This window comes from Scyliorhinus torazame, chromosome 15, assembly GCF_047496885.1.
Source record: "Scyliorhinus torazame isolate Kashiwa2021f chromosome 15, sScyTor2.1, whole genome shotgun sequence".
NCBI classification, from domain to species: Eukaryota; Metazoa; Chordata; class Chondrichthyes; order Carcharhiniformes; family Scyliorhinidae; genus Scyliorhinus; species Scyliorhinus torazame.
Window position 1 is genome coordinate 118,421,294 of NC_092721.1, and position 218,023 is coordinate 118,639,316.

Genomic DNA, 218,023 nt, shown 5'->3' on the forward strand with positions numbered 1-218,023 from the left:
TCCTGAATTTTTCAGTACAGCTATTTCTAGCCTCCTACTTTGTTCAGTTTGTTTTGCTTGTTAGCCTATACATTTCTGGTAGAAATGATATATCATGGTTTCACATCTATCAATCCGAACTATGCAGTACCACTAATGTACCTGATAGGTGGTACTGGCGAGCTTGTAAAAGCAACTATTCTTATCGGAGCCACCATCAGAAACTTGCAGTGGTTGAGCTACAGTTCTTGTTTGTACTGCAAATGAAAAACACTGCATCCGTTTCTTTGTTATGCTGTCAATAATCTTTTTTCCAACACCAGGTTAAAGCCTAACAGGTTTATTTGGAATCACGAGCTTTCGGAGCATCGCTCCTTCATCAGGTGAGTTGGACTTTAACCTAATGTTGTAAGACTTCTCACTGTGCCCACTCCAGTCCAACGCCGGCATCTCCGTATCATGTCAATAATCTGTTCAACTTTGCACCACCTCTACTATCTCTAAATTATTGGACTGCTTGTTTAACATTCAGTGTGAACAGAAATTTCCTCCAATTAAATATATGTATATTTTTTGAAATATTTTAATTGGTATTTTACCTTTTTTACAGAATAACAGCGCAAAGTGTACCCGGTATTTACAAATAAAGTTGTTTATTATTTACAGAGATTTTAACAAGTGGTGTCCCCCCGTCGTCCCCCATTCCCTCCGTTGGTAGCTTAGTTTCCCTCTTCGTGCTGACTTCTACCGTAGGCGTCACATACTGCGTTCCGTTGGGGGCTACATGTCCCCACCCTCCTCCTATCCTTCCTTTTTCTCCATGTTTCATTCCATGATTCCTTTGGGTTCCCTACTCTCTCCTTCCCCCTCTGCTTTTTTCCCTTGTGTGATTGTTTTTCTCCCCCCTAACTTTCCTAGTGGATTCAAACAGGTCTTGGAACAGGCTGATGAATGGCCCCTACGCTTTGTGGAAACCCCCATCCGACCCTTGGATGGTGTACTTGATCTTCTTCAGGTGGAGAAATTCCGACAGGTCTGCCAGCCAATCTGTAGCTGTGGGAGGTGCTTCCGATTGCCAGCCGAGCAGCATCCTCCGGTGTGCATTTAGAGAAGCAAAAGCCAGGGCATCGGTTCTCTTCCCCATATGTAGTTCTGGCTGATCCGATACCCTGAAGACTGCCACTCTCGGGCATTGTTGCACCCACACGCCCACAACCTGGGACCTCAAAGAAGGCTGTCCAGAACCCGACAAGTCTGGGACAGGCCTAGAACATGTGGGCATGGTTGGCCAGGCCTCCCTGGCACCATTCACATTTGTCCACCTCCGGGAAGAACCTGCTAATTTGGGTTCTGGTTAGGTGAGCTCTGTACACTACTTTGAACTGCATGAGGCTTAGCCTGGCACAGGAGGAGGTGGAGCTGACCCTACTCAGTGCTTCGCTCCAGAGTCCTCAACCCACTTCTGTCCCCAATTCGTCCTCCTATTTTCCTCTGTCTTCGTCCAGTGGCAGTCCCCCCCCCCTTCCTTACTGTCCATGTTTACTTCCTCCAGTAGTGTGTCTCTCGGGCCCGGGGTATCTTGTCGATCCTTGCGGTGAAAGAGTTCTTGCCCTGTCGACAGGTCCAGGTCCTCCGACAGTTCACCCAAGATTGTAAGTCTTTCCCATATGTAAAAGTCCCTGATTGCTGACGTCGTCGTCCCCCTCCCCCAGTCTTGACTCCGTTTTTTTAAGGTGGCGTCAAATATGGCTGGTGGTTGCCGCAGATGGGAGCCATGGGGGACATCTCTGTTAGACCAAAGTTCTGCCTCATTTGGTTCCATGTCTTCAGTGTGGCTACCACCACTGGCAGGATGTGTACTTTGTCGGGCGGGGGGGGGGGAACGTTGCCATGGTGAGGGTCCAGAGGGTCCTTCCCTTGCAGGAGGACTCCTCCAACCTCACCCATTCCGTTTTGGGTTCTCGTTTCCATCCCCTCATCCTCTTGGCTGTGGCCACCAAGTGGTAATGCTGTAGTTTGGCAGGGCCAGACCGCCCATGTTTTCCTTCTTTGCAGTGTCGACTTAGGAATCCCTGGATTCTTACCCCCCCCCCCCCCACAACACACACACAAACGCCATGATCATTTTGTCTACCTTGTGGAAAAAGGCCTTTGGTGGTGAAGATCGGTATGGATCTAAATGGGAAGAGGAATCTCAGCAGTAAATTCATTTTGATTGCACTCTCCCCGCCAGGGAAAGTGGGAGTGTGTTCCAACTTGCAGGTCCTTTTTAACTTCCCCCGCCAGACTGGTCAGCCCAACGCATCACGTTGCCACCCTCACATTGATTCTGTATATACTTCCTGCTACCTCAGGAAGGCAGACAGCATTATCACAGACCCCTTCCACCCAGGCTTTGCCTTCTTCCAGACCCTGCCATCATGCAGAAGGTACAGAGGTCTGAAGACCCCTGCACATCCAGACATAGCAACAGCTACAAGACTCCTCAACAACTCTCCTCCCCGGATCCGTCCCCTGTAAGAACACTATTCACGACTCCCTATGTATTTGCTTTGTTTGGCTCCTTGTACTGCACTGTAACCAATCACTGTTGATGTACCATTTGTCAATGTACTCTGCCGATTATTTTTTTGTCCACTATGTACATACTGCGTACATTCCCTTGGCCGCAGATGTACATACTGCGTACATTCACTGTACTTCGGTACATGTGACAATAAATCCAATAAAATTCCACTTGTGGATCCGTGTCCAGTCTTGGGTTATCTGGATTTCCAGGTAGCGGAATTTGTTTTGGGCTAGTTTGAATAATAGTCCCTCCAGCTCTGTCCCTCCCCTGTTTGGGTTCACCGGGAATGCCTCGCTCTTGCCCAGGTTGAGCTTGTAGCCGGAGAAGGCTCTGAACTTTTCCAGTCGTTGCATAATTGCTTTCAGGTCGTTCTATGGGTCTGAGACATAGAGGAGCAGGTCATCTGCATAGAGCAACACTGTGCTTTCTGCCCCGTCTTCAGATACCCTTCCAGCTTTTTGCATCTCGCAGGGCGATTGCCATGGGTTCAATTGCCAGGACGAACAGGAGTGAGTACAGTGGGCATCCCTGCCTTGTGCCTCTGTAGAGCTGGAAGTACTCAAGAGCTGGTGGTGTTTGTCCGAACGCTCGCCTTGGGAGCATTGTAGAAGAGTTTCACTCATGAGGTGAATCCCGTCCCCAGCCCAAACCGCTCCAGTACCTTGAGGAGGTATTTCCACTCGAATCTGTCAGAGGCCTTGTCTGGGCCCAGGGAAACCATCACCTCTGGTGTTCTCTCCCCGGATGGGGTCATTTTACATTTAGCAACTGCCTGATGTTCGCAGTTAGCTGTCTACCCTTGACAAAGCCCGTCGGGTCGTCTGTGACCACTTCCGGGAGACAGTTTTCCAGTCTCTTGGCCAGGACATTCGCGAGTATCTTTGCGTCAATGTTGAGCAGTGAAATGGGTCAATGTGATCCGCATTCTGTCGGGTCTTTGTTTTTTTTGGGTGTCAGCGATATCGTGGCCTGTGTTAGCATTGGAGGCAGGGTGTCCCTCGCTAACGAGTCTGCAAAGATGTCCCGTAGGTGTGGGGTCAGGGCTGGTGCAAATTTTTTATAGAGGCCCACTGGGAACCTGTCGGATCCTGGCGCCTTCACCGCCTCCATGGAGTTGATGCTCTCCATGATCTCTCCCAGTCCTATTGGTGCCTCCAGTTCCCTCCGCCTATTGTCCCCCACATCGTCTCCCGGCAGCTGTGTTTCCTGCAGGGAGACTATGTCGGCTTTCAAGCTTCAAAAGTGGACGAAGACTCTGGATCTTTTCATTGGGCCGTTCAGTCCCCTGACATTCCAGGTGATAATCTTGGTGGGGGGTTTTGTCGTCCCCCCGCTCCTGTGGGATCACCCATACGTACCTGGTGGATGTGCCCCTGCACTTTCACTGTTCTCACCATGAAGTCAGGCCCTTGCGCGGGTTTCCCCCTCGGAGTCCAGGGGGAACCCAAGATAACCGTCAACTCTGTGTACGCCACGTGGCTGCCCCCCTGCACTCCGAGGTTTCCCTTTGTTTAGGGACCCTCCAAAGTGGCTGCTTGCAACGCCATCTTGTCTCCTCGACCTGCACCTTACCTGCCGAAGTCAATCCAAAAACCAACTCTTTCTTCCCGTCCTGTTCCTTGTGTGTTCCTTCCCCCTGCCCCCCCCCCCACTCCGTTCCTTGTGTTTCCCTATGCGTCCCCCCCCCCCAAACCAGGCACTCCCTCTCTGCCAGGAGGTGCGTTCGATCCCCCTCTCTGTATGTCTTCCTGATCTAGCTATCCGTGCTAGTGTGGTGGCTCCCCTTCCGGAGCTGATCTAGCCCCTAACTTTTATCTGCTGACTGCCCGCTTTCTCTGCCTGTACTCTCACATACATCCCCCTGTCCTCGCTCTTTCCTGTGACCTGGTCTTTATGATCAGAGCGAGGCAACACAGTCCCGTGCATATATATTCACTGTCCAATGAGTGTTTCTTTCATGATCCTTCTCTGATCGACCTTCATCGTTGTCTCGCTTGCCCCTTGTCCAGGTCTTTATTTCGCACAAATTTGTTCACCTCCACAGGGGTGTTGTAATAGTGCTCTTTGTTCTGGTATGCAACCCAGGGAATGGCTGGGAAAAGCATACAAAATCGCACCCCGTTCTTGTACAGGGCCGACTTTGCCTGGTTAAACTCGGCCTGCGTTTTGCCAGATATGCTCCAATGTCCTGGTAAATTCGGATTTTGTGTGGAACATAGAGATGTGGAACATAGAACATACAGTGCAGAAGGAGGCCATTTGGCCCATCGAGTCTGCACCGACCCACTTACGCCCTCACTTCCCCCTATCCCCGTAACCCCTCCTAACCTTTTTGGTCACTAAGGGCAATTTATCATGGCCAATCCACCTAACCTGCCCGTCTTTGGACTGTGGGAGGAAACCGGAGCACCCGGAGGAAACCCACGCAGACACGGGGAGAACGTGCAGACTCCACACAGACAGTGACCCAGCGGGGAATCGAACCTGGGACCCTGGTGCTGTGAAGCCACAGTGCTATCCACTTGTGCTACCGTGCTGCCCCAAATGCCCCAAATGTCCTTTCCAGATGCCCGCCTTAGTCTGTTTTGCCCACCGCAGGATCCTCTCACGATCCTCATTTTGGTGCAGCTTCCCGATCATTGCCCGTGGCTGCTCCCTGGCCTTGGGTTTCAGCCTGAGCGACCTGTGTGCTCTGTCGAGCTCTGGGGGTTGGGAAGCTGTCCCTCCCAACTAGGTTGCCCAGCATTTGTGTTACATAGCCCGTTGGGTTTCAGCCCTCAATAAAGTCTGGCATGCCCATGATCGGAATATTCCATCGTCGGGATCTATTCTCTTGGTCCACGATTTTCCCCTTTAAGTTCCCTTGGGCCGCCATCAATCTGTTCACTTCTGCTTCCAGGCTGATGATCCTATAGCTCTGGTCCATCGAGGCCTTCTCCAGGCTCCTTCTCCTGTGCCTCCATTTCTTCCCCAGACCGTCAATTATCTTTTGCATGGAGGCCATCACCTCCGCCATCCCCATCTTGACAGCCACCTGGGTTTCTGTCCTGATCACCTTTTTCGTGGTGGTCAGCTCCGTCATGAGGATGTTTATCCATCCGTCTCCAGTTTGGGGGGGGGGGGGGGCATGGGGCCCTGTGCCTCGTGGATCCGGGGGGGCCTCTGCGCCTCGTGGATCCCACGTCTCGTCTGCCTGTTGCTGGTGGCCCTTTAAGTCACTCCTGCTGTCCATTTGACCTCTCGAGCTCCCGTCTGCTGGCATTATTGTGTGGTTGCTTTCTTTTCACTGTTGAGGTAAATTTGCCTTAGAATTTTCGGGCAAAATGTGCCTAAAAGTGGCTATTTGGTTCTGGTCTGGAGGAGAGCCACCTGATGTGTCCGCTCAGCACATCACCATCACTGGACGTCCCTCCAATTTAATATTGAGAGGACCAAAACTATTAGCTTCAGTCCCCGTCACAAATCCTGTCCCCTAACTACCAGCTGCTTCCCTCCCCCGGCAGCAGTTTTGAGGCAGTTTTCAGTTTTGGTGTTATATGATGCAGAAATTCGCTTCCAATCACATATCCATGTCATCTGTGAGACTGTATTATATTCCATAACATGGCTTAATTCTGCCCTTGTCTCAGCTCATATGATACTGAAACACTCATCCATGTCTTTGTTACCTCTGGACTTGTCTATTTCATTGCAATCCTGGCTGCCATCTCATGTTCCACCTTTCTAATCTTGACATCATCCAATGCTCTCCTGCTCGTGTCCTATTTCACATCAAGTACTGCTCCTATATCCTGTATTCGCTGACCTACATTTGTCCCTGATTACCTAATGACTCAATTTTAAAAAATTCTTCGCCTTGTTTTCAAACCTATCCATGGCTTAGACCCTCTCTAACTCTGTAAACCTCTCCATTCAAACAAAGAACAAAGAAAAGTACAGCACAGGCCCTCCAAGCCTGCGCCGACCATGCTGCCCGTCTAAACTAAAACCTTCTACACTTCCGGGGTCCGTATCCCTCTATTCCCATCCTATTCATGTATTTGTCAAGATGCCCCTTGAATGTCACGATCGGCCCTGTTTCCACCACCTCCTCTGGCAGCGAGTTCCAGGCACCCACTACCCGCTGTGTAAAAAAAACTTGCCTTGTACATCTCCTCTAAACCTTGCCCCTCGCACCTTAAACCTATGCCCCCTAGTAATTGACCCCCCTACCCTGGGAAAAAGTCTCTGACTATCCACTCTGTCTATGTCCCTCATAATTTTGTAGACATTTATCAGGTTGCCCCTCAACCTCCGTCATTCCAGTGAGAACAAACCAAGTTTATTCAACCTCTCCTCATAGCTAATGCCCTCCATACCAGGCAACATCCTGGTAAATCTCTTCTGCACCCTCTCTAAAGCCTCCATATCCTTCTGGTAGTGTGGTGTCCCGAATTGAACACTATACTCCAAGTGTGGTCTAACTAAGGTTCTATACAGCTGCAACATGACTTGCCAATTCTTATACTCAATGCCCCGGCCAATGAAGGCAAGCATGCCGTATGCCTTCTTGACTACCTTCTCCACCTGTGTTGCCCCTTTCATTGACCTGTGTACCTGTACACCTAGATCTCTCTGACTGTCAATACTCGTGAGGGTTCTACCATTCACTGTATATTCCCTACCTGTATTAGACCTTCCAAAATGCATTACCTCACATTTGTCCGGATTAAACTCCATCTGCCATCTCTCCGCCCAAGTCTCCAAACAATCTAAATCCTGCTGTATCCTCTGACAGTCCTCATCGCTATCCGCAATTCCACTAACCTTTGTGTCGTCTGCAAACTTACTAATCAGACCAGTTACAGTTTCCTCCAAATCATTTATATATACTACAAACAGCAAAGGTCCTAGCACTGAACCCTGCGGAATACCACTAGTCACAGCCCTCCAATCAGAAAATCACCCTTCCGTTGCTACTCTCTGCCTTCTATGACCCAGCCAGTTCTGTATCCATCTTGCCAGCTCCCCTCTGATCCCGTGTGACTTCACCTTTTGTACCAGTCTGCCATGAGGGACCTTGTCCAAGGCCTTACTGAAGTCCATATAGACAACATCCACTGCTCTACCTGCATCAATCATCTTTGTGATCTCCTCGAAAAACTCTATCAAGTTAGTGACACACGACCTCCCCTTCACAAAACCATGCTGCCTCTCACTAATACGTCCATTTGCTTCCAAATGGGAGTAGATCCTGTCTCGAAGAATTCTCTCCAGTAATTTCCCTACCACTGACGTAAGGCTCACCGGCCTGTAGTTCCCTGCATTATCCTTGCTACCCTTCTTAAACAGAGGAACAACATTGGCTATTCTCCAGTCCTCCGGGACATCACCTGAAGACAGTGAGGATCCAAAGATTTCTGTCAATGCCTCAGCATTTTCCTCTCCAGCCTCCTTCAGTATTCTGTGGTAGATCCCATTAGGCCCTGGGGACTTACCCACCTTAATATTTTTCAAGACGTCCAACACCTCGTCTTTTTGGATCTCAATGTGACCCAGGTTATCTACACACCCTTCTCCAGACTCAACATCCACCAATTCCTTCTCTTTGGTAAATACTGATGCAAAGTATTCATTTAGTACCTCGCCCATTTCCTCTGGCTCCACACATAGATTCCCTCCCCTGTCCTTCAGTGCGCCATCCCTTTCCCTGGCTACCCTCTTGCTTTTTATCTACGTGTAAAAAGCCTTGGGATTTTCCTTAACCCTATTTGCCAATGACTTTTCATGACCCCTTTTCGCCCTCCTGACTCCTTGCTTAAGTTACTTCCTACTTTCCTTATATTCCACACAGGCTTTGTCTGTTCCCAACCTTCTAGACCTGACAAATGCCTCCTTTTTCTTTTTGACGAGGCCTACAATATCTTGTTATCCAAGGTTCCCAAAATTTGTCACATTTATCCTTCTTCCTCACAGGAACATGCCGGTCCTGAATTCCTTTCAACTGACATTTGAAAGCCTCCCACATGTCAGATGTTGAATTACCCTCAAACATCTGCCCCCAATCTAGGTTCTTCAGTTCCCGTCTAATATTGTTATAATTAGCCTTCCCCCAATTTAGCACATTCACCCGAGGACCACTCTTATCCTTGTCCACCAGCACTTTAAAACTTACTGAATTGTGGTCACTTGCCGAAATGCTCCCCTACTGAAACTTCTACCACCTGGCCAGGCTCATTCCCCAATACCAGGTCCCGTACAGCCCTTTCCCTAGTTGGGCTATCTACATATTGTTTTAAGAAGCCCTCCTGGATGCTCCTTACAAACTCTGCCCCGTCCAAGCCCCTAACACTAAGTGAATCCCAGTCAATATTGGGGAAGTTAAAGTCTCCCATCACAACAACCCTGTTGCTTTTACTCCTTTCCAAAATTAGTCTACTTATCTGTTCCTCTATCTCCCACTGATTGTTGGGAGGCCTATAGTAAAACCCCAACATTGTGACTGCACCCTTCTTTTCCTGATCTCTACCCACATAGCCTCGCTGCCCTCTGAAGTGTCCTCCTGCAGTAGAGCTGTGATGTTCTCCCGAACCAGTAGCGCAACTCCTCCACCCCTTTTACATCCCCCCCTATCCCGCCTGAAACATCTAAATCCTGGAACGTTTAGCTGCCAATCATGTCCTTCCCTCAACCAGGCCTCTGTAATGGCAACAACATCATAGTTCCAAGTACTAATCCAAGCTCTAAGTTAATCTGCCTTGTTATACGTCTTTCATTAAAATATATGCACTTCAGGCCACCAGTCCAGCTGTTTTCAGCAACATCTCCCCATCTGCTCTTCCTCAGGGCCATACTGGCCCTATTTCCTAGTTCTCTCTTCATCTTTTCACCTTCTGACCTATTGCTCCGGTACCCACTGGAAGATACCTTTGCTTTTCAATTTCCGGCCTCTTGTGCATCCCAGACTTTAATTGGTTAGTCATTGGCAGTTCTACCTTCAGCTGCTTATGCCTGACACTCTGGAATACCTCCTCACCCCTCTGTGTCTCTTGCCTCTCTTTTCTCCGATAAGATGCTCTACTATCTTTTTGTGCCTTGATATCAAACTTTTACAACAACCTGTGAAGTGACTACGGATGTTTTACTGAATTAAGGATGCTACATAAATGTATTCAGATGTCATATTATTTCCTTTTTCAGTTCTATTGTTATGGGCCAAGGTTTAGAGAACACCAAAGTATATCATGGAGTTCACCTGACCAACAATTTTTAATAGATTTTGGTTATGGGGAGCACAAGGTCCACTTTACAGGTGTGATGCAACAGAGATCTAAAAGTATTTTTCAACAAAAACTAAGTTTATTCTATGAATCAAGTTAACATTTTACAAACACAGTAAACATCTTATCAACTACAAACACTGATACTTCCCCAAATACAATATTCTATAGGTAACCCTTAGTAACTTTCCTCACAACATCCATAAGCCCAAAACACTTTTTAACAAAGACAGCAGCATTAAATTCTCTACAGAAACAGGTATTACTTCAAAATCAATGAGCTGAAGACATTCTTTAGCTTGTGAGAAAGATCAATACTCACATCTGCTTGTTTCACATGCAGCTCTCCAAGTGAAAGCGAAACTAAACACAGAGCCAAAACCAGCTTTCAGCTCAAACCAAAAGTAAAAAGCAGAGCAGAACCCAGCTCCACCCACACACTGACATCCCTGTAGCTATTTGATAAACACCCATTTCTTAAAGGTACATCCACCTGAAACCTCCCCCCAAGAAAAAAAACCCCCATCAATTTCAAGATGGTTTCATTTTTTACCTTTTCATTTTCCTTTAAGAAATACAGACAGTAAAATACTTTCTCATTTCACAAAACAAAACACGCAAACAGTAATAATAACATAGTCCATTTCAGTTCTTCTTGCAACTGGAATTCCTCTTGATTGACAGTCTCTTTGGACAAGAAGGTCTCTGCACGATCCATCCATTTCTCTGCGCCTCTGCATAAGGTCAGATACTTTAGTTCAATCTCAGAGTCCCTTGTAATTCTCCAACACGGGAGCATTGGTTAACACAGCCTTCAGGCCGTCAAATGCCTGTTGACACTCCGCTGTACACTTCCTTAGCAAGTCCGTCAGTGGAGCAACCACACTGCTAAAGTTCGGCACAAATTTCCGCATTATTTCCCTTCGTGTCGAGGGTATTGGAAACTCCCCAATAACTTTTGTTTTCACATCCCGTGGGACCATCCGACCCTGTCCGATTGTATGGCCAAGGAAAGTCATTTGGGCTTTTCCATTGTGTGTGTGTAAGGTTTTGGCTAGGTTTACTACCAAACCCGCCTCCTGAAGTCAATCGAATAAATCCATCAGATGCTTCAAATGTTCTTTCCATGTCTGGCTAAACATTACCAGATCGTCGATGTATACCGCACAATTGGGTAATCCTGAAATGACTTTGTTTGTTAACCATTGAAATATGGCTGGGGCATTTTTCATGCCAAATGGCATAACTTTGAATTGGCATATACCATCTGGCGTCACAAAAGCTCAAATCTCCTTTGCGCTTTCAGGTAAAGGTACCTGCCAGTAACCTTTAAGTAAATCCAGTTTGGAAATGAAAGCTGATTGTCCCATTTTCTCAATGCAATCCTCCAAGTGTGGAATAGGATAAGAGTCCATTCTTGTAACTGCATTAGCCTTTCTCAAGTCCACACACAAATGTTGGGTACCGTCCAGTTTTGGTACCATCACTATGGGTGTGCTCCATTGGCTGCAACCCACTTCAATTATACCATTTTTAAGCACACTTTCAATTTATTTTTTAACCTGTGCCAATTTAAAGGATTAAGTCTATATTGATGTGTTTAATTGGAACAGCATTTCCCACATCTACATCATTAATAGTCATTTTAGTACTTCCCAACTTATCTCCACAAACTTGCCCATGTGATATCAATAATTTTTTCAGGTCAGTTTGTTTTTCCCCTGGAAGGTAACTCAACAATTTATCCCAATTTTTAAGAACATCCTCGTTTTCCAATTTAATTTGAGGGATGTCAAATTCAAAGTCATTTGGATATGGTTCTTCGCTTTGAGTCAGAATCATTAAAACCTCCTCCTTTTGCCCTCCTTCCCTTTCAAAGTACCTTTTAAGCATATTCACATGACACACTCGGTGAGTTTTCCTTCTAGCTGGCGTTCTTACCACATAATTCGCCTCACTTAATTTCCTTTCAATCTGATAAGGTCCACAAAACCTTTTAAAGGTTCACCTACCACTGGTAACACTACTAAAACGTTATCTCCGCTGGAAAAACTACGAACTTTTGTTTTCTTCACATGTTGTGCAACTTTCAAATGTTGTCTAGCCAATTCCCCTGCTCTATTTATTCATTCCCTAAAATTTGACACGTAATACAATAATGTAAGTTCCGACTGCTCACTCACCAATTTTTCCTTAATCAATTTAAGTGGTCCTCTCACCTCATGACCAAAAATTAGTTCAAAAGGACTGAATTTGGTTGACTCATTAGGTGCATCCCTAGTTGCAAACAGTACAAATGGAATTCCTTTATCCCAATCCTCTGGATAATCTTGACAACCCCACAACATTGTCTTTAATGTCTGATGCCACCTTTCTAACGCTCCCTGCGATTCTGGATGGTACGCAGTTGATTTAAATTGTTTTATTCCGAAGCTATCCATAACTTCTTTGAATAACCTTGAGGTAAAATTTGATCCTTGATCCAATTGTATTTCTGTGGGTAGTCCATATCTCGTAAAGAATTTAAGTAACTCCTCCGCAATCTTTTTAGCTGTAATATTGCGTACTAGAATGACCTGGAAACCTAGTAGATACATCCATTATAGTCAAAAGATATTGATTCCCACTTTTCGTTTTTGGAAGTGGTCCTACGCAATCAATTAAGACCCTTGTATAAGGTTCCTCAAATGCTGGAATGAGTATTAAGTGCGCTGGTTTTATCACTGCTTGAGGTTTGCCTACCACTTGACATGTGTGGCATGATCGACAAAATTTAACTACATCTTTATGTAGTCCAGGCCAATAAAAATGTTTTGTATTTTAGCTTGACTTTTACTTACTCCCAAATGACCTCCCACTGGTACCTCATGTGCTACTCGCAACACCTCCTTTCTATACCCGACTGGCTATACCACTTGATGAACTTCTGCCCACTTTTCATCCGCCTGCATATGTAAAGGCCCATTTTCTCATCAAGACATCATTTTTATGGTAATAACATTCTGGTAGACACTCCGATTCCTCTTCCATGTATGCTTTCTGATGCATCCATTTTATTTCTATATCTTTCTGTTGTAACTCCGTCAATTTTCCTGAACTAAAAATATCCGCCTCATCCTCCACCTGTTCTTTTCCAGCCATCTGATCAAAAGTTGTTTCTGATAATTGCACTTCAACTTCACCTTCACTCCTTGATTTCTCCTCTTGTCTTAACCTGTGACTTTGCGACCATGTTACTACACAATCCAGAAAAATCTAGGATATTCGTCCTTCAACACATCAGTTGTCCGAATTTTCCACTTGCTTATCAACCTCAGTAGGCATCACTCCCACTTGCGATCCAGCTATATCATTACCCAAGATAAGCTGTATTCCTGGACGAGATTGTTTCTCTATTACTCCGACTACCACTTCACCACTCTTCATTGGACTTTTCAACCTTACCTTATATAATGGAACACTACTCTTCTCACTCTGAATTCCACATATTACCACCTTTTCTGGCAATATTCTTCCCAAACTACATAACTCCTCATCTCTTACCATTAAAGATTGACTAGCTCCCGTATCTCTTAAAATTGCGACTTCTTTACCTGCTCCTCCTGATACATATGAGTAAACTTTACCCACACAAGTAAATTCTTTAAAGAGATCTGGCACCTTCTTATCAATCACCTCTTGATCAGGCTGTACAATCTTTTGCACATCCTTCGCTTCACTTGGGCTTTCCTTTACCACTTTAACAAACCCCACTGTCTTACCTTGTTTTACCACATCAGTCTTCCCAGTGCTTTTCTTCAACCACCAACACTGACTTTACATGGCCTAGTTTATTACAGTGAAAACATTGAAACGTATCATTTCTCTTCCACCCTCCTGGATTTCTTTTTAAATCTGAGGTACACTCTCCTGATTATCACCCATCAGGTCTCCTTTACCTCTACCACTTGAGTATTTCTCTTTTCCCCAGTTTCTATCCCTCGCAGGCTGAAACTGATGTCGGAAACCAAACTTTGATTTATGAACTAATTCATAATCATCTGCCATTTCTGCTCCTAACCTCGCAGTTTTAACCCTTTGCTCTTCCACACGAGTTCTCACTACATCAGGAATTGAATTTCTAAACTCCTCCAAAAGTATAATTTCTCTGATAGCTTCATACGTTTGGTCTATTTTCAAAGCCCTTATCCACCTATTAAAATTATTCTGTTTGATCCTTTCAAATTCCATGTATGTTTGACCAGGTTCTTTCCTTAAATTTCTAAACCTTTGTAGACTTCAGGCACTAGTTCACATGCACCCAAGATGGATTTTTTCACCTCCTCGTATGTCTCAGATATCTTCTCTGATAATGATGCAAACAATTCACTAGCTCTACCCTACCAGCTTTGTTTGAATCAGAAATACCCACATGTCCTGTGGCCATTTCATTTGTTTAGCTATCCTCTCAAATGAAAAAGCTTCTACATCCTTCTCATCAAACCTTGGCAATGCTTGGACATATTTAAATAGATCCCCACCAAGTCTTCGACTATGACGCTCTTTCTCTTTATCCTCATCACTATCCTCCAACTGTACGTTTCCCTTTACATCATCAATTTTAACTGACTGTCATGTTTCATGGCCATTTTCTGAAGTTCAAACGCTCTCTCTTTTTCCCTTTCCTCTTTCTCTTTTTCTTTTTCCCTGATCTGTACTTCCCTTTCTCTTTCTTGTCGTTCTGCTAGGGCTATTTTTTCTTTTTCCTCATTTCATATTCAAGCTGCTTTAATTCTTTTTCATGTTCCAGTTGTTTAATTTGTAACTGAATTTTTGCCATTTCTAATGAGTCAGACTGTATCTCAGGCAATTTTAAATGCTCAGCTAGTGACGTAAGTACCTCTTCTTTTCATGTGCTGTCAGGTAACGCTAACTGCAATGTTTTTGCCAAATCTAAAAGCCTTTTTTTTTAGTCTCTGTTTGTAAGGTACTGCGTGTGACCTTCTCCACCCCCAAAACTTGCAAGCCTCTGAAAGAGCCATTGTCCATAACATGCTCCCTACTTAAACTTGTATACCAGACCTGAAAAGCAAACACAAATACGCTCACCCCTCACTGTCTTTAAGTTCACTAAGCCAACCCAATCATGAAAGATAGACTTTTATCCCGGACGAGCCCCCAAATTGTTATGGATCAGGGTTTAGAAAACTCCAAAGCATATCATGGAATTCACCTGACCCACAACTTTTAATAGATTTTGGTTATGTGGAGCACAAGGCCCACTTTACAGGTGTGACGCAACAGAGATCTAAAAGTATTTTTAAACAAAAACTAAGTTTATTCTATGAATCAAGTTAACATTTTATAAACACACAGTAAACAGTTTATTAACTACAAACACTGATACTTTCCCAAATACAATATTCTATAGATAACCCTTTTGTAACTTTCCTAACAACATCCATAAGCCCAAAACACTTTTTAACAAAGACAGCAGCTTTAAATTCTCTACAGAAACAGGTATTACTTTGAAATCATTAATGAGCTTGTTGCCTTTTTTAACCTACTGTAAATATGGCAATCAATGAGGTTGCCCTTCTTTCTTTGATATCGATATTATATTGCTGAGAGTCACCAGGTATCAAATGATACCACCACAAGGTTCAACCGGACACCGATCAAAGAGTCAAACACCAGTTAGTTAGTTCAACATCAAGGGTACTTTATTTACACACACTTAATCACGCAACAGATACTGCTAGTTAAACTACACCTATCAACTATGACAACCTGTACTTAACTTCAGGCACCCGGCTTAGGTCAGAGGAACAGTGGCCTTTGCTTGAATCTGGATTTATCGGGTTTGGAGAAGTATCTGCTGCTCAGCTGGGCTCATCCATCTGGTAGCGGGCGTTGAACTTGAACTTGCTTCTGGTGGTGCTGCAATTGGAAGTAGACGTTACCAGAGCGCCAGGTCCAAGAGAGATCGATCACTGGGTGGTTTCTCTCTTTATCCTTGGGGGGGGTTTTGCGCTCTTTTGGGCGTTTCTTTGGTTTGGACCCCACTAATTGGGTAATTCTTGATCACTGTGTTCGATTTGAGCCAATAAAGGGGCAGGTGCCTTGATGGCTGGGCGTGTCTTAAGCGGTCATTGACCCTGTTGTTTACGCTTCCTGAGTACAGGAGTGGTGCCGAAATGTCTGGGATTGTATCGGTTGCTCAAGTATCAGTCTTTTGTCTTACGGAGATGGGCCATCAAAATGCTAATCGGTTGGGAGTTTCGATACTGTCTGGATTCTTCGTGCACAAATATACATTTAGGCTCTGAACTTGCCTGAACCTTACACTGTCCATTTTTTCTTTGTGACCGTCCAAGTTTCTTATTGTAAGTGGCCACAAGCTGAAGACATTCTTTAGCTTGTAGCGAGAAAGATCAATGCGCACACCTGCTTGGTTCACATGCAGCTCACCAACTGAAAGCAAAACTAAACACAGAACCGAAACCAGCTTTCAGCACAAAACAAAAGTAAAGAGCAGAGCCCATCTCCACCCACACACTGACATCACTGCAGCAATTTGATAAACACCCATTTCCTAAAGGTGCATCCACCTGACACTATTGTATAGCATTATAGTTGCCAAACGTTTGGACCATAAGTGCAGCACATCACCATTGTTCTTAACTACAATATTTAATTGCAATTGAATTCAAGAAATCCAAGGTGCATAATATATTTAGAAGTTTCTGTCCACACCCACTCCCCCCAATATTTGTGTGGCAGGAGTGATTGCATGAGGAAAAAATATGGCTTTAGTATTTCTAAAACAAAACTTTATTGTAAATACAATCTAAAAATGTTAACTTCACCCGAAAAAGAACAGCTTACAATTAATCCTTAACATGAATACTCAATTTCCCATTAAACAACATAGAAACATAGGAATTAGGCAAATTAGCCCTTTGAGCCTGCTGTGCCATTCACTCAGATGATGACTGATCTCTTCCTGGTCTTAAATCCATCTCTCTTCCTGTTTTCCATATCCCTTTAACCCGTTTTTCATCAGAAATATATCTATCTCCTTGAAACCATTTACTGATTCTGACTCCCATTGCACTATGGGCAGCGAATTCCACAAATTCACTACCCTGTGCGTGAAGTAGTTCCTCCTTATCTCGGTTTTAAATCTACTGCCTCTCAACCTATATCTGTGCCCTCTCCAGATGCCCCACAAGGGCGAATATTTGGTCTACATTTACTTTATTAACCCCTTTTAGTATTTTATATATCTCGATCAGATCTCCTTCATCCTTCTAAATTTACAGAGAGTATAAGCGCAAACTGTTTAATCTCCCCTCATACATCAACGCTTTCATCCCCGGCATCAATCTGGTGAACCTCCTCTGAACTGACTCCAATGCCAACACATCCTTCCTCAAATAAGGAGACCAAAATTGGACACAGTACTCCAGATGTGGTCTCACCAACACCTTATACAATTGCAACAATACATCTCTACTTTTATCCTCGAGTCCTTTTGCAATAAATGCTAAAATTCAATTTGCCTATTTAATTACATGTTGTACCTGCATACTGAATTTCTGCGATTCCATTAACAAAGATACCCATTTTGAATCTGTTTTCCATTTAGATAATTTGCCTTTCTATTTTTCAGCCAAAATGGATAACTTCATACTTATCCACATTAAATTCCATCTGCCAAATTTTGGCCCATTCTCTTATCCATCTGTAAACTCTTTATCTCCTCTTCACTGCCTTCTTTCCTACCTATTTTAGTTAACATCCACAAATGTTGCTATGTTACACTCTGTCCCTGCTTGCAGATCATTTCTATAAATTGTAAACAGTTGAGGTCCAAGGACTGACCCTTGCGACACCCAGCTAGTTCCAGTTCGCCAGCCAGAGAAGGACCCATTTATCCCAACCCTCAGCTTTCTGTCAGTCAGCCAATCCTCAATCCAATCTAGTACTATACCCCCAATCCCAATCACCTGTGATCTCATTCTCTGGATCAGTCTTTTATGCAGCAACTTGTCAAATGCCTTCTGGAAATCTAGATATACCAGAGGTTCCCCATAATCCACCTTGCCATCTTCAAAGAACGCAAGCAAGTTTGTAAAGCATGACTAAACCTTCATAAAACCATGCTGACAATGGTGGATTGAGCTTTGTCTTTCCAAATTTTCAGTAACTTCTTCCTTAATGATTCCAGCAACCTCCCTAACACAGAGGTCAAGCTAACCAGACTGTAGTTTCTTACCTTTTGCCTCACTCCCTTTTTGATAGAGGCATCACATCAGCATGTTTCCAATCCACTGGGACCTTTCCAGAATCCAAGGAATTTTGAAATATCATAACCAATGCATCCATTATCTCTGCTGCCAACTTCTTTAATACCCTAGAGGGCAGGCCATCAGGTCCTGGAGATGTCTACGCCTTTAATCCTATAAGTCTATTCAATACCTTCTCCCTAGTGATGGTTATGGCACTAAGTTCCTCTGCATTAACTACAGTTTTTGTAAAGTTTTTGTTATCCTCTACCGTGGAAACAAAAGGCAAGTATTGTTTCCCTGCCTCCGCCATCGCTGGGTTTCCCATTATTACCTCACCAGTATCGTCCTCTAAAGGACCAACTTTTACTTTGGCTATTCTCCACCTCTTGATATACTTGAAGAAGTATTTGGTATCAGGGTTTATATTTTTTGCTCGTTTCCTTTTGTAATTCAGCTTAGCTCGTTTGATTTTATTTTTATTGGCTGTTTGATGATCCTTAAAGTGCTCCCAATCTGCCAGCTTACCACCAGCTTTTGCAGTGTGGCATGCCCCAGTTTTTGCCTTCATGTCCACCCTCACCCCCACACCACCCTCACCCCCACACCACCCTCACCCCCACACACCCTCACCCCCACACCACCCTCACCCCCACACCACCCTCACCCCCACACCACCCTCACCCCCACACCACCCTCACCCCCACACCACCCTCACCCCCACACCACCCTCATCCCCACACCACCCTCATCCCCACACCACCTTCACCCCCACACCACCCTCACCCCCCCCACCACCCCCACCCCCCCACCACCCTCACCCCCCCCACCACCCTCACCCCCCCCACCACCCTCACCCCCCCCACCACCCTCACCCCCCCCACCACCCTCACCCCCCCCACCACCCTCACCCCCCCACCACCCTCACCCCCCCCACCACCCTCACCCCCCCCACCACCCTCACCCCCCCCACCACCCTCACCCCCACACCACCCTCACCCCCACACCACCCTCACCCCCACACCACCCTCACCCCCACACCACCCTCACCCCCACACCACCCTCACCCCACACCACCCTCACCCCACACCACCCTCACCCCACACCACCCTCACCCCACACCACCCTCACCCCACACCACCCTCACCCCCACACCACCCTCACCCCCACACCACCCTCACCCCCACACCACCCTCATCCCCCACACCACCCTCATCCCCACACCACCCTCATCCCCTCACCCCACACCACCCTCACCCCACACCACCCTCACCCCACCCCACACCACCCTCACCCCACACCACCCTCACCCCACACCACCCCCACACCAACTTCACCCCCACACCACCCTCACCCCCACACCACCCTCACCCCCACCCCACCCTCACCCCCACACCACCCTCATCCCCACACCACCCTCATCCCCACACCACCCTCATCCCCACACCACCCTCATCCCCACACCACCCTCACCCCCACACCACCCTCACCCCCACACCACCCTCACCCCCACACCACCTTCACCCCCACACCACCTTCACCCCCACACCACCTTCACCCCCACACCACCCTCACTCCCACACCAACCTCACCCACACACCACCTTCACCCCCACACCAAGGGCAGCACGGTAGCATTGTGGATAGCACAATTGCTTCACAGCTCCAGGGTCCCAGGTTCGATTCCGGCTTGGGTCTCTGTCTGTGCGGAGTCTGCACATCTTCCCCGTCTGTGCGTGGGTTTCCTCCGGGTGCTCCGGTTTCCTCCCACTGTCCAAAAGATTTGCAGGTTAGGTGGATTGGCCATGATAAATTGCCCTTAGTGTCCAAAATTGCCCTTAGTGTTGGGTGGGGCTAATGGGTTATGGGGATAGGGTGGAGGTGTTGACCTTGGGTAGGGTGCTCTTTCCAAGAGCCGGTGCAGACTCGATGGGCCGAATGGCCTCCTTCTGCACTGTAAATTCTATGTAAACCATCCTCACCCCATATCTGGCTTGTCCCCCCCATGATCCCCCCTCTATTCTACCCCCCTCCTAGATGCTTTACCTGGAGGCGATCAGAGCATCCGGTGCGCATTGGCACTGGCTCACACATTGTTCCTGCCTTGTCTGCCCCATGTCCTGCCCTTGCTCCCCCTCCCCCGCATCCTCCTCATCGGACGAGGCCTGCCGTTCATCCTCCTCATCTGGAAGGACCCTGTGGCATAAAGGTTCAGGGCGACCATCATCTCGACGGCCACTGAGAGTGGGCGTCCTCCTCCATACCCACGCGGTGCCAGGTGTGCCATCATCTGGCAGATGCGTTGCACTGTCTCCCTGCTCAGCCGGAGTCTTCAACTGCATGCCCGGTCTGGTAGGTCCTCGAATGACAGGCGCTGCCGGTACACAAGAGGCCTCATGCGGCGGCTCCTTGGCAGCTCCTTCTCCTCCGCACATTGGGCAGCCGGCTCTCCATCCGGGGCGGCAGCCACCTGCCCCTCTGCTGCCCGCTCCGCTGCTGCTGCGGCTCCCTCCTCCTCGAGCAGCTCCTGCTTGTACAGCAGCAGGGCATCACCATTGCATCTCCCTCCACCTCCTCCCCCCCCGCCCCCCCCCCCCCCCCACACTTGGCTGGCACTGTCCTCGTGAGGGGCTGCGGTGGGTGTTGCCCTGGGTGGTCCACCGGTGGGTGGTGGCCGAGGGGTTTTGGGGTGGGGGTGGGGTGCCCATACAGCCGGTGACACAGGTCACAACCAGGAGTCAGGGTGGATGGTCCCTGGATGCGCAGCAAGATGATCGCCTTCAGTGAGTAGCACTGCTGCCTCACGGCGCCGAGGTCCCAGGTTCGATCCCGGCTCTGGGTCACTGTACGTGTGGAGTTTGCACATTCTCCCCGTGTTTGCGTGGGTTTCGCCCTCACAACCCAAAGATGTGCAGGGTAGGTGGATTGGCCACGCTAAATTGCCCCTTAATTGGAAAAAATGAATTTATATTTAAAAAAAGATGATCGCCTTAATGGAGGTCCATGCCTGGACACTGACTCAGTCCTGTGGGGGTTCCCCGACCCAGCCAGCATGGCCAGTGTCCGGCCCAGCAGCCCTCAGTCGCTCCTCCATGTCCTTCCACCTCTCTCTCTCTCTCTCAGCAGCAACCACACAAGGTTTACGATTTTTAAAGGTACATGTGGACTGTGCCATTGGGAACTCTGCCCAGCGGAGGTGGAGAATCGCTGGTGGGCCTATTAATGATATGCAAACGGTGTTTAAATACCCACGGAGTGAAATGTATTGACACAGTTTTTGAGGTGACGTGGAATCGTGAATCGGCTTCAAACTGGCGCCTACCGCTGTTTTGGCGTTGGAAGCTATTCTCTGCCCGATTGCACTTCCCGATTTCGGCAACGGCTAATGGAGAATTCCACCCATGATCTCTGCAGGCTGCAAATGCACATTAACTCCCCAGAGACCTCCCCAATCAAACCGCAGTCCATTGGCCTAGACTGAAAAACACATTTCTTCATCAATTTCACCTGCTATTTCCTAGAAGCAAAACAATATCCTTTTTCACACCATGATCACTGCAGACAGATACTAAAACCCCAGGCTTTTAACTCTTGTCCCAATATTTAGAAGCCAATATTCCTAAAATGCTCCATTACCACACCTCTGAAATGACCTAGCAAGCCATTCAGTTGTATATAACCAGTATAAAGTCTGAACTGCCAAAATGGGGAGGGCTGTCTCAGACTAGTCGAGCAACAGCCATACTGATACAATCATACCTTACAGACTATGTCCCATATACCACCATTCACCACAAGCAGAGGTGGCAGCACAGTGGTATACAGTGAGGAGGGAGTTGCCATACATGTCAAACATGGGCAAGGGAACCTCTTGCTGATTACCATGTACTGTCCCCCTGCCCTCAGCTGATAAATCAGTACTCTTCCATGGTGAACACCACTTGCAGGTAGCACAAAGTGTGGCACGGTACTCTGGGTGGGGGACATTGAAGTCCTAAGGAGCTATGAAGGCCAGCATACCATTTGCCTTCTTTCATGCCTGCTGCACCTGGATGCTTACCTTCAGAGATTGGTGTATGAGGGGACACCGGGTCTCATTGCAGATTTCCCTTGCTTAATTTTTAGCTGTTCAAATAATAATCTGCCTTCCTGTTTTCTCCACCAGTGTCTAACCTCACATTTATCCACATTATACTAGCTGTACCATGCATTTGCCCACTCGGCTCTTTCAAATCACACTGAAGCATCTCTGCATCCCCTTAACAGCTCACCCTCGCACCCAGCTGTGTGTTATCTGCAAATTTGGAGATATTACATTTAGTTCCATCATCTAAATTATTAACATATATTGTGAATAGTTGACTATTCCAACTCTTTGTTCCCTGTCTGCCTACCAGTTTTTTATCCATCTCAATACACTACCCCCAATCCTATACTCTTTGATTTTACATTCTAATGTCTTATGTGGGACTTTGTCGAAAACCTTCTGAAAGTCCAAATACATCACATCCTCTGGCTCACCCTCATCAGCTCTACTAGTTACATCCTCAAAGAATTCCAGTAGAATTGTCAAGCATGGCTTCCCTTTTGTAAATCCATGCTGACTGTCTGATTCTACCACTGTTTTCCTCTTTTAAAAAAAAAAAAAATCTTTTTATTGGCATTTCCCATATTTATATGCAGTTGTATATATACACAACACATTTTTCCCAACCGCACTAATTTCCTTTATTATACAGAGAGGTTTAGTTTGTCCTTCGTTTAACTGTCCCTATGTGCATTTCCTTGTCCTCTGGATCGGTCTATGGTTCCTCCCCCTTCCCCGTTGTCCCCCTTCCCTGCCCCCCCCCTTCCGGACAGAATGGGGGAAAAAAAGGCAGACACCCCCCCCCCCCCCCCCCCCCCTCATCTCTCGTGGTTTCCCCACCTTCCTTCCGCCAGATTCTCCAGATCTTGGTTATGTAGGTTTTTTAAAAATTCATCCATGTGATGTGGGCGTCGCTGGGCCAGCAATTATTGCCCATCCCTGAGGGCATTTAAGAGTCAACCACATTACTATGGATCTGGAATCACATGTAGACCAGACCAGATAAGGATGGCAGATTACCTTCCGTAAAGGACATCACTGAACCAGATGTGTTTTTTTCAACATCAATCGATAATGGTTTCATGGTCACCTTTTAGACTTTTAATTTCAGAGTTTTATTGAATTCAAATTTCACCATCTGCCGCGGAGGGATTCGAACTCCGATTCCCAGAGTATGAGTTTGGATCTCTGGATTACTAGGCCAGTGTTAATACCACTACCCCACTGCTTCATACCTAGCATTACACTAGCACTGAAATATATATACATTACTCATTTGTATGACAGGCAGAACATCTTTTTGGCTTGATAGCATTGTCCTGTTTGTAAAAATTCTGAATGCTGCTGCGAATTCAAATATCGCAAATTTTCTTACCCATTAATGAGTTCAATCTGGGCTCAAATTCCACGTGCTATAAGATCAGCAACCTCGTAAGTAAGGCCCGAGTCCATTTGCTCACCGCGCAAGCTTGTTGTTGAAATAAGGTGCATCAAACCATCCTATGGCAACCCAAATCAAATCATTGCTGGCTGTGTATCACACAAACACATGAATGGACCTGAGGCTGCCAATTTCGGCCCTGACAGACCCAGTCTACCAGAGTGGCACAGTGGCGCAGTGGTTAGCACTGCTGCCTCACGACGCCGAGGTCCCAGGTCCGATCCCAGCTCTGGGTCACTGTCCGTGTGAATTTTGCACATTCTCCCTGTGTCTGCGTGGGTCTCACTCCCACAACCCAAAAGATATGGAGGTTAGGTGGATTGGCCTTGCTAAATTGCCCCTTAATTGAAAAAAAAAAATTGGATATTCTAAATTTATTTTTTAAAAGGACCCAGTGTACCTCAGGTTACTCTGGAATAAAGGTATCTCAAAAATTTGAGCAACAGATGAAGTTAGCTTTTTCACGCTGCTACTATGCAGTAGCAACACGAGTGATGTTCGCCACTAACAGGTGTTGACATCAAGCCAAAAAGATGTCCTGCCTATCAAACAAATGAGTAATGTGACATATGAAGTTCAGTGCCAGAGTGATGCTAAGCATGTAGACCATATGTCCCAAAGACTGGTGAATCATATCAAACAGCCAGCCCTGTCCACTGTTCACAACAAGCAAGGTACAGACTGTACCCAATCAGCCCGTGCTGGGAAAACTCAAAACCGTGTTCAACATGAGATGTGATCCTGCGATTGGACAACATTTTCCAAACAATCCTGCATGTGCTAGAATTACGCTGACAACCAATCCAAGATCATCGCTCGGGCTTGCAGTATGGTGTACTTACATGTGCTAAATGAACATTGTTCTTTGCAGACAAAAAGAATATGTACACACGTTGCATTGGTTTCAATTAAACAAAATGGCTGGTTCAATACCCAGAGCAATGCCGTGGTGCATCAGAGTCAACCTGCCTGGTTTAAAATTAAACAAAGCTTCATAGTTAACTATCAGTCATCAGTTAATTGGTGCATTCTCCATGGCCATGCCTCTACCAATCAGAAGCCACTTGCCAATAAATCAGCATTCTCTTCTCACAATGTATAAATTGTTGTTCCCTTTACATTTGATATTCTTGAGAATTGTCCTGATGAGTAAGATGTAAGCTTTGATAACAATTGTCTCTTCTTTTCCACCTATCTATATCTCTTTGCAGACTTCTTGCATCCTCCTCACAATTTGCGTTCCTACCTATCGAGGTATCATCAGCATATTTTGGCTACAATACAGTTGGTCCCTTCACCTAAGTATTTAATACAGATTGTAAATAGTTGAGGCCCAGCACTAACCCCTGTAACACTCCAGCAGATATAGTTTCCCTTCCTGAAAATTGCGTCTTTCCAGTTTTCACATTTATAAGCTACAAGGGAGTGGCACGGTGGCACAGTGGTTAGCACTGGTGCTTCACAGCACCAGGGACCTGGGCTCCATTCTGACCTCGGGTGAATGTCTGTGTCATGTGAGAGTACCTTTAAGAAATGGGTGTTTATAAATGGGTGTGTATATAAATATCTATGGTGAGAGTACCTTTAAGAAATGGGTGTTTACTAGTGCAGTGATGTCAGAGAGTGGGTGGAGCTGGGCTGTCTGTCAGCTTTTTACTTTCGTATTTGAGCAGGCTGCAACGCGGACCTGGCCTGCCAAATAATGATTCCGAATAACTACCCTCGCCGCCCCCCGGATCATCCTTCCCCCCCCCAGCCCCTCCCCCCCCCCCCCCAGTCCCCCCAGCCCTCACCGAAACCCCCCCGGCCAGAGGCACGGCTCTCCCCCCCCCCCCCATTGACTGTGGGGGCGCTGGAAACAGTCTGTAGCAGCCACGCAAGGTCGACGAAAAAAAATGGCATATGTGTTCCGTGCTGTCAGGAACTCGGCCCATTGGGGGCAAGGCATTGGGGGAGGGACTTTTGATGACATGCCATCGCCTTTCCAATGGTGTGCGGTGCGCAACGTGATGAAGCCATTTCGGGGGGAGGGGGTGGAGACTCGAAAACCGGTGTCAAACCGATGCCGTCCCTGATTTGGCCATCGGAAGGGTTTCTCCGCCTGATCGGCGATTATGTTATCAGCGTCGGGCAACGGAGAATCCCACCCCTGACCTCTGTAACGTCTTACAACCTTCTCCCAGAATCCTAGGAGTCACATGATATTTATACCACTGCTCCTTATCTCCATCTGGTGGTAAGAAATATTATTACCTTATTGTTAACCCCTTGTATTCCTTACAATATACATATTGTTACAATATTGACCAGAACAAACTACGGCCTAATAGAGCATGACAAGGTTCTCTCGATGGGGATAAATGAGAGCTACAAGACATCATCGGCACACATCTGGAGGAAAAAGACAGACTATGGTCAACAGAAGAAGAGAAAATTGTACCACAGAGAACTCAAATAAAACCTCACTGTCTACCTTTTATTTTGTTAAGTATTAACTTTTTATTTCTTTGTGATACTTAAGAAACTCTCTTACTTGGCTAAAGAATGTGAGTTCTCTGAGGCCTCAGCTGCCCCACATGTGGCAGTCTGCAGATCACGCATTAGACTTAGAGCATCTCAGAACCAATTGAAACAGAGTGGAAGCAAGTCATTCTTGATGCCAAGGGAGTGCCTGAGAAGAGAAGAATGTAAAACACAAAACTAGATTTTGTATTGCAGTGAACATTCACATTCATGGCTGGTAAACTTTGCAATACATGTAAGTTTTGTGTACAGTGTATCTCTCCGTGAGGATGGTCCATTTTACTGTGTGCATGAGGAAACATGACAAATGCTGTGTGGATTCCTGGTGATCTTTACCTGCAGGAAATCCTCAAATATGTGCAGCTCCTGAATGCATTTGAACGTTGTAAACAGTGAAATTCCAATGTGGATTGTGAGGTACGAGTGCTGCCTTTCCCTGGAAAGAATCAGAGGCTTAAATTTATCAGTTTTTTTAAAAAGCACACTTTTTATATGTAGTTTGATCCTAAATCAAAATACAATACAGATTGGTAAAAAACCCCACAAGAAATACAAGGGACAAAAATGACCATTCAGCTCATTAAAGTTCATTGATAAGAGTGCAAACAGAACCAGATACTGTTGCTCTGCCAATGACAACTAGTTCTGTTCTTAGGATAGAATAACCCTTCATCTTCCAGAGTATCTCATCAAGTAGACAATGGTTACATGAAATATTACAAAACTAAATAACGTAACAAAAGCAGAGAAAATGGCTGATATGTGTGGAAAGCTTAAAAATAATGTCATAAATTGACACACTTTCATCTACAGCACAGCCAAAGCAGCATTCAGAGGATTGGGTCGTTTTAGAAACTATCAATCAGCAACTAATTGTTTCAAGACTCAGATCTCCAAATAAACATGAAGTGGATAACAGATTCAATATAAATGAAGTCACAATTAAAGCTGCAATAGAAGGGAAATAAAAAATTTAAGTGTTTACATTTTTCAATAATTATGTAGGCTTAAAATATTGTAACTGTTCAAAACGTTATTGTTGCACGTTTCAGTCTTCTTCTTGGGCAGTCCCTCAGGGTCGAGGATGACTTACTTCCACTCTGGGGAGGTGGGTTCTGCGGTGGTCGAATTGTCCAATCCTGGATTCGCAGACTGCTACACGTTTGGCAGGTGGCGTTTGATGAGGTGGGTGGATTCTCTTTCCGCTGTTTATGCTTGGCCTCCGCATACTCCACCCTGTGACGCTTGAGGTGACTGGCGCCTTCGTGGATGCTTCTCCAGTTTGTACATTCTAAGGCAAATGATTCCGAGGTGTCGATGGGGATGTTGCATTTATTTAGAGAGGCTTTCAGAGTGTCCTTGTAGTGTTCCACCTGTCCTTCTCGTCATTGCTTGCCATTGCAGAGCTTGGAGTAGAGCACTTGTTTCATGAGTCTTGTGTCATGTGGACAATGTGGCCCACCCATCACAGCTGGCCGAGCGTGACCAGTGCCTTGATACTGGGGATATTGGCCTGAGAGAGGACGCTCATGTTGCTACGCCTATCCTGCCAGGGGATTCGCAGGATTTTGTGCAGGCAACGCTGGTGATATCTCTCTCGGGATTTGATGTGTCTGCTGTACTCTGTCCATGTTTCTGATGCATTCAGGTGTGCAGGGACCACGGCTGTTCTGTAGACCATGAGCTTGGTGCTGGATTTGAGGTCTCGCTCTTTGAACAATCTGTTCCTTAGGCGTCCAAAGGAATGCACTGGCGCATTGGAGTCGATGCTGGATTTCATCATCAATGTCTGCTTGTGCCAAGAGGAAGCTCCCAAGGTATTGAAAATGATCCACATTGTCCAGGGGCTCACCGTGGATCTTGATGGCCGGGGGATAATTTTGTGTGGCAGGGGCAGGCTGGTAGAGTACCTTTGTTTTCCAGAAAATAACCCATTCTCTCATATATGTTAGTGAATGTGTCGGTGATGGGTTGTAGCTTGTACCCTGAGTGTGCACATACACTGGGATTGTCTGTATACTGCAGCTCGGTCTTGGTTCTGGCCTGGAAGCCAGTATCACCATGTGAACGGGCTGGAATTTGTTGCATCTTTCAACTGTATCAATGTTAATTTATTTTGGGTGCAATCTACCATCCATATCCAGCCGGAACCGAGCTGAGACGCACCCGATAGATTCTGGGAGAGGCCTCTCTCATGATTCCCGACGGCTGTTACATCTTGCGAGATCTAATCAGATCTCACGAGAGATTGCAATCTGGGTCCCGCCCATTGTGGGTCTTGCACTGCTAAGTGAATTTAAGAGCCCACTGCTGCAGCCGGATCTAACGGTCACCCAGCATCTGAAGAGACTTCAGCTGGGTGCCATTCAGAACTGGTCACAACAAATGAAGACCAGGTGGAACAGTACTTGGGGGAGTGGAGAGGGGGGGGATGGGTGGGGGTGGGGGTCTACCAGGTGCTCAGAAGTCACTGGTGTTCGCCTCCAGTCTGTGTGGATCCTGGAAATGCTGGTCCCAGCCTGGCACCCTGGCACTGCCAGTTGGCAGCTAGAAGTGATACCTGGGCATGGCCAGGCTGGCAAGGGCACTGACAGGGTGCGAGGCTGGCAATGCCAAGGTGCCAGACTAGCATTTTTCCCACTTCAGGGACCAGAACTGGGAGTGCCCTGCCAGTGTGAGGTAGGGTCTGGGGGGGCCCGAGGACTCCCTCATGGGTGAGGTGGGGCATCACGGAGATCAGGGGGGTTGCATCGTGGGGTCAAAAGTTCAGGATGCCATCCCAATCTCTTCCCCCACTTGCTGGGGAAAGGGGGAAGGAGGGGGGGGAAGGAGGAGGGGGGAAGGAGGAAAAGGAGGAGAGGCGGGAAGGGGGAAGGAGGATAGGGTGTATGGGAGGAAGGAGGGGGAAAGAGGGGATGTAGGAGGGGGAAGAAGGAGGGAAGGAAGGGGGGAAAGGGGTAGAAGGGGGTTCCCTGCCTGAGCACTAAAAAAAGAGTACCGTTAGATAGTGGGCTGATTCCAGCACCGGGAACAATCCCACTAGTCCCTCCCAGAATGGACTCTTCTTTTAATTAGATCACGCCCTCCATTTCTGACTTCTATTTCACTGTGTCAGCAATCATATTTAATGTAGGAGTCTGCACAATGGATTAGTTTAGTCAGCGTCATTTGCAAGAATTGGTTAATTGCTCTGGTGAAGTCAAACATTTTCTCTATCTCAAAATAGATAAAACCACTTGTGTAATGAGCAGATGATTGCTCCTGATAGTTGCAGATTTGCATACTGGTTTTGCACAACATCAGTGGCATTACTCTTTTACTGTTCATAGGCTGAAATTACTAATATTCATCGTGTTCTCTGAAACTGATGCTCAAGGTTACTTGTGCCAGGTAGGTTTTGATCTGTATGTGTTTCTTGAGAATCATGTAAATCTATTATGTTTAATTGGCATGGCAATATGAACTAATTTAAAATTAGAAGTTGCTGTTTTTTCTTATTTGTTCCTGGAATGTGAGCTTCCCTGGCTAGACCTGCAATTGATGCACATCCCCAATTGCCCTTGAACCTCTGCAGTCCATGTGGTGTTGGTATATCACAGTGCTGTTTGGAAGGAAGTTTGCCCCTGCGATAATGGAGGTACAGAGATTTAATAATAATATAATAATCTTTATTACTGTCACAAGTAGCCATACATTAACACTGCAATGAAGTTACTGTGAAATTCCTCCAGGCGCCACTTTCCGGCGCCTGTTCGGGTACACTTAGGGAGAATGCGGAATGTCCAAATTACCTAACAGCACATCTTTGGGACTTGTGGGAGGAAACTGGCACATCAGGAGGAAACCCACACAGACACGGGGAGAACGTGCAGTCTCCGCACAGACAGTGACTCAAGCCGGGAATCGAACCTGGGACCCTGGAGCTGTGAAACAACAGTGCTACCCACTGTGCTACCGTGCTGCCCACAGCAGCAGTTCCGAACGGTGTGCGTTGAAGGATAACTTGCAGTTGGTGGTGTTCACATGCATCTGTTGCCCTTGTCCTTCTTAGTTGTAGAGGTAGCGGGTTTAGAACGTGCTGTTGAAAACCCCTGACGAGATGTTGCAGTGTATCTTGTAGATGGTACACACTCTTGTCGCTGTGCTCCAGGACTGGATGGTGTCAAGTTTCTTGGTTATTGTTGGAACTGCACTTATTTAGACAACTGGAGAATATTTAATTACACTCTTAACTTGTGCCTTGCAGATGGTGGGAAGATTTTAGGGAATCAGGAGGTTAGTTACTCACCACAGAGTTCCCAGCCCCTACCTGCTCTTGTTGCCACAGTATTTATATGACTGTCTCGCTAAAGGTTCTGATCAAGTGTAACCCCAGATATTGATAGTACAGGATTGAGCAATGGCATTCCACTGAACATTTTGGCAGTTGACTAGATTTGTCCATTCGGAGATGGTCTTTTCCTGGTACTTGTATGGTATAAATGTTACTTGCTACTTAAAAGCTCAAGCTTAATTGTTGTCCCCTGCATATGATCACGGAGTGCTTCAGTATCTGAGGAGTCGTAATGGTAATTGTTGATTGTTTATTTGATAGACACCTCTAAATGTCAATGTGCAAGTGGTTTAGGTGCATTTGCACTTCCTTGTTAAATTTGTTTTGTGAAAAACAAAGGAAGCCTGCTTTCAATTGACAAAATCCCATGTCTATCCTATGTTAAGGGACGGATATAAACTGAGTCAGTCATATTTCTGTTTTCTTTAATGTAACCTGCATATTTATTTGTGTAAATTTACACCAGACAGAATAGAATTAACCTGTAATGTTAGGAGAAGCTCGCATTTTGGGAATTAATAATGCAAATCTGTATCTCACATCTCTAGCACACAGCTTCCCGGTGCCAATACATTATATGACAATGTTTACATAAATGAGTAATATCTTATTGTATTAAAGTTTGATGGTGTATACAGGGCTGGTGTATGACATTGGTATATATTTGTCCCAAGGTATCGATATATTTACTATCACGTAAAACAATTACATTGAACTGCTACCTGTCAACCTGGGTGTAGCAACTTTTGCAGACTATCCTGTGGAGGGGCTTATGCCCCCATGCACCCCCCCATAATTTTTTACATTAAATTTTGGAGGGGTGCTTTCAGCCGTGGTGCCAATTGGCTTCATGAAGTAAAGGACAAAGGTGGGTCTTGAGGTGGAATGCTGCGTCTGACGGACAAACTTGATTCTCTACTGAAAAGCTCTCTCCTGAATCCATGCAATTTCTTTGTTATTCAGTTGACCTTAGATACTGATTTGCTTCCCTAATTAAAAATATATTTCTGCGCTGAAAAATAATCGGACAAAAACACATTTGCAGAGTCTTTGATTTGATTTGATTTATTATTGTCACATGTATTAGTATACAGTGAAAAGTATTGTTTCTTGCATGCTGTACAAACAATGCATAGCATACATAGGGAAGGAAGGAGAGACTGCAGAATATAATGTTATAGTTATAGCAAGGTGTAGAGAAAAGATCAAATTAATACGAGGTAGGTCCATTCAAAAGTCTGATGGCAGTAAGGAAGAAGCTGTTCTGGAGTCGGTTGGTACGTGACCTCAAACTTTGGTATCTTTTTCCTGACGGAAGAAGACGGTAGATAGTATGCCCGGGGTGCGTGGGGTCCTTAATTATGCTGGCTGCCTTTCCGAGGCAGCGGGAATTATAGATAGAGTCAATGGATGGGAGGCTGGTTTGCGTGATGGACTGGGCTACATTCACAACCTTTTATAGTTTCCTGCGGTCTTGGGCAGAGCAGGCTCCATACCAAGCTGTGATACAACCAGAAAGAATACTTTCTATGGTGCATCTGTAGAAGTTGGTGAGGGTTGTAGCTGACATGCCAAATGTCCTTCGTCTTCTGAGAAAGTAGAGTCGTTGGTGGGCTATCTTAACTATAGTGTCGGCATGGGGGGACCAGGACAGGCTGTTGGTGATCTGTACACCTAAAAACCTGAAGCTCTTGACCCTTTCTACTTCGTTCCATTGATGTAGACAGGGGCATGTTCTCCACTACGCTTCTTGACGTCGATGACAATCTCCTTCGTTTTGTTGACATTGAGGGAGAGATTATTGTCGTTGCACCAGTTCACCAGATTCTCTATCTCATTCCTGTACTCTGTCTCGTCATTGTTTGAGATCTGACCCACTACAGTGGTGTCATCAGTAAATTTGAAAATCGAGTTGGAGGGGAATTTGGCCACACAGTAATAGGTGTATAAGGAGTATAGTAGGGGGCTGAGGACACAGCCTTGTGGGGCACCAGTGTTGAGGATGATCGTGGAGGAGGTGTTGTTGCCTATCCTTACTGATTGTGGCCTGTGGGTTGGAAAGTTCAGGATCCAGTCGCAGAGGGAGGAGCCGAGGCCAAGGGCATGGAGTTTGGAGATGGGTTTCGTAGGAATGATAGTGTTAAAGGCTGAGCTGTAGTCGATAAAAAGGAGTCTGACATAGGTGTTTTTGTTATCTAGGTGTTCCAGGGTAGAGTGCAGGGCCATGGAGATGGTGTCTGCTGTGGACCTGGTGCAGTGGCAGGCGAACTGTAGTGGATCAAGGCAATCCGGGAGGCTGGAGTTGATTCGTGCCATGACTAACCTTTTGAAGCATTTCATAAGGATGGATGTCAGAGCCACTGGACGATAGTCATTAAGGCACACTGCTTGGCTTTTTTTTGGTACACGGATGATGGTCGGCTTCTTGAAGCTGATAGGGACCTCAGATTGTTGTAAAGAGAGGTTGAAGATGTCTGCCAATACTCCCGCCAGCTGATCCGCGCAAGACCTGAGTGCTTGTCCGGGTACCCCATCCGGGCCAGTGGCTTTCCGTGGGTTATCTTTCGAGAAGGCTGCTCTGATGTCTGCAGTGGTGATCTCAGATACAAGTTCATCTGCGCTTCTGGGGGCTCGCTCTCGCTGACCTCTTGCTCAAAGCGGGCATAGAATACGTTGAGCTCATCAGGGAGGGGTGCGTTGTGAAGTGTTGGGTACTCTGATACACAGGCGAACCAACACAGTTGCGAATGGTACAACGCAGTTTTATTTCAATGAGCTATTAACATGTTAAACTCTGGTATTCAGCACATGGTGAACCTCTGAGTGGCTGGCTATGAGGTCTGTGCCCTGAGCCCTCTCCTGCTCGAGTGCCCAGGAAGTGTCGTGTTCCCTGCTTTGTACTGTGTATGCTCTTGTCCGTGATTGGCTGTCGTGTTTTGTGTGTATTGGTCCGCTGATCTGTCCATCATTATGTGTGTATGTATGTGCTGTGATGTTCACCTGAATATCATGACATCCCACCTTTTTTACAGGATTATGTGCCTACATGTTTAGAAATAGAGATGTGTACTGAGTGTAGCTAAATGTGTGTGTGTGCAATATTTACAGCATGTACATGGGGCTTAACTATATACAAGGGGCGATGTCGGGTGCGACATAACAACGAGGTTGTACCATAAACAAAGAACGGGGAAATGTTGAACGATAAAATGAATTCCTGTAACGATGAGAACAGAACATATTAACAAAGTGGTTGCATGAGTTCAAAGTATAAACAGTCTCATAAGTCCAGTCTAGTAGGTGGGCGCCGAATTCGGGTTGACCGCCTCAAGGGTAGGTCTGGAACCACCGGCTGAGGAACGGGCCTGGCCACGGGCGACGACGGAAGGGGCATGGTAGCAGGCAGCTCCACAAAGTCGAAATCAGGAACAACAGGAGGGCACAGTGTCGGTGTAAGGTCTCGTAGCGAGCGTGGAATCAGGGGAAGAGCCCGGCGATTGCGCCTACGAACGGATCCATCAGGCATGCGAACCAGGAACGAGCGGGGTGCCAGGCGTCGGAGAACTTCGGCAGGTGCTGACCAGCCACCTTCTGGTAGGTGGATGCGGACTTCGTCTCCAGGGGCCAGGGCGGGAAGATCAGTTGCCTGTGTGTCATATGACCTCTTCTGGCGACCGCGCTGCAGTTGCATCCTGTGCAATACTGGAGCATGGTCGATTGTGGGCGCCAAAATGGAAGGCACAGTAGTCCTGAGGGCGCGACCCATCAACTGCTGGGCTGGTGAGAGATCAGTGGCTAGTGGGGCCGAGCGATCGGCCAGCAGGGCGATGCAGAAATCCGATCTGGCAGCAGCAGCCTTACAGAGGAGCTGCTTGACAATGTGAACGCCCTTCTCCGCCTTTCCGTTGGACTGGGGGTGCAGAGGGCTAGACGTCACATGTGTGAAGCCATACGAGACAGCAAACGATGACCATTCCTGGCTGGTGAAACAGGGTCCATTGTCCGACATGACCATCATCGGAATGCCGTGGCGAGCGAAGGTGTCTTTGCAGGCCCTTATGACAGCGGACGACGTCAAATCATGCAGGCGTATGTCCTCTGGGTAGTTGTAGTCAACGACGATGACATAGTCCCTGACGAGCGCGTGAAAGAGGTCCACACCCACCTTCGCCCAGGGGGACGTCACCAGCTCATGGGGCAGAAGCATTTCAGGAGGTTGCGCTGGCTGAAACCTTTGGCAGGTTGGGCAGTTGAGCACCATATTGGCAATATCATCACTGATGCCCGGCCAGTATACCGCCTCTCGGGCCCTCCTTCTGCACTTCTCGACCCCCAGGTGGCCTTCGTGTAGTTGGTCGAGAACCAGCTTGTGCATGCTGTGCGGAATCACAATCCGGTCCAGCTTCAGAAGGACACCATCAATGATGGCCAAGTCATCTCGGACATTGTAGAACTGCGGGCACTGCCCTTTGAGCCACCCTCCCGTCAAGTGGCGCATCACACGTTGTAGAAGGAGGTCGGCCGCAGTCTCTCGGCGAATACAGGCCAGACTGGAGTCGTCAGCTGGCAGATTTGCTGATGTGAAGGCCACCTGCGCTTCGACCTGACATACGAACCCCCCCAAATCTGGCGGCGTGCTCACTGCTCTCGATAGGGCATCCGCAATGATAAGGTCCTTCCCTGGGGTGTAGACCAGTTGGAAGTCATACCTCCTGAGTTTAAGTAGGATGTGCTGGAGGCGAGGGGTCATCTCATTCAGGTCCTTGTTTATGATGCTAACCAGGGGGCGGTGGTCAGTTTCAACAGTGAACCGGGGAAGACCATACACCTAATCATGGAACTTGTCTAAACCGGTTAGCAAGCCCAGGCACACCTTTTCGATCTGCGCGTAGCGCTGCTCTGTGGGGGTCATGGCCTGCGAGGCATAGGCGACCAGGGCCCATGACAACGTGTCATCCCGCTGCAGGAGCACTGCTCCAATGCCGGATTGGCTGGCATCAGTCGAGATTTTAGCGGCATGAGACGTGTCGAAAAACGCCAGTACCGGTGCAGTGGTGAGCTTGAGTTTGAGCTCCTCCCATTCCTGCTGGTGTGTGTGCTGCCACTGGAACTCTGTGGACTTTTTGACGAGGTGGCGCAGAGCTGTCGTGTGGTAGGCAAGGTTGGGAATGAACTTCCCCAGGAAGTTGACCATGCCAAGGAAGCGTAGGACAGCCTTCTTGTCGGCCGGCTGCGGCATGGCTGTGATGGCGCTCACCTTGTCTGCATCCGGACGGACCCCTGACCGGGAAATGTGGTCCCCCCAGGAACTTCAGCTCGGTTTGCCCGAAAGAACACCTGGCTCGGTTGAGGCGCAGCCCATTTTCACGTATGCGTGCAAAGACGCGTTGGAGACGATAGATGTGCTCCTGTGGTGTGGTGGACCAGATGATGACATTGTCCACGTAGACGCGCACCCCTTCGATGCCTTCCATCATCTGCTCCATGATCCTATGAAAGACCTCGGATGCCGAGATGATGCCAAATGGCATTCGGTTGTAGCAGAACCTGCCGAAAGGGGTGTTGAAAGTGCACAGCTTTCGGCTGGACGGATCGAGTTGGATCTGCCAAAAGCCTTTAGAGGCATCCAGTTTGGTAAATATTTTCGCCTGGGCCATTTCGCTCGTGATCTCTTCCCGTTTGGTATGGGGTAATGTTCCCTCATAATATTGTTATTGAGGTCTTTTGGGTCAATACAGATCCGGAGCTCGCCGGAGGGCTTCTTGACACACACCATGGAGCTGACCCACGGCGTGTGCTCTGTGACCCTGGATAGGACCCCTTGGTCCTGGAGATCCTGCAGCTGCTGCTTGAGGCGGTCTTTGAGTGGGGCAGGGACCCTGCGAGGTGCGTGAATGACCGGAGTGGCGTCTGGTTTGAGCCAAATTCTATAGGTGTATGGCAGTGTTCCCATGCCCTCGAATGCCTCCTGGTTGTGGGCGAGGAGCGATTGGAGCTGTGCATTAAACTCTGCATCCGGGAAGTCAGACGTTCCGTCTGGAGAGAGAGAGTGGACTCGTTGCACGAGGTGGAGAGCTTTGCATGCCTGTGTGCATAGCAGGGAGGCCTTCGATGAGCCGACTATCTTGAATGAGGGTGTGGCCATGTGTGTGTTGTGTGTCACCTGGAGCTGGCAGGATCCCATTACTGGGATAACGTTCCCGTTGTAGTTGACCGTCCTGCACCGGGACGGCCGAATTGGTGGTCTGACCTTCATGGAGTAGAAGGCTGACCATGCTATGAGGTTGGCGGAGGCGCCAGCGTCCAGGCGGAAAGTTATCGGCGATCGGTTGACCGTCAGGGTGGCACACCATTCATCACCCGGATTGATCGTGTTAACTCGGTTTCCATCAATGACCGCAACACGGAAGGCGTCTCGGTCATCTGTGTCACCGGTCTGGATGTCGACTGGGCAAGATTCGTAATGGGGAGGCTGAATGGTCGGCACGTCCCTGCGAGGTTGTCGGAGTTGTGGAAGATTGACAGGTTGAGCTGCTCGACAGTGAGCAGCGCAGTGGTCCACCTTGTCACAGCGTAGGCATTGTCGGGTTCTTGCGGGACATTGCCGCTTTAAATGTGCAGCTCCACAGTTGCCGCACATCGTGACGTCATGACGTTCGTTGCGCCACTGCGCATGCGCAGTTCGGTCTTGCGTTGGGCGCGCCTGCGTATCACGTCCCTCAGTGTTGCCGTAGGTTTTGCCACGAACAAGCACGGGAGGCCCCGAAAAGCGCGCGAAATGGCCGACGTCGCCCGGGTCGCAGGCCGGGAGGAACACGATCGCCTGGACCCGTTCAGCCTCGTGGGGCACCTGGCTCGCTGATCCGGCCGCGTAGGACCCCCGCCGCGCCGATTCGGGTGCCTGAAATTGTGCATAGCGGCTAGTCGCGTTTTCGTGCAGGACACAGGCTTCGATTGCGGAGGCTAAGGTGAGACCTTTTAGTTTTAAAAGCTGCTGACGTAGGGTGCCCGAGGCGACCCCAAAAATGATCTGGTCCCGAATCATGGAGTCTGAGTAACCGCAGGACTGCGCGAGGATTCGGAGATGGGTAAGAAATGACTGAAAGGGCTCATCCTTACCTTGCAGGCGCTGCTGGAAGACATATCTCTCGAAGCTTTTTTTTACCTCGACGATGAAGTGTTGGTTGAGCTTGAGAAGGACTGTCTTGTATTTGGACTTGTCCTCGCCTTCCGCGAACACCAGGGAGTTGTAGACATGGATGGCGTGCTGCCCTGCAGTGGTGAGGAGGATGGCGATCTTTCTGGTGTCTGAGGCGCTCTCTCTTTCGTTGGCTTCCAGAAAGAGCTGGAAGCGCTGCTTGAACAGCTTCCAATTTACGGCAAGGTTCCCAGCGTCTTGCAGCGGCTGCAGTGTGTTGACGGTGTCCATGGCGCAGGATGGCAGATTTGTGGGTAGGTGTCAAATCACTCCTGGTATCATGAAGTGTTGGGTACTCTGATACACAGACAAACCAACACGGTTGCGAATGGTACAACACAGTTTTATTTCAATTAACTATTAACATGTTAAACTCTGGTATTCAGCACATGGTGAACCTCTGAGTGGCTGGCAATGAGGTCTGTGCCCTGAGCCCTCTCCTGCTCGAGTGCCCAGGAAGTGTCGTGTTCCCTGCTTTGTACTGTGTATGCTCTTGTCCGTGATTGGCTGTCGTATTTTGTGTGTTGATTGGTCCGCTGATCTGTCCATCATTATGTGTGTATGTATGTGCTGTGATGTTCACCTGAATATCATGACACGTTGGAGCCGACGATTTTACATGCCTTCATCTTGTAGCCCATTATGTCTTGCAGACCTTGCCATAGACGGCAGGGATCCGTGTGGCTAGCCTGGGATGCGAGCTTGGTCCGGTACTGTCTTTAGGCATCTTTGATGGATTTCTTTAGATCATATCTGGCTTTCAGATATGCAATTACTGTACAATAGAATTTATAGCTCAGAGAATTTGTAATGTAACCAATTTAATTCAGATCTGAAAAGTACTGTCAAGCAGTTCAGATGCAGAGTACAAAGCATCTTGTATGATTACACTACTACCTAACAGAAGCTGAATCAAATGCACTTCATGAAGTGATTATCATTTTGAATTTTGTAAGGACTGAATGTGCAAATGTGGTATGCGTTCACAGCTTGTTTAGGAGCCTATGAATCATCAACTATCCAGTATTTCTCAAGTAAAGAATGCTGGTTGGGATTCTCCGTTGGGCGACAGCGAAATCGCGAAACGCAATTTGGCGAAGAATCGGTTCCAACGGCAAAATCACAGTGAGCACCGATTTGACGACTAATCACAATTCTCCATCACATTGACAGCGGCATCAATGCATATCGGAACGCACGTACAGTAAACACCGTTTGCATATCATTAGGGGGCCCGAACCGGTACTCTCTGGGTCCTCCACAATTCTCCTTCTCCGATGGGCGAGTTCCCAATGGCACAGCTTACTGGTGCTTTTAAAAATCGTGAAACCGGCGTCGTGGCTGCTTGGGGAGAGAGAGAGAGAGGGTACAGAAAGTGTCCAACATCGCCATAGTTTGCTGACAGTTGTGCTGCTTGCCCGGGAACTTCTGCCGGGGCCAGAGGGAATAGCGGGGTGGGGGGGGCAGGAGCTGGGCTGAGGGGTTGGGGGGGTGGGTGGACACGGAACACCATTGCCGCAGCCGGCAAGGCAGCCATGCAGCTGCGGATTCCGCTGACTGCTCACTGTGAACTTAGTGCCACAGGTCGTATAGGCGATCCCCCCAGGCCACTCCCCTGGGTGCCCTCTGGTCCCAGCTGACCCATCAGCTGTATGGACGTGCCCCAGCACAACCAGTGCCATCTTGTTGGCTGGGATAAGTGTCTGTGGGATTTGAAATATGTATATGAGGCTGCAGCTTGTCGGCCTCCTGAGTGTCAATCACGGACCCAGCAAATCCTGGAATCGATTGTACTCCACGCGGCACCGCTGCTCGGCCCTTAACAGTAATGGAATCATCCAGGTGCGGCGCCAGTTTTGCTGTCGTGAAAGTCCAAGAATTCTGAATTGGCGCCAACACTTAATCTCAGAAACGGAGAATCCCACCCAAGACATTTGTATCCCTATTTTAGACATTAATATCCCATGTGTAATGTTAGGCATTAATAGAGTAACTTATGGAAACCAAATTGCTTCAGCATTGATAAAACTTGTACCGTTACCAAAGTATCACTTGTTTTATTATTTATTATATATGCAGTATAAAATAATTCCATATTTGACATTTATAATTAACACATGTGGTTTTTCAAAGTTCTGCAGAAATTGAATGGCATCTTTTGCGTCAATCATCCTTGCTGCAATCCATATCCATCAAACTGTGGCTCAACCAGGTAAATTGAACAGAAGGGCTCATTTTAATTAAAATGGTTTGACATTGGTATTGTTAGAAAAAAATGATTTTGCATTTCGAAATTCATATGTAGGATCCCAAATCAGATCATGTGGTCTCAACATTGCCTTCCAGTTGTTTGAGACTGTTTCTGTGTGGTAATGGGGAGGACATGATCTCACTAAGCGTCAAGTCTTCTCCACGGTGATATTACGGTTCAGCAGTGCCTGGAAGATTTATTGTCCTCTTCCAGGAGACACCAGGGCATTTCTGAGTGGTTGACACCTTTTTGGACTCGAAGGCGGAATTCCATTTTGTAACTATAATGTAATTTGACCGATTAACTTGGTCCAGTTTCAAATTGACACCTGGGAGATGAAAGAACATACTGCTGCTCTGTGCAACTCAATCCCTCTTTTTTCCTAATTTTGAAATCATTGAAAGCGTAACAAGAAATAATTAGAATGTGAAGATGCTTCTTCTGTCCATTCTAATTATGTTGCTCTGGCTGTTTGGAGTGGTGCCAGGCTCAGAGCCGATGTAGATCCCATCGAGTTCAGGAATTCCTTCCATAAATCTCTCCATCTCTCAACGTCTCAATCCTCCTTCAAATGCTCCTCAACCTTTTGTCACCTTTATGCCAGTTTCTGTGACTTGGCATCAATGTCTTTTTGTTAACACTCCTGCGAAGTGCCTTGAGATATTTTACTTAATTAAAAACACACAAAAAAAATCAAAGTTGATGTTGGCCTTAAGAAAGAAGATCCTTCAGGGAAAAGGTGGTCCATCCCAGAAATATCAATTGCAGTCAGAAGAACAGGTCAGACAGCTGCCCTTTAAAAAAAATGTACTTTGATTGTTTGGTGGTAACACTCTTTCTGAACTTCTATAGGTGTATCCATCTTTCTCCAACCTGTCTTGGGATTTGAGACTGGGACAGATGCTGGACAAAGTGTCTTTCACCACAAAGATTGTACGCCATATCCTGTGTGTAAATGTTAAAGCATTTAATGTTACATTCACTCAGGAAATTAGGATTTGAATATATTGTTAATGAATCACTGGTTTGGCCCAATTCTCTGACCTAAAACAAGCTGATTTCTTGAAACAGAGTTGACTTAGGGCAGTGAAGTGTTGGGTGCTCTGAGGTACAGACGAACCAACACAGTTGCGATTGGTACAACGCAGTTTTATTCCATTTAACTATTTATACATCAGACTTGGTACTCAGCACGTTGTGACGGTGTGAGTTTCTTGCTATGAGGTCCTGGCCCTGTGCTGCCTCCAGATGGACTGCCCAGGAAGTGTCGTGTTTCTTGTCTTATATTGTGTCTGCTCTTGTCTGTGATTGGCTGTCGTGTTATGTGTGCTAATTGGTCCATTGGTCTGTCTATCATTATGTATGTGTTATGATGTATGTTTGAATATCATGACGGGCAGCACGGTGGCCTAGTGGTTAGCACAGCTGCCTCACGGCGCTGAGGTCCCAGGTTCGTTCCCGGCTTTGGGTCACTGTCCGTGTGGAGTTTGCACATTCTCCCCATGTCTGCGAGGGTTTCGCCCCCACAACCCAAAAATGTGCAGAGTAGGTGGATTGGCCAAGCTAAATTGCCTCTTAATTGGAAAAATAATTGGGTAATCTAAATTTATATTAAAAAAAAGAAACCGAGTTGACTGTAGCACAAGTATGCATTGTTTGACCAACATTGTGAGGCATATAATCATATGTTGGAACCTTCATAGACTCCTTACAATGCAGAAGAAGGCCATTTGGCCCAGCGAGTCTCCACTGACCCTCAGAAAGTCCACCCCTCCTTAGACCCACTCCCCAGCTCCATCCCCTTACCACCTAACTTTGGACACTTAAGGGCAATTTACCATGGCCGAAGCACTTAACCTGCACATCTTTGCACTGTGGGAGGAAACTGGGACACAGGGGGCAAACCCAAGCAGACACAGGGAGAAAGTGCAAACTCCACACAGTCACCTGAGGTCAGAATCGACCCAGGTCCCTGGTCCCTGGCTGTGAGGTAGCCACGGTGCCACCATGTTGCCCATAAACCTGACTGTAAACCAAGAATATTATGGATATTTTTGTAATTTAAAAAATATTTTCTTCCTCTAGGTTCATTGGATTGTTTTGATCTTGAAAACGAAGGAAATGACAGATCAATTCTTGAAAATGAGGCATTTAAATTAACAACTTGCTTGGATTCATTGACCCCAGATGAAGATGACTCATTTACATTGCAATGCTACAAGAATACCGTTGAGCTTATAACTACTGATCAAGGACAGCAGATTCATTCAAATGGCCTTTTCCTTTGGTTTTTACCTGCAACACTAACAAATTCTGGCAATTACCGTTGCTTTTTGAGGTAAGTTTTGCTTTCTACTTCAAGTGGTAATGAGATACTAAATAACTTAACTCCCCCAGCTTTAAATAAAGCCACAAGTGACATCCTATGTCACTGCAACAAAGCTAATCTATCTTCTCATCCTTCTTGGCCTGTCAGCTGTCTTGAGCATGGTTTACCAGACCATCCTCCACAATCCCTCTCCACTGTAATCAAGCTGAGTGAAACTGCTTTTGCCTGGTTCTATTCTTATCTGATCATATCTAGTACCAATTGAAATAGTTTTTCTTCCCATTTCTGCTGCACTATCTCTAGTGTTCCTGAAGGATATGCCCTTGGCCAACTCCTACTTCTGATTTACCATGCTGCCCCATCCAAAAATGGAGGGTTAGTTTCACATGGACGCCCAGCTCTACCTCACTACCACTCCTCTCGGCTCCTCCACTGTTGTTTAGGACGTCGTCTGAGGCCCTCCCCCAATGCTCCGCCTCCGACAGGCCGAGTTCCCCATGGCGTGAGACACCTTTGTCCAGTGCCGCCACAGTCGGAGGGGGGTGCCGTTCCGCTGGCAGGGGGGGCTTCGGCAGGGGCTGGGGGCACTGGTGGGGGGGGTGTTCCAGGGGTCATGAGGGGGGGTTACAGGTGGGCAGTTTTTTATCAGGCCGCCGCCGTGCGCATGCGCGGCCACAGACCCGGCCATTCTGCGGCTGTATCCGCAGATAAAGCCTGCATGGCGGCTAGCCCCCCACCGGATGGAGGATCGGTATAGGCACGGCGCCGACTTTCTGGTTGTAACAGACCCTGTGGACATAGCCGCAGGATCGGAGAATCCAGCCCTATGTTCTCCTGCCGGAGCTAAATTAGCGGGAGCGCAAATCACCAAGCAATTCAGCATCTCTCACCATGCAACTTTGATGTGGAGATGCCGGCATTGGACTGGGGTGAGCACAGTAAGAAGTCTTACAATACCAGGTTAAAGTCCAACAGGTTTGTTTCGATGTCACTAGCTTTCGGAGCACTGCTCCTTCCTCAGGTGAATGAAGAGGTATGTTCCAGAAACATATATATAGACAGATTCAAAGATGCCAGACAATGCTTGGAATACGAGCATTAGCGATGTCACATGACAGACTGGGCATGGAAATGTAACACATTTACATTTGGGGCATGTGGGGCATGCACGGTCGCACAAGTGGATAGCACTGTGGCTTCACAGCGCCAGGGTCCCAGGTTCAATTCCCCGCAGGGTCACTGTCTGTGCGGAGTCTGCACGTTCTCCCCCTGTCTGTGTAGGTTTCCTCCGGGTGCTCCGGTTTCCTCCCACAGTCCAAAGACGTGCAGGTTAGGTGGATTGGCCATGTTAAATTGCCCTTAGTGTCCAAAAAGGTTAGGAGCGGTTATTGGGTTACGGGGATAGGGCTTAAGTGGGTCGGTGCAGACTCGATGGGCCGCATGGCCTCCTTCTGCACTGTATGTTCTATTTCTATGTTCTATGTACGTGGAGAAAGTGAACTCCACCACAGTAACTCTGATGGACTGAAAGTTTCTTAGTAAGCTCCACAAATACCCCAACAATCTGTCATACTCCAAAAACATCCATTTTTAAAACCTAGGCCTTTAGTAGAAGTGGCTGAATTTGAGGGGACATTCTGTTCAGGTGGATCATGATCTGCTGTGCCACCTTCAGTTTCTCCTCTACTGCCTTCATATTTACTAAGTTCAACACGTTGAAGGCCTGCCTCTTTGATTAGAATTTCCTGTTAAAATACAAATTTTATAATGCACACAAGTTGTTTTCTTTATCTATTCTTCAATATATTTTTCATGAAATCATTCTTTCTATTCAGAACTAAACTGCCTCTGCTCTTTAGTTCCTTTAATCCTAAGGAAATGTGCAAGGTTTGTTTATTCGCACCCATTCACTGCATTATTTCCACTGGCAGCTTTCCATCAAAGCCACCCAGTCTGAACTGCAATTAAACTCACAGGATTGAGTATTATACAGCTGAGATTTATAACCTACTACATTGATGCTGTTAGGGAGGGGGCTCATAAGAATTACGAGCAGACATGTTTTGAGACAACTAAATGGTTTAATTGAATAAAGCACTGATCTATTTAAATTTATAGGGTTATTATGTTGATTAGATTTATAACCGTGATCCAGATTTTATGATAATAGAAAAGCAAAATACTATGGATGCTGGAAATCTGAAAAAGAAAAGAGAAACTGGTGGATAAGCTCAGCAGGTCCGGCAGCATTTGTGGAGAAAGGGAAGCAGAGTTAACGTTTCGAGTCCATATGACTTTCACATGGACTCGAGACATTGGGCACGATTCAACGGGACAAAAACAGAGTCCCGTTTTGGGCACGCTTAGCAGGGCGTTTCTCGGTGCCTGCAGCACCGAAAGAGAACCCGCTATTCATTGGCTTGTTGCCGTTTTTTTTTTGCTTTGGTGGGGAATCCCCTGTTGAGGCCGCATTTACATCATTTCCTGCATTGATGAGCTCAGCCAGCAGGTGCAGGAAGCGCACTCACGGATTTGGGTGCCATTTTTAAAGGCCCATTCTGATGTTTTGACCCCCTCAGGGGTCCCCTCAGCCTCTGTACCCCTCCTCCCCCCCCCCACTGCATCCAACTTACCTTTTCTGGGGCCCTCAAGACCACACCCCATCTCTTATGGGCAAGACACCCTGGGCCCGATCCCTGCATGGGAAACCTGGCACCCAACCACCTTGGCACTGCCATTTTGCCAACCTGCAGTGTCCCTGCCAGCCAAGATGGCACTGCCAGGGTGCCCAGGTGGCAGTGCTGAAGTGCCCATGTGGCAGTGCCAAAGTGCTAGCGTGCCAGCAGGAGTACTAGAGTGCTCCCTGCCCAATGCCTGGCCACCTGAGGGCCTCCAATGACCTGGAAGATCCCTCCCCTGGTGCCGTTACACCTGGTCCATGTTTAAATCTGAAGGTGGCACAGCAGATCATGATCCACCTGAACAGAATGTCCCCTCAAATTCAGCCACTCCTACTAAAGGCCTAGGTTTTAAAAATGGATGTTTTTGGAGTATGACAGATTGTTGGGGTATTTGTGGAGCTTACTAAGAAACTTTCAGTCCATCAGAGTTACTGTGGTGGAGTTCACTTTCTCCATGTACATAGAAATAGAACATACAGTGCAGAAGGAGGCCATGCGGCCCATCGAGTCTGCACCGACCCACTTAAGCCCTATCCCCGTAACCCAATAACCGCTCCTAACCTTTTTGGACACTAAGGGCAATTTAACATGGCCAATCCACCTAACCTGCACGTCTTTGGACTGTGGGAGGAAACCGGAGCACCCGGAGGAAACCCACGCAGACATGGGGAGAACGTGCAGACTCCGCACAGACAGTGACCCTGCGGGGAATTGAACCTGGGACCCTGGCGCTGGTCCATATGAACCTGGGACCCTGGCAGTGCTAATGGCGCCCTGTCAACGTCTCTGAGGCACGGCCGCAAGGTCCCGGATGCCGGGAGAATTTGACACAGACATATTTATTTGAGCGTAATGGCTCATTTAAATCTGGATTACAACCCAATGAGCGGGAGATCCAGATCGTGAGATTTAATCGAATCTCACGAGACATTTTGAGCGCCGCGAATCTGGCGAGATTCAAAGGCCTCGACACGTCACCAAGTCGGCGTGACGAGGCCGATAAATTGCGCTAGTTAACATACTGTTTCTCTCTCCACAGATGCTGCCAGACCTACTGAGTCTTTCCAGCATTTTGTGTCAAGATTTTATGAGGTTACCTAATATATAACAATGATCAATATTTTCATTTCAAGAATAAAACATACTGTGTAATGGATGTTTTTCATATACAAGTACTTCAAATATCCCATGGCCAGTGCTTTCATGAGAGTTCACTTGAGCTACCTCAGGAAGAATCTCCCGGTTCGATACAGATTTATTGCCAAGCTATAGATTATTTTCAACCATTTTCAGTTCTGCAATGGTTCAAGGTATGTTTATCAGGAAATGCGTTTATGCAAATGAAACCATAAATGTACTGAGGACGATTTTCACTGGATACTTTAAGTATTAAGTAGATGGTCTAGATTGGATCTTAAGCCAAATAGCCAGTTTAGCCCACGTTTAGTGCAAGGCACCATTGCAGTAAAGGAGTTGAAGTGTATGTTAGGAACAGCCATCCAAAGGATTGTTAAGGGGCTGATTGCCATTATATTTCCTGCTCGCGATCATTAACAGAGCTGCACAACATTTTAGTGGATAGAATTTCATCGAACACATTTTCCTGCCATTGACCAGACGAGTGGGAATAAACATGTCATTGTGAGGATTTTGAGCACGACTTAAAGGCAAATCTCCTTTTACTGTTCACTTGCTGCTGGTGATTTGAGGAGTTATTGAAACAAATCAGCAACAAATGGCACAACTTAGAATTTGCCTCTCTGCTGACCCACTATGTCCGATGCCAGTTAGGTTTGTGAGGGTCGTCAGCAGGATTTAATGGTATCTCGTTGACTGCAATCAAATGGGAGAACATAAGCCTATTCCGTCATTGAATAAGAACATCATGACTCAACTCCACATCTCTTGATTCATTAATATCCAAAAACCTATCAATTGCTAACTTGAATATGCTCAATGGCTAAGTGTCCACAGATCTCTGGGGTAGAGAATTTTAAGGTTTGCAACCCTTTGACTGAAAGAATTTCTACTATGAGCCGTAACCTCCAATGGAATAGCAGTCGAGTCAGATTGGCTCTTTGCTTGAAAGTACGTACCTAGAAATCCAGATGATCCAAACTTTTTTTAAAAATGTTTTGATTAAGGGTTTTTCATATTATACAGAACAAAGATGAGCGTGAACATGCACTGAAAAAATATATATACATCGGATGCCTTTCATTATTTAAATTGGTTGCAGTTTCATTTTCGAATGGGCACTTAGTTTTAGTTGGATCCTTACTTCCCTCTCCCCCCATTCTTCCTGACCCCCTCTCCCCTTCTAGTCGTTTGGCGTGCCCACTTCGTTCATCGGGTCTTTTATCCTGTTCCTGTTGAGAAAGCGTGACACCGTGTATCCTGTTATGTATTGGGCATGGTTGGGCTCCATGCCTCTTTATTCTCCCCCCCCCCACCCCCTCTCCTACTCCCTCCCCTCTCTTTTCTTTTGTGTTGTTGTTTTACTGTGGCTTCCCCTCTCTCCCTCTAGCTTATCGGCTTTTGGCTACAAACATGCCTTAGAACAACTGGATGAATGGTTCCCACGTTTTACAGTAGCCCTCTTCTGACCCCCGGATGGCGAATAAAATTTTCTCCATTAGGAGAAATTCCGACAGGTTGGACAGCCAGCCAGCTACTCAGACAGCAGCTGGGTAGTGCTGCTGATCGCCAACCTAGCAGGATTCTCTCATGGGCGATTAGGAAGGCAAAGGTAAGGACATTGGCCCTCCTACCCATGACGATATCTGGCTGTTCTGATACCCTGAAGACTGCCACTCTCGGGCATGGCTCCATCCTCATCCCCACCTCGATAAGGCTGTCCAATACCCGACTAGTCTGGGGCAAGACCAGAGCATGTGGGCGTGGTTGGTTGGGCCTCCTTGCACCGTTCGCATTTGTCCTCTACCTCTGGAAAGAACCTACTCATTTTGGTTCTGGTTAAGTGGGCTTGGTGTACCACTTTCAGCTGCATTAGGCTTAGCATTGCACATGTGGAGGTGGAGTTGACCCTGTGCAGTGCTTCTCTGCAGAGTCCACACCCTATTTCAAACCCTTGGGCGGGAATCTCCCTTCTGGGGACTAAGTTCCCACACCGGCGGGAGGACCGACGCCAACCACTCCGCCGTCAACAGCCCCCAAAAGTGCGGAATTCTCCTTACTTTCGGGCACTAGGTGGACACTGGAGGGGTTGTCGCTGCTCCAGCCAGTGCCGAAGGGATGCCGCGAGTTCGTGCATGCGCCGAAGGGCCGGCATGATCTCACGCATGCGCGGAACCGCTGGCGTGGTTCCACGCATGCGCAGACCGGCCAGCGTATTTTGGCGCATGCGCGGGGGGGTTCTCCTCTCCGCGCCGGCCATTGCGGAGCCCTACAGGGGCCGGCGCGGAAGGAAGAAGTGCCCCCACGGAACTTGCCCGCCCGCAGATCGGTGGGCCCCGATCGCGGGCCAGGCCACCGTGGGGGCACTCCCCGGGGTCGGATCCCCTACGCCCCTCACGAGGACCACCCCCGCTGACTTACCTGCCAGGTCCCGCCGTGTGGGACCATACATAATCCACACCGGGGTAACTGGCCAAAAACGGATGGCCGCTTGGCCCATCAGGGCCTGGAGAATTGCCTGGGGGCCGCTGCTAACGGCCCCCGGCTAGCGTGGCGTGAATCCCACCCCCGCCCGACAAATGGCGCCGGAGAATACGGCAGCCGGCGTCGGGGCAGCGGGGCGGGATTCGCGCCACCCCCCCGGGGATTCTCCGACCCGACGGGGGTGTCGAAGAATCCCCCAATCGATCTTCCCCCCACTTTTGCCTCGTCTCATACAGTGGTGTGTGTGCCCATCCCAGTAGTCACCCATACAGGTTGCTGCAGTTCTCCCTCCCTAAGATATCTGCGTCCAATAGGTCCTCTAATCACAATTGTTGCCGTGGTCGTGGGTATCTCAGCTCGTTTCCCTCTGTCAGCTGCAACTTCTCTGTTAGTTCCTTGAGCGTTGTCAGTCTGTTTTCTGTGTAGAAGTCCCTAACTTTCAATGTCTCACCGACCTGTCTCCACCTTTTGAAGGTGGCATCCATTATGGCTGACGCGAACGTGTGGTTGTTGCAGATGGGAGCCTTAATGAACATTTTGGTTAATCCAAAGTGCTGTCGTAGTTGGTTCCACGACGGGAGTGTGGCTATCACTACTGGGCTAGTTGGGTGTTTGGTCGATAGGGATGGGAGTGCTGCCGTGGTCAGGGCCCGGAGGGAGGCCCCTGTGTAGGAGCCCTGCCCCATTCTCACACATTTGGCTTCCAGCTCCTTTATCCACCCCTTTACCCTTTCCGCTGTTGCTGCCGAGTGGGAATATTGCAGGTTTGGGAGGGCTAGGCCCCCATGGATCTCGTTCTCTGCAGGATTGTTTTGGGTATGTTAAGTGCTGTGTTCTGTCACCTTGTCTTTGCAATCATTCATACAGAACTGCTGGTGACTTAACTAGAATGATGTTTTATTGATTTAACACGTGGAGAGGTAATATACAGAATGATATACAGACTAAGTTACTGTTTGAGTTTCATGGACTCTCCTGGAACTACCTGATGTGCGCCTGTCCTATTGTACGCCTTACTATCAACTGTCGATAGTCGGATGTCAGATGACCTGTGTCTGGTGCCACCAGCCGGTTGGAGGTCTCACTGCTAACTATATACAATATTATTCACAGGCATATGACCACATCCCCACTTCCTTTGGAGATGTTACCTGGTACCGGTACATTTTGGCGATTGTCACCCTCAGTTGCTCTCCAGCCTTGCGTCTTGGGCAGAGCAATCGGTGGGTTCTGTCTAGTTCTGGTGGCTTGGGGAAGCTATGCCTCCCCACCAGATTGCCCAGCATCTGGGCCACATTGTCCGTGGGTCCTTGTCTTCGATCTCTTCCAGCAGGCCTACTATCCTTGCGTTCTGGCACTGTGACTGGTTCTCCTGATCCTCTATCTTCCCTCTCAGATTCCCCTGCGTTGCGACCATTCTCATTATTTCCTTTTCTAGAGTGGCGGTCCAGTCACTCTGGACTGTTTTCTTGTTCTTTTATGGTGTTCTCCTGGGCCTGCAGTGCCTTGACCAGGGCCACCTGCATGGTTGGCAGAACCTCCACAACTGCCACCCTGACCGCAACCTGGATACCAGCCTTCGTCTCCTCTTTCTATTCTCTTAGTTCCCTAGAAAGGAACATCCTCCATCCACCCTCTGGAGAGGGGGGAGCTCCTTGTGCGGTGAGCTGCTCCTTCTCATTTTGGAGTGGCCAGCACTTCGTCACTCCGTGCATCTGCCACTTGCTTCTCCCGACTTTTCCAATTCTCGTGTCTTTGCGGCCTCTGGAGTTGCTGTTATTTGGCATCTTCGTTGGTATTGTTGTCAGTTAGGATGCAGGGATACTTTTTTCCCTGTATTAGCGGGCTATTTCGAGTAAAAGAGCCTATTCTTGGGTTCGTAGCAGGAGAGCCACCTGACTACTAAGCACATCCACGTCACTGGAAGTCTAGGCAATCTGATCTTGTCTGACCTTCCGACTCAGGCTTGGTGAGATCAGTACAGTGCAGCATGCTCCCGGAGCCGACAGTCATGGGCAGCTCAGTTGCACGTAATAATACATGCCCCTTTTTCAACAACCAGATAAGTTTAAAAGACCAGCCAGTTTTAAGGGTCTCCACCCCCTACCTCAGTTCCTATTACTTCCGGGATTTGTTTTGAGTTTTGTACCATGAAGATAGATACATATGCTACATTACAGTTCCAGAGATACAATCTTAACACAGAGCTGATTACCAGGTTGAGAAGATGGAACTGTAGATGAGTGGTTAGGAGAGCACAGCAACATAGAGGTGCCCACTGAAAACTTGCAATTGGTCCAAAATATACTGTAGCCATAGCTGCAAGGCCAGCACTGCAGAAGGAATCGCTTCCACAGGAAGGTCAGCAATACCCTGCTGACCAGCGGATCATGCAAGGCTACTTTGTAGGATGCGCATTTATAGATAGTTTACTTTCATATCCTATTTTACTTTCCCATCATATTTTTGTTTTACTTATTTTACAATTTTTTGTTATGTTTTGCTGAATTTTAAAATCCTGACAATCCGTAGACAGATGACTCGTTTGGTAACATTACCCTTTCCTTTTAATTGAATGCTTTTCTTGTTCGCCATTTTCCCCATGGGATTTTTATTTCTTAAAAAAATGCATAATTATTGTTTATTGTGAAAAAGTTATTTTGATATTTGCCTTTGTTTATCTACCACTGTATCTTTTAGTCTAGTTTCCCAATCTACCTTAGTCAACCCACCTCACATAGCTCCGGGATTTGCTTTGAACAAAGAACAATACAGCACAGGAACAGGCCCTTTGGCCCTCCAAGCCTGTGCTAGTCATGATACCACACTTGGCCAAAGCCCTCAGCACTTCCTAGTGCCGTATCCCATTAAACACATCCTAGCCATGTATTTGTTGAGATGCCTTTTGAATGCCATTAATGTATCTGCTTCCACAACCTCCCCTGGCAGCGCATTCCAGGCACTCACCATCCTCTGTGTAAAAAATCTGGCTTGCACTACTCCTTTAAACTTTGCCCCACGGACCTTAAAACTATGCCCCCTACACCCTGGGAAAGCGTGCCTGCCCATCCACTCTCCATGTCCCTCATAATCTTGTAGACCCCTATCAGGTCACTCCTCAACCTCCGTCGTTCTAATGAAAACAATTCGAGTCTATTCAGACTCTCCGCATAGCTAACACCCTCCAGACCAGTGAGCGTCCTGGTAAACCTCGTCTGCACCCTTTACAAAGTCCCCACATCCTTCTGGTCGTGTGGCAACCAGAATTGTGCGCAATATTCCAAGTGCGGCCTTGCCAAGATTCTATACAACTGCAGCATGACTTGCCAGTTTTTATACTCGATGCCCCGACCAATGAAAGCAATCATTCCGTATGCTTTCTTGACTACCTTGTCCACTTGTGTTGCCACTTTCAAAGATCTGTGAACCTGTATGACCAGATCCCTCTGACTTTCCATATTCCTAAGAGTTTTGCCAGTTACTGTATATTTCCCCTCTGTTAGACCTACCAAAATGCATTACCACACATTTGTCCGGATTAAACTCCATTTGGCATTTCTCTGCCCAAGTCCCCAACCTATCTATGTCCTGCTGTATACTCTGACAATCTGACAATCCTCAACACTATCTGCCACTCCAAAAGCTTTGGGATTCACCTTAATCCTACTTGCCAAGAATTTTTCATGAGCCCTCCTAGCCCTCTTTCCTGTATAAGTACCTTCTTATTTTCTTTATACACCTCAAGAGTTTTGACTGTCCCCACCCTTCCAGACCTTACAAAAGCCTCCTTTTTCTTTTTGATGAGGTTCACAATACCCCTCATTATCCAAGGCTCCCTAAACTTCCCATACTTATCCTTCATTCTCTCAGGAGCGTGACTTTCCTGAATCCTAATCAACTGTCGCTTGAAAATGAAATTAATGAAAATCGCTTATTGTCACAAGTAGGCTTCAAATGAAGTTACTGTGAAAAGCCCCTAGTCGCCACATTCCAGCGCCTGTTCGGGGAGGCTGTTACGGGAATTGAACCGTGCTGCTGGCCTGCCTTGGTCTGCTTTCAAAGCCAGCGATTTAGCCCTGTGCTAAACAGCCCCATATGTCCGATGTTCATTTACCCTCCAACAGCCGCACCCAATCTAAATTCTTCAATTCCTGTCTAATGTTATCCTAATTTGCCTTTCCTCAGTTTAGGACCTTTACTCTCATCCCGATTCAAAAGTACCCTAAAACTTACGGAATTGTGGTCACTACTCCCAAAATGTTCCCCTACTGAAACCTCAATCATTTGTCCAGGCTCATTCCCCAATACCAGGTCCAGTACTGCCCAGAGTATATGGACTATCTACATATTGCATCAAGAAGCTTCCTGGATACACGTTACAAACTCTGCTCCATCCAAGCCCCTAGCACTAAGTGAGTCCCAGTCAATATCGGGAAAGTTAAAATTTGTTTGAGTTTAAGGCATTAGTTTCATACTTAACTGAATCACTTTCCAACTCAATAGAATAGTCGATCATATTTTGATCACTCGCCTCAGAGACTTCTTTACTGCAAGATTATTAATTAATCTTCCTTCATTGTACAATACTAGATCCAAAATAGCCTTTCCATAGCCTTTCCTTAGTTGATTCCTTGATTGAGTCATCTAGAAAATTATGTTGCATGCATTCCATGGGATTGTCCTCCAAACTGTCTGGAAAATTTAGTTTTGCCCAGTCTAAATGAAAATCAAAGATTCCCAAGATCACTATATTATCTTTGGTACATGAATCTTTAATTTCCTGTTGCACCACAAGTACTTTCATGGAGGCGTACAGACTACTCCTAGGAGGTCTTGTGGTGCAATGGGTGGCATCCCTGGGGGCGGCCTGCAGGGGGGGGGAGGGGGGATCCTTCACCGGGGGTTACCTCAAATGTGGGATGGCTCGCGATTGGTGCCCACCGATCGTCGGGCCGTCCTCTCTGAAGGAGGACCTCCTTTCTTCCGCGGCCCCGCAAGATCTGTCCGCCATCTTCTTGCGGGGCGGACCCGGAGAGGACGGCAACCACGCGTGCGCGGGTTGGCGCCGGCCAACCCGTGCATGCGCGGGTGACGCCAGTTATGCGGCGCCGGCTGTGTCATGTATGCGGCGCCGCCTTTATGTGGCGACAAGGCCTGGCGTATGTAGATGACGCGGCCCCGATCCTAGCCCATTGTCGGGGCCTGAATCGGTCGGGATAGGGGCCGTTTCGCGCCGTCATGAACCTCGACGGCGTTCACGACGGCGTGGGCACTTCGGCGCGGGAGTGGAGAATCCCGCCCATGTATCTGGACAACATTGATCAACTGCAGCAAAATACCAACTATGCTGGAAGTCTGAGATAAAACAGAATATACTGGCTAAACTCATCAGGTCAGGTAGCAAATGGGGGAAACACAGGCCAGTGACAGGCATTATTTCAGGTGGGACAAGAAAATTTGGAGAGTGACCGGAACTTTTGGTTGCTATCCAAATGTTCCTGTCCCACCCGCAAACAATGCCCGCCACTGCTGGGGCTGGGAAATCCCAGCCATAATTAATGGCTTGAAATGTTAGTGACACACCGTGGATCCCACTAATGTAGAGGAATGGATTAATAGATTGGTTATGGCAATGAGTGATGTAGGTCATGGTGTAAGTCATGATATAGCAGTGACACCAGTGTTATTTGTTAGAGGCTCTGCACAGCAGATAGCACAGACAGCACACAGGAGAGATTTTTAAAATTATCAATTTAGAGTACCCAATTCTTTTTTTTTCAATTAAGGGGCAATTTAGCATTGCCAATCCACCTAGCCTGCACATCCTTTGGGTTGTGGGGGTGAGACCCATGCAAACACATACACTCAGGAGAGATGTACATATCCAGTACTCTGTCTTTATATATTGTACAGACTGTAAATAAACCAGATTGAAGTAACCAGCTGAACCAGGCAACAGTCTCTCTAGATAAGACACACTCTGATACCAGTATGTGAAACATGGCCCAGTCGTTGTGACATCAATCTGTCCAAGAGTTGGCGCCAATGACGGAACACCCACAGCCCACAACTGGAACAAATCCTGGTCAGAACAACAATCCGCAAGTGTACCTGAGCAGGAGAGCAACAGAAAAGGGTAGCGATAGTGGCACTAAACAAGGAGTCACTGCCCTATCCTGCTTGTTTGGAAGTTTTGAGAGCCCACAAGGAGGCCAACATTGGAAGACATAGAACATAGAAAAATACAGCACAGAACAGGCTCTTCAGCCCACGATGTTGTGCCGAACCTTTGTCCTGGATTAATCATAGATTATCATAGAATTTACAGTGCCGACGGAGGCCATTCGGCCCATTGAGTCTGCACCGGCTCTTGGAAAGAGCACCCTACCCAAGGTCAACACCTCCATCCTATCCTCACAACCCAGTAACCCCACCCAACACCAAGGGCAATTTTGGACACTAAGGGCAATTTATCATGGCCAATCCACCTAACCTGCACATCTTTGGACTGTGGGAGGAAACCGGAGCACCCGGAGGAAACCCACACACATACATAGAACATAGAACATAGAAAATACAGCACAGAACAGGCCCTTCGGCCCACGATGTTGTGCCGAACCTTTGTCCTAGATTAATCATAGATTATCATTGAATTTACAGTGCAGAAGGAGGCCATACGGCCCCCTGAGTCTGCACCGGCTCTTGGAAAGAGCACCCCATCCAAACTCAACACCTCCACCCAACACCAAGGGCAATTTTGGACACGAAGGGCAATTTAGCATGGCCAATCCACCTACCCTGCACATCTTTGGACTGTGGGAGGAAACCGGAGCACCCGGAGGAAACCCACGCAGACACGGGGAGGACATGCAGACTCCACACAGACAGTGACCCAAGCTGGAATCGAACATGGGACCCTGGAGCTGAGAAGCAATTGTGCTATGCACAATGCTACCGTGCTGCCCTTAAGAACAAATTAATCTACACTATATCATTCTACCGTAATCCATGTACCTATCCAATAGCTGCTTGAAGGTCCCTAATATTTCCGACTCAACTACTTCCACAGGCAGTGCATTCCATGCCCCCACTACTCTCTGGGTAAAGAACCTACCTCTGACACCCCCCCTATATCTTCCACCATTCACCTTAAATTTATTTCCCCTTGTAATGGTTTGTTCCACCCGGGGAAAAAGTCTCTGACTGTCTACTCTATCTATTCCCCTGATCATCTGATAAACTTCTATCAAGTCGCCCCTCATCCTTCTCCGTTCTAATGAGAAGAGGCCTAGCACCCTCAACCTTTCCTCGTAAGACCTACTCTCCATTCCAGGCAACATCCTGGTAAATCTCCTTTGCACCTTTTCCAAAGCTTCCACATCCTTCCTAAAATGAGGCGACCAGAACTGTACACCGTACTCGAAATATGGCCTTACCAAGGTTTTGTACAGCTGCATCATCACCTCACGGCTCTTAAATTCAATCCCTCTGTTAATGAACGCGAGCACACCATAAGCCTTCTTCACAGCTCTATCCACTTGAGTGGCAACTTTCAAATATGTATGAACATAGACCCCAAGATCTCTCTGCTCCTCCACATTGCCAAGAACCCTACCGTTAACCCTGTATTCCGCTGGTGAGATAACTTCTTGGGGTGCCAAGCAGGGTCTCCTTACTCAAGAGCAGAAGCACCAGGTTAGTTTGTTCCTCTACACTGTAGAGCCTGTCACCGATGAGATCCTTCTCAGGCAGGGGGTGGAAGAGATTTCTGCAGACTTCGAGTCTGTTTTAAAATCTTTCAAAGCAGTTTTAACTTCAAAATGGAGCATTGGTACTAAGCAAGTGTGCTTCAATCATAAATCCCACAAAGCAGGAGAATCTTTAGAATTGTTTTTTACTGTCCGGTTCACGGTAGCTTGATGTCACAAACATGAATCCTCGAACGAGGGTCACACACTCGATCAGCTGCCTCATGGTACCAGTCGATCCGAATCATGTAAGCAAAATCGGTCTCTCACCTGTAAATATACTGAGGTCAGAGATGTCTGTGGTGTTGGGTGTTCTGACACACAGATGAGCCAACACGGTTGTATATGGTACAACGCTATTTTATTTAAACTTACTATGTACAGTTTTGTCTTTGCACTCTGCACGTGGGGGTTCCCTGCTTGTGATGTTTTAACAGCTCTTTCTTGTTTCTTTGTCCCCAGACCTACTGACCACCAGGTGTCGTGCTCGTGCTTTTTATGTGGTTGGTGTTCTTGTCTGTGATTGGTTGTGGTGTTGTGTGCTCTGATTTGCCTGTTGGTGTGTCCATCATGATGTGTGTGTTTGAATATCATGACATCCCCCCTTTTTACAAAGATATGTGCCTACGTGGTAATAAATATGATCGTGTCGTGAGTGCATCTAAGAGTGTGTGTGTGTCGTGTGCAGCATGTGCATATGACGGAACTATGTACATGGGGCGATGTCGGGTGCGTCACATGAACCAAGTTGTACCATAACATAACATAAATGCGAGCGAGAGAAGAAGGAAAAAAAAAAAAACTTGAACAGTTGTCCAGTCAGACGACATCTGGAACGATAAACAACAACAGGTTATCATGTAAAATTGTGCAACTTGTTAAACATATGAACGGTATTATAAGTCCAGTCTAATGGGCTTGCGACGAGTTCGGGTTGATCGCCTCAAGGGTGGATCAAGAACCACCGGCTGCTGTGCAGGCATGGCCATGGGTGGCGATGGAAAGGGCGTGATGTGCGGCAGCTCCACAAAGTCATCCTCGGAAGCCTGTTGAGGATCTGGCGTGTGCGTACTGTGTGGCTGTGAGTGTGGAAGTCGGCAAAGGGCACGCCGATTGCGGCGACGCACGGAACCATCCGGCATGCGAACCAGGAACGAGCGGGGAGCCACTTGTCGGAGGACTTCGGCCGGTGCTGACCAGCCACCATACGGTTGATGGACGCGTACTTTGTCTCCGGAGGACAGGGGGGGCAGGTCCGTCGCTCGTGTGTCGTACCGACTTTTCTGGCGATCACGCTGCAGTTGCATGTTCCGAAGAACCGCCTCATGGTCTGTTGTTGGTGCCAGGATGGAAGGTACCGTCGTCCTGAGGGAGCGACCCATTAGTAGCTGCGCTGGCGAGAGACCCGTGGATAGCGGGGCCGATCGATAGGCCAGCAAGGCAAGGTTAAAGTCCGATCCGGCAGCAGCCGCCTTGCACAGGAGCCGCTTGGCGATGTGGACACCCTTTTCAGCCTTCCCATTCGATTGTGGATGCAGAGGGCTGGATGTCACATGAGTGAAACCATATGCTGCGGCAAAGGACGACCATTCACGGCTGGCGAAACAGGGTCCATTGTCTGACATGACAGTCCTTGGAATGCCATAGCGAGCAAATGTTTCCTTGCAGGCCCCAATGACTGCGGACGACGTCAGATCATGGAGAGGCATGACTTCCGGGTAGTTTGAGAAGTAGTCTATAATAACGATGTAATCTCTGCCGAGCGCGTGAAATAGGTCAACACCCACCTTCGCCCAGGGGGACGTCACCATCTCGTGTGGTAGAAGTGTTTCCGGAGGTTGCGCCGGCTGAAACCTCTGACAGGTTGTGCAGTTGAGCACCATGTTGGCTATGTCTTCATTAATACCCGGCCAATATACCGCCTCCCGGGCCCTTCGTCTGCATTTTTCGACGCCCAAGTGGCCTTCGTGTAGTTGACGAAGAATCATCTGGCGCACGCTGTGCGGAATAACGATCCTGTGTGATTTCATAAGGACCCCGTCTATGTTGGTAAGATCATCTCGCACATTATAAAACTGGGGGCACTGCCCTTTGAGCCACCCTTCCGTCATGTGGCGCATCACTCGCTGCAGAAGGGGGTCAGTCGCCGTCTCTGCGCGTATGTGGGCCAGACTAGGATCATCAGCTGGCAGATTTGCTGCTGTCAGAGTTACGTGTGCCTCAATTTGACGCACGAACCCCTCCGCATCTGGTGGTGTGCTCACTGCTCGGGAAAGAGTGTCCGCCACGATGAGCTCCTTCCCCGGAGTGTAGATCAGCTCGAAATCGTACCTCCTGAGTTTAAGTAAGATGCGCTGGAGGCGAGGAGTCATGTCGTTCAGGTCTTTGTTAATGATGTTGACCAGGGGGCGGTGGTCAGTTTCGACCGTAAATCGTGGCAGGCCATACACATAGTCGTGGAACTTGTCCAGTCCAGTTAACAAGCCCAGGCATTCTTTTTCGATTTGCGCGTAGCGCTGTTCGGTAGGGGTCATGGCTCGTGAGGCATATGCAACCGGGGCCCATGACGACGTGCTGTCTTTTTGCAGGAGTACCGCTCCAATACCAGATTGGCTGGCGTCTGTTGAGATCTTTGTAGGGCGAGTCGTGTCAAAGAAGGCCAGCACTGGTGCCGTGACCAGTTTGTGCTTGAGCTCCTCCCATTCCCACTGATGCGATTGGTGCCAGTTGAATTCTGTCGATTTTTTTACGAGATGGCGCATATTTGTTGTATGAGAAGCCAGGTTGGGAATGAACTTCCCAAGGAAGTTGACCATGCCCAGGAATCTTAAGACAGCCTTCTTGTCAGCCGGCCGTGGCATGGCTGTGATGGCGCTAACCTTGTCTGCATCGGGACGGACCCCTGACCTTGAGATGTGGTCCCCGATGAATTTCAGCTCCGTCTGGCCGAAGGCACACTTCGCACGGTTGAGACGCAGGCCATTTTGTCGTATGCGGGTGAAGACATGTCGTAGACGATGCATGTGTTCCTGCGGAGTGGTGGACCAAATGATGATATCGTCCACATATACACGTACCCCTTCGATGCCTTCCATCATCTGCTCCATAATGCGGTGGAAAACTTCAGATGCTGAAATGATGCCGAATGGCATCCGGTTGTAGCAGAATCTGCCAAAAGGGGTGTTGAATGTGCATAGTCTTCGGCTGGCCGGGTCCAGTTGGATCTGCCAGAATCCTTTGGACGCATCCAATTTGGTGAATATTTTGGCTCGCGCCATCTCGCTGGTGAGGTCCTCTCGTTTCGGGATGGGATAGTGTTCCCGCATGATGTTGTTATTCAGATCTTTAGGATCTATACATATACGGAGCTCGCCAGAGGGCTTCTTTACACAGACCATGGAGCTGACCCATGGCGTGGGCTCCGTGACCCTGGATAGGACCCCTTGGTCCTGAAGAATCTGCAGTTGTGCCTTGAGGCGGTCTTTGAGTGGCGCAGGAACCCTGCGAGGTGCGTGAACGACAGGGATGGCATCCGGTCTGAGTCGAATCTTGTACGTGTATGGCAATGCACCCATGCCTTCAAAAACCTCCTGGTTGTGAGCAAGGAGGGAATGGAGATTTGCGTGGAACTCAGCATCCGGGAAGTCGGATATCTCATCTGGAGAGAGAGACATAATGCGCTGTACCAGGTGAAGGACCTTACACGCCTGTGCGCCCAGTAACGAGTCCTTTGATGAGCCGACAACTTCGAAGGGGAGTGTGGCCGTGTACATCTTGTGGGTCACCTGTAGCTGGCAAGATCCTATGGACGGGATGACGTTCCCGTTATAGTCAACCATCTTGAGCCGGGATGGCGTGATGGGTGGTTTGACCTTCATGGCCTGGACTGCAGAATATGCAATCAGGTTGGCGGATGCGCCGGTGTCCAGACGGAAGGCGACGCGCGATCGGTTGACCGTCAGGGTGGCACACCACTCATCGGCTGGATTGATGGCATTGACCTTGTTGACATCGATGACGGAAACGCGGAAGGCATCCTGGTCATCTGCATCACTTAACTGGAAGTCTTGATGCGTGGGCTGGACGGTCCTGACTTGTCTGCGAGATTGTCGAGGATGCGCCGGATCCATGGGTTGAGCCGAACGACAGTGGGCTGCGTAGTGGCCCATCTTGCCACATCTGAGGCACTGTCGGTTTTTTGCAGGACATTGCCCTTTTAAATGTAGAGCTCCACAATTGCCGCACGTCATGACGTCACGGCGTTCGTTGCGCCACTGCGCATGCGCAGTGCGATCTTGCGGTGGGCGCGCCTGCGCAGTACGTCTCTCGTTGTGGGCGTTATTTTTGGCGCGCACCTGCGCGGGAGACCGCGAAAAGCGCGGGAAGCGGCCGCTGTCGTCCGGGCCGTGGGTCGGGAAGTAATCGACGGCCTGGATGCGTTCGACGTCGTGGGCGGCCTGGCTTGCCGATTCGACGGCTGGGGACCCCCTCCGTGCCAACTCGGACGCCTGAAATTGGGCAAAACGGCAGGTAGCATTTTCGTGGAGGACACAGGCTTCCACAGCAGACGCTAAGGTGAGGCTTTTTATTTTAAGAAGCTGCTGGCGTAGGCCACTAGAGGCAACGCCAAAAACAATCTGGTCCCTGATCATGGACTCTGTGATGGTGCCGTAACCGCAGGACTGCGCTAGAATCCGGAGGTGCGTCAAGAAGGGTTGAAAAAGCTCCTCCTTACCTTGCAGGCGTTGCTGAAAGAGGTATCTTTCAAAACTTTCATTTACTTCAACTTGAAAGTGCTGGTCCAGCTTGAGGATGACCGTGTCATATTTGGATTGGTTTTCGCCTTCTTCGAACACCAGTGAGTTGAAGACGTTGGTGGCGTGCTGACCTGCGTAGAAGAGGAGCATTGCAATCTTCGTGTCATCTGAGGCACTCTGTTTTTCGGTGGCACGGATGTACAGGTCAAATCGCTGCCTGTAGAGCTTCCAATTGGTACCTAGGTTCCCCGCGACTTGCATCGGCTGCGGTCCGTCGGTGTGGTCCATGTCCAGAATGGCAGGTTAGTAGGCAGGTATCGATCCACTCCTGTACCATGTGGTGTTGGGTGTTCTGACACACAGATGAGCCAACACGGTTGTATATGGTACAACGCTATTTTATTTAAACTTACTATGTACAGTTTTGTCTTTGCACTCTGCACGTGGGGGTTCCCTGCTTGTGATGTTTTAACAGCTCTTTCTTGTTTCTTTGTCCCCAGACCTACTGACCACCAGGTGTCGTGCTCGTGCTTTTTATGTGGTTGGTGTTCTTGTCTGTGATTGGTTGTGGTGTTGTGTGCTCTGATTTGCCTGTTGGTGTGTCCATCATGATGTGTGTGTTTGAGTATCATGACAATGTCCACTGACTCTTTAGGCCCAATTGTGGCAGCCCTGCCCACAAAAACCCGACAAAACGGCCAAAAGTGTGGGAAACCAGCTGGAAGTACTTGATTTGTTAAGCAGGTTGGTTCAATGTGGACTGCACTCGACGCAGGGAAGTTAGAAAATGACGTCTAACACAGGAGAAGATCCAACATTGTTTTATTCAACTAGATGAACTGCTGTACATATTCAGCTGTAGGTCGACACTATACTGATCTGACTAGTGACCTTGTAGTAGCCTGACCAGACTTACTAGCTACCGCATGGTGTTTGTGCTTGCTAACTCGTGGACTCTGACTGTCTCAGTAGCTGGGTCCCGAGCGAGCGGGAAACCTAGTGCCCCCTGGCTTTATAGTGGTAGTGTCCTGTCTGGTGATTGGCTGTGCTGTGTTGAATGCTTACTGGTCATCCTATGTATCAATCACTGCCTGTCTGCATCTCATTATATACATGAGTGGATATTATGACATCTCCCTGTTTTTTAGTTAAATAAATACTGAGGTGTGTATATATACATATATATATATATATATATATCTGACTATATACAAACGGTGATTGAACAAACGTATATACATGGGAAGGTGTTGATAGTGCAGATACATGGCAAACTAAGCATTATTTACAAGAGTTAATCGATGGATTCAGTCACAAAAATTTACAAAAGTTAAGTCCACAGATTTAGTCTTTGTGGTGGGCGACGACTTCTTGTTGATCGCCGTAGAGGTGGATCAGGAGCCGCCTGCACGTGGAGAGGTGGGATCGCTGCCATTGCGGTGGTCACGTGGGCTGGCAGATTGGTGGCCTTGTGGCAGGGTACGTCCGGAGGAAGCATGACGGCCGGCGGAGCAATGCGGTCAGGTGGTGGGTGTGGAACTCTTCGCAATGCCCGTCTGTTGCGCCGTAGCAGGGAGCCATCAGCCATGCGAACAATGAAAGACCTCGGGGCAACTTGTTTGACAACAACAGCTGTGCCTGACCAACTGCCGTCAGGCAACTGAACGCGAACATGATCGGCTGGAGCCAGCTCAGGTAAATCCGTGGCATGAGCATCATATGTGGCCTTCTATTGGGCCTTGGACTGCTGCACTTTTTGTAGTACCGTGAGGTAGTCAAGGTCTGGAACATGGATGGCTGGAACTGTGGTCCTCCGAGTGCGATTCATGAGCATCTGCGCTGGGGACAACCCAGTGGACAGTGGGGTTGCCCTGTATGCCAGCATTGCCAGGTTGAAGTAGGAGCCTGAGTCTGCAGCTTTGCACAGCAACCGCTTGACAATATGGACCCCTTTCTCAGCCTTCCTGTTTGATTCCAGGTAGTGGGGACTGGAGGTAATGTGATGGAAGTTGTAGGTTCTTGGCTGTAAAAGCATGGACAGTTGTCGCTCATTACCGTGAGCGGTATCCCGTGCCTGGCGAACGTTTCTTTGCAGACTTTGGTGACCGCCTTCGACGTGAGGTCGGACAGTTTCACCACTTCTGGGTAACTGGAGAAGTAGTCGACCAGGAGTATGTAGTCACACCCCTTGGCGTGAAAAAGGTCTCCACCTGCTTTGGACCACGGAGAGGTCACGATCTTGTGCTGTTGCAGTGTTTCCCTGGTTGAGCCGGTTGAAACTTCTGACAGGTGGGGCAATTGAGGACCGTGTTGGCAATATCCTGGTTAATGCCCGGCCAGTAAACCGCCTCCCGAGCTCTGCGTTGGCATTTCTCGACTCCAAGGTGACCCTCACGGAGTTGACCCAGCACCATAGCCTGCATGCTTTGAGGAATAACGATCCTGTCGAGTTTCAGAAGGATTCCCTCCACAACCGTCAGCTCGTCTTTAACATTAAAGAATTGGGGACATTGTCCCTTCTGCCAGCCATGGGTAAGGTGCTGCATCACACGCTGCAGTAAAGGATCCTTGGCTGTTTCCTCACGAATCTGGGCCATCCGTTCTTAAGAGGCTGGGAAGTTGGTGGCACACAATTGCACTTGCGCTTCTATGTGGCAGATGAAGTCACCTTGTTCACACGGTGTGGTGATGGACTGGGATAGGGCATCTGCAATGATTAGCTCTTTGCTTGGCGTGTAGACAAGTTCGAAGTCATAGCGGCGGAGTCGCAGAAGAATTCGCTGTAACCGAGGTGTCATGTCATTTAAATCCTTCTGAATTATGTGGACTAGAGGCCTGTGGTCCATTTCCACCGTGAATTTCGGCAGGCCGTAAACGTAGTCATTAAACTTGACTATTCCTGTCAGGAGACCCAGACACTCCTTTTCGATCTGGGCATACCGTTGCTCAGTGGGCGTCATGGCCCTGGAGGCATATGCCACTGGAACCCAGGACGAGGAGTCATCTCGCTGGAGGAGCACCGCCCCAATGCCGTCCTGGCTTGCATTAGTTGATATCTTGGTTTCCTTGGTTGGGTCGAAGAACGCTAGAACTGGGGCTGTGGTGAGCTTTGCCTTCAGCTCACGCCATTCCGCTTCATGTGTGGGCAGCCACTGGAATTCCGTTGACTTCTTGACGAGATGGCGGAGGGCTGCGGTGTGGGATGCCATATTGGGAATGAATTTCCCGAGAAAGTTGACCATTCCGAGGAAGCGGAGGACCGCCTTCTTGTCCTCCGGGGTCTTCATGGCATTGATCACTAAGACCTTGTCGGCATCTGGCCGCACACCCTGCCACGAGATGTGGTCACCGAGAAACTTTATATTTGATTGACCAAATGAGCACGTGGCCCTGTTGAGCTGGAGACCATGTTCATGAATTCGCTGGAAGACCTGCTTAAGGCGAGCGCTGTGTTCCTGGGGCGTTGTGACCAGATGATCACGTCATCCATGTATACTCGTACCCCCTCGATGCCCTCCATCATCTGCTCCATGATGCGAAGAAACACTTCGGAGGCAGATATGATACCGAAAGGCATGTGGTTGTAACAGTAGCGGCCGAACGGGGTGTTGAACGTGCACAGCTTACGACTGGACGTGTCCAGCTGTATTTGCCAAAAACCCCGGGAGGCATCCAGCTTAGTGAAGAATTTGGCATGAGCCATCTCACTGGTTAACTCTTCACGCTTCCGGATCGGGTAGTGCTCCCGCATGATGCTGCGGTTTAGATCCTTGTGATCAATGCAAATGCGGAGCTCCCCTGATGGCTTCTTCATGTAGACCATGGAGCTGACCCAGTCTGTTGGCTCCATGACCTTCGAGATGATGCCCTGGGCTTGGAGGTCCTATAGTTGCCTTTTCAGAGGATCCTTGAGGGGCGCCGGTACCCGGCATGGTGCATGGATTACAGGGGTAGCTTCGGCTTGAGCAGTATTTTGTATCGGTACGGGAGCATGCCCACTCCATCGGATACAGTGTGGTACTGCGTGATAATGTCGTCTATGTCGGCTTGCAAATTTCCATCGGGCGAGGCCGTTGCCGGTGACGATGACATGGTGTGGACTCGCTGAACCAGGTTTAGGAGCTTGCAGGCGCGAGCACCGAGCAGGGACGCCCTGTCAGGCCTGATGATTTCAAATCGTAACGTTGCCTTGATCGCCTTGTTGGATACCCCTAGTTGACATGAGCCACTGGCAGCAATGGCATTGCCATTGTAGTCAAGGAGCTGGCAGGCCGGTGGAAGAATGCTTGGTTGGGCCCGGATGGAGTCGAGGTCGGATTGTGAGGTGAGGTTCGCAGACGCGCCGGTGTCCAGTTTAAATCAGATGCGAGCCTTGATAACTGTGAGGACAGCACACCACTCGTCGTTGGGATCCACACTGAGGATCGAGAGGTGTTGCGCAGGTGTGGTGGAGGCCAGCTCATGTGTGGTTATGATGCCCACCCGATATGGAGACTTGAGGCAGTCAGCATCAGGGTCCGTTGGGCTGTCGGGATCAGAATCTGGCATGCCTTGTTGTATTGAACGGATACTTCTGCGCCGCAGCTGGGATCGCTGGCTGCTGAGCGGATCTGCAGAGGGCTGCATAGTGGCCAAGCTTGCCATACTGGAGACATCGGTGTCCTCTTGCCGGACATTGCTGCTTTAAGTGGGCGGAGCCACAATTCGGACACGTCATGACGCTGACGTCAGCACGATCCGTGTGCCATCGCGCATGCGCAGTGCGGTCGGCCGACGTACTCACCTCGGCAGTCGGGTTTTCGGTCTCATCGTCCACTCGGTCATGGCGCGCATGCGCAGGGATCCAAGAAAAGCGCGCGAAACGGCCACTCTCCTCGATGCTCAGGCCCTGCATCTGTGCAATGGCCTGCACCCTTTCTGCCTCGTGGGAGGCCAGCTTTGCAGTTTCTGCCGCCCTGATGTGGGAGTAACCACATGGCATGCTCATGGACAACGCACGTCTCGATAGCGACAGAGAGGGTCAACTGTTTGATTTTAAGGAGCTGCTGCCGCAGGGAGTCGGAGTGGACCCTGAAAACGACCTGGTCCCGGATTATGGAATCAGCCGTTGAGTCATAGTTACATGACTGCGCTAGGATGCGGAGATGGGTCAAGAAGGACTGAAAAGCTTCATCCTTACCCTGAAGCCTCTGCTGGAAGATGTACCGTTCAAAGCTCTCATTCACCTCAATGTCGCAGTGGATGTCGAACTTCTGCAGGACTGTTTTGAATTTTGTTTTGTCTTCGCCGTCGGCGAACGTAAGCGAGTTGTAGATATGGATGGCGTGGTCCACTGCAGTGGAGAGAAATAGCGCGATCTTCCTGGCATCCGATGCTGCCTCGAGGTCGGAGGCCTCGATGTACAAGAGGAACGTTTGCTTGAAGATTTTCCAGTTGGCGCCGAGGTTGCCGGAGATGCGGAGTTGCGGAGGAGGCTGGATGTTTTCCATTTCGCTGGATGGCTGCTTGCTGGTCGATGCTGATTCACTCGAGGTAGGTCCGTCAAGATCAATATCACTCTGGTACCATGATGTGTTAGGCAGGTTGGTTCGATGTGGACTGCACTCGATGCAGGGAAGTTAGAAACAGACGTCTGACACAGGAGAAGATCCAACACTGTTTTATGCAACTAGATGAACTGCTGTACATATTCAGCTGTGGGTCGACACTATACTGATCTGACTAGTGACCTTGTAGTAGCCTGACCAGACTTACTAGCTACCGCATGGTGTTTGTGCTTGCTAGCTCGTGGACTCTGACTGTCTCAGTAGCTGGGTCCCGAGAAAGCGGGAAACCTAGTGCCCTCTGGCTTTATAGTGGTAGTGTCCTGTCAGGTGCTTGGCTGTGCTGTGTTGTATGCTTACTGGCCATCCTATTTGTCAATCACTGCCTGTCTGCATCTCATTATATACATGAGTGGATATTATGACAGTACTTAAGCTGCGGTGCAAAGAAACAGCACAGATTACAAGACTCCCCAGAAGGACATACAGAGTGTTTCCCATGTGGGAGCACAGGGCACTTCCAGCAGTTCCGTTTGTTCAAAGCCTCCAATAAGGGAAGAAAAAAAACAGAATAAATGTGGTGCACAGCTCACTCAGAACAGGGGCCATAAACAAACAAAAAGCAACTCAGACATTTGTTTTATTCATTGATGGGATACAGATGTCACCGGCTGGACCAGCATTTATTGCCCATGAGAGCATTTATGAGTCAACCACATTGCTTTGGATCTGGATTCACATGTAGGCCAGGCCAGGTAAGGGTGACAGACTTACCATTAGTGAAGGTGATGGGTTTTTAAGAAAATCAACAATGGTTTCATGGTTTCCCTTAGACTTTTAATTCCAGATTTGTATTGAATTCAAATTTCACCATTTGCCATGGTGGGATTTGAACCAAGGTCTCCAGAGCATGTGTATGGGTTTCTGGATTACTAGTCTAGCGACAATACCACTATGCCACGTTCTTAGAGTACAAGAATATCAACAAGGCTTCTGGTCTGTCACATTAGAAGTTTAAAACCCACTTTGAGTTCAATACAAGTGCTGGGGTATCTATAGTGGTTGACCGTTTAGCATGGCTCATCGCAGTTCCAGTCCAGCCATCAAACATTTAATTTCAAGATCCAGGGGGCCGAGTGTTGGTGCAAGGTCAGATCACAGCCTCTCTGTTCCAAAAACGGTGACAGATCACAGAGACCCTCTATATTCTGTGTCATCAAAATATCTCTTTACTCAGCAGGAATGCACACAGGCAACTGGGCACTCGGCTTTTTGTCTAAGATGAAGCATAGTAGGATCAAACGTGAGATCAGGTGTAACCCTGCTCTTACCATTTTGGATATTGCATTTCTTTTTTGTGGGGACCATGAATTTGATTAAATTTGAATTTGAATTGTGTTTAGGAGCAAGCATGGAGATGGATTCAGGGCTTGCCTCATCGACTCTGGGCATTGGCTTTGTAACTCTTAGAAAGACTTTTTTCAAAAATTCGACAAAAATAAGTCCTTTAACCAGACAACTGGGGCGAAATTCTCCCCCAACGGCGCGATGTCCGCCGACTGGCGCCCAAATCGGCGCCAATCAGACGGGCATCGCGCCGCCCCGAAGGTGCGGAATGCTCCGCACCTTTGGGGGCCGAGCCCCAACATTGAGGGGCTAGGCCGACGCCGGAGGGATTTCCACCCCACCAGCTGGCGGAAATGGCGTTTGTTGCCCCGCCAGCTGGCGCGGAAATGCGGCGCATGCGCGAGAGCGTCAGCGGCCGCTGACAGTTTCCCGCGCATGCGCAGTGGGGAGAGTCACTTCCGCCTCCGCCATGGTGGAGGCCGTGGCGGAGGCGGAAGAGAAAGAGTGCCCCCACGGCACAGGCCCGCCCGCGGATCGGTGGGCCCCGATCGCGGGCCAGGCCACCGTGGGGGCACCCCCCGGGGTCAGATCACCCCGCGCCCCCCCCCCCAGGACCCCGGAGCCCGCCCACGCCGCCTGGTCCCGCCGGTAAATACCAGGTTTAATTTACGCCGGCGGGACAGGCAATTTCTGGGCGGGACTTCGGCCCATACGGGCCGGAGAATTGAGCGGGGGGTCCCGCCAACCGGCGCGGCCCGATTCCCGCCTCCGCCCAATCTCCCGTACCGGAGACTTCGGCGGGGGCGGGATTCACGGAGGCCAACGGCCATTCTCCGACCCGGCGGGGGGTCGGAGAATGACGCCCCTGTTCTTGCCAAAAATTCCCACAAATCTTCCAGGAACTTGGTAAGCTAAAAAATTAATACCATGTTACACTGCTCCGAGATGCCACACCGGTGTGCCTAATCTCCCCCAGGAGGGTGCGATGTCTTCCACTGGCCTTGATTCTGTTTTTATCCAACTCCGGAAGAATATTCACTTTGTCTTCAGAGCGTTGACAGAAACAGAGCAATGCTATGCCTGCCGCCATCTGAAAGGAAAAACTGACTGTCACATGGGCTGTTGAGAGGTTCTTTGACTGCTTGATAGGTTTAACCTTCCACATCAAGACCAATCAGAAATTGTTTATTACCCTCTTGAATTCCACAGAGATTGTTAAAATTCCCCCACATATTCAAAGGTTTCACCTTCACTTAATGCACTATCAATACATGGCTACTGCATATCAAGACTGGAGTAAACAAAGCTATTGCCTGGTCCTCACACCTGTCGCAGAAGCGGAGGCATTTTCTTCGGCCATAATGGATTTATTGCCTATCTGCGCTAGAATGCCCCAAGACATCCAAAGAGCACAAAAAGAGGATGTGGAATGCGCCCAAGTATGAAAATTCTGCTTGAAAGGTTGGTCTAAATATTGGCCTGTGGATCAGCTCCTCTGTAAATACCATGTGCAGCACAGTCACTTAACCATAGTGGATGACCTCTTTGTTTTTGATCAATGTCTAATCATTCCGAGGTCCATGCGAGCAGAGATCCTCCACAGGCTCCATGGAGGCCATCTAGGGATTGCAAAGTGCAGAGCATGCACATTGTGCACTGACCGGGCATTATGCAAGGGATGCAAAATTCTGTTCCGTCCTGACACCCCTATAGAGCCAAGGGGGCCTTCCCACTTCCCACACTGACCTCGGGAAACTGGCAGAAACTGGGGCTCGGCTTCTTTGGTCACCAGGGCAAGGCATACCTCATGGCTGTAGATTGCTACTCCAGGCTCCACACCACTACAATTGAATCGGCGATCAGGGTGTGACAGACCATCTTTTATACACCTGGGTTTCCCAATGAAGTCATCTCGGATAACAGTCAGCAATTTGCTAGTGACCACTTCAAGAAACTTTCTGATGACAATGGAGTCACTTATATCACCAGTTCTCCTTTCCATCCACAATCTAACGGAGGGGTAGAATGAGCAGTGAGGATCATCAAGACCCTTGTGTCTCAGAATTCGGATTGACATTCAGCACTGTCGCACTACCAAGCTTCAACTCTGGCTAATGGATTCTTATCAGCTGAATTGCTTATGGCCAATGTTTAAAGACATAAGTTCCTCTGCCAAGAAACTTCCAACCTAGTGTTACCCCTGTGGACCACAAGAGAGTGAGAAACAGGGAGAAGGACATCTGTGAGAAACAACAGCATTGGTACAACTCCAGACCTTTGGCCAAGATCCCTAGCATCCTTAACACTGAGCCAGATGGTTTGGATCTAGGTTTGTAAATCTAAAGGTGAGGTCTTTCAGAAAACGGAGCACACACGATCATACCTGGTCCAAACACCATCTGGTACTTTCGATGTCATATTCATTGGTACCCACGAGAACATAGGTTTTTGATTACCACACTATGTGGGATGGAGATGCCAAGAATATTCTGAGTGGCTTATGAGATTATGACCCACTTAAAGAGCACCTGCCCTTACGGAACAGTCAGAACAATGCAGTATGGGAGGGTGGTGAAGTCACCATAGAGACTTAATCTCTGACCAGGGAACTTTGGAGGGAGGAGGTAGCAGAACCAATGTAAATAGTTTAAAGTAAATGTGATGTAAATAATTTGGAAACAGTTAACATGGTTATTTAAAAAATTGACAGTATACATGGAGGGACTTGTAGTATAATGGGTTAATAGTTATGATAATGAGTGATGTAGGCCATCATGTAACAAGTGACATCAGCAGTCATATGTTAGAAACTCTGAACAGGAGAGATATGCTGACTCAGTAATTCACCTTGTTTATATTGTACATAGTGTAAATAAACCAGTTTGAGGTAACTACCTGAGCCAGGCTACAGTCTCTCTAGATAAGATACTCCACACTATGAAACAATGACTGGGATGAAATGGGTCCTGGGCCCTAATGAATAAGTGATCGGACAGCAGAAAGGATTTCACTGGCATCGACCAATTCAAAGGCCAAAGCTGGACACCTCTCCGGAATCTTCGCAGCACCATTGAGGGAGGACGCCGCTGCTGCAAGGACAAGAGGTTGCCTCCATGCTGAGAAGCCCTTGGGGGGGCAGAGAGAATTTTTTAATGAGCATTGGCCAGGCAGGCAGGCCCCAGCGGCGGCCTCAGAGCTATGGGGTGGCCATTGCCGCTAGGGGGCCATGCTGTGGCACATAGAACTCCTGGGATTGAATGACTCTTCCAGCCTCTTGGAGGCAGATTTGTTGTTGCTTGGTGGTCTCTCCAGACAGCAAGGGTTCATTCCAATGCTGGCAAAAATGCCATTAGGGACAGAAAATTGCTGTTAATAGGCCAGTGGCCTTAATTGAGCTGCATCTCCAGAAGGCAGGTAGATACCGCAAATTTAATATTTTGGGTCGATGATCTTTGTTACTCTATTTCTCTCTACATAGATGCTACCTGACTCCTGTTTTTATAATAGCATAGATACATTTATGGGTTCAGTAAGAAAGTGCATGAGGGGAAAGGAGTGCTATGCTAACAGGATGACATGAAGTTGGAGGAAGCCTTGGGTGGAGGATAAACATCCACACACTCCAGTTGGCTGGAACAGGCTGTTTCTTGGCTGTGTCTGTTATGTAATTGTACTTAACGGTAATACTGCGGTTTTGTGGCAGCACATTACGTTGCTGTACCTCTGCTGAGTGAGCTGCACGTTTGGCTTTGCTCTGACATTCAATTAGGTATGTTGGATGACGAGGGACGCTGCTTCTGGGGATTACCTCCCCTTTGTCTGCCACCATAGATTACCTGTTTTTTTTGTCAGATACATTTGACCATTGAATAAAATTAGTGAACAAAATAAAATAAGATTAAATAAATTAATGAAAATGACACTGAGATTTAAAACAATGACCTGGATCTCCTGGACAGGAGCAATGATTGTAGGGTTGCTACTGCATTCACAAGTCCTCCCAATTTGGCGCTGCTGTGCGTTTCTTCTTTGTTCCACAGCTGTTCAAGTCTGACTTAGTAGCGAGAGAAACTTTTAAACTCAATTGCACAATCTATTTTCTGCTCATTTCAAGGATGTTGCATTACAATGTAGAGCACTACTCTTGCTCCTCCCACATTGGGCAACACGGTAGCATTGTGGATAGCACAATTGCTTCACAGCTCCAGGGTCCCAGGTTCGATTCCGGCTTGGGTCACTGTCTGTGCGGAGTCTGCACATCCTCCCCGTGTGTGTGTGGGTTTCTTCCGGGTGCTCCGGTTTCCTCCCACAGTCTAAAGATGTGCAGGTTAGGTGGATTGGCCATGATAAATTGCCCTTAGTGTTGGGTGGGGTTACTGGGTTATGGGGATAGAGTGGAGGTGTTGACCTTGGTTAGGGTGCTCTTTCCAAGAGCCGGTGCAGACTCGATGGGCCGATTGGCCTCCTTCTGCACTGTAAATTCTATGATCTCAGTACTTACCATTAAAAGTATATTTCTATCAAAAATGAAATGTCATGGAGAAAATGACATGCAGGAGGGGGGAAACTTTGATTAAAACACGACAAGTGCTTTGTGGTCGTACTGCTATCTGAATGTTACAGCTTACCAAAGATCTGATTGTCACAGGTTGCTCCTGATGTGATGGAACCTGTAGCATGAATTTCCCCCAACCCTTGCCTCTGTGAGACACTACAGCACAGTAATACACACCACTGTGTCATATACATTTTATGATTGTGGTTTAGGGCAGATGTATCAGAGTTTTTTTAATACATTGGAGCATTATGAGAAAAGCTTTCACAAAACTTTCAGTGCTGTTCTGATACTGTATTATTCCGTTGTTATAAGCATCCAGCTTCCATTTGACAGGCAATCCGCATTTTATTTTGCTCAAAGCATACCATTCATGTATGTTGGCTGTTATGTCTTCTTAATGGTGATCTTGATGTTTTTGTGACTGTACAGGATTGTTGAGAAATTCACCTTGATCTGGACTTCAAATCAATGCAGGGAGGCATACATTATGTTGAAATTAAAATTGGATGACTAATATAGGCACAAACTTGTTCCACAATTAAAATAACCACAAAATGTCGGCAATTTCATGAAATAATCCCTTTAATGTGCAACACCTTTATTCACTGCATAAAAATGCTGCTTAAATATAGTTAGGTCTGATCGTGGGAGGGGTGTGGGCATTGTGGTTGGGTGGTTGGAGGAGGGGTTTGGTTGGGGCTAGTCAGGAGAGATACACACATCAGGAGGTGTGGGGGTTTGCCAGGTCGAGGCAGGGGATTGGTTGGGTGGTCAGGATGGTAGTCGGGTGGCCGTGGGGTAGTCGGGTCTGGGGAGTTCCTGGGAGTCAGTTGTATAGTTACCCATTCTAACATTTCCTGTTTCCTGGGTAACTATGAAGGTAATTCCTACAAAACTTTCCAACTTTATTTCACACGTGAAATTTGACTCGTCATTCCCATGCAGCTCCATGCAGGTTCCCTTCCTACATCTTTGGGCATAGGCCTGATCTTGGATGATCTGAAGGCTGGAAGATTTAGATAAACTCCAGAAAGACAACAAAACAAAAAAATGTAATTTTCCAAACCATGCATAGCTTACATACATAGAAGTTAGGAGCAGGAGGAGGCCTTTTGGCCCTTCGAGCCTGCTCCGCCATTCATCATGATCAAAGCTGGTCAACAAACTCAATAGCCTAATCCTGCCTTCTCCACATAGCCTTTGATCCCATTCTCCCCAAGTGCTACCTCTAGCCGCCTCTTGAATATATTCAAAGTTTTAGCATCAACTACTTCCTGTGGTAATGAATTCCACAGGCTCACACTCTTTGTGTGAAGAAATGTCTCCTTATCTCTGTCCAAAATGGTTTACCCTGATTCCTCAAACTGTGAGCCCTGGTTCTGGACACACCCATCATTGGTAATATCTTCCCTGCATCTACCCTGTCTAATCCTGTTAAAATTTTATAAGTCTCTATGAGATCCCCCCTCATTCTTCTGAACTCCAGCGAAAACAATCCCAATCGAATCAATCTCTCCTCAGACAGTCCCGCCATCCCTGGAATCAGTCTGGTAAACCTTCACAGCACTCCCTCGAGAGCAAGAACATCTTTCCTCAGAGAAGGAGACCAAAACTGCACACAATAGCAAAACTCCAGGTGTGGCCTCACCAAGGCCCTGTATAATTGCAGAAGCACATCCCTGCTTCATTACTCGAAACCTCTCACAATGAAGGCCAACATTCCATTAGCCTTCTTTAACGCCTGCTGCACCTGCATGCTTACCTTCAGCGAATGGTGCACAAGGACACCCAGGTCCCACTGCACACTCCCCTCTCCCAATTTACAACCATTCAAGTAGTAATCTGCCTTCCTGTTTTTGCTTCCAAAGTGAATAACCTCACACTTATCCAAATCATACGGCATCTGCCATTGATTTGCCCACTCACCCAACCTGTCCAGATCATGCTGTAGGATCCCTGCATCCTCGTCACGATTCACCCTCCCATCTAACTTGGTATCATCTGCAAATTTTGAGATGTTACATTTTGTTCCCTCATCCAAACATTAATATATATTGTTAATAGCTGGGGTCACAGCACCGATTCCTGTGGTACCCTGCTGGTTACTGCCTGCCAATTTGAAAAGAATGCATTAATCCCTACTCTTTGTTTCCTCTCTGCCAACCAGTTTTCTATCCACCTCAATACATTTCCCCCAATCCCATGCGCTTTAATTTTGAACAATAATCTCTTATGCGGGACTTTGTCAAACGCCTTCTGAAAGTCCAAATATACCACATCGACTGGCTCCTCCTTGTCAACTGTACTGGTTATATCTTCAAAGAATTCCAACAGATTTGTCAAGCATGATTTTCCCTTCATAAATCCGTGCTGACTCTGACTGATCTTGCCACTGCTTTCTAAATGTTCTGCTATAAAGTCCTTGATAATGGATTGAAGCATTTTCCCCACTACCGATGTTAGACTTACTGGTCTATAATTCCCTGCTTTCTCTCTACCTCCCTTTTTGAATATCGGAGTGACGTGAACTACTCTCCAATCTGCAGGGACGGTTCCAGAGTCTATAGAATCCCGGAAGATGACCACCAATGTATCCACTATTTCCAGAGCCACCTCCTTAAGCACTCTGGGATGCAGATTCTCAGGCCCTGGGGATTTATCCGCCTTCAATCCAATCAATTTTCCCATGACCATTTCTCTACTAATGTCGATCTCCCTCAGTCCTTCCCTCTCACTAAACCTTTCATTCTCCAACATTTCTGGGATCTGATTTGTGTCCTCTTTTGTGAAGACAGAACCAAAGTATGTATTCAATTGATCAGCTATTTCTTTGTCCCTTATTATGTATTCCCCTAGCTTACTGGCAGTGCGAAGTTAAATAGCTTTTTATTGTTTATTGTCACATTCTTATGTGACTGGGAGTGATATTATGAAATGGCTGAAGGCACTGGATACTGTAAAGGCTATGGGCCCTGACAATATCCAGGCCATAGCACTGAAGACTTGTGCTCCAGAACTTGCCGCACTCCTAGCCAAGCTGTTCCAGTACAGCTACAATGCTGGCATCTACTCGGCAATGTGGAAAATTGCCCAGGTGTGTCCTGTACACAAGAAACAGCACAAATCTATCCCAGCCAATTACCGCCCTATCAATCTACTCTCCATCAGCAAAGTGATGGAAGGAGTCACCAACAGTGCTATCAAGTGGCATGTACTCAGCAATAACCTGCTCACGGACGTTCAGTTTGAGTTCCGCCAATGTCAGTCAGCTCCTGCCTCATTACAGCCTTGGTTCAAAAATGGACAAAAGAGCTGAAAGTCAGAGGTGAGGGGAGAGTGACTGCCCTTGATATCAATGCAGCATTTAACCGAGTATGGCACTAAGGGGCGCAAGCTAAACTGGAGTCAATGGGAATCACGAGAAAAACTTTCCGCTGGTTGGAGTCATACTTGGCACAAAGGAAGATGGTTATGGCGGTTGGAGCTCCATCATCTCAGCTCCAGGACATCATTGGAGGAGTTTCTCAGGGTAGTGTCCTGGGCCCAACCATCTTCAGCTTCTTCATCAATGACCTCCCTTCATCACAATGTCAGAAGTGGAGGTGTTTGTGGATGACTGCACAATGTTCAGCACCATTCGTGACTCCTCAGACAATGAAGCAGTCCATGTCCAAATGCAGCACGATCTGGACAATATTCAGGCTTGGGCTGAGAAGTGGCAAGTTACATTCGCACCACACAAGCGCCAGGCAATGACCATCTCCTGCAAGAGAGGATCTAAACACCACCCCTTGGCATTCAATGGCATTACCATCGCTGAATCCCCCACAATCAACATCCTGGGGGTTACCATTGATCAGAAACTGTACTGGACTAGTCACATTAATACTGTGGCTACCAGGGCAGGTCAAAGGCTAGGAACCCTATGGTGAGTAACTCCCCTCTTGACCCCCGAAAGCCTGTCCACCACCTACAAGGCACAAGTCGGAAATCTAATGGAATGCTCTCCACTTTGTAGGGCAAAGTTCAGAGGAGATGTGCGAGGCAGTTTTCTTACACAGGAGGTGGTGAGAGCCTGGAACACGTTGCCAGGGAGGTTGTGGAAGCAGATACACTAACGGCGTTGAAAAGGCATCTTGACAAACACATGGATAGGCTGGGTATAGAGGGATATGGCACAAGGAAGTACTGAGGGTTTTGGCAAAGGTTGGTATCATGACCGGTACAGGCTTGGAGGGCCGAAGGGCCTGTTCCTGTGCTGTATTGTTCTTTGTTAATTTGCCTGGATGAGTGCAGCTTCAACAACACTCCAGAAGCTCGACACCATCCAGGAAAAAGCAGCCCACTTGATTGCTCCCCCTTTCGCAAACATCCGAAACCTCCATCACCGATGAACAGTGGTAGCCATGTGTATCATCTACAGGATGCATTGCTGTAACTCACAAGGTTCCTTAGACAACACCTTCCAAACCCATGACCACTACCATCTGGAAGGACAAGAGCAGCATGTGGTGGTATGCATGAGGGGTATTACGGTACCCTGTGATGCCGAGAGGCTATTGGTGGATAGACGCCGGGTCCTGATTGGATCAGCCGCCTACTGGCTCCACCCAGTAAGGCGGAGTATAAGAGCCCAGGTTCTCCCAGCAGCTGCATTCTGTAACTGTGCTGCTGGGGAACAAGTCTGCGTAATAAAACCATCGATTGACTCCTTCTCATCTCGTCTCGTGAGTGATTGATTGTGCTACACAGCATACACCTGGGAGCCCCACCACCTGGAGGTTCCCCTCCAAGTCACTCACCATCATGATTTGGAAATATATTGCCGCTCCTTCACTCTCGCTGGGGCAACATCCTGAAACTCACTCCCTAAAAGCACAGTGGGTGTACCTACATCTCAAGGACTGTAGCGGTTCAAGAAGGCAACTCATTGCTACTTTCTGAAAGGGCAATTAGGGATGGGCAATAAATGCTGGCCCAACCAGCGACACGCACATCCCGTAAATGAATTTAAAAAAAGAAAAAAAGTCCTCATCCAGTTGACTTTTTTGCTTGGTGGATGTGTGTAATCGTTTGATAATTTTCTCAACCAAAACATTCTCTGACATCATACTAATTTGTCTTGGTGTGAGACATTTTGTTCAGCCCCGAAAACACAACACAAATATTTTTTTTAATCAATCTTTTTATTTGCATTTTCAACATTATATACATTGATGTTCGTGTTTATTTATTGTACAGTGTAAAGAAAAGAAAAAAAAGCAAAGGCTTTGCTTTTGTCTTACGTTACTCTATTTTGAGATTGCTACCGTCTAGTTTGGCATGTCCTCCCCCACCCACCCCCCCGCCCAGCTCCCCTTTCCCTGCCCCCCCCCCCCCCCACCCCCTTGCTATCTTTCTTGGTCGATCTGGGGGGTGATTCTCCTTGCTCCCCCCCCCTTTCCCGCCCCCCTTTCTCTTCTCCCTTCGTCAGCTTTGGCTGTGTTGTTTTTTTTTGTGGATGAGTGAGGGAGACGGGGGAGATGGTGAGGGGTGGACAGGGGGAGGTTTTCTCCCTCCCCCCATGTTATCCTTCTTTGTCCGTCTCAGACTCTGCTTTCCTTCCCCCCCTCTCCTCTGGGTTGTGCGTCCCTGGTGTTCCTCCTTGTCTTTTTTCGTTCCCTCTCTATTCCTTCCGGTTCCCCCTCTACTGGCTGTTGTTGGCCTCAAACAGGTTTTGGAACAGACTGACAAATTTCCCCCATGCAGTAAGGAAGCCTTCCTCCGACCCTCGGAGGGTGTATTTACACTACACAAACTTGACTTGGGAAGAAATAATAATGCATTTGTGAAACTCCAGGCTCTGTATATTTGCACCTCCACCATAAGGTTCTCTCCTGGTTCTTTAGACATAAATTTTCTGCAAAATATGCCATTTTATGAGTTAGTCTATCAGCATTGTGACATGGTGCTAGATTATAGTAGTTAGCAGCCTTATTTCCAACCATTTCTTAGCACTGATTCCTGACAGCATTCCGTGGTTGGATGCTTTAACTTCCCACTGCCTGTAAGTTAGGTATGATTTGGAAAATTCCATTTTGCTATCAGATCAGAATGCCTTTATTGCTATTAAGATAGGGCAATATGCACTTAAACCATTGCTTTCCTTTTCAGGACTGTAACCCTCTTACAATTGACAATAAAAAATATTTTGATCATGACCAAAAACTCTCAATTAGTGATGCAAGATCTGAAGATAGTGGAATGTATACGTGTAAATTCAAATACGAACATCGTGGGAAGAGGTACAATGTAACAAGGACAACAGAATTAAAAATAAGATGTAAGTCCGTTGATAAATATAACTGTCTTCATCTCTTGAAGACAAATGTGGCAAATGAAATGAATTGTTATCTTTTGTGCATGAATTTGCTTAATGCACTGTTAGAAATTGAGATAACTGGAAGTATAAAACAAAACTAGTTTTGTACCACAATTTTGGTTTCTCATGTATATCTCGATGCCTACTGCATCACTGCAGCACTTTATAAATATGAGTGAAAAAAATGTAATTATTCAACTGATCAACAACACTAACATCTACTCTGTGTCCACAAAGTAATGTGATGTTTATGAGACAGGTACTTTATTGTTTAAAAAAAATAAATTTAGAGTACCCAATTATTTTTTCCAATCAAGGAGCAATTTAGCATGGCCAATATACCTATCCTGCACATCTTTGGGTTGTGGGGGTAAAGCCCACGCAGACAGGGGGAGAATGTGCAAACTCCGCATGGACAGTGACCTGGGGCAGGGATTGAACCAAGGCCCTCAGCGCCACCGTGCCACCCGACGTGTACTTAATCGGGTATGGATTTGGCAAATCATCTAAACTGTAGCGGCTGATGGAATATGAGATAAGAAAGTGCTTTTGTGACAATAGAAGCAAGATCTTCAAAAAAAACAAAAGTGAAAAAGAGATACTTTGGGGATGGGTTGATGGAAGATTAAAGGGAGAGTTTCTTTCACAGATTTTCATAAGAAGGGAAGGTTTCCTTTTCATAAGAAGTTGGGATATGCACACCTAATTCCACTTGGGTAGGGGAGGGGAGACACAGAAAGCTGCTCTGCTGAGGAGCATAAAAATACTAGCTACGCATTGGAGCATGTCTGTAAAAAGAACATGCAAAAGAGAGTTGTCAGCATCAGTCCCATGAAACAAGAGTTTCGCTTTCCATGTTTCATAATTTGTGTGTCCCAAGGTGACTCAGTAGATTAATCATGGAAACACAGGCCTTTGGGCAGGGAAGACAAAGAGATTCCCTGAGAAAGGGTGGTGGGGGTTGTGGGGGAACGGGGGGTTTCTCGAGTCAGGTTTATGCTCTCACATTGTGCTTTCACCCCGTCTCCACAGCAGAGTTTATGCCGTCAGTTTCTAACTTTGTTGTAGCTTGTAGGATGTGAGGCACCGCCACCTGGTGTGGTTTGCGGCATGTTCCTCCCAGACACTGATGTCACTTTGTTCCCTGTTTAGTAAGGCCTTCAGAGTGTCCATAAATTATTTTCTCTATCCACCCTGAGATCTGGTGCCATTTTACATTATGAAAGCCTGACACGGTGACCTAGTGGTTAGCACTGCTGCCTCACAGAGCCAGGGACCCAGGTTCAATCCCGGCCTTGGGTGACTGTGGAGTTTTCACATTCTTCCTATGTCTGCATGGGTTTCCTCGTGGTCCTCATGTGCAGGTTAGGTGGATTGGCCATGCTAAAACAAATTGCACCTCAATGTCCAAAGAAGATGTGCAGGTTAGGTTGATTGGCCATGATCAACATGTGACGTTATGAGGGATAGGGTGGGGGAGTGGGCCTGGGTGGAGTGCTCGTTTGGTAGGTCGGTGCTGAATCAATGGGCCAAATGGCCTCCATCTGCACTGCAGGGAATCAATTGATTCTATAGAAATGGGGGTCTGTTCCGAAGGATAATTTGTTGGGGAGTAGGGAAAGATTCTGCTGAAATCAAGGACCCATCGAGTGCACAAGCTGCAGGAATAGTAAAGAATGGAAAAGCTATACTTTCACTTCAAACAAACAACTGTTGCATGTCATGATTGGAAATATTTAGCACAGTGGCATCTATAGAAGTAACAGGTACTACAGGCTCGTAAAATTAGATTTCAATGGCATGTTCCACATATCAAATTTGAAATGTATAAATCAAATTTATAGACAAATTTTCACAGATCCCGATTTGTGTACATTTCCTAAAATGGCAATACCTGGACATTAAAGGCATATTTCAAAACAATGTTTCATATTTGTACATGCATACAATGTTTGACATAGTTTTCTGAAAGTATAGAAAGATTACGATCCACTTGTATATGATTCACATAAATATTTATTAAAAGCAGCAAAATACAAAACACCAAATTTAAAATCATATAAATCTCTACATCAGAATTGAAATATATGGGCCCCACAAATCTACAAGCCGATGTGAGGGAAGAAGTGCAGTGGATTCGTACTGATAATCTCCGCAGCCACAGGAGAATTGGAGGGACAGAGTAGGCATTTCTTAGGGGGGAGACCAGGGTGTCAATCTGGATATTGGCCTCTCCATGACAAATGGAAAAGGACTGATGAGGAATATTAGGAAGTGAAAGGTGTGGAATCGAACCCGATCCATTCCAGTGCATGTGCCTGTCACAACATTCATGGTAGTGGGTAGCAGGGCGCCGAGGAGAGGCAGAGTGCTTATAAGTATTGGATTCCTGCAGTGCATTTGGAAGCCTGATTTGAAGATCAGTGCTCCCTTGCCCCAGACTCGATCTCGAGCGTTCAACCTCCTCCAAGACCTTCTCGTTACGTTGCTGCTCCCCATAATTGTTGACATTGCCATGCCACACCCCATCCAATTTCTAAACCCCCACAATGGCCCTTGGCTGTGGCTTCTCTTTTATTGATGGGTTGACTTGGAAGACGTTGTGTACCTTATTCTAGGAAGAGACCTGGATGGCTGGCTAGAGGCAAAGATCTTTACTTAAAAATACTCTCATTGACATAACTAACTATGCACAAGGTTACAGAACATCAGCACAGCTCCCCTCTTTGGTCTTCTCACTCATTTTTCTCTAAATGACATAATTATGAGACAGCTCCTTATGCGCTTGCTCAGTAGCTATTATTAGAGTAGTGTTAAAGTTAACACTTTACAGCTTCCTTAGCTGGTGCTTCCTCCTGTTCACGCGACAGGCTATCCACTTATCAGGGTAGTCGGATCCAGTGCAATATGTTAATATTGTCCTATTGTTAAGATTGGCTCGACCTCTGTGTTTATGGACTTGCTGAGTTCCTTGGCTGTTTTTGACCTCACCCACATCCTCATAACCTCCAGGTAAATATCAGGGACTTGGCATTTCTATGTCTTGTCTGATTTTCCTCCCTTTTCACTCCACCGCCAGCAGATTTTCACAAGGCCCTGGAAAATCTTTGACTGTGTAATCTCCAAACACAGGAAAATATATGTAGTCTGTAGGATTTCAACATTAACGTTATAATTGTGGTTATATATAGAATGTTGGGTTCTGATCCTCACAATCAAAATTGATTGTTTCAGCTACAACAATCAAGACAATACAACCAAAGATGAGAAATCCTAAAAATAATACAATTGAAGCACGACTTGGTAAGTACAAAGAAATTATCATATCCAATAGTGCTTTTAGTCATTTATCAAATATTCCTTGTAGTATTTCAACATTTATTGTAACACTGAAGGCAAAGGATTGATAATTTTTCAGTGCTTTTCATTCCACGAATGTTGGAAACTTATTGATTGATAGACAAAAATACATTATCTAGTGAAGTGATACTTCCTTTGATCACATCCACAGTCTCTCTAGACTTCAAGAAGGAACACAATTCTAGTTTAGCTATGAAGGTTCATTCATTGCCAAGGGCATTGTTTGTGGAGGCATGACAGATCATGTCGGTTAGAATAATTCAACAATTGCTAATTGCATGAACAATGGCATAGTCCATGGAGAGAATATTTGCATGGAAATTATTTTATGTAGTACCTCCTGTTTCACTTCTTTCTTTTTTCCTTTAATACATTTCTTTTCAGAATGTCACTGTTAGAATTTCTATATTTGTGTACTTAATTTTCCTTAACTTCTTCTCCACATTTTGTTTTAAGTTGCTCTTAAAGGAACTTGGAGGGGATATCATCCAGGTCATTAGAATGCTGAAAACCATAGATGGGGTAGATTACACCAGTTTATTTATTTTGGATTATAAGCACATAAGTAGAAGACAGTCGATGAAAAGAAGCCTTCAACAAAAGGTTATGATTGTCCATATATATTTCCATGTATTTGGAGATTAAAATAAATGTTCTCCTAATTAGTGGGTCTGCCATACATATGGAGCAGACATGTGGTTAGAGCAGTTAGAATAGAATTCCGACAGTGTAGAAGGAGGCCAAGTTCTGCACAGACCCTCTGAAAGAGCACCCTACCTAGGCCCACTCCCCTGCCCTATACCCACCTAACCTGCACGTCTTTGGACACTAAGGGGGAAATCTTTTAGCATGGCCAATCCACCTAACCTGCACGTCTTTGGACTGTGGGAGGAAAGTGGAACACCCGGAGGAAACCTAGGCAGACATGGGGAGAACGTGGTTGGTGGATGGATCCACGAACCAGGAGTGGAGCAAGAAGAAAAGAGCTGCTGGAACAGGAGAGACTTCGTGGTGTGCCTCAGGATAAGATGGCAGAGGGCAAGGGGCTGCTCTGCCCGCCCAGTGGTCAACGGAGCAGCTAGTGGAGTTTCTTAAAGCTAAGTTCAGCCAGCAGAGGAAGGAGGCCCTGGAAGACCTGGCCAAAGTGGTGGAGCTGATTAAAGCAGGGATCAAGAGAGTGGAACAGAGGCTGGAGTCCCAGGGCCGGGTGAAAGTGGAGGAGGCAGTTAGGGAGCACGAAGAGCAGCTGGCCTTGTTGGTGGCCGAAGTGGGGATGCTGTGGGAGACCCAGATAGGTTGAAGGAAAAGGTGTAGAACGGCCCCCGACCGGCGCCGCGCTGACCCCGGCGGCACCAATGGCGCCATTCTCCGATCACCTGAGAATCGGCGGACCGGCATCGGAGCAGCGTTGTGTGAATCGCGCCCCCCCCCCCCCCCCCCCGCCCCTCCAGCGATTCTCCGACCCAGCCCGGGGTCAGAGAATCCTGCCCAAGATTCTTCAGTGGGCGAGGCAGATGAGGAAGTGCACCTGGGAAGAGAAAGAACTGCTGGTGTATCAGGATCTGGGTGCAGAACTGGTGAAGTGGAGGGCTGGGTTTAATCAGGTCAAGGTTGCCCGCTTCAAGAAGGGGGCGAAGTTTGGATGCTGTACCCAGCATGCCTCTGGGTGACTTTCCAGAGGCATAAGTATTATTTTGGCAAGCAGGAGGAGGCGATAGAGTTCATGAAGGACAATGGACTGGCAGGAGCAGGAGGACATTGAACTTTGGAGGAGTTTGTGCGAATGTCTTTGTTCTCGGGAAATATTTCCCCTTGAAATATTTATTTTGTTTGGCGGGGCGTTTAAAGGGCAGGCCCTCTGTGAGGGAACGTCAAGTGTGAGTGCATCTTTTGCTGCTTTCAGCCCCCTCCCAACCGGAATGGTCACGAGGAATGTGAGGGGGCTGAATGGGCCAATCAAACTGACAATGTGTTCGTGCACCTGAGGAGTCTGAAGGCGGATGTGGCCGTTTTGCAGGAGACGCATTTAAAGATAAGGCAACCAGACAAGTGGGCACGTGGAGGTTTGGGAGGCCGAGGGCGAAGGAATTTTCACATTTCTCACATGTGCACTGGGTATACTCCCTGATTTACTTTTTCGTAGTGGACAAGGCGTTGCTGGCGGGGCTGGTCGATTTTGGAGTACTCGGTGATCGTGGTCTCGGACCATTCGCCGAACTGGATGGATTTGTGAGTGGACCGGGGAAGGGGGTGGGGAGCCCAGCGCCCGCAGTGGAGGCTGGACGTGGGCTTGTTAGCGGATGAGGAGGTGTGCGAGCAGGTGAGGGCCTGCCATTTAGGGCTATGTGGAGCTCAATGACATGGGGGAGGTCACGGCCACCACGCTGTGGGAGGCACTCAAGGCGGTGATTACGGGGGGAGTTTATCTCAATTCGGGCACATAGAGAGAAGGCAGAATGGTGGAGATGGCAAGGCTGGTGGATGAGATTTTGAGGTTGGACAGAAGGTAATCGGAGGCCCTGGAGGCAGGGATGTTGAAGGAGAGACAGAGGCTCCAGATGGAGTTTGGATTAGTGTCCATGAGAAAAACAGTGTGTCAGCTATAGAGGGCCAGAGGGGCAGTATATTAATATGGTGAGAAGGCGACCAGGTTGCTGGCCCACCAGTTGAGGAAGCAAGAGGCGGCGAGGGAGATTGGCAGAGTAAAGGACGATATGGAAAGGGTTGTGTTGGACCTAGAGGGGATGAATGGTGTGTTTGAGGCCTTTTATAGGAGATTATACAAGTCGGAGCCCCCGGCCAGGGGGAGCGAATGAGGGCTGGAGTTTCCCAGGGTGAACGAGGAGTTGGTGCAGGGTTTGGGGGCTCTAATTAGGCTGAGGGAGGTCTGCATGGGTTTCCTCCGAGTGCTCTGATTTCCTCCCACAGTCCAAAGATGTGCAGGTTAGGTGGATTGGCCATGATAAATTGTCCCTTTGTGTCCAAAAGGCCAGGCGGGTTTATTAGTTTGGGGATGTGGGCTCAGGTAGGGCTCTCTTTCAGAGGGGCGGTGCAGACCCGATGGCCTCCTTCTGCACTGTAGTAATTCTATGATTTTATGTCTTATCGTCTTTTAGTGCTACAACAGTAGATAAGATGCTTGGAAAGATCAGTTTAATCCATAAGAGGGCCATTCAGCAATCTGGTATCAGCAGGAAAGAGGCTGTTTTTGAATCTATTGTTACATGTTCTCAAAACTTTCATTTCTTCGGCCTGCTGGAGGAGGTTGGAAGAGTGAGTAAGCCAGGTGGGAGGGGTCTTTGATTATGCTGCCTGCAATCCCAAGGCAGCGGGAGGTGTAGACAGAGTCAATGGATGGGAGGCAGGTTTGTGCGATGGACTGAGCTATGCTCACGACTCTCTGTAGTTTCTTACGGTCTTGGGCTGAGCAGTTGCCATACCAGGCTGTGATGCAGTCCAATAGGATGCTTTCTATGGTACATCTGAAAAGATTGGTAAGAGTCATCATGGACATTCTGAATTTCCTTAATTTCCTGAGGAAGTAAAGGTGCTGTTGTGCTTCTTAGTTTTAGCGTGGGTGGGTCAGGACAGATTGTTGGTGATGTTTACACGTCGGACCTTGAAGCTGTTAACCATCGCCACCTCGGCACCAGTAATACAGACAATTCGAGTCCTGAAGTCGATGACCAGCTCCTTTGTTTGCTGATATTGAGGGACAGATTGTCGTCATTACACCATACCACTAAGTTCTCTATCTCCCTCCTGCACTCTGACACATTGTTGTTTGAGGTCTGACCCACTACAGTCGTGTCATCAGCAAACTTGTACTTAAGTGGGAGCCGAATTTTGCCACACAGTTGTGAATGGAGAGGGAATATAATAGGGGGCTAAGTACGTAGCCTTGCAGGACCCAGATATTGAGGACTATCGTAGTGGAAGTGTCGCTTATCCTTACTGATTGTGGTCTGTGGGTCAGGAAGTTGAGGATCTAGTTGCAGAGGGAGGAGCCGAGTCCTAGATGTTGGAATTTGGGTATGAGCTTGGCTGGGATTATGGTGTTGAAGGTGGAGCTGTAGTCAATGAACAAAAGTTTGATGTAGGAGTCCTTGTTGTCGAGATGCTCTCGGGATGAGTGTAGGGCCAGGGAGGTGGCGTCTGCTGTGGATCGTTGTGGTGGGAGTGAATTGCAGAGGATCAAGGCATTCTGGGAGTTGAAGGCACATTGGGAAATGGAACTCGATAGCTTTATTTACATTGATAGTAACCACTTTACTTAAACATGAAAATGAACACTGCAGCATTGTTTTATTAAATCTATTAGTTTAAGGTTGCACAGTTTTACTTTTACTTCACAGGCTCGGCACTTAATATCTCCTGTGAAGCTCTTGTGGGATTTGGTGAAGTGAAAATAATTTTGCTTACCTGGAAAATGAATAACACTTATATCCCTGAAGATGGATTCAGAATCAAACAAGGAGATCAAATGTATGTTTTAATTTTAATCCTTGGCTTATATGAAAGCTTGATTGTGAAGTAGGGAATGTATGAAAAAAGTAAAAATATTCTGTAAACACGTCTAATCGTGAAAAGAAATTGCTGGAGTTACACCATACTAAGTACTTGACTCCTGATATGTTCATCATAACACATTAATATTAAGGTTACCAATAAATCAGTGATAAAAATACTTTCACTTCCGCTTACCGCTATATGGGATGTTCTGTGTATTTGCACCCAGAATCACCAATAATTAGGATGTAGAGGAAGCATTCTGGTTAATTTGGACATTCTGAATTCTCCCTCTGTGTACCCTCTGTGTACCCAAACAGGTGCCGGAATGTGGTGACTAGGGGATTTTCACAGTAACTTCATTGCAGTGTTAATGCAAGCCCATTTGTGACAATAGATTATTATTATTATTAGTCCCCTTTCGCTACCACACTTAGAAACCTTTCCATTAAACCGCGTCCTAAGTGTGGTTGAATAGCGGTGTGGATATCACTCAAAAAGCTGGTGAGAAACATCCTGCCAACTCGCCCACTAAGGGCTGGATTCTCCTGCCCCACCCACTGCAAGAAGGCCATGGACGCAGCCGGAGAATCCTGCCCGAAGATCTTTTTTGGTTGAAATCCACCCTACATTGTTAATTTGCAAAGATTTAACTCCTAAAATGGAGCATCATTCAATAGGATCACAGATTGGAGAATTGAACAGGAAGTTGAATGTGCTTGACTCAGAAAGGTACCATTTTTCTGATGCTTAAAATTAATCCATCAAAAGTTGGGAATATTGTAAACCATAGCCTGAATATTTCAGGTGGCAGGAGCTCGACTCTTGCCACCCGGAGAGTCAGCGGGGAATGGACTCCTGCTGGTTCCGACAGGCCTGTGCCATTTTACACTCAATTGTGAGTTTATTGGCAGCAGGAGGGATGCCATCTACATGCGGCAGGAAGTCTTGCCTTGGAGAGCTGTCGGGTATCCTGATTAGCCAGCAGTCTCCATCCTCTCCGGGCACAGTGCTGCCGTGGCTGGAAGAAGCACGGCAGCTCTGTACCTGGGGCTAACTGTCAGGAGCTGGTGTGAATGTAAGTGGAAGTGTCCTGGGGAGGGGGGGGATAGGGATGCCCTGGGGGCTAACGGGTATAGGCCGGGGTTGGGGGTGCGGTGAGGTGGGCGAGGGGTCCGAGGATCTTGGGTCTCTGAGGGGAATGTGCCCCCTGTCAGAAGGGGGATTCCTATGGAGGTGCTCCCCCACCAACCTCATGGTCAAGATTAATGCCCCCGGGGGGGGAATGGGCCTGGTCGGATGGGATGGGTGCCATCGGTCGGGGGGTCACCCCTGGGTTGGGAGAGAGGGGCTCAGCGCCTGCGGGATCAACAGGCCGCCCCCTGGATTGTGTATACCCATAACAGGGGCAACTTCAGCTGCTGCCTGTCTGCCCAACCCAACACCCCGAGGACAAAGCCCTGCCCGTGGTAATACGGTGAAGGTCATTTTAACTCCCTCTAACAATGGCAGCCTCAGGCTGCACAGCTGAAGGTTATCGCTAATAAGGAAGTGAAATATTTAGTTACATGAGCACTTCACAGCCCTCAAGTGTATTCCGATGGGTAGATGTGTTGTGTTGCAGCTGGGTGTTACTGCCTAGCATCCCAATCAGACTGAGAGGTCTGGATATCAGCCTGAACATTGGAGGCTTCAACACCACAGAGGCAGCAGCCAACATTCAAACACCCTGGAGATGGGCTTCCGTGCTTGGGATATCTCTGCGGCCAGAGGGTGAGTGTGTGGAACCGGGGTGAAAGCCCTAATGGATTGTCGGTCTCTCACCCTCGCCAATTCCTTACAGATATCACATTATGGATGGTATTGTGGACCCCGCAACAGTTGCTCTCGCAGTGCTGGTGGCAGTCCAGACCCCTAGACGCCGAAGAAGGCTGTGGCTCGAGGCGCAACCCATGTGCAGAGGCCTGAATCACACCCTGGGGAACAGGCTGCCCATCAGGCTGGGGAGGGACCCAGAGGCAGATGCTAGTAATGGCCCAATGTGTCACAGCACCGCTGGTCGTTTGAGATGTCAGACAGCACGTGCTGCTGGAGGCTCTGCTTCAACAAGGTGACGGTGTGGCACTTGTGACATATCTTTGCAGACTTAGCACCATGTGGAGCAGGAGGATACTCGCTCCCGGTGACCATCAAGGTCACCGCAGCCCTGAGACTTTTACGCTTCGGGTTCATTCCAGGCATTTGCCAAGGTACAACCCACTAGTGCAACCCTGAAGTCACGGATGCCCTGTTTGCCCAGATAGAGAACTTTATAAACTTTGACCTGGACCAAGCCCAACAAAATGCCCGGGTAGCAGGATTCTCCACCATCGCTGGGATGCCACAGGTCCAGAGGATTATAGATGGCACACATGCCACCCTGCGTTCATCAGTTCTACAGGGAGTGCCGCTCATCAACAGGAAGGGGTTCCACTCCCTGAATGTTCAACTTGTTGTGATCACCACCTCCGTGTGTGCACGCTTCCCAGGGAGTGTGAATGACAGCTACATCCTGGGGCTGTCAGAGATCCCCGGCATCTTTGAGGGACAGCCCAGGATGACAGGTTGGCTCTTGGGGCATAAGGGGTACCCACTGATGTCCTGGCTAATGACGCCAGTATGGAGGCCGGAGACCAATGTGGACACCTGGCAACCAGGTCCATGTGGCCACCTGAACACTGCATCAGACTTCTCAAAATACGGTTCCGATGCCTCGACCACTCTGGTGGTGCCCTGCAGTACAGCCCCCAGAGGATTGCCCGCTTTGTGGTGGTGGGTTGTGCTCTCCACAACCCGGCACAGCAGTGGACGATGTGCTGGAGGTGGAGGAGGGACATGTCGCCTCGTCTGAGGAGGGGCTGGGCCAGGAGGATCTGGAGGACAAGCCTGGGGAGGATCCGTGGGAGCAGCTATGGATGGAGAACTGGCGGCGGCGGCGAAGGTCTGGCATGCCCGGAGGACCAGGGAGGCCCTGATCCTCACCCGCTTCTGATAGGGTGAGGCTTCGTTGGTCATCTCAACCTCTCTCCCCTTCCCACCCATCCCCCACTTCATCCCCCCCTTCATCCCCCCCCCCCCGACCTGCCTCCCCCCACCCCCGACCATTCCCTGCTGCCACCCCCCCTCCCGACCATCCTGTTTCACCCTCCCAGGGTCTATGTAATATCACTACGGGGTAATGGCCTGTGACGGCACTGTCAGTGGGTCACTGCCCATGGCAGAAAGGTGATGATAATCCGTTCTGAGTTGACTCCTCAATTTATGCCATAGTCTGACTCCTGTTTTTCTGCTGACAGTGAACTCACACCCATCACCTGCAAGTGGTCTGCCTCGGGGAGCCCTGGATTTCGGACCACTGTGCCTGGGGGGCTGGTGCTTGAGGAGAGTGGAGGGTAATAGGGGGTGGGGAGTGCAGGTCGGCCTGCAGGCGGAGTTATATGACAGAGGCTTTTTATGACTCGGGTTTAACATGTTTTAATGGTGTACAATCAAAACCCTAACTGCCCCTAGCTACTGATGTTGCCGCCCCCCCCCCCCCCCCCCCCCCCCACCCCACAGTGCCCTCTCAGTGATCCTCGATCTGCTAAGCCCTCCGTGCTCTGCCGCTACTTTTAGGCGTATCCCCAGGATGCGCATCAAAGGTGAAGGCAATCTGCTGCTTTCTGCGCCCTGTGGTCTTTGATGCCCCTAGCATACGTCCATTGGAGGGCCTGGGGCAGGGGGGTGGTCGACTTGTTGGTGGCACACCCATCGCCGTGCCACCCTGGCCCGCTTGCTGACCCCAAGATGCACCGTTGTCAGGAGGCGGGGAACTTGAGATAGCCGGAGATCAGCGTTGTCTCCCTGTTGGAAGGCTCCGGGTCAGCCTCCATTGCTCCCTCCTCCTGGACAGTGTGCTGTGGGTCACCTTGGGACGGAGGGGCAGCTGGAGTGAGCTCCAGTGGCCCCTCCATCATCTGGCTCTGCCAGTCTCGGCGGCTCACCAATCTCTGTATCATGATGCCAAAGGCCTCAGTGATGCTCCTTTGTGACTGGGCCAGTCTCTGGAGTACCTCGGCAGCGTCCATCTGTGTTGGGACACGGTCCTCAGTGACTGGGACATGCTGTGGAGTGCCTCGGCAATGCCCATCTGAGACTGGGATATGCCCTGCAGCTCTTTGACAAGGTCCACCTGCATCCAAAACACATTCCCCCAGCGACTGGGACGTTCTTACCAGGCGCTCAGCCATGCCACTGACTGAGCCTTGCCTTGGACACCACCACCCATGATGCTGACATCGTGCTGCAGGCTCTGCACAGCCGTCCCCACCCTAGCAGTGCTGGCCTTGGTGCCGTAAATTGCAGGCACCACTTTCTGTGCCCGTAGCCGTTGGGACGACTCCAATCAGCTGTGGACCCACTGGAGTGTTGCTGACATCCCCTCCTGAATCTCACAGGCATACCCTCGCATCTGTATCAGTTCTGGGATAACCTGTTCCAGAGGCTCAGCATCTGACTGGGACTCAGATAGGTCCTGGGATCCAGCAGACATCCGACTGTTGTCACCCCTTAACGCTCCTACCTCCATCTGATGTGCATCAGCAACTCCTTCTGCTGGGCATGAGTGGGTTGTGCTGGTGGGTGCCAGGGTGTGCTGGGGCACAGGCGCAGTATTGTGCTTGGGGGATGCACTGCCAACCGCTGGCTCCTTGAGGGGGAGGTCTGGAGGGGCAGGGTGTTGGTGCCAGGGGGTCGATGCCAACTCTCCCATGCAGCCCTCTGGAGATTGATGACGTTCTTACTGCATTGGTTGGCAGTCCTCCTTGTGACACTCCCCGAGCTGATGACACCTGCCACTGGCTGATCTGCGGCTGACCTTCCAACTCCTTTGGAGCAGCAGGGTGTCCCATTGATACTCCACTGCATCCAACAGTTGGGCCAGTTGAGCATCCCCGAAATGTGGGGCTGGTCTGCACGATGGTATGGTTGGGTCCTGTCTGGGGTTTGCTCGGAGGGAGCGGTTTAAGAGCTGCTCCCCCTTGTCAAGAGGGAGCTGCCAGGCACTGTCCAGGCAAATCAGCTGGCGTGACAGCCATTTCTACCGTGAAGCCCATGGGGCATCATTGTCATAATATGCACCCATGCACATCATGAGGTAAAAACAGGCAGTGATAGACACCCAGGCTAGCCAATCAACATACAGGACAGAACACAACCAATCACCAGACAGAACACCAGAGGGGGGCTTCCAACTATAAAACACACGAGGCATCAGCACTCCGCCTCTTTCCACTGGTGATAACTGTAGTGACAGTCAGGGTGTATATATCAGTCAGCACCTTCTACATGTGGATCAGAGCTAGCCTGGTCTAGTTAGTTAGAGTTAGTATAATTAGAGTAGTAGAGTGTCAACCCACAGCCAGCTATGTGCATTGTTATAGAAGTTCCATTCAGAAGAGACAGCTCCGCATGCCACTTAAAGCGGCAATGCCCTGCAAGAGGCAGGCGATGTTTAAATTGTGGGAAGCCTGACCATTATGCAGCCTTGTGCAGGTCTGCAGCTCCAATCGTGGGCCAGCCATCCCAGTTCCAACACAAACACGTTCGAAGTGTGCAGCAAGGGATGCTGGATTCGGAACCTGATACCACCACGGATCCAGAGGCTGACTGCCTGGAGTCCCCATATCGTGTGGTCATCATCACCACGTATGACAAGGCCTCCTCACATTCAGCAACACGCCTATCCATCCTCAATGTGTATTCTGCAGACTCAGCTTCTGACTTTAACCTTGCGCTCCTGGCGTACAGGGCAACCCCTCTGTCCACCAGTATGTCTCCGGCGCAACTCCTGATGAATCGTGACCTGCGGGGGCGGCTGTTCCGGCCATTCATTTACCTGACCTGGATCACCTCCCAGTGCTGCAAAAGGTGCAGCACCTCAGAAACCGGCGAAAGCTGACATACGATGCTCATGCTACTGATTTGCCTGTGCTCTCTCCGGAGGATGCTGTTTGCATCAAGTTGCCTGGTGGAGGCTGGTCAGCTCCAGCTGTTGTTGTTCGACAGGCTGCTCCCAGGTCGTTCGTGGTTCGCATGGATGATGGATCCATTGTCAGGCGCAACAGAAGGGCACTACGCAAACTTGCCTGCCCACCACCTGATCTCACGTTCCAGGATGTCGTTATGCCTTATCCAGACACCTCGCTCCACGAGGCCAACAATCTGGCTGCAATCCGGCCTGTCAAGGCGCCATCGTTCCCACCTCCACCTCTCAGGCGATCGACAAGGATCCAACGCCAGCCCCAGCGATTGGACTTATAAATATTTCCTTTGTATATATTGTTCTGCATCTGCATGCTAGACACCTTACATGTACATATGCATTCACTTGCCACTCGCTGTAAATAATTATCTCTGTAAATATGTCGTATATGCTCTAAGCAGCCGACAAAATTTTTTTTTTAAAAAGGGGGATGTCATAATATGCACCCATGCAAATCCTGAGGTAAAAACAGGTAGTGACAGACACCCAGGTGAGCCAATCAACATACAGGACAGAACACAACCAATCACCAGACAGAACACCAGAAGGGGGCTTCCAACTATAAAACACACGAGGCATCAGCACTCCGCCTCTTTCCACTGGTGATAACTGTAGTGACAGTCAGGGTGTATATATCAGTCAGCACCTTCTACACGTGGATCAGAGTTAGCCTGGTCTAGTTAGTTAGAGTTAGTATAATTAGAGTAGTAGAGTGTGAACCCGCAGCCAGCTGTGTGCATTGTTATAGAAGTTCAATAAGTCGTATTGAACCAATGCCTACGTTTGGTGTATGCTTTACCATTCGTCTGCATCCTGTTGCAGTCCGTGTTACCCCAGGGTGAATAATACGACAATCATTACCGCACTCATTGTCGTTAGATACCCGGTTGCAGTCTTGATGGGTCGGCCATCGGAAAGCACCCAGCAAGACATAATTCCTGCTGCTTCTCCTAGAGTTGTGACCATCTGTGCAGTGTATTGAAAGTTGTGGCTGACACTACTAGTAGAAGACAAGAATTGGGTGTAAGATCAATTTGAAGAGACAGGGACAATTAATGATGGCTGATCACGTTTTCTTGCAAACATGTCACCTTGAAGGATGCCTGAGAGCAATTCCTCTGTGGCTAATAAAAATAGCTTGGGGCAAATAAATAAACATCGGCAGGTGTCCCGAAGGTTTACGAAAGCTGGAAACTTGCTGTCAGCAGGTTCATGAGGCTAAAAATGATATTCCATGTCTCTTTCTCCACATTTTAAAGAAATTCCCCCCATGCATCAAGTAGGAGCTCCAGACTGCTGGCAACTCCACAACTGAATTAAATAGCAAATTGGGTCTCTGGCATCATTTCTCTATTGGGCTGGGGCAAAGATAAAGACCACTTTCCATGGGGCGGCATGTGGGTTGGCACTGGGACTGCAGCGCTGAGGACCCAGGTTCGAATCCCGGCCCTGGGTCATCGTCCGTGTGGAGTTTGCACATTCTCCCCATGCCTGCGTGAGTTCACCCCCACAACCCAAAGATGTGCTGGTTAGGTGGATTGGCCACGCTAAATTGCCCTTCAATTGGAAAAGAAAAACAATTGGGGGAAAAAAAAATCACTTTCCATAATTCCCAATTCACCTGCACACTATTGGCGATAAACTCCTCTGGTATGTAGGCCTTGGTAACTTACTCTCCTCACACATCAGCTGCCATCTTTCAGAATGTCAAAAATATAACAGAGGAAAGTCAGTTACATAGATAAATAGAGCGATACAGCGCAGTACAGGCCCTTCGGCCCACGATGTTGCACCGACATGGGAAGTCAAAAAACAAAAGCCATCTAATCTACACTATGCCATTATCATCCATATGCTTATCCAATAAACTTTTAAATGCCCTCAATGTTGGCGAGTTCACTACTGTAGCAGGTAGGGCATTCCACGGCCTCACCACTCTTTGCGTAAAGAACCTACCTCTGACCTCTGTCCTATATCTATTACCCCTCAGTTTAAGGCTATGTCCCCTCGTGCTAGCCAGTTCCATCCGCGGGAGAAGGCTCTCACTGTCCACCCTATCTAACCCTCTGATCATTTTGTATGCCTCTATTAAGTCTCCTCTTAACCTTCTTCTCTCTAACGAAAACAACCTCAAGTCCATCAGCCTTTCTCATAAGATTTTCCCTCCATACCAGGCAACATCCTGGTAAATCTCCTCTGCACCCATTCCAAAGCTTCCACGTCCTTCCTATAATGAGGTGACCAGAACTGTACGCAATACTCCAAATGCGGCCGTACCAGAGTTTTGTACAGCTGCAACATGACCTCATGACTCCGGAACTCAATCCCTCTACCAATAAAGGCCAACACACCATAGGCCTTCTTCACAACCCTATCAACCTGGGTGGCAACTTTCAGGGATCTATGTACATGGACACCGAGATCCCTCTGCTCATCCACTCTTCCAAGAATTTTACCATTAGCCAAATATTCCGCATTCCTGTTATTCCTTCCAAAGTGAATCACCTCACACTTCTCTACATTAAACTCCATTTGCCACCTCTCAGCCCAGCTCTGCAGCTTATCTATGTCCCTCTGTAACCTGCAACATCCTTCCGCACTGTCGACAACACCACCGACTTTAGTGTCGTCTGCAAATATACTCACCCACCCTTCTGCGCCCTCCTCTAGGTCATTTATAAAAATGACAAACAGCAACGGCCCCAGAACAGATCCTTGTGGTACGCCACTTGTAACTGAACTCCATTCTGAACATTTCCCATCAACCACCACCCTCTGTCTTCTTTCAGCTAGCCAATTTCTGATCCACATCTCTAAATCACCCTCAATCCCCAGCCTCCGTATTTTCTGCAATAGCCTACCGTGGGGAACCTTATCAAACGCTTCACTGAAATCCATATACACCACATCAACTGCTCTACCCTCGTCTACCTGTTCAGTCACCTTCTCAAAGAACTCAATAAGGTTTGTGAGGCATGACCTCCCCTTCACAAAGCCATGCTGACTATCCCTAATCATATTATTCATATCTAGATGATTATAAATCTTGTCTCTTATAATCCCCTCCAAGACTTTACCCACAACAGACGTGAGGCTCACCGGTCTATAGTTGCCGGGGTTGTCTCTACTCCCCTCCTTGAACAAAGGGACCACATTTGCTATCCTCCAGTCCTCTGGCACTATTCCTGTAGCCAATGATGACATAAAAATCAAAGCCAAAGGCTCAGCAATCTCTTCCCTGCCTTCCCAGAGAATCCTAGGATAAATCCCATCAGGCCCCGGGGACTTATCTATTTTCAGCCTGTCCAGAATTGCCAACACCTCTTCCCTACGTACCTCAATACCATCTATTCTAATAGCCTGGGGCTCAGCATTCTCCTCCACAACATTATCTTTTTCCTGAGTGAATACTGACGAAAAATATTCATTTAGTATCTCGCCTATCTCTTCAGACTCCACACACAACTTCCCATTCCTGTCCTTGACTGGCCCTACTCTTACCCTAGTCATTCTTTTATTCCTGACATACTCTGTCATGTAAATAAGCAGTTATTCCTGCTTATTTTTTCAATGCTCTGTATTCTGTCCAAATACATTGGGCTGGATTCCCCGCCTCCCGACACCGAAATCGCGTTTGGCGATGTAGCAGAGAATCCATTTTGACACCCATATTGGGAGCGGCACTGGTTTTTGAATTCTCCGCCCTCTGTAAAGTGGCGAACTTTAGGAATACGCCGTGCCGATTATCCACGGCTTCAGGCCATTGCCTGAGGCCGCCCCGCGATGCTCCATCCCCAACCGGCCAAGTTCCCGATGGCATGGGACTTGTCATAATATACACCAGTATATCATGGTGCAGACACACACACTGATGGACACACAGTGGACCAATCAACACACACAACACCGCAGCCAATCACCAGTTAGAGCACACTCACTATATAGGCAGAGGGCATCAGAGTTCCCGCTCATTCGGGATGCAGCCTCTCAGAAGGACAGAGCTTACAGCTTACAGCACAGATCGTCACCATGTGCTGAGTGCAGAGACTGGTTAGGACAAGCATAGGTCTTTAATTTAATCTAACATCGTGTTAACCCACAGTGAAAGTATGTTCAACAGTTTCTAACTTAATAAAATAGTGTTGTACTATTTTAGGTGTTGGTGGCCTGTATGTGTTCCACGGATCTAGAGCACCCAACACATCATGGTACCAGTAGTTGAGGGATATTAGAACTTCTTAGACCTACCTGCAAGTGATCTGCCTTCCACCAGCATACAGCCATCATGCAAAATGGACAGCGTCCGCCCGCCGCCGCCGCTCCGCATCACCGGTAACCTAGGGGTGTAGCCACCTGAGTTGGCCACTTCCCGAATTAAAATGGAGAACCGCAAAGGCTGAAGGGAAATTCAGCCAACACAGGCAAAGACTAGCATATACAGAAATCATGTATATTGGAACATGCAAAACAACCAGACAGCACTGAAACCAGCAGCCATCTGCATAGTAATGTAGCAGCCATCTACATAGTAATGTGCGATTCCCAGGCACAATGGCAACAGTTAAGGTAAACAAAGTCAAGCCAGACCTCTTGGCGCCAGCAGGAGCCAAGTCAAAGGAAGGCCAACGGACACTTCGGGACCGCCCAGCGATCAGGGAACCGCTCCAGCATTGGAGAGATCGATCCAAGTGATCGGAAAGTAGTCCAATCACTTGGAACCAGGTACGGGGTCCGCCCCGAAGGGCGGGAAGTCCCTGGGGACTACAAAGTAAAGTCCCCAAGTTCAAATCATCCTTCTTTGGCAGGGTCACTCAGCAACTTGAACCAGCCCTTGACAGTGACCTGTCTTGTTACCGGCAAGGAAGTAGGTCTCAAATCAACGCCCGCTACGAGGTAGGCGCTCCTAGCTACCAGTCCATGCCAGCTTTTGAAACCTGCAGACTCAGGACCTGAATGAAAGGTCATTTGTTCCCCTGACCTGGTGGGCCAGTCCGAAGCTAAGTATAGGCCTTTTAGTGATAGGGATAGCCTAGAAAGTAGAGTTTATACGTGAGTAGTGATTTACTGTGTATAATAAATGTGTTTTGATTTGAATCTTACTAATTGGTGTGTTGAGTTATTGATCATTACTTGAACTTGAACCTTGTGGCGGTATCATAAAGATACCTGGCGACTCTAGAGCAAAGGTTAAACAAACAGAGCAAATTAAGATTTATGAGCCAACCAAAAGTTAGCAACAGGGGCCAACTGGAAGATATTCAAACAACGCTTCCAGCTCTACCTGGAAGCCACAGACCGGGAAGCTGCCTCAGACACCAAGAAGATCGATCTCTTCCTATCCACGGCCGGGGAACGTGCCATCCACATTTTCAATTCTCTCACCTTTGCTGATGGTGAAGAGAAATCAAAATTCAAGATGGTCCTCCTTAAGTTTGACAGTCACTGCGACATCGAGGTGAATGAAAGTTTCGAGCGTTATGTATTCCAACAGCGTTTGCAGGGTAAGGATGAACCTTTCCAGTCCTTTCTCACCCACCTCTGCATCCTTGCGCAGTCCTGTAATTACGGTCCCACCTCCGACTCCATGATACTCGACCAGATCGTTTTCGGTGTTCAGTCGGACCCCCAACGCCATCAGCTGCTCAAGGTAAAGCCATCGAGACATGCGTGCTACATGAACACGCCACTCGTCTGTATTCCCACATCCAAGCGGCTGAAACGGCGCGGCAAGGTCCCCACGAGACAGAACGGGTCCAAGTAATCGAGAAACTCCAGGGCCTCAGCCTGGATGAGGGCGGCCATTTTGCACGCTTTTCGCGGACTCCCGCGCTTGTGCGCATCGAACGAGGGGACGGCGACATCGACGAACGTACTGCGCAGGCGTGCACCACGTACGACCACACCGCGCATGCGCGGTGGCGCAGCGAAGGTACTGATGCTACAACGTGCGGCAACTGTGGCTCCGCCCACTTAAAGCGGCAATGTCCTGCCAAATCCCGACTATGCCTGCGATGTGGCAAACTTGGCCATTATGCTGCTTTATGCAGATCAGCTCAGCCTGCCAACTCTCGTCACTCCAGCCAGCCCCGCAGGAATGTCCGGTCCGGGCCTGCTACCCGATATTGACACCGAGGACCCGAAGGCACCTTTTCGAGTCGGTATCATTACAAAAAAACAGGGTGTCCCCGAAGCAAAGAATCCAGCCTCTATCGGTATACAGCATTGATCCGGACGATGAGTGGTGTGCCACCCTTACGGTCAACCGGTCCCAAAGACGATTCCGCCTGGACACCGGTGCCTCCACCAATCTCAGAGCGCGGTCTGACCTCCAAAGCCTTTGTGTCAAACCAGCCATCCTCCCATCAGCCTGCCAGCTATTGGATTACAATGGCAATGCCATTGCTGCCAGCGGCTCATGCCAAATTGAAGTGACGCACAGGTCACGCAAAGCCATCCCTCCCTTTGAAATCGTGGGCTCCTCGAAAGCCTCCCTGCTTGGTGCGCAGGCATGCAAGCTGTTGACCCTAATTCAGAGAGTTCACTCTCTCTCTCTCTCCTGCTGACGCATCTGCCTTTCAGGACACCGACTTCAGGGCGCAACTCGACGCCATTATCAACCAGTACCACGACGTCTTCGAGGGCATGGGCACGCTCCCGTACACCTACAAGATTTTATTAAAACCGAATGCCACGCCTGTGGTGCACGCACCTCGCAGGGTCCCAGCACCCTTAAGGCAGCAGCTGCAGGACCCCCAGAACCAAGGAGTCATTTCCAAAGTCACGGAACCGACCGACTGGGCCAGTTCCATGGTATGTGTAAAAAAAAGCCTTCCGGCGAATTGAGAATTTGCATTGATCCCAAGGATCTAAATTGCAATATCATGAGGGAGCACTATCCAATTTCTAAGCGCGAAGAGCTCACATCTGAGATGGCTCGCGCCAAGCTCTTCACCAAACTCGATGCCTCAAAAGGATTCTGGCAAATCCAGCTCGATCAATCCAGCAGGGAACTCTGCACATTTAACACCCCCTTTGGAAGGTATTGTTACAACAGGATGCCGTTTGGGATCATCTCTGTATCAGAAGTGTTCCATAGGATTATGGAACAAATGATGGAAGGTATTGAAATTGTTCGCGTCTATATCGATGACATAATCATTTGGTCCACATGCAGGAGCATGTTAGTCGCCTCCAGCTCGTATTCAGACGTATACATGAGCATGGCCTCCGCCTCAACAGGGTTAAATGCTCTTTTGGTCAGACAGAACTTAAGTTCCTTGGGGACCACATCTCCCAATTGGGTGTGCAGCCGGATGCGGACAAGGTAGCTGCCATCACATCTATGAAGACCCCAGAGGACAAGAAGGCGGTCCTCCGATTTCTGGGCATGGTCAATTTTTCAGGGAAATTCATCCCTAACCTCGCCTCTCATACCACGGCTCTCAGGAACCTGGTCAGGAAGACAACAGACTTCCAATGGCTCACTGCCCACGAGCGCGAATGGAGAGAACTCAAGGCAAAACTGACCATGGCCCCGGTCTTAGCTTTCTTTGATCCAGCAAAGAAGACCAAAATTTCGACCAATGCCAGTCAATCCGGCATTGGGGCAGTGCTCCTTCAACATGATGAGGCCTCATCATGGGCCCCCGTTGCATATGCGTCACGTGCGATGACCCCCACGGAGCAGAGCTACGCGCAGATAGAAAAGGAGTGCCTGGGCCTTCTGACCGGTGTTGTTAAGTTTCACGATTATGTCTACGGACTTCCTCAATTCACCGTCGAGACCGACCATCGCCTGCTGGTCAATATAATACAGAAAGACTTGAACGCCATGACGCCTCGCCTCCAGCGTATTCTTCTCAAGCTCTGGCGATATGATCTCCAGCTGGTATACACCCCAGGCAAGGAGCTCATCATTGCTGACGCTCTCTCCATGGCAGTCAACACTCCATGTGACCCAGCGGGATTTGTCTGCCAGGTTGACACCCATGTGGCATTCGCGACCTCCAATCTACCTGCCTCGGATGAACGCCTCGTCCAAATTCGCCGCAAGACAGCAGCTGACCCCTTGCTACAGCGTGTCATGCGCCACCTAACGGATGGGTGGCTCAAGGGCCAATGTCCTCAATTCTATAATGTCAGAGATGATCTGGCGGTGGTAGACGGGGTTCTTTTAAAACTGTTCCGCATTGTCATCCTGCCTAGCATGCGGCAGCTTGTCCTGGAACAACTACACGAGGGCCACCTTGGCGTGGAAAAGTGCCGCCGACGGGCCCGAGAGGCAGTGTACTGGCCCGGCATTAATGAAGACATAGCCAACACAGTGCTCAACTGCCCCACTTGTCAGCGCTTCCAGCCAGCCCAACCACGTGAGACCTTGCAGCCCCATGAGTTGGTCACGTCACCATGGACCAAGGTGGGCATCGACCTGTTCCACGCGCTGGGTAGAGACTATGCCCTGATCGTGGACTACTTTTCGAATTACCCGGAACGGTTGCACGACTTCACCTCGTCTGCATGTAAAGAAACCTTTGCTCGACAGGGCATCTTGCTCACGGTTATGTCGGACAATGGCCCCTGCTTCGCCAGCCAAGAATGGTCCAGCTTTGCCAGGCGGTAGAATTTTGCCCATGTGACGTCCATCTTCCGGATGGTGGCAGGTCTGCAACCGCTGTTGTCCTTTGGCAGGTGGCCCCCCTCTCGTTCCTGGTTTGTTTACCGGATGGCTCTATTCTGCGCCGCAATCAACGCGCCCTTCGTCTCGTTCCACGCTCGCCACGTGATCCTCCAGTGTCGCCTCGCTCTCCTGCTGACCCTGCCATGGACTTTGCAGAGCTCCCTGTCACTCTGCATCCCCCTGACTTTGACACAGTCCAGCCCGATCCTGAACCGGCGGCTCTCGACACACCCTTGAGGCAGTCAACCAGAATTCGTCGCCCACCTCCGAGACGTGGGGCGTCATTCTCCGACCTCCCAGCGGGTCGGAGAATGGCCGTTGGCCGCCGTGAATCCCGCCCCCGCCGGTTGCCGAAGTCTCCGGTACCGGAGATTGGGCGGGGGCGGGAATCGGGCCGCGCCGGTTGGCGGGCCCCCCCGCTCAATTCTCCGGCCCGAATGGGCCAAAGTCCCGCCGAGAAATTGCCTGTCCCGCCGGCGTAAATTAAAGTAGGTATTTACCGGCGGGACAAGGCGGCATGGGCGGGCTCCGGGGTCCTGGGGGGGGGGGCGGCGGGGCGATCTGACCCCGGGGGTGCCCCCACGGTGGCCTGGCCCGCGATCGGGGCCCACGATCCACGGGCGGGCCTGTGCCGTGGGGGCACTCTTTCCCTTCCGCCTCCGCAACGGCCTCCACCGTGGCGGAGGCGGAAGAGACTCCCTCCACTGCGCATGCGTGGGAAACTTTCACCGGCCGCTGACGCTCCCGCGCATGCGCTGCCCGGGGATGTCATTTCCGCACCAGCTGGCAGGGCAACAAACGCCGTTTCCGCCAGCTGGCGGGGCGGAAATCCCTCCGGCGCCGGCCTAGCCCCTCAATGTCGGGGCTCGGCCCCCAAAGATGCGGAGCATTCCGCACCTTTGGGGTGGTGCGATGCCCGTCTGATTGGCGCCGTTTTGGCCGCCAGTCGGCGGACATCGCGCTGTTGGGGGAGAATTTCGCCCAAGGTTAATGAACTTTTCAAATTTATGGACTCTCTGAATTGTTTTGTTGCTTTGTTTGATCGTTTCCCTGGTTTGTATATAGTGTTGATCTCGTTACTCTTGTTGCATACTGCTTCTCTGCACCAGGCACCTTCCCATGTAAATAGCTTAGTTCTCATGTACGTAGTCCTGTAAATATGTCTTCGCACCCCACACGTCGTTAGGAACATTCTCACCACACATTATTTATGGCCACACACATACATTTTTTTATAAAAGGGGGATGTCATAATATACGCCAGTATATCATGGTGCAGACACACACACACTGATGGACACACAGCAAGACCAATCAACACACACAACACCGCAGCCAATCACCAGTTAGAGCACACGCACTATATAGACAGAGAGCATCAGAGTTCCCGCTCATTCGGGATGCAGCCTCTCAGAAGGACAGAGCTTACAACTTACAGCACAGATCTTCACCAAGTGCTGTGTGCATAGACTGGTTAGGACAGGCATAGGTCTTTAATTTAATCTAACATCGTGTTAACCCACAGTGAAAGTATGTTCAACAGTTTCTAACTTAATAAAATAGTGTTGTACTATTTTAAGTGTTGGTGGCCTGTATGTGTTCCACGGATCCAGACCACCCAACACATCAGGACTCACATGGCCTCAGCCGTTCGGGAAACTCGTGTGGCGGCCGCGGACTCAGTCCGGGGCCACCACATTCGGGGGAGGGCCGATCGGCGGGCAAGGGGGCTTCATTCGGGGCTGGGGGCATTGTGGGCGGGCAGTCCAGGGCACACGAGTGGCTGGAGGGGGGCACTACTTTAGTGTCCAGGTCTGTGGGCTAAGTCTGCCATGGAGCACGGCGTAGCAACTGCAGGCCGCCGCCATCCGCATGCGCGGCTTCGGAACTGGAAGTGCTGAGGGCCGTATCAGCAGCTAGAACCGGGGCTCTATGTCGCCTCCCTGCTAGCCCCCAGCAAAATGGCATAAAAGACCACCATTTTCACACCGGCATGGGGAACTTTGTCTCCAAAACAGAGAATCCAGCCCAGGATGTCAGAATTTATAATCCACAGAAATGTCCCCAGCAATTAGTTACTAATGTAATTGAGCAATGAGACAGACCAGTTTAAACACAACTTAATCTTAGAAGCGAAACACAAATGAACAGCTAGCATTTAGTCACTCCATTTACTTGGACTGATATTTTTTATTGCAATTTCTTTTAAAGCAGCGAAGTTCAGAATAGTTGAATTTCAAATAAACAGCAGTGGAATGTTGTAACTTGTCTGATAACATACTTACTAATTGCGTTGTTTTATATCTTTTACAGTGACAGAAAAGAAGCTAGGCATGCGATCGTTAATTTGAGGAACTTAATTATCTCTAAGATCATTCAAGAAGATTTTCAAACCACTTTTGAATGTTTTGCATATAGCCCACGAGGCAACTGTTATGGCTTTTTCAAAATTGTGCCTCAATGTAAGGATTTGATTTTGAATTTAGTTTATTATTGAAGTAATTTTCTTATTTAGTGTAGCAAACAGTCCATGTAGTTAATTGATATATAATGCAAACTTTAAGCCTGGAAGCACTGATAAGATCGAATGATATTTGTTGTCGAATAGGGTGGGATTTAGTTTTTGATTGAAATCGAGAGGTAGGCCTTAGTGTAACTGCTGAATACAAACAACCCCGTACTTTAAAAAAAATTATATTTCTATTCTCCTCCTTTTTCACATTTTCTCCCAAATTTACACCCACCAACAATAAACAATAATCAGTAACGAATGCAATGTCAATCCCCATATCAACAACAATCCCATCCTCCCACCAAACCCCAAACAGCAGCCCGCATGTTAACATAAACAAATAACAAAATGGAATCAGGACTCAGAACATAGTCACCATTAACATACAGTCCCCCTCCCCCCCTCCCAACCTCATTCCCCCCCCCCCCCCCCCCGCCCCAATGTTCGATGTAATCCAATTCTCGAAAGTACATAATAAATAATGCCCATGAATTGTAGAACCCCTCCATCCTTCCCCTCAGTTCAAACTTAACCTTTTCAAGAGTCAAGAATTCCAGCAGGTCCCTCCACCACGCCAGGGCACAGGGTGGAGAGGTTGCTCTCCAACCCATCAGGATCCGACTTCGGGTGATCAATGAGGCTAAGCCTACAACATCTGTCTCCCTGCCGTTTCCAACCCCGGCTGGTCCGACACCCCAAATATGGCTTCCCGAAGGCCCGGGTTCAGTTTCACATGCACCACTTTAAAGATTGCCCTAAAAAGCTCTTTCCAGTAATCCTCCAGCTTTGGACTGGACCAAAACATATGAACATGGTTGTGGTGTTGGGTGCTCTGGTGCACAGATGAGCCAACACAGTTGTATGTGGTACAACTCTATTTTATTTTAACTCTTATTATACAGTTCGTTCTGGATACTCTGCACGTGCTGTCTCCCTGAGTGTGTCTGGTGGCAGGTCTGTCCTGGTCTTCCTCTACAGCCAATACTGACCACCGGGGGTCGTGTCTGTGCTTTTATATCTTTCTGTCATTGGTTGTGGTGTTGTGTGTTCTGATTTGTCTGTTGGTGTGTCTATCATGATGTGTGTGTTTGAATATCATGACATCCCCCCTTTTTACAAAGATATGTGCCTACGTGGTTATAAATATAATCGTGTCGTGAGTGCATCTAAGAGTGTGTGCGTGTGTTGTGTACAGCGTGTGTATATGACGTAACTATTTACATGGGGCGATGTCGGGTGCGTCACACTAACAAGGTTGTACCATAACAAAACATGGATGTGAGAGAAAAAAAAAACTTGAACAGTGGTCCGGTCAGACGATATCTGGAACAATAAACAACAACAGGTTATAATACAGAAGTGTTTGACTTTTTGAACGTATGAACAGCGTTATAAGTCCAGTCTAATGGGTGACCGCCTCAAGAATGGGCTGGTCCTCAAGCCGGTTCAGCTGTGGAGATTTGGGGTCACACTGGTTCACCTTGGACTGTTGGAGGTGATGCTGTTGCCGAAGTCTCTACTTTACCATTTGTTGTACTTCGTGCAGTGCTTGGTTTTTCATTCGTGCAAATATGACATTCAACATCTTTGTTAGTGTTGCCTTGGCTGTGGTTTGGTTCTGGTGGCGATGGAAGGGGCATGATCCGTGGCATCTCCACGAAGTCATCCTTGGGAACCAGTGGAGGATCCGGCGTGTGCGTACGGTTTAGTTGCGAGCGTGGAAGGCGGCGCAAAGCTCGCTGATTGCGCCTACGCACCAATCCATCCGCCATGCATGCCAGGAACAAGGTGGAGTCATTTTTCTTTTTATGTTTGTGGTGGACGGCATCTTGTAGCCGATGGGTCGTTGCCATCGAAGTAGCACCATCACTAATATCATGCAAGGCGATGACTGTGCCAGATGTGGAAGTTGGCCGAGACCGTGCACGCTGGTTCCGGCCACCTGCTGTGCCGGAAGGGCGACTCCGCAGAGAAACGTCGAAGCATGTCGCCTTGGAGAGAGAATTGTTGCTCGCATCAACGTCTGGCGATGGCGCGAATTGGTGTGTCCATCTTGGACCGCCGGTGCTGGTTGCCACTGCTGACCCAGTGGGACTGCCACGCGATCCATTCCCTGTTGCCGTGGCATCCGCCGTCACCCTGAGCGTGCCATCACCGAGGCCGCGACACCGCCCGTCCGGAGCAAGGTCTGGCGTGCGCGAATCAGAGTCGGCGCTTGGCTGCTCCCCATCTGGAGTCCGGTCTGCCTTCCGTCGATGCCCCCCGTCCGGAGTCCCAACAGGTTCACTGGAGGCAGCCGAGATTCCCTGAAGCTGCACTTCTGGAGTCGGAACATGCAGGAATGCACCAACCAGTGGAGAGGCTCGAGCCATCCAGGGTGGAAGCGGTGCGCCGCCACCGCAGTCGTCAGTGGTCCCACCGTGATCGTCGAGTGCCTCGGTACGCACTAGGCGAGGTCTGTCACCTTGCACCTTTTGCATGGGAAGTGGGATGCTGTCGTCACTCGTCTCACATCCCGTGGATAGATCCTCATCAGCAGCTTGCTGTTCACTAGGGTTGGGTAAATTGTCAGAGTTTTCATCTGGTGGTGCACACCATGTCGGTGGACTGTCATTGTCTTGCCGTTGTCCTTCATTTGGGCTTTTCTTCTTTGGAATTTTAAATCTTCCCCCAGACATTGCAGAACCTTGTTTATTACCCCCAAATTCTCCCATAGGTATGGTCTCGAATATAGGATCCAATGTTTCTATCGACATTGTACTATTTTCCAAAGAACATTCCGTTTCACTTTTCTTCTCAGGTACCTCATATATATCTTTGTCTAATGTACATGCCTTCATGGTCTCTGGGTCTGATTTTGCTGGGACTGGCACGGTCACAGTCTCTCTTTTACTGTTCTCAATTGCCCACATTATATTCCCCATACATAACTGCTTAATCACTGGGGTTAGTGTGGTACAATGGATAATCGGGTCGACCTTATCTGCATCTGCACCATTAGTGGAAAGCACACTTGGTTCACTTGAAACTGCTGTGGGTTTTAAATTCGTTATCTGGCTACTCGATGTCGGTGTCCTCAGGATTCTTGCTCCAATGTTCTGCTCATTTATCAGTGGAGTGTGTATAGGTTCAATGCAATTAATGTTCCCCTCAAGGTTTGAAGAGTCATTACTGACTAACTGCTGGTCTCCGAAGTTGGGACTTTGCGGCGTTGTGTTGAAGGGAGACATTTGTCCCTGCTGTAGATATGATTTAGGTTGTGTTATTTCCATTACCTGAGGATCAATGTCTTGTCCATTTTTTCGATCCGTACTAAAACACTGGCAATTCTCAGTCTGCTCCTTGCAAGTTAAACATTCAATTAATTTCTTTAGCAAATCCTCAGCATCCTTCTGTGGCCGTGCAGCATTATTAATCTCTGTTCGGCTATAATGATCCTGAAGGTCAGCGCATAAACCTTTTTTCTTCGGGCTTGGACGAGGTGATTCCTTTGGCTTGTCTTCAGTTGGGCTTGAACAGTCTTCAGCGCTGTGCCCTTCATTGTAGCATGAGAGACCGTCATGGTCATGCTGCTGTGTAGTGGAGCATGGTAGGTAGGCTGTTATAGCCTTCTTGCTGTTCACGTGAGCATGGCAGACTTGCATCGTCTGCCGCTGGTTGGTCAGGAGAGGTTGCTAGACCCTCATGGTCTTGTTCCTGCAAGGACTGCACATTGGAGTCTTGCGTTGCTTCTATCGTGGAGGCTGTCCACGAGCTCTCTGTGGAGGCTTGTGACACTGGAGTCACTTCTTGTTCGTGCAAGGACTGCGCTCTGGAGTCTTGCGTTGCTTCTATCGTGGAGGCTGTCCACGAGCTCCCTGTGGAGGCTTGTGACTCTGGAGTCACTTCTTGTTCATGCAAGGACTGCGCTCTGGAGTCTTGCATTGCTTCTATCGTGGAGGCTGTCCACGAGCTCTCTGTGGAGGCTTGTGACACTGGAGTCACTTCTTGTTCATGCGAGGACTGCGCTCTGGAGTCTTGCATGTCTTCTTTCATAGAGTCGGGAACGTTGAGCGGGACGTGGACCACGCTCTGTGTGGCAGCAGGGCGCTCTCCGTGTGCTTGCAGCGCTCCCTGTCTGTTAATATCAGGCTGCAGCATCATCCGGTACTGATAAGTTGGGACGTCATATCTGCTGGATTGAAGATCCTCAAATCCGAAAAATGAATCCGCATCTGTGTCGGATTCAATGTGGGGGCCGCCAATGTGCAACACGAAAGGTTCGTCCGAGTCATAGTCATATAGGACCACGGAGCTATCATTGGGCTCGCGAGGTCCGGAAACACTGTAAAGATCGTCATCGAAGTATTCGAGGTCGGAATCATCGGCTTGTGCGTAGGTAACTGCTTGTCGGAGGGTTCTTCGGAGGTCAAATTCATCTCCTGGGTCAATTTGCGGCAATGTGCTGTCATTCCAGGTGAGGGAAGGTTGTTTTACAGCTTTAACAGATTTTTGTTTTTTTGATTTGGGACGTTTCCCTTTTAAATTGGATTTGGGATGTTTCCCCTTTAAATTGGTGCAGTCTGGGGCCTCTGACATCCTGACGCTCGGTATGTAGCACGTAGGAAGCGACTGCGCATGCTCAGATCGCTGTTCCTTTACCGATGGCCGTTTTCTTGACTGCGCATGCGCAGCATCTCGCGCATGCGCAGCATCTCGCGCATGCGCAAACGAAACTTCCGGTTCTGCGCACTGCTCGCGCAAATGTGTTAGCGTGATACCTTTAGCAAGATGGCCGCCGACCTCGTCCCAGCCCTCTCTCAGGCCCGGGATTTCGGCCTCTGGGAATTCGGGCTCCGGGATCCCAGCCACGAGGTGAGTACTGCAGCTTTTCTTACCTTTACTTGCCGATTGGATTGCGTTTTCTTCACAGTACTTGGAGAATTTGTCCAGGACTGCCTGGTAATCGTACCTTTGCTGCCTCCTGAAGAACCTGAACCTTGTGAATATTTCTCTTGCCCTTGCACCGGCGATGGTGAGGAGAAATTCAATTTTTTCGCTATCATCCAGGTCTTGGAGTTCAGCTGCCACCAGGAACAATTCGAACACTTGCCGGAATCGCCGCCAGTTTTCGCGGAGATCGCCGTAGCACTGGAGCGGCTGCGGAACCGGGAGCTCTATCATTTTGCCTGGGCACTGCTGGTTGTCTGTGTACACTGAGGTATGCCGGCAGGTATCGATCCACTCCTGTACCATGTGGTGTTGGGTGCTCTGGTGCACAGATGAGCCAACACAGTTGTATGCGGTACAACTCTATGTTATTTTAACTCTTATTATACAGTTCGTTCTGGATACTCTGCACGTGCTGTCTCCCTGAGTGTGTCTGGTGGCAGGTCTGTCCTGGTCTTCCTCTACAGCCAATACTGACCACCGGGGGTCGTGTCTGTGCTTTTATATCTTTCTGTCATTGGTTGTGGTGTTGTGTGTTCTGATTTGTCTGTTGGTGTGTCTATCATGATGTGTGTGTTTGAATATCATGACAATGGTTTGCACCCCCCCCCCAAACTCCCGCAACGTTCACGCACATCTTCTACCCCCTCAAAGAGTCGGCTCATCCTCGCCCTTGTGAGGTGTGTTCTATATACCACCTTCAGTTGTATCAGCCCCAACCTCGCAAACAAGGTGGAGGCGTTCACCCTCCAGCGCACGTCACACCAGAACCCCTCCTCCATATCCTCTCCCAAAACATCCTCCCACTTTGCCTTGATCCCTTCCAGCGGTGACTTCTCCGCTTCCAAAATAGCCCCGTAAACCACCGACACTAACCCCTTCTCCAGTCCCCCTGTCGTCAGCACCTCCTCCAGCAATGTGGAGGCCAGGTCTGTATCTTCTTTCTGGCAAAGTCTCGAACCTGCATGTTATCTAAATATTTCCCCCTGCTCTAGCCCATACTTCTCTCCCAGCTCCTTCAGTCCTGCAAACCGACCCCTAAGAAACAAATCTTTTAGTGTCCTAATTCCTCTCTCCTCACATCTCAGAAAATTTCCATCCCACTTCCCTGGCTCAAATCTATGGTTCCCCCGAATTGCCATTTGCCTTGACCCTGCCCCCAACCCGAAGTGCTGGCGAAACTGCCTCCAAATCCTCAACTGAAGCTATTACTACCGGACTCCTTGAGTATCTCCCCGGGGCTGTCAGGAGTGGCACTGTTGCTAGCTAGTGCCTTCAATCCCGACCCTTACACAAACTCTCTTCCATTCTGACGCACTAGGACAACCCCGTACTTAAGTGCTCTTTAAAGTACATACAGTCAGGGTTGAAATTCAAAATCAGTTGATAGCTTTAGATTGGCTTGCATAGATCTACAATTGTTGTCGAATAAATCTATGTACCTCATTAAAACAATGTAATCTTTATCACAAAGATTTTCTTGATGAAATTTTCTCAACATTTTTAAAAATTATATCAAGCCAAACTATACTACATGAGAAAATAAAGTCTGTGAATTCAATCTTTCTTGCAGTCATATTTCTTTCATTCTTTTCCCAGCACCAGATTGGACACTCCATGTGATAATAATCATTGTTTCATTGACCTTTGTGATTTTGGGCTGTATATTAATGCATCTAATTTTCAAGGTGGATATGGTCCTTTGGTATCGTGAAAAGTTCGAATCCCACAAGCCCATTAATGGTAAATGAAATATTATTTCATATATTTTGATTTATATGCCAGAATTCTAGAGCCGTTGGGATTCTCATTTCTCACTAGCAGTGTACCCCGCTCGTGAGTTTTCCAGGTAGCATGGGGTGGCTTTAATGGAAAATCCCATTGACAAGCGGCGGGCAGGGAAACTCCTGTCACCAGAAAACGGTGCGCCACCGAGAAACATGTGCCTGGGGGACCGGAGAATTCAGCCCATTGTCTTTACATTTTATGGAGAAAATAACATTGTTAGAAATTCCAGCTGTTAGGAGGAGCTGTGTATATTAAACAGCGTATATGTTCATGCTGCGAATAAGATCAAAGCCATGCGGCTATGTGCCGATGCCTGTGTGGGAACTGTGGCGTTTTACGACTCCAAAATCGGTGCCGAACCCTCACTGATCCTGGGACCGTGAAGGGCTAGAAGCCGCGCCGGGTAAAACATCCGGCTCCCACGCCAAACACTTCTGGAGAATAGCCGGGTCTGTGGCCCCGCATGCACACGGGTGACAACCTGCAGCGGTCGCGCCGTACAACATGGTGCCGGCCGTGCGCAGACCCCACCTGCCAAATATTGCCCCACAGGAAAATCCCGGGTCACTCTCTGGCCCCCCCACCAGTCCTTCAGCCCTTGCAGAAGCCCCCCTGGCCAACAGCATGGCTCTCGGCCGAATGTGGCGGCACTGGACACAGTCCGTGGCCGCCACGCCGGGTTCCGACCGCTGAGACCACACGTCAATTTTGCGGTTGGCAACTCGGCCCATCAGGGGCGGAGTATTGGGGGAGGGCCTTCTGATGACACGCCAATGCTGTACGGCACAATGACGCCATTTCGGAGGAGGAGGAGAAGCGAAAACTGGCGTCAAACAGGCGCTGCCCCCGATTTGGCCGTCGGAAGGGATTCTCCATCCAATCGCTGATTATGATATCGCCGTTGGGCTTCGGAGAATCCCACCCATTATCCTTTCTTTCGTGGCGGTCTTGTGGCTCAATAGGTAGGAGCCCCCCAAATCTGAGCTCAAAGCTTCACATTCAAGTCCCACTCTCGGACTTTTTGGCCACAGAAGGAGTATTCTTGACACAATTCAAACAAATTGATAATCAGTCTTTTAATCGGTCCAACACGTCTGCATTATTCCCCAAAGGGACAAAAGCTTGTGAAGATAGTAAATAAACACACTTCCTCCTGCCTGAGTGCCTGAGTGCCTGAGCAGCACATGAGACATCTCATTTCTTCCACTCCTGAACCATTGGCAGATTATGCTCTGGGTTGTGTCCTTATCTAGGTCCATTTTTATGTAAATAGGTTAGCCTGGTTCACAATTCATTATCAGGAGAACCGACTCGATGAAAGGGGAGTTACCACTGAATAGTTCACTAGATGCCAACCCAGTGTTCAAAGCCTGGCACTCTGGCCTCGTGCTCATTGGAGTGCAAAATATATTAAGAAGAGTTTACCATCAGTCTCATTTAAGGTTAAATACATCAGATTTGTGTATTATCATCTTAGATTTCAGCTTTCCAAATTAAGCAGTATCCAATTTCAGTCTGAGTTTAGGGTTACAAATGCAAAAGAGTTTGTACTGTAAGTCTTAGCTTAATTTATGCACATTAAGCAGAATCTAATGCTGCTCTCAGTTTATAACTGTTATAAAGCAATATTGAATAGATTAGTATTATTTACATCAACCAATATGTAATGTCAATTTGATTTTAAATTAACCAGTTATTTTTTATTTGAAATTGTGTCAAATAGTGTGTGATATCACATTGCTTCACTTATTTACATCAGTCTATAGTTATATCTTCTGAGTTTAGGATGCTATATTAATTAGTTTTATAGTATAAATTGCAGTTTAGAGTGGCATAGATTGAGCATTTTTGCATTGTGTACATAACACTTCAAATTACACATTTTACCAAATTGGTAAAGGTGCTATCATTATTCAATACAAGCAAATTACTTTGCCATCTATTATTGTGATTATCAATAATTGTCTTTGACTATGCAGATGGTATGACATTTGATGCGTATGTCATCTATCCAAGATCTGGTTCTCTGGATAACATTAATACAAGTAACTTTGCTCTTCGCATTTTGCCGAAAATCCTTGAAGAAACATATGGCTACAAGCTGTACATATCTGGCAGAGATGAACTTCCTGGTCAGGGTAAGATGAAGAAACTTAAATGAGAATCCTTTCCATTGCATATTGAAGGTGGCTGAGTCTTGATGATAAAGAGATCATGGTGGATGCTGAACAAAACTAATTTCCTTTAAAAAATCTTAGTTTTAATTTTATTGGTGTGTCGGTCATTAATTGGTCCAAAATACGAATGAAAGGTAGAAACTTTGATCTAGATATTACATTCGACTGTAGTCATTATACTGTTTACAGATTGCATTCTGAGATGATAGCAAGTGTTCTAAATTACAGGAGTCAACGAAGTCCCAAAAATTAGATGTTCCCACCTAGAACTTAAGATGTTACGTTCTGGTCTAAAGACTCTTCGCCTCTAAGTGATCATGGGCCTAACACAGAAAAAAACATGTAGCATTTACATGATGTACTTCGTCACTTGAAAATGAGTAATACATTTAAATTGACTTTGTGGAATAAAAATGAAGTGGCTTTGACACCCACAGATGGAACCACTACTGTTGTTGAAATCTTCTAGCACTGACTGTAGGGAACTGTGACAGTCTCTTTGATAAATTGTAATCTCTACAGGCAGACATTTCCAGGTAGATGTGACTTGACTTGTTTACATGTAGATAACATAAGAATGGCTCATCTTGAACAATTAAGATGTAAACAAATCACCTTTCCTGCCTCCTCGGCCCATCCTCTCCCTGTTCTGAGAAATTTAGAGGTACACATACAAGGAAGTCAGAAAGTTAGCATGTAGGGAGAGCAAACAACTAGCAGAACTAATGGTCTTCACTTAAAGGGGATTGAAGTGCAAGAATAAGGAAGTCTCGCAACAATTGTACAGGGTTGTGGTAAGGCTACGTCTGGAGCACTGTGCATCGTATTGGTCTCCATACTATATATTTAAAGAAGGATATACTTATCTTTGAGGCAGTACAGAGAAGGCTCACTAAATTGGTTCCTGGGATAAGAGGGTTGTCTTATGACATGAGGTTGAGTAAAATCATAGAATTCATAGAATTTACAGTGCAGAAGGAGGCCATTCGGCCCATCGAGTCTACACCGGCTCTTGGAAAGAGCACCCTACCCAAGGTTAACACCTCCACCCTATCCCCATAACCCAGTAACCCCACCCAACACTAAGGGCAATTTTGGGCACTAAGGGCAATTTACCATGGCCAATCCACCTAACCTGCACATCTTTGGACTGTGGGAGGAAACCGGAGCACCCAGAGGAAACCCACGCACACACGGGGAGGATGTGCAGACTCCGCACAGACAGTGACCCAAGCCGGAATCGAACCTGGGACCCTGGAGCTGTGAAGCAATTGTGCTATCCACAATGCTACCGGGTCTATATTCTTTGAAGTTTAGAAGAATGAGATGTGATCTCATCGAAACATATAGGATCCTGAAGGGGATTGACAGGCGAGACCTCAATACATTGGATGGGATTCTTTGCTTGGGAGGCGATGTTCTTCCGCCCGAGCTGAATCGCACCTGATTTGCGCTCACACTGGGAGTGCAAATCAGGAAGCAATTCCCATTCCTTAGGCATGCATATATTTGCATTGACGAGGATTGTGAGGGATTCCCAAGGGTTATCAGGCTATTATTTTGAGCAGATGAGCGAAGTTCCATGGCTGGCCACCCCCTTCCTCCGCATTGCAAATCAGCACCCCTCTCCCACCACATCACAAATAAGCCCCAACCCCTGGATTTTCTAGATTTCCCCCTCCTTCCCCCAAGTACAGGGGTGACCTGACCCACTGGCTCGCCAGAGACCCATAAAAAGGGCGGCCGCCACAGAGTCTCCCTAAATAGGGGAACACCCCACAGAAACCCCCAGAAATATAACTCTGATAGGAAGCCCCCCATAAATGAGACCCCTGTCAGGAAGCCTGCCAGAAAAGAGATCTCTGACTGGAAGCTAGAGAGCAGTCCAGACAGAGGCAGTGAAAAAGATTACTGTTGTAACACTCACCTGGGCATACACTTGCTGGCTCAGACAGAGCACCACAAGTCAATTCCTGGAAAGAGAAAGCAGTGACCTGTGTTTAAACCCCTCAGATCCTTGAGCTGCAAACCATTCATTCATTTTCCTGAGTGTGCTGTGATTGACACCTTCCACACACACAGCTGGGAGTCTTGCTTCATGCATTTTCCTTCATGGTTCACTAACTCAGGGGTGGCACGTGGCACAGTGGTTAGCACTGGGACAATGGCGCCGAGGACCTGGGTTCGAATCCCGGCCCTGGGTCACTGTCCATGTGGAGTTTGCACATTCTCCCCGTGTCTGCATGGGTTTCACCCCCACAACCCAAAGATGTGCAGCTTAGGTGGTTTGGCCACGCTAAATTGCCCCTTAATTGGAAAAAAAATAATTGGGTACTCTAAATGATAAAAACAAAAAAAAATGGTTCAGTGACTCTGAAGTGCTCGAAAAACATTGTTTCAAACACCAGTCACTTCAAAGAGAGTTATGTGAATTCCAATCACCCCCCCCCCCTCCCCCCCCCCTTCATGCTTGAGTGATTTTGAAGAGCTCAGCTGGAAATTGACAGCACTTAACTCTCTGGCATTGAGGGGGGAGGGTGGCCTTTGGATGGTCTTTGGAGGTAACTCCTTTAGTTCACCGCGAGGACCACCACGTCAAGGCCATGCTGGGAAATGCCAGTAGTAGATGTTTGTAAATCTTTGGAACTGTCTATCCCAGAGGATTATGAACATTCTGTTGATGACTTTAGAGAAGAATGATATTGATAGATTTTTAATATCACAGGCAATCAAGTGATATGTGGGGAAGGCAGCAAAGTGAGGTTGAGGTAGAAGATCAGACCTGATTGTATTGAATGGGGAATCAGGTTAGAAGAACTGAGGGGTATCCTCCTCCCCCTCCTATTTCATATGTTCTTATGTTCTCAACAACCTGCAGATACCAAGGTATGCCCAAGAGGATCTCCACAATTGCTGTGTAAGCCATGGCAAACAGCCCATATGGCCCGACTTGGCACTAATGCTCCACATAGGACTCCTCTCATCCCTCTACATTTAACTGTATCAGCATGTTGTTTTATTCCTTTCTATCTCATGTTTTTGTCCAGAATCTCATTAAGTGGCTTAAGTGGGTCGGTGCAGACTCAATGGGCCAAATGGTCTCCTGCACTGTGCCATTTGCCTCAACTACATCTTTTGCAATGCATTTCACATTCTTATCACGCTGAATAATTAATTCACTCCTGGATATTAATGACTATCTGATCTTTAAAGGAGTTTTCAACACCCTAACATTGGGTGTGGTAACTGTGACTTGTGGCGTGACCATGCAGTCCAGATCAAGATGAAGACACAAAATGAAACCACACATCTCACATGAATGATGCTGGTGCAAGTTCCTGGACCTCCACAGCTTCTTCCCCCTTCTTAGTTCTGTCAGTGAGCTCTGGGGACTGCAGGAGGCATTGGTAGTGTTGTTGCAGAACACACAGTACAGGCAGCCTGCACTTTCTTAAAGGCAGGCTGACTTTTAAGGGAAGCTGCACGAAAGCGTTGTCGCCGTGCAAATTTTTTCAAATAAACCTGTTGGATTTTAACCTGGTGTTGTGAGGCTTCTTAGTGTGCCAACCACAGTCCAGCGGGAGGGGTGGGAGGTGGGGGGGCTGATGTGGAGGTAACAGTGGGTGGGCATGCGTGCAGGGCCGCTGTGGATATTAACATGACAAAGGTTTAACTTGTATCAGGTGTGAAATTTCTAATGGTGCACATTTTAATGTGACAGATTTCCATTCACCCTAGTACTGATAGTGATCTCACCAGTGCCAAATCAGGGCTCCTCACTCTTCTTGGTCTACCGTGGTCTACTGCTACATCTAGGTGTGTCCCCAGGATGTACATCAATGGTAGAGGCAGTTTGCTGCTTTCCATGCCCGGTCTTTGATGTCCTTGGCGGATGTCGTCTGGAGGGCCTGTAGCTGGAGGGCCTTGGCTGACCTACTGGTGTCACAGGCAGTGCCATACCACCCTCTTCTGCCCGCTGCCCTTGAGTCACACCGGTGGCAGCAGCGGGGAATCAGAAGAACTGAAGACCGCCATCATCTCCTTGGTGGCAGGCCCCGGGTCGGGCTCGAGTGCTTCCTCCCACTGAGGGTGCCCATAGGGCCCTGGGTGATCTCAGTGGGTGGAGCGACAGTTGGAGTAAGCTCCAGCAGCCTCTGGGTCATCGAGCTCTGCCAGTCCTGGAGGTTCCCCATTGTCTGCACCATCGCTCAGCGATGTTCCTCCGTGACTGGGCCATGCTCTGGAGTGCCTCGGCAATGTCCACCTATGTCTGGTCCCTTCATCAACTGGGACCTGATGTCAGAGCCCTCAGCCATGGTCGCTCTAGGCTTTCCACTGCAGTTGCCACCCTAGCAGTGTTGGCCTCGGTGCCACACATTGCCAGTACCATCCCTTGCGCCTGAAGACTTTGGGACTCCTCCAATTGGCCTTGCAATTGCCAGAATGTCGCTGAAACCCCCTCCTGAATCTCGCAGCTCTGGCTTATATCATTCAGCATTCGTTCTGGGAGAACTTGTCCAGAAGCCCGGCATCAGACTAGGACCCAGCTGAGTCCAGATATCCAGCAGATCTCCGACTGCTATCTCTGACTGATGTTCCTGCCTCCACCTGATGTGCATCAGCAGCTGTGTTGTGCTCACCAGATAGTGCCCCTGAAGCCCGTCCACTAAAGTTGCCCATCGAGGTGTGTGCCTCTGTGCTTGTGGAAGGTGCGGGTGATAGCTCTAACACTTTTCTCCTCAAAGCTCTCCTCCAAGGTGGTCTATTGGGGTGGTGGGGTGAATGAGTCTGGATGGCCCGGCCTCATCAGATAGTGATCCTGTAAGACAATAGGCATGTAGTTAGTGAGAGGGAAGGATCATTTTGTGGAACATCAAGAACTCACTTAAAGCAGATCGCCTGGATGAAGGGCAGTGGATACTCACCTCTGTGGTGCAGGCCAACCTCACTGTCAGTCACTGCTCTCTCCTCGGACAACCCAGCAATCTCCAGAGCCCGTTCCTCAAAGGGGGTGAGGGCTCTGATCCCTGGGATTCCTCCCATCCATCTTTACCCTTTCCCTCTTATAATGGGCTATCTTCTCCTGCAGGGACAAAGAGTACAAAGAGGGCATTGTGGGCCACATGCTTGAAGGGTCGGGGGGTTCTGTATCAGGTGACATGTGTGGGCACCGCACCTAGACATGAAGGGAATGTGCCAATGGGTACCAGGGAGCTTTGAGGAACAGTCTTGAAGATCAAATGTTGATCGAATACACCATCTGGCTGTGACTGCAGCTATCCAGCTCTGAAAACGAAACTAAAACACACCCTGCAGCAAACAGCCTAAAACGAATGTAAAAAGCTGACAGACAGCCCAGCTCCACCCACTCTCTGACATCACTGCAGTAATAAACACCCATTTCCTAAAGGTACTCTCACTACAGCTATTTATATATATACACATTTATAAACAACCATTTCTTAAAGATACTCTCACATGACAGTAAAATGGTGCAAACTTAAGGTAGATAAATCACAGGAATGTGCTGATTTACAATTGATGTACCAAGGGATATAAATTAAATTGAGATAAAATCTCCGACTATAATGTTCCAAACTCTGCAGGAAAAGGAAATTGTGCTTTGGGGGACGGATCTGCCATATCCCATCAGAAAAGAAGACGAGATCACAGGCCAATTAATCCTTCTTCAGTTCTTGGTGCGCTGCTAAATCTAAAATCTTTGAGGACACCTTGCCAGTGAGGAATCTCGCATCCCCCCACTGCATATTAGAAAAGCCACGAGCACACCAGCCATTAATCTCCATCTCAGTGGTTTAGTACAAATTGTAAAACCTATCTCAAGGGTCATAGAATCCCTACAGTGCAGAAGGAGGTCATTCGGTCCTGCACTGACCCTCTGAAAGAGCACCCTACCTAGGCTCAAGCCTCCACCCTATCACCGTAACCCCATCTAACCTGAACCAAATTAAAATGAAATGCTATAAAGTCAAAAAATATAGAGTTCTCTGCCAGAGTCCTTTACTGGTATCTGTGGCTGCAGTTGATTTTCCTCCATGGTAATCTCTCCAGGAGTTGAAGCCGATATAAAACTGTGAATGCCAGAGACATTGTAACGCAGAAGTCAATGATTTTTGCACCTGAAGTACCTTTTGATGGAAATTCACTATCTCCATGTTGGATTAAAAAAAAAAAATTTAGAGTACCCAATTACTTTTTTCACAATTAAGGGTCAATTTAGCATGGCTAATCCACCTACTCTGCACATCTTTTTTGGGTTGAGGGGGTGAGACCCATGCAGACACGGGGAGAATGTGCAAACTACACACAGACAGTAACCCGAGGCCGGGATCAAACACATGTCCTCAGTGCCGTGAAGCAGCAGTGCTAACCAGAGATAAGTTATTCATTTGGGAGAGGAGGGGAGAGGGATAGTATTACTGTTTCTTTGGCAGATTCTTTCTTGCCTGCTGTAATAAAATAATTTCAGGAAATTATTGTTCTAGTCACACAACCTCTCCCATAATGATTACAGAAAGCATTTGTTTATCTGATGTCTGAACAGACTGTGGCTATTGCCCCATGACCTACTATGTCGCAACCATTAGCTTGGGCTGGTTTAGCACACTGGGCTAAATTGCTGGCTTTGAAAGCAGACTAGGCAGGCCAGCAGCACGGTTCAATTCCCGTACTAGCCTTCCCGAACAGGTGCCGGAATGTGGCGACTAGGGGCTTTTCACAGTAACTTCATTTCATTTCATTTCTGAATGATTTATCATTCAACTTAATGAGAAATTAAAGATATTTTCCATACAGCATTTGTCCTTGTAGACTTTCTGTCTATGCTTGAGAGAAAGTCTTATAGAAATGCAAATGTGAGGTCCAGTGAAGTTTCAGTAAATTCTTTTGAAGTAGTTCTTGACATCAGCAGGTGACCTGTGGCAGCTATCTTAAGTCAGTGTCTTTGCTTGTTTTATAAAGGTTATTTTTAAACATTTCAATATATGTTTGATCATCCAATGAAATTAAAAATCAATATCACTCATGCACAAGTCACACCATCATGACAAAGAACACATGATAGCAGGGGAAGTACCTGAAGAGCACATAATAGTGTGGTGACCTATCAGGAGTATATTATAACATGCTAGGTCTTTGGTGACACACTATAGCACAATAACACTTAGGAGAACTTTATAGCATGCCAGTGAACAAGGTAATGTCAATAGTCCACAATGCATGAAGTCAGTGTTTAATGATCAGCAGGTGGAAAACATCACATTATTAGGCCTAATGTGTCTGACAGTTGGCCTCAATAGGCTTCTGACTTTGTGTATTTCATTACTAATTCATTTGCAAACCATTCCAGGCAAAATACAATATTACAAACGTGAGACTTTATATGACAGTTATGTTTTGAAATGTTTCCCTTATTTAAAGTGAGATAGAATGTCCTAAATAATTAGCTCATACTACACTCTGCCTGGAGACAAGCCCATGTGATCTGGTTGTGTTGCTCTTTTTAGCCTTAGTCTATTTGCTCTGATTACGTCACCTTTGCTCATGAGTCGCCAGATATCTTTATGATACCGCCACGTGGTTCAAGTTCAGGTTATGATTAATAATACAGCACACCGCTTAGTAAGGATTAAAACAACGGTCATTTATTATATACAACAAGCAATATTAATACCCTAATACTACTTTCTATATAATAAACCTATCACTACTGGCCAATACTTAACTTAGGAAGAGCCCACCAGGTCAGGGAAATGAATGGCTTGTTCAATCAGATCTGGCCCACGGGATTCAAAAGGCTGCTACAGGTCGGTGGCTAGGTGTCTCTACCAGATAGCGATCGCTGGATTCAAACTTACTGTTGCCGGTTGCTGTTCTTGCGAAGGTCTCGAGCAGGCGAAGAGGAGCGAAAGAGAGATCTGAACTTGGACCCTCACTTTTATAGGGCCCAGGGGCTTCCCGCCTCCCGGGGCGGCCCTTGACCCTGAGTCTCAAATGATTGGATCTGTCACCAATCTCTGGGGTCGATGTGTCCAATGGTGAGGCGATTCCTCGATCGGGGGTGGTCGCTCACCTGTCTTTGTTTTGGCCACTGCAGGCGCCGACAGGTCTGGCCCGGTATTTAATTGCTAATATGTTGCAATTGTTCCCGGGGATGGCCGATTTAACTGTGGATGTCTGAATAGATGGGCTGCAAACAGTCCTGAATGCAACTGCAAATACCTGGGTTGATGGGCTGTTGATAGCCCTGAGTATCAATCTGGGCTAACTTCCCAGAGCCGAAGATGCAATACTGTCTGCAGCTGCCTGCTTGTGTCTTCTTAGCTGCTTTTCCCAGCAGTCTTTTGGGTTAGCCATTTTAAACTGGGTTTTGGCCAGATTAATCGGAACGCAGCCATTTTACGTGGCTACAGTTGTCACAGGGAAATAGGTCAAAACATATAGAAAATCAAGTGCCAGTTTTCAAACCTTGATACTGAAAAAGGGGCAATTGGCTTTCTGGGCACGGAGACACACAGAGGCTGACATCCTGAAAGGAAGACAGAAACAGCTGCTGCTTTGAAAAGCAGAGGAAATTACTGTTTAGTTTTTTGTATTTATTCATGGGATGTGGACATTGCAGGTTGGACCTGCATTTATTGCCCATCCCTTATTGCCCTTGATGGGGCAGTTAAAAGTCAACCATGTTGTTGTGGATCTGGAGTCACATGCAGACCACCAGGTAAGGTAATCTAAAATAATTTAAAATGTTTTTCTTTTATAGCTCTCTTTTAATCCCATATTTCGTTTTGTTTATTTATTTCACTTTTTGTACATGATTTTATAGTTAATTAGAAACACTACCTTACACTTAGTGATTTGAACTTTATGCCTCAATCAGTATTCTGCAATTTGATTGGTTGAGGTAACATGGCTGCTTGAACTTTTCATATGGATCCCAGATCCCTGCTTTGATTGTCTGATAGCCACCAATCACTGTGCAAAAGCCCACTGACATTCTATGGGAAAGCGTAAATATATTACATATTTTCATTTACAGCTGACCTACTCTTTGATTTCTGTCCTCTGACCATTGGTCTCATCATATGGCCTAATTTCACCTAATTCCCTGCAGCATTGTCATTGTTAGGATCCTGTTAGTGATAAGTTATTAAATATTTTTTGCATATTCATGTAAACCCATCTACCATATCCTTTTATGTTCCTCTGTTATTTCTTAATCGAAGTTCATCCAGTTGATTAAATACCACGTCGCTTTTCGAATTCATGCTGACTAGCTGGATTATTTTATATTTCTCCAAATGCTTTGTGTTTCTTTGTGTCACAATGGTTAGCACTGCTGCCTCAAAGCACCAGGGATCCGAGTTCAATTCCAGCCGTGGGTGACTGTCTATGTAGAGCCTGCACATTCTCCCTGTGTCTGTGTGGGTTTCCTTCGGGTGCTCCGGTTAGGTGGATTGGCCATCTAAGGAAATTAGGCATGTTCACATTGACCCTAATTTGCCCCTTAATGTCTAGGGATGTGCAGGTTATGTTGCAGGGTTATGGGGATAGGGCGGGGTGGTAGGAGGAGTGAACCTAGGCAGAGTGTTCTTTCAGAGGGTCGGTGCAGACTCGGGGGCGCAGTGACCTCCTTCTGCACTGTAGAGATTCTATGATTCTATGAATAGATTTATTTCTTTATCTGGGTGGGCTTTTAATGCAATATGACAAACTCCTTTTTGTTTTAAACTCAAAAAGGCCTGCAAGGCTAGTTTCATTGCAATCGACATGTAAATGGTTAAGCACACATATTCAGTGGAGTTCTCGGAACCAGTCTGCGGAGGATTTGGTGGCGGATTGGAATCACAAAGTAAAGTTACATTGCAATTCTCCCAGTGGCGAGTTAATAGTGGGTCGGTCATTCTGCTGGCAGGTGGCGTGAGTGCCATTTCCATTCATTTGCTCATTGAAATAGCTGCCCGCCGTGTCCATACAGGCTTTGCAACCTTGTGCCACATCAGTGAGAAATTCCGTTGGTGTCAAAACCAATTGCTAAACAATGGTGCGCACAAGATGGTCCTCACTTTGTCAGACCTTTGAGATGAGTGCAACAAAGCCTTTCTGCCATAACACTGTGCTGCTCCTGATGGGCCGGGCACCACTCTGCTGGGGCAGGCTGGTTCCTGCCCTCCATCTTCATGGACAGCACCGTACTGCTGGACCCATGGTCTATCCTGTGTCACTGTCTGGATTTAGTACTGCACCTGGGATTGGGGAGTACAAGGATATCCTTCCCCCTGGTGCCACAAACCCATGTTTACCTAGAGAGCACTGTACTGTGGGACTCCTGCAGCCGCCACAACAAAGGTCCAAAGTTCAACTGAGGGTGAAGTCCGAGATGAGGGACAGAGAAGGGGGGGTGAGGTGGCCTGATTAAGACAAGGGGTAATGTAGCAGGAGGGCTGTGCAAGTAGGGAGGAAGGGTTAGGGATCATGATAGTAGGCAGATAGGCAAGGAGGTGGATGAAGAGGAGCAATGGATGCCAGAGAGAAAACCGAGGGCAGGAAGCTGGACCCCTGACAAACCCACATGAAAGACTCACAAATAAGGGGGCGTCAAAGGAATACCATGTTGTTTACTGGAACGGATGGATGAAGACTCCACGTGGTGCATGGGCGCCGTGCAGGTGATGTGCTCAGGGTGGGATGGTAGTTGAATTGAGGAACAGACTTGTTCTTCAGGCTGATAGCCTTTTCCCTCTGGGTTGCTGACATCCTGCACAGTCTGATGAAGATAGGTGAGCTGGAGAGAGTGATATGAATGTGCTGGACTGGTATTTAAATATGGCACCGGGACCGCCGAAGCCATCAGCTGAGAACAGGCAGATGATTCAGCTGCCGGTCCATCAGTAGAGAGAGAGGGAAAGTCGCCTGTGCATAATTAATGAGACTCCAGGGCAGCATGGTGGTGCGTGGTTAGCACTGCTGCCTCACGGCGCCGATGTCCCAGGTTTGATACCAGCCCTGGATCACTGTCAGTGTGACGTTTGCACATTCTCCCCGTGTTTGTGTGGTTTTTGCCCCCACAACCCAAAGATGCATAGGGTAGGTGGGTTGGCCACTCTAAATTGCCCCTTAATTGGAAAAAATTAATTGGATACTCTAAATTTATAAAGAAAGAAAAAATGAATGAGGTTCCAAGAGCTGAATCTGGTGCGGGATCCGTCGTCCTGGTCAGCAGGATAGGTGCCACCGGAGCCACCTGCCACCGCACTCAAAATGGGGAGGATTCTGTCCATTAAGTGAAATCCTTCATCCTTACAAATTCACAAAAAACACTGATTTGATTTTGATTTGATTTGATTTATTGCCACATGTACCGAAGTACAGTGAAAAGTATGTTTCTGCGGCCGAGGGAACATACACAGTACGTACATAGTATTCAAAAAGAATAATCAACAGAGTACATTGACAAATGGTACATCGGCAAACAGTGATTGGTTACAGTGCGGAACAAGGGGCCAAACAAAGCAAATACATGAGCAAGAGCAGCATAGGGTGTCGTGAATAGTGTTCTTACAGGGAGCAGATCAGTCCGAGGGCGAGTCGTTGAGGAGTCTAGTAGCTGTGGGGAAGAAGCTGTTCCTATGTCTGGATGTGCGGGTGTTCAGACTTCTGTACCTTCTGCCTGATGGAAGGGTCTGGAAGAAGGCAATGCCTGATTGTGAGGGGTCTCTGATAATGCTGTCTGCCTTCCTGAGGCAGCGGGAGGTGTATACAGAATCAATGTGGGGGTGGCAAGCTTGTGTGATACATTTGGCTGAGTTCATCACACTCTGTAGTTTCTTGTGATCTTGGACCGAGCAGGTTGTGATGCAGCCGGATCGGATGCTCTCTATCGCACTGTACAGTCAGACGTGGAGTGGTCAGACAGGAGAGTCATTCTTACCTCTCCTCATGTGTCTATAACATCTTGAAGTCCTGCCACATTATAATATCACCTTGAAGAATGTTAAGTTTTCAGAGCTAGTGTGCCTTCCATGCAACAATTTAATTATGAATTAATATCATAATACGATAGTATAAGTAAGAAGGTTGTATTGGAGAAATCAATGGGATTGAAAGTTGATAAGTCACCGGAACCTGATATTATGCAACCCAGATTGTTGAAAGAGGTTACTGTAGAGAAAATGGATGCTATAGATTCTGGAATTCTTTCTGAAGATTGGAAGGCAGCAAAAGACTCCCCATTATTTAAAAAGGGAGAAAGAGACAAAAAAGGGAACTACAGTCATCGGAGAACGGAGCTGGAGCGGACCCAGAGGGGCCGGAGCATTGGAGCTGTAAGTATAAAAACGTTAACTCAAGCATTGGCAGCCTAATCACCAGGAAGAGGAGCTGGAGCGTTCAGGGGAGGGAGGAGGAGGGGGGGGGGGGGGGGGGGGGAGGGGGGGGGGGGGGGGAGGAGGGGCGGGGGGGAGGGGGGGGGGGAGGAGGGGGGGGGGGGGAGGGGGGGGGGGAGGAGGAGGGGGGGGGGGAGGAGGGGGGGGGGGCACATAATCGGAGCTGTAAGTATCAAAAGCTTACTTCAGGAATTTCGCTAAAACTCAACAAATATGAAAAAACGACATCACAGGAAAGGTATTGGCTGGTAGGGAATCTGCACTAAATTTGAAAAAGATTTGATGCACAAATTAACTAAGTAAAGTAGAGATGGTGGGGCAGGTGATGTGTCGTAGCTGCATGACATGGGAGCTGGTAGATACCATTGTGCGTTGCAGTGACCACGTCTGAAACAAGTGTTTTTAGCTCCAGGAATTTTGGCTCAGAGTTGATGAGCTGGAGTCTGAGCTTAGGACACTGAGGCACATCAGCGAGAGGAAGATTTACAAAGGACAAAGAAAAGTACAGCACAGAAACAGGCCCGTCGGCCCTCCAAGCCTGCGCTGATCACGCTGCACATCTAACCTCAAAACGTTTACACTTCTGGGGCCCGTATCCCTCTATCCCATGCTATTCATGTATTTGTCAAGACACCCCTTAAACATCACTATGGTACCTGCTTTCACCACTTCCTCCAGTATCAAGTTCCATGCACCCACAACGCTCTGTGTAAACACGTCCCTCGCACATCTCCTCTAACATTTGTCCCTCGCACCTTAAACCTACGTCTCTGTGGTGAACGTATTACTGCTACCATTCACCATTGTATTGCATTACATTGTATTGTATTATATTGATGCCCTTGTGGGCTCCGCCTATGGCTCCGCCCCCTCGGGGGAGGTATATAGATCTGCAGCCTGTAGGCGGCACTCAGTATAGAGCAGTCACAGGCAGGCACAGATCTAGCTGATTAAAACCACTGTTCACTTCCACTCATCGTCTCGTGTGAATTGATGGTCGCATCAATTTAATCAGTTAAGATATCGCGATGGAAGCTGCCTTCTGTTGCCCTCTTTATTTGGTTCTAAATATGGCGGTCAATATGGTCGCCTTCCTTAATTCTAATTACGTTTGCTTTAGAGTCGCCAGGTATCTTTCGATACCGCTACAAGGTTCAAACTCGAATACTGATCAAAGAGCTGGTACACCAGTTAGTTAGTTCAAAGTCAATACTATTTATTTACACACAACAATATCTACTCATGCACGAAATACTACAGACTAAGCTATCATTACTGCTAAAGCCTATACTTAGCTTCGGGTGCCCACTCAGTCAGAGGAACAATGGCCGTTGTTCGGATCTGAGGCTGCTGGGGTCGAAGTGGTGAAGAGGCACAGCTAAGGTCGTCCGCCTGGTAGCGAGCGTTGACCTTGGACTTACTTGCTTCTGGTGTAGCTGGTGGACGGGTCTCTCTGCTGTGAGAGCCGATTCCAAGAGAGCGATTCTCTCTCGGGGCCTTCTTCTTATACCCGAAGGGGCTTCGCGTGCTTTTGGGCCCAATCAATTGGGCAGTATCTTGATCACCCGTATTGATCTTGACCAACAAAGGGGTGGGTGTCCTGATGGCTGGGTGTGTCCTAGGTGGCCGTTGGCCTGGCTTTGTTTGTGCTTTCGGTTTGGGGAACTGGCACCGTGAAGTCTGGAGCCAGATCGGTTACTTGAGTATCTCCCTTTCTTCCCGGAGATGGGCCATCAATATGCTAATGGACCTACAGTTTCAGTCTCGTCTGGGAGCTGCGGTTCCAATACATGTACAAGTACGTACAAGTAGCTTTCCAGAGCCTAAATGCTTTCCCCTCTGACCACTCGAGTCCCTCGTGGTCACCCGACCCGAGGGTGTCCCAGGCCTGTGCCGCACGGCTGCCCGCCCAACCCGGGGCGCGACCTTGCTATTTCTGCGGCCAGAACCAGCACCTCAAGCAGCGTTGCCCGGCCCGGAAAGCGACCTGCAGCGACTGCGGCAAGAAAGGACATTTTGCCAAAGTCTGCTTGGCCCGATTCAAAGCTCCGAAACCGCGGGCCCGAATCAGAGACCCACAGGCCCGCAGCATAGCTGCGTGCCTGCCGGTACCGCCCCCTTCTGACGCGTCATCTGCCTCATGCTATCCGTGGGGACCGCCATCTTTAACTCCGCCCGGCACGTGCGACTCATGGGGGCCGCCATCTTGGCCACCATCTTCAACCCAGCCCGCCATGTGCGACTCATGGGGGCCGCCATCTTGGCCGCCATCTTCAACCCAGCCCGCCATGTGCGACTCATGGGGGCTGCCATCTTGGCCGCCATCTTGAATGCTGCCTGACACGTGCGACCGATGGGGGCCGTTATCTTGGCCGCCATCTTAAACGCCGCCGGCACATGCGACGGACGGGGGCCACCATTTTGGGACCACCCTGCTACCTCCGACCACGCCGGCTACCCGCAGCAGGGCGCTATCACCCTCGACCAATCACGGCCCAAGCATCTCAGGAACTCGATGATGACCGTCCGGGTCAATGGGCACGAAACCCCCTGTCTATTTGACTCTGGGAGCACGGAGAGCTTCATACATCCAGACACGGTAAGGCGCTGCTCTCTCCAGACTTTTCCCGCATCCCAAACAATCTCCCTCGCTTCCGGATTACATTCAGTGCAGATCCGGGGGTACTGTGTCGCAAACCTCGCGATACAGGGCGCCGAATATGCCGATTTTAAACTCTATGTCCTCCCCCATCTCTGCGCTCCCCTCTTATTCGGACTGGATTTCCAGTGCAACCTCCGAAGCCTGACCCTGAAGTTCGGTGGACCCCTACCCCCTCTCACCATATGTAGCCTTGCAACCGTTAAGGTTGCCCCTCCCTCGCTCTTCGCAAACCTGACCTCCGACTTTAAACCCGTCACCACCAGGAGCAGGTGGCACAGTGCCCAGGACAGGACTTTTATCAAGTCGGAGGTCCAGCGGCTCTTGAGAGAGGGGAATATCGAGGCCAGTAATAGCCCCTGGAGAGCCCAAGTGGTGGTTGTCAGGTCCGGAGAAAAGAACCGGATGGTTGTAGAGTACAGCCAGACCATAAATCGTTACACGCAACTCGATGCGTACCCCCTCCCCTGCATAGTGGACATGGTGAATCAGATTGCACACTACCGGGTTTTCTCCACGGTAGATCTGAAGTCCGCATACCACCAACTTCCAATCACCCGGCAGACCACCACTACACTGCCTTTGAGGCAGGTGGCCGCCTCTTCCACTTCCTCAGTGTCCCCTTCGGTGTCACCAATGGGGTCTCGGTGTTCCAAAGAACAATGGGCCGAATGGTTGACAAGTACGGGCTGCATGCCACGTTCCTGTACTTGGATAACGCCACCATCTGCGGTCATAAGCAGCAGGACCATGACGCTAACTTTCAGAAGTTTCTCCAAACCGCCCAAGCCCTCAATCTCACATATAAGGAGAAATGCGTTTTCCGCACAACCCGACTAGCCATCCTCGGCTATGTCGTGGAAAATGGGGTCCTCGGGCTCGACACCGACCGCACGTGCCCCCTCTTGCAACTCCCCCTTCCCCACTGCCCCAAGGCCCTGAAGAGATGCCTCGGGTTCTTTTCATATTATGCCCAGTGGGTCCCCAACTATACGGACAAAGCCCGGCCACTTATCAAAGCTACCATCTTCCCACTGTCGACTGAGGCCCGCTTGGCCTTCAGCCGCATCAAGGCAGACATCACCAAAGCCGCGATGCACCCAGTGGACGAGTCCATCCCCTTCCAGGTGGAGAGCGATGCATCAGATGTCGCCCTGGCCGCTACCCTTAACCAGGCAGGCAGGCCCGTGGCCTTTTTCTCCCATACCCTCAACGCCTCCGAGATTTGACACTCAATCGAAAAAGAAGCTCAAGCCATTGTGGAAGCTGAGCGGCATTGGAGGCACTACCTGGTAAGAGATTCACCCTCGTCACCGACCAACGGTCGGTAGCCTTTATGTTCAACAACACACAGCGGGGCAAGATTAAGAATGATAAAATCTTGAGGTGGAGGATCGAACTCTCCACCTATAATTACGATATTGTGTATCGTCCCGGGAAGCTCAACGAGCCCCCAGATGCCCTGTCCCGCGGCACATGCGCCAGCGCGCAAGATGACCGACTCCGGGCCATCCACAATGACCTCTGTCACCTGGGGGTCACCCGGCTCCTCCACTTCAACAAGGCCCGAAACCTGCCCTACTCCACCGAGGAAGTCAGGGCCATGACCAGGGACTGCCAAGTCTGCGAGGAGTGCAAGCCGCACTTCTATCGGCCAGACAAGGCCCACCTGGTGAAGGCATCCACCCCTTTGAACGCCTCAGCGTCGATTTCAAAGGGACCCTCCCCTCCATTGACTGCAACTAGTATTTTCTTAACGTCGTTGACGAGTACTCCCGTTTTCCCTTTGCCATCCCATGCCACGACATGACCTCGGCCACTGTCCTTAAGGCCCTGTACAGCATCTTCACCCTGTTCGGTTTCCCTACTTACGTCCACAGTGACCGGGGCTCCTCGTTTATGAGCGACGAACTGCGTCAGTACCTGCTCGGTAAGGGCATTGCCTCGAGCGGGACTACCAGCTATAACCCCCGGGGAAACGGACAGGCGGAGAGGGAGAACGCAACGGTATGGAAGGCCGTCCTTCTGGCCCTACGGTCTAGGAGTCTCCCAGTTTCCCGCTGGCAGGAGGTCCTCCCCGACGCGCTCCACTCAATTAGGTCGCACCTCTGCACAGCCACGAATGAGACCCCTCATGACCGCCTATTTTTCTTCCCCAGGAAGTCCACCTCCGGGGTCTCGCTTCCGTCCTGGCTGACAACGCCGGTACCTGTCCTCCTCCGAAAACACGCGAGGAGCCATAAGTCCGACCCCCTGGTCGAGAGGGTCCAGCTCCTTCACGCCAACCCCCAGTATGCCTACATGGTGCACCACGACGGCCGACAAGATACAGTCTCCCTCCGGGATCTGGCACCCGCCGGTTCCCCTGCAACCATCACCTACCCCCCCCCCACCCTACACCAAACACCGCCCCCGTCCCTACATGGCCTACACCCCCCCTCCCCCCATCGCTGACCTACAGTGATGAAGCTCCAGACGACACGCTCCCGGAGTCAACGAACCCAACACCCGTGCCCGCAGTGACAAGTTCAACACCCATGCCCGCAGCGAAGCCAGAGCTCAGACGATCGCAGCGAACTATCAAGGCGCCGGACAGACTCGATCTGTGAGCCCACTCCAGCCCCGCTGGACTCCAATTTTTTTAAATTAAAAAAAATAATAAATTTAGAGTACCCAACTATTTTTTCCAATTAAGGGGCAATTTAGCGTGGCCAATTCACCTATCCTGCACATCTTTTGGGTTGTGGGGGCGAAACCCACGCAGACACGGGGAGAATGTGCAAACTCCACACGGACAGTGACCCAGGGCCGGGATTCGAACCCGGGTCCTCAGCGCCGTAGGCAACAATGCTTGCCACTGTGCTGCCTGTGGACTCCAATTTTTAACAGGGGGTGAATGTGGTGAACGTATTACTGCTACCATTCACCATTGTATTGCATTACATTGTATTGTATTATGTTGATGTCCTTGTAGGCTCCGCCTATGGCTCCGCCCCCTCGGGGGAGGTATATAGATCTGCAGCCTGTAGGCGGCACTCAGTACAGAGCAGTCGCAGGCAGGCACAGATCTAGTTGATTAAAACCACTGTTCACTTCTACTCATCGTCTCGTGTGAATTGATGGTCGCATCAGTCCCCGAGTAATTGATTCTTCCATGCTTGGAAAAAGCTTCTGACTATCCGTTCTGTCTATGCCCCTCATAATTTTGTAGAATTCTATTAGGTCGTCCTTCAGCCTCTGTCATTCCAGTGAGAACAAACAGTTTATCCAAACTCTCCTCATAGCTAATGGCCTTCACACGAGGCAAAATCCTGATAAACCTGTTCTGTACCCTCTCCAAAGCCTCCACATCCTTCTGGTAGTGTGACAACCAGAATGGAACACTATATTCCAAGTGTGGCCTAACTAAGTTTCTATTCAGCTGCAGCATGACTTGCCAATTTTTGTACTCAATGCCCCGTTCAATGAAGGCTAGCAAACCATATGCCTTCTTGACTACCTTCTCCACCTGCGTTGCCACTTTCAGTGACCAGTGTTCCTGTACACTCAGATCCCTCTGCCAGTCAATACTCTTAAGGGTTCTGCCATTTACTGTATATTTCCCACCCTACATTAGATCTTCCAAAATGCATTACCTCACATTTGTCCGGATTAATCCAGTTGCCATCTCTCCGCCAAAATCTTTAACTGATCTATATCCTGCTGTATCCTCTGACAGGCCTCATTGTGAATCACAATTCCACCAAACTTTGTGTCATCCACAAATTACTAATTAGACCAGTTACATTTTCCTCCAAATCAATTTTTATACATTACAAACAGCAAAGGTTGCTTGATGCTTTGTTTCAGGGGCAGTCGCACTCCGTAGATTAAGGTCGGGATTCGCCGAGCCTCTGCACCGAAATCGCACTCGGTGCGGGGGTGGAGAATGGGGCGTCAGAACCGTGATTGGATCCGACGCCTTCCCGCGATTCTCACCAGACCGGGCAATCATCGCCAGTCGCGCGAGCGCGGTCGACATGGTGCCGGTCGGCGGCCATTGAAAGAGGCTCCCGCGGCGATTCTCCGCCAGCAGCTGGCCGAGTTCCCGCCAGCGTGGTCCTAACATGTTTCCACCTGGCGAGCACTCGGAGTGGCGGCTGCTGCGGCCGCCCTGGTGGGGGGCAGGGGGATCCGTCACCGGAGGGGTCCTCCGGGACGGCCAGGGTTCCGATCAGGGACCACTGATCGGTCATTGCGCTCGATCTAGTAGGGGCCTATTTTGTGGGGGCCGGCCCGCTGTGTGGGTCCACCATGTTGCGCGAGGCGTCCGCCACGCGCATGCGCAGACTCGCGGCCAGAGGTGCAGGGCCCCGTATTGGCAGCCAGAGCTCCGCGGAGCACTCCAGCACTCTGCTGGCCCCCTACAGGTAAGTGAATCGCTGGGCCATGGGGCCCATTGACGCTGGCGTGAAACGCTCCGGTGTTTAAGCTGGCGTCAACATTTCGCGGCCGTTTAGGACAATCCCGGCCCAAGCATCTCAAATTCAGCCCGTTGTCAGGGACAGCAGGATATGACTGCAAGTAAGGCATGTAGAGGGATCCTGAATTCAGAAATGGAGGAGCCTCAGTTCTTGACCTTGTCCAAGAGTTACAAGGGGCACGATTCTTCCATCGGGCGGCTAAGTGCCGACGCTGGCATAAAAACGAGAGTGTTTTACTCTGGCGTCGGCGCCCATTCCGAGACCCGATTCTCCGGGCCACAGTGGGATAGCACGCCGCTGAAGCGGCCCACGACGCTCCAGCTGCCGATCCTGGCGTGAACCCGGCGCCGCGGTGTCCATGCATGCACAGTTGGGCCAGCGCCAACTAATGCATGCGCAGTGGCCTTCTTCCCCTCACCGGCCCCAATGCCAAATGGCGCAGGGCTACAGGAGCCGGTGCGGAGGAAAGGAGGCCGGGAGAACAGAGAGGCCGGCCCCCCCGATCAGTGGACCATGATCGCGGGCCAGGCCATACGGAGGCCCCCCCCCGCCCCAGTTTCGGACCCCCCCCCACAGGCTGTCCCTGGTCCCTTCAACGCCAAGGTCCTGCTGACTGAGAGGACGTTAGAACGGGGCCGTCGGGACTCGGCTTTTTGTTGATGGCCGCTCGGCCCATTCGGACCGGAGAATCGGCCAGCCGGCCCATGACGGCCCGGGCCGGAGAGTCGCCGCATACCCCGACCGGTGCCACGCCAACCACGCTGGCCCCAGTGGCGCCGATTCTCCGCTCTGCAGGGCGGCGTGGCGCGATTCGCGCTGCGCCGCGGCGATTCTCTGACCTGCCGGCGGCTCGGAGAATTCCGTCCAAGGTACTTGCTCCCTGTGTGGATGAGAAGAAGGACTGTTGGGAGGATGAGCTAGCTGACCACTGCACCGTGGTACAGGAGGCCATTCAATCGGGGGGAGCAAAAAGACAAGTGGTCTTCGGGGAACAGATAGCATCCTTTGTAAGCAGTCCCACATGGTATGTTGCCTGCCCGCTCGGTCCATGGTGAGGGGCATCTCTAACTGGCTTAAAAGGATATTGGAGAAGAAGGGGGTGGATCCAATTGTTGTGGTACACATGGGACAGACAACATAGGCAAGACTAGGAAAGGGGATAAAAGAGGACCTGTTGGGGAATATGAAGAACTAGGAACAAAATTAATGAACAAATCCTCAAAGGTTATAATCTCTGTTATTACCAGAGGCACATGCAAATTGGCACAGGGATGAGAAAATAAGAGAAGTAAATATGTGGCTAAAGGAGTGGTGTGGGAAAGAGGGATTCCATTCCATGGGGTACTGACATCAGCATTGGGACAGGGGGAATCTGTGCCGTTGGGACGGTCACCAAAACCATTCACATCTTCCCACCAAAATAGTGACACATCAATGCTGCATTTGCTATTAGTTCCTGAGAATATAGGAAGTCTCACTGAATTCAAAGAACTGATATTTGGATATATCTTGTTTCCAGGAACTTACTCAGAATATTTTGTCTATTTTATTTTTAGAAAATTAATAAAATGTCAATATGCTGCCTCAGGAAACATAGGGGTACTTGCCACAAACCAATTAAGATACTAAAAGGGAGTAGTAAAGTTGGAGGTAGGAGCATTCAAAATACAGAGAACATAGCATAGAGTCTCACTCTATGCAGAAGACCTGCACCTCTATGTCTCGAAGCCACATGAGGGGCTGAAGGCAATACTGCAAATACTGAAAGAGTTTGGAACCTTTTTGGGCTACAAACCTAACCTGGGCAAAAGTGAGGCATTCCCAGTGAATCCAAATAGGGGAGGGACAGAGCTGGAGGCGCTCCCGTTTAAAACGGCCCAGAACAGATTCCTTTACCCGGGGATCCAGATAGCCAGAGACTGGACACAGATCCACAAGTGGAACCTGACCAGCCCGGTGGAGGAAGTCAAAAAGGACCTACAGAGGTGGGGCTCACTCCCACTCTCCTTGGCGGGGAGAGTGCAGATGATCAAGGTGAACGTGCTGCCGAGGTTCCTCTTCCTGTTTAGATCCATACTGATCTTCATCCCCAAGGCCTGTTCCAAAATGTAGACAGTCTAATCATGGCATTTGTGTGTGTGTGTGGGGGGGGGGGGGGGGGAGGGGGGGGGGGCACACTGACTGTTAAGGACTTTTCCATAGGACACAGACTGGTGACACTGGACGACCTGACAAGGAAGTGGAAACTAACAAAAGGACATGAAATGAGGCAGCTCCAAATAAAACACTTCCTATGCAAGGAGACAGTAGGGTACCTCGGGACCCCAGAAACCACACTACTAGAGGACCTGATTGACACAAGCAGCAAGGAGGGGGGACTATGTGGGAAAATATACGAACAGTTAGTGGACAGAGCCCGGACTCCACTGGACGAGACCAGACAAAAATGAGAGGATGAGCTGGGGACAGAGGTATGGTGGGGACTCTGGAGTGAAGCACTGAGCAGGGTGAACTCCACCTCCTCCTGTGCAAGGCTAAGCCTAATGCGGCTCAAAGTGGTGCACAGAGTGCAACTGACCAGAACCCAAATGAGCAGGTTCTTCCCAGACAGCCTTTTCTGAGACAATGTCCAAGGTCATGGGGAGAGGGTGAAGCCACCATGCCCGATAGTGGTAATCTTCGGGGTATCGGAGCAGCCAGAGCTACACATGGGGAAGGGGGCCAACGCCCTTGCTTTCGCTTCCCTAATCGTATGTCGGAGAATCCTGCTCGGCTGGCGATCGGCAGCACCACCCACAGCTGCAGACTGGCTCGCAGACCTTTTGGAATTTCTCCACCTGGAGAAGATTAAGTACTACATCCGCGGGTCGGAGGAAGGCTTCCTAGATACATGGGGGCAGTTCATCGGCCTGTTCCAAAACCTGTTCGAGGCCAGCAACGAGGAGTAAGTTAAGAAAACGTGAAAGACAGGAAGAAAAAGCGGGAAGACAAGGAAAAACCAAGATAGATGAAGAACTAAAGGACTGCCCAACCCAGGGTGAGGGAGGGAGGGGGGAGGAGAAGACGGAAGGAAAGTGGGAAAGCCACACAAGAGGAGGGAGGGGGTAACCCCCCCCCTTCCCTGAACACAAAAGCAAAGCAGAGCCGAAGCCAACAGGGGGAGGGGAAGAGAGAAAGTGGAAGGGGGGGGGGAATATGCAAGGCATGGGGGGGGATGGTGGGGGTGGGGGGGGGATACAGATGGGCCGAACCAGAAGGCGACAAAATGTATATAGGGTTAATTAAAGGAAGGATAGGATAAACCTTTCTGTACAATAAAGTAAATTAACGGGTTAAGAAAAATGTGGATGCACATATACAATTGTTCATAAATATTGAAAATGTCAATAAAAAGATTTTTTTAAAATACAGAGAACAAGAATGATGTTTGCATTGCCACGATATAAGGTTTATTAACCTGTTTTCAGTAGAACGACACAATTAAGTATTTGGATTCATTATAGCCCTCAGCATTGTGCAAAAGTAAAAAGTAGGGACATATTTTTCCTCTCTTTATCAAGTTAACTTTTGGGGCACATACTATAAAGTACTACTGGATAACTATATTTCTTCTTCGCTTTACCAGGGCATTGGTTGGTTTTCTTGAACATTTGTCAGGCCTTCGTTAGTGCAACTCGTCTGGTAGAAATGGACGAGTGGCCAGGTTTGTGCCTTGGGACTCCTGACCACTTTCATTCATCAGTTTCCCGTGGTGAATCAAACAACTACCGGCCCCAGGTAAGCCGCCACCCAATTATATTCTAGTCGATAATGTAATTTTGTCTCCCTTTGTATTTTGATCAAAAATTACAGATGTGCACCCCCTCCAACTCTCCCCCACCTCCTCCAAACTCCTCCACCATTTTGGAACCACAATCACAGCCACACGGTAATAGTGCTTGAGACTTCTTGAATCATTACAGAAGAGGACTCTGAGCTTCAGCTCACTGGGTCGAAGATTCTTTTTTTATCTGGTTTTCCAGGAAAGTTTCCAGCTCTCAGCTCATCGCTTCTACACAATTGTTGCCTTACAACTGTTTTGTCAGCTTTTTCTGCTTATTATCGGTGCCATTGTTTTGGCTGCAGCAAGTCTTGGAGAAGCAGGAGGAGCATCAAGCCATAAGCAAGGTGGACTGTATGCTTGGGGCTATAACGAGCACACAGAGGCATTTTCCTGTGTCTATTTGAGGAACAGTGCTGACTCAATGGGTTTCTCACTATTTCATCTTTCAAAGTACTGCATGTACTGATTCAACTTTGGCATAGTTCTATACTTGCAGCTGACCTGACACACATTTGTCAAGACTGCAAACCTGGGTTATCGTGTTAATCTGGGTAGGGCAGGGGAAATGTGGTAGATAAGAGAAAAAGGCCCAAACGTTCCACTACAGTTGATATTGAGCATATTGCTGCTGACTGCAAAGCTAACTGTGACCCGACCTTTTCATATGCTTGCTTCTGCGCAGATATCTACACAGTGCAATGGAAAAGTGAAGCAATGGAGTGGGTGTAACCCCTTTAGGGAGCGGTGTGGTGGCGCAGTAGTTAGCACTGCTACCTCACGGCGTGAAGGATCCGGGTTCGGCCCCGGGTCACTGTCCGTGTGGAGTTTGCACATTCTCCCCGTGTCTGCGTAGCTCTCAGCCCCACAACCCAAAGACATTAATAAGAATCTTTATTATTGTCACAAGTAGGCTTACATTAACACTGCAATGAAGTTACTGTTAAAGTCCCCCAGTCGCCACACATTCGGTGCTTGTTCAGGTACACAGAGGGAGAATTCAGAAAGCCCAATTTACCGAACAGTCTTTCGGGACTTAAAGGAGGAAACTGGAGCACTCGGAGGAAACCCACGCAGACAGGGGGAGAACGTGCAGACTCCGCACAGACAGTGACCCAAGCAGGAACCAAACCCGGGGCCCTAGAGCTGTGAAGCAACAGTGCTAACCACTGTGCAACCTGTGGGAAACCACGGTATGGTATTGTATTATATTGTACTGTTGTATTGTTACATGCCTGGGCTTGTCCCTGCTGGCTCCGAACCACTGTAGTATATACGTGTATTGTGGTAAACTGCCATTGTATTACATGGAATGTGGTAAACCACTGCCCGATGGCTTCGCCTCCCCTCGGGCTCCGTATAAAGGTGGCTGGTCTCTGCCGCTGCCCCAGTTCAGGATCAGAGGCCAGGAGGCTTTCTGTTTAGTTTATTAAAGCCTCAGTTACGTTCACTACTCGTCTCGTGTTCGTTGATGGCACATCAATTTAATAAACTTCTAAGATGAATTCATTGCTCAAGCCTGATCGCCTGGAGCTGGACCAGCAGGCAGCCGACGCCACTGCAACATTCGAGCACTGGCTAAGCTGCTTCGAAGTTTACCTCGGATCCTCCACCGAAGACTTCACCGACATCCAAAAGCAGCAGATCCTCAATGCACGGGTGTAATTTTGTACGGAGGCGATAATGCTGCTGAAGGGACAATATGTAAAGTCTGTAAACAAGGTGTATGCTGGGCACCTTCTTGTTACGAGGCGACAACACCCTGCAGAATCACCAGCCAAATTCCTGCATGCCTTGCGGGTACTCGGCCGGAACTGTGATTGCCAGGAGGTATCGGCTGCCCAACACGTGGAGCTGCTGATCAGGAACGCCTATGTCGCAGGCATAAAATCGAACTACATCTGCCAGCGATTGCTGGAAGGGGGTATACTTGGCCTCCCAAACTCACTGGAGGTGGCCTTCCAGAACATTGAGGCCCACACCTCCGACCACGCGGTACCCTCGTGAACCTCGTGGGTGCCACCATCATTCGACTCAAGTGCGGCGCAAGCCTGTGCCACGCAGCAGCCCGCCAACGCCGGAAGCCCGAAGTGCTACTTTTGCGGCCAGGGTAAGCATCCCAGACAACGCTGCCCTGCACGGAACGTGACTTGCAATGGGTGTGGGAGGAAAGGCCACTTTGCGAAAGCCTGCCAGGCCCGATCTCTCCCTAAAACTCCTTGGCCCAGTAGCGCTGCCTGCTGTCTGTCGGGGCCGCCCCCAGCTGCCGCGCCACCCGCCATGTGCGACCCGTGGGCGCCGCCATCTTCGATTTTGCCCGCCACGCGCGACTCATGGGGGCTGCCATCTTTGACGCCATGTTGTACTCCACCTGCTACGCGCGACCCATGGGGGCCGCCATCTTTGACGCTATCTTGTACTCCACCTGCTACGCGCGACCCATGGGGGCCGCCATCTTTGACGCTATCTTGTACTCCACCTGCTACGCGCGACCCATGGGGGCCGCCATCTTTGACGCCATCTCCGATGCCACCCGCCATGCGAGACCCATGGAGGCCGCCATCTTGGGATCACTCCGCAGCCTCCGGGAGCCCTGCTCACCCGGTCGTACTCTGGCCGCTGCAACCTCCGACCGGCCTACCCATCACCTTCCGAAGCTCGCCTCCATCACGCTCGACCAGTCCCGGCCTCATCACCGCGCAAAATCTACGATGGCCGTCCGGATCAAAAGGCACGAGACAGCCTGCCTTTTCGACTCTGGGAGCGCAGACAGCTTCATACACCCAGATACGGTAAGGCGCTGCTCCCTCCCAATTTTACCCGCGACCCAGAAAATCTCCCTGGCTTCCGGATCACATTCAGTAGAAATCCGGGGGTACTGTGTCACGACCCATACTGTTCAAGGCGTAGAGTACACTAACTTTAAGCTCTACGTCGTTCCCCATTTCTGCGCTGCCCTATTACTGGGGCTCGACTCCCAGTGCCACCTCCAAAGCCTTACTTTAAAGTTCGGTGGACTCCTGCTCCTCCTTACCGTCTGTAGCCTCGCGACACTTAAGGTCGCTTCACCCTCGCTCTTTGCTAACCTCACCCCAGACTATAAGCCCGTCGCCACTAGAAGCAGACAATACAGTGCCTGGGACAGGGCCTTTATCAGGTAGGAGGTCCAGCGACTCCTACGAGAGGGGATCATTGAGGCTAGTACCAGCCCCTGGAGAGCTCAAGTGTTGGTCGTCAAGACTGGGAGAAGCAGCGGATGGTCATCGACTACAGTCAGACCATCAACCGGTACACGCAGCTCGATGTGTACCACCTCCCCCGCATATCTGACATGGTCAACCAGATTGCGCAGTATCGAGTCTTCTCCACAGTTGACTTGAAGTCCGCGTACCCCCAGCTCCCTATCCGCCCGGAGGACCGCCAATACACTGCCTTCAAGGCAGATGGCCACCTCTACCACGTCCTCAGGGTTCCCTTCGGCGGCCCCAATGGGGTCTCGGTCTTCCAACGAGAAATGGATCGAATAGTTGACCAGTACGGGCTGCGGGCCACGTTCCCATACTTAGATAAAGTCACCATCTGCGGCCATGACCAGCAGGACCATGATGAAAACCTCTGGCACTTCCTCCATACCGCTAAACTCCTGAACCACACCTATAATAAGGAAAAATGCGTTTTCCGCACAACCCGCCTAGCCATCCTTGGCTACGTTGTGGAAAATGGAGTCCTAGGGCCCATCCCGACCGCATGCGCCCCTTCCTGGAACCCCCCTCCCCCACTGCCCCAAGGCCCTGAAGAGATGCCTGGGGTTCTTCTCTTACTATGCCCAGTGGGTCCCCAATTATACGAACAAGGCCGTCCACTTATTAAATCCACCATTTTTCCCCTGACGACTGAGGCCCGCCTGGTCTTCAACCGCATCAAGGCAGATATTGCCAAAGCTGCAATACACGCTGTGGACGAGTCCATTCCGTTCCAGGTGGAGAGCGATGCGTCAGACTTTACTCTGGCCGCTACCCTCAACCAGGCGGGCAGGCCCGTGGCTTTCTTCCCCCGTACCCTCCATGCCTCTGAAATTCAATACTCCTCCGTCAAAAAGGATGCCCAACCCATTGTAGAAGCTGTGCTACATTGGAGGCATTAACTGGCCGGCAGGCGATTCATTCTCCTCACTGACCAACGGTCGGTTGCCTTCATGTTTAACAATACACAGTGGGGCAAAATTAAGAACGACAAGATTCTGAGGTGGAGGATCGAGCTCTCCACATACAACTACGATATCTTGTGCCTACCGTGGAAGCTCAATGAGCCTCCAGATGCCCTCTCCCACGGTACATGTGCCAGCGCACAAGTAGACCGACTTTGGGCCCTCCACAAGGACCTCTGTCACCAGGGGGTCACCCGTATTTTTCATTTTATCAAGGCTCGCAACCTGCCTTACTCCATCGAGGAGGCCAGGACCATGACCAGGGACTGTCAGGTCTGCGCGGAGTGCAAACCGCACTTCTATTGCCAGACAGAGCGCACCTGGTAAACGCCTCTCGCCCCTTTGAGCGCCTCAGCATCAACTTCAAAGGGCCCCTCTCCTCCACTGACTGTAGCGTGTACGTCCTCAACGTTGTTGACGAATACTCAAGATTCCCCTTTGCCATCCCATCCCCTGACATGACCTCTGCCACCGTCATCAAGGCCCTGCACAGTCTTTTCACCTTGTTCGGGTTCCCCACCTACATCCATAGCGATCGGGGTTCCTCCTTCATGAGCGACAAGTTGCATCAGTTCCTGCTTAGCAAGAGCATCGCCTCCAGCAGGACGACCAGCTACAACCCCCAGGGCAACGGACAGGTGGAGAGGGAGAACGCAATGGTCAGGAAGGCCGTCCTCATGGCCCTACAGTCCAGAAGTCTCCCAGTCTCCCGCTGGCAGGAGGTCCTCCCCGATGCGCTCCACTCCATCCGGTCGCTCCTGTGCACTGCCACCAACGAGACCCCTCATGAACGTATGTTTGCCTTCCCCAGAAAGTCCACCTCCGGGTTCTCGCTTCCGTCCTGGATGACAGTCCCAGAGCCCGTCCTCCACCGGAAGCATGCGAGGAGTCATAAATCAGTTCCCCTGGTCGAGAAGGTCCTGCTCCTCCATGCCAATCCACAATATGCCTATGTGGCACATCAGGACGGGCGGCAGGACACAGTCTCCCTCTGGGATTTGGCACCTGCAGGTTCCCCAGCGACCATCACCACCATCCCCGATCCTACACCGTCTCCCTCCACCACTACCCAGCTACTTCAAGGTCTGGCACCCGCAGGCCCACACCGGTGGCCATCACCACCAACCCCACCCACACACCACCCCCCCTCCACCGGCTCAACTACTGGGTGAAGAAGAGGACAACACGCTCCTAGACGCACAGGTCTCGACACCGATGCCCCACCACAGCCGGGACTGATGCGATCACGGAGGAAGGTCAAGGCCCCTGACAGACTTGATCTTTAAGTCCACTTCACCCCCGCTGGACTCTTTTTTTTGACACGGGGTGAATGTGGTAAACCACTGTATTGTATTGTACTGTTGTATTGTTACATGCCTGGGCTTGTCACTGCTGGCTCCGAACCACTGTAGTATATAATATGTGTATTGTGGTAAACTGCCATTGTATTACATGGAATGTGGTAAACCACTACCTGATGGCTCCACCTCCCCTCGGGCTCCGTATAAAGGTGGCTGGTCTCCACCGCTGCCCCAGTTCAGGATCAGAGGCCAGGAGGCTTTTTGTTTAGTTTATTAAAGCCTCAGTTACGTTAACTACTCGCCTCGTGTTCGTTGATGGCACATCACTACCATGCCGCATTAGAATCACAGGCACAGGGTTTGGATGCAAAAATATCAACCCGGTTATACGTAACACACCTTAGATTCATGCACATCCCATAATTTATATACCCTGCTGTATATTTATTGTACAATCTTAAAGTATTCTCCTGTAATTAGCATTCTCACTGCAGTAATAATCTTCCAATTATCAGAGTTAATGTCTCTATCTGTCTGCAGTGTTTCCAGCTGTGTCTCAATGAACACACACAGCCCAGGTTCAGCGTTCAAGTCCAGCTCCACCAAGTGGAGGACAAAACCCAGGTCGACATCCCTACTGTATACTGAGGGAGTGCTGCACTGTCAGATGGTCAGTACTGAGGAAGTGCTGCACTGTCAGAGGGTCAGTACTGAGGAAGTGCTGCACTGTCAGAGGGTCAGTACTGAGGGACTGCTGCACTGTCAGATGGTCAGTACTGAGGAAGTGCTGCACTGTCAGAGGGTCAGTGCTATGGGAGCGCTGCACTGTCAGAGGGCCAGTGCTGACGGAGCGCTGCACTGTCAGAGGGTCAGTACTGAGGGAGTGCTGCACTGTCAGATGATCAGTGCTGAGGGAGCGCTGTACTGTCAGAGGATCAGTACTGAGGGAGCGCTGCACTGTCAGATGGTCAGTGCTGATGGAGCTCTGCACTGTCAAATGGTCAGTGGTGAGGGAGCTCTACACTGTCAAAGGTCAGTGCTGAGGGTGGATGTGCAGTCTAGGTGGATTGACCTTGCTAAATTGACCCTATTTGGGAAAAAAAGAATTGGGTACTCTAAATTTTAGAAAAAAAATAATTAAGGGGATTTGGATAGGTAGTCCGGTCAGAGGGATGGGTTATTGGCAGGTAAATGGGGTAGTTGGTAATCAGGACAATGGGATGGATAATAGGATAACTGGTATTCAGGTCAAGGGAGAGGATAGCCAAGTTGGGGGGTGGATAGTTAAATCAAGGGTGGATAGTCAGGTCAAAGGAGTGGGTCATTGGTTAGGGGATGGTTGGTCATTAGATCGGGGGATTGGATAGTCGAGTTGGGGGGCTTGGTTGAGGGGGGAGGTGAATATTTGGGTGGACAGTCAGCTCCAGGGGAATGATTTGTGGCCATGGAAGTAGGTGAAAACCTCCATAGCCTGAGAGGACCATCGGCTCCTCTCGTCCTTTTGAGAGACTGGTGGTGATTTAACCTGAGGGCCACCACAAGACTGGCAAGGGGCAAGGTTGGGGCCTTCATGAATTATAAAATCCCTACAGTTCAGAAGTAGGCCATTCAGACTATCAGATCTGCCCCAACCCTCCGAAAGAGCACCCCACCAAGGTCCAACTGCCCCATCCTATCCCTGTAACCTGACCTAAACTTTGGACACTAAGGGGCAATTTAGCATGACCAATCCACCTAACCTGCACATCTTTAAATGTGGAAGGAAACCGGAGCACCCGGAGGAAACCCACGCAGACATGGGGAGAAAGTGCAAACTCCACACAGTCACCCAAGGCCAGAATTGAACCCAGGTCCCTGACGCTGTGAGGCAGCAGTGCTAACCACTGTGCCACCATACCGCCCATCTGCAAGCTAATGAGGATAACCTCAGTTGGTACAGGAATTTAACTCCCGGTGTTGCCGTGCATCCGCATCACAAACCGGCCATCCTGCCAACTGGGCTAACCAACCCCCAGAGGTGTAAGTAGTCAGAATTTGGGTGAGTGGGAGGTTTGGTCAGATGGATTACACTGGTTATCACTGAGTTGCACAAGAAATTAATAGCGGGACAATACTGGGAAAAGTTTTGGGTAAAGTCTTGTGCAGGTTTCCAACCTTGAGGTCAGGGTTGGAGACATTCTCAGAGTTTCCTGAGCAATGCAAATCAACCCATTTAACTTCCCAGGAAATTATGTCAGGACGTCAGCTGCGGAATGCTCAACATTTGCTGCTGTTGACAACAGAAGATCTAGCCCATTAATTAAAGTACCACAGGCCATGAAAATATGTTTCATCGTGTTCAGTACAATAGAACGAGAGAGCAAATACTGTTCCTGAAGATGGTTGAATTCAAAACAATAGACTGGGCTTTGCTGCACAGACTCACTTTGAGCCTGATAGCACCTGGGAAAATCCAGAAGCATATGCAGCATTCCTTTATTTTGAAAAGTATTTTATTGGAATAATATCAACATTTACACAACACATAAGCAAATAAAGAAAATAATAAAAAGGAAAACCGAACAAGAACAACAGCCACATCAACAACATATATATCACAGGTTGTCACCTTGACTGTGACCATAGTCTTCATAGTCATGTTTCCTTATTTACAATGGTGTGCTTAGTTACAAAGAGGACATTGTATTTGCATTTATTGTGATGATTCATGTCGGACTGTTGATCTTATAGTAATAGTAGGATGTTCTGCTACTCCAGTTCTTTACGTGTGGGAGGGGCCTATGTCCTTCCAGGCCTAGGGCCTTCCTCCCCTTCTCTCCACTATGTCATGCATGTATTTCCTGGCGGTTCTCCCACCCCCCCATCCCCCAAATCTCTCTACCCGAGTGCTCCCCCTTCTTCACTCCCCCCCCCCCCCACCTCCTTTGGCTCTACCCCTCTTTGTCTCCTCCGTTTCCTCTCTTCTTGCTCTTTGTTTCCCCTGAATATCTGTTTATCCCCTCCCTTCTGTTGGTGCTCCCTCCCTCCCGGGACGTGCACCATGCCCTCCTCCTTTGTTGTACCTCGATACACCAGCTTGTTCACTCGTGTGATGGCTCCCCTCAAAGATCAAATTCCCCAGTTTAACCCTGTCTACTTCTCCCCCCCTTCTGCACCCCCACATGTGGTAGCCCCTGTCCCTCCTGAATCCCTAAAGCCCACACTCCGATCATTGCCTCCTACTGCTGTTTCCCCAGTTTATTTTCTGCACAAACTTGTTGGCCTCCTCTGGGGAGTCGAAGTAATACTCTTTGCCTGGCAGGTGACCCATAGCTTGCTGAGGTACAGAATGGCAAACTGTACCTTGCATTTATACAGATCGGATTTAGCACCGTTAAACTCTGCCCAGCGTTTCACCACGTCTGCTCCAGTGTCCTGGTACAAGCAGATGGAATGCCCTTCCCACTTGCATGCCTTCACGATATTTGTCCACCTCAGGGTCCACTCTTTATCCTGGTATCTGTGGATCCTCACAAACATCGCCCGCGGTGGTTCTCCTGGGCCGTTGCCGGAGCGTCCCGCGAGCGCGGTCTCCCTCCAGAGGTTTGGCAAAGCCCTCCTCGCCAATCAGCTTCCCGAGCATCGCTGCTACATACTCCATGGAGCTCCTCCCATTTATGCCCTCCGGTAGCCCCACGATCCGCAGAGTTTGCCAACATAATCTGTTTTCCTGGTCATCAACTCTTTCCCTAGACCTTTCTGGGTCCAGGCCAGCCTCGTCACCTTGGCTTCAAGTGCCACAATCTGATCACCCTGATCCGTGGCGGCTTTCTTGAGGTCTCGCATTGTTACTTCCTGGGCCTCAAGCCTCCACTTCATTTTGCCCATTGTCCTCTTTGTGGGGCTGTCGCAGCCTCCACTGCCCACCCCCCTACGGTTGCCATGAGGTCCTCTTTCATTGCCTCCCTGTGTTTCTGGACCTCGGAGGTGATGAAACTCTTCATTTTTCCATCAGTGGCGGGGCTTGCGCTGGAAATTCCGCGGGGGCTGGTTCAGTGTCGCCATGTGGGCTTCCCTGTTCCGAGGCTAAGTTTTCTCTCTCCTCATTTTTGCTGCTTTTCCGGCTGGGTTGCTAGTTCCTTGGCATGTTGGTTGGCACTAAGGTTGATAGGGGGTTGTTTTGGGGGATTTTCTGTCCTTTTGGTGCCTGTTTGTTGGGATTAAAGGGCCTTAACCAAAGTTCTTCGATGAGCCACCTTTTGTGCGACCGTTCAGTTCATAGCCGTCACCGGAAGTCATCTGCAGTATTCCTATCAGTGACTATTTATGCAACCATTTTAAAATATATACTTATTGAGATTTTACAGTTCAACAAACAACACAACAAAACCACAGGAATGGTACAGCACCCACAAGAAAACGTAAAGGCTCAGCATCCATAAATACAGAGGGAAACAGGAGAAGAACAGTACAACTGGGCCAATACAATCATTAGACATCACTTGATACATCTAAAAGCACAGCAGAGAGGAAAGGAGAAACAGGATAAAACCATGAAAACATGGTAAGATGGTGTACACCTTCCCCCTCGGTGATTGTTCATACTTACTACGAGAAATCAGGATAAATCTTTTGTGCCATCTTCGACCGCACAGCAATATCCAGCAGCCCAGAGGCAACAATGGCACACCGTCACCTCCTTCCCCTGGATACCAGACCTGTCTGTACCCTGCAGGATTTATCCCCGATTCTTTATAACAAGTCACAAAAAAGAATTTTAAAAAATTTGTGAGAACCCCAGTACTAAAGGGATGTTACATATATACCACATATCACAATATAGCCCCAGTCTTAGACCCAGTGCAGAACCAACATCATTCCATATAATTATACAGAGAGGACCAGCAACTATATATTTGGATTATGATCAGTTCCATCAATGCCTCCTAGCAAAACGGACAGAGAGCTGCCAGGAGTGGATCACAGGATAACGACGGGTCCGAATCCAACTGTGAGTCTGTATTTCTCTGCCGCACGCTCACCATCGTTGATGAGAAGGAGGAAAAAAAACCTGATCAAATAAGAAGGCATCCCGACCACAAGAGAGTCAACAGGATAGCAAATAAAGCACAGAATTCGACTCAACCCCAGGCCTCTGTACACAGAAGGATCCTCTCAGGATGTTCCTTATAAGTGCCCCAACCTCCAGAGGGCAACAGGATACCAACCACAGCACCGGACCTGGCCACTGGCCCAGCATCCTCTGACACACAAAAGCCAGCACTCCCATAACACCCCAAAACATATAGCCCAGACGGTCCTGCACCTCCTAAGCCACACCGAGGGCAGTGCCCCTCACCCACTGCACAGCGCACTGCTCACCCAGATGAAGAGAAGTAAAAAAAAAACATGAGGGGAAAAACGGCCAAGTTGGCTTCGGAGCAATCAACATATCAATCAAGGATTAACTAAATCCATATTGGCATGTACCACCACTGAAAACGCCGATCTCAAGGGAAAAGAAGGAACCAGACCCCCCCCTCGGAAGCATACTCTGCCCAGGCTATTGACAAAGCTAGGCACGGTTTCTTAATTTCAAAATGTTAAGCTAAATAAAAACCCGATACGGTTAGCTCTAACTAGAGGACTATCCGTAATCTCAGTGAGGACTAAATTAACCCTACCACCGAACTCCACACCACTCATCACCCTATCGTGGCTCCACTCATTTTCACAGGAGATAAAATAACAACGAATAATGAATAGCATAATCATAAGGGAGTAAGGTCCAGGATTATTGAAGAACCGTAGGATAATAACACCATCTACGTTGCTTGAAAAAGCCAACACCAGGACAGGATCAACAAACACTCAGAATTTCTCGAGGATTCCAATGAATGAAGTACCTTCACTTCCACCAAGCCATCACCCTCGTGCCCACGCGACCTGCTGCTTCTGCCCCGGCCAGGGGGTTGACTCGACACCATTGGCCACCTCCATCCCCTCATGACAGTCATCAAAATCAGGATAATATAAGGCAGGTGGTCAGGGCGCCCAACCGAACACAAGCTCCGAAAACCCAATACATTGTGCTCAATCGAACATGATACGCCCAGCCTTCCAGTCAGGATTACCAAAGCATGGCAGCCAATCTTCAAACTCGGCTGGGAGCTTGCCTCTCACTTCCCACCAGAAATCAGACACACAGACACTTCATGTGCGGCCTCTGCCTCCTGAATCCTACCATTCAGCAGGATCTCAACAAACCGAAGGTGAGCCCTTATCAGGGAAAGAGTTCCATCAAATGCACATATTCTCTCCTGCGCCTTCACCATTCTCCCACGGATTCCTCGCAGTTCCTCAAGGTGAGCACCAAGGACCAGAAACACGGAGCCGAGATCATCATCCAGGATAACACTCTCACAACCATCATCCGATGTACACTGCACCGCCGAGACACAGGTCCACACATAAGCAATGATACCACCACAAGCTGGGCCCCACCCAAGCCAATTCCAATTGCCTCACTCACATGAGCATTCTTTACAATTTATCTCGGCAAAACTCCAATCAGGGTCATTCAGGGTCCTAAATCCAAGCATATGTCCCAAGAAAAATCATTTATAAAATGTGCACAAGGATAAAATAAAGGATTAAAAGACAAGCAGAGCCGAAGTTGGGAAAAACACAGCCACTCCCATGCTCACATCACGTGACACCCCCAATGCAGCCATTTTATCAACACCTACTTCTGGTTTCCCATGCAGTTATTGTCAGTGGGGATGATGATGAACTCCATGATCCAATCTCAACTCCAGCATCAAAAGGGACATTCCCGACATACAGGTTAAGGCAGCTGCAATTATCATGGAGAAAAAGAAGAACTGAGATTGGTAAATGCTGCACCCTACTTTATGTGTCTTACTGAATATGCAACAGTGGGATTTGGAGGGAGATATTGTTCTCTAGAGATGGGAGTAAGAAGCCAGTTGTTGGGACAAAGAATGCATGAATGGAAATTGTTTAACCTTGGGTTTAGGTGTCTTGATGGGGGTTCTTTAGGATTTTCTATTACCCTAAAAAAGCTATTCTCGACCGTAATATAGAAAAACTATCCTTGATTATTTACAGTTCTACGTACATGTCAGTGACTGTACAATAGGTAATACATCTGCTTACCTCCTGATCTCAGTTACTTAACAATGTGATCCCACATTATGGTTACATCCGTACCAGGAACTCCTGATCTGACGTTAAGCCTATATTCTACAGATGTTGCCATGGGAGTCAGCATCAGGTATGTGTGCTGTACTCAGTATTTCAATGCAGGAAGTTCTTAACTGATCTAAGGGCTGGGAAGGTGAGGTAACGGTACATTGCCCACATCCTGATGTGCTTATCAACCAACCACCACCCAATCTGCCTTCTCAAGCTTACCACAACATTTCCTGCTTCTTTTTTAAAACGTAATTCCAATTAAGGGGAAATTTAGCTTGTCCAATCCGCCTACCCTGCACATCTTTGGGTTGTGGGGGCGAGACCCACCCGGAAACAGGGAGAATGTGCAAACTCCACATGGACAATGACCCGGGCCGGGATCGAACCTGGGCCCTCTGCGCCCGGAGGCATCTGTGCTAACCAATGTGCCACAGTGCTGCCTGGACATTTCATTCTTCACCCCAGCTTAGCTTACAGGTACATCCATCCTTTGGCCCATGCACATTCTCATAGCCCCATCTCTCCATTCACCACTGACACTCATCCGCATCCGGATGCAATGATATGCTTATCCTCAGCTCAGATGAAAGACTTTTATTTATACTACACTTTTCACAACCATAGGATGTACTGAATTTCCAGCTAATGAAGTATTTCTGAAGGGGAGTTGCTGTTATAATGTAGAAAACCCAGCAGTAAATTTGCAAACAGCAAGATCCACATCAGCAATATGATGATGACCAGATAATACATTTTAGTGAGGGATAGATATTATCAGGAAACTTGGCAGTGTACTATACAATCCTACTTAGAAAAACCCTTCACAGACACCAGGGGCGAAATTCTCCGTTATCGGCGGAAAGTCCGCCGATCGGCGCATAAAACGGCGCAAATCCGACTTGCGTCACGTCGGAAAAATGGGTCGAAAGTCTCCGGCCCGAAATGGGCTAGCAGCGACGTAACGGGATCCGCGCTTGCGCAGTGGTTCACGCCGTGCAACGTCATACGCGCCGCACGGCGTGACGGCTCATAAGGCCGCGCTGCTCCCCCCCACCCGACCGGAACACCCGACCGGAACACCCGACTGGATGGCTGGCCGCCGCTCAGCCCCGAGGTTCGAGACACGGGATGTGGAGGCGCTCCTGGACACGGTGGAGCAGAGGAGGGACGCCCTGTATCCCGGGCACGGCCGCAGAGTTGCCCCACTCCACAGCCGGCGTCTGTGGAGGGAAGTGGCAGAGGCCGTCACCGCTGCGGCCCTGACACCACGGACAGGCACCCAGTGCCACAAGAAGGTGAACGACCTCGTCAGAGCAGGCAGGGTGAGCCTCCCCCATATCCCCCCTCCCGCATATCTCCCCTCCCCCATATCCCCCCTTCCCCCATATCCCCCCTTCCCCCCATATCCCCCCTCCCCATATCCCCCCTCCCCATATCCCCCCTTCCCCCATATCCCCCCTCCCCATATCCCCCCTCCCCCATATCCCCCTCCCCATATCCCCCCTCCCCCATATCCCCCTCCCCCATATCCCCCATATCCCCCCTCCCCCATATCCCCCCTCCCCCATATCCCCCCTCCCCCATATCCCCCCTCCACCATATCCCCCATATCCCCCCTCCCCATATCCCCCCTCCCCATATCCCCCCTTTCCCCATATCCCCCCTCCCCGATATCCCCCCTCCCCCATACCCCCATATCCCCCTCCCCCTCCCCCATATCCCGCCTCCCCCATATCCCCAAGTGAATCCAGCCCTAACCTTCACCTCTGCAATGCACGCGCAACCGATGGCGTGCATTCATATACCTGCCTAACAGTGTTGCCTTTTACCCCTGCCACCCCCCCCCCCCCCCCCCACAGGATAAGCACGCACACAACAATAGGGAGCATGTGAGGACTGGAGGAGGCCACGCTGATGAGAGGCCACTGACCGAACACGAGGGAAGGGCCCTGGAACTGGCTGGCGGACCTGACGACCGGGAGGTTGCTGATGCAGAGGTCGGGGGCGTACTAGCAAGTGAGCCACCGACAGCCCGTCCCCATATCCCCCCTCCCCTATATCCCCCTCCCCCATATCACCTGATCACTGCCTGATGTCTAACCATGCATGCTTCATTGTGTATCGCAGGACCAAACGTCCAGGCACCCATCCCCGCAGATGCAGACCGCCCACAGGATGCCCCTCGGAGGCCACGGGAGACGGAGAGACCCGGACCCTCCAGCATGCGACGCCCGCAGGATGTCCCTCGCACACCACGGGAGACGGAGATACACGGACCCTCCAGCATGCGACGCCCGCAGGATGCCCCTCGGAGGCCACGGGAGACGGAGAGACCTGGAGCAACAGGGAGACGACACCCCCGTCACGTGCGGGAGCGACCACCCAGCGACGAGGGGGGCAGCCACAGGCCCCCGTCACATCCGAGCCAGGACACCACTACCCAGGACACCACTACCCAGGACACCACTACCCGGGACAGCACTACCCGGGACAGCACTGCCCAGAACACCCCTACCCGGGACAGCACTACCCAGGAAGATGAAATACCGGACAGTGACTCAGAGTGGATGGGTGGAGACGAACCCCCACCCCAAAGTGCCATGGAGTCAGAGTGGGACGAAGAGCACGACACAACGCCACTGCTGTCACCAACACCCTCCACCATCGCAGAAACACTCACCTCGGTTGGGCACTTTAGTGATGAGGCGTCTGGTACACTCACTGGTGCGCACAACACAGCCGTCCCGGTACAGCAGGTGGAGGTAGGAGCAGCAGAGGGGCCGGGCGGTCGGAGGGCAGCCCAGCCCAAGCGAACATCTGCCGCCCAGATGGATCCCGGGTTCCTGGAGTTACCACACCCACACACAGATCCGATCCGGAGACGAGCGAAGAGGGTGACGGCCGGCTTGCGGCGGCTGCAGTCGCAGGTGGAGGAGTCCACCCGCGTCCAGGAGCTGGGAGTGGTGTTGGTCATGCGTGCCACCCAGGCTGACACCGCACGGGTGGCATCCGAAGTGGAGGCAATGGGTGCGACGGTGTCAGACATGGGGAACGGTTTGCGAGGCCTGGGGCTTTCCGTGTAGGCGGCGTCTGTGGCCCAGGACATGGCTGCCCTCTCACAGGAGGCCATGAGCCAGTGCCAGCGCCAGATGGCAGAGGCGCTCAACGCCATAGCCCAGACTCTGCAGGCCATGGCCCAGTCACAGCAGGCCATGGCCCAGTCTCTGCAGGCCATCGCTGAGGGCATCGGCGCCAGTGGCCATGTGCGAGCCGGCATCGCACTGTCACAGACAGGGTTTGCCAACCCCCTGGGCTCCATGGCTGCAAACCTGCAGACCCCTGTCGATACCAGCACGGGCCTCCAGGACTGGCAGCGCCAGATGTCGGGGGGGCGTCGGATGGCCAGTCCGTTCGCATCCCCCACCCATGTAGAGGCCTGGGGGCCATCGGGCACCCCGAGGGAGGAGGAGGTGGTGTGGTCCATCCCGGCTCCCCCTGTAGGGGAGGTCCCGGTACACCGCGACACCTCGGACTCCTTCCCCTTCCGTCCCAGGTGCATCGGGTGGGCAACGGGCAGGACAGGCTGGCAGCTCGCCATCCCAGTCGCCCGGGCCGCAGCCTGGCCCATCTAGGCCAGGACGCCCCAGGAAACGGCCGCCAAAGGGATCCAGTGTCAGAGGGCAGGAATCACAGGAGTCCACCTCCAGTTCTGCTGTACCGTCTGGGGAACCACGTAGACGTAGTCAAAGGGCCCGTCAGGCCAAACAATTAGACACTGAGTAAGTTGGCACGCGTGCAGGGCACAGATTAGTTTTAGGGGCTAGGGCACGTGCATGAACTCCTTTGGTTATTAAAGTCAATGTTACACCTACAGAAGCTGCCTTTGTGCTCTGTCCAAAGCGTGCGGGGGTGTCATGTACGTTGAGCGCAAGTGTGTGTGTGAGGGGTGGTCTTACCTCAGCCCCAGGTGAGTCTGCCCCCTTCCCCCTGGGCCGCCATCAACATCCCCCGGGCAGAGGACGGGACCGTGCGCTGCAGTGTCACAGCCGCATGCAGGGATGGTCCGGGTGGATGGTGGTACTGTGGCCATGGGTCAGACATAGTCCAACGATGTGGAGCCAGGAGCTCACCGCAGGGCGGGTTGTCATCATCCTCCATGGCCTGCAATAGACACGCGTCCACCCGCAACTGTGTGAGCCCGGCCGTTGTGCCGCAGGTGGATCGGCAATGGGGGGGGTGGTGCGCATGCGGGTGGGGTGGGTGGGGTTGGGGAGGGGGGTGAGGGTGCTGGGTGGGTGGATGGGTGGTGGGTGTGGGTGGTCGGCTGTTGCCATGGTGTGCGGTCTGTGGACATACTACCCGATTCCCACGCCCATCTAGTCAGTGAAGCGGGCGGCTATCAGTCTGTCCCGTGCCCGCTGGGCCGGTAACGGTGGACAGCCACCCGCCTGTGCCTACCCCGTCTGCCCTGACCATTACCCCCATCCCCCTCATCTGGGGAGGACTGCGCCTCTTCCTGCTGCTCCTCCACTCCGCCCTCCTCTGCCTGCGGCACATCGCCCCTCTGTTGGGCTATGTTGTGCAGGACGCAGCACACCACAATGATGCGGCCGACCCTATCTGACCGATACTGGAGGGCGCCCCCAGAGAGGTCCAGGCACCTGAAACGCATCTTCAGCACGCCAAAGCACCTCTCTATCACTCCCCTTGTCGCTACATGGGCATCATTGTAACGGTTCTCCGCCTCATTGCGTGGCCTCCGTATAGGCGTCATCAGCCACGATCGCAATGGGTAGCCACTGTCGCCCAGCAACCAGCCCCTCAGCCGGGGATGGCGTCCCTCGTACATGCCGGGGATGGATGACCGCGACAACACGTAGGAGTCATGTACACTGCCTGGGTAACGGGCGCAGACGTGCAGGATCATTATGCGGTGGTCGCAGACCACCTGTATGTTCATCGAATAGGTCCCCTTCCTATTGGTGAACACGGACCTGTTATCTGCAGGTGGCCGCACAGCGACATGCATCCCATCGATCGCGCCCTGGACCATGGGGAACCCGGCCACCGCAGAGAAGCCCACGGCCTGGGCATCTTGGCTGGCCTGGTCCACGGGGAAGCGGATGTAGCGGTGCGCCATGGCATATAGGGCGTCTGTCACTGCCCGGATGCACCGATGCACCGGTGTCTGCGATATGCCGGACAGGTCCCCACTCGGTGCCTGGAATGACCCCATTGCATAAAGGTTCAGGGCAACCGTAACCTTGACGGACATGGGGAGAGGGTGTCCCCTGCCAGTGCCACGCGGTGACAGGTGTGCCAGCAGGTGGCAGATGTGTGCGACGGTTTCCCGCCTCATCCGGAGTCTCCTCCTGCATTCCCGGTCCGTGAGGTCCTGGTATGACTGCCGGGGCTGGTACACACGGGGCACCCTCGGGTGCCTCCGTTGCCGTGGGGCCGCGATGTCCTCCTCCCCCTCCTCGTCCTGTCGGTCAGGTGTCCCTCCAGCCTGGGCGGCTGCCGCCTGTCCCTCTGCGGCAGCCTGCGCCGCCTCTCTGGCACGCTCCTCCTCCTCCTCCTCCTCATCCGGGGCAACATAGACATTAGCGGCTGCCGCCATGGCGGCCAACATCGCTGGATGATCGGAAAACATGACGGCCTGGTGGGGGGGAGGGGAACGACGACATGTCATCATTGCCCATATCCCCTCCTCCCCCCAGCCAGGTGGCATGGACCACATGGGTCCAACTGTTGGAGGCTGGCACCTGGCCAGGTGGACCAACTCACTTGCCCTCGCATCCCCCTCCCCGGCACGGAGCCCCCCCCATCCCCCTCCCCGGCACGGACCCCAACCTCCTCCCGGAACGGACCCCCCATCCCCCTCCCCGGCACGGACCACCCCCATCCCCCTCCCCGGCACGGACCCCAACCTCCTCCCCGGAACGGAGCCCCCATCCTCCTCCCTGGCACGGACCCCCCCCCATCCCCCTCCCCAGCACGGACCCCAACCTCCTCCCCGGAACGGACCCCCCGCCTCCCTCCCCGGCACGGACCCCCCTCCTGGCACTCCCCCGGAGCCCAGCCCACTCTAACCACCCCCCACCCCCCGCCACACACACACACACACACACAACCCGAGACACACCTCTCCTCACGCATTCAGACTGCGGCCACGCCATCGCCTGCCCAGAGCCAACCCCCCAGGCCGTCACTCACCTCCACGCTGGTCGGCGTGAACCTGGAGCACAGGGTCACGCCGATGAAAAGGAGGTTTAATTTACGTCGACGTGAACGGTCATCACGTCGACGGGACTTCGGCCCATCCGGAAGGGAGAATATCGACAGGCTGAAAATCGGCTGCCTTGCGCAGACCCGTGCCATTCTCCGACAGCAGCGGCGACATTAACGCCCCGCCGACTTTTCTCCCTTCGGAGACTTCGGCAACCGCAGGGGGCGGGATTCATGGCGGCCAACGGCCATTCTCCGACCCTCTGGGGGGTCGGAGAATGACGCCCCTGGTTTCACTCACAACAAGTGTCCGCCGACCATCCGATGATCATTATTCTCCCTCCTAAATCTCTTCTTTTCCTCCTTGCAGGAGAAGAGAGCACAGAACAGCAAGGAGAGACAGGGAACCAGATGTGACCCTCCATAGATCTTGCACATCACATCAGCAGAGGATGAGGCAGTGTTTTAGCTTGCCTAACTGTTGGAGGTAGGAGATAAGAGCTAACCCAGCTACGCGGAGACAGAATTAAATCTGACAACCACATGGTAAACAGCACCCAATTGTGTTCACTGGATGGTAACAGCGAGTGAAATATGATTATGTGCTGAATGTTAAATTCCAATATTTTTGATAACTCTTAAAATGTTTATCTTTCAGTGCCCACTCATGTACGTCCTTTTGCTCATTCAGGATGTTCACATATTCATTGGGAGGTGGTCGAGGTTGCCTTTGCTGACTTCTCAGAGGAGTTTATCCCTGTTAAGGTGCTCTGTCATAGATTATCATAGAATTTACAGTGCAGAAGGAGACCATTCGGCCCATCAAGTCTGCACCGGCTCTTGGAAAGAGCACCCTACCTAAGGTCAACACCTCCACCCTATCCCCATAATCCAGTAACCCCACCCACCACTAAGGGCAATTTTTGGACACTAAGGGCAATTTATCATGGCCAATCCACCTTACCTGCACATCTTTGGACAGTGGGAGGAAACCGGAGCACCCGGAGGAAACTCACGCACACACAGACAGTGACCCAAGCCGGAATCGAACCTTGGACCCTGGAGCTGTGAAGCAATTGTGCTATCCACAATGCTACCGTGCTGCCCTGTCACAGAACTTATGCAGACCACGAGCCACATACTGGCACTTCAGTGTCAGCAGTTGGGTTTTAACGTGGTGACTCGTACTTACAGGTGGTGGAGTCAGGGTTAGCAGCACAGAATTTGTATTGAAAAGGATAGGATACTTGAAGCTCTACTCAGCTGGATGCAAATTCTCCATCCTGGATGCTGTGGACTTATTAAGGTACTTATTAAGTAGCGATTGAAAAAGTGCAAAGTATTGGCAGGCATTCCAAGCGCACTGTGAATGATTGCACAGAGTTCGGAGGAGTCTGCTTCGTGTACGAGTGGCATAATGTTTCAGGCCTTTGTGTGAGTAGCATATTCCATGGGTAGAATGGCCACATGCGTGGAGCACCAAATGTGGCAATCAAACACATGCGTCATGCCGTCACCAATGGTTACACATCCTGGACTGAACTTAATGGTCACGGTGGTAGCCCCATCCACCAGACGGCAGGTCAGTGGCAACCCCATTGTTAGGGTTAGTGACCTGTGAAAAGTTGTGAAAGTGATGTTTGGTTATTTGTAGGACATCTTTGTATTAGTGGCATGGGAGATGGCTGGCAATAGAGCAGGGGGTGGGGGTGGGGGGTAGGCACGGGGTAGGTTCAAAAACTGGATTTTGCATGTGGTTTTTAGAGAGGTTCACTGCTAGAACCTTGCAAATTATTTCCTTATGAACACATTTAGGTGATCTGGGCGTGCCTTAAGTGCCCTCTCGGAGCAGCCAATGATACTTGCAGATGCGGGAAGTCAATCAGAGCTGCGAACCCGCTCATTGTGATTGTCCTCCTCGTATTTGACACAACTGTCCACCCTGGGAAACAAACCATTAGTCACCTGTCTTGAATATTTATGTCCCCGACTACAAGATCCTGAAAATGGCTCTGAAATAGCCCTGGAAGGATCCAGAAGAAGAAAAAAAGTCGAGGATGATGATAAATCTGGCAACCACTGGTAAAATGAGACCGTCAGGTGCAGTTGGCAGCAGGCTGCCACCACCTGACGTAACGCTTGGAGACTCCGCAGACACTAAAACAAAAGTGAAAAATACTGTGAAAGCTGCAGGTTGGAAATCAAAATAGAAAGTTCTGGAAAAGCTCAGCAGATCTGGCAGGAAACAGCTCCTGTGAGCTGCAGCACTCTGCTGCTCCACTCTGTCTTGTGTAGAACTACAGGTCTGTGATCAATCAACAAGGTTTTTTTTGCTACTGCTGTTTGCTTTGCAAAACAATATTAATAATAAAGGTGGACCCGAAGAAGGATAAAATGGCGGCGAGCGGAGACCAGGCAGTGTGGAGGCAGTGGGCGGAGGAGCAACAGGAGGGTATCCAGCGCTGCCTCAGAGAGATTAAAACGGACCTGCTAGAGCCGATGAAGGCTTCTATTGATAAGCTGCTGGAGACACAGACGGCCCAGGGGGTGGTGATCCGAGAGGCTCAACAAAAGATCTCTGACAATGAGGACGAGATCTTAGGCCTGGCGGTAAAGGTGGAGGCGCACGAGGTGCTCCACAAGAAATGGCAGGAGCGGTTCGAGGAGATGGCGAATCGGTCGAGGCGGAAGAATCTGCGGATTCTGGGCCTGCCAGAGGGGCTGGAGGGACCGGACGTGAGGGCCTACGTGGTCACCATGTGAACTCGCTGATGGGAGCGGGGACCTTCCAGGGGCCCCTGGAGCTGGAAGGGGCCCATAGGGTGCTGGCGAGGAGGCCCAAGGCTAACGAGCCTCCGCGGGTGGTGCTGGTGCGGTTCCATTGATTCGGTCGATCGGGAGTGTGTGCTCAGGTGGGCCAAGAAGGAGAGGAGCAGCAGGTGGGAGAACGCGGAGGTTCGGATATATCAGGACTGGAGTGCGGAGGTGGCGAAGAGGAAGGCCGGGTACAATCGAGCGAAGGCGGTGCTGCACAGGAAGGGGGTGAAGTTTGGCATGTTGCAGCCGGCGCGACTGTGGGTTACCTACAAGGACCGACACCATTATTTTGAGTCTCCGGAGGAGGCGTGGGCCCTTGTTCAGGCCGAGAAGCAGGACACAGACTGAGGGTTGGGATGGGCGATTGGGGGACTGCGGTGGATATGTTATGCCTATTTTTTGTTCGGGGCGGGGGGGGGCCTGTGCATTGTCTCTGTGTTTTTCTCTTTCGGGTTGGGGAGGGGTGGATGGGGCGGGTTGGGCACTGTTTTGGTTGGTGGCGGGGCCTGGTAGGAGAGCGCGGGCTTTTTTCCCGCGCCGAAGACTGGGGGGAGTGGGGGCCGGGGCGGGGGAAGCGAGGATTGTTTCCCACGCTTGGAACGGAGGGGGGGAGTGGGAAAGCCTGTGGATGGGGAGCGGGAGAGGAGGGTGTGCCACACAATGGGAGGAGTCGAAGGGGAGCGGGACTGGCTGGGGTCAGCAGGAGTCAGCTGACTTGCGGAAGTGCAATGGGGGGGAGTAAACCAGCTAGGATGGGTCCTAGCCGGGGCGGGGGAGTGCCGGGGGGCGGGGGGGGGGGATGAGTTGCTGCTGCTAAGGTCAAGGAGGAGCTGGAGTGAGTGGGGAGGGGGGGGGGGGGGGTCGAGACAGGGATATGCCGCTGTGAGGAAGTGGCCGGGTGTGGGGTGCGGGGCGCGTGGCTGGCCGAGGAGGGGTCATGGCTAGTTGGCGGGGGGAGGGGGGCGGGTAGCCCCCTGATCCGGCTGATAACCTGGAATGTAAGGGGACTGAATGGGCCGGGTTAAGCGGGCCCGCGTGTTCGTGCTCCTGAAGGGGCTCAAGGCGGATGTGGTTATGCTCCAGGAGACACACCTGAAGTGGCAGACCAGGTAAGACTGAAGAAAGCGTGGGTAGGTCAGGTGTTTCACTCGGGGCTAGATGCCAAAAATCGAGGGGTGGCGATCTTGGTGGGAAAGAAGGTATCATTCGAGGCGTCGAGCATTGGTGGCAGATAATGGCGGTAGATACATAATGGTAAGTGGTAAGTTGCAGGGAGAGAGGGTGGTACTGGTCAATGTGTATGCTCCGAACTGGGACGATGCGGGTTTTTGCGGCGTATGTTGGGTCGGATCCCAGACTTGGAAGTGGGGGGCCTGATAATGGGGGGAGACTTTAACACGGTGTTGGATCCGGCACTGGATCGCTCCAGGTCTAGGACGGGTAGGAAGCCGGCGGCGGCTAGAGTGTTGAGGGGATTTATGGACCGAATGGGAGGGGTGGACCCTTGGAGATCTGCAAGGCCGGGGGCGAGGGAATTTTCATTCTTCTCACATGTCCATAAGGCTTATTCTCGAATCGACTTTTTCATTTTGAGTAGGGTGCTGATAGCGAGAGTAGAGGATACCGAGTATTCGGCAATAGCCATTTCGGAACACGCCCCGCATTGGGTGGACTTGGAGATGTGGAGGAGAGGGACCAGCACCCGCTGTGGCGCTTGGAGGTGCGGCTGTTGGTGGACGAGGAGGTGAGCGAGCGGGTCTGAGGAAGTATAGAGAGGTACTTGGAGACCAACGACAACGGGGAGGTCCGAATGGGGATGGTATGGGAGGCAACTGAAGGCGGGTGGTGAGGGGAGAGGCTGATCTCCATTAGGGCCCACAAGGAGCGGAAGGAGCGGGGGGAGAGGGAGAGGCTGGTGGGGGAGATGGGTGAGGGTAGACAGGAGGTATGCGGAAGAGCCTGAGGAAGGATTGTTGAGAAAGAGCGCAGCCTCCAGGCCGAATTCGACCACCAGGAAGGCGGAGGTGCAGTGGAGGAAGGCCCAGGGGGCGGTCTACGAGTATGGGGGAAAAGGCAAGCCTGTTGCTGGCACATCAGCTTTGGAAGCGGGACGCAGCTAGGGGGATCGGGGGAGGTTAAGGGACAGGGGAGGGAGCGTGGTGCGGAGTGGGGTTGGCATCAATGGGGTCTTCAAGGACTTCTACGAGGAATTGTACCGATCCAAGCCCCCACGGGAGGAGGGAGGGATGGGCCGTTTCCTGGACCAATTGAGGTTTCCAAAGGTCGAAGAGGGACTGGTGGGCGGGACTGGGGGCCCCGATTGGGCTGGAGGAGCTGATCAAAGGGATAGGAAGCATGCAGGCGGGGAAGGCACCGGGGGCCGGACGGTTTCCCGGTCGAGTTCTATAAAAAATATATGGACCTGTTGGGCCCGCTGTTAGTTTGGACCTTTAATGAGGCAAGGGAGGGGGGAGCTTTAACCCCGACGATGTCCCGGGCACTGATCTCCTTGATCCTGAAGCGGGATAAGGATCCCCTGCAATGTGGGTACAGACCGATTTCCTTGCTAAATGTAGATGCCAAGGTGCTGGCGAAGATCTTAGCCACGAGGATTGAGGATTGTGTGCCGCAGATCAACCATGAAGACCAGGCGGGGTTTGTGAAGGGGAGACAATTGAACACGAATGTGCGGAGGCTTTTGAACGTTATCATGATGCCGGTGAGGGAGGGGGAGGCGGAGATAGTGGTAGCGATGGACGTTGAGAAAGCCTTCGATAGGGTAGAGTGGGGGTACCTGTGGGAGGTGCAGAAGAGGTTCGGGTTTGGGGAGGGGTTTGTCAGGTGGGTTAGGCTGTTGTATGAGGTCCCGATGGCGAGTGTGGCCACAAATAGGAGGGAGGTCCGAGTACTTTCGGTTGCACGAGGGACGAGGACAGGGGTGTCCCCTGTCCCCCCTGCTCTTCGCACTGGCGATTGAACCCCTGGCTATGGCACTGAGAGAGTCGAGGAACTGGAAGGGGGTTGGTGCGGGGTGGGGAGGAGCATAGGGTGTCGCTTTATGCAGGACGACCTGCTGCTGTATGTGGCGGACCCGGTGGGAGGAATGCCAGAGGTAATGAAGATCCTTAGGGAATTCGGGGACTTTTCGGGGTACAAGCTCATATGGGGAAGAGCGAGCTGTTCGTAGTTCAGCTAGGGGACCAGGAGAGGGGGATTGGCGAGCTCCCACTAAAAAGGGCGGAGAGGAGCTTCAGATATTTGGGGTCCAGGTGGCCAGGAGCTGGGGGCCCTGCATAGGCTTAACTTTACAAGGCTGGTGGAGCAAATGGAGGAGGAGTTCAAGAGGTGGGACGCGTTGCCGCTGTCCCTGGCGGGTAGGGTGCAGTCAATCAAAATGACGGTGCTCCCAAGGTTTTTGTTCCTGTTCCAGTGCCTCCCCGTGTTTATCCCGAAGGCTTTTTTCAGGCGGGTTAACAGGAGTATAATGGGGTTTGTGTGGGCGCAAGGGGACTCCGAGGGTGAGAAGGGTGTTCCTGGAGCGGAGTAGAGATAGGGGGGGGCTGGCGCCTGCCCAACCTCTGTGGGTACTACTGGGGCCGCCAATGCGACGATGGTGCGCAAGTGGGTGATGGAGGGGGCTGCATGGAAGAGGCTGGAGACGGCGTCCTGTGTGGGTACGAGTCTGGGGGCGCTGGCAACTCTGCCGCTCTCTCCAAGGAGGTATACCACGAGCCCGATGGTGGTGGCGGCCCTCACAATTTGGGGGGCAGTGGAGGCGGCATAGGGGGGAAGTTGGGGCCTCGGCGTGGACCCCATTACGGGGGAACCACCGGTTCGCCCCAGGAAGAACAGGTGGAGGGTTTTCGGGGTGGCACAGGGCAGGGATACAAACGTTGGGAGACCTGTTTGTGGACGGGAAGTTCGCGAGCTTGGGTGAGCTGGAGGAGAAGTACGGGCTCCCCCCGGGGAACACCTTCAGGTACTTACAGGTAAGGGCGTTTGACAGACGGCAGGTGGTGGAATTCCCATGGCTACGGCCACACACAGTACAGGACAGGGTGCTCTCGGGGGGATGGGTGGGAGTGGGGAAGATCTCGGAAACTTACCAAGTGATGCAGGAGGAGGAGGAGGCCTCGGTGGTGGAGTTGTAAGGTAAGTGGGAGGAGGAGTTGGGAGAGGAGATCGAGGAGGGGACGTGGGCAGGTGCCCTAGGGAGGATGAACTCTTCCTCTTCGTGCGCGAGGCTCAGCCTCATACAGTTTAAGGTGCTGCACAGGGCACACATGTCCGGGACAAGGATGAGCCGTTTTTTGGGGGGGTGAGGACAGGTGTGTTAGGTGCTCAGTGAGCCCAGCAAATCACACCCATATGTTCTGGCATGCCCAGCGCTGGAGGAATTTTGGAAGGGCATAGCGAGGACAGTATCGAGGGTGGTAGGATCCAGGGTCAAACTGGGCTAGGGCTCGCAATATTTGGGGTGGCAGATGAACCGGGAGTGCAGGAGGCGAAAGAGGCCGGAATTCTGGCCTTTGCGTCCTGGTAGCCGGGCAAAGGATTCTCCTTCAGTGGAAAGATGCGAGGCCCCCAAGCGTGGAATCCTGGATCAGCGCTATGGCAGGGTTCATTAAATTGGAGAGGGTGAAATTCGCCTTGAGAGGGTCGGTGCAAGGGTTCTTTAGGCGGTGGCAACCGTTCTTAGACTTCTGCAGAACGATAGACATTGGTCAATGGCAGCAGCAGCTCGGAGGGGGGGGGGGGGGGGGGGGGGGGGGGGGGCGGTGTTACTTTATTTTTGTTTATGTTATTTACACTGGAGGGGTCTGAGGGGGGTGTATACACCTGTTGTGTTAAGTCGGGGTGTTAATGTTAATTTATTATTTATGTACGTGGGGGGAGGGGTTTGGGGGGGTTGCTTTTTTTTAGATTGTGTTTTGTACTTAACCCTGTTGGGTTCTTTTTTCTTTCTCATTTTGTTACTGATATTTTATGAAAACCTTTAAAAAAAATTTTTTTTTGTTTTAAATGGTTGGAAGGTCTTAGACAGCGACCTTTCCCCAATATCATTGTACTTTCTGTGATGACTATTTTGGAATGTTTGTATGCTCTTTTTATTGTATTGAAATACCTCAGAATGCAACATAATCTTTGTAAAAGATTTGTATATCATGGTGTGTTCTGAAGTGTTTTGTGGTGTTCTTTTAGACATTTTATGAATAAATAATATTTTTGCAAAATAAAAAGTGGTGGACCCTCTGCATCAATGCTGTGCTGGTGCTTGTTCTCCTCTTGGAGTTGCTGTCCCTGCACAGGCCGCATTTCTTAGGTGTTTGAAAGCAGAAAATCAAAAAGGAAGGGGGATGGGGTGGAAGCTTGATAGCAGGATGATAGTGAACTGAGAGTTGAGAAGGGGTATAAGGCATGAACGTACCTGAATCCTGAATTTTCTCAGTGATGCTTGCAATAGGTTCTATTGCAGCCAGTTTTGTGATGCAGAAACCAACTCCTCAGCATGGCACATGTGTCCTTATCCTCCTGTGGCAGCATGCCCCTTTAAGCGGACGGATTCTCAGAGGGTCATGTGACCAATCGGGCCAGAGTGTGCATATCCTGTGGCTGAACATAGGTTTACTGTTAGTTAGGAGTTTGAAGTCACGTTCCTTGGCCTTACAATTGGACATGGACAAATGGTCCCATGGGATATGAAAACAAAAGTTATTGGGGAGTTTCCAATACCCTCGACACAAAGGGAAATAATCGCATGAGTGGTTTTTACCGTAAATTTGTGCCGCATTTTAGCAGTGTGTTTGCTCCACTGACGGACTTGCTGAAGAAGCACAGCAAATGTCAATGGACGGTGGAGTGTGAGCAAGCATTTGACGGCTTGAAGGCTGTGTTAACCACTGCTCTGTGTTGGCCACCCCAAATTACACAAAACCATTCAAGGTGGCAACGATGCGAGTGAGGTGGGCGTAGGTGCTGTGCTCTTGCAAGAAGACGACAAAGGAATAGAGCGGCCTATTGGGTATTTTTCCAAAAAATAAAATGATCATCAGAGGAAGTATTCAACAATTGAAAAGGAGACTTTGAGCTTGGTGCTGGCTTTGCAACACTTTAGAATTATGCTATCAGCAATTCATCTGAAACAATTGTGTATACTGATCATAATCCATTGACCTTTTTGAAGAAATTCAAGAATAAAAAATGTCAGACTGTTTTGATTAAGTTTATTGTTACAGCCATTTAATTTAAAACATATGCATGTGCCAGGACTAGAAAACGTGATAGCCGATGCTTTGTCATGAATGTGGTGCAGGTTCGATGGTGGAAAACAAAGAACTAAAATGGACTGTATTATTGTACATGTTTACCTGTTTTGATGTTTTAAAATGTATGAATATTTCTTGCAAAGGTTGATTTCCAGAAGGGTTTAAACCTGTTGATGAGACGGGATCAGAATCTCCGGGAAAGCCAGTCTCATTCAAGTGAGAATGCAGACTGCTGGGTCACGCCTTTTAAAAGGGGTTTTTGGTGTATGGGATTTTGTTTTTGAATTGGAACAGTTAAGGGGGAATTCATTGGAACAGTTAAGGGGGAATCCATCAAGTGTTATACCCAGATTACTGTAGCTGTGTGGTGTCTTTACGTAATTGATAAGAATTCTTGCTGTTTGTTTATATAAATGTTAACTAAGTTCTTAGAATAAAAGCTTATTATGATTGAAGTGTCTTGGAAGACTGTTGAATTGCACCTGAAGGGGGGGCTCTTGTGCTCATCCTAGTCAAATTCAACATAAAGGTTGTAGGTCAGATGGACTTCATAATATCCTTTGGAGTTTCTAAGCCCTGGCCCATAACAATAAGACCAATTATCTCCCTGATGGGTCATTGACAGGGCAGCCTCAGACATGTCCTCGCAGTTTGTCTGTGTTCAAACTGGACCAAGTTTGAATTCCATCAAGCTGTCCTGGAACTGACTGATTTGATTTAAAATGTCCAATTTTAAATTTAAAGAGTCCAATTTTATATTGGGCCCAGATTTCAGGCCACTGTCCATTTTACCACACCCTCAACCTCAATCACCAAGAAGGACAAGGGTGGCAGGTGCATGGGAACACCAACCCCTGCAAGTTCCCCTTCAAATCACAGAGTATGGAGATACGTTGCTGCCTCACAATCTTGGAGCTCATCCCAGCAGCACAATGGGGTGTACCTGCACAATATCGACTGCAGTAGTTGAAGTAAGCAGCCCACCAAGGCCACAAGGCCAACTAAGGATAGTCAATAGATGCTGACCCTCCAGCAATGCTGACATTCTAAGAACAAATTTAAAAAACTAAATAAACCTTTGCTGTAAATACAGGACAGTAAGTACAAATAAGATTGCATTTTCAAAGTACTTTGAGCTAAGCAGCAATGTGTGACATTTTTGGATGTGGGCGTTGTAATTCATTATGTGTTTCCATCAATTACAGTGGAAATAGAAATAGTGTAAAGTTGGTGCTGCCTCCTCATTTTCATGATTGTAGCCTCGGGCCACACTGTTGGCAACCTCTGCACTTAACACAGAGATGAGCAGCATGTCATGGTTCTGTGACAGGAGCAGGAGACATTCAAGGTAACCAGGGAGTTCAGTCTTGAGAACATCTCAGCGCTGCCACAAGATTTCAATAGTCTATTGTGAGTGGGCAAAGTCAGTGAATATATCATCACCCAGCATCTCCTACCCACTGCTCCAGCAGCCTCTCAAGCTGTTCATAGCACCATGTCACAGCCTAAAAATCAGTTTAAAGTTGGGTGCATGAATCCTGAATAAACATACATAGAATAATCAGAATGATCTAACATTTGGGTAGTAAATCACAAATGAACATAATTACATAACCAAAAGGCTGCAGAGATAATTCAGTGCATCACCATAAAGGAGTATCAATGAATATTGGGCATTAACTATAGTAGCAACGAGACTCAGCCTATCAAATTAATTTGATTAATTTATACAACTTTGACTGGCTGGTCTATTAAATAGTTTACACTCGCGTCTGATGAATACTGTTCCGAGCTTATACAGCCCTAACTTCATGAACATTGCAGTTGAGTCAATCTCCTTTCTTAATATAATCTTTATCTTTATTAGTGTCACAAGTAGGCTTACATTAACTCTGCAATGAAGTTACTGTGAAAAGCCCCTAGTCGCCACACTCTGGCGCGGTACGTTGAGGGAGAATTCAGAATGTCCAATTCACCTAACAGCACGTCTTTCGGGACTTGTGGGAGGAAATTGGAGTACCCAAAGTAAACCCACGCAGACACAGGGAGAACGTGGAGATTCCACACAGACAGTGACCCAAGCCAGGAATCGAATCTGGGACCCTGGTGCTGTGAAGCAACAGTGCTAACCACTGTGCTACCACACTTCCTGCCATTCATCCGTCTGTCTGTCCTTAGGCTTCTGCAGTCTTGAGTTGATGAACCCCTTTGTTGCAGTGTTATCTGATTCCACTATCTCTGACTGAAGCCGGTTTACACATAATGCCATCCGAGCTGGGTTCATTCCAACCTCTCGCTGATCTTGTATTCTTGGAAACTTAGTTGACATAGTCACTGTCTGCAACTAGTTAGAACAGCCTAACAGTTCTGAGTACTGGTGCAAGTGATGATTCAACTTGGGGAGAGCAGCCAGAGCCACATCCATGGCACCATGGGTGGCTCAACAGTACAGCAGGAAGATTGGAAAACAGCCAATAGGGGATTCTATAGTTGTAATAATCTTTATTATTGTCACAAGTAGGCTTACATTAACACTGCAGTGAAGTCACTGTGAAAATCCCCTCGTCGCCACAACCCGACTCCTGTTCAGAATGTCCAATTCGCCTAACCGGAGCACCCGGAGGAAACCCATGCAGACACGGGGAGAACGTGCAGACTCCGTACAGACAGTGGCCCAAATGGGAATCGAACCCGGGACCCTGGTGCTGTGAAACAACAGTGCTAAGCATTGTTCTAACAGATGAATGTTTTTGTAGTGCAGACATAAATTCACATGGTATGGTGTTTCCCTGCTGCCAGGGTCAAGGGTGCCACTGAGTGACTACAGAGTATTCTGAACGGGGATGGTGAACAGCAAGAAATCATGGAATAGGTATCGGTACCAATCACATAGGCAGAGCAAAATATGACACCCAGCAGGCGGATTTTAGGGAGCAAAGAAAGAAACTAGCAAGCAGGATCTCAAAGACAGTAATTTCTGGATTACTACCAGTGGCACACACACTGTTCTTGCAAAGTGTTTAAACTAACTTGACAGGAGATGGGAATCAGGATGTGGCATTAGGGATGATACACAAGGTGCACGAAGGATAGGAAGAAGCAGATATGCCTCAGTAAGAAATAGTAAGAAATTAGTTAGGGTCAGACTAAGAAGTAATGCAATAAGATCTAAATTAAGTTTACAGTGCATGTGTGTGAAGGCATAAAGTATGATAGATAAGGGTGGTAATGGTGGCACAGTGGTTAGCACTGCTGCCTCACAGTGCCAGGGACCCGGGTTCAATTCTAGTCTTGGGTCACTGCCTGTATGGTGTTTGCACTTTCTCCCTGTGTCTGCGTCAGTTTCCTCCGGGTGCTCTGGTTTCCTCCCACAGTCCAAAGAAGTGCAGACTAGGTGGATTGGTCATGTTAACATTGCCCCTTAGTGTCCAAAAGGTTAGGCAGGGATAAGGTGGGGGGGCCTGGGCCTAGGTAGGGTGCTCTTTCAGAGAGTCGGTGCTGACTTGATGGTCTGAATTGCCTCTTACTGCACTGTAGGGATTCTATGATTCTATGAGGTGTAATAACTTTGGCTCACCAGCTACGTACAAAACAATTAATGTTTCTTTACAACATACTATCTTACAGAGTCTTACAGCTTCGTCGCTGCCAGTCAGCGTGCGGAATCGATCTGAGGCAAAAGCCCATGTTTGCTAGGATTAACCCCCATCCTGATCCCCTGATTGGTTTCTCAGGATCATGTGACCCTATTGGCCGATCGCCTCTTCAAGGGGACAGACACCACAGTGAGCTGCAGGCACAAATAGCCACGCGGTTGTGGTGAGAATGGAAACCTCGCTAAAATGCAGAAGGATTTGATTTTAGATATTATTGGACACAAAATGTTCAGGAAAACTAAGGAATGCGGTGGGAAGGGGAAGTATTGAATCGACTGCTAATTAATGAGATATAAAGAAGCATCCTGTGAATAAATTGAAGAAGAAATCATCTTCATTGTGAGCCAATTCCTGATTAATATTTGCAGCGATTTCCTCATGTCATTAACATCAGAATTTATAGAGTTGTGATAAACTAAAGGGAGGCAGTGACATTGTGGTATTGCTGGACTAGTAAACCAGAGACCTTAGATAATGCTCTGGGGACCTGTGTTTGAATACTGCCAGGACAGATGGTGGAATTCAAATTCAATTTAAAAAATCTGGTATTAAAAGTCTAATCATGAGCATGAAACCATTGTTGATTGTCACAAAAACCCATCTTGGACACTAATGCTCTTTAGGGAAGGAAATCTGTCATCCTTACCTGGCCTGGCCTACATGTGACTCCAGATCAACAGCAATGTGGTTGACTCTTAAATGGCCTCAGGAATTGGCAATAAACGCTTGTCCAGCCCACATCCCATAAACAAATAAAAAAAGTAAAAATGAAGGACTAAATGCATATTTGTAGTCATATCCAAAGTTCAAGGGATAAGAGCATTTCTATCATCAGCAATCTACCATGTCTGTCATAGAGTCATACAGCACAGAAACAGGCCCTTTGGCCCACCATGTTAATGCTGACCATTAATTACCAATCTAAACTAATACCATTTACCAACACTTGGTCCATAGTCTACTATTCCTTGGCAATTTATGTGTTCGTCGAGATGATCTTAAATATTGTGAGAGTACCTGCATCCACCACCCTCTCCGGCAACGCGTTCCACATTCTCACCACCGTCTGGGTGAAAGAATGTTTCCTCAGGTCCCTTCTGAACTACTTAGTCCTCACCTTAAACCTATGCCCTCTTGTCTTAGATACCTCTGCCATGGGGAAAAGATTTTTACGATTTACATTATGCTTCTCATATCTTTGTTTACCTCTATCAGATCCCCTCTCAGCCTCCTTTGGTCTTGCCACACCCATATCTTCTCTTTTCATCCACTTGAGCTTTGTAAAAGAAGCAGGTCCTTTCATGGCACCCTCATCACCTGTTTAATCACCTCTGGCCCCCATTGCTTACGTTTCCCGAATTGAAAATGCAACATTGTCATTTGCTTCTTTTCACATAGGTTCCCAAACAGTTTTCCAATTTAGGACACTTTATTCACTGCTCTTAGTGCAGCCCCCTCTACACCAAATGTAGACTGGGCAAAATTTAGTGGACAAAGAAAGTGCCATGAGACATGCCAAGCATCTCTTTATGAACAACAATAGTACTACAAGAGTACTTGCCTTTACCACTCTCTCAGGCAGCGCATTCTATATTTTCACCATGTTTCCTCTGATCACCTCTGAACCATTTACATCTCACCTTAAACCTCTGTCCACTGGTCTTAGTCATCTCTGCTATGGGGAAAAGATTCTTTTCACATAGGATCCCAAACTATGGCTGGGATTCTCCGATATTGCGGCCAAGTACTGATGTCGGTGTCAAAACCTGCGCGATCGACGCTGCCGTCAACGGGCCTCCAGGCCCAGTAATTCTCCTGTTCTTCGGGGACTAGAACGGCATTGGAGTGCTGTGCGCTGCTCCGGCGCCGAAAGTCAGCCCTGCATGGCTGGCACGGTCCGCGCATGCGCGCGATGGCCGTCTCCGCGCCGGCATATGCGCATGTTTGCCATCTTCACGCCGGCACCCGTGCAACATAGCCGTGCCCTACAGGGGCCCGGTGCGGAGGAGTAGGGGCCCCCCAGAATGCGCGCACCCGCCGATTGGTAGCCCCTGATCGCGGGCCCTGGCCACCGTGGAGGGCCCTCCCAGAGTCCGATACCCCTGCACCTCCCCCCACCAGAACGGCCCCTGCAGGCAGAACGCCGCGATCCCGCCGGGTGGGGCTGTAGCCATCTGGGATGGCCACTTACAAAGGAAACATGGATACTTGCAAAGACTCGAGGGAAATATGGCCAATATGGGATTCAGGAAAACTCAGAGCCTGAATGTATATTTGCTAACAGAGAACCAGACAATATCAAAACCCCTAGCCGATTTGCATTCTAATGACCCATTTCCCCAGGACAAATGACTGGTACTCAGGTATCAGATACAATTCCAGACACATCGGCGCCACTCCCTTCACCCAGGAAGCCCAAATAGCCAAGGTCAATAACCGCTCAGGACACGCCCCGCCATCAAGGCACCTGCCCTTTTATTGCCTCAAATCGAAGGTAGTAATCAAAGCCTGACGAATTATTGGGTCCAAAGCGAAGGACCGCCCAAAAGAATGCGAAACCCCAAAGGAGAAAGAGAGACACTGCCATGTGTTCGATCTCTTTTGGCCCTGGCACACCGGCACTCTTCGCCCCGGCCTGTACCTGAAGCAACTGCAGCACCACGACCAGAAGCAAGTTCAAGATCAACGATCGCTACCAGACGGATGCGCCCAGCAGAACCAAAGTTACCTCTCCAGACCCAGCCACTCCAGATCCGAACAAAGGCCTTGTTCCTCTGCCAAAGCCGGGTGCCTGAAAGTTAAGTACAGGTTGTTGTAGTGTTAGGTGTAATTTAGCTTGTAGTGTTTTTATGTTGCATGTGTGAGTTAATCTTGTGTGTAAATAAACCATTATTGAACTTGAACTAACTGACTGGTTGTTGGGTCTTTGATCAATATCCTGTTAAACCTTGTGGTGGTATCATCCGACACCTGGCGGCTCTGAAAAGCAATATCACTCAATATTAATAGGGGGCAACCTTATTGGCGTCTCCGGCGCAAATTGGCAACAGTTATTGGTGACTGACGGGATTCGACCTAGAAGTGATTTTGTCACTCTGAGAGAACCCACAAAACATTGAATTAGAAACACAATTGGAAAAGTGAAAGAAACCACAAGTGTAAGACCCGTATTGATCAAACCTCCAAGATTCGGAAAGTGAGCAGTAATTTGCATGCGTACTAACAGGGATATAAGGTAAACTCGTCAGATGTTGTTGCGTAAAACTATCGGGAGTTTTGTGAACCGGAAAATAGCTTAGGCCATACCCACTGTTTGTATCACCACCTTATTCCCCCCTGTCCCAAATTTACGGTAGAGAAAGAGAGATTACGGTAGGAAAAGAGATACCACTAGAAATGGCAGCAAAGGCAATGGAATGCCTTATGAACCCACAGGAACCCAAGGTCGCAGCGACCAATAGAACAGAGCAGTGTCCCATATGGGAAGAGGAACTAAGGAACTACTTAAAGGGGAAAGGATGGCTCCTTTGGTCGGAGTTTTGTTCGAATGAAGAGTCAGGTCCTGGCAGTATAGGGCAAACCTGGTGGGACAACCTAACCGAGATACACAAGAAGAGTTTAGGGAAAGTTCGTAAACCAATGGCAATCGTGTCCTGTCTGGCACAATTGCGAGCACAGAGGAGATTGTGAGGATGCTCCACAGACAGCTTGAAGAGAAAGCGAAGAAGAATGAGGGAAACGTTAGCAAGTGTGAAAAAGTTAATGAGCAACTCTGAGAGCAGCTAGCAGCAAAAGACAAGGAGATGGTTGATGTCAAACGGGCACACCAATCTTGTTTAGTCCACCCAAGCAACTTTCAGACACAATACGATAAGGCCGACCAGGATGCACAACACGCAGTCTTGGTAAGAAAAGAGACGGAACAACAGGTAGAACAGTTAATGAAGCAATGCGCAGACTTGAAGGCAGCTTTACGACCACAGTGCCACAACGGAACAAAGGCAGAGTTCAGTAGACCACGCCAAATGCAGGCAGCAAATTTAAAGGTTACAGTCACTGCTCTCAGTGCAAAATGGTTTCAGAGACACCTTTGGACCCAATTTAGACCAGGAAGATGGCCCCCGATTGGCAGGAACTCAATGAAACTGCCTATAGTTATGTAGAAGGTACCAAAAATCACAATAGAGCCCCCAGGCCCCGAAAAGGAAAGCACCCGCACCACCGACTACACAGGCAACACACAACCCATGAATCTAGTCACCACGCAGCGCACGTCACAGGATCGCGAGGAGCTCGATATCGTGTACACCATCCCATTATCCATCACACAATTGAGAGATGCCTGCGCCAAAATTGAACCATTCCAACCCATAGCAGACCCGCACCATTTCTTTGAGCGAGTAAGACAACAGACAATTATGTGCGGTCTGGACGAACCGGAGGAAGTGAAACTTATAGTGCTGAGCCTTGACCCATCCGTTAGTTCAGCATTACCCGATCCACAGAATGTAGGAGGAGGAAGCCTCCAGGAGATGAAGGCAGCTATTTTAGAAGCAATTGGTTATAACAGAGGAGATCCCGTAGAAGGTCTAAATCGCTACAGCCAAAAGAAGGGAGAGCATCCGACTGCATACGCAGGACGCCTTTGGATACACTTCAAAGTGGTATTTGGAGATTTAGTCCGCGCACACTTAAATGTTGAAAACACAACCAAATGGACCCGTATTTTAGTCTCCCACGCCATATAAGCAGGTCAAAAAGCCTGTGCGAATTATGACCCCTCAGATGCCACACATAACGAAGTGTGGCTTCTGAAGAGACTCTCTGGAGCTTGGGAACAATCCCTACATAAAAAGGCAGAGCAGGAGAAAGTAGAAGCAAACATGAATCCAGTAAGGACACATCAGGACCCCGCATTGGTAAACAACGGTAGACATGACAGACAGCACCACAGAGCACAGGGATGCTAAAATTGCGGACAAAAGGGACTTTACGCCCGCGAATGCAATGCCCCCCCGAACCAGCAATGGAATCAGCAAGCGAATGCCCCACACAGGAACAATGCCAGGCCTATGCAGTGTTAGCACCCGCCCAGATAATTCTGCCATAAATAGCACAGATTGACGGTGTTCGGAATCCCCAACTTGGGTCTGCGACACACTCTGGTAGACCAGTAGTCACAGGCACAGTCTGGGGACACCCCGTAGAGTTCCTTTGGGACACAGGAGGGTCCCGCACCACTTTAAACTCCTCCACAATGTTTCACCAAGACAAATGGCCCACTACAGATACTATCACTCTTAGCGGATTTGCAGGACATATCCAGCAGGGATATATTACGGCCCCCGTAGATATCCAAATCGGAAACGTTAATGCCAAGCACCTCATTGTTTTAGTAGATTTGCCCCGAACAGCAGGACACATTTTATGGATCGACTTCATGAGTTCACACAACCTTTCCTTTGATCCCGTGAATAAGTATGTTTGGAAAATGGCTAGAACAGCGAGAGCCCCCGCCACGCTCACAGTAGGGGACTACGAACGCAGAATCTGCTCAGTAGGCGACTATTGGTTTGATCTGCAAGCCATTAGTACAGATAAGAAAATTAGAGAGGTCCGAAGGAAACACAAAGCATCCTTCGCCCAGCACAAGCACGACTGTGGAAAAAGTCCAGGAACAGTCGCCATTACGGGTCCCGGTCCCAAGCCCCAGAAACAATACGGCTACCCACAACAAGCCGAGGGAGAAATTGCAAAAGTAATTCAAAGTTTGCTAGACCAAGGCGTAATTTGGCCTGTAGCCTCAACAAACAATGCCCCAATTTGGCCCGTAAGGAAACCAGACGGTTCATGGAGACTGACCATCGATTACAGAGAACTCAATAAAGTAACTCTATTAGCAGCCCCCACCATTGCCACGAGTTCCGAGACAATGCTGAAGCAAGGACTACAGTCAAAGAATTTTACGGTACTGGACATTAGCAATGGCTTCTGGTCCATTCCATTAGAAAGAATTGTCAATACAAATTCGCCTTCACGTTCCAAGGACGGCAATATACATGGACATGCCTTCTGCAAGGTTTCCACAGCTCCCCCTTCATTTTCCACCGACAACTGGCAAATGGAGTATCCAAATTTTCCCGACCCGTATGCCTCATTCAGTATGTGGACGACTTGCACCTACAAATTGATACCAAGGAAAAGCACATTTTGCTTCTTTCCAAACTATTAGGTCTCCTTCATTCAATTGGATGTAAAGTCAACCCGAAAAAGGCCCAAATCCTAAAAGAAAAGGTATTTTATTTAGGGCACAGTCATCATGCACGGAAAAAGAGAGATAGAGCAAAAACGGATTGATTCGATTGTTAACTTGCCCTTGCCCCGTAATGTCACTGTACTCCGGTCATTTTTAGGACTGGTTGATTACTGTAGGAACCTTATAGACGGTTTCGCCATCAAGGCAGCCCCACTTTCCGAGCTCCTAAAAAAGAACGGCCCTTGGGAATGGCTTCCACAGCATATGGATGCCATTGATGCATTAAAACGCGCCCTAGGTACAGACCCCGCTTTGCAGGTATCAGACACACACTCCCCATACGCCATAGAAGTAGCGACCACCAACCGAACCCTATCGGCTACTCCAAGAAAGGCACGATCGTTTAGGACCCTTAGCCTATGCCTCGCGAGTTTTGGACCCAGCGGAGCAAGGATTCTCAGCCTGCGAAAGGCACTTGCTCGCAGTTTTTTGGGCTGTTCAGTACTTCGCATATATCACAGGCCTCAACCCCGTAACGATTTTAACCGAGCACACCCCAACGCAACTACTGTTAGATGGTAGGTTAAAGGACGGTTCAGTTAGCCAGATCAGAGCAGCTCGCTGGACACTACTCTTACAAGGAAGGGACATTACAGTAAAAAGGACAAAGACACACACATTTCTAGCAGATAATTTGCAGTATGAAGGAACCCCACATGAGTGTGAAATCATCGCAGCCAGGCACAACACAGGACTCTTTATTCCTAAATCGCTACCCACAAAAGCAGGCACCTGACCGCAGAGAACTCAGCCCACGGATAAATCTTAAAAAGTTTATGTAGATGGTTCCTCCACCGTTCATAATGGAAAACAGATTACAGGATGTGGTATATATGTGGAAGACGCGCAGGGACGCGCATTAGAGGAGATATCACTAAAATTACCAGGACATTTAGGATCGCAGGCAGCCGAGTTAGCAGCCATCGCATATATAGTGCAGCACCCAGATTCTTTCCCGACCCCCGCAGATATATATTCGGACAGTTTATATGTCTGTAACAGTTTGACGGAATTCCTGCCCCTGTGGGAATCTAGAGGATTCATATCCGCCGACATTAAACCCCTACCCTCAGCGCCATTACGGAAGCACATTCTTGAAATGGCTAAAGACCGCAAATATGGCATAATAAAAGTCAGAAGCCATCATCGTTCCTTCCCACTCGGTAATGTAAAAGCTGATGCCCTAGCAAAGGCAGGATCACGACACGGTCACTTTTGGCAACCCCCCCCCCCAACCCCCCGAGCGTGCCCCAGTACACACAGTCCAGGTCACACAGACGAATATCCAAGATTTAGCACACGCCCAAAAGGCAGACGACACTATTCAGCAAATTTTAAATGGTAACTTCCCAGCCCCCTACGACAAATTCAAGGACACACTGATAGTACAGAACGGAATTGTATTAAAGAATGGAATTTATGTGGTCCCCACCCAGGACAGGAATCAGATTATTTTTCAATTTCATGACCAACAAGGACAACAGGGGATAGAAACCACCATTGCCCACTTAAGACCTTTGTGCTGGTGGTCCGATTTAAAAGCAGATGTCACACACTATATTGAAAATTGTTTAATTTGCGCTCAAAATAATCCAGACAAATACTCCAGGAAAGGTCAGTTAAGACACACCCGCACTGATAATGGCCCATGGACGAATTTACAGCTAGATTATATTGGGTGTCCCCCCCCCCCGCCCCCCCCCCCCCCCCCCCCCCCCCTGCAGAAATGGTTTTAAATGTGTTGGTGGTGATCAACACCTTCACAAAATGGGTGGAAGCATTTCCTTCCAGGACAAACATGGCTAAGGCAACAGCCAAGATTTTAACACAGTAAATATTTACACGCTGGGGACTCCCCCGCAGCATTGAATCGGACCAAGGTTCGTATTTTACAGGAAGAGTGATGCAGAACGTTTTGACGATTTTTGGGATAAAACAAAAATTCCATATTGCCGATCACCCACAATCCAGCGGCATTGTGGAACGTATGAACAGAACCCTAAAAGCGACTATCAGGAAAATGGTGCAAAAGCACAACACTATATGGGACACAGTTCTCCCATTTGCACTTATGTTTATTAGGAACACGGTATCAAGTTCCACAGGTTTCACCCCCACACCCTTATGACCGGACGACCCATGAAAGGAACTGAATATTTATTAGGACTTGATTTGGCCAGCCCCACAGACACCGCCCTCACCCACAACAAAGCAGTCCAACAGGTAATGGAAAATGTTAAGACAGCCCAGCTCGCTGCAGCTGTCCGACTAGACGCTAGGAAAAAGCAGAGCATGGCCTGCTTTGATAAAACAGTCGACCCCATAGAGTATACAGTCGGTCAGCAGGTGATGATTTCCCTATATAACCCCAGTTCATTCCTCTCCCCTAAATTTGCAGGACCCTACTCGATTTCAGATAAAGTAAGCCCCTCGGTATATAAAATAACGTATCCTAATGGAAAGTCAGGATGGTTTCATATCAACCAACTTAAGGTTTATGGAACCCAGTGTAGCCACTCACACCACGTCTCCCTGGCAATAGCAGACGATTACGCCCGCCCACTGACAACCTCGCCCGACCCTCCGCCAGCCAGGACAGCACGTCCACAGACCTTGTCTCTGACCCCAGGGACAATTTCCACCTTCAAGTTGATCCGGATGATAGCGGCAGCGATCCAGACTTACTTGAAATCAACGACCAATGGCACAACCGCCCAGGCCCCAGTCGCTCCAGCCCCAGGAACCCCGACCAAGATATGTTTGGCCCCTCATACCCCCTTTCATTGCCACAACCAGAGCCACCGCCACTTCCGGACGATGGAAATTTGCCCTTTGCAGCTACCGCCCCTTCTGACCAAAGAATTCCCATTGGCACCACAATAACTCTTGTTGATTGATGCTCAACGAGGATTCGCATCCCACGACGGCCCACGCGGCCACGGCACGAAAACGCCAGACACGAGTTTGGCAACCGGGAGATGGTGATGACTCAGAGTCTGACTCCCGTTATGGTAACCCCTTTACGACGCTTTTTGATATGGAACTCTGAGGTGTCCAGATGATGAGAAAAAGGAACCGATTGAGATTTACAGTGTCCTATTTTCTGATGGAGCCTCCCACCTTTATTTCTCAAATTTTCTGATTCACTTTATCCTTCCGGTCTCGGATGTTTCATTAATGTCACCCGCCCACTAAATTTCTTGATGCAGTCATGATTACTCGTCTGCACATTCTCGGAGTCCATATGTTACAAACTCTTTCCACTCAAGTATAGTCACCCAGGCAGCGGAGTAACAGCACTAATCCCCACCCTGCCTGAGGACCCCCTATGTATTCGGTCAGCCAAGCTCGGGTAGTGGAGCAATGGCACTGATCACCGCCCTACCCAGGGATTCCACCCATTCTTGCCCTGCCGCACCCCATACGCACCCCATGTTCCCATCACTGATTTGGAAATTTACTGTCTCTGGCAGGTCTTTGTTTGCCCTGATCTGTTCTTTTTTGCGTGTGGTTTAAAGAATGCTCTTTGCCACAGTCTCTGCACTCAACTTTAGTTTCTGGAGACCCTTCGGTCGCGAACCCCAACTGCTATTTACATCTTCCACACACGTGGTTGGAACAAAATTTGCTGCTATTACAAAAACTACCTCGGCGTTGGACAGAGAAATCGTCCTCCCACTCAACGCATCGACCACAAGCTGCACTTTAACAGAATGTTCTTTTCGGATGTCTTGTCTCCAAAATGGTTCGTTTAAAAAAAAATGAGGGAGTCACACATGGTGACAATTCTAATGGGAAATTGCTATTAAGTAGAAACAGACAGACAAATGAGACATTAAACAAAGGTAATAACAGATATTATGCTTGCACCCCCAGGAAGATACGAGGATACAAGGAACAAAAGACAAGATGAAGACAGAACTGATGACCTCCATCATGATCATCGTTGGATCACTGCAGTTGCGCACATCAACGGCCCCTGTAACCCACACTGGATTGGCCCCAAACACAACCATACCACACGATACCCCTAGCCCGGACACCACACCTCACATGGAAATAAACACTGATACCCTCACATGGTGCGATAACATCATAAAATGATATTCCCTCTCATACACGGTAGAGGCCCCGTTAGTTATTGCAATACGCTGCAGTGTCGTTCAGACACTGAGATTTCGAAAATGGTGAAGGAGAGCCTCCCGCTCCCTGATATATACACTCCGAGCCCCCTTTGTTGGACTTCAACAGACACCACACTCCTTTTGAACCCTTTTCTGACAAATAAAGTTTGCGTTTCGGTAAATGTGATAAGTTAAGTAGAAATGTGATGCTGCTATCATTTAACATTTTTGAACTGTAATACAAGTTATTTTTGGTTATTAGCTAGCAGCATAAGTGTAGTTTAGGTCAGGGCAGTTACAGGTTCCCCTTTGTGTAAATAAGTTAAATGTGTAATTAAATGTTTTATAGTGCCCCTTTAGAATTTATGAATGTGTGATGTATTAAAAACTTAGGTAAATGCTCCAATTCATAGGACAGAGTAGTATAGAACCTTGACCAAGGGTACCCGGCACCCCAAAGAACAGATGAAGGATCAGTATTGTGATCCACCACGCTTCGCGTTTAGGATCAAGAGGACAGACTGTAGCCATCTGGGATAGCCACTTACAAAGGAAACATGGATACTTGCAAAGACTCAAGGTAAATATGGCCAATACAGCATTCAGGATAACTCAGAGCCTTAATGTATATTTGCTAACAGAGAACCAGACATTATCGAAACCCCTAGCCGATTTGCATTCTAATGACCCATTTCCCCAGGACAAAGGACTGGTACTCAGGTATCAGATACAATTCCAGACACAATGGCACCACTCCCTTCACCCAGGAAGCCCAAACAGCCAAGGTCAATGACCGCTCAGGACACGACCAGCCATCAAGGCACCCGCCCCTTTATTGGCTCAAATCGAAGGCAGTAATCGAAGCCTGCCGAATTATTGGGTCCAAAGCTAAGGACCGCCCAAAAGAGCGCAAAACCCCAAAGGATAAAGAGAGACACTGCCATGTGTTCGATCTCTTTTGGCCCTGGCATACTGGCACTCTTCGGCCCGGCCTATACCTGACGCCAACTGCAGCAACCCGACCAGAAGCAAGTTCAAGATCAACGATCGCTACCAGACGGATGCGCCCAGCAGAACCAAAGTTACCTCTCCAGACCCAGCCACTCCAGATCCGAACAAAGGCCTTGTTCCTCTGCCAAAGCCGGGTGGCTGAAAGTTAAGTACAGGTTGTTGTAGTGTTCGGTGCAATTTAGCTTGTAGTGTTTTTATGTTGCATGTGTGAGTTAATCTTGTGTGTAAATTATTGAACTTGATCTAACTGACTAGTTGTTGGGTCTTTGATCACTATCCGGTTGAACCTTGTGGTGGTATCATCCAATACCTGGCTGTCATGATATGCGGACTCACACATAATGATATACAGACAAGCAGATAATGGGCACACAGAACAGGACATGACCAATAAGCAGGCGGGACACTCAGGGGTGGGATCTGACTATAAAAGACCCAAGGCACTCACACTCCACCTCTTTCCACTGATGAACATCTAGAAATGATGTGGAGATGCCAGCGTTGGACTGGGGTGAGCACAGTAAGAAGTCTCACAACACCAGGTTAAAGTCCAACAGGTTTGTTTCGATATCACTAGCTTTCGGAGCACTGCCATTCACCTGTTGGACTTTAACCTGGTGTTGTAAGACTTCTTACTGAACATCTAGAGAGTCAGTCAAGGGTGTTGTTACAATCTCACACCTCCACCACATGGCTAAGAGCTAGTCTGGTTCAGTCAGACAGAGTAACCACACTTAAGTTAGCAGAGAGTTGAACTCTCAGAGAACTGTGCTAACTGTGCTATTAGTTCAATAAACCTGATTGAACTAACTTCAAGATCTGAAGTATCTTTCTGATCTAGAACATAGAACATAGAAAAATACAGCACAGAACAGGCCCTTCGGCCCACGATGTTGTGCCGAACCTTTTTCCTAGATTAATCATAGATTATCATTGAATTTACAGTGCAGAAGGAGGCCATTCGGCCCATTGAGTCTGCACAGGCTCTTGGAAAGAGCACCCTACCCAAAGTCAACACCTCCACCCAACTCTAAGGGCAATTTTGGACACTAAGGGCAATTTATCATGGCCAATCCACCTAACCTGCACATCTTTGGACTGTGGGAGGAAACCGGAGCACCCGGAGGAAACCCACGCAGACACGGGGAGGATGCGCAGACTCCGCACAGACAGTGATCCAAGCCGGAATCGAACCTGGGACCCTGGAGCTGTGAAGCAATTGTGCTATCCACAATGCTACCGTGCTGCCCTTAAGAACAAATAAATCTACACAATATAATTTTACCGTAATCCATGTACCTATCCAATAGCTGCTTGAAGGTCCATAATGTTTCCGACATTCCATGCCCCCACTACTCTCTGGGTAAAGAACCTACCTCTGACATCCCCCCTATATCTTCCACCATTCACCTTAAATTTATGTCCCCTTGTAATGGTTTGTTCCACCCGGTGAAAAAGTCTCTGACTGTCTACTCTATCTATTCCCCTGATCATCTTATAAACCTCTATCAAGTCGCCCCTCATCCTTCTCTGTTCTAATGAGAAAAGGCCTACCACCCTCAACCTTTCCTCGTAAGACCTACTCTCCATTCCAGGCAACATCCTGGTAAATCTCCTTTGCACCTTTTCCAAAGCTTCCACATCCTTCCTAAAATGAGGCGACCAGAACTGTACACAGTACTCCAAATGTGGCCTTACCAAAGTTTTGTACAGCTGCATCATCACCTCACGGCTCTTAAATTCAATCCCCCTGTTAATGAACGCTAGCACACCATAGGCCTTCTTCACAGCTCTATCCACTTGAGTGGCAACTTTGAAAGATGTATGAACATAGACCCCAAGATCTCTCTGCTCCTCCACATTGCCAAGAACTCTACCGTTAACCCTGTATTCTGCATTCATATTTGTCCTTCCAAAATGGACAACCTCACACTTTTCAGGGTTAAACACCATCTGCCACTTCTCAGCCCAGCTCTGCATCCTATCTATGTCTCTTTGCAGCCGGCAACAGCCCTCCTCACTATCCACAACTCCACCAATCTTCGTATCGTCTGCAAATATACTGACCCACCCTTCAACTCCCTCATCCAAGTGATTAATGATAATCACAAACAGCAGAGGACCCAGAACTGATCCCTGCGGTACGCCACTGGTAACTGGGATCCAGGCTGAATATTTGCCATCCACCACCACTCTCTGACTTCTATCGGTTAGCCAGTTCGTTATCCAACTGGCCAAATTTCCCACTATCCCATGCCTCCTTACTTTCTGCAGAAGCCTACCATGGGGAACCTTATCAAATGCCTTACTAAAATCCATGTACACTACATCCACTGCTTTACCTTCATCCACATGCTTGGTCACCTCCTCAAATAATTTAATAAGACTTGTAAGGCAAGACCTACCCCTCACAAATCCGTGCTGACTATCCCTAATCAAGCAGTGTCTTTCCAGATGCTCAGAAATCCTATCCTTCAGTACCCTTTCTATTACTTTGCCTACCACCGAAGTAAGACTAACTGGCCTGTAATTCCCAGGGTTATCCCTAGTCCCTTTTTTGAACAGGGGCACGACATTCGCGACTCTCCAATCCCCTGGTACCACCCCTGTTGACAGTGAGGACGAAAAGATCATTGCCAACGGCTCTGCAATTTCATCTCTTGCTTCCCATAGAATCCTTGGATATGTCCCGTCAGGCCCGGGGGACTTGTCTATCCTCAAGTTTTTCAAAATGCCCAACACATCTTCCTTCCTAATCAAATATTTCCTCGAGCTTACCAGTCTGTTTCACACTGTCCTCTCCAACAATAAGGCCACTCTCATTTGTAAATACAGAAGAAAAGTACTCGTTCAAGACCTCTCCTATCTCTTCAGACTCAATGCACAATCTCCCGCTACTGTCCTTGATCGGACCTACCCTCGCTCTAGTCATTCTCATATTTCTCACATATGTGTAAAAGGCCTTGGGGTTTTCCTTGATCCTACCCGCCAAAGATTGTTCATACCCTCTCTTAGCTCTCCTAATCCCTTTCTTCAGTTCCCTCCTGGCTATCTTGTATCCCTCCAACGCCCTGTCTGAACCTTGTTTCCTCAGCCTTACATAAGTCTCCTTTTTCCTCTTAACAAGACATTCAATCTCTCTTGTCAACCATGGTTCCCTCACTCGACCATCTCTTCCCTGCCTGACAGGGACATACATATCAAGGACACGTAGTACCTGTTCCTTGAACAAGTTCCACATTTCACTTGTGTCCTTCCCTGACAGCCTATGTTCCCAACTTATGCACTTCAATTCTTGTCTGACAACATTGTATTTACCCTTCCCCCAATTGTAAACCTTGCCCTGTTGCACGCACCTATCCCTCTCCATTACTAAAGTGAAAGTCACAGAATTGTGGTCACTATCTCCAAAATGCTTCCCCACTAACAAATCTATCACTTTCCCTGGTTCATTAACAAGTACTAAATCCAATATTGCCCCTCCTCTGGTCGGACAATCTACATACTGTGTTAGAAAAGCTTCCCGGACACACTGCACAAACACCACCCCATCGAAACTATTTGATCTAAAGAGTTTCCACTCAATGTTTGGGAGGTTAAAGTCACCCATGACTACTACCCTGTGACTTCTGCACCTTTCCAAAATCTGTTTCCCAATCTGTTCCTCCACATCTCTGCTACTATTGGGGGGCCTATAGAAAATTCCTAACAAGGTGACTGCTCCTTTCCTATTTCTGACTTCAACCCATACTACCTTAGTAGGCTGATACTCCTCGAACTGCCTTTCTGCAGCTGTTATACTATCTCTAATTAACAATGCCCCCCCCACCTCTTTTACCACCCTCCCTAATCTTATTGAAACATCTATAACCAGGGACCTCCAACAACCATTTCTGCCCCTCTTTTATCCAAGTTTCCGTGATGGCCACCACATCGTAGTCCCAAGTACCGATCCGTGCCTTAGGTTCACCCACCTTATTCCTGATGCTTCTTGCGTTGAAGTATACACACTTCAACCCATCTCCGTGCCTGCAAGTACTCTCCTTTGTCAGTGTTCCCTTCCCCACTGCCTCATTACACGCTTTGGCGTCCTGAATATCGGCTACCTTAGTTGCTGGACTACAAATCCGATTCCCATTCCCCTGCCAAACTAGTTTAAACCCTCCCTAAGAGTACTAGAAAACCTCCCTCCCAGGATATTGGTGCCCCTCTGGTTCAGATGCAACCCATCCTGCTTGTAAAGGTCCCACCTTCCCCAGAATGCGCTCCAATTATCCAAATACCTGAAGCCCTCCCTCCTACACCATTCCTGCAGCCACGTGTTCAGCTGCACTCTCTCCCTATTCCTAGCCTCGCTATCACGTGGCACCGGCAACAAACCAGAGATGACAACTCTGTCTGTCCTGGCTTTTAACTTCCAGCCTAACTCCCTAAACTCGTTTATTACCTCCACACCCCTTTTCCTACCTACGTCGTTGGTACCAATGTGCACCACGACTTCTGGCTGCTCCCCCTCCCCCTTAAGGATCCTGAAGACACGATCCGAGACATCCCTGGCCCTGGCACCCGGGAGGCAACATACCTTCCGGGAGTCTCGCTCGCGACTGCAGAATCTCCTATCTATTCCCCTAACCATTGAATCTCCTACAACTATTGCTTTTCTATTCTCCCCCTTCCCTTCTGAGCCCCAGAGCCAGACTCAGTGCCAGAGAACTGGCCGCTAGGGCCTTCCCCCAGTAGGTCATCCCCCCCCAACAGCATCCAAAACGGTATACTTGTTTTGAAGGGGAACGGCCACGAGGGATCCCTGCACTGTCTGCCTGTTTTTTTTTTTTCCCCTGACTGTAACCCAGCTATTCTTGTCCTGTACCTTGGGTGTAGTTACCTCCCTGTAACTCTTCTCTATCACCCCCTCGGTCTCCCAGATGATCCGAAGTTCATCCAGTTTCAGCTCCAGTTCCCTAACACGGTCTTTGAGGAGCTGGAGTTGGGTGCACTTCCCGCAGGTACAGTCAGTGGGGACACCGGTGGTATCCCTCACCACCCACATCCTACAGGAGGAGCATGCAACTGGCCTAGCCGCCATCCCCTCTTACCTTACAGAATATAGCTGCCCTGTGGACCAACTGGATCTCCGCCCTCCGACTCTGCTCCCAGTCAGCTGCACTCTCTTCTCACTCTTTGTGGAAATGTAGGAAATAAAATGAAAGGAGCACCTTACTCCCTCCTCACCTAACTCCCTCAGTCACCAAACTCTCACTATAGCACTCAAATGCACCAAATTCAGCACTCCCTCAGTCACCAAACTCTCACTATAGCACTCAAATGCACCAAATTCAGCACTCCCTCAGTCACCAAACTCTCACTATAGCACTCAAATGCACCAAATTCAGCACTCTGTGCAAAAAGTCTGCACTGTCGGGGATCACTTTTATACTGTGAATCTAGCCTCTGAAAACTGGCCTAATCCAATTAACTAATTAACAAGCTCCAGCTGCAAGTACCTACAAGTTGAACCTTTGTTTAAAGCTGATTGAAAATTCACCTTCTTCTAAACCAAACAGCAACTTTTAAGTTAATTAACTAAATAAAAGAAAGACTAGACTTTAGATAAAAATGAAGCCTTATACTCCCTCAGTCACCAAACTCTCACTATAGCACTCAAATGCACCAAATTCAGCACTCAGTGCAAACCTAAGCTGCATCCAGTTGCAGCCAGTGTTAGATCAGTGTACCTAACACGACATGATACCAGGAGACTACTAATTTATGGTGGCTCATCTCAGTCCGTTCCGTGGCGACCAGCAAATGTATCCCGGCACCATGGAGAAAATTTGATCTCCTCACCAGCTCAGGACCTCCAGCAATCTCAGTGCCAACTGGCGGACATTCAAGCAAAAGTTTCTGCTGTACATCGCAGCCTCAGACCTCGAGGGTGCGTCTGATGCAAGAAAGATCGTGCGTCTCCTCTCAACAGCGGGTGATCAAGCCATCAAACTCTTCAACTCGTTTAACTTCACCGAAGGCTAGGACAAGACAAAGTTTCAGTCCATCCTAGACAAGTTCGATAGTCACTGTGAAGTGGACAGCAATGAAATCTTCGAGCGCTACAAATTCAAACAACGTCTTCAAGGTAAAGATGAATCTTTCAATGCCTTCTTAACTAGCCTCCGCCTGCTAGCGCTGTCCTGCAACTTTGGTGATATTGCTGACTCCATGATCAGAGACCGAATCGTGTTTGGAGTTCACTCTGATCCTCTGAGAGAGCAGCTCTTAAAAATCAAGCATATGACCCTGCCAGTCACGATTGAAACATGTACAGTGCATGAGCGCGCCAAAAATCGGTATTCCCAATACAAATTGGCTGAAAATGAGAAACTTGCCTCCCATGAGGCAGTGAGTGTGCAGGCCATCTCCCGGATGCAGCGCCTCAGCATTGAAGACAGCGGCCATCTCGCGCGCTTTTCCCGGAGCCCCACGCATTTGCGATGCGAACATGAAAACGAAGCGGCCGACACCCACACTGCACATGTGTGACAACGTACACTGCGTCACGGCGCCGACGTCATGACGTGCCCGAACTGTGGCAACGCCCACTTAAAGGGACACAGCCCTGCAAGAGGCAGGCGATGTTTAAACTGCGGGAAGCCTGGACACTATGCAACCTTGTGCAGGTCTGCACCACCAGTCAGGAGCCAGCGCTCCCAATTCCGACGACGGCGCTTCCAGAATGTGCAATGACGATTACAGGATTCTGATCCTGGCAGTACAATGGATCCAGAGGACGAGTGCCTGGAGTCCGCCTACCGAGTGGGCATCATTACCACACGTGAACATGCCACACCTAACTCATCTCGCATTCAGTCCATCCTCGCTGTGGACGAATGGTGTGCGGTGATGCAGGTCAACCGCTGCTCCATCCAGTTCAAGATGGACACGGGTGCTTCTGCCAACCTCCTCTCACAGGCAGACTTCAAACGCATCAAGAGCCCCCGAGGTCCTTCCAGCAGCCTGCCAGCTCCTGGACTGTAACGGTAATGTCATCACGGCACTGGGGTCCTGCCATCTACTCGTCTCCAACCGGAGTATCCATGCGCGGCTAAGGTTTGAAATTGTCAAGCCGGACAGGGCATACCTACTGGGCAGGCGAAACCTGGTGCAGCAGGTTTATTCAACCACATCCTCCAACGTGGATCTTCAAGCTGGCATTGACGACATCCTCGCTCAGTATCCAGATGTGTTTGACGGGATGGGCACTTTGCCATATCGGTACAAGATCGTACTGCGACCTGATGCCAAGCCAGTGGTCCATGCACCACGCCGGGTCCCGGCTCCGCTGGAGGAGAACCTGAAGGAACAGCTCAAGGAGCTGCAGCAGCGGGGGATCATTTCCAGAGTAACCGAACCGGCTGACTGGGTCAGCTCGATGGTGGTGGTTAAAAAACTCTCTGGAGACCTGCGCATCTGCATTGATCCCAAGGATCTCAACCAGAATATAATGCGTGAACGCTACCCCATCCCGAAGCGGGAGGAACTCACCAGTGAGATGGCACATGCCCGGTTTTTCACAATGTTAGATCTGGCAAATCCAGCTGGATGAGTCCAGCAGAAGGCTCTGCACCTTCAACACACCGTTTGGCAGATACTGCTATAACCGTATGCCATTCGGCATTGTCTCGGCATTGGAGATATTTCGTCGCATCATGGAGCAGATGATGGAGGGCATCGAAGGGGTTCGTGTGTACGTGGACAAAGTCATCATATGGTCCACGACCCCTGAGGAGCATGTTTCCCGTCTCCAGTAGGTATTCCACCGTGTCCACGCCAATGGCCTGAAGCTGAACACGGCCAAATGATGCTTTGGCATAGTGGTGAATGTATTCACAATAATGCATGACACTGTAACCATTGTATCCACCTAATGTAACCTATGACCTGGAAGTGGTGATACGAGCTGCTTCCAGGTACTGTACTGTAACCCCGGTGGGCTCCGCCTCTGGCTCCGCCCTTACAGGGGCCATATATACGCCGGCAACCTGCGGGTGGCACTCATCTGCACAACCGACATTGGCTAGGCAAGTTCACGACTTATAAAGCCTTCTGTTCACTCGCTCTCTCGGCCTCTTGGTGAATTGAAGGTATATCAATTTATTAGTCATCGACAGCACCGTGGAAGCCGCTCTAAAGCCAGACAGGCCGAACTTGACGCCCGCGCGTCCGAAGCCGAGGAAATATTTGAACATTGGCTTTGATGCTTTGAGGCCTACATCGACACCTCCATAACGACACCCTCGGAGACCCCCTAACTGCAACTCCTCCACGTTTGGTTGAGCCATCGAATCTCGGTAATGATTGAGAAAGAGGCCACGTAGAAGGAGGCGGTCGCAACCCTCAAGGCGCACTTCGTGAAGACCGTAAACGAGGTGTTCGCTAGACACCTCCTCACTACTCGCCGTCAACGCGCCGGAGAATCGCTGGACGAGTATCTGGAAACCCTGACTCTACTCGCGAAGAACTGCAGCTATCGAGATGTGACAGCGGAGGAGCAAATGAACTCACAGATCCGGGACACCTACGTGGCTGGGGTCTGCTCGAACTATATCAGGCAGCGCCTGCTGGAAAACGGGACCTCTGACCTGCGGGACATGGTAAAGCTAGCTACCTCGCTAGAGGTAGCCTACCAGAACCTTAGTGCGTTCCCCGCGGGCCGGCGAACCTCTCGTGGACACTATCATTACGGCTCCTGTCGGACCCGCCTACGTCGCAGGCCTGCGCCGTGCGTCTGCCAGCCCAGCCCGGAGAACCGCAATGCTACTTCTGCCAACACCCCCAGCAGCATTGCCCAGCCCACTCAGCGACATGCAGCGACTGTGGGAATAAGGGGCACTACGCGAGAGTCTGTCTGGGCCGACCTAAGGCCCAGAAATTGAAAACGCACCAGGCCCGACCTATGGACTCGCAGGCCCACAGACTCCGCAATATGGCTGTGTGCCTGCCCGGAACGCCCCCTCCAGATGCGTCATCGGCATCGTGCGACTCATGGGGCGGCCACCTTGGTTGCCATCTTCGATCCCGTCCGACACATGCGGCACATGGGGGCCGCCATCTTGTGACTCCACCGACCACGCAGGCTACCCGCAACTGGGTGCAGTGACCCTCGACTAGTCGCAGCCGAAACCGCTAAAGAACTCCATGATGGTCGTCCAGGTCAACGGGCACGAGACCCAATGCCTCTTCGACTCTGGGCGCATGGAGAGCTTTGTCCACCCTGACACAGTAAGGCGCTGTTCCCTCCACACCTACCCCGCCTCACAAACAATCTGCCTTGCCTCCAGGTCTCATTTGGTCCAAATCCGGGGGTACTGTATCGCCAATCTCGCGATGCAGGGCGTGGAGTATACCCGCTTTAAGCTCTACGTCCTCCCCCACCTCTGCGCCCCCTACTGCTCGGATTGGATTTTCAGTGTAATCACCGAAGCCTGACCCTATAGTTCGGCGGACCCTTGCCCCCCCCTCACAGTATGCAGCCTCGCGACCCTCAAGGTCTCCCCCCTTCACTCTTTGCGAATCTCACTCCGGACTGTAAACCCATTGCCACCAGGAGCAGGCGGTACAGCTCGCTAGACATGGTATTTATCAAGTCGGAGGTCCAATGACTGTTGAGTGAAGGGATCATAGAGGCCAGCAACAGCCCCTGGAGAGCGCAAGTGGTGGTCGTCCGGACCGGGGAAAAGAACTGGATGGTTGGGGACTACAGCTAGACAATTAATCGGTTCACACAACTGGATGCGTACCCCGACCCCCGCATAGCGGATATGGTCAACCAGATCGCGCAGTACTGTGTGTTCTCCACGGTTGATCTGAAGTCGGCCTACCACCAGCTCCCAATCCGCCCAGAAGAGCGCCACTACACTGCCTTTGAAGCAGCCGGCCGACTCTTCCACTTCCTCAGAGTTCCCTTCGGCGTCACTAATGGGATCTCTGTCTTTCAGAGAACGATGGACCGAATGGACCAGTGCTATGCCATCAATTAAGATGGAGAACGCAGCGGAGGAGCATATGAACTCCGCCCACAACTGTTCACAATTTACATAGATAATTTTGAGTCGGCGACCAAGGGCAATGTGTCCAAGTTTGCAGACAACACTAAGATAAGTGGTAAAGCAAAAAGTGCAGAGGATACTGGAAGTCTGCGGAGGGATTTGGATAGGCTAAGTGAATGGGCTAGGGTCTGGCAGATGGAATACAATGTTGACAAATGTGAGGTTATCCATTTTGGTAGGAATAACAGCAAAAGGGATTATTATTTAAATGTTAACATATTAAAACATGCTGCTGTGCAGAGAGACCTGGGTGTGCTAGTGCATGAGTCGCAAAAAGTTGGTTTACAGGTGCAACTGGTGATTAAGAAGGCAAATGGAATTTTGGCCTTCATTGCTAGAGGGATGGAGTTTAAGACTAGGGAGGTTATGCTGCAATTGTATACGGTGTTAGTGAGGCCACACCTGGAGTATTGTGTTCAGTTTTGGTCTCCTTACATGAGAAAGGACGTACTGGCACTGGAGGGTGTGCAGAGGAGATTCACTGGGTTAATCCCAGAGCTGAAGGGGTTGGATTACGAGGAGAGGTTGAGTAGACTGGGACTGTACTCGTTGGAATTTAGAAAGATGAGGGGGGATCTCATAGAAACATATAAAATTATGACGGGTATAGATAGGATAGATGCGGGCAGGTTGTTTCCACTGGCGGGTGAAAGCAGAACTAGGGGGCATAGCCTCAAAATAAGGGGAAGTAGATTTAGGACTGAGTTTAGGAGGAACTTCTTCACCCAAAGGGTTGTGAATCTATGGAATTCCTTGCCCAGTGAAGCAGTAGAGGCTCCTTCATTAAATGTTTTTAAGATAAAGATAGATAGTTTTTTGAAGAATAAAGGGATTAAGGGTTATGGTATTCGGGCCGGAAAGTGGAGCTGAGTCCACAAAAGATCAGCCATGATCTCAATGAATGGTGGAGCAGGATCGAGGGGCCAGATGGCCTACTCCTGCTCCTAGTTCTTATGTTCTTATGAGAACACAACGATATGGAAGGCCGTCCTTCTGACCCTCCAGTCTAGAAGTCTTCCAATCCCCTGTTGGCAGGAGGTCCTCCCCGATGCCCTCCACTCCATTAGATCACTCCTCTGCACAGCCCCTCACAATCGTTTGTTTATCTTCCACAGGAAGTCCATCTCCGGGGTCTCCCTTCCATCTTGGCTGTCAACTCCGGGACCTGTCCTTCTCCAGAGGCACATGAGCCATAAGACTGACCCGCTGGTCGAGAAGGTCCAGCTGCTCCACGCCAACCCCCAGTATGCCTACATCGCACACCAGGACGGATGGCAAGATACGGTCTCTCTACGAGACCTGGCACCAGCTGGTTCCCCTGCCATCGCGGCCCCCCGCTACCCACCCCCACCCCCAGCGCCCTGTACGCCCCCTGGGTCTCCTGTACTGTCCCGCACCAGCACTGCCACCACCCACCACCCCCCTGCCTACCCCCACACCCCAACCGTCTCCGACTCGCCGGACTGAGGCTCCAGCTGCAGACACAACGCCCCTGGAGTCACCACCTAAAACAACCGTGCCCGCTGCAACGACAGAGCTGAGGAGGTCGAAGAGAAGACAGACTGAATATGTAATGACACCACGTCACCCCTGCTGGACCTGATTTTTTAACGGGGGGTGAATGTATTCACCATAATGCATGACACTGTAACCATTGTATCCACCTGATGTAACCTATTACCTGGAAGTGGTGATACGAGCTGCTTCCAGGTACTGTACTGTAACCCCGGTGGGCTCCGCCTCTTGGTCCGCCCTTACAGGGGCCATATATACCCCGGCAACCTGCAGGTGGCACTCATCTGCACAACCGACACTGGCTAGGCAAGTTCACGACTTATAAAGCCTTCTGTTCACTCGCTCTGTCGGCCTCTTGGTGAATTGAAGGTATATCAGGCATGTTGACACTCAAGTTCCTAGGAGACCAGATCTCTCAGCAGGGCGTGTGCACCCGACACAGACAAGGTCAAGGCCTTCGCAACCATGAAGGTCCCGGAAGACAAGAAGGTGGTATTGCGCTTCCCTGGCATGGTCAATTTTCTGGGCAAGTTCATCCCAAACATAGCCTCACACACCACGGCCCTACGAAACCTGGTGAAGAAGTCCACTGCCTTCGAATGGAAGGCGGCCCATCAGGCAGAGTGGTTGGAGCTGAAAGCCAAGCTCAACACTGCACCCGTATTGGCATTTCTCGACCTAGACAGGGAAATTAAAATCTCGACAGATGTGAGCCAGGATGGCATCGGTGCGGTCCTGCTGCAACGCGATGACAGTTCATCCTGGGCACCGATTGCCTACGCATCAAGGGCAATGACGCCCACCGAACAAAGTTATGCACAAATCGAGAAGGAATGCCTGGGCCTTCTCACTGGCATTCTCAAGTTTCACGACTATGTCTACGGCCTGCCGACATTCACAGTCGAGACGGATCACAGGCCCATGGTCCACATTATCCACAAGGACCTTAATGACATGACTCCTCGGTTGCAGTGCATCCTCCTCAAACTCAGAAGGTATGACTTTGATCTGGTCTACATGCCTGGCAAGGAGCTCATCATTGCCGATACACTGTCCCGCTTCATCACCGTGCCTAGTGAACCACTGAACGTCATCCGGCAAATTGAGTCACAGGTTGAGTCACAGGTGCAGCTGTGTGCTAGCACCCTCCCGGCATCTGATGAGAAGGTGATTCGTATCTGTGAGGAGACAGGCAAAGACTCCCTCTTGAAGCGTATTATGCAACACCTAGCCAATGGCTGGCAAAAAGGGCAGTGCCTTCAATTTTTCAATGTAAAGGACGACCTGATGGTGGTTGATGGTATCCTCCTCAAACTGGACCGGATTGTAATTCCACACAGTCTCCAGAGCTTGGTGCTCCGTCAGATCCATGAGAGCCACCTGGGTGTGGAAAAGTGCAGACGCAGAGCCAGGCAGGCTGTCTACTGGCCCGGGATCAGCCAGGACATTGCGAACATGGTCCTTAACTGTGCGATCTGTCAACGCTTCCAGTCAGCGCAGAGTAAGGAGACACTTCAGCAGCATGAAATCGAAACCTCTCCATGGTCCAACCTTGGCAATCTGCAAATGGTCGTGATTACGTGTTAATCATTGATTACTTTTCCAATTACCCTGAAGTTGTGAAGCTCTCAGACCTCACATCTCGGACCGTCATCAAGTCCTGTAAGGAGATGTTCTCCAGGCATGGTATCCCACTCACTGTCATGAGTGACAATGGCCCTTGCTTGAGCAGCCATGAATGGTCTCTGTTTGCTCAGTCGTATCAGTTCAAACATGTCACTTCCAGCCCACACTATCCGCAGTCAAATGGAAAAGTTGGGAAAGGGGTGCACATAGTGAAGCAGCTCATCTGCAAGGCCGCGGATTCTGCGTCTGACATTCACCTTGCGCTGCTTGCGTACAGGGCGACCACACTGTCCACTGGCATGTCACCGGCTCAACTCCTGATGAACAGGGACCTGCGAACAAAACTTCCAGCCATACACATGCCCAACCTGGATCACCGCCCTCCAACTCCAACATTGCGAACATGGTCCTTAACAGTGCGATCTGTCAATAAACAATACGACCAATAAACCTGATTGAACTAACTTCAAGGTCTGGATTATCTTTCTGATCTAAGCTGCATCCAGTTGCAGCCAGTATTAGACCAGTGTAACTAACACGACACTGGCGACTCTGAAAAGCAATATCACTCAATATTAATAGGGGCAACCTTATTGGCGTCTAAGGCGCAAATTGGCAACTGGATCAGATGTGAATCACGCCGGCGGGGCTTGCCTGAACTCGGCGGGCACTCAGCCCATTGAGCGCGGAGAATCGCCGCGGTGACCGCTGCTGATTCTCTGACCCGCCACGGGCTCGGAGAATCCCGTATATCTTTAAACTGTAGGGTTTTGTGCACATGAAGATCTGCAGTAAAGTTTAAATTGTCTGCTGTATCTTTCCTGGGCTAATAGACAAATGAATCTAAACTCTGACTGGGACGACTGTTCTGACTACAGCAATGCTGGAGAGAAACTTTATTCTTGTGTCAGATTAACTGATTATACTCCAATGTTTATTTAAGATGTTAAGTTGAGTTCATGGAATGAACATTGTTTTGTTTTTAAAAACCCATGTGTCCATAATTGTAATCCCACACCTAGGGAACAAGCCGTGTGCTAGGAAAAGCAACAATACATTAAAGGGAGAGGTTGGTTGAACTCCGTGATACATTTTGGGGTTCTGAAAATGCCGCACCCATAACAATTGGGGGCTCGAGGGGGGTCTATTGGATAAAAGTCTATCTATTGGATTGGCTTTTGTGAACTTAGAGACAGTGAAGGATTGTTGCTTTTCCGGTGTGGTATTTTAGTTTAAGTGGGGAGTGTCCTGTGGACAATGGCTCTTTCAGAGGCTCAGAAGTTTTTGGGGGTGGAGACTGTCACATGCAGTACTTTACGGACAGAGACGAAAAGCAGACTGTTGGGTCTGGCAAAAACATTGCAGTTAACATTACCTGACAAAATGCGAAAAGATGAGGTAATTATGGTGGTGGTTAAGCATTTAACGTTGCCTGAGATAGAGTTTGACTCATGGGAAATGGCAAAAATTCAGTTGCAAATTAAACAAATGGAACATAAGAAAGAATTAAAGCGGCTTGAATACAAAAGAGAGAGAGCGGAAAAAGAAAGAGAAAGAGATAGAGAGGAAAAAAAGGAGAGAGAAGAAAGAAACAAAGAAAGAGATAGAGAGGAAAGGGAAAAAGAGAGAGAGTTTGAACTTCGGAAAATGGCTCTGAAACATGAAAATCAGTTAAAATTGGCAGACGCAAAGAGACACGTACAGTTGGAGGAGATGAGGATAATGAGACAGAGCGTCATAGTCAAAGACGTGGTGGGGATCTATTTCAATATGTCCAAGCATTGCCAATGTTTGACGAGAAGGAGGTAGAAGCATTTTTCATTTCATTTGAGAAGGTAGCTGAACAAATGCAATGGCCACAGGACATGTGGGTATTACTGATTCAAACAAAGCTGGTAGGTAGGGCTAGTGAAGTGTTTGCATCACTACCGGAGGAGGTATCCGGAATGTATGAGGAGGTGAAGAAATCCATCTTAAGTGCATATGAGCTAGTGCCTGAAGCTTACAGACAAAGGTTTAGAAATTTCAGGAAAGAATTTGGTCAAACATACATGGAGTTTGAAAGGCTCAAACAGAGTAATTTTGATAGGTGGATGAGGGCTTTGAAAATAGACCAAACGTATGAAGCTCTGAGAGAAATTATACTTTTGGAGGAGTTTAAAAATTCAATTCCTGATGTAGTGAGAACTCATGTGGAAGAAGAGGATTAAAACTGTGAGATTAGCAGCGGAAATGGCAGATGATTATGAATTACTTCATAAATCAAAGATTGGTTTCCAACATCAGTTTCAGTCGGTGAGGGATAGAAACTGGGGACAAGTGGTAAAGGTGATCTGATGGGAGACAATAAAGAGAGTGTACCTCAGATTAAAAAAGAAATCCAGGGGGTGGAAAAGAAATGAAAAGTTTCAGATGTTTTCACTGTAATAAACTAGGCCATGTAAAGTCACAGTGTTGGTGGTTGAAGAAAAGCACTGGGAAGGCTGATGTGGTAAAACAGGATAAGACAGTGGGGTTTGTTAGAGTGGTAAAGGAAAGCCCAAGGGAAGCGAACGAGGCGCAAACAATTGTACAGCCTGTTCAAGAAGTATTTATTAAGAAGGTGCTAGATGTATTTAAATAATTTACTTGTGGGTAAAGTTTACTCGTGTATCAGGAGGAGCAGGTAAAGAAGTCACAATTTTAAGAGATACATGGGCTAGTCAATCTTTAATGGTAAGAGATGAGGAATTATGTAGTTTGGGAAGAATGTTGCCAGAAAAGGTGGTGATATGTGGAATTCAGGGTGAGAGGAGTAGCGTTCCATTATATAAGGTAAGGTTTGAAAGTCCAGTGAAGAGTGGTGAAGTGGTAGTAGGAGTAATAGATAAACTATCTTGTCCAGGAATACAGTTTATCTTGGGTAATGATATCGCTGGATTGCAGGTGGGAGTGATGCCTATTGTGGTTGATAAGCCAGTGGAAAATCAGTCAACTGAAGTGTTGAAGGATGAATATCCTGGGATATTTCCGGATTGTGTAGTAACAAGTTTGCAAAGTCACAGGTTAAGACAAGAGGAGAAATCAACGAGTGAAGATGAAGTTGAAGTGGAATTATCAGAAACGATTTTTGATCAGATGGTTGGAAAAGAACAAGAACAAGTGGAGGATGAGGCGAATATTTTTAGTTCAGGAAAATTGGCGGAGTTGCAACAGAAAGATGTAGAAATAAAACGGATATATCCGAAAGCATATACGGAAGAGGAATCTGAGAGTATACCAGAGTTTTATTACCATAAAAATTATGTCTTGATGAGAAAATGGAGACCCGTACATATGCAGGCGGATGAAAAGTGGGCAGAAGTTCATCAAGTAGTGTTGCCGGTAGGGTATAGAAAAGAGGTGTTGCGGGTTGCACATGAGGTACCAGTGGGAGGTCATTTGGGAATAAGGAAAACTCAAGCTAAAATCCAGAAACATTTTTATTGGCCTGGACTACATAAAGATGTAGTTAAATTTTGTCAATCATGTCACACATGTCAAGTGTTAGGGAAACCTCAAGCAGTGATAAAACCAGCGCCCTTAATACCCATTCCAGCATTTGAGGAACCTTTTACAAGGGTCCTAATCGATTGTGTAGGACCGCTTCCTCAAACAAAAAGTGGGAATCAATATCTTTTGACTGTAATGGATGTGTCTACTAGGTTTCCAGAGACCATTCCAGTACGTAATATTACAGCTAAAAGGATTGTGGCGGAGTTACTTAAATTCTTTACTAAATATGGACTGCCCGCAGAAATTCACTCAGATCAAGGATCAAATTTTACTTCAAAGTTATTCAAAGATGTTATGGATAGCTTAGGAATAAAATAATTTAAATCAACTGTGTACCATCCAGAATCGCAGGGAGCATTAGAAAGGTGGCATCAGACATTAAAGACAATGTTGAGGGTGTATTGTCAAGATTATCCAGAGGATTGGGATAAAGGAATCCCATTCGTATTGTTTGCAATTAGGGATGCACCTAATGAGTCTACCAAATTTAGTCCTTTTGAACTAATTTTTGGTCATGAGGTAAGAGGACCACTTGAATTGATTAAGGAAAGATTGGTGGGTGAGAAATCGGAAATTACACTATTGGATTACGTGTCAAATTTTAGGGGACGATTAAATAGAGCAGATGAATTGACGAGACAACATTTGAAAGTTGCACAAAATGTGATGAAACAGGTAGCGAACAAGAAATCCAAAGTTCGTAGCTTTGCCAGTGGGGATAAAGTTTTAGTGTTGTTACCAGTGGTAGGCGAGCCTTTAAAAGCTAGGTTTTGTGGACCGTATCAGATTGAAAGGAAATTAAGTGAGGTGAATTATGAGGTAAAAACACCAGATAGAAGGAAGACTCACCGAGTGTGTCATGTGAATATGCTTAAAAGGTACTTTGAAAGGGAAGGAGAGAAAAAGGAGGTTTTAATGATTCTAACTCAAAGTAACGAACCAAATCCAGATGACTGTGAATTTGACATACCTCAAATTAAATTGGAAAATGAGGATGTTCTCAAAAATTGGGATGAATTGTTAAGTTACATTCCAGAGGATAAACAAACTGACCTGAAAGAGTTATTGATATCACATGGGCAAGTTTGTAGAGATAAATTGGGAAGTACTAAAATGGCTACACATAATGTAGATGTGGGTAATGCTGTTCCTATCAAACAACATCCATATAGACTTAATCCTTTAAAATTGGCACAGGTTAACAGAGATTGAGAATATGCTTAAAAATGGCATAATTGAAGTGCGTTGCAGCCAATGGAGCTCACCCATAGTGATGGTACTTAGACCAGATGGTACCCAACGGTTGTGTGTGGACTATAGAAAGGTGAATGCAGTTACAAGAACGGACTCTTATCCGTTATACTTTTATTTCCAACTTCCAGACATGGAAAGAACATTTAAAGCATCGTATGGAGTTCTTTGATCGACTTCAGGCAGCGGGTTTGGTGATGACCCTAGCCGAAAGTGAATTTGGAGAAGCCCAAATCACTTTCCTTGCGTAGTTTCCGATACCCTCAATACGAAGGGAAATAATGCGATTTTTTAACATGAATGAATTTGATCGAATCTTTGTGCAAAGGTTTTGTGGCGTGATTACTCCACTGATGGACTTGCTAAAGAAACCTAAAAAATTTCAATGGACAGCAGACTTTCAACAGGCATTGGATTGCCTGAAAGCTGTGATCACCAATGTTCCTTTATTGGAGAATTGCAAGGGACTCTGTGGTCAGATTGAACTAAAGTATCTGATTCTAAGGAGAAATGCCGAGGTGTAGAGGAATGGATGGATCGTGCAGAGACTTTGTTCAAAGAGACTATCAATCGAGAAGGATTTCGGTTGGAGGAAGAAGAACAAAGAAAAATGGACTATATTATTATGCCTGTTTGCGTGTGTTGTTTTTTGTGAAACGTAAAAGTATTTTTACTGTCTTCATTTCTTAATGGATGGTGCAAAATTGAAAAATGAAACCATCTTGAAGTTGATGGGTTTTTTTCTTGTGGGGAGGTGTCATTTGAGAGTATCTTTAAGACATGGATGTTCAAGCAAAGTACCTTTAAGAAAACAGTGATGTCAGAGAGTGGGTGGAGCTGAGGTCAGGTCAGCCATTTTGCAGTTTTGTTTTGCAGGTTTTTGAAAAAGAGCTGGTGTGTGTCCGTGTGTTTCCAGAGAGCGGCAGGTTTTTTTAGTTTCAGTTTGAAAAGAGCTTGTGAGTGTCTGTGTTTTGCAGTGAGCTGGATTTGCTGTGATGTCTGCCATAAAAGACCATCTCTTGATCATTTGGGTGATTTAAACACGTCATAGTAAAACCTTTAACCTGATGTGATTCTATTTAAATGTGTTAAGTCTCTTGGAAGTTTGAAGGAACATTTTAAGGAATTATTTACTGTTGCAAAATTTTCTGAGTTATCTTTGAAGTAAGGGGTGTTAAGCGATCCAATGTTTATTGAAGATGTTAAGTTGAGTTCATGGAATAAACAGTGTTTTGTATTTAAAAACCCACATCTCCATAATTGTAATCCCACACCTGGGGGAAAAGCCGTGTACTAGGAAAAGCAACAAATACATTAAAGGGAGAGGTTGGTTCAACTCCATGATACATTTTGGGGTTCTGAAACCGCCTCGCCCATAACAATATGGATAAGATTATTAAAAAGGATGACTTGTTAAGTGCATATGAAGCATGGCCGGATTTTGATAGGTTCCGGAAAATAGAGGATTTCTCCATTGTAGACTATATAATGGAATTTGGCAGACTATGTAAAAGGCTGCAGAAACAGAACCTGGAATTTCCACAGTCTGTGGTGGCCTTTAAATTACTTGACTGTGCTAGAGTGAGCAACATGGATCGGCTCCTGGTTTTGACAGGAGTTCAGTTTGCGGATAAGGATACCTTATTCGATCTGATGACAGAAGCTTTAAAAAAAGTTTCTGGGGGAACATTCGATTCCGATGGCGCTGATGACCCAAATAGGTCAGTCTGCAATAAAGCTGAATATGGAAGATACACTACTAACAGGATGCCGAAATCCTACGGCTACAAACAGGTTCCAAGACTATAGAAGGAGATTGGGACCCGGAAAGTATGAAGACAGAAACCCAGTTAGAACCTACAATAGGAAGATGAACCCCAGAAATGCCCGGGGTATGATAAATTGATGTTTTCGATGTGACATTATGCTTTCAACTGTCCAACACGTTATTATAGAGTGTTTGAAACGACACATGACACGGAAGAGTCAGAAGAGGAAAATGATAGTGACCAGAAAGAAGGCCTTGTCCTATTAACAAGCAGTTTTGCGCCGGTAATGAGGGTGTTGGTTGCAGAATACAGTTGTGCTGTATTGGACAGTGGCTGCACATCTACTGTGTGTGGAATTGACTGGTTAAAATGTTACTTGGACTCATTGAATGCTGAAAATTGTAACAAGGTTAAGGAATTTGAAAGTTCCACAAGTTTCAGGTTTGGGGATGATAATACTCTGAAGTTGCTGAAAAGAGTGGTGATCCCTTGCAATATTGCCGGAGTGAATCATTTCATTAGCACGGGTGTTGTATCAAGTGAGATACCTTTGCTTCTGAGCAGACCATCGATGAAGAAAACACACATGAAACTGGATATGGAACAGGATATGGCGACAGTTTTTGGAAAGACAGTGGACTTACAATTTACACAGTCGGGACACTATTGTATTCCATTACTGACAAATAATATTTCAAGTAGAGTTGTTAAGGATGTGTTAATGGCAGTTGAAAATGGGACTTTAGCTGATAAAAAGCTTGTGGTATTAAAACTGCATAGGCAATTTGCACATCCGTCTCCTCGGAGGCTGAAAAATGTATTAAAGGATGCAGGGGTAAGGGATGAAGACTATACTAAACTGATAGAACAGGTTAGTGATCGCTGTGAAGTTTGTAGGGAGTACAGAAGGACACCAGCAAGACCGATAGTAACTCTACCTTTGGCCAGAGATTTTAATGACATTGTGGCCACGCACCTTAAGATCTGGGATAAGCCAATAGTATATTTATTTTGCATTTTGTAGATTTAGCAACCAGATTTAGTCAATCAACGATTGTACGAAGTAAAGAAAAGAGAGTAAATTTGGAACAAATTGTGGAAAAATGGATAGGGACAGGAATGGGCCCACCGGCAAAATTCCTTATGGACGATGGGGGAGAATTTGCTAATGATGAGTTTAGGGATATGCGGAAAGCCCATTTAGTAATGGTGTGTGTGGAAGAAACCATGCGGTAATAGATGACATGCTCCGGAAAATTTTGGCAGATAGTCCAAGCTGCAAGCTAAATTCAGCTTTAGCATGGGTGGTACATGCAAATAATTCATTGCAGATGGTTGGGGGCTATAGTCCCTATCAATTAGTGTTTGGTAGAAATCTTAAAATTCCGTCCATTTTAGATGACCAGCCTCCAGTTTGGGAAGGGACTACAATTAGCTCTGCCTTTGCTGAGCATTTAAATGCATTACATAGCAGTAGAAAAGCTTTTTTGGAAGCAGAAGTCTCTGAAAGAATTCGCAGAGCTTTAAGACGTAATGTACGGCCATCAAATACCATTTTTCAGCAAGGCGACATAGTTTACTATAAGAGAGACAATTTTAATGAATGGAAAGGCCCAGGGAACATCATAGGCATAGATGGCAAAACAATTATTTTGCAACATGGCAATCAAACTGTGAGGGTACATTCATCAAGGATAATGGGTACAGATTACAAATTTTCAAATTTAGACAGAGCAGACAGACATGATGAGGAACCAGAGTCATCTGGTATGCATGTGTTACAGAACCAAGAGGACCAGTTAATTGATATAGACAGGGTTTCTGTAGAGGAACACAATACTTCTGATGAATTAGAACGGGCCATTTGTCCAAAAGGGCAACTGCCAAAAGTTGGTACAGTAGTGACATATTTGCCTGAAGGGTCTAGTCAATGGAAGGATGCAACTGTTATTAGTAGAACAGGGAAGGTCACTGGAAAGTATAAACATTGGTCGAATGTACAGCATTCAGGGGAAGGAGTCACATGCGCATGCATGGGGCTCCGGGAAGAGCGTGCAAAATGGCCGCTTTCATCAAGCGCTGCATCCAGGCAATGGCCTGCACACACTCTGCCTCGTGGGAGGCAAGTTTCTCATTTTCAGCCGATTTGTATTGGGAATACCAATTTTTGGCGTGCTCATGCACTGTACATGTTTCAATCGCGACTGACATAGTCATATGCTTGATTTTTAAAAGCTGCTCTCTCAGAAGATCGGAGTGCACTCCAAAAACAATTTAGTTTCTGATCATGGAGTCAGCCATATCACCAAAGTTGCAGGACAGCGCTAGTGGACGGAGATTAGTTGAGAAGGAGTTGAAAGATTCATCTTTATCTTGTAGGCGTTGTTTGATTATATAGCGCTCGAAGATTTCATTGCTATCCACTTCACAATGACTATCAAACTTGTCCAGGATGGTCTGAAACTTTGTCTTGTCCTGGCCTTCGGTGAAGTTAAATGAGTTGAAGAGTTGGATGGCTTGATCCCCCGCAGTTGAGAGGAGAAGCGCAATCTTTCTTGTATCAGACGCACCCTCGAGGTCTGAGGCTTCGATGTACAGCAGAAACCTTTGCTTGAAAGTCCAACAGTTGGCACTGAGATTGCCGGAGGTCCGCAACTGTTGAGGAGCCTGGATCTTCTCCATGGTGCCGGGACTCATTTGCTGGTCGTCACGGAACAGATGAGTGGCAGGCAGCTCATCTAGCCGAGTGGTTGGAGCTGAAAGCCAAGCTTGCCACTGCACTTGTATTGGCATTTTTTGACCCTGACAGGGAAACAAATATCTCGACAGATGCGAGCCAGGATGGCATCGGTGCGGTGTTACTCCAGCGCGATGACACCTCATCCTGGGCACCGGTTGCCTATGCATCATGAGCGATGACACCCACCGAGCAGCGGTACACCCAAATTGAAAAGGAATGCCTGGACCTTCTCACTGGAATTATCAAGTTCCACGATTATGTCTACGGCCTGCCGACGTTCACCATTGAGACGGTCCACAGGCCTCTGGTCCACATTATCCACAAGGACCTGAACGACATGACGCCCCGGCTGCAGCGCATCCTCCTCAGACTCAGAAGGTGCGACTTTGAGCTCGTGTACACGCCTGGCAAGGAGCTCATTATTGCGGATGCCTTGTCCCGCTCCATAACCTTGCCTGCTGACCCGCCGGCATTCATCCAACAGATCGAATCACAGGTGCAGCTGTGGGCCAGCAACCTCCCGGCATCGGATGAAAAGGGGATTCGTATTCACGATGAGACAGCCAAAGACCCTCTTCTGCAGCGTGTCTTGCGTCACCTCGCCAATGGCTGGCAAAAAGGGCAGTGCCCTCAATTCTTCAATGTGAAGGATGACCTGATGGTGGTTGATGGTATCCTCCTCAAGATGGACTGCATTGTCATTCCACTCAGTCTCCAGAGCTTGGTACTCCGGCAAATCCACAAGGGACATTTGGGTGTCGAGAAGTGCAGGTGCAGAGCCAGGCAAGCTGTCTACTGGCCTGGGATTAGTCAGGACATCTCAAACTGTCCTCAACTGTCGGACCTGTCAACGCCTCCAGCCAGCGCAGAACAAGGAGACGCTTCAGCAGCACAAAATCATGACCTCCCCGTGGTCCAAGGTGGGCATCGACCTCTTTCACGCCAATGGTCGTGATTATGTGTTAATCATTGATTAATTTTCCAACTACCCAGAAGTCGTAAAGCTCTCAGACCTCACATCCAAGACCGTCATCAAGGCCTGTAAGGAGACGTTCCCCAGGCATGGTATTCCCCTCACTGTCATGAGTGATAACGGTCCTTGCTTCAGCAGGCAAGAGTGGTCAGGATTTGCCCAGTCATATCAGTTTAACCACGTTACTTCCAGCCCACATTACCCGCAGTCCAACGGGAAGGTTGAGAAAGGGGTGCACATAGTGAAGCAGCTCATCTGCAAGGCCATGGATTCTGCTTCTGACGTCAAACTTGCGCTGCTTGCGTACAGGGCAACCCCTCTGTCTACCGGCATGTCACCGGCTCAACTCCTGTTGAGCAGCACCTGCGGACCACTCTTCCAGCCATACACTTGCCTGACCTGGATCACCTCCTGGTGCTGCAGAAGGTGCAGGGACTGGCAAAAGCAGGGCTATGAGGCTCAAACCACTGATTTGCCTGTGCTATCCCCGGCGGATGCTGTTCGGATCAAGCTACCTGATTGAGGCTGGTCAGCTCCAGCTGCTGTTGTTCGTAAGGCTGCTCCTCGATCGTATGTTGTGCGTATGGCTGATGTCTCTGTTGTGCGTCCAAACAGACGGGCACTGCGCACAGTTGCCTGCCCGCAACCACATTCTTCGTTGTTTCCATCTGTTATTGTGCCACCTCCTGATACCTCGAACCACGAGGCCACCAGTCAGGCTTCAATCCTGCCTATCAAGGCGCCGTCGTCCCCACCACCACCTCTCCGGCGGTCGACCAGGATCAGACGCAAGCCCCAGGGACTGGACTTATGAACAATTATTTTGTTTGCTATGTTCTGTTTTCGCACATTAGACACCTGTTTTCGCATGTACATATGTTCCCATCTGCCATGGTATATAAATAAGTTAGTTTTTCGGCCTACACATGTAAATACTTTCACATATTCTACAGAAAACCATTTCAAAAGGGGGGATGTCATGATATACAGACATGCACATAATAAGATATAGACAGGCAGCTAATGAACACAGAGAACAGGACATAACCAATCAGCCGGCAGAACACTGGGGGGTGGTTTCCCACTATAAAAGGCACGAGGCACTCACACTCTGCCTCTTTCCACTGGGGACATCTACAGAGTGAGTCAGGGTGTATGTACAGTATCACACCTCCAGCACGTGGCTAAGAGCTAGTCTGGCTCAGTCAGAGTAATCACACTTAGATTAGCAGAGAGTCGAACTCACAGAGAACTGTGCTAACTGTGTGACAGGTTCATTAAATCAGACTGAACTAACTTCAAGGTCTGGAGAATCTTTCAGTTAAAGCTTCATCGAGTTGCAGCCCGTGTAATCTCAGTGTGCTTAACACGAAAGCTACCACCTCCGGTACGCAGTTCTCCAGTCGCCTGGCTCGGACTTTGGGCAGTGTTTTCACGTCTACATTGAGCAGCGAAATGGGTCTATAGGACCCGCATTCTGTTGGGTCTTTGTCTTCCTTGGGTATCAGTGAGATTGAGGCTTGTGCTAGCGTAAGGGCAAAGTACCCCTTGCCAACGAGTCTGTGAACATCTCCTGCAAGTGCAGGGCAATGCCGTTACAAATTCTTTGTAGACGTCCACCAGGAATCGGTCTGGTCCCAGCACCTTCCCCACCTGCATGGAGTTAATACTCTCCATGACCTCTCCCAGTCAGTTCTAGTGGTGCTTACTAGCCTTGGAAGCACCAATTTCCCCACTATGACGAATTTGATCCGTGTATATACATTGTATACCTGGGTAGGTGAACCACCATGGGTCAACTGCCCCCATCTGCTCCATGAATATGCTGAGTTCTTTCACCATGTTGGAGGAATCCCCGTTTTGGGATTCGACCTGTCCATCCGTGGGTCCTGTACACAGTTAAAGTACCCTTGCCCCCCCATGATAAGTCTGTGTGTGTCGACGTAGGGTTTGCCGCCATGGTCCTCTTTATAAACTCTATGTCGTCCCAGTTGGGCGCATACTCATCGACCAGGACTTCCTGTGCCCCAACAATGACATACCATCCCCCTGGGTCCATAACCTTCCTTGTCACAGTAAACATTGTCCTCTTATTTAACAGTATGGCAACCCCCCCAGCCCTCATCCCGTAGCAGGAATGGTAGGTCTGTCTCACCCAGCCCTTCCTTATCTGCAGTCGGTCCTTCTCCATCAGATGCATCTCTTGGAAGAAGATTATGCCAGCTTTCAGGCGGGCAAAGACTCTGGATCTTTTCACTGGGCCGTTAAGTCCCCTAACGTTCCACATGACTATCTTGATGTCTTCTGTCTATTCCTTCCTGTGGAATCAACCATATTGATCTTGTGGACACTGCCTTGCACTCCATCATTTTCCTTTGTCCATTGTTATGGGCCAGGATTTAGAAAATCCCAAAGTGTATCATGGAGTTCATCTGACCCACAACTTTTAATAGATTGTGGTATGGGGGAGCACACGGCCCACTCTACAGGTGTGGTACAGCAGAATTGGAAAAGTATTTTTTAAAGCAAAACAATGTTTATTCTATGAACTCAAGTTAACCTTTTTAAAACATACAGCGAACATCTTAGCAAACATTAATTCAAATACAACCCCCCAAAGAATACAACACTAAGTAATCCTTAAGCTTTCCTTTTAACATCCATAAGACTTTAAAAAAAACTTTTAACAGAAGCACATCAGGTTTAAATTCACTACTGAGAACAGTTATCCCTCTGAATTCACCAAATGATCAAGAGATAGTGTTTACATGGCAGAAAGAACCACATTACACCTCCTGCGGCTGACTGCAGCTCCAACACTGAAACAAACCAAAAAACCACAGACACACCCTAGCTTTTCTCAAAGTGAAACTAAAAAGCAGAGCCAGAGCTCAGCTCCACCCACACTCTGACATCACTGCAGTAACATGAACAGACAAACATTTCTTAAAGTGACATTCTCATGACACCATGGACCCTCCAAAATGGTTGCTTGCGGTGCCTTTGTGTTCCAAGTTGTTACGTGTGGCCTGTTGTAACCAGCCCAATGCTCTTGTTATCTTTGTTCCTATGTTCCCCCTATGGTACTTTCTCCCGTCCTCCTCCCCCCTCCCTCCCAGGAGCTGTCCTCCTCCCCCACCATGTACCCTTCCCTCTGTTTCTTTTCTAGTCACCTCCCTGTTGCTAATGCTTACCGACCCCCCCTCCCCACTCCCACCCACCCACCCCCCCCCGTTTGCCAGCCGCTCTCTCCCTTGCCCAGGTCGGCATTCCCGAATCATGGGATTGATATTCTTGGTGGCATGGCTGCGAGCTGTATGGGGTTGGCTGTGCAGGAGTGGTTTATGTGCTGCTCTCCCTTGTTAATGGGGGGCTGGCGAGCAGGACCATTATTTGTGATGTGAAATCCATGGCGCCTCATTAAGTGGACTAATTAACGTTAACAGTGGTGATGGACTTGCCGGGCCGTGTGTCGGGAAGCTCGCGGCAGTTCTTGCTCGCTACCACACTTTTCCATTAAATCACCAACCTGTGTGTGAGAGAAAGTGAATGTAAGTGTGAGTGTGTAAATGTGTTTGTGTGAGAGTGTATATGTGTGAGAGTGAGTGAGTGTGCTTAAGAGTGAGTGAGTGTGTTTGAGAACAAGGGTGTGTGCGAGTGAGTGGATGTATGTGAGAGTGAGTAAATTTATGTGAGAGTGTGTGTGCCAGTGAATGAGTGGGTGCGAGAGTGAGTAAATGTCTGTGAAAGAGTGTATGTGAGAGTAAATGTGTGAGTGAGCAAATGTGTGTGAAAGTATGTGTGAGGGTGAGTGAGTTTGTGTAAGAGTGTGTGTGAGAGGGGTTGAATATATGTGAGAGTGTGTGTGAGTTAACATGTGTCTGAGAGTGTGTGTGCGCAAGAGTGTGTATGAGTGTGTGTGAGAGTGACTGAATATATGTGAGAGTGTGTGTGATAGCGAGTGAGTGTGCGTGAGAGTGAGTGAATATGTGTGAATGATTGAATATGTGAGAGTGAGTGAATGTATTTGAGTGTGTGACAGTGAATGAGTGCGTGTGTGAGAGTGAACATGTGTGTGAGTGTACATGTGTGTGAGTGTAAGTGTGTGAGAGTGGGTGCAAGTGAGTGAATGTATGTTAGTAAGTGTGTGCGAGTGAGTGCATGTATGGGAGAGTGTGTGCGAGTGAGTGAATATATGTGAATGCATGTGCTAGTAAATGAATGTATGCGAGAGTGAGTGAATGTTGGTGAAAGACTGTATGAGTGATGTATGTGAGAGTAAGTGGATGTATGTGAGCGTGCGTGCGAGTGAGTGAATTTATGTGAATGCTAGTGAATGAGTGTGTGCGAGAGTGAATGAATGTATTTGAAAGACTATGAATGGATGTATGTGACAGTGCGTGGGAGTAAGTGGATGTATGTGAGAGTGTGTGCGAGTGAGTGAATGTATATGAGAGTATGTCAGGGTGAGTGAATTTATGTGGGAGTGTGTGTGTGAGTAAGTGAGTGTGAGTGCATGTATGTGAGCATGTGTGTGAGTAAGTGAGTGTGAGTGTATGTATGTGAGCATATGTATGATAGTGAGGGAATGTGTGTGAGTGAGTGTGTTGTAAGAGTGAGTCCTGTTTGTTTCAGTATATTCTCTGTTTATTCCCTTATTTTCCCCTTTCTGTTATTTCTACTGTTACATTGTTGGTCCATGGATGATTAATGGTCATGTGTCTTTAAAGAAAGTGGCCTGTGCCTTTAAGTCAACTTGGAACATCCAGAAGGCTGCGCTATTTTAGACTGACCTCAGTGATGACCCGAATTGATTGATGTGGCTGGTGGCCAATGAATGAGCTCAAAAGGTGGGTCTCTGCCCGATGACAGGTGGTGATTGGATCGGATCCCACTGAGATGTTTGTCAGAGTCACAGAGCTAGTTTTGTTTTCAGTTTGGATTCTGGCTGTGCAGAGGGAAGCGATGAATATAATTACCTCCAGAAAGCTGCAAAAAGTGGTGAATACTGCATTCTTGAAACCACAGAAAATTTGACTGAACTTATCTGCAGGAAAGTCATCTTCGGCGGTCAATAAAGATAAGGGGTGGGATTCTCCGCGAACCAGCGGGGCGGGCCACTCCAGCGCCAAGGAGTGACGTGAATCACTCTGGCGTCGGGTCGCCGCGAAGGTGCGGAATCCTCCGCACCTTCAGGGGCTAGACCGGCGCCTGAGTGTTTGGCGCTGCACCAGCCAGCGCGGAAGGGCTTGGCGCCACGCCAACCAATGCCAAAGGTGACATGAGTTGGCGCATACGCAAGAGTGCCAGCGTGTGCTGGCATCATCCTAGCACATGCGCAGGGGGGTTCTTCTCTGCACCGGCCATGGCAGCGTTAGACAGCGGCTGGTGCGGAGGGAAAGAGTGCCCCCATGGCACAGGCCTGCCCGCGGATCAGTGGGCCCAGATCACGGGCCAGGCCACCGTGGGGGCACCTCCCGGGGCAAGATTCCCCCGCGCCCCCCCCGAGGACTCTGCAGACCGCCCGCAGAGCCTGATCCCGCCGGTAAGGACCTGTTGTGATTTACGCTGGCGGGACTGGCCATGAACGGGCAGCCACTTGGTCCATCGTCGGCCGGAGAATCGCCTGGGGGGGCCGCTGCCAGCAGCCGCCGACCGGCACGCCGCCATTCCTGCCCCCACCAAAACCCCGGCGCCGGAGAATTCGGCAGCCGGCGGGGCGGGATTCACGCTGCCTCCCGGCGATTCTCTGACCCGGCGGGGGCTCGGAGAATCCCGCCCAAGGTTTTGCTTTTTCTCCAGAGAGACTGTGAATGTTTATCTATGAAACCACAGGTACCTGAATAAACTGAAGGGCAGGGTGGAAGCAAAGCTACTAACAACCTACCATCTGAAGAACAGATTTTCCCTTCTGAGTTCTATCCCCCATCACCTAATGTTTGTCTGTCTTGGGTGTGTGGGTAGAGGGTTAAAGGCAGTAGCAGGTTAGCTTACCATTATTCAGTTTCATTTACTGCATATTTCATCTTTAATCTTGTTATAAATAAACAGTAATTGTGTTTCAACTTACAAACCTGGTGACTGTAATTATTGGGCAGCCAAGGGCCAAAGATTTCAGGGATTTTTATAAGTATTATTGGTTCATTCACTTGTACTGTGGCCCCAGGGCACGTGGGGTTGGAATTGAGCATTTTTCCAAGGTGGCATAACAGCGTGTGAGAGATGGAATATATGTCAGTGCATGGAGGGGACATGAGAAGTCTTTGGCAGGTAGGATCAAGGATAACCCTAAAGCTTTCTATAGATATGTCAGGAATAAAAGAATGACTAGGGTAAGAGTAGGGCCAGTCAAGGACAGTAGCGGGAAGTTGTGCTTGGAGTCCGAGGAGATAGGAGAGGTGCTAAATGAATATTTTCTGTCAGTATTCACACAGGAAAAAGATAGTGTTGTCGAGGAGAATACAGAGATTCGGGCTACTAGGCTAGAAGGGCTTGAGGTTCATAAGGAGGAGGTGTTAGCAATTCTGGAAAGTGTGAAAATAGATAAGTCCCCTGGGCCGGATGGGATTTATCCTAGGATTCACTGGGAAGCTAGGGAGGAGATTGCTGAGCCTTTGGCTTTGATCTTTAAGTCATCTTTGTCTACAGGAATAATGCCAGAAGACTGGAAGATAGCAAATGTTGTCCCCTTATTCAAGAAGGGAAGTAGAGACAACCCCGGTAACTATAGACCAGTGAGCCTTACTTCTGTTGTGCGCAAAATCTTGGAAAGGTTTATAAGAGATAGGAGATAGACAGTTATCTGGCAGTCACCTGAGGCCTGTTAAGGGGCACAAAGGTACACATTGTATTCTTCTCTTTTAAGTTTTAGTGTGAGTCATCCTAAAGTCTGTATAAAAGACAGACAGAAAGTGCACTTAGTAAGCATTGCGCTGGTCAAGGAGACATAGACAGAGTGAGAATTTGGTGCAGTGAGGTAATTCGGTGAAGAGTGGGAGAAGGTGCGTTTTCCCGACTGTTTTGTTCTCTCTCTTTCTTCGGGCTTAATTTCGGGAGCCATTCAGAGGAGGAGGAGCAGTCGCTGAGTATAAAAACCTAACGGTAACTTCCTGTTTTCCAGTTTTTTTTTCCAAAAGTGACGTCAGAGGGAAGCTGTGATCTGATTGGTTGACAGCAAATCTGCCCCAAATTTTTTTTAAAACACAGCTAAACTCGTAAACTTAAATTAAACTAATTAATTAATTAGTGATGGCTGGTCAGGTGATGTGCTTGAGCTGCTTGATGTGGGAGCTGGCAGATCCCATTGCGAGTTGCAGCGGCCACATCTGCGGTAAGTGTTGGCTGCTCAAAGAGCTCCGGCTCAGAGTTGATGAGCTGGAGTCTGAGCTTCAAACACTGAGGCACATCCAGGAGGGGGAGACTTACCTGGACACTGTGTTTCAGGAGGCAGTCACACCTGTCAGAGTAAGTAGTTTAAATCCTGCCAGTAGCCAGGGACAGCAGGGTGTGACTGCAAGTCAGGCAGGTAAAGGGAACCAGCAGTCAGGAACTCAGGAGCCTCAGCCCTTGACCCTGTCCAACAGGTATGAGGCACTTGCTCCCTGTGTGGATGGCGAACAGGGCTGCAGGAAGGATGAGTCAGCTGACCAAGGCACCATGGTTCAGCAGGCCATTCAAGGGGAGGGAGTAAATAGGCAAGTTGTAGTTGTTGGGGATTCTATTATCAGGGGGATAGATAGTATCCTTTGTGAGCAGGATAAAGAGTCCCGCATGGTATGTTGCCTGCCCGGTGCTAGGGTGCGGGACATCTCTGACCAGCTTGAAAGGATACTGGAGAGGGAGGGGGAGGATCCAGTTGTTGTGGTCCATGTCGGTACCAACAACATAGGCAAGTCTAGGAAAGAGGACCTGTTTAGAGATTATAAAGAGCTAGGATTCAAATTAAAAAACAGGTCCTCAAGGGTCATAATCTCCGGATTACTGCCCGAGCCACGTGCAAATTGGCGTGGGGAGGCAAGAATAAGGGAAGTTAACACGTGGCTGAAAGAGTGGTGTGGGAAAGAGGGGTTCCTATTCATGGGACACTGGCATCAGTTTTGGGACAGGGGGGACCTATACCATTGGGATGGTCTCCACCTGAACCGAGCTGGGACCAGTGTTCTGGCGAAAAGAGTAAATAGGGTGGTCAATAGGACTTTAAACTAGAGATTGGGGGGGAAGGGAAAGTCAGGGAACCAAGAGGTGAAGTAATCAGTGGGAAGCGTAGCTGCTTAGGAATACAAAAAAGCACAAAAAGACAGAACTCAGGAGAGGTTACGATAGTCCCCATCCCACAAAATATGACACAGTGTATGGAAAGGCTCAGTAAACCAAGGTCCACCACACTAAGAAAACAAAAAGGGATGGTCAATAGAGAATTAAAGGTGCTATATTTAAATGCGCGCAGTGTACGGAACAAGGTAGGTGAGCTTGTAGCCCAGATTGTGACTGGCAGTTATGATGTGGTAGGCATCACAGAGACGTGGTTGCAGGGGGTTCACGACTGGCATTTAACCATCCAGGGATTCACAACCTATCGAAAAGACAGAGAGGTGGGTAGAGGGGGCGGGGTTGCCTTGTTAATTAGGAATGAAATTAAATCAATAGCACTAAACGACATAGGGTCAGATGATGTGGAGTCTGTGTGGGTAGAGTTGAGGAACCACAAAGGCAAAAAAACCAAAATGGGAGTTATGTACAGGTCTCCTAACAGTGGTCAGGACCAGGGGCACAAAATGCACCACGAAATAGAAAGTGCATGTCAGAAAGGCACGGTCACAGTGATCATGGGGGACTTCAATATGCAGGTGGACTGGGTAAATAATGCTGCCAGTGGACCCAAGGAAAGGGAATTCATTGAATGTTTACAGGAGGGCTTTTTGGAACAGCTTGTGATGGAGCCCACGAGGGAACAGGCCATTCTGGACTTAGTGTTATGTAATGAGCCAGACTTGATTAAAGATCTTAAAGTAAGGGAACACTTAGGAGGCAGTGATCATAATATGGTAGAATTCAATCTCCAATTTGAAAGAAAGAAGGTAGAATCAGATGTAAAGGTGTTACAGTTAAATAAAGGTAACTACAGGGGCATGAGGGAGGAACTGACGAAAATCGACTGGGAGCAGAGCCTAGTGGGAAAGACAGTAGAACAGCAATGGCAGGAGTTTCTGGGAGTAATTGAGGACACAGTACAGAGGTTCATCCCAAAGAAAAGAAAGGTTATCAGAGGGGGGATTAGGCAGCCATGGCTGACAAAGGAAGTTAGGGAATGCATCAAAGCAAAAGAGATAGCCTATAATGTGGCAAAGAGTAGTGGGAAGTCAGAAGATTGGGAAGGCTACAAAAACTAACAGAGGATAACAAAGAGAGAAATAAGGAAAGAGAGGATCAATTATGAAGGTAGGCTAGCCAGTAACATTAGGAATGATAGTAAAAGTTTATTTAAATACATTAAAAACAAACGGGAGGCAAAAGTAGACATTGGGCCGCTCCAAAATGACGCTGGTAATCTAGTGATGGGAGACAAGGAAATAGCTGAGGAACTAAATAAGTACTTTGCGTCAGTCTTCACAGTAGAAGACATGAGTAATATCCCAACAATTCAGGAGAGTCAGGGGGCAGAGTTGAATATGGTAGCCATCACAAAGGAGAAAGTGCTAGAGAAACTAAGAGGTCTAAAAATTGATAAATCTCCGGGCCCAGATGGGCTACATCCTAGAGTTCTAAAGGAGATAGCTGAAGAAATAGTGGAGGTGGTAGTTATGATCTTTCAAAAGTCACTGGAGTCAGGGAAAGTCCCAGAGGATTGGAAAATCGCTGTTGTAACCCCCCTGTTCAAGAAGGGAACAAGGAAAAAGATGGAAAATTATAGGCCAATTAACCTAACCTCGGTTGTTGGCAAGATTCTAGAATCCATTGTTAAGGATGAGATTTCTAAATTCTTGGAAGTGCAGGGTCGGATTAGGACAAGTCAGCATGGATTTAGTAAGGGGAGGTCGTGCCTGACAAACCTGTTAGAGTTCTTTGAAGAGATAACAAATAGGTTAGACCAAGGAGAGCCAATGGATGTTATCTATCTTGACTTCCAAAAGGCCTTTGATAAGGTGCCTCACGGGAGACTGCTGAGTAAAATAAGGGCCCATGATATTCGAGGCAAGGTACTAACATGGATTGACGATTGGCTGTCAGGCAGAAGGCAGAGAGTTGGGATAAAAGGTTCTTTTTCGGAATGGCAACCGGTGACGAGTGGTGTCCCGCAGGGTTCAGTGTTGGGGCCACAGCTGTTCTCTTTATATATTAACGATCTAGATGACGGGACTGGGGGCATTCTGGCTAAGTTTGCCGATGATACAAAGATAGGTGGAGGGGCAGGTAGTATGGAGGAGGTGGGGAGGCTGCAGAAAGATTTAGACAGTTTAGGGGAGTGGTCCAAGAATTGGCTGATGAAATTCAACGTGGGCAAGTGCGAGGTCTTGCACTTTGGAAGAAAGAATAGAGGCATGGACTATTTTCTAAACGGTGACAAAATTCATAATGCTGAAGTGCAAAGGGACTTGGGAGTCCTAGTCCAGGATTCTCTAAAGGTAAACTTGCAGGTTGAGTCCATAATTAAGAAAGCAAATGCAATGTTGTCATTTATCTCAAGAGGCTTGGAATATAAAAGCAGGGATGTACTTCTGAAGCTTTATAAAGCATTAGTTAGGCCCCATTTAGAATACTGTGAGCAATTTTGGGCCCCACACCTCAGGAAGGACATACTGGCACTGGAGCGGGTCCAACGGAGATTCACACGGATGATCCCAGGAATGCTAGACCTAACATACGATGAACGTCTGAGGATCCTGGGATTATTTTCATTGGAGTTTAGAAGGTTGAGGGGAGATCTAATAGAAACTTACAAGATAATGAATGGCTTAGATAGGGTGGACGTAGGGAAGTTGTTTCCATTAGCAGGGGAGACTAGGACCCGGGGGCACAGCCTTAGAATAAAAGGGAGTCACTTTAGAACAGAGATGAGGAGAAATTTCTTCAGCCAGAGAGTGGTGGGTCTGTGGAATTCATTGCCACAGAGGGCGGTGGAGGCCGGGACGTTGAGTGTCTTTAAGACAGAAGTTGATAAGTTCTTGATTTCTCGAGGAATTAAGGGCTATGGAGAGAGAGCGGGTAAATGAAGATGAAATCAGCCATGATTGAATGGTGGAGTGGACTCGATGGGCCGAATGGCCTTACGTCCGCTCCTATGTCTTATGGTCTTTTGGTCTTATGGATGTATAATCATCTGGAAAGGAATAATTTGATTAGAGATAGTCAACACGGTTTTGTGAAGGGTAGGTCGTGCCTCACAAACCTTATTGAGTTCTTTGAGAAGGTGACCAAACAGGTGGATGAGGGTAAAGCAGTTGATGTGGTGTATATGGATTTCAGTAAAGCGTTTGATAAGGTTCCCCATGGTAGGCTACTGCAGAAAACACGGAGGCATGGGATTCAGGGTGATTTAGCAGTTTGGATCAGAAATTGGCTAGCTGGAAGAAGACAAAGGGTGGTGGTTGATGGGAAATGTTCAGACTGGAGTCCAGTTACTAGTGGTGTACCACAAGGATCTGTTTTGGGGCCACTGCTGTTTGTCATTTTTATAAATGACCTGGAGGAGGGCGTAGAAGGATGGGTGAGTAAATTTGCAGATGACACTAAAGTCAGTGGAGTTGTGGACAGTGCGGAAGGATGTTACAAGTTACAGAGGGACATAGATAAGCTGCAGCGCTGGGCTGAGAGGTGGCAAATGGAGTTTAATGCAGAAAAGTGTGAGGTGATTAATTTTGGAAGGAATAACAAGAAGACAGAGTACTGGGCTAATGGTAAGATTCTTGGCAGTGTGGATGAGCAGAGAGATCTCGGTGTCCATGTACATAGATCCCTGAAAGGTGCCACCCAGGTTGAGAGGGTTATTAAGAAGGCGTACGGTGCCCCCGGGAAATGCCTTTAGATATATGCAGGTGAGGGTTTTTGTGAGGCGACAGGTGAGGGTATTTCCGTTGCTCCCGGCAGAAGAAGTTCAAGATAGGGTGATCTCGGGTGTATGGGTCGGGGATGGCAAGGTGTCGGAAATACACCAGGAGTTGAAAGAAGAGGGGGAAGCGCTGGTAGAAGAATTGAAGGGTAAATGGGAGGAGGAGCTGGGGGAGGAGATCGAGGAATGTCTGTGGGCTGATGCCCTAGGTAGGGTTAATTCCTCCTCCTCGTGTGCCAGGCTCAGCCTGATACAATTTAAGGTGGTTCACAGAGCGCACTTGACGGGGGCGAGGTTGAGTCGGTTCTTTGGGGTAGAGGACAGATGTGGAAGGTGCTCGGGGAGCCCGGCGAACCATGTCCATATGTTTTGGTCATGCCCGGCACTGGAGGAGTTCTGGAGAGGAGTGGCGGGAGCAATATCTCAGGTGGTGAAAGTCCGGGTCAAGCCAAGCTGGGGGCTAGCAATATTTGGAGTAGTGGACGAACCGGGAGTGCAGGAGGCGAAAGAGGCTGGCATTCTGGCCTTTGCGTCCCTAGTAGCCCGGCGAAGGATCTTGCTAATGTGGAAGGAGGCGAAGCCCCCGAGCCTGGAGGCCTGGATTAATGATATGGCTGGGTTCATAAAGTTGGAGATGATTAAGTTCGCCTTGAGAGGGTCTGTGCAGGGGATCTACAGGCGGTGGCAACCGTTCCTCGACTATCTCGTGGAGCGTTAAAGGAAGGTCGGTCAGCAGCAGCAGCAACCTTGGGGGGGGGGGGGGGGGGTGGGGGGGTGGAGGGGACGTCCTGGGAGAGGGGGGGAGGGGGGACTGCCTGGGAGGGTGGATGAGCAAGAGATAACATGAAGGGTTGGGGAAACTGGCACGTACGGGTGAGGGCCAGTGTACAAAGCTGTGTAAATATATCATTTTGCCATGTATATATCTTGCTCTGCGCGATTTCTCATTTTATTTTTGTTATGGGGGGGCGGGGGGGTTATTGTTTTTAAGGGAGAAAAATTCTGTTAAAAAACTGTAATAAATTTTTTTTTTTTTTAAAAAGGTGTACGGTGTGTTAGCTTTTATTGGTAGAGGGATTGAGTTTCGGAGCCACGAGGTCATGTTGCAGCTGTACAAAACTCTGGTGCGGCCGCATTTGGAGTATTGCGTGCAATTCTGGTCGCCACATTATAGGAAGGATGTGGAAGCATTGGAAAGGGTGCAGAGGAGATTTACCAGAATGTTGCCTGGTATGGAGGGAAGATCTTATGAAGAAAGGCTGAGGGACTTGAGGCTGTTTTCGTTAGAGAGAAGAAGGTTAAGAGGTGACTTGATTGAGGCATACAAGATGATCAGAGGATTGGATAGGGTGGGCAGTGAGAGCCTTTTTCCTCAGATGGTGATGTCTAGCACGAGGGGACATAGCTTTAAATTGAGGGGAGATAGATATAGGACAAATGTCAGAGGTAGGTTCTTTACTCAGAGAGTAGTAAGGGCATGGAATGCCCTGGCTGCAACAGTAGTGGACTCGCCAACACTAAGGGCATTCAAATGGTCATTGGATAGACATATGGATGATAAGGGAATAGTGTAGATGGACTTTAGAGTGGTTTCACAGGTCGGCGCAACATCGAGGGCCGAAGGGCCTGTACTGCGCTGTAATGTTCTATGTTCTTTGTTCTATGTGTGTGCGCGCGAGTGTGTGTGTGTGGGTGCGCACCCGAGGGCAGGCGAGTATGCATGCGCTTGCATGTATGTGTGATAATGTGTGCACGTGAGAGCTTGCGCCTGTGAGTATCTGAGAATTTGAGAGAGTGCGGGTACAAGAGGGTGTGGATGTGAGGTTGGGCGGGTATGTGTGTGCGTGCATGCGTGCGATAGTGTGTGCATGCGGGAGAGCGAGTGTGCGCGTGTAGGAGAGTCAGCGTAAAATTGAGGCCAGTAGGAGCCCAACAGAATGTCATGCTCTGGTGCCTTGACAGCGCCCTCTATGCTTTCCATACAGCACGCTAGCATGGGCATGCAAATTGCCCATGCCCGTTGGCATATCATCAACGGGCCCGACACGGCAAAATACGGGCCCCCCGTAATGCTCCGCCTCTTCCAGGAGGAATTAACAATGGTGAGGTTTACTTAAAATCGAGGAACAGGCGGCGTGGCTGCTGAGGGACAGAGAGGGGTAATGAAAAGTGTCCAACATCACTATAGTGTGCTGACAGTTGTGCCGCTGTCCGGGAGGCTTCTGCCAGGGCCAGGGAAAGTATCCCCTCTCTTTCCTTTAGTGGCCATGGCTCTTGGGGCATAGCTCACAAGATATCATTCTTGCTGGGTTGATGATCAGCTCTCATTATCTCCACATGAGATGGCAGTAGGTTTCTGCATAGTTTTCATGCTGTTAATCTGTCCTTATTTGGAAATAGGGTATGATTCTTAGTATCACCCGCCAGCAATTCAGCCAGTGACTGAATTTGCAACTTCAGTCAACCTTGGCTTGTATGTTATTCTTTAAATCACAGGTCTTATTTAAAAGTTCAGTTTTTCTATACGTAATTCAAGGTTTGCCTCCAAAATCATTACATTTGAGATTCTTTTTGTGAAAATAATGAAATGTGACTGATAAAAGTATATAAACAAACACAAAGTCATTCTCCTGGCAATGCTCAATGTTATCCTTTCCGTTCTAACTGGGCTTCTGCAAGTCCTGGACAGGGGGCGGGATTCTCCGAGCCAAAATCGCATTTGGCGCAGGGACGGAGAATGAGCGGCGCCACCAAAATCCGGTGCAACGCTGCTCCCGCGATTCTCTGGCCCTCGGAGAATCGCTGCGAATCGCCCGTGTGCGGTCTACGTGGTGTGGGCAGGGCGCCATTGACAGAGGCCCCAGCAGCGATTCTCCAGGTGTAACTGGCCGGGTTCCTCTCTCATGGTCCCACCCGTTGGGAACTTGGCCTGGCGGCTGCGGACTCAGTCCGCGGCCATCCTGGTGGGGGGGGCTGGGGGATCCTGCTGCGGGGTGGGGGGCCTCACAGACGGCCAGGCTATCGATCAGGGGCCACCGATCCGCAGGGGGTGCGCAATCTCGGGGGAACCTATCTTTTTGATGCCGGTCCGCGGTGTGGGTCTGCCATGTCGCGTGGCGCGTACGCCGCA

General features: G+C 48.9%; 1 pseudogene; it reads left to right on the forward strand.

Moving 5' to 3' along the window:
* The first annotated feature begins 39,806 nt into the window (after positions 1-39,806).
* Positions 39,807-165,454, forward strand: LOC140391325 (interleukin-1 receptor type 1-like; annotated as a pseudogene).
* Positions 165,455-218,023: the final 52,569 nt, after the last annotated feature.